The 253,990-nt window shown below is 47.2% G+C and overlaps 8 protein-coding genes across 51 annotated transcripts; 7 read left to right on the top strand and 1 right to left on the bottom strand.

Annotated features, from left to right (window-relative positions):
• The first annotated feature begins 25,447 nt into the window (after nt 1-25,447).
• BLM (BLM RecQ like helicase) lies at nt 25,448-131,441 on the top strand. Of its 20 annotated transcripts, XR_003429263.1 has the most exons (26): nt 25,448-25,542; nt 49,111-49,212; nt 50,161-50,861; nt 52,737-52,899; nt 55,716-55,837; nt 59,187-59,319; nt 59,965-60,668; nt 62,441-62,632; nt 64,046-64,164; nt 65,111-65,224; nt 67,858-67,956; nt 68,167-68,315; nt 78,256-78,362; nt 79,997-80,157; nt 86,532-86,727; nt 88,888-89,078; nt 93,327-93,474; nt 100,217-100,416; nt 100,858-101,050; nt 104,159-104,281; nt 106,406-106,607; nt 113,402-118,274; nt 121,249-121,745; nt 127,137-127,391; nt 129,051-129,283; nt 130,985-131,441. XR_003429263.1 is itself a non-coding variant. In XM_027089389.1 (22 exons), exons 2-22 carry the CDS (start codon nt 49,115-49,117, stop codon nt 111,284-111,286), a joined length of 4,293 nt encoding a protein of 1,430 aa, XP_026945190.1. In that variant the 5' UTR covers nt 25,448-25,542; nt 49,111-49,114; the 3' UTR covers nt 111,287-111,472. The 20 variants fall into 20 exon arrangements, 2 of the variants coding, with proteins under 2 accessions (XP_026945190.1, XP_026945192.1); XR_003429269.1 differs by lacking the exons at nt 121,249-121,745; nt 127,137-127,391; XR_003429273.1 differs by lacking the exons at nt 121,249-121,745; nt 127,137-127,391; nt 129,051-129,283; nt 130,985-131,441 and having other exon boundaries at nt 113,402-113,965; nt 114,942-115,016; nt 115,460-116,952.
• Nucleotides 131,442-151,718: 20,277 nt separating this feature from the next.
• LOC113610783 (translation initiation factor IF-2-like) lies at nt 151,719-157,430 on the top strand. The gene is made up of 2 exons (XM_027089183.1): nt 151,719-151,724; nt 155,653-157,430. Exons 1-2 carry the CDS (start codon nt 151,719-151,721, stop codon nt 156,631-156,633), a joined length of 987 nt encoding a protein of 328 aa, XP_026944984.1. The 3' UTR covers nt 156,634-157,430.
• FURIN (furin, paired basic amino acid cleaving enzyme) lies at nt 152,487-168,916 on the top strand. Of its 8 annotated transcripts, none has more exons than XM_027089402.1 (16): nt 152,487-152,529; nt 161,118-161,457; nt 161,837-161,935; nt 162,049-162,144; nt 162,465-162,593; nt 162,704-162,780; nt 163,056-163,144; nt 163,674-163,846; nt 164,290-164,502; nt 164,955-165,055; nt 165,177-165,280; nt 165,357-165,474; nt 165,586-165,765; nt 166,167-166,291; nt 166,390-166,500; nt 166,754-168,916. In XM_027089402.1, exons 2-16 carry the CDS (start codon nt 161,281-161,283, stop codon nt 167,338-167,340), a joined length of 2,379 nt encoding a protein of 792 aa, XP_026945203.1. In that variant the 5' UTR covers nt 152,487-152,529; nt 161,118-161,280; the 3' UTR covers nt 167,341-168,916. The 8 variants fall into 8 exon arrangements, with proteins under 8 accessions (XP_026945203.1, XP_026945201.1, XP_026945198.1 ...); XM_027089400.1 differs by lacking the exon at nt 152,487-152,529 and adding an exon at nt 155,429-155,601; XM_027089397.1 differs by lacking the exon at nt 152,487-152,529 and adding an exon at nt 156,164-157,887.
• A 1,024-nt stretch (nt 168,917-169,940) lies between these two features.
• Nucleotides 169,941-180,502, top strand: FES (FES proto-oncogene, tyrosine kinase). Of its 3 annotated transcripts, none has more exons than XR_003429280.1 (19): nt 169,941-170,112; nt 170,495-170,716; nt 170,908-171,081; nt 172,485-172,581; nt 172,712-172,895; nt 174,848-174,985; nt 175,058-175,177; nt 175,313-175,435; nt 175,569-175,755; nt 175,878-175,961; nt 176,466-176,675; nt 177,008-177,130; nt 177,483-177,536; nt 177,845-177,941; nt 178,346-178,464; nt 178,743-178,837; nt 178,951-179,074; nt 179,313-179,470; nt 179,586-179,688. XR_003429280.1 is itself a non-coding variant. In XM_027089392.1 (19 exons), exons 2-19 carry the CDS (start codon nt 170,504-170,506, stop codon nt 180,278-180,280), a joined length of 2,469 nt encoding a protein of 822 aa, XP_026945193.1. In that variant the 5' UTR covers nt 169,952-170,112; nt 170,495-170,503; the 3' UTR covers nt 180,281-180,502. The 3 variants fall into 3 exon arrangements, 2 of the variants coding, with proteins under 2 accessions (XP_026945194.1, XP_026945193.1); XM_027089392.1 differs by lacking the exon at nt 177,845-177,941 and adding an exon at nt 180,138-180,502 and having other exon boundaries at nt 169,952-170,112; nt 179,586-179,708; XM_027089393.1 differs by lacking the exons at nt 174,848-174,985; nt 177,845-177,941 and adding an exon at nt 180,138-180,280 and having other exon boundaries at nt 169,951-170,112; nt 179,586-179,708.
• Nucleotides 180,503-187,922: 7,420 nt separating this feature from the next.
• Nucleotides 187,923-209,212, top strand: MAN2A2 (mannosidase alpha class 2A member 2). 12 transcript variants are annotated; one of them, XM_027089335.1, is made up of 25 exons: nt 187,923-188,219; nt 188,364-188,566; nt 189,425-189,574; nt 190,146-190,403; nt 190,475-190,619; nt 192,533-192,704; nt 193,154-193,281; nt 193,498-193,671; nt 194,034-194,220; nt 196,688-196,865; nt 197,173-197,375; nt 197,582-197,764; nt 197,937-198,051; nt 198,286-198,353; nt 198,521-198,686; nt 199,206-199,442; nt 199,668-199,790; nt 200,087-200,201; nt 200,464-200,597; nt 200,780-200,921; nt 203,322-203,455; nt 203,775-203,849; nt 205,408-205,602; nt 205,762-205,872; nt 206,621-209,212. In XM_027089335.1, the coding sequence occupies exons 3-25, from the start codon at nt 189,443-189,445 to the stop codon at nt 206,771-206,773; spliced, it is 3,528 nt and encodes a 1,175-aa protein (XP_026945136.1). In that variant the 5' UTR covers nt 187,923-188,219; nt 188,364-188,566; nt 189,425-189,442; the 3' UTR covers nt 206,774-209,212. The 12 variants fall into 12 exon arrangements, 11 of the variants coding, with proteins under 11 accessions (XP_026945136.1, XP_026945137.1, XP_026945142.1 ...); XM_027089336.1 differs by having other exon boundaries at nt 187,923-188,104; XM_027089337.1 differs by lacking the exons at nt 187,923-188,219; nt 188,364-188,566 and adding an exon at nt 188,581-188,858.
• Nucleotides 209,213-213,132: 3,920 nt separating this feature from the next.
• On the bottom strand, nt 213,133-215,077 carry HDDC3 (HD domain containing 3). The gene is made up of 4 exons (XM_027089345.1): nt 214,625-215,077; nt 214,262-214,317; nt 213,914-214,154; nt 213,133-213,607 (listed from the first exon to the last, which is right to left on the bottom strand). Exons 1-4 carry the CDS (start codon nt 214,734-214,736, stop codon nt 213,477-213,479), a joined length of 540 nt encoding a protein of 179 aa, XP_026945146.1. The 5' UTR covers nt 214,737-215,077; the 3' UTR covers nt 213,133-213,476.
• Nucleotides 215,078-217,626: 2,549 nt separating this feature from the next.
• On the top strand, nt 217,627-231,510 carry UNC45A (unc-45 myosin chaperone A). 3 transcript variants are annotated; one of them, XM_027089359.1, is made up of 20 exons: nt 217,627-218,024; nt 218,250-218,411; nt 218,643-218,679; nt 218,978-219,153; nt 221,020-221,112; nt 221,619-221,786; nt 223,276-223,444; nt 223,696-223,866; nt 224,733-224,904; nt 225,656-225,956; nt 226,758-226,852; nt 227,087-227,228; nt 227,609-227,749; nt 227,951-228,078; nt 228,287-228,353; nt 228,836-228,949; nt 229,177-229,292; nt 230,149-230,266; nt 230,376-230,531; nt 230,654-231,510. In XM_027089359.1, the coding sequence occupies exons 1-20, from the start codon at nt 218,019-218,021 to the stop codon at nt 230,909-230,911; spliced, it is 2,790 nt and encodes a 929-aa protein (XP_026945160.1). In that variant the 5' UTR covers nt 217,627-218,018; the 3' UTR covers nt 230,912-231,510. The 3 variants fall into 3 exon arrangements, with proteins under 3 accessions (XP_026945160.1, XP_026945159.1, XP_026945161.1); XM_027089358.1 differs by having other exon boundaries at nt 217,958-218,069; XM_027089360.1 differs by lacking the exon at nt 217,627-218,024 and having other exon boundaries at nt 218,835-219,153.
• A 221-nt stretch (nt 231,511-231,731) lies between these two features.
• Nucleotides 231,732-239,750, top strand: RCCD1 (RCC1 domain containing 1). 3 transcript variants are annotated; one of them, XM_027089314.1, is made up of 8 exons: nt 231,732-233,171; nt 233,786-234,082; nt 234,169-234,568; nt 234,749-234,870; nt 236,845-236,940; nt 237,582-237,752; nt 238,263-238,292; nt 238,863-239,750. In XM_027089314.1, the coding sequence occupies exons 2-8, from the start codon at nt 233,908-233,910 to the stop codon at nt 239,012-239,014; spliced, it is 1,146 nt and encodes a 381-aa protein (XP_026945115.1). In that variant the 5' UTR covers nt 231,732-233,171; nt 233,786-233,907; the 3' UTR covers nt 239,015-239,750. The 3 variants fall into 3 exon arrangements, with proteins under 3 accessions (XP_026945115.1, XP_026945116.1, XP_026945113.1); XM_027089315.1 differs by having other exon boundaries at nt 231,732-232,461; XM_027089312.1 differs by having other exon boundaries at nt 231,732-234,082.
• Nucleotides 239,751-253,990: the final 14,240 nt, after the last annotated feature.

Here is a 253,990-nt window from a genome sequence, read left to right on the forward strand (position 1 = left end):
ATCTGGCCTTGAGTCCTGAGAATGTGCCCCCCACCTCCTTGCCCTCATTCATTCAGTCAGTCTTGATTGAGTACAGCTTGAGCCAGGCCCGGAGGTGGACACTTGTGTTACACTTTGAAGGACCCAGGCGTGGTCTCTGCCCTCATGGAGCTACCCATCTACTTGAGGAAGTAGGAATTAGTCAAAGAGCCGTGAAAGTACCCAATGACAATCTAGATGTTTTATAGAGGAAAAGTACACAGTGTGTGATGGTGGGATCTGATCTCACTGGAAGGTCTGAAAAGAGATTTTTGAGGCTGACATCTGATTGATGGGTAGGAATTAGCTAGTCCAGGAGAAAGGAGGAAGAAGAAGGGAATAAAAGCATTGGGGGAAAGGAGTAAGGGCAATGTTCCCCCCAGAGACCAGGCGTTCCAGAAGTGGAAGGGACTGGGAGGGGTTGGGGGGAGAGGGGTGAGACGTGCTGAATAGAAATTAGATTTTTATCTCTGCCTCGTAGTCTTTGTGCCGTGACCTTCTCCTGCCGCCTTCTGAGGGACTTCAGCACCCTTGGCCACCCTGTATGGTTAACCGCTTTTATTTCCTTTTCTCCCAGGGCTGTGTGCTTCATGGTCTAGCTCCTGCCTGTCCCTCCTGTAACCTGAATGGGAGCGTTCCACAGAGTTCTACCCAGGCCTTACTCTCTTCCCCACCCACTTCTTCTTTGACATCGGCTCCCGGTTTTATGGCCTCCCACTTCCAACAGATCTCCAGTCCCAGAACTCTCTCCCGACACCCAGGTTTATAGTTCCATTTGCCCAATGGTCATCTCCATGCAGACACCCTGCCACCATCTCAAACACGGCAGATTGTAGTTTTAAAATGTAAGTCTCTGGACTTCCCTGGTGGCACAGTGGTTAAGAGTCTGCCAGCCAATGCAGGGGACAAGAGTTCGAGCCCTGGTCCGGGAGCATCCCACATACCACGGAGGAACTAAGCCTGTGCGCCACAACTACTGACCCTGCACTCTAGAGCCCGCAAGCCACAAGTACTGAGCCCGCGTGCCACAACTATCGAAGCCTGTGCACCAAGAGCCTGTGCTCCGCAACAAGAGAAGCCACCACAATGAGAAGCCTGCGCACAGCAACGAAGAGTATCCCCCACTCGCCGCAGCTAGAGAAAGCCCACCTGTAGTAGTGAGGACCTAACGCAGCCAAAAAATAAATTAATTAAATATAATTAATTAATTAACAGAGCTTGAGTATTCGACCCAGATCTACAGAAACTTGGTGCACCTGGTGAGTTGTAAATAGCCTTTCTTTATGACGATAAGGAAACTGAAATTAAACAAAGGGTTTTGATTAGCTGATTAATCAAGTTGGAGCAAGCTCCCAGTAAAGCTAAATTTAACTGTGCCCTGCTCTGTATCCCAAACTGCAGATTTCCTCTTTTATGATTTCTTCCAGCTCAGTGTAATTGGATTGTTCAGTCTGGGTGATGAGTATGTGAGGGGGCCGTTACACTATTCTTCTGTGTATTTTTGAAATTTTTCATAATAAAAATCTAAAAAAGAAATTGTATCTCTTTCTTAATAAAAAACAAAACTAGTCTGTCTTAATTGGTTGGTTAGTGCTTATCTGAATGTAATCCTTAACCTCCTGGTTTGAGAGAATTGCCTGGACTCTAGAACATGCTTTTTGCAGGAAATCATGTGATATGAAACATATAACTGTGCGCTGAAGTTGCAAATGACATCATCAATGAATTATTTTTCCTTGTGCTCCTTTTCTTTGTTCTTCTAACCATATGTGTATATAAATGTGTGTGTGTGTGTGCTCTCTGAGAATTTCTGAGCAAGGAGGAAGTGGTTCAATCTGCTTGTCTCTGAGCAGCTGTTGGCTTTTAGAATAAAGAAGTGACTCTGCCTCGTTTCTGATTCAGATGCAGTATGAAATTTGCTTTCATCCACGTCTAAATTTAAACGCCTGCCTTCTCCCTCTGTAAAACTTAATCCTCTTCCCCATAACACTGTAGAAAAAAACCTTGGCTTCACAATGGTGTTTAGGTTAAAGATACAAGAGGAGTTCAGGTGTCGAGTGTAAGTAACGTCAAGGAGAGAATGCAAACTGGCTGGAAACCTGATGCAGCTCAGAAAACTGCATATGACAAAGACACTGCACAGCCTCTACAGGTATCTAGGTTAGAACGGCAGTGCACTAGAGCCTAATCAGTTAAGGGCATCATTGATGCATCTAAGAACTCAGCCCTCCCATGTCTTCAACCATAACTTTTATTCCTTCCCACACCTTCCCCACTCCTATCTTCATTTCAGCAGAAAAAGACAATCTCTCTTGACCAAAATCTGAATCGTTCAATATTATCAATTTGCACATTTCACTCACTTTATTTAAATTTTTATTTTGACGTAATTTCAAACATACAGAAAACCTGTAAGAACAGTGTTAAGGAACCACCATATAGCCCTTACCCTAGTCTCACTTTTATTTTCCCTCTCATTCTCTTTATTTCTAAGTCTTGCCAATTTTATCGGTTTTATTAATCTTTTCAAAGAACCAACTTTAGGTTTTCTCTATTTTTTTGTAGGCTTTCTCTTTCACCGATTTCTGCTCTTGTTTTTATTATTTCTTTTCTTCCTGTTACTTTGTTTTTTTCTTTTTTCTTTTTCTTTTTCTTGGAGTATAGTTGATTTACAATGTTGTGTTAGTTTCAGGTGTGTAGCGAAGTGAATCAGTTATACATATATATATATCCACTCTTTTTTACTTATGTATTTTTTTATCCACTCTTTTTTAGATTCTTTTCCCATATAGGCCATTATAGAGTACTGAGTAGAGTTTCCTGTGCCATACAGTAGGTCTGTATTAGTTATCTATTTCATATATATAGTAGTGTGTATATGTCAATCTCTTCCTGTTACTTTGGATTTAATTTGTTATTTTTCTAGCTACTTAAGTTGGAAAGTTAGATTATTGTTCAAACCTTTTCTTCTTCTGTAATATAAGCATTTAAAGCAATAAATTTCTCTCTAGACATAGCTTTACCTACAACCCACATATTTTGATATGTTGTGCTATCATTATCTTTCAGTTTAAGATATCTTAAAATTTCTCTTATGATATTTTCTTTGACTCATGAGTTGTTTAGTAGTGTGTTGTTTAATTTCCAAATACAATACTTGGGGTTTTTCTAGATTTCTTTTAGAATATACTCCATAAGATGTCAGTCCTTTAATATTTATTTATGTTATGGTCCAGCATATGGTCTATCTTGGGGAATGTTCCATGTGTCCTTGAAAAGAAACATCTGTATTCTGCAGTTATTGGGCATAGTGTTCTAGACACAGACATGGACAGAAGGAAGACAATGTGGAGACACAGGGAATACACCCTCAGAGGGAACCAACACTGCCAACACCAGGATATCACACACCCAGCCTCCAGAACTGTGAGAAAATAAATTTTGTTGTTTAAGCCACCCAATCTGAGGTACTTTGCTACAGCAGTGCTAGCAAATTAACATAGTTACTAAGTGCATGTATTTAGGATTGTTAAATCTTCTTGATGGACTGACCCTTTAATCAATAAGAAATTTTTTCTCTCTTTATGTCTAGTAGTATGCCACATCTTGAAGCCTACTTTGTCTGATATTAACATGACCCCACCAGTTTTCTGTGTGTTTTTATTTTTGTTTATATTTCATCTTATTACCTGTATTATATATGCATAATGTATTTTTCCATCCTTTTACTTTTGCTTTATCAGTGTCCATATTTTTAAAGAGTATCTCTTAAGACAGCAGAGATTTGGGTCATTTTTATCCAATTTGATAATCTCTGCCTTTTAGTTGAAGTGTTTAGTTCATTTACATATAATGTAATTGTTAACATGCTTTGGTTTAAATCTACCATCTTGCTATTTGTTTTATATTTGTCCTACCTGTTTTTTGTTCTTCTGTTCTTTTCTGTCTTTAATCAGATATTTTTAGTAGTTTTATTTCCGCTATTTGCTTTTTAGCTCCACCTTTTTGTATAATATTATCAGTTTAGCTCTAGGGGATTACAATATACATTCTTAATTCAGTACATTCTGCTTCTAATTAATTTATACCAATTCCCATAAAATTCATTACCTAAAAAGAGAATAATTCTATTACCCTCCCTGTCCTTGTGCTATTATAGTCATATATTTTACTTTCACATGTTTTAAACCCTGTAATAAACTATTATTACTATTGCTTTAAATAGTTGTCTTTTAAAGGAATTATAAGAAAAAATCATCTTTTATTGTTACCCATGTATGATGCTTTTCATTCCTACTTGTAGATCCAAGTTTCTATCTGATATCCTTGCCCTTTAGCCTGATGAGCAACATTTAGTACTTGTACTACAAGTCTGCTAAGGATGAATACTCTCAGTTTTTGCTTATCTGCAAATGTCTATATTTCATGTCATGGCTTCCAGGAGGAACTGTGGGGAACCAACAAGAAAAGATGCACAAGTCTTTCTGGTGAGATGATGAGTGAGAAAATTATAATTACTATGAATGGCCAATAGTTCAGGAGACACTGGGTTTTTAAAAACCTGTTTGGATGGGCAAAATATCTTTGTTTTGAGGTTGCAAATCTTTTACTGAATAGGAAGTTAAAACAGAGACCCTGGACCATTCCATAGGAATCAGGAAGGACAGTCACAACCAACAGCCCCTGTGACTGCTCCTCCCAAATCACAAATGGCTGCAGAGAGCACATTTCCCAGGCAGTTCCTGTATCTTTGTCAGGGGCAAAGCTGTAAGAACCATTACTCTGCCTCTACACTCCCCTCCCTGCCTAACTGAAGCAGAATTCTTTTTGCAGTAATGAATTCAAAGCCTTTTAGCAATGTTTCTGTGACTTTTTTTGCTGGTAAACTTTGATGTGTATCCCAGCCTTACATGGCAGCATGGTTTATCAGGGATGGTTGCTTTCTTAAGTTGGGTTCCTAAAAGCACATGTTGAAACGGGAATCATGTGCAAATGATTTATTAAGGAAGCGATCTAGGGAGAAACAAGGAAAGGAATGGGGAAAAGAAGTATAGAAAGGTAAGAAGCCAGGAAGAATATGATGTTGGCCAAGCCCCAACCTCAGCCTGATCCAGAGGGGAGTTCTGAAGGGTAAATTACACCTTGTAGTTCATCCCTCCTTAAACAAGGGACCTGGGCTTCCATACTCCTGAACCAGTCAGTAGCCACAGATCCAGGGAGGAGGGGTACACAAACTCCCAGGCAATTCCAGTTCCCTTTGCATGCTGGTGTGCAAAGTAGCCCCAGCAGCCCAAGGGAGAGCCTCTGAACAAAGTCACAGTTATAAACCACTAGAAACCCAGGGCACAGAAGCTGGAGGATGACAAAATGGAAATGGCGAAAGGGATTGTGTTATTGTGATTTATAATGAGAAATATACATTTGGTCTTTGTCCCTGACCCTGGCATAGAGCTCCTAAAATCCTTGGGATTTCCTATGTGATGAAAGCAATAAAGGTGCCTTTTAAAGTTATGTTAATGGGACTTCCCTGGTGGTGCAGTGGTTAAGAATCCACCTGCCAATGCAAGGGACACGGGTTCAAGCCCTGGTCCAGGAAGATCCCACATGCCTCAGAGCAACTAAGTCCGTGTGCCATAGCTACTGAGCCTGTGCTCTAGAGCCCACGAGCCACAACTACTGAGCCCGCATGCCACAACTATTGAAGCCCACGAAGCCACCACAATGAGAAGCCCACGTGCCACAATGAAGAGTAGCCCCCACTCTCCCCAACTAGAGAAAGCCCACGCACAGCAATGAAAACCCAATGCAGCCAAAAATAAATAAATTTATAAAAAATAATAGTAAAAAAATAAAGTTATGTTAATGAGGTGACTTGGGAAGCTGCTGGGTCACCTAAGGATGAGCTGGTTGCCAGGGGAACAAACCATGTCATTAGAGGGTTGGAACTTTCAGTCCCACCCCCTGACCTCCAAGGAGGGTAGAGGGACTGGAGATCGAGTTCAATCACCAATCGTTAATAATTTAATCAATCATGCCTAGGTAATGAAGCCTCCATAAAAACCCCAAAGTACAGGGTTTGGAGAGCGTCCAGGTTGAAATTCGGGGAGAGAGGTGCTCAGAGAGGGCATGGAAGCTCTGCACCCTTCCCACATATTTTGCCCTGTGCATCTCTTCTATCTGGCTGTTCCCGAGTTATACCCTTTTATAATAAACTGGTAATCTACTAAGTAAAATGTTTCTCTGGGTTCTGTGAGCTGCTCTAGCAAATTAATGACATCCAAGGAGCGGATCATAGGAACCTCCAATCTATCGTGGTTGGGCAGAAACCCAGGTGACAACCTGAAATTGTGACTGGCATCTGGGGTGGGGAGCAGTCTGGTAGGATTAAACCTTAACCTGTGGTTATCTATGTCCAGGTAGGTAGTATCAAAATTGAGTTGAATTATAGGACACACAGCTGGTGTGGGAGAATTTCTTGGTGTGTAGGAAAAAAACACATCAGAATTTGAATCCGAATCAGAGGGATCAAAGGGGATATAGGTGAGGCATCAACAGCATTTGCTATGGTAGGACAGTTATGAATGGAAGGCCTTGACATACTTAAAAAAAGTGCTTTGTACTACTTTAGTAGAATGTCAGTTAATGCACAATTTCTTTTAAGTCGGTACCTCTGGGAGCATAGTGGGAAATTTCATGGGCCAACCCATTAATATTTCAAGATGAGAAAGTCTTGTCTCTTTGATAACTTATACTTGCAAGAACCAAGGGCAAGATCTAGGCCATTTGATTCAGGTTTCTGCATATATCTTGGCCAACTTAGTTTTCAAAATTCTATTTTGTCATTTTACCCGCTTGATGAATCTACAGTGAAAGTCAACAGTGAAATTCTTGCTGTTTCTGAGAGACTTCCAGTTTGACCTATAAAGTGTGTGTCGCATTATATTAAAGGGTAGCAGTATTTCAAATCAGAGTGTGAAAACTTTTCACAGCTCTTTGATGATGGTAGTATATTATATTTTGCATTTGGTGATATTTCTATATATCTTGTGAACATACATTTCTATTTGTGTGATCAGTATTTCTTCATCTGGATGAAATTAAACAAAATAATCCTGTTGTGGATTGTGCCCTACCATTATATGCTTAAAAAGTGTCCGGCATGACAGTACTATGACCCACGGTGGAACATGTTGGAACACATCGATAGCTTTTATCAGACTTCCTTTATCATACCCAGCTTAATTCACATGAGCCATCCCACCCATCATGTGAGTAAAGTGAAGAAGATCCTTCGGCGCCCTCAAGTGGCCATCTGGGGAATACCTAAGGTGATCTGGCTGAAGACCATTTGGCCACTACAGATTTCCCCCTAAATTTGGGGCCTGGTTTTGGAGCAGAGCAACATTCAAGAAAGGTAAAGTTGTCAGAGGAGCCTAATTGATGGGTGAGGAAGGTAAAGCCATGGCCTGAGAAGAGAGAAAATGATCGCAGTAGCCAAAGCATTTTTAGCTGGAGTATCTCATAAGGCTTGTTTAGAAGATAGTTATAAGACATGAAAAGTCATTAATCTAAAGACATCTGGAGACTTATTTCACTTCACTGTTTTCCAGTTGGCCATAAATATGAACGACCCAAAAGTCATCTGGAACCAGTAAAAATATTGGCAGATCTGTTTGAAGGGTATGTGTTTTGAAGAAAGCAATCAATTCATCACCTATGCAGATGTCAGACACCAAAGAGGAACATTACTTTACCTTACAAACACTGAAACCAATGAACAGATCCATCTGTGTAAAAGATGACAGTAAGATGTCTGAGACCAGTACAGGTTCAGTCAAGTGGGCAGTTACCACATCTGTTGAAAACCCAGTGTATCAGTCAGGGTTTTGGCAGAAAAGAGATGGCACACTCAAAAGGGGACATTTCATATTGAATCACTATGCTGTGTACCAGCAGCTAACACAGTGTTGCAGATCAATTATATTTCAAAAACAAACAAACTCAGAAAAAGGGATCAGATTTGTGGTTACCAGAGGCAAGGTGTGGGGGGAGGGGAAAATGAAGGCAGTCAAAAGGTCCAAACTTTTAGTTAAAAGATAAGTACTAGGGATGTAATGTACAACACAAGAAATGTAATGAACACTGCTGTATGTTATCTATGAAAGTTGTTAAAGGAGTAAATTCTATGTGTTCTCATCACAGGGAAAAAAAATTTTTTTTAATTTAATTTTAATTTAATTTCTTTAATTTTGTACCTATATGAGAAGATGGATGTTTCCTAAACTTATTGTGACAATCACTTCATGATGTATGTAAATCAAATCACTATGCTGTACACTTTAAACTTATACAGTGCCATATGTCAATTATATCTCAATGAAACTGGAAGGGAAAAAAAGGGGACATTTCACAGAGGTTAATGGAGGGATTATTTACAAAAGTATGGGCAGGGTTCATGGAACTAACTGGCAACAGAGTAAAGCTACCCCCATGCTTGAGAGGGCAAAGGGAAGGAGTGGCTATTAGAACCTCAGAAATATGGCCTTGGTAAAGGATGCAGCCACTATTGAACCATGACCTGGCTCTCTACTCCCACCCTTTGATCTACTGCTGATGCATGTCATTGACCAAATCCAACTTCCTGGTTCACAGAGAGGTGTGGAGAGTGAATCTGGAGGGCGAAATGAAAAAGCATCTAGTACACAACTTCAATTTGTCTTTAAAAAATTAAGAGTATTTAACAAGATTTCCTGAGGTGGGGCAGCTCCATGGTTGGTGTATTAAGAGATGTTATGGAGGACCCAAAGTTCCTCCATCTTTCTCCTCTGCCCTCCTCAGGCTAGATTCTGTCACAGTCACAAGAAGTTGGCTGCAGCTCTAGGTGCCACACTCAGGCCCAACCGTGATCAGCAAAAGAGAAAGACTCTGTGGGGGGTCTATATTGGGGAATGAAGAAACTTTTCTCAGAAGCTTCCCCGGGAGATTCTTCCCCATGACTCACTGGCAGAACTGTATCCATACTGGACCAATCTCCACTCAGGGGAATGGTACCCAGTTAATCAAGATTTGCCCCTGAACCAGGGACAGTGTCAGCTTCTAGGGGAGGGGAGATGTGTATAGACATCTGCAAGAAATCAAGATTCTGTTAACAAAAAGAATTGGAGAAAGGTTGTATGAAGGCAAACAAGGGTGTGTGCAAAAACGGGAAGACAGATAAGAGGTTTTTAGTATGTTGGAGTTGAAAGTGAAGATGCTGGGTTTACCTGGGGACAATGTGTAAGGGTAATATGACCATCCAAGATGAGTAAAAGTTAATACTAATATACTTGGACTGTAGATAGGAATTGTATTTTGGCTTTTAGAAAGAGTGCTATACCTGAAGAGGAGAAGCCCCCTCCCCATTCAGAGGGCAGCCAAGACAAAAACAGAAGAAGGCTCTAATGAGATAGATGTCCTAGCCACAGAACACAGGCTGGAGGCACATCTGGTGCAAAGAGAATTATAATAGGCAACGGGGAGTTGTCTCCACCAGTCTTTGTACAGCAAAGGTAAATATTGCTTTTTAATGGCAAAAAAGAGTGACGTGCCTGCTAGAAGCAAGGGTACCTAATGTTGGGGCTGACAGGACTTGTTTAAGGGAAGAAAAAGCCTTTTAGATTTTAAGACCTAGGTAATCATTTAATGGGGTTAGCTTGAATTAGATGCAGTAGAGGTTTTATATTTGAGGTATAATTTAATATTTACTGTCGGCAAAAGCCAGACATGTCCAAGAAGGTATGCATTTGTGAGATTGTAGTGAGCCCAGGTCCCTTGAGTAAAGCTACTTCCATAGAAGAAAATGAGTATCTCTTTTTTACTGATTTGTCATGTCCAACTAATGGGCTTACGACAGGCATAATTGTAATTTATTTTAGAGGCTTTGTGGCCCTTGAGGGCACATGAAGAAAGGGAGATTAAGAAATCTCATTTGGACCTTTTAGTGAGGAGGCCAACAGAAGTCTGTTAATATATTGGATGAGAACAGTTTCCAGGAAATGTTATGTTATTTAAATCACTTTTAAGAATTAGTACAGGAGTTCTGGCTGAAAATATGGATTAAACATGCACATCTAGATTCATTCCCTCTAAAACTCCTACTAAAACCTACTAAAGTGATTTTTTTTAAACTACAATAAATCTACAAAAATGAGAGAACAGAGGAGACAGCACTAACAAAATTTTGGAAGCCAGACAGCAGAAGAGAAATGTTGACTTTTAGCAGATCCAAGAAGAGACATTTCCTGAGCCAGTAGTGGGCAAAAGTGAAAACCATCCCAGTTTATACCACAGAATCTTTAAAAGGCACAACCACTGACAGAACCAGGTATCTCTGGAGTTGGGAGTAAAGGAGTGATGTCATAAAATAATGAGGATTGGGCAAAAGCAGTTTGAAATATCCCTAGATCCCCTTACCCGCTGCATACTTTTGGGCTTCATTTCCCATTACTTCACTCATTATGACCATATTTTCTTTTAATTCTTTGAACATATATTCTTTTAGATTTTTGAACATATTTATAATAATTTCCTTAAAGTCTTTGCTAAATCCAACATCTGGACCATCTTGAGGTCAGTTTCTATTGACTCTTGACACTTTGTTGTGGTTGTCTTTACTATGGGTCACATTTCCTTGTTGTTGTTTTTACATATGTAGGAATTTTAGATTGTTTAATGGACACTGTGGATGATACATTGTAGAGGCTCTAGATTCTGTTATCTGCTTGACTTCTGGTATCTATTTTACCCTCAACTCTGTAGCAGCCTCTCTGTGAAAAGCCTTGGGTGGTCTTCCCCTATACATGTGCATCCCGGCCCTGAGCCAAAGATTCACAGGGGACCTCCCACATAGACTTTTGCCTCCCACACAACTAGCTGCATCCTCTCCAGTGCCATGACCTGTAGATTGCAGCTGCTTCAGAGCCCTGAGCTCTGATCTCTGCCTCTTCCACACAGCAAGTCAGCCCTACTCTGCTAGAACTCCTGCTTGTTGTGCTGTGGTTGGAAAACTGTTCCCCAGCAGAAAGCCAAAATGATTTGGGGCACATCTCATGAGTTCCCCTTCTCTCAAGGATCACTGTGATGTACTGCCTATTATCCAATACCTGAGAATGGTTGCTCACATACTTTTGTCCAGTTTTATTGTTGTTTATGGCAAGAAGGCTAATCTGGTCCCAAGGATTATATCATAGCTGGACCCCTTCCTCACCTGATATACTTTTATTTCTTTCTGTTATCCTCCTTTCCCCTCCTCTTCATCCACTTAAGCCAGTTCTGTGTTTATTGGTTCAGAGGAGAGATGAAGTGGTAATAAAAGTAGAAAAACAACAGTTCCAAAAAAATAATTCCAAAAACCTAAGCCTATTAAGAAGGTAACGTTCTCTAAGGAGACTGGATAAAAGCCCCTGAAGCAGGGAGAAAGAGAAATGAAAAATTGATTTCTAATAGCAGTGATGAAGTGGGTTCAAGAAAGAAAGGCCTGGGGCCCTGCTTCCTGGGCAGCATCCCTGGGAACATGATCGTAGAGATGGCACTACTGTCTAGGGTGTCCAGGCAAGCCATGTCCCAGCCTCTCCAATATTTCCATGCCCTTGTTTGGCAATAAAGCAGCAGAAAGATTCCCATGGCCCCCAAACTGGGAATGGAAGTTGAGGACAGAGTCCACTGACCTGAAGTAGGTGCAGGAACAAGGTACTCCTCTGTGACTGATGAGGGAAGATCCAACCCATACCTTGCACAATGTGAGCCCCTAGAACTTAGACGCCATCTAGCAGAAAGGAAAGAAACCTCAAATTACCAAGATTAACTTGCTTCCACTCTAGCTGATTGGGAGTTCAAAAAATAAATTATTATATAAAAATAAAATACTATTTATGGTACATCTGAGTTAGTAAACTGAGATTCCTGCTATAATAGTAAAGGGCACCATTATATCTCTTTATGGAGAACTTTACATCCATTATTTCATTTAAGTTCATCTTATTGAATGAAAGTCCATTACCTCATACTCCCTCTGATGATTCTTCTGACATACAGATGTACCTGCGTGAGGAAAAAATGATAATAAAAATGTACATTTACTCTGTGCCAGGGATTATCATGCAAAGGGCCTTATGTCACTTAATCCTCATACTAGAGCTATGAGATATATATTATTACCTCCATTTTACAAACGTGGAAGCTGAATTTCAGAGGTAGACAATGATTGTGGTTTTTAGATTCAAACCCACTAGAAGCTTTACTTTGTATTACTTGCAATCCGTGGGAGAAAACTAGATCCAGGAGTCTAATCAGCAATATGATTTACAAAGTGAGCTTACTTACAATTTAAATAAACAAATTTCCTTATATCTGCTACAACAAACATTCTAAGATGAAATGAATAATCTTCTTGGCTAAATATTGTATTCTGGGGAGACATCAAACAAAAACTTTGTAGTTAACATTGTTCTTTCTATTCCTTTATCTTTCTGTACTTTAGTTTGGGTATTTTCTATTGGCCCATCTTCAAGTTTACTAATCTCTTGCCTCTGCTGTGTCTAGTCTGCTGCTCAGCCCATCTGAATGCTTCCTTTCAGATATTCTATCTGTTCATCCTAGAATGTTCATTTGGCTTTTATATATTCTAATTCTCTGTTGAAATTCCACATTTTGTCACCATTTGTTCATTGTTCCTAGTACTGTCTTTAACATATTTATTTATTTTATTTATTTATTATTATTATTACTTTTTTTTTTTTTTGCGGTATGTGAGCCTCTCACTATTGTGGCCTCTCCCGTTGCAGAGCACAGGCTCTGGACGCGCAGGCTCAGCGGCCATGGCTCACGGGCCCAGCCACTCGGTGGCATGTGGGATCTTCCCGGACTGGGGCACGAACCCGTGTCCCCTGCATCGGCAGGCAGACTCTCAACCACTGCGCCACCAGGGAAGCCCTCTTTAACATATTTAAATGGTTACTTTATTTTTAAATTTTATTTTATTGAAGTATAGTTGACTTACATGTTAATTTCTACTGTACAGCAAAGTGATTCTGTTATACATATATATACATTCTTTTTCATATTCTCTTCCATCATGGTTTATCACAGGATATTGAATATAGTTCCCTGTGGTACACAGTAGGATCTTGCTGTTTATCCATTCTGTATAATAGTTTGCATCTGCTAACCCCAAACTCCCAATCCATCCCTCTCCTACCCTCCCCTCACTCATGACAACCACATGTTTGCCTTCTATGTCTGTGAGCCTGTTTCTGTTTAATAAAAGTTCATTTGTGTCATATTTGACATTCCACATATAAGTGATATCATATGCTATTTGTCTTTCTCTTTCTGACTTACTTCACTTAGTATGATAATCTCCATGTCCATCCATGTTTCTGCAAATTGCATTATTTCATTCTTTTTTATGGCTGGGTAATATTCCATTGTATATATATACCACATCTTCTTTATCCATTCATCTGTCGATGGACGTTTAGGTTGCTTCCATGTCTTGGCTATTGTAAATAGTGCTGCAATTAACATTGGGGTACATATATTTTTTTGAATTATATATTTTTTCTGGATATATGCCCAAGAGAGTAATTGCAGAATCATATGGCAAATCTATTTTTAGTTTTTGGAGGAACTTCCATACTGTTTTCCATAGTGGCTGCACCAGTTTACATTCCCTTACATGGTTAAAGTCCTTGACATCCAGATCAGGTATGGGTCTGCTTTTATTGTCTCATTTTTTTTTCTCTTGATTATCAGTCACATTGTCCTGTTGTATTAGTTTCCTACTACTGCTATAATAAATTACCACAAATTTAGGGGGCTCAGACAACACTGATTTGTTATCTTACAGCTCTGGAGGTCAGAAGTCCAAAATCAGTCTCACTGGGCTAAAGTCAAGGTGTCAGCAGGGTGGGTTCCTTCTGAAAGCTGTAGGGAAGAATCCTTTTCCTTGTCCTTTTCAGCTCTAAAGGCCACCGGCATTCTTTAGCTTGTGACCCCTTCTTCACATAACTCCTACCTCTCATTTCCATCCTTACATCTACTACTAACTCTGACCTTCCTGCCTCCCTCTCATAAGGACCCTTGTGATTTTATTGGGCCCACCTGGATAAGCCAGGATACTGTCTCCATCTCAAATCCTTAATCACATCTGCAAAGTCACTACATTCACAGGTTCCAGGAATTAGGACAGACACATCTTTGGGAGGACATTGTTCAGGCTACCATACCTGCTTTTTCTATGACTTGTAATTTTTTATCATATGCCAAATATTGTGTATAAAAGAATCACAGATGTTGAGATTAATCATATTTTCCCCTACAGGGTTTACTTATCCTCTGTTAGACATATATCTTAAAGGGATGATGCCTCAATCCAATCAGGAATTGAGCTGAGTTGGGGTGAGTTGCAGCTTTAGTTGGACTCAGTACACCTCTGTTTTTAGTTATCTTGAGAGTGAGATCTATCTTGTGTTTTTGCAGGCCCTTCTGCCCAGTGAGACTCCATCCTCCAAACACCAAAAGATGTAGATCTTGTGCTGCCTTTCCAGCCCAGGCCCCCAGACAGGCCCAACCCCCTCCATCACCACCCCTCAGTCTACCCCAGCACTTAGCAAGTATCCCATAGGAAAAATGAGCCTTGCATCTAGATTCTAGTCTATAATGGCAGCTTGAGTGGCCTCAATAGTCTCTGTAAACTAAGCTCAATCTTCAGCCTATGCCCAGACTTCACAAATGACCCAAGGAAAAAATGACCAACAATCTCAGCTCACCTTGAATGAGCTCTTCCTTCTCTGCTCCCACTGCTCTCTGATGTCCTTTAAAATATGGTTTTTGTAATTTATCCTTCTTTTTCCCCAATTGTTGCAGCACAAATGAAGACCTACTGATACTGACTACATCCTACCCAGAAGCAGAAGTTATGGATAACATTGAATATTCTAGAAAGAACTTTGTAGTTAACACTGGATATCTCAGAAAGCTTCTTGCATCTTCTTAGCAAACATAACAAAAGACAGACTATGCATAACTTTAAATTTAATTAAGATCTTTTCCCATCTACCTGGTCTCTTGACTCTGTTCTGTTTACTTTGCTCTTGAGTGGTTAGGAGTGTAAATATACTTATCTTACATACTTTGAAAATTTAATGTATTTGGTATAATAGAATTTGTTCTTACTAAGGCTTATAAAATACCATTGCAACCTCTCGTTTTTTGTATTTTTAAAATTATGTGGGACTTCCCTGGTGGCGCAGTGGTTAAGAATCTGCCTGCCAATGCAGGAGACATGGGTTCGTGTCCTGGTCCAGGAAGATCCCACATGCTGGGGAGCAACTAAGCCCGTGGGTCACAACTACTGAGCCCACTTGCCACAACTACTGAGCCCACATGCCACAACTACTGAAGCCCATGCGCCTAGAGCCCGTGCTCTGCAACAAGAGAAGCCACTGCGATAAGAAGTCCAGTCCGTGCACTGCAACGAAGAGTAGCCCCCGCTCGCCGCAACTAGAGAAAGCCCGCACGCAGAAACAAAGACCCAATGTAGCCAAAAATAAATAAATATTTTAAAAATTATGTAATTAATACTACGAATAGTAACAATCCCAAATGTGCAAATGTAAAAAGATATAAAAGGATATATAGTGAAGTCATTCCCATGACTTCTTCCCCCATCCACCAGTTTCCATTCTCCAACAGGTATCCATGATTATTAGTTTCTTGCTTATCAGAAAAGTTCAAATGCATACACAAGCAGATACATATAAACACAATTTCCCCCTCCTTTTCTACATAAACAGTAGTATACTATGCCTACTATTTTACACTTTGCAATTTTTTTTTTTTCAAACATGAAAGGGAATTTGTCAGCTCGTGTAACTGAAAAGTCCATGGCTGATAGCACGGCAGCATCCAGGGCCTCAGACAATCATATCACAACCCAGCTTCTTTCCCAGTCTTGCCTGCACTCTCCTCTGTGGTGTCTTCACCCTCAGGCTAGCACCCACCCCTCTTCCACATGGTGCTTCCCTCCCAGTCCCAGCTTCAGAATAACATCCTGACAGTTCGATAACCCCACCAAATAAGGCACACCGGCCATGTTCCCAGTGAACCCTAGCGAAAGTCTTAGGGAGAGCTGCCATTGGACTAGCTGGAATCACAGACCCATCTGTGAACCAATCACTGAGGCCAGGCTGGGAGGGTGATGCTGATTGGCCAGGCCCAAGTCACATGACCACCTCTGGCTACCTAGGCTGAGAGAAGTCAGTCCGACAATGGCGTGAGTCACCTGGACCAGGAATTGGGAAGCTGGGTGGTTCTCCAAAGGGATATCAAGGTGCTATGAATGGAAGGTCCGTCGCAGCTGAAAGCAGCAGATGTCTACTGCAAAAGGTGCTCTTTTGTTGTTTTTGGTTTTTTGGCTCTTTCATGCCTGGAAGCTGCTATTTTATGCCTAACACGTGTATAGCTGAGGCCGCACATGGCTCCCAGCACTGGCCAATTGGAAAATGCCGCAAGGTGAAGAGGGGCTGCTCTGTTTCCCTAGATTCTGTATTTGTCTATTTAATGTCTATTAACCACAGGGCCAAACTGACAGCCAAAGTTGTTTACATCTGCCCTGGGATCCTGCTTTCATGAACAGGTAAAGTTGTATAACAAATCCTCCAACCAATCCCGGATCCATTCCCACAACTACCTCCTTTATGTAATCCCACACACCATGTCAATATTCCTTGAGTCAACCCAGGGCCAGTTACCAGACATCTAGGGACAGCCCCTACACCCCAAATCCTGCTGGAATTATTCAAACCAGGAGTTTATCAGGTAAACACTCAAAAAAAGTGGGGGAAATGGTCAGAGACAGGAGACAAAGAAAAACGTGACGAGTGGGACTTTATCCACCTAAAGATACAGCTGTTCAGCTGTTCTAAAAGATTTTGTTTAAGAGGGGAAAAAAGTAGGGGATGTTGAGAAGGGGACAGAGGAGGCTGCTGTCTAGAGGCACTGGGCCCTTTCCCTCCCTCTTTTCCCTTAAAGCAGAAACTAAAACCCACTGGCTTCAGGGAGCTAAAAGCCTAAAACAGAAGAAAAAAGGGTGATCAGGGAATAGAGAAAAGAAAACAAAACCCTAGACAACAGGAGGAGAAAATTAAAGATTACTAAAATATTTTTGTATATATATATAAAATATTTTAACTAATACATAATAGATATATATGTATATATGATATCTAACTAAATTAAAACAGGTCTTTAATTTGACTCAGTTGGAATTCGAAAATTTGTATGTAAAAATGTATATATTAAAAGAATTTATCGCAAAAAGATAAAAAAGGGTGCTGATTGGCTTTTGTGCCTCTGCAGCCTTGGTTCTAAATTAACTTTAGCATTTGCTAAAAGGTATCAACTGAGAAAACTTTATAGACTTAATCAATACTGGGGCTCAAATTACAGTTATACCTGGGGATCCCACTAAATTTAAACATTGTACCCCCTATAATCTTAGAAAAGGAACTAAACATAAAATAGAGAAAAAAATAGCCTTTAACTACAGCCTTACCCAAGTTTCCCATAGTCATAATACCTATTGCTCTAAAAATATCTCACGTTGGGCACACACACTCTAACACAATGAATACTGAATTAAAATTAAATCTTTGGCCGTTACAAATTGGCTTGATACAATGGAACTCCACAGACCCCTTAGTTAAAATAGTTAACATGGCCCATTGTAAGTTAAAAGAGGGCCTTCAAGGATTAAAACTTATTATATAAAACCTAATTAATAAAGATGTGATTGTTCCCATTGCTTTTCCGTTTGATAGCCCAACTTTGCCTGTTTCTGCTGGGAAAAAATAAAGGATGCTGTACTAGTTAGCTTGGGTTGTCAAGACAAAATACCACAGACTGGGTGACTTAAACAACAGAAAATTATTTTCTCAAAATTCTAGAGGCTGGTGCCAATGCAGGGGACACGGGTTTGAGCCCTGGTCCAGGAAGATACCACATGCCGTGGAGCAACTAAGCCCGTGAGTTACAACTACTGAGCCCATGTGCCACAACTACTGAAGCCTGCGTGCCTAGAGCCTGTGCTCCGCAACAAGAGAAGCCACCACAATGAGAAGCCCATGTACCACAAGAAAAAGTAGCCCCTGCTCGCCGCAGCTAGAGAAAGCCCACGCGCAGCAATAAAGACCCAACGCAGCCAAAAATAAATAAATTTTTTAAAAAAATTCTAGAGGCTGGGAAGTCAAGCGTTAAGGTGCTGGCTGACTCAATTTCTGGTGAGGCCTCTCTTTCTGGCTTGTAGATAGCAGCCTTCTTGCCATGGCTGCACATGGTAGACAGAGGAAGAAGTATTTCTCTCTTCCTTTTCTTCTAAAGTCACCAGTCCTTTTGGATTAGGGGCCCACCCTTATGCCCTCATTTAACCTTAGTTACCTTCATAAAGGCCCTATCTCCAAGTACAGTCATATTGACGGTTGTGGCTTCAACATTGTAAATCTGGGGAGGACACAAACATTCAGTCCATAACAGGTGCCTCATGGTGGATTACTACAACATTAATGCTCTGTTCCCAGCTATTAGGGCCCCCATACCCAATATCTGATACTATTAAAATTACGGACTCTATCCAACTAGTAAATATTTTGCTCTTATAAATTTGGTTAAAAACATTCTCTTGCATGCCTGTTTCAACAGCCTTTCAGCTGCAGTTTGCCTTCACTTCTGAAAGGACACAAGATACCTTTTCCAGGCATGGGTACCTCAACAGTTTTGCCACCACATAGAATCTTTGCAACACGATCTTCACTGTGTTCACCTTTCTCCAGGAGCACAGGTATGGCATTATATTGATGACATCCTCCTCCAATGAGACTCATTTAACACACTCTTTACGGACATATAAGTTCAACATTTTTTAGTCCTTTTTGCGTCCGGTGGCAGTGTATTTACAAATTTTACTTCCAAATCAGCAGACACTTCCATTAGTGCCCTCAGAAACTCCTTCACTGTAGTCTTTGGCAACCTCTTCTCATGTCTCCTGGTGTCTCTACACCACTTTTTTTTAAAAAATTGGAGTATATTTGCTTTACGATGCTGTAAACTTTGCTGTGTTAGTTTCTACTGTACAGCAAAGTGAATCAGCTCTATGTATACATATATCACCTCTTTTTTGGATTTCCTTCCCATTTAGGTCACTACAGAGCAATGAGTAGAGTTCCCTGTGCTATACAGTAGGTTCTCATTAGTTATCTATTTTATACGTAGTTGTATATATATGTCAACGCCAGTCTCCCAATTCATCCCACCCCTGCTTCCTCCCTTGGTGTCCATACGTTTGTTCTCCACGTCTGTGTCTCTATTTCTGCTTTACAAATAGGTTCATCTGTATCTACACCACTTTTGATGGCCGTAAGTTGCCCAAGAGTTTGTGATTCAAGAAACTACCCGTCTTAGCCTCATGCTGTACACTATTAAAACAACAAATAGCAGGCTACATCCTGGACTCTCCTGGAACTAGAGGCTATCACAGACCCCCAAGACCGTGACCCTCTGTACGCAGCTACCCATTATGCTTTGGGTCATGGACACTGCATCCCACAAGCTCAGCACAGCTACAGAGTCCTCCCTAAGACAGGATGGAACCAAACATGGGCCCTCTGGCATATTCCACCTCCAGGGGGTTGGGGGTGGCTTCCCCTGTCTTCAGTCCCTTGCCAGATGCCATGGTGCTGAAGGAAGTCTCCCCACTCTGAGACCCCTTGGCTTCCTGAGAAGCCCATTGGCATTAACTGAGTGAACAGCAATGCTGTTTGTAGACGATGCGAATGGCACTGCTAACCATCATATGTGATGGAGCTTCATGGAATATTGCTGCTTTCCATCCCTTAACCTGGATGTCCCTGATGAAGGACGGGACCCAAAGGTCAACACAGTTGGCCAAACTTTAGGCAGTCATCTTCACATTAGATGCTCTGGCCAACAAATGGTCCCACCTTCACATTTATTATAAACTATTTGGCTCTTACGTAAAAACTGTCCCTTCCAAGGTAGAAGACTGGGAATCTCTTACCTCATAGATACCCAAAATATAAATCAAAATCACACATGTCTCTACTTATATTGAGGCCGCAATACAAGGCCTTGTCAGGACCCTCCTTATTCCCTTTGGGGTTACAGACGTTACTGGTAGTAACCAAGACACACATTTCACTTTTCAAAATACACAATGCTTGGCTCTTGGACAAGGCATTCAGTAGAACTGCATGTCCTTAATAGGACCTAAATAGCCAGTTTAACTGAGAGAACTAATGGTCTCTTAAAATAACTCCTTTTAAGATTCCAGCCCAGGAAATAAACCTCTAAATGTGTCTTTATGTTGCCCCTGGCCTTTAACCTATCTGCAAATTTTCAACCCTGTCTCCATTCCATAAGGGCTGGAGACCAGATCTAGGCTCATACTCCACTGACACCCATTAACTATAGATTGTCCCATGGGCCAGGCAGCTGCCTGCCTGATATGGGACCCAGCTGAACCCAAACTTCCACCATAAACAAAGCTAAAAAAACAAGTGCAGCTGTATACTTTCTGTTGATTACAGAAAGTTGGGGCACTTTCATTCGTTTACAATCCACGGGCCAAATTCTCCAAGCTCCGTTGTTTCAACCAAGCGTGGCAAATGCTAAGATCCACACTAACCTGAGTGGATGCCCACTTCAAAGGGATATCCCAAGTCCCATATCCCAGATGGCATTGCCCTGGCCCAGGAGTTCACCACTGGAGATGCCATCACCCCAACTCAAGACCTCACCTTTGGAAATGATTTGCCCTCCTGTGACAGAGATGACTTCACCTGGACACTGAAACCTCCACCCCAGTGATGCCCATGGATGGCCTCTCCTAAGGTAAAAACTGGACACAGGGCAGTTTTGCTTTTCTTCCTTTGATATTAGATATTCTATTTCTGAGCTTGCTGTCTGCTTAGCTTGTGACTCTTGGTATATCCCTTGTTCTCTGCCAAAACATACACCCCTAAACTCCCATGCCTAAAGGGAAATTTTGTGGAGATTATTACTATCTGTGCCATTCTAAAACTTATAGAGATTATTACTTTCCCCAGAAGGCACCTCCCCCATGTCAGTCAACCCGTTGACCCCTTGGGGAGAGGACCACTCACTCCCCAGTGCTGTGTCCTACTTGTGCTCTGCATCTCGAACATGACCTCTCCTTCCCCTTGGTTACACACAATACCACTAATCTTTACGTATACTTTGCTAAATTATCAGCTCATACCCTCCCACAACATAACTGCCTGACCCAAGAAATACACCAAGACGTTATTGTCACTCATACTTTTAACATACTGTACAACTCCACCAAAATATTATTAGAGACTCCTGAAATTTCAGATCTATTTTCTTGCCTAATGCCATATAAATGGAAAACCAGTTTTTCCAGTCAATTATGGACTGACCTAGAAGCACTCTTTATACTTCTACCTGTGTTCCTTCTTTCTACTTTCATAATAAAATGTTTCCTGTATCGTTTAGGACATCCTATGCCTTACTCCATAAAAGTCTCCTTATAATCACCCCAAAGTTTCTTAAAGTGATGCCAGATAACCACAGAGCCAATTGTTTTGTGTTTTCTTAGATTCTGTATTTAGCCTTTTGACATCTGTTAACCACAGGGCCAAATTAATAACGAAGGTTGTTTACATCTCCCCTACAATCCTGCTTTTGTGAGCATGCAAGTCATATTACAAACTCTCCAACCAATCTCGAGTTCATATCCACAACCACCTCCTTTATCTAATCCCACACAACATGTCAATATTTCCCCTGCCCTAAATCAACCCAAGGCCAGGTACCAGACATCTAGGAACAGTTCCTGTCCCCCACAGTTCAAAAGAATTATTTAAACTAGCCGATCCTAAGCTATTTTCCCCGCTATAGCTTGCCTTTCCTGCAGAAACCCCAGTAAAGGCTCTGACTTTGGCTTTCCCCTTGCTCCTTTCTGCCTCTTGACCAAGCCTGATGCTTCCCCATGTGGCCACATGTGGTGTGCCTCCTCTTCTTGGGAAACATAAGTAATAAATTCTTCTTTCAATGGCATCACTTCTCTCCGTGCTGTCACTCAATCACTTCCATAAATTAAAATTCTGCAGTTACAGTTGAGACAGGAGCTGCCACTGCTGAGTTCTCAGAACTGGAACACCAGGTTTGTGCACGTATGTGCATCTGTGTGTGTGCGTTAAAGTGTATGTGATATAAATTTTACCATTTTAACCATTTCTAAATGTACGGTTCAGTGGCATCAATTACATTTGCATTGTTATGCAACCATAATCACTATCCATCTCAAGAACTTTTTCATCACCCCAAACAGAAACACTACCTATTAAACAGTAACTCCTTATGACACCTCCTCACCCCCAAATCCTAGTAACCGTTATTCTGTGTTCTCTCTCTGAATTCTAGGTACCTCATGTAAGTAGAATCATAAAATATTTGTCTCTTTGTGACTGGCTTATTTCATTTAGCATAATGTCTTCGAAGTTAATTCATGTTGTGGCATATATTTCATTCCTTTTTAAGACCAAATAATATTCCATTGCATGTATATACCACATTTGTTTATCCACTCATCTGCACTTGGTTTCTTTCCACATTTTGACTATTGTGAATAATGCTGCTATGAGCTTTGGTGTACAAATATCATTCTCTACATAACAGCCAGAAAGAGCTTTCTGTTCAGTCCCTTCCCTCATAAAAACATATGGTAAATTAAACCACAATGAGATACCATAGAATATCTACAGATAGCTAAAATGGAAAAGACTGACAATTCCAAGTGTTGGCAGGGATGCAGAAAATAAGGAACTCATACAGTGTTGGTGGGAATGTAAAATGGTACAATCACTTTGAAAACAAGTCCATTTTTACCAGTTACCCTATGACCCAGAAATCCCATTCCTAGATACTTACCCAAGAAAAATTAATGCATATATTCACGAAAAGACCTATACAAAAACATCCATTGCGGCTTTATAATAGGCAAAGGGAAAAAACGCAAATGCCCATCAGTAGATGAATGGATTAATAAACTGTGGTGTGTTTATACAATTGCATACACTTGTTAAAGAATAATTTTTAAAATCTAGTATAATCATGACTCACACAGATATAAAATGAATGTGTCAAAGGTTTTATTTAAGTCATTAATTAATGAGAGACCCAGAAAGATATTACAAAGTTCAGAGGAAAATTCAAAGTACCGCACGCACATGTATATTCAAATGAGGAATAACGAAATGCTTTACAAATAGATGCAAAACCTGGCAGAACTGATCAGACCCACAGTGCAATAATAAAATACATCTCCTTGAACACAATTTGCATTTCTATACACAAGAATAGGTCTTTTAAAAAACTAACAGAGTTATTCTTTACCTCAAAGACAATGAAAGGTATGGAGCCCTCATAGAATCAGATATCCCAGAACGGTGTGCTAGACAGCACCTTGTTTTTCACTGGATACTCGGTAATGTTTTTTAGACCATTTCAAAGTTTTTCACAGTTTTCCTCTACATTACACAGTAATAAAAGAGAATGAACTACTGGTACACAAACAGATGAAGCACACAGATACTATGTTCAGGGTAAAAAAAAGGCAGACAGAAAAGAGTATATACTGTATGATACCAGCTTATGCTGGGGGCAGAGGTAGACTCCACAAAGGAAGCTCCACAAGAGAATCTTATGGGGTGCTGGAAATGGTATATAACTTGATTTGGGTGGTGGAGATATATATATGGCATATATATATATATATATATATATATATATATATAAAATACATGTAAAATCATTGATTTTACTTAAGATTAGTACATAAGACTCTCCCTATCCCACTTGCCCCCAAATCCAACAATTGCCATGTACCTTCAGAGTGAAGTCCAAACTTGAGGTCTGTTGTCTGTTTCCTCTTGTGTACCATTTCTATTTCCCCTTTTCCTGACAGGTCTGTTGTCTGTTTCCTCTTGTGTACCATTTCTCTCTATTTCCCCTTTTCCTGACAGTTAGTCTTTCCAGTTTCATGGCCTTTGCCTTCAAATCATACCTGTTATTTATCTCGCAGGTATCAGGACACCTTCTGAAAGCCTTACCTTACTAAGTCTATCTAGTCTACCTCTACCCCCAGAGTAAGCTGGTATCATACAGTATATACTCTTTTTTTGTCTGCCTTTTTTTACCCTGAACATAGTATCTGTGAGCTTCATCTGTTTGTGTACCAGTAGTTTTCTCTTTTATTACTGTGTAAAGTAGAGGAAAACTGTGAAAAACTTTGAAATGGTCTAAAAAACATTACTGAGTATCCAGTGAAAAACAAGGTGCTGTCTAGCACACCCTTCTGGAATATCTGATTCTTTTGGGCTCCATAGCTTTCATTGTGTGTGTGCAAATCTGCCATCCTAGGTGCCTCCATAACATGGGTCAGCATTCTTATAGCTTGTGTACCCTTTGAGTCTAAATGTTAGAGGCTTTATTCTTTTGGTAAATTATTCACACCTGGGCTTTGTCCCTATCCTGCTTCCTATGTGGCCTTTTTTGCTATTAAAAGTCTGCTTAACTTACTCTGCTTTTGCTTTTTCCTACAGAGTAATTTAACAGCGATGCGTTTTGATTGGCTGCACCGTTCGGTTTTGTTTTTGTAACATTTTAAAAAAAGGCAGATATCACACACAAAACAGGGCAGAAGCAGATTTTAAGTTTTTCTTAAAAGAGAAATAAATGAAGGAAGAAAAGAAAGATCTGGCATCACAGGGCCCACAGTCCCTCGTGGAAACAATCAGCTGGAACCTCAGGTACTGCACACGTCCCTAGAGGCATCTGAGTTTGATACCCCTTTCTCCGTCAATGACAATTTCCAGTTGCTCATTTAGAAGAGAACGGGTGGGGCAGAGGCCAGCGTTACCAGGAGGGTGGAGAGGACAGCCGAAGCCTCAGAGACAGACGGTCAGAACCAAAGAGATCGGGGTGTAGAGCCTTGGCCTGGTCTGTGGGAACTAGTAAATCTCAGGCTCGCTTAAACTCCAGGGTTTTCAATACCGCCACGGTCCAATTCCAGGTGCGTGCTTTACTTAAGTCTTTATCGACGCCACGTAACATACTTAAATCAAAGAACCCCACCAGCCCCGGAAGCCCTGGGTTCAACCGTAGTCATCTGACCTTGCATTCCAGGCTCTGATTGGGCTTTGGGAATACGTGCCCTTCCTTCTCAGACCCTTACGGGGACCCCGCCCCAGCAGCCCACGGGGGCGGGGAAAGGTGCCACAGGGCGACGGTATTGGTCGGCTTCTTCAGGACGCAGCCAATCGGAATCCGCCTACTTCCGGCGTGAAGTGAGCTGGCGCGCGGCGTCAGGGCGCGGCTGCGGCGCGGGCAGTTTGTATCGTGGTTCCGCCCGCTTCGAGACTGGGAGAGGTGAGTACCGGCGCGCGCTGACTTTTGGGCCCGTCCTCCTGTCCCAGCCCCGCTACTGGCTACGCGGCCCGGGGCTGGAGAGGAAGGCCTCTCCGGTTCCTCCCGTTTTCCTCCCCCGTTCGGCTAGGCCTGCTGAGTCCTCTCGTCGGGCGAACAGCATGCAAGGAGAGCGCAGACGCACATAGATCCTCAGATGGGGAAACAGAAGCCTGGGGGCGGGGGCGAGCTTTGCCAGGCTGTCCCAGGACCTTGGTGGCAGAACCGGCCTAGCACCCAGTATGTTCTTGTTCGTGTACTCCAGTGCCTACTAAGATGCCTGGCACAGAACAGTCACTTCCCAGATTTCTGGCACTACCCCCATTTCCCTCCCGAGGGATAACCAAAACTCTGTACTTTGTCTATGGCTTTCTACAATCATGAGCCAGGCTGCATGTATTCTTAGTATCTACTGTGTGCCACGTGCCCGGCACCCCTTTACCTTATAGTTGTAGCTTCGCAATACCCCAGCAAAGGGAAATGGTTAAGGACACAGACTGTATCAGATTGCCTGAGTTCGGAAGCCGGCTCCTGCATGTACTAGCTATGTGACTATCCAACTGTTACTTAAAGTGCCTCAGTTTCCTTTTGTCATATGAGGGAAGTGACCTACTCTACCTCCTGGAGATTTTGTTATTATTGAACGACTTAATATATGCAATAAGTGCTTCAAAGAGTACTTGACAACATAGTAAGGGTTCTATTATAACCACCCAGAGAACTGGATAAGATTGTCCTCATTTTATACATGGAGACTCTGAAGCACAAACAATTGTCTCTGTGATGAAAGGGCATTTGGTGATTAAATGCTAGAAATAGGATTTGAACCAAGAACTGCCTGACTCCAAAACATCTTGCACAACATGGGGATTTCACCCTTACCCCTCACCTGCCCTTAGGTTACTTGGCACTTTGGACACCTAGTGGCCTGAGATGGAGCAGGTACCTGACAGCTCCTGGTGCCACCAGCGTGGATAAATAGCACTCCTGTGCCCCTGTCAAGATGAACGGGCAGTAATGAGAGAGACTGTGTGAGCGACCAGAAATTGGAGAAGGCGGGAGATAGAGTATTCTGTGTGAGGAATAGTAAATAGTATTAAATTGAGCCAACGTTTAGTTAGCCAGGCTGCTGTCAGAAAGTAGCTTGTAGTCTGGTAGGAGAAATATGGTGCATGTATCTTTTTGAATTCGTGTTTTCATTTTTTCTGGTTATATACCTAGAAGTGCAATTTCTGGATCAAATGGTAATTCAATTGTCAATTTTTGAGGAACTTCCATATTGTTTTCCATAGTGGCTGCACCATTCCCATTAAGAGTGTACAAGGGGGGCTTCCCTGGTGGCGCAGTGGTTGAGAGTCCGCCTGCCGATGCAGGGGACACGGGTTCGTGCCCCGGTCTGGGAAGATACCACATGCCGTGGAGCGGCTGGGCCCGTGAGCCATGGCCGCTGAGCCTGCGTGTCCGGAGCCTGTGCTCCGCAGCGGGAGAGGCCACAAGAGTGAGAGGCCCACGTACCGCAAAAAAAAAAAAAAAAGAGTGTACAAGGGTTCCCTTTTTTCCACTTCCTCTCCAACATTTGTTATTTGTTTTTTGGGTTTTTTTTCTTTTTTTTGGCTGCACCCCACAGCTTGTGGGATCTTAGTTCCCCGACCAGGAATCAAACCTGTGCCCCCTGCAATGGAAGCGTGGAGTCCTAACCACTGGACCCTGCCCCCCAGGGAATTCCCCAGCATTTGTTATTTGTAGGCTTTTTGATGACAGCCATTCTGACAGATGTGAGGTGATATCTCATTCTTGTTTTGATTTGCATTTCTCTAATAATTAGCAGTGTTAAGCATCTTCTCATGTACCTGTTAGCCATCTGTATGTCTTCTTTGGAAAAATGTCTATTTAGATCTTCTGCGCACTTTTTGATTGGGTTTTTTGTTTACCAGCACCACTTGTCGAAGAGACTGTCCTTTCTCCATTGTATATTCTTGCCTTCTTTATTGTAGATTAATTGACCATAGGTGTGTGGGTTTTATTTCTGGGCTCACTGTTCTGTTGCATTGATCTATGTGTCTGTTCTTGTGCCAGTACCATGCTGTTTTGATTACTGTAGCTTTGTAGTATAGTGTGACGCCTGGGAGGGCAGTACCTCCAGTTTTGTTCTTTTTTCTCAAGATTGCTTTGGCACTTCAGGGTCTTTCATGATTCCATGTGAATTTCAGGAGTATTTGTTTCAATTCTGTGAAAAATATTGTGGGATTGCATTACATCTGTATATTGCTTTGGGTTATATTCTGTATATATTCCTTTTAAGGGAAGGAAGGGTAGAAAAAGAGGTCCAGTGTAATTGTAGAATATTTGAGGGAGCTAAATGCCACAAGACCCTGTGGGTCTCCATTGCCTGTAGCATGATACATGAGGCCTTTGAGCAGTCTCCTCTAACCACCTGCTAGTCTGCCTCAGTCTTTGCATGAATAGTGTATAGACTACCCTTCACAACCTCCACCCTGTTTGGAAGGTTCCAATTGTCCTTCAAGATCCAATTCAGTGTTCTTTGGAAAACTGCTCTATGATTTTCCTGAGTTTTACCTTCATCTGGGAAGCCATAAGACTTTTAAGAAAAGACTTTATTATAGGACTTACCCATTTCATTGTAATTTTTTATTGACATGTCTGTTTCCTGCTAGTCTAGAAGCTCATTGAAGGAAGTAATTATTTCTTTTCTCTGTCCTCTAGTGCCTCCTACAATCCCTGGCACAGAGTGAAAATACAAGTCATAATCAACTAATGGAAGTTCTTGGTGTTATGACATATAGACTTTGTTCTCTAGAATGGCAGGGAACTATTAAGTTTACTTTGTCTAAAAAGTCCTATATCTTTTTTTTTTTTTTTTTTTTTTGCGGTATGCGGGCCTCTCACCGTTGTGGCCTCTCCCGTTGCGGAGCACAGGCTCCGGACGCACAGGCCCAGCGGCCATGGTTCACGGGCCCAGCCGCTCCGTGGCATGTGGGATCTTCCCAGACCGAGGCGCGAACCCGTGTCCCCTGCATCGGCAGGTGGACTCTCAACCACTGCGCCACCAGGGAAGCCCAAGTCCTATATCTTAATGAACCATATTCTCAATGTCAAGAAAAATATTGCAGTCATAATCCTGTCTTCCAAACACTTCAGCTATTTTTATTTTTTCATAAAATTTAAATTTTTAATTTTCTAAATTTTAACTATGCAAATTTATTACTGTAAGCCTAATATACTCATAATTTACTGAGTTTTTTTCAGTTTTAAATTATTCCATGTAGCTTCTTAGTCTCCATGGTAGTCATTTATCTTGTAAATTATCACATTATCCCACCCTCCTTCCTGGTTTAATAGGTGTGAAATGTTGCTTCATGCTATTAATTATTAGAAGAATTGAACATTTTTCCATGAGATTATTTTGTCTTTGTATATTCTGGTGAACTATGTGTTTATACTCCCTGATCATTTGTTCACAGGAACTTTATGTGTTTTTAATATTAATCCTTTATTTGTTATTTGTTGCTAATTTTCTTTCAAAAAAATTTCATATGTGAAAGTAGATACATTTTTCAAACTACATAGTGTGTGTGTATATATATATATATATAAATACAAAGAAAACTTATAAAGTTTAATTTTACATTAAAATTATATAAATGTAAAGAATAATTATAAAATTATAATTACATGTAACTGTCATCCAAATCAAGAAATCTGGGGTACTTACTAGTACCCCAGAAGTATGCTTCCCTCATCATAACCTCCTCCCTACACTAGAGGTAACTGTTTTCCTGTTTTGTGTAATAATAATTCTCTTGTCTTCCTAATTTACCCATATATGCAACCTGTAAGTAATGTAGTGCAGTTTTGCTTGGTTTTGAACTCTATAAACGGGATGGTAGTTTGTGTATTCTACTTTGTCTTTCTCATTTAGTTCAACATTACGTTTGTGAGATTCTTCCATATTGTAAATACAGGTTTTTAAAATTTTTAAATAATTTTATAATTGTTAATAAAAATTTATTTTGTTGCCATAGAATATTCCATTGTATGATTGTGCCACAGTTTATCCATCCTGCTTTTGATGACATTTATGTTGGTTTCAGTTTTGAGCTATTAATGTTGCTGTGAATGTTCTTGTTCATATTCCCTGCTGCACATGTTCGTAAGTTTGTATATAACTAAGAGTAGAACTATTGGGTCTAAGGATATGTATAGGTTTTACTTTTCGATCTAATGCCAAATTGTCTTCAAAAGTGGTTGCACTCCTACCAGTGTTTGTTTGTTTATTTATTTTATTTAATTTTTATTTTTTGGCTGCGTTGGGTCTTCATTGCTCACTTCTAGTTGAAGTGAGCAGCGGCTCCTCTTCATTGAGGTGCATGGGCTTCTCATTGCGGTGGCTTCTCTTGTTGCGGAGCACGGGCTCTAGGCACACGGGCTCAGTATTTGCGGCATGTGGGACCTAGAACACGCAGGCTTCAGTAGTTGCAGCGCGTGGGCTCAGTAGTTGTGGCGCACGGGCTCTAGGGTGCACAGGCTTCAGTAGTTGTGGCACGTGGGCTCAGTAATTGCGGCTCGTGGGCTCTAGAGTGCAGGCTCAGTAGTTGTGGCACACGGGCTTAGTTGCTCCGCGACATGTGGGATCTTCCCAGATCAGGGATCGAACCCGTGTCCCCTGCATTGGCAGGTGGATTCTTAACAACTGTGCCACCACGGAAGTCCCTTACCAGTGTTATTAGACTTTCCATTGCTCCACATCCTTTCTAATATTTGATATTGTGTATTTAATTTTTGTCTATCAGGTAGGTGTATGTATTTTCTTATGGTTTTAATTCCCTGGATTATTAATGAAGTTGAGCACCTTGTATTTATGGACTGTTTTCTCTTTTTAAAAGTGTCTCTTCAAATTTTCTGTCTTTTCCATGGAGTTGTCTATCTTTTTCTTATTTTGTAGGAGTTATTTTTTCATTCCACATAGTGGTTATTTATTTGTTAGTTATATATATTGCAAATATCTTCTACTCTGTGGCTTTTAAAAGTGGATTTAATATAATTTTAGTCAACAATTTTTAAACACTTTTATTGTAAAATATTTTTTAACTTTTTATTTTATATTGGAATATAGTTGATTAACAATGTCGTGATGGTTTCAGGTGTATGCCAAAGTGATTCAGTTATACATATACGTGTATCTGTTCTTTTACAAATTCTTTTCCCATTTAGGTTGTTACATAATACTGAGCAGAGTTACCTGTGTTATACACTAGGTCCTTGTTGGTTATCCATTTTAAATATAGCAGTGTGTACATGTCAATCCCAAACTCCCTAGCTATCCCTTCCCCCCACCCTGTTGTGAAATATTATATATTTCATAGAGAAAAGTGCAGAAAACATCTATATAAGCTGTGCAGGAATGGGTTAACATAGTAGGCCTGGGAACTTGGGTTTTGAAACCTTTCCTAAGCTGATAAGGTTCTTTTGCCCACCTGTGGCACTAACACTTGCTTTCATTCTGAGAATCTGAAATTTTGGTGTTAAAGCGTTCCTATGTGACCAGCCCTGGATAAAAACCCTAGACAATGCATCTCTGGTGTGTTTCCTAGGGCAAAAACATTGTGCACGTGTAGCTGCAGTTTTCTTGAGAGAGAATGTGCTCTCTGGGAGGTAGAGAGCATATAGAAGCCAGCACATGGATTCCTACAGACTGATGTGTCTTTTCCTCTTGTTGCTCTGTTGGTGTGTCCTTACTGTCTGTTACGGTAATAAAACTTAGCTGTGAGTTAGGACGGTATGCCTGCGGTCGTTCATCACTGAACATGAGGGAGTGGTCTTTGGGGACCGTGGAAACAGCAGTTTAATGACATGTATCAAAGCAAACACCTCTGTACCTATGTCCCAGGTAAGAAATAGAACATTGCTAACACCCTCAGAAGCCTCCTGTCTATTAACACATATATGTGGAATCTGAAGAAATTGGTATAGACGATCTTATTTACAAAGTAGAAATAGAGACACAGATGTAAACAAACGTATGGATACCAAGGGGAAAGGGGGGGTGGAATGAATTGGGAGATTGGGATTGACATATATACACTATTGATACTATGTATAAAATAGATAACTAATGAGAACCTACTGTATAGCACAGGGAACTCTACTCAGTGCTCTATGGTGACCTAAATGGGAAGGAAATCCAAAAAAGAGGGGATAAATGTATATGTATAGCTGATTCACTTTGCTGTACAGTAGAAACTAATACAACATTGTAAAGCAACTATACTTCAATAAAACTAAAAAAAAAAACAGGAAGCCTCCTGTCTGCCCCTGTCTTATCCTGTACCCCAAAGATAACTATTATCCTGACTTTTGTGCTAATCAATACATTGCTTTTCTTTATATTCAGGTGTCTCAAGTCTTAGTGCTGTTTTAGCTAGTTGGCATACGAAAGATTCTCAATTAAAATGCAATTCAGTTTTTCTAATCTTTTTCTTTTTTGTTAGTGCTGTTTGTATCTTGTTTGAGAAATCTCTTGGAGGTTATAAAATTATTCTTCTGTATTATTTTCCAGAAACTTTATTGTTTTGCCCTTTACATTTAGATCTGCAGTTCACTTGAAAATGATTGATGTGTATGGAGTGAAGTAGGATTTAAATTTCATTTCTTCCCACGTAGATATCCGATATTCTAGCACGATTTACTGAAAAGACTCCTTCCATAGTGTTCTGCTATGCTACTTTTGTCATAAATTAAGTGTCTTTATATTGGCTTGCTTGTGGGTTCTTTATTCTCTTCCACTGGTGTTTGCCTATCCTAGCATCAATATCTCACTGTTTTTAAAGTAGTTTTTTAATAAGTCTTTATATGTCTGCCAGAGCAAGTCTTCTCATCCTATAGGTATTCAAGAGTATCTTGGCTATTTTTGGAATTTTGCATCTCCATATAAATTTTACACTCAGCTATTAAGTTCCTCCGGGGGAAAAAATAGAATTTTGATTAGAATTGCATGAAGTTATAGATCAATTTGGAGAGAATTGGCATCTTGGCAGTATTGTTGTCTTCCAGTCATGATTATGGTACAAATATTTGTTTGATTACTCCTTAATTTCTCTTAATAATTATTTATAATTTTCTGAATAGAATCATAGACATAGTTTGGTAGATTTGTTTTTTTGATATTTAAATTTTTATGCCATTGTGAATGGTAAGTTTTCTGAAATTTCATTGTCTAATGGTTTATTGGTGGTACATAAAAATAGAATTAACTTTTGTATATTGACCTCATATCAGCAGTCTACCTAAACTCACTGCATTAGTTTTCTGCTGTAACAGATTACTACAAATTCAGTGGCTTAAATCAACACAGATTTATTATCTTACGGTGCTGTAGTTCTGAAGTTGAATGAGTCTCATTGGGCTAAAAATCAAGGTGTTGGCAAGGCTGTGTTCCTTTCTGGAAGCTCTAGGGAAGAATCTGCTTCCTTGCCCTTTACAGCTTCTTGAGGCTTTCCTCCTCCATTAATCTGAAGATTCTTTTAGTTGTTCTATATACACGGTTGTATCATTTGTGAACGTTAAGGTTCTTGCTTCTTTCCAGTTTATTTACTGTTCTTGCTTTATTGCTCTGGCTTAAATTTCCAGTGCACATCATATGGAAGTGGTGAGAGTGGGCATCCTTGTACTGTTCCTGATCTAAAAGGAAAAACTTTCTAAATATCACCTTTTTGGAGGTTTGTTTATTTTTAAATTATATATCCCCTCTGTAGGGTTAAGGAAGTTCCCTTTTACTCCTTGCTTGATAAGAGTTTTCATAATGAATGGATTTCATTGTGAATGGATATTTGATTTTATTGTATGCTTATTCTGCAGCTCTTGGGAAAAGTCATACGATTTTTCTTCTTTAATAATTTGGTAAACTATATTAAATGATTTTTTTAATGTTGCCAATCATACATTCCTGAGACAATACAACTTGGTCATAGTATATTTTATACATGACTAGATTTGGTTTGCTAACATATTGTTTGGGATTTTTTGCAGCTACATTTATGCATAAGAATTAGCCCGTAATTTTTCACATTGAACTGCCCTTGCAGAATTCTGTACCAAAATTATGATAGCCTCATAGAGTGAGTTACGAGGTTCAGTCTTTCTGTACTTTGGAATCGTTCATAAAACTGGAATTTTAAATAAATTTTTCATTTAAAAATTGGAATATTGTCATAAATGCTCAGAAGAATTCACCAGCTCTCAGGTGTTGATGCTGTCTTTAAGGGTAGATTTTTAGCCACAGATATTTCTTTAAAATGGCTATAGGCTATTAGGCTTTCTGTTTCTTTTTGAGTGAGTTTTGATAAGTAAGTTTGTGAAGAAATTTGTCCCTTTCATCTAAATTTTAAATTTTATTGGCCCAAAGTTGTTCATAACAACCTATTACTATATTTTAATATCTATATTATATGTGGTTGAGTTTCTTCTTTTAGTCCCGATATTGGTTTATTTATGCCTTTTCTCTTCTTTTAATGTCTTTTAAATTAATGAATTAATTAATTTTTGGCTGCGTTGGGTCTTCATTGCTCCATGTGGGCTTTCTCTAGTTGTGGCGAGTGGGGCCTACTCTTCTTTGCAGTGTGTGGGCTTCTCATTGTGGTGGCTTCTCTTGTTGCGGAGCACGGGCTCTAGGCATGCGGGCTTCAGTAGTTGTGGCATATGGGCTCAGTAGTTGTGGCTCGCCGGGCTCTAGAGCACAGGTTCAGTAGTTGTGGCACATGAGCTTAGTTGCTCTGCGGCATGTGGGATCTACCCGGACCAGGGATTGAACCTATGTCCCCTTCGGCAGGCAGATTCTTAACCACTGCGCCACCAGGGAAGCCCCTTCGATAAGTCTTTTCATAGAACAAACTTGGTTTATTGGTTCTCTCTATTTTATGTTTATTATTTTAGTTCTTATCTTTATAATTTTCTTCTTTGTATTCTCATTGGGCTTATTTTGTTTTTTCATTTTCACAAATGAAAGAGATACGAGATAGATGCCTACTGCTCATTAATTTTCATTTGTCCTTTCTAACAATTAAGGCTGTACGTTTCCCTGTAATTACTTCTTTAGTTGCGTATCACAAGTTTTTTTATATGTAGACTTTCATTATTATCCAGTTCAAAAATATATTCTAATGCCCACTCTGTTATCTTATTTGATCCATGGTTTTTTTTAGTAAGTATATTTCTTTATTTCCAAACATGAGGATTTTCTGGATCCATCTCTCTCCTTCTTTCTCTTTCTCTCTTTTTTTTTTTCTTTGAAAAATTAAAACCCTGTGGAAAAGTAGCAGGGTTAGTCCAGTAATAATATGTCTTCTCAAATGTGCATTTTGCATTCTAAAAATAGTTCACATTATCAACCTTAAAAATAAAATAGCCAGTTATTTTACTAGCAAAATGAGCTTATTCAGTAATGGCAGAGGAATTGCCATTTAGGACATGAAAACTATAGCAAACCACGGGTAGGTCTGGAGAACAAAGGAGAGCAACCTTACTTTATATAGAAAAAGGAGAAGTTGCGAAGGGCTGCTCCAAACCACAGTCCGTTGGAGGAATGTGAACGTTCAGAGTGTCTGAGTTGTTGGAGTTCTCACTGACTGGACTGTTGCTCAACAAGGAGAGAATTGGGTAATAAAGTAAGCTTCCCGCCCAGGAACGTGAAGTAAGTTGTGAAGGAAGGTACATGTGTGGAGAGCTCCCCCTTTAAGACTTCACAACTCCATTTTAAATGAGGTTTCCCTTTATTAATTTTTACAATATGTTAGGTCAGAAAGAAAACATTAGTATTTTCCAAAAGTAGAAAGATTATGAACAGTCCTTATCATTGTACAACAAAACTAGAAATTTAAAATGAAATTTTAAAAAAAAGGAAAAGCCCCTTCCATCTGGAAGATTAAAAATCTTCTATTAAAGAACTATTGGATACAAGGGAAATACAAACTGAAATAAAGGATTCCTGAAAATTAACGAAATGAAAACACAACAAATCAGATTTTATAAGACATATAAAGCAGTGGTGAAGGGGGGAAATTTATAGCGTTAAAGGCATTATAAATGAAGGATGGAAAATAAATGAACTAAATTCCAAACTTGGAAAGTTAGAAAAAGAGCAAAAAGTAAACCAAACAAAAGCACAAGAGGCTAAAAAATAATAAAGATAGAAACAGAAATTAATGAGATAGAGAATGGAAGAACATGTGATTAACCAAAATCTTGTATCTTGAAAAATTTAACAAGTCAGCAAACTAATAGCTAACTTAAGAAAATAGGAGGAAATCGCAAATGCAAAATAACAAATGACAAGTGGGGGAAAACCCACTAATATAGAAGAAATTTTTTAAAATATGAGATTAACTTGCATACCTCTAAACATATTTGAATATTTATATGAAATGGATAATTATTTAGGGAAATACAATTTAACAAAATGGATCCTCGTAAAGATTACAAGTTAAATACCTCAATTTCCATAGAATAAACAAAGTTTTGAAAGAACCATCCCAATGAAAACAAAAAAACACTAGGTCCAAATGGTTTCATAGGGGAATTCTACCAAACTTCAAGAGTCTAGATAATCACAATGCTAATAAATTGTTTCAGATGAAGGAAGGAAAACTTTGAAATTCTTTTTTTTTAATTAGATACTTCATATTATAGTCACTGATTTAGTCATCTATCTCTAGTTGTTGTCAAGGGGCTGAAAGGAAGTAAAATTTCCAAAACACTTTTCAGTCTTCTAGATGCTCTTTGAGTTTACTTTTTCTGAAGCAGCTTTATTGAACTACAATAAACTGCACATATTTAAGTTATGATTTGATCAGTTTTGATATATAGGAGATACCATCACCACAATCAGATCAATGAACATATTCATCTCTCCCAAAAGTTTCTTCATGCCCCTGTGTAACGCCTCACTCTTGCTCCCTTTCCCCAGTTCAGAATCTGTAAATAACCCCTAGTTCTTTAAAACGAACAAATAACAAATAACCCAATGAAAAAGGAGGCAAAGGATTTGAATAGACGTTTCTCCAAAGAAGATACACAAATGACCAACAAACAGTTGAAAAGATGCTTAACATCACTAATCGTCAGAGAAATGCAAATCAAAAACACAATGAGATATCGCGTCACACTCAGGATAGCTACTATCAAAAAAACCCAGAAACGACCTCTATGGTGGTGCAGTGGTTAATAATCCACCTGGCAATGCAGGGGACTAGGGTTCGAGCCCTGGTCTGGGAAGATCCCACATGATGCAGAGCAGCTAAGCCCGTGCGCCACAACTACTGAGCCTGCGCTCTAGAGCCCGCAAGCCACAACTACTGAAGCCTGCGAGCCTAGAGTCCTTGCTCTGCAACAAGAGAAGCCACTGCAGAGAGCAGCCCCCACTCACCGCAACTAGAGAAAGCCCACACGCAGCAACGAAGACCCAAAGCAGCCATAAATAAATATATATATATATTTAAAAAAAAAAAAACAGAAAATAACAACTGTTGGTAAGGATGTAGAGAAATGAGGATTATGGAGAAATTGGAACTCGTGCACACTGTTGGTGGGAATGTAAAATGGTGCAGCTGCTGTGGAAAATAGTATGGCAATTCCTCAAAAAATTAAAAATAGAATTACTGTATGATCCAGGAATTCCAGTTCTGGGTGCATACCCAAAAGAATTGAAATCAGGGTTTCAAAGATGTTTGTACACCTGTGTTTATTTCAGCATTATTCACAATAGCCAAAGGGTGGGAGCAACTCAAATGCCCATCGACAGATGAATGGATAAACAAAATGTGGTATGTACATACAACTGAATATTATTCAGGCTTTAAGGAAGGAAATTCTGACACATGCTGCAACATGAATAAACCTTGAAGACATTATGCTAAGTGAAATAAGCCAGTCACAAAGAAAACAAATACTGTATGATTCTACTCAAGTAGTCAAATTCATAGAAACAGAAAGTAGAATGGTGATTGTCAGAGGCTGGGGGAAAGGGGAAATGGGAAGTTGTTGTTTAATGGGCACACAGTTTCAGTTGTGCAAGGCAGAAAAGTTCTGGAGATTGATTGCACAGCAATGTGGATATACTTTACATCACTGAACTATACACTTAAAAACGATTAAGATGGTAAATTTTTAATGTTAGGTATGTTTTAGCACAATTAAAAATAAAAAAGGACAAAGGAGCCAGCTTGAAGGAATTCTATTCCCACTGCCCATATATGAAACAATTTGAGCATCAGCATAAATAATGACAGTATGGATTACAACCCACTGAATAAATTAAGAATCTTTACTGATAGAAAACAAGTAGGGAAGAAGGGGAAGTTCTTTATAGTGGAATGCCAATTACTAAATGATGATGCCAGCTACTAAAGAATGACTGGGGTTAGAAAGACCATCATTATATAATCATATTATTTCTTCAGGTATGAATCTCCAGTGGGTATGAAAACAGTTTTTTTCTAGTTAACTTTTTTATTATTGATTTCTAGCTAATTTACGTTTGGTTGGAAACATGCCATTATGATGTCAGTCCTTTGAAGTTTGTTGAGACATGCCTTGTGACCCAGTACATGGTCAGCTTTTGTAAATGTCTGTTCTTGAAAAGAATGTGTACATTTTGCTGTTGTCAAATTTGTGTTATTCATATCTCTGGGTTGTTACTGATTGTTTAGTTATTTGTTCTATCGATTACCGAGAGAGCTAATTTTATACTATAATTACAATCGTTTTTTTGTTTCTTCTTGTCATTCTATCAGTTTTACTTCATGTATATTTTTTCCATCTTCTTTTAACCTTGCTGTACACCTAGTGTTTTAGATGTGTCTCTAATAAACAGCAAATACAGTAGTTAGATATCATTTTAAAAATTCGATTGTAATCTTTTAGTCAAGGCAATTAGTCTGTTTACATTTATTATAATTCATAAATTTTTGGATTAAAATCTACTACCTTATTTTTTCTTTGTATTATATTTTTCTTTTCTTCCCCTTTTATGTAGCTTTCTTACAGCTGAAGTGTTTTTTAAAAAAATCATTTCCCCTTGGAGATTTTAAGTTACATGCTCTGTTTTTGTTCTTTAGTAGTTACTCTAGAAAGTACAACATGCATATTTATCCTCTCCAAGTCTAAAACTTATCAACACCTTACACTCCCAGGCAATACAAAGGCCTTGGAACACATTCACTCTCTTTACCTCCCTCCTCACTTATGGGTCATTATTGTTGGGTATTTTAACTATTTTTTTTTAACCCCAGAGGACATCATTGTTGTTGTTTTGCACAGGCAAGGTTTCCATAAATTTAACCTAATATTTACCACTTTCTTTGTCCTTCAGTCCAGCTATCATCTGAGAACTTCCACCCAGGCTCACTTTTCTACTACCTCAAAGTACATCCTTTAGAATTTCATCTAATGAGAGTCCGCTGGTGACAAACTATTGGTTTTTGATGATCTGAAAATGTCTTTATTTTGCCTTGATTTTTTTTAATAACAACTCTTTTGAGATATAACTCACACACCATAAAATTCACCCATTTTAGATGTATAATTCAGAGGCTTTTAGTATATTCATAAGCTTGTGCAGCAGTTGTCACACTCAATTTTAGAACAGCTTTGTCAGCCTGAAGAGAAACCCCACACCCCTAGCCATTAACCCCCAATCTAACCAGCAACCACCCCCGCCCTCCGCACCGCCGGCCGGCAGTCACTAATTACTCTACAGGTTTGCTCATTCTGGACATGTCATATAAATGGGATCATACTATATGTGGTTCCTTATGACTGGCTTTTTTTTTTTTTTTTTTTTTTTTTGCGATACGCGGGCCTCTCGCTGCTGTGGCCTCTCCCGTTGCGGAGCACAGGCTCCAGACACGCAGGCTCAGCGGCCATGGCTCACGGGCCCAGCCGCTCCACAGCATGCAGGATCTTCCCAAACCGGGGCACGAACCCATGTCCCCTGCATCGTCAAGCGGACTCTCAACTACTGCGCCACCAGGAAAGCCCTGGCTTTTTTCTCTTACCATAATATTTCAAGGTTCATCGTTATTGTAGCACTTATCAGTATGCTTTGGTCATTCCTTTGTATGATCAAATAATATTCCATATGGATATACACATTTCCTTTATCCATTCATTCATCAGTTGACGGACTTTGGGTTGTTTCTAGTTTTTGGCTATTATGAATAATGCCTCTGTGAACATTCAGATACACAAGTATTTGTTGGAATACCTGTTTTCAGTTTTTTGTTTTTTGTTTTTGTGGTACGCGGGCCTCTCACTGTTGTGGCCTCTCCAATTGCAGAGCATAAGCTGCGGACGCGCAGGCTCAGCGGCCATGACTCATGGGCCCAGCCGCTCCGCGGCATGTGGGATCTTCCCAGACCGGGGCACGAACCCATGTCCTCTGCATCGGCAGGCGGAGTCTCAACCACTGCGCCACCAGGGAAGCCCTGTTTTCAGTTTTTTTGAGTATATATCTAGGAGTAGAATTGCTGGATCATATGGTAACTCTGTGTTTAACTTTTTGAGGAACTGCCAGACTGATTTCCAAAGCAGCTGCACCATTTTACATTCCCAGCAGCAATGGATAAGGGTTCCAAGTTCTCCACATCCTCACCAACACTTTATCTGTTGCTTTTATTATAGCCAGTTTTAAAAATAAAAGGTTTATTGGGATATAATTTATATACCATAAAATTCACCCTTATGCAATTCAGTCTCAATTGTTGAAGGATATTTTTGCTGGGGGAAAAGTTCTAGGTTACTCTCAGCAGACTGAAGATATTCCACTGTCGTCGTTGTCTTTTTTTTTTTTATTTGAAGTATAGGTCATTTACAATGTTGTGTTATATTCCACTGTCTTATGATTTCCAATTTTGCTGAAGAGAAATCAGTTATCTGTCCAAATATTGCACAATGAGGGGAAATCCCTGGAAGTCCAGTGGTTAGAACTCGATGTTTACTTTCTTTTTTTTTTTTTGGCTGTGCTTCATGGCATGTGGAGTCTTAGTTCTTCAACCAGGGGTAGAACCCGCACCCCCCTGCATTGGAAGCATGGAGTTTTAACCACTGGACCACCAGGGACGTCCCAGGACTTAGTGCTTTCAGTGCCAGGGCCCAGGTTCAATCTCTGGTTGAGGAACTAAGATCCAACAAGCTGCTTGTTACAACCAAAAAGAACCCCAAATTTTGCACAATGATGTATTTTGGTGTGGATTTATTTTTCTCTGTCCTGTTCAGAATTTGTTTGCTTTCTTTCTTTTTTAAAAAAAATTAATTTATTTATTTATTTTTGGCTGTGTTGGGTCTTCGTTGCTGCGTGCGGGCTTTCTCTAGTTGCAGCGAGTGAAGTTGTGGTGCATGGGCTTAGTTGCTCTGTGACATGTGGGATCTTCCCGGACCAGGGCTCAAACCTATGTCCCTTGCATTGGCAGGTGGATTCTTAACCACTGCACCACCAGGGAAATCGCTGTTTGCTTTCTTGAATCTGAGGATTTGTGTCTTTCATTTTGGAAATATCCCAGCTATTATCTTTTAAAATATTCTGCCCCAGTTTCTCCTCTTTTTCTGGAACTAGATTTCTAGCTAGATTTATGTTAGACTTTCTTACTCTATCTCCCATGTCTTTTAACTTCTCATATTTTCCATCTCTTTCTTTAGTTTTCCGTGTATGCATCTATTAAGTCAGAAACTGTGGGAATCTTAAAATTTACCCTACTTTTAAGCTAACAAGTCAGCCTCTAACAGTTATTTATATGCGCGCGTGCACACACACAGACATGCACATAAATGTTTACACATGTGCTGACGAGACACAAGACCCCTGGGTCAGAGATACAGATGGTTTATTGCAGCAATACCTTGCATCCATTCCCTACACCCTAATTCCCACAGGGTGGTGTGATAAGGGCTAGATGATACCTTATATACAGTTGAGTGCATCACAGGAAAGAAACCCCAAAATTCAGAGACTCTGAACACTCGAGGGTTTCTGGCACATCTGCACAAACTCCCTTCCAGAGAGAGCACTTTTTACCTTAGAATGTAGGCAAATCTCCCCTGGATGAGAGGGGAAGGAGCCTTGAGGATTATTATCTTGAATGGAGAGAAATGTCTCCAGGGAGAGAAAAGAAAGGGCTTTATCTTTACTACTGTGAGATGTCTCTGGGGGAAGTGTGACTCCAAATGTCACCAGAGGAATACAGCAGCCAAGACCATCTGCTACTTCACATGTCCTTTGCTCAGAAGGCTTGGACCATGTAAGAATGTGAGAAATCCATGGAGCCAGATCCTGGATACTTTCTTCTGGTTTTCCCCCCACTTTACTAATGATCTCTTTAGCTGTGTGTAGTCTACTGGTAAATCTATCTGTTGAATTCTGAATCTTGGTTATTGTATCTTTCATTCCTAAAAGTTCTGGCAAGGTCAACTTTATAGTTTTCTGTTTACTGTAGATATTTTCAAGCTTGTCTTTTATTTTTGTAAACATAAGTTTAATTGCTTTATACTGCTATGTCTGATACTGTTTGACTATTTCTGTTACAACTAGTTCTCATTCCTGGTGCCTTGTTTACTTGTGTGGTTGACAATTTTTGTCTGTATTTGCTATGTATTGTCTTGTTGTGGGAACTATTTAAGGCCTAAGATAAAGGCATAGTCCTCCAGAGACATTTTTGCATTTGCATTTGGAAGACGCCTTGGAGTTAGGATCACTTTAATCTAAATTCATGACTTGGATTTTTTAAAAATATGTGGGTGATAAAAATTGGGTTCAGAAGATTCTCAGGTTTGTGGTTTCAGAGTCTCTCCCACTCAGTCCCTCAGCAATTGATAACTTTACTTATAGATACCTGGGGATAGAAGTGAGGTTTAATTTTGGTTTACCTTTGCCCAGGTGGTATAGCCCTTTGGGGTGCTGGTTTTATAGGGGAACATTTCCCACCATGGTTGTGCCCTAACTTTGATTCTGTCCATCTTTTTCCTCCAAGGCTAGCAAAACTGATGTTCAGATTCTCAGGATCAGACAGCTGTCCTCAGGACAAAAACAACTGTCAATGCTCTCCTTACTTACCTCTCTGGGTTCCCACTTTTGGCCTGATCATTTTAACTTCTTGTCAGAGATTTACTGTATTTAATAATTTATTTTATTTATTTATTTTTTGTTTTCTATTTTTAATTCTTATTTTATTTGTTTGTTTGTTTGTTTTGCGGTACGCGGGCCTCTCACTGTTGTGGCCTTTCCTGTTGCGGAGCACAGGCTCCGGACACACAGGCTCAGCGGCCATGGCTCACGGGCCTAGCGGCTCTGCGGCATGTGGGATCTTCCCGGACCGGGGCACAAACCCTTGTCCCCTGTATCGGCAGGCGGACTCTCAACCACTGCGCCACCAGGGAAGCCCTAATTCTTATTTTGTATTGGAGTATAGTAGATTAACGATGTTGTGTTAGTTTCAGGTGTACAGCAAAGTGATTCAGTTCTATATAAACATGTATCTATTCTTTTTCAAATTCTTTTCCCATTTAGGTTATTACAGAGTATTGAGCAGAGTTCCCTGTGCTGTAGTGTAGGCCCTTGTTGGTTATCTGTCTGTCTATCTATTTATTTATTTATGACTGCATTGGATCTTCGTTGCTGCACGTGGGCTTTCTCTGGTTGTGGCGAGCGGGGGCTACTCTTTGTTGCGGTGCATGGGCTTCTCATTGTGGTGGCTTCGCTTGTTGTGGAGCACAGGCTCTAGGCGCGTGGGCTTCAGTAGTTGTGGCACGTGGGCTCAATAGTTGTGGCTCGTGGGCTCTAGAGTGCAGGCTCAGTAGTTGTGGCACACGGGCTTAGTTGCTCCGTGGCATGTGGGATCTTCCCAGACCAGGGATCAAACCCATGTCACCTGCATTGGCAGGCGGATTCTTAACCACTGTACCACCAGGGAAGTCCCTGGTTATCTATTTTAAATATAGCTGTGTGTACACAGCTCAAACTCCCAATCTATTCCTCACCCTGTATTTAATAGTTTCTTATTTTATCCAGCAATAATCTAGAATAATTGTCAATAAGCCTTTTCAGTAAAGGATCAGATAGTAAATATTTTAGGCTTTGCAGACCATTCTCTGTCGTGACTTCCCAACTATGGTGCTAAAGTAGCCTTAGGCAGTATGTGAACAAACAGGCCTGTGAATCATAGTTTTGCCAACTCCTGATGTAGAATATATTGCATACTGATTATGCCAATAACATTTGTTAAATATTGATTACCCTATTTTGTTATGTTTCTCTCATTAAACACTGTATTTTGGAGACTAGGATTTTCTCTGTCTCTGTCTCTCTCTCTCTCTCTTTCTACGTTGGGTCTTCGTTGCTGAGCACGGGCTTTTTCTGGTTGCGGCGAGCGGGTGCTACTCTTCTTTGCGGTGCGCAGGCTTTTCATTGCAGTGGCTTCTCTTGTTGTGGAGCAGGGGCTCTAGTTGCACGGGCTTCAGTAGTTGTGGCACGTAGGCTCAGTAGTTGTGGCTCGCAGGCTTTAGAGCACAGTCTCAGTAGTTGTGGCACACGGGCTTAGTTGCTCTGCGGCATGTGGGATCTTCCTGGACCAGGGGTCGAACCCGTGTCCAAAGCAGGGGGCTGGGTTTGATCCCTGGTCCGGAAACTAGATCCCACATGCATGCTGCAACTAAGAGTTTGCATGCCACAACTAAGGAACCTGCATGCTGCAACTAAGGAGCCCGTGAGCCACAACTAAGGAGCCTGCCTGCTGCAACTGAGACCCAGTGCAACCAAATAAATAAATAAATGTTTAAAAAAAAAAAAGCTGAGTACCATGCCATTTAAATTAGTTACATTTAATATGATTATAATATTTCTAATGCTAGTTCCCACCCATTGTTATTTAGTATTCTTGTTTCATGCTTTTGTCAAATGAATTTTAGAAGTGTTTTTGTTGAGTTTTGTGAAATATTCTTGTGGTGTTTTAATTGGAATTTTGTTGAACTCACAAATTAATTTATGAAAAACTGTTACCTTTGTGATACTTAAACCTTTCATTTAAGAACATGAAATATTTCTCTATCCAAATCTTTATTTATCCTAGTAATATTTGGTCATTTTCTTTATATCATGAAGATGTATGTCTTTTGTTAGGTTAATTGGTAGTTTAATGTTTTTCGTTGCTATTGTTGATTGAATGCTTTTTTTTTTTTTTTTGCGGTACACGGGCCTCTCACTGCTGTGGCCTCTCCCGTTGAGGAGCACAGGCTCCAGACGCGCAGGCCCAGCGGCCGTGGCTCACGGGCCCAGCCGCTCCGCGGCATGTGGGATCTTCCCGGACCGGGGCACAAACCCGTGTCCCCTGCATCAGCAGGCAGACTCCCAACCACTGCGCCACCAGGGAAGCCCAGATTGAATGCTTTTTAAAAATTATATTTTCTAGCTCGTTATTACTACTACATGAGAATGCATTTGACTTTTGTGGGTTTATATTTATCTTTTATTTACCCACTTTACTGAAGTTTTAATTATCTATTGTTATGACTGATTTTCTTTGAATTGTGTTGGTATATAATCGAATTGTCTACATGTATGATATCCTCATCTCTTCTTTTCTAGTATTTCCCTTTTTGAATATCTTTGCATTGGTAAGAATGTCTAACATGAGAGTGAAAATAAGAGAACAGTCTCATTTTAGCCCCTATTTTTAATGGATTCATCCCTGTTGTAAAATATAAGATATTGTATTGGGTCTTGATTTTAAGTACTTCTAATTTTATGTTTTAATATATCTGTTAGAAATGTTTTGAGTTTAACAGGTGCCATTTCAAATATGCATTGATAATACATACTGTGTGATTCCGTATATCCATATAAGTTCAGGAATAGGCAAAACTAACCTATGGTGAATAAGTCAGTTAATGGTTATATCTGGGGTGTATTAACTGGGAAAAGGCACAAGAAAGCATACTGATATGCTAAAAATGTTCTATATCTCTATTTGAATGTTGTTCATGCAGTTATATACATAAGTAAAACTATATTGAGACATATACTTAAGATCAGAGAAGTAGTTAGAAGTAATTCTGTTTGTTACTGTAAATGTGATATGTTTCTTGCTTAGCCACTTGTAGGGTTTTAAAAAGAATGTTGCCCTTTAGTTTAATTTCAGGAGACTATGTCTTAGTCTTATCTGGTTCAATAAAGGTCCTCTCAATTTCTGGCCTGAATTATTTTTATTTGTTCAAGATACTGTTGAGATAGGACTCCTTTAATCATTTATTATTTGTGAATGGTTTTTTTACTACTTCAAGAAGTCTCATTCGCTGGATATATTTTTTATATTCCAGCCCTAGATTGTTGTCATTCTCTCATACCTTTTTTTCATTGATTTATTTATTCTTACTATGTATGGATATGGTTTTCTAGTTTACTTGTTTCATTCAATAATTTTTTTTGCACTGTTCAATCAGCTTTTTACTTATTTATATTGTTTTACAATGCCATGATAACTTCCTTCATGTACATGAGAGAAATTTTTAATCATTTTCCAAATTATACTTGTGATTTTTGTGGTGAGTCTAATTCAGAAGCCTTATCCGTTTCTGGGCTCTCATTGTTCATCCCCTTTAGTATTGTGAAACTTTGCACTAGTCTCTATTTATTTTCCATTTATTTTCTTCTTTTAATTTTGTATCACTGATCTTTGCTGTTGATGAACAATTTTTTTGCGTGTCAAACAATTTTATTGATATTTTTTGCTTCTCAGTACTCACTAACTCCTTAAAAGCATTACTGCTGAAGGCTGTTGAGAAGGAAAATTGTGTACTTGCTACCATGCTTCAGAATATGACTGACTAGAGGATGCTACCCTGTGGGAATAACCAAAGAGCAGTGTAGCTTGAAAATAGGGAAGGGTGCCCCAGGGTTAAGGTTGACTACATTGCCAACTATGAATCCATAATGTGTCACTACAGTTACGAATCAAACACATGTACTATTGAGATGACTAAACATGCATATCAAATCGTACTGTGGAATAATATTGGAAAACTCTATTAGAATACCATGGCTAGGGGAATCCCCTGGTGGTCCAGTGGTTAGCACGCAGTGCTTTCACTTCAGGGGGGCACGGGTTCGATCCCTGGTCAGGGAACCAAGATCCTGCATGCCGCATGGCACAGCCAATAAATAAATAAACCCTCTTTCTAAAAAAAAAAAGAATACCATGGCCAGTTTTGATATAAAAATAAATAAGGTATGAAAAATTGTAGAAAGTTGAGACAGGAACAATACAAACTTAGAAGGAATGTGGGGAAAGGTTAAGTAATGATGCCATGGACCATTTTGTCCTGCTTTGTGTTAAGGCTGAAGGACTGTGTGCCTCTGCCTCCGTGTCAGCCATCTAATCGTTTGAGGTTGAAATGTTGAGAGGGCAGTAGTGTGACTTCACTCTTTATCATTTATTCTGTGAAAAACTTCCATATTGGACAGGACCTTGGAGAGAGCATACTTCAGTGAAAGGCCAGTGCTTTTAAACTGGATGTAAAATGGAGAGGTGCCTTTGGATGTGCAGGGACTGTGGTCTTAAAATATTCACCACTAAAAATAAAAATCAGGGCTCCTTGGGGAAGTGGCTGATTCTAAGTCTGGGACAAAAAAATGCACAAGATAAGTCTGGGGTGTCTTTTCATTCCAGTTAGTAAGGAAGCTCTCAAAACCTACTAAGTTTATGTCAAAAGTACTGAAGAGTCAACCTGGAAAGGCTCCCACTGGGCAAACGTGAAACAGTTTCAGAATCGATAAGGATGATAATTATATTGGATTAAAACATACCTAATGGTTAATTCATGAGTTTATAATGATGCTGAGAAGAAGATTCACAACCATTAGAGGCTGCTAGAGAATTAACTCATTATTTTGAAAACTAATAAATAAAGGAAAAGAATCCAACATTTATCCTGTCTTTTCTATGTCAGCTGTACCACTGGGTAACAAAATAATAGATCAGAGAACATTTCTCTTGATAGAACTATTCCAGCTAATGAATCAAGAAGGAATGACAGAATTAAAATATCACTATTTTGGGAGGTTGACTTCTAGAATGGTGAAGTGAGGACCTTAGGATGTGTGTACAGATGAAACAGTATTGGATGAGCTGTTAATAGTTGATGAGTTGATAAATGTTGAAAGTGGGTGGTGGGTTGGTAACAACATTATTAAGATATAATTCACATATCAGTGTGAATTATTCAGTGTTTATTAATTAGCTGTTTCACCTAAAGCATTTTAAAGAGGAAGAAGAGGCAGAAATCATTCCTTCTTCTGGAGAAGGTGGAACAAAATCTATATCATAATCATCTTCATCAAGCTCAACACATGGAGATTTCCCAGTGGAACTTTCTACCAAGTTTTTCTTTTTTCACTGTTATCTAAAGTAAAGCAGTTGTTAAACATAGCTTATTTTAATAATTAGCGAGTGGAGTATGATATATGTAAAACTTCATATTTCCATGAATATCATTTAGTATTGTTAATCCTTCCTTCTAAGATATATGGCATAAAATAAAAGGAGATCTCTGGTAAACATAGAATGGGAAAGAGGGTTATAACTCTCAGCTCAAATGAATGAGCATTGTTTACTAGCCGTATATTCTGCTATCCCATCTTCCTTTGGCCCCAGTAATTTTAAGGTGGCTTAAGCTACACATTATCCCAGGCAGTAGCTCAGCAGTGTCACAATTTGTTACACAAGAGGTGTAAATATGCTTGGTAAAAGTGTTCTTTCAGGTTGAAACTAGGTAATTATGAAGCACGGTATCTTGCTGGTAAACCATTGCTGTCATTGGTGGTGCTCTTCCTTCTTTTCCCGATTTTCCCCTTAGGAAGAGAATTCAATTATTCCTTTGTTCTTTGGGTTTTCAGTGTGCTTTGATCATTTTCTCCCACCTCACTCCCATTCGGCTTCCATTTATGCTTCAAGCCTAGGCCAGGTCCCATTTTTCTGCAAGCCTTTTCCTAATAAGCCCTTCCCTAATGTCTTTTGTGCTTATTTTAGCATTGGGGGAAAACCAGGTCATTTGCTATTTAAGTGAGACTTCAGTTAGTTAAAGATTATAGGGCTTCCCTGGTGGCGCAGTGGTTGAGAGTCCGCCTGCCGATGCAGGGGACACGGGTTCGTGCCCCAGTCCGGGAAGATCCCACGTGCCACGGAGCAGCTGGGCCCGTGAGCTATGGCCGCTGAGCCTGCGTGTCCGGAGCCTGTGCTCCGCAACGGGAGAGGCCATAACAGTGAGAGGCCCCGCGTACCGCAAAAAAAAAAAAAAAAAAAAAAAGGTGAAAGATTATATATTTCAAATGTTACCGGTTGTAAATGTCAAAACAGTTTTTTGACCAAAAAAAACGTCATTACTCTGGACACAGTTGGAACAGTGCTCTACCCCCCAATAAATAGTGTGATTAATGCAAAGTGCGTAACTCCACTGATATTTTTTTCTCTCACTTTTTAGGATCATGGCTGCTGTTCCTCAAAATAATCTACAGGAGCAACTGGAACGTCATTCAGCCAGAAAACTTAATAATAAATTAAGTCCTTCAAAACCAAAATCTTCGTAAGTATTTTGGGTGGTTTGCTTCCATCCAGGCACTAACACACAAGTGAAATACCATCTCTTTCAACTCTTTCATTGTAGAGATGAGGAAATGAAGCTGAGAGGGTCAGTGATTTTCCTACTTTGCAAATTAATGGTAGCGCATGTTTTAGCAATGCTAGGTAATGTATTGTTCAGCACCTTTGCATGGTTTCTAGCACATGGTTTTTGTTCAGTAAATATTCATTGAATGAATGAATACAAATCGTGTAAATTTGGGCAGATCGGTGTTTTTAATATTTTAATATAATTTTATATCCTTTTCAAAAACCATTTCTAAGGAAACTATAGCTCTCCAGTTCTGTTCTTTCCTCCAAGCTATATTCCAAACTCCTTCTAACAGTACCTAACATTTTATAATCTTTATTGTGCCCTTACCAGATTCTAGACACCATTCTGTGTGCTTGACTTCAAAGTCACCATTGACCTTCATGTCACTAAATCCATCCGATGTCCAGGACTCTTGCCTCTTTCACTTGTCTTTCAGATTTCAGCATAGCTGGCAGTTTTTGACTCTTCCCCATAAAACTTTTATCAGAGTAGAAACAAGTAGCCACGTTTTTTCGCTTACTCCGTCCCTTCCCTCTGGAGAGGCTATTAATTAAGGACTATGAGCCTGAGAAACAAAGTAGTAGGAATGGTCCAGATACTCTCAAAGCTGAATAATTAGCTTCTGAATAGGAAGAATCAGAGCATACAAAGCATAATTTAAGTTACCTTACACATTTTAAAATCAGAGAGGGAGATAGATTCTTCGCTTGCTCATTTGTGATGCAAGGAAGTAAGTTGTTATATAAATTAGGGTTTTGTTTTGTATACTTGCTGGGTTTGTATACTTGCTGGGTTTTGTATACTTGCTGGGTTTGTTGAAATTAATCCATCTAATTCAGTTTTTCGATTATTTTTCAGAGGTTTCACTTTTAAAAAGAAAGTATCTTCAGCCAATGATGTGTGTGTAACTAGTGTGTCAGTAGCAAAAGCTCCTGTGTTGAATGATAAAGATGTTAATATTACTGAAGCCTTTTCCTTCAGTGAACCTTTTCCCCACACCACAAATCAGCAGACAAAGATCAATGACTTTAAAAATACTCCAGCTGGACAGCAAACTAAGAGAGTTGGTTCAAAACCGTTATTGCCAAATTTGTCACAGGTTCCTCAGGAAGTTTTATGCACTACCCAGAACACACTGCTTGTAAAGGAATCCCGCGATGCTACTTTCAAGAAATTAGAATTTAGTTCTTCATCAGATTCTCTTATTACCTTCAGTGATTGGGATGATATGGATGACTTTGATACTTCTGGAGATTCAAAAGCATTTGTGACACCACGCCAAAACCACTTCATAAGAGTAAGCACAGCTCAGAAATCAAAAAAGTCTAAGAGGAACTTTCTAAAAGCACACCTTGATAAAACAAATACAGTAAAGACTGATTTGACTCCTTCCTCCTCTGAGAGCAAGCAGGCATTTTTGACTAAGAAACAGAAGGATGACTCAGAATGGTTAAATAGTGATGTGATTTGCATTGATGATGACCCCAATTCCGAAGAGCTTATAAATGAAGATACTCAGGAAAATCATCCTTTAAAAACTCATTTGGGAGAGGAAAGAGGTAAAAATTATTGTTTTATTTCATTTCAAAAGGTTGTATTTATTCAAAGCTAGGCATTGGGAACAGCAGCAAATATGATTTAGCTTTTGTCCTTAGGATGTGCAGAGGTGCTTATACATCCTAAGCACCATCTGTTGGCCACGTTCTTGAGGCAGGGCATACTAAGGAAATGAAAGATTTTATTCTGCTATTTATGTAAACAACAAGGATAGCTCCGTGATTTTATATATGAAGAAATATGTAGAGGGACTTCTCTGGTGGCACAGTGGTTAAGAATCTGCCTGCCAGGGCAGGGGACACAGGTTCGAGCCCTCGTCCAGGAAGATCTCACATGCCACGGAGCAACTAAGCCCATGAGCCCCATTACTGAGTCTGCACTCTAGAGCCCATGAACTACAACTACTGAAGCCTGCGCACCTAGAGCCCATGCTCCGTAACAAGAGAAGCCACCACAGGGAGAAGCCCGCGCACTGCAATGAAGAGTAGCCCCCTCTCGCCACAACTAGAGAAAGCCCGTGTGCAACAACAAAGACCCAATGCAGCCAAATAAATAAATATAATTAATTAATTAATTTTAAAAAAAAGAAATATGTAGAGAATATAATGCTTAGTGAAATAAGTCAGAGAAAGAAAAATACTATATGATATCACATGTGGAATCTAAAAAATAATAAAAATGAATCTATATACAAAACAGAAACAGACTTGCAGACATAGAAAACAAACTTATGGTTACTAAAGGGGAGAGGGAAGGGGGAGGGACAAATTAGGAATATGGGATTAACAGATACAAACTACTATATGTAAAATAGATAAGCAACAAGGATTTATTGTATAGCACAGGAAATTATACCCAATATCTAGTAATATCCTATAATGGAATATAATCTGCAAAAAAAACTGAATCACTTTGCTGTACACCTGAAACTAGCACAATATTGTAAATCAACTATACTTCAATAAAAAGAAAAGAAAAGAAGCTCCATAGAAGTTAAAATGGCTTCTTAATGGTCTACTGGCTGGTTGGTAGTAGAAATGGGATGTGAAACTAAGCCTTTGTGTTATAATTCTTTTATGGTTTGTACCACCTAATGTTGATGTATAATATGATATAATCATGCTATTAAAGTATTTTAAATTACATGCAAATTGTTTTCTGTTTAGATCTCATAGTTATTAGATGTCTAGAACTTAATAGCTGACGTTAGCCATATGTGGAGGTACCCACGTTATGAAACAGTTGTAAATATGAGACTAATATTTTTAAACACCTGAATCCCATCAAGGTTACTATAGGGTGAGAGAGGACTGAAAAGTGATTGATAATAAGCAAAACTATAGTCTAATCAAACATGTTGCTATTTATGAAGAGAAAATTTGGTTAAAGGTAAACTAGAGAGCAACAGTTTGGCAGTGTTTTCCCACATAGTCAAGAGAGAGACACTCTGGGAGACTTAAATAACTAAGACACCTTTGTGGTAAAGTAGAGATTGTTTATCTGTATAAACAACAGTGTTTGTACAATTATCAGGCTTACTTGTACTTCACTCTTATTTAAGTGTGAATGAAAAATAGAGAAACGAAAGTACTGATAATAAGGATGGTTTCATAATTTAACTGGAGACAGTCATGAAAATCCTTAAGCAAATCGTCAGCCTCAATCCAGCACTCATTGGACTTAATCCAGTTGACTCAATCATCGTTTATGAAGAAACAAGGCAACACTAACGTGTGAGAGGAGAGAACTCGTATTGCACAGAGTGGTGGTAGTGCTTATGACTTGCTCAGAGCGCTCACAAGTGCTCACACCCTGTTCTTTCTGTCTCATTAATATTAAAATAACCTATGTTTATCAGCTGTTTTTTTGTACTTTAGATAATTGTGAAAAGAAGAAAAACTTGGAAGAAATGGAATTACATTCAGTTGAGAAATCTTCATGTGTTGAGCTTGATGAAGATGATTATGACATAGATTTTGTTCCACCTTCTCCAGAAGAAGGAATGACTTCAACCTCTTCATCCTCTTTAAAATACTCTAGGTAAAATAGTTTATTAATTAATAAACATTGATTCTGGGGTAGCTGAAGTAATTTTAGTTATGTAGTATCATCTCAAAATTGATTAATTTCATGCTTCTGCACAATTTATTTTGTATCCAAATGAAAGCATCAAGAAGTCCCTATTTATTTACATTTTATTTAATTGTTGGTATTCTAAAGCTGTAAAGTTCCATTATGATTCATTACATGGGACCTCTAAACAATTTTATGTAATTGATCTTGGCATGTGGAATATAGTCCTAAAGATACTGTATTTCCAATCTCATGTATCTGAAATGACCCAAAACTAACACCTTATTTGTGAAGTGGCTTAGTATGTAATGTGTTCTTTTTCGTCTTTTTTGTTTTTACTTTTTAAAAAATCCAAATAGAATTGATCATTGTATTTGTCATTCACTGAATTTTGGTAAATTAGTGACATGATTGTGGTTAAGTGGTAGTATTATGGGAAAAATAGAGTCCACATAGTTCATTATAGTTCATTAATAGCTGAAAATATTAATAGTCTTTGTTACCTCCATCCTCACCCCAGTCTAAATCACAGTTCAGTTGAGTGGTCTGGTATATACTCTGCTGTTAACCATATTTTGATGAGAAACAAATCCCTCTAGTATATCACCTGAAGGCAGGAAGGAGGTGTTTGCCTGCATAACCTAGTTTTCTCTAGGTTTTTGTTTTAACAGGTGGGTTGAGATGTTAAAGGAGGTGGGAAAGGTTGAAGCATGATTGCTGTTAGACAACAAAACAGAAAAACTGTAAGAGCTCCCCTCTTTCACCTCCCAGTAGAAATTGAGACAGAATTGTAGGGAAAAAACTGAGCAACAGTTCATATAGCATTCATCAGCATTCTCTTTTAACAGGAGCAGCAATTGAGGCCTAAGGAGGAGCAGGGGATTGTCTGGGGTGATAATTAACGGCAAATGGACTAAGATCCAGTGTAGGGTTATTTTCTGGGCCATACCATTCCCTGTTGACTGCCTGGCTTTTTTCTTTGTTTATTAAAAAAGTGTGTATTGCACAGATAATATTGTAACCACATTAACAGGATACTTACTGGTAGTCTTACAGTCCAACAAACCGAACATTTTCTGTATCCACATTAAGTTTTTTTGTTTTTTTTTAATTGAAGTCTAGTTGATTTACAATATTGTGTTAGTTTCAGGTATACAGCATAGTGATTCAGTTTTGTTTTGTTTTGTTTTCAATTATATTCCATTATAGGTTGTTACAAGACATTGAGTATAATGCTCTGTGCTATACAGTAAATCCTTATTCCTTATCTATTTTGTTTCTGTTCTCCTAATTTGTTCCTCCCCCGTTCCCTAGCCACATTGTTTTGTTTCTTCTCTACATGTGTATATGATTTTTACATTGCCATAATCAACATGTAGCTATAATTTTTCAATCTGCTTTTCTTTTAACATTATTTTTAAAACATTTTACATATTGCTACATAGTCATTATTTTTATTCCTTTTAATGGCTACATAATTTAATGAATTTTCATACCATAATTTATTTTACCTAGATCTTCAGCAGTTGGAAAATGGTTGTTTCCAAGGTAAATTCTCTCTATATTTTTCCATTACAACCTAGTATACATATTTGTATACATTATAAAACTAAAACAGAATTTTCACAAATGATACTGTATGTGCAGTGCACACAAATTTTCTGTTATATTTTATTTCATTTTAATGTGCTGGTTGTGACTTCTGAATTAATTTCAGAGGTGTAATGGTCAGGTAATGTATGACAGAAAAGAGAACATGTTTCTGTAACTCCTGTATTCCTAAACCTCTTTAGCTGGGCCTCAAAATCCTCCATCTTCAGACCCCAAATTACCTTTACAGCTTTATCTCCAGTAATGCTCTTACAGTAACCCTAAGCTCAGTAGCCTAATGAGACTTATAACATAGTTATTCATCATTCTTTGATTTAGTTAGAAGATTGCATTCCAAAATCCTTCTTTAGAAAAGTACAGTTGATTCCTGAATATTGAGTAAATAGAATTGTCTTTTTTATCTCTCCTTTGTAAGCTGTCACTTTTCCATACCCATCATTCAAGGTTTCCTCAAATCCTACTTTCTTGGCAAAGCCTTCTCAAGTTCCAGAAAGTGTTATCTTTCTTTGGATTGCCATAGTACCCTCTCTTTAATACTCCTTTAGGACTATTTATTTTGTTACTTTTAAAAAGTATTTTTTATATCCAATCAGACTGACCATGTTTATATGTGTTAATATTGGGGCCAGGGTCTTCCCTGGTGGCAAAGTGGTTAAGAATCTACCTGCCAATGCGGGGCACACGGGTTTGATCCCTGGTCCGGGAAGATCCCACCTGCCACGGAGCAGCTGAGCCCGTGCACCACAACTACTGAACCTGTGCTCTAGAGCCTGTGAGCTACAATTATTGAGTCCACATACCAAAACTACTGAAACCCACGCGCCTAGAGCCCGTGCTCTGCCACAAAAGAAGCCACCACAATGAGAAGCCCGCGCACTGCAACAAAGAGCAGCCCCTGCTAGCCACAATAGAGAGGGCCTGCGCACAGCAACGAAGACCCAATGCAGCCAGAAATAAATTATTAATTAATTAATTAATTAAAAATAATATTGGGGCCAAAAGATGGAAAACTTTGAGTGCCAGCTAAAGAGGTTTTAGAATAGAGGAGACAGAAAGACATGTTCCTCTTTTCTGTCACATAGCATCTGACCAGTTGTGGAAAATATTAGAGGAAAAAGTATGCATTTGGTCTAGTCTGTACTGTGATCAGTTTAATATTTTTTAATTTGTAGTGTGTTGAAGGATCTTGACACCTCTGACAGCAAGGATGGTCTTAGCATATCAGAAGACTTGTCAAAATCTGAGAAAATGACTACAAAGCAGCCTAATCAAGAAACCAGCACAAGCTATGATGGTACAAAAGTGTTTGGGACATAACACATATTGTAACTGCTTACTTATGAAAACAAAATAAGATTGTATTCTTAACCTGTGACGGTATAGTACACGATGGTGAGCTCAGTTCCTTTTCCTGTAACAGTGAATCATCCATAATAACCAACCACCATGGGTTAACCATTGTTGCTCGAACAGCTCAGAAACCGAGAAACTTGTTTTCTCACAAGGTGACTTTCTAACAAGTAACGTTTTCAAAATAGACAATGAATTATTTCTCTTACTGAACCAAAATTTTGCCTTCCTGTAACTTTAATCTTTGTGAGATAAGTCTGAAGCGCCTAGCGCTAAATAATGTTAGATCTTTTACCTCTTCTTTATAGGTACTGGTTTCTAGACCTTTCATCCTCCTGGTTCTCTGGGTTTGATTCTTGGTGTCCGCTTGAAGTTTAATACTTTTTGTTTGTTTGATTTGTCTCTAATTCATTTTTAACTTTTCTATTAAATATCTGGTATAAATAATCCAGTAGCACTACAAGGCTTTGAAAAACAGCTGTCTCCTTTCCCACTCCTGATTCCTACTTCCCAGAGGCTTTTTTAGGCTAGAGATTTGTGTCCTTCTATTCTGAAATTTTTTCTGGTATCATTCCTTTTTATTTTGTTTTTTCTTTTCTCTTTCACTCTTCTTGGAACTTTAATTATTGGGCTATTAGACGTCCATTAATTAACTTTTCTATTTTTCATCTCTTGCCTTTTTGCTTTCTGGGAGATTTCCTCAATTTTTAAATTAACTCTTTGATGGAATTTTTCATTTTCATCAAATTAATTTCCAAGAGCTGTGTTGTATTCTCTGAGTATTTCTGTAACGTTTTCTATCCTTGTTTGATGGGTGCTGTACTTATGGGGGGGGTGTGTGCAGGCACACGCACATGTGTAGCGATCTCTGTGTGTTGTTCCTGTTTCCTCTGAATTTCTTTTTGTTTATTTTGGTCTCTGAGTTTATTGTTAGAGATGTTCCTGAAAAACCTGATGTTGTAGGCACTCTTCTAAGTGCCTTAATATTAACTAATTTAATCCTCACAGTGATCCTTTAAGGTGGTTTCTGTTATCCTGTTTTACAAATAAGGAAACCCAGGTACAGGAGAGTTAAATAATTACTCATGGTCATAGAGTTAGACAGCAGCAGAGCTAGGATTTGAACCCAGCAGTCTTAAGGCTCTTGAGTTTACATTGATAGCCACTGCAGTATACTGTTTCTGCCTCATTAAGTTTCACTGGTTAAAATGGTTAGTGAGGACGAGAGCAAGGACAGAGTCCCACAGAATGTCATTAGCGGCCTCCCTCTCAGCTGACATCAGTCCCTTCATCACCACTTCTTGTTCATCTTGTTACACGTCTGCCTTCAGACTGTTTCTCTCCCTTGTCCACGGGGATGCAAAAGACTCAGTCATATGACTCTAGAAGTTCAAGGTCTGAGGCAGCAAGAGGGAACAGGTGGGACATTGGCTCTAGAGTGATGCAGACCTAGTATACAAGCCTGCCTCTTCCCACTCCTGGCTGGGTGACTATGCCTAATTAATTAACCTTCTTTGGACCTCAGTTTCTTCTTCTGTTAAATGAGGAAAATAGTGCCTGCCTTGCCCAGTAGTTGTCAGAATTCAAGGTAAAGTGCCCAGCATACTGTAGGCCTTCAATAAATGGTAGCTGTCATTATCTGCTAGTCTAGTAATCCTTTCAAAGAAGGAAATACGTTGAGATGGCTGGTTTATTTTTATGAACTCTTGCTAACTCTATAATTGTTTCCTTTTTTTCTTAGAGCTCACAAAGCAGCCATTTGATAACATGTTCTGGAATTTTGCCTTGAATTAACTTTAAGATCACCAGCCTGAAGCTTTTGGCGTCCCTTTAGAATTTTTTTGAAAATTAAAACAATATTTGCCTGTCTTCACTCTTCCATCACCTCTCCTATTCACTAGATGCCGCATGCATCAGTGACATTTTCTTTGCAGGTTTCCTTTGTACTCTGAGGTGTAATCTGTCTAGACGAAGACTTGAGCTCCTTTCCAATAGCTGTATTTCTCTGAGCCTGTCTTGGTTTTCATTTCCTTTGGACTGTTGTTTATGCTCCTCTCTCCAATCCAGTGCCCATTCTCCTTGCAGAGAAAACAGATGTGAAACAGGAACCCAGCAAGTCCACTTTTACCATTTCATACTTCATGACCCTATTTACATCAGCCAAAACTAGTAAAAGTCCACACCCCCAGGTCATTTTCACACAGACGCATGCGTCCCATCGTCTGTGTTCTGTCCCCACCACCACCCGTGTCTGTCCTCTCTTCCTCTCCTTCCAGCCCCTTAGACCCTTCAACCAGCTGCCCTCGGTCAACAATTTCCCAGTAGCGTCATTCTCTTCTCTGATTGTCTTCTGAGAATACTGTTGCCTCTGCAGCCCACCTAAACTGTTTATTTCTCCTGCATACCTTAGGCCCCAGAGGTAGGTAGGCATCTTCCTTGCTTCCCATTGCTACCCTAACCCATTTTTTTTTTCTTTCCGTCATATAAAGCCACCCCTCCTTTGACATTATTTCTTAGTTACATAGCTGAAATTTAAAAGTGTGAAGTGGGCTGGCCAGATTCAGATGTCCAGACATTGTTATCAGGAATTTCTCTCTTTCACACCTGCCTTCTCTCTCTTCTCTTTCATCCCACCTCTCCATCTCAATCTCCCATTTCCTTCCATCTCTGTTTTCTGCTTTTCCTTGTGTTGGTCTTATTTTCAAGCTTGTGTTTTTCTCCGTGGTGGCAGAGATGGCCACCAGCAGCCTGTCCAACTTGTTAATGAGAGAGGTCCTCTTTTCCAGTCAGTCGAAAAACTCTTAGATCTCATTCTCATTGAGCTGCCTTACATCAGATGCCCACTGAGGACGTGGGAGTGGGGATGGGAGTAGTCTCCAAAAAGAAAGTCCAAGTGCTGTACTGTTAGGAAACACTGGTTGGCAGGCAAACCAGAGCAACAGGTGAGGTTCTTACCTGTCCACACTTTATAATGTACTTTGTATGGGCATGGTGAGATTTACACCTGAAGTTAGTAAAACATCATGAACTTTTGTATCTTACAACAACTTTGGTTACCCTAAGAGAAATAATAAGAATTAACATGAAATGAAAGGATAGCATAGTTATGAGCTCTTATGATCTAGAATAGAGACAGTATGACTTCAAATTATTTCATAGGCAGATAATGGGAGAATATATGGTTGTTTCTAATCTCGTTTGTAAACTACTTCAAGTTTTACATGCATGGCTTTCAAATTGTTAAGTCTTTTTTGTTGTTGACAAAAAATATTAACAACATAAATACTTTATAGCTAGACAGATAAGTTTACAGCAGCAACTTATTCGTGTGATGGACCATATCTGTGAATTAGTTGACACTATTCCTGATGACAAGCTGAAAACTTTGGATTGTGGGAACAAACTGCTCCAGCAGCGGGACATAAGGTATCGATTTTTCTCCTTCTGGAATATATCTGATTGCCTTTCCAACACTACTGTAAGTCACAAATGTATGGGGCAAGATTTCCAGGCATTCTGGCCAAGAAATTGAATAAGATAATTATCACTTTGTCTTTTTTTTTTTTTTAATTGGAATGTAGTTGATTTACAATGTTGTGTTGGTTTCAGGTATACAAAAAAAGTGATTCAGCTATACATGTACATATATCTATTCTTTTTCAGATTCTTTTCCCATATTGGTTATTACAGAGTATTGAGTAGAGTTTCCTGTGCTATACACTGTGTCTTAAATTTATTACTTTTTCAAATGAGGGCTACCTGCGCCGCGGTGGCTACCGCCAGCAGCAGTCTCAGATGGCCTACTGATTGCTTGACTTCAGTCCCCAGTGCCCTAAACCATTCAACATTTAGGTCCAGCCACACCCCAGTCATTAAAAGTCTCTTTAAAGTTGCTGCAAAAAACAACAACACAACAACAACTGTTCCTTTAGCATTTGTATTCAAATTTTTAAGGTTGGAAGAAAGAGGATATATTTTGCCACAATCTGGCATGAAAACTAAAGATAAACTTGTGTGCCTACCATAGCTGACTACTTATAATTAATTTGATGTTCTGTGCTCTCTCTTCAGAAGGAAACTCCTGGCTGAAGCAGATTTTAATACGAGTGATGCCAGTGTTCTTGGCTCATTGTGGAGATGCAGGCCTGATTCACTTGGTAGCTCTGTGAAGGATACGGCATCTGTTTCCCCACCTTGTGCATTTCCAAAGGGTGATTCCTGTCCTACAGGGAATTCTGTTAAGGAGTTCACTTTTCCAAACCTTCCCTCAAATTCCATTTCTACTGGGGAGTGTTTACTGACTCCTACCCCAGGAAAGACAGGATTCTCAGCCACCACCAAGAATCTCTTTGAAAGACCGTTATTCAATTCCCATTTACAGGAGTCCTTTGTAAGTAGCAACTGGGCTGAAACACCAAGGGTTGAAAAAAGAAATGAAAGCTCTTATTTCCCAGGAAATGTTCTCACAAGCACTGCTGTGAAAGATCAGAATAAACACACTACCTCTATGAATGACTTGGAAAGAGAAATCCAGGCGTCCTGTGATATTGACAGTTTTGACATAGATGACTTTGATGATGATGATGATGACTGGGAAAATGTGATGCATAATTTAGCAGCCAGCAAGTCTTCCACAGCTGCCTATCAACCTATTAAGGAAGGTTGGCCCGTTAAATCAGTATCAGAAAGAATTTCTTCTTCAGCCAAGACAGACTGTCTTCTGGCATCTACTGCTCAGAATAAAAACTTCTCAGAGTCAATTCAGAATTACACTGGTAAGTTTAAAATAAATTGAATGCTTATATTTTATATGAAAACAAAACTGTCCAAAATAGGAATCGTATAAGAAAAACCATAGCAAATCATCATGGCCTGAAAACAACATTGTTTCTATGCAAATTTCTGCTGATAATATGAATTACAAATCACAATTTCAAAAGCAAGTTGCTCTTTTGTCTCTGTAGCAGCTGTAGTTTTATAAAATGTGTAATTATAACCTATTGTAGTAAAACTCTAAAGTCATTACAAATGTGCTTTGCCTTTAAATTAACATTTTTCAGTCCCTAAAACAGTAAAGCTCATGAGGGCCAAGTTTTTAATGATTATGGGGGATGGATAAAAAGCAAAGCTGAATTTATGTTAAAATTGTAATTGTGTGTATTTTTAGAATTCTGGATTGATGAGAACTGATCAGTTTATAAAGTAGAAACATGTTTTATGTCTTCAAATATTAAAATTTAGGACAGCCTAAGAAAGATAAGAAGTCAGAAATTTCTTAAATCAGTCAAGTTATTTCTTTTGGTCTAGAATCATTTTAATTCATTCAGCAGATATTTATGGAGTGCCCACTGTGTGCCATGTTCTGTGCACAGGTCCTGGTAATAGATGAGTAATGAAGAGTTCCTGCCCTCTTGGAGCTCACAGTTTACTGAGAGAAGTTTTTGGAAGAGTGAAATTAGACGTTGTAAAGGCTGCAGAGAAAACCCAAAATTAATTTTAAAACCTTACATCGACCCTATAAAGTTATCAAAAAGTGGGTTTTTTTTAACTGAAACAAGTTTATACGTGTAAGTTTTTGTAAAGTACAGTCCTCCCTGTTTTTGCCATTGATGACTTAATGCCATGGAGGTTGTTCTTACAGTTCCTCTGTTGACCTTTAAAATAACCATTAATGGATTTATTTTTGTGTCATGTTTGGGCATGTCATACTTGGTGTTAGCAGTTATCTTTGCGGTGGTTGAGTGCCGGGGTTGATGTAACCGCCAGCACTGGCGTGAGCACCTCTTGTTCTCTGTGCGGAGCCAGAGTTGCAACAGCGAGGAGGCAGCATGGGGGTGGGCGTGAGAGACGCCATGGAAGAAGAACCAGAGGAAGTTGGGGTGATTCTGCGGTTTCAGACCCAGTGACTGGGAATACCGTGACACTGTTAACAGAAACAGGGAAGTCAGGAGGCAGGCAGATTTGGAGCAAAGCTGAGGAGGGCTGTTTTAAGGCTTGTTGAGCATGAAGTGTTGGGAAGTCGTTCAGGTAGAAATGTCTGGCGGACAGTTCGAGGTGCGTGCAGGACTGGAACTTAGGAGGGCATCCGTCAAGTCTTAAGAAAGAGATCTAGGCGTTGTGTGCACATCGGTGATGTTTAAGGTTATAGGACTAGGAAAATTCCAAAAAAAAAAACCAGTCTAAAAAACCCAGTCCCAAGTGTCCAAAAGATTCCCAAATTTAAGGGGCAAGTGGAGGAAATGGAGCCAGGAAAGGGAATTTAAAGCGAGTAGAAAACCCATGATTATCTTGAAGGTCAAGAGAGAAGGAGAGAATAAATAGTAGTGGTAGATGCTACAGAAAAGTCAAGGAAAGACTTGAATTTGGCCCTTAGGATGTCTCTGGTGGCTTTGACACTGGACAGCGAGGAAACCCTGATAAACAGGTAAAGAAGGATGTGCTGCAAGGAAACGTACACCAGTGATTATGCAGGGCAAAGGGTTAAAATGCTAAAACTGATTTGTTACAGTAATGCCCTGATTTCTCTTAACATTGATTATTTTCTTAGACAAGTCGGAGCAAAGTTTAGCATCCAGAGATCTGAAACACGAGCGTTTCCAAAGTCTTAATTTTCCTCATACGAAAGAAATGATGAAGATTTTTCATAAAAAATTTGGCCTGCATAATTTTAGAACTAATCAGCTAGAGGCGATCAATGCTGCACTACTTGGTGAAGACTGTTTTATCTTAATGCCCACTGGTATGTATTTTTAGATATGAATTGGCAGGAATCCATTGGCAGATGTTAAATGAAAGCCCTTTAATAAAAATAAAAAGAACCTACACAGTATTTCTATCATTTAGGGACCTCTAAACCTCCCATGCCATAGTTAGGAAAGAGTATCACCTCAATCCTCTATTCTAGTTGTTGATATGATAGCATTATTGCCCTTTAAGATTTTCAACTCAAAGCTCGTTGTGTTGAATTGATCTAGGATTTTCCTTTGGGAATTTTTCTTTTTTCTAGTCGAAATTAGCCTGGAACATGAGCCAAAAAGTTACTGTCAGAGACCACAACCATTTCTGGCAGTTTATCTGGTACAACCTAGTGTTGTATGGTGGTTAAAAATCATCAGCTTTGGAGCGATGCCCTAGGCTTAAAGCACAGTTCTGCCACTTATTAACAGTGTGGACTTGAGCAAGGCACTTCACTCCCTGAACCCCAGTCTCCTCGTGTGCGCAGTGGGGATAATACCAACGTGCCCACTTCACAGAATGTCTTGAGGATTAAGTGAAAAGCATTGAGTGTAGTTCTTTCTTGTCCTCAGTTTTGAAGAGATCCAGGACTTTTCATCATGCTATTAAAGTTTATAACAGCTGTTCAATGATTTATAGTCATCCAAATAAGAATATTAAATAAGCCATTAGGATAAGAGGCATGGGGACACTGTAAATCAACTATACTTCAATTTAAAAAAAAAAAGCAGCAGCAGCATAGGGAGTTTGGAGTTTCATTATTCACATGTAGTCTTCCCTCTGCCTTTTACTCACCTTTGTTGTGACCTTCGATCAGTTGTTGCCATCGTCATTAAATAATGTTGCCTGGGTATCCGAATTTTTTCAAGCTGATTTTAAATTTTAGACAGTGTTGGTTTGTTTAATCAGCAGTTCATACTTCATTAACTTGTTCAGTCTGTGTCTTCTGATTTGACTCCAATTTGGTACTCCAAAACTAAAGCTGGAGAGGACCCTGGCATTGATCTCGTCCAGAGGTTTGAGGCGTTGGTTCAATGCTAGAATTCTCGCCTCCCTCGTCCAGTGGTTTTCATGGCTTTCCATTATCCTCTAGGGTTTCAAGGGGGCATTTTTCAGGGTCTTTCTCAAGTAGACTTTTAAAGTAATTCTGTTGCATTTAAGTTTCCTGCCCTGATTCTTGCTTTTGCTATGATATGCACATACATAAGATTTCCCAAGAGATCATTTTTACACATTTAAATTGCCCAAGTATTTTGGCTCATTCAAATATGGCATATTTTGGCACCATGGAGAATATCACTTGGTGTCCTATTAGTTAATTACTTTAAATATTATATGTAATTTATATTGTAACTTTTGCCTTCATACTCTCAAAATAGAATCTGACAGATTTTTTTGTTGTTGTGATTTCTTTTAGGAGGTGGTAAAAGCTTGTGTTACCAGCTCCCTGCCTGTGTTTCTCCCGGGGTCACTATTGTCATTTCTCCCTTGAGATCACTTATAATAGATCAAGTCCAAAAGCTGACTTCCTTTGATGTAAGTTAAAACACTACCAATTATAATAAAAATGCTAATAAAAACATAATTTAAAAACAATTATATTTCAGTACTCTGGGTAACCTTTTTCATTAAATAGTTCATGGATTATAAGAATAAAGCACGGCAGTTATGTTAAGTTGTACATTTAAGAACAAGTCTTTGAGAATTCTGGTACAGGTAACCTTCTGGAATTCAGTCTGATTTTACTCTAGAAGAATGTATTTTGGTAAGAACTTTTAACCTGTATTTTACTGATGTAAATTTTTTTTTCTAATATGGAAGGATTTCTTTTTTTACTCCTGTCAGATCAGCTTAGTTCTCTCTCACTCCCTTAATATCTTAAAATGTATACACATGTGCATGCCCACACACATATGTCCTTTTTCCTCCTGGCTGAGGTTAAGAAAGTATATGAATACAGTCTATTAAATCCTACATACTGTGATCAAACAGAACTGTGTTCAGCTTTATGAACCACCACCCCTCAACAAGACCACTGGTTTGATTTTTCTTCCCAAGCATGTTTTAGTACAGTGATGGTAGCCATTGTTCAGCCATTCATGATGTTATGGTCCTTTCAGTGTTGGTATGCATTAAAACCCAAAAGATGCATTTACCTTAAAAAAAAAAATGTGGTCATACATTAGGACTGGAACCTTCTGGATGCTGAATTCATATTTATCTTACTTAGAGATATGAAAAGCTAAGGAAGTAAAGAAATGGGAAAAAGAAAAGAAAAGTAAACAATGGGAAGAATATTTGACTTATGGTTAACAAGGGTTTTTAAAAAATATGTACTGATTACTTTTTATTATGTTGAGATTCTCTTTCCTTTGACAGGTGTGATATGTGACTTGTAAAATATTTATGAAACCTACGGATAAATGTAATCTTGATCAGATTAATGGGTAAAATTTAAATTGTTTACTACTTTTATGCTTAGATTCCGGCTACATATCTGACAGGTGATAAGACTGACTCAGAAGCTACAAATATTTACCTCCAGTTATCAAAAAAAGACCCGATTATAAAACTTCTTTATGTTACTCCAGAGAAGGTTTGTATTTATATCATTATTTTAAAATACTATATTAAAGGTCTTTTAGAAAAACAACCCATTTCTCCCTACTGAGTAAGGAAAAACCCAGTCTTTCCCTTCTGTGTTTCTCTCCTTTACTACTCACATAGAATATTTCACTTCTAGTCACCAAATGTATGGAGGTTTTTCCTTATATCAAGTGGTTCTCTGTCAACTATCCAGAGATAGTGTCAGGTCCCACAGGTTAAGGGCTCAGTCCCACAAGATTCTTACCACTCTGCTTCAGGGGCCAATCCACAGGGTACTCGCAACTTCTGTCTGACTTGGCTACAAATCAGAGGTTCCCGTGACCTCCTCCTGCTTGAATTCAGTGACTTGCAAGAGCAGCTCACAGAACTCAGGGAGACACTTACTTACATTTACCAGTTTATTAAAGGCTATGGTAAAGGACACAGATAAACAGTCAGATGAAAAGATACACAGGGCAAGGTCTGGGAAGGTCCTGAGCACAGGAGCTTCTGTCCCTGTGGAGTTGGGGTGCATCAGCCTCCAGTACATGGATGTGTTTGCCAACCTAGAACCTCTCTGAACCCCATACTTTTGGGATTTAATGGAGGCTTCCTCACGTAGGCATGAACAATTATTGACTCCACTTCTAGACTGACTCCCTTCTCTGGTGGATGGGGGTAGGACCGAAAATTCCAAGTTTCTAATCATGGCTTGGTCTTTCTGGTGACCATCCCCCACCCAGGAGCCCACCCACAGTTGCCTCAAGAGAACAAAAGATGCTCCTAGTGCTCTTTTTTTTTTTCGCTGCATTGGGTCTTTGTTGTTGCGCGTGGGGTTTCTCTAGTTGCGGCGAGTGGGGGCTACTCTTTGTTGCCGTGCACTGGCTTCTCTTGTTACAGAGCATGGGCTCTAGAGCGCAGGCTCAGTAGTTGTGGCTCACGGGCTCAGTTGCTCCGTGGTACGTGGGATCTTCCCAGACCAGGGCTCGAACCTGTGTCCCCTGCATTGGCAGGCGGATTCTTAACCACTGCGCCACCGGGGGAGTCCTGCTCGTACTGCTTTATCACTTAAGAATTTAGAAGAGTTCCAGGAACCCTGTGCCCAGGAACTGGGAGCAGAGACCAGTGTATCTTTTCTATTATCTCATAAAAGTCCATTAGAATATGTATATTTTAAATTTTTTGACATAATTTCTGATGTACAGTTTAGTGCAAGAATTCCTGTATAACTTTCACAGGAAACCCCAAATGGTAGCATTTTACTGTAATTGCTCTATCATTCTTTCTCTCTTTTTCCCTCAAACATTTGAGAGTAAGTTGCAGACATATCCTTTTAACCCTAAATACTTCACTGTACATCTCCTAAAAACGAGGAATTTTCTTGCATAACCTCAGTACAGTTATCAAAATTAGAAAATATTCATTGATGCAGTACTATTACTTTATCTGTAAACCTTATTCCAGTTTCACCAGTTGTCCCAATAATATCCTTCCTAGCAAAAGAAAATCCTAGATTATGCATTGCATTCTGTCTTTCATGATTTTGACAGTTTTGAAGAGTGAAGGCCAGTTGTTTTGAGGACTGTCCCTCAGTTTATGTTTCCTCCTGATTGGATTTGTATTCGTCATTTTTGAGGGGAATATCACAGAAGTGGTGATATGTTCTCAGTGTATCCTATCAGGAGGCATTTGGTGTTGATTCATTCTATATTACTGGTGATGTTAGTTAACTTTGATCATTTGGTTAAGGTGTTGTTGTCTGCCAGACTTGCACTGAAAAATTACTCCTTTTTGTGATTATTAATTACAAAAATAAATTAATTTTTTTTTGTAATTGTAGGTATCCTGTTATGGAATACTCTTGAGACTATGTAAATATCCTATTACTCATCAGACTTTGACCCAAGAGTTTCCTCATCCATTGATGATTCCCCATCAGTTATTATTGTAGTGAGTGCCAAATGATGATTTTTTTCCAATTTAGTTGGCATTCTGCTGTAAGGACAGGCTTTTCCCTTTACCCACATATTTATTTGTATCAATATGAAATCATGGATTCTTAATTTATTCAGTAGGTTATAATCATTTACTGTTATGTATTTTGATGTTCTAATTGTCCTAGGTTTGGCCAGTGGGAAGGCTCCATCAGACTGGCTTCTGTGACCTTTTGACATGTCTATCAAGACATGGGTGCCAGAGATGGTCATTGCTACTGGCATGTCATTGCTTCCAGGCCCAGTTATGGACAGAGCTACAAAATATAAATATATGTACATATATATATGTATATATGTACATATATATGTATATATTTCCCCCAGACAACACACACACGTAACACACGTCTGTAACCCTGCTACCAGTGTAAACATGTGGTGGCTCCCAAATACACTGAGGAAGAAAAATTCTTTTAGAACCACTGACCTAATACAAAACTGTTTGCTAAATGTGGGTAAACATTCTAAAATGTCTCATTTGCTATTTCCTATTACTTCTAATTCTATTTGTAGATCGAAATCAGAACCAATTTTATGTGGAGGTTTTAATACAACTTAAGTCATAGTGGAACTTAAAGACAACCAAATCCTTAAGGTGATATGTTTAAATGTTTTAAAATGTCTGATTAATGCATTTCTGGTCTAGGTCTGTGCAAGTAACAGACTGATTTCTACTCTGGAGAATCTGTATGAGAGGAAGCTCTTGGCACGTTTTGTTATTGATGAAGCACATTGTGTCAGTCAGGTAAATACTGTTCTCTGTGTCTTGAGATAGCAATAGATTGTACTACCAACAGTATATATATTTTCAGAGCCAAGAGAAAAAGTATTGAGTGAATTATTCTGCTATTTCACTGAAGAATAAGGTGGTTCTTAATATAGTGAGCAGTCTTTGCTTTATATAAGGAAGATCCAAATAGTCTGAAAAGCAGTATTTTTTTTTTTTTCCAACTAGTGGGGACATGATTTTCGTCCAGATTACAAAAGAATGAATATGCTTCGCCAGAAGTTTCCCTCTGTTCCAGTGATGGCTCTTACTGCCACAGCTAATCCCAGGGTACAGAAGGACATCCTCACTCAGCTGAAGATTCTTAGACCTCAGGTGTAAGTTGTCGAAAGTTATTAATTTTGAAACCCTGGGGCAGTGGTTCCCAGATTGCTGCACATTAGAATCATCTATGGAGTCTTAAAAATCCCAATGCCCAGGTTGTACCCAATGCCAATTATATCAGAATTTGGGGGGCTGGGAGCCAGTATGGTTTTTGTTTTTTGTTTTTTGTTTTTTCAGCTGCATTGGGTCTTCGTTGCTGCGCGCAGGCTTTCTCTGGTTGCGGCAAGTGGGGGTACTCTTTGTTGTGGTGCATGGGCTTCTCATTGCAGTGGCTTCTCTTGTTGCAGAGCACGGGCTCTAGGCATGCCAGCTTCAATAGTTGTGGAGCGTGGGCTCAGTAGTTGTGGCTCGCGGGCTCTAGAGCTCAGGCTCAGTAGTTGTGGCGCACAGGCTTATTTGCTCCATGGCATGTGGGATCTTCCCGGACCAGGGCTGAAACCGGTGTCCCTTGCATTGGCAGGCGGATTCTTTTTTTTTTTTTTTTTTTTTTTTTTTTTTTGCGGTATGCGGGCCTCTCACTGCTGCGGCCTCTCCCGTTGCGGAGTACAGGCTCCGGACGCGCAGGCCCAGCGGCTATGGCCCACGGGCCCAGCCACTCCGCGGCACGTGGGATCCTCCCGGACCGGGGCACGAACCTGTGTCCCCCGCTTCGGCAGGCGGACTCTCAACCACTGCGCCACCAGGGAAGCCCTGGCAGGTGGATTCTTAACCACTGCGCCACCAGGGAAGCCCCAGAATGCAAAATTTTTATTTTAATCTTACTTGCAGAGGAGTGTTTGTATAAAATTTGGGGGAAAAAGATATTTTCTTCCATAATTGATTTACATTACAACATTATATTTAAGGTGTCTTCAGGTTCTAGTGAAGAACCCACATGCTAGAAATTTGCTTCTACAAGTACTCCATTGATCTATAAAAGCTTTTATTTATTTATTTTTTGCGGTACGCTGGCCTCTCACTGTTGTGGCCTCTCCCGTTGCGGAGCACAGGCTCTGGACGCGCAGGCTCAGCGGCCATGGTTCACGGGCCCAGCCGCTCCGCGGCATGTGGGATCTTCCCAGACCGGGGCATGAACCTGTGTCCCCTGCATCGGCAGGCGGACCCTCAACCACTGCGCCACCAGGGAAGCCCGCAATCTACTATTCTTTTAGACTAGTAATATTAATTGCCAAATGCCCATAGTTAAAAGAAGTGATATAAATTCAATTCACCTTTTGAATAACCTTTTGAAAGTGTAGAATTTGTCATTTTTGTTTGAGTAAACATTGCACATACAGGTTTAATATCTTTTCCTAGTAATGTGCGGGGGAGGTCTGCTTGGAAAAGTAATAGACTGTACATTTCCTGAGTCTAGCATGTGGTGCCCTGTGCATATTTGGCACTCAGTAAGAATGAATAAATGAAATATATGGAGGAACTTTGGTAAATGTGGGTAAAATATGAAAATTTGGGCAGGTCTATTGACTCCTTAATATATTTGGTACTTCTATATTTGGGAGAATTTAAATCCCTGAGTGGAAGTAAAAGATTTTAACAAACACTTTCTGTTACATTTTTTTCCTGATCTTCTTTTCTGCCCATAGGCCTCTTGTTTGGATTACATTTCCCAACTGCTGCTATGTCATGGCCCTGGTGAAGGCATGTGTCCCTAGGGTTGAAGCCATGGCCCCCATGCTTCTCTCCTACTGCCAGTCTGTGATAGTATTCTTCATCTTTGGGAAATATGAGGATGGAAATAAGTAAAATGGATTGACTTTATTCCTTTTCCTTAGGGCCTTAAAATACAAACTGAGAAAGAGAAAAGAGATAGACATTTAGACAGTAAATACAACAATAATACTATAATACCACAATAATAGCTAACACTTACGTATCTAGCCTATACAATGTGCCAGGCACTGTTCTTGGCATTTTATGTGTATTGACTCATTTATCCACACAAAAGTCTTATGAGGTCAGTGCTCCTATTTCCCTCACTTTATGGATGAGGAAACTGAAACACAAAGAAATTAAACAGCTTAAACAAAGTCATACACCTAGCAAGTATTGGAGTGAGGACTTAAACCCAAACAGTCTGCTTTCAGAACCCTTTAAATACTGTACCAAATGCAGAATGAAGTAAGTGGTGATTAGAGATGTAAATTGACTGCTGGAACTTGGAAGGCAAGATTGACTAACCCAAAGTAACAACTAACGGTTACGAGGAGGGTCAGGTAGGGTTTTATAAAGGAAGTGGACTTTGTAGGAACAGTGGTCTTTTTAAAGTTTTAAACGGCTGTACTGAGATATAAATTACATACCTTAAAATTCGCCTATTTAAAGTATGCAGTTCTATGGGTTGATGTTTTGCTTTATTTTTCATTTATTCACAGGGCTGTGCAACCCCACCACTACCTAATTTTAGAACATTTTTGTCTCACTTAAAAGAAACTCCATACCCATTAGCAGTCAATTCCCACTATTCCCTATTGCCCCAACTCTAGGCAATCACTAATTACTTTCTGTGTCCATAGATTTTTGCCTATTCTGGACATTTCATGTAAATAGAATCATATATTATGTGGCCTTTTGTGACTGGCCTCTTTCACTTAACATAACATTTTCAAGGTCCATCCATGTTGTAACACATATTGGTATTTCATCCTTTTTTTATTGTATGTATATTCTGTTTTATTTATCCATTCATCATGTAATGGATATTTGAGTTGCTTCCATTCTTTGGCTGTTATTAATAATGCTTCTGTGAGCATTTGTATACAAATTGTCATGTGGATGTAAGTTTTTATTTCTCTTAGGCATATACCTAGGAGTAGAATTGTTGGGTCATATGGTAACTCTACATTTAATCTTTTAAAGAGCTTCCCGATTATTTTCCAAAGCAGCTGCACCATTTCACCTTCTGTAGTATATGAGGGTTGCAATTTCTCCACATCCACACCAACACTTGTTACTGTATCTTTTTGATTATACTCATCCTAGTGGGTATGAAGTGGAAGGTGAATGGCATTTTAACAGGGGAAGAGTGAGAATTCAGGGCTGCAGTTTCTGGCATGAAATTACAGGTCAGGCCCAAGGAATGGTGGATAATCCATTGGATAAGAAGAGAAATATAAAGGGATGACCCTAGAAAGGTGGCTTGAGGCCAGATCTGGAGGGTCTTGCATATCATGATGGTAAAGTGTTTGGACTTTCTTATGTAGGCATTTTGACCTGGGAAGTGGCTTGATCTGAACTGTATGGTTGAATGATAATCCTGGCAGTGGAACAGAAGATGGAATGGAGGAACAAGAGATTAGAGGTAGGGTGGCCCTTTAGGAACCCAGTTGTAGCCATCTAGGAGAGAGATTGGCAACACCAGAAATGGAAGGAGGGGACAGAATCCAGAGAGAAAGCAGAGTTGAATCAACGAGACTTAAAAGAATTTTGGAAAACTGTACCACTTGTACATTTCTAAACCTGACACCTAAAATTTTTCAACATGACTTTTTTTGTTGTTTTGTTTTGGTTTTTTGAGGGAGTTCCCCAACCAGGGATTGAACCCAGCCCCTCGGCAGTGAAAGCATGGAGTCCTAACCGCTGAACCACCAGGGAATTCCTCAACATGAGTTTAAATAAAGAGAACAGTGGTCTGTTGTAAATAACATTTTTAAACAGAATTGTTACTTAGCTCTTTTAAATGTATCCAGTAGACTATAAACATAATATAGCAATTCTGTACCTACTATCTCCCACTTATAGAAGACATAATAAAAATTTTAACTCTTTAACAGGTTTTTTAATTTCCCCTTTTCTTTTCAAACTCATATATCTCTTTCAGTTTCCCTACAGAATTTTATCCTAATTTTATCCTATTTTTATGCATGAAGCCTGTTGCTTACTGTCATATTTACCTGCAAGAAAAAAATATATATAAATTATTTTTAAATTTCCTATACCAAAATTTTTGTCCTAATTGAATTATATATAATCATTAGTAGTACCTGACTGATCAGAATAGCTTAAATATTTTTGAAAATAATTCTTAAGTATAAATTTTGATGGGGAATGTGTAACTTAATGAGATAGGACTTTTTCCCAGTTAGTACATATATCTATGGATAAATCAAGTCTGTTCATATTTCTTATTTTTATAGGTATATTTTATAGCATTGAGAAATGTTGCTCACATAAACATGTGGATAGGAATGGAAAACATTTTATTACAGTATTAACGCTCAATTATTCGAATTCCTTCTGATATAAATGCCAAAATATGATCTGTCATCAAAAAATATTTTTAATGATCTGTCAGCTGACATCTCAATTGAGTCCTGCAAATATTGTGAAAAGCGAAGAATTGAAAACCATCTGACTGACAAAATAAGTCAGATCATTAGTTACTTTACTTTTTCTGGGAAATATACCCTAAAAAAAATGCTTTACCAAAACTTTTCTAATGACTATTAAGTATTTGTGTTACTCTTTCAGTCAGGTGAATCTTGTGTCCAGTATATTTGAAGGAGTTGGGGAAATCAAAATACTATTAGTTTCAGTACACCTTTCCTAGTATATTTTTGACATATATTTTTAATCAGGTGATATGCTTGTCTTTTTTTAAAATAATTTTCTTTATACCAGTCCCTCAAAGAGCTTATATGTCTTCTCTGCTGTGTGCAGGGACTCTTAATATGCTTTCCTAGTCCTCAACTTTTTTTTTTTTTTTTTAATATTTATTCCTTTTATTTTTGGCTGCGTCGTTCTTAGTTTCTTTTACTTGGATCTTCGTTGCGGCATGCTGGATCCTCCGCTGCAGTGAGCGGGCTCATCATTGCAGGGTGCGGGCTTCTCTCCAGTTGTGACACATGGGCTCAGTAGTTGTGGCACACAGGCTCCAGGACGTGTGGGCTCTGTATTTGTGGCACATGGGCTCTCTAGTTGTGACCCGCGTGCTCAGTAGTTGTAGCATGTGGGTTTAGTTGCCCGGCAGCATGTGGGATCTTAGTTCCCCAACCAGGGATCGAACCCGCATCCCCTGCATTGGAAGGCGGATTCTTAACCACGAGACCACCAGGGAAGTCCCTGATATGCTTTTAAATAATAGTTTTGTCAAAACTATTCAAACAGTGGCACATGACTACCATATAACCTAACTGGCAAAGCCAGTTGTCATTGCCAAACCAATTGGCCAAACTTATTTTCTTACATATAAAAAAAAATTCTTTGTTTTTCAGTTCACATAAACTACTTAGTGCATATCCTCATGACAGTGCCTCAGTTCCAAGAGCAACAAGAGCTGAGTGCAAATTGATTCCATTTCCTGACACATCACTTAAAATGACATGAATTTGACACCCTGGACCTGATAATATTTACCATTTTAATGGCAACATCAGTACTCCCTTTGTGAAGATATTTTGGAATCCAAAGCTTTTTTAGAAAAGAAAATATTGGGATATAATTGACACACCACAAAATTCACCCATTTAAAGGTTAGAATTTAGTGCGTTTGTTTGTATTTTCAGAGTTGTGCAACCATCCCCCGAATCTAAGTTTAGAACATTTTCATCACCCCAAAAAGAAACCTGGTACTCAGCAGTCACTCCCCATTCTCTCCTCATTTGTGCCCGTCTTCTTTCACTTAACCTGTGTTCAAGGGTCATCCGTGTTGTAACACATATCAGAACTTCATTCCTTTTTATGGCTGAATAATCTTCCATTGAATAGGCATTCCACATTTTATTTATCCATTCATCAATTGATGTGAACTCTCCCTAACTAGAATATCTGTTAATTCCAAACATCCATTTTCCAACAGGCCAAGTAAGATATGTTATATGTAATGACCTCTAAGAGACTGTTAACTTTCTCATTATAACACATTGTGTGAATACAGTGGACCCTTGAGCAACATGGGTTTGAACTGCATATGAACATTCACAAACATTCACAAAAAGGTTTTGTGTGTACCTGTATTTTCATTTCTCTTGGGTATATACCCCGGAGTGGAATTCTTGGGTCGTATGGTGACTATTTTTAACCTTTTGAGGACTGTTTTAACCTTTTGCCAGACTGTTTCCCAAAGTGGCTGCACCATTTTACATTCCCGCCGGTGGTATAGTGGGTTCTGATTCCACCAGCACTTGCTGTTGTCTCTCTTTTTTTGACCCAAAACTTTTTTTTTTTAATGTATAAAACATGGTTCTGAAATTAAAGTGTAATTTGTAGGGAAGAGCAGTAAAGCCATTCTTGTGTATAATCATTTCAGCATTCCTATTGGTAGGGAGACAGACACATGCACCATTCCCAACTTAAGCCCAAATCATATCAAATAAGTTTCAAGAATATCTACATCATTTGTATTCCTGGGCAATTCTTTTTATGCCTTAATTTTATCAGGACTGCAGTTTCCTTTGCTGTGGCAGTGATTGTAAATAACAGAACAATCAGAAGAGTCTATGGGCGGGCTTCCCTGGTGGCACAGTGGTTGAGAGTCTGCCTGCCGATGCAGGGGACACGGGTTCGTGCCCCAGTCCGGGAAGATCCCACATGCCGCGGAGCGGCTGGGCCCGTGAGCCATGGCCGCTGAGCCTGCGTGTCCGGAGCCTGTGCTCCGCAACGGGAGAGGCCACAACAGTGAGAGGCCCGCGTACCGCAAAAAAAAAAAAAAAGAGTCTATGGGCATATCAAGTCCTTTATTTACCGTCTTTTTTGCCACAATCTGCTACACATTCTTCTGCCATTTCAAGCACTAAAAGATCTCTAAGTGTTTTGTACATAGAAATGATATCTTTTTTTTTAATGGATATTCTTCAGCATTTTTTAAACATTTTATTTATTTATTTTTGGCTGCGTTGGGTCTTCATTGCTGCGCGTGGGCTCTCTGTAGTTGCAGCGAGCGGGGGCTACTCTTTGTTGTGGTACACGGGGTTCTCACTGCAGTAGCTTCTCTTGTTGCGGAGCATGGGCTCTAGGCGTGCAGGCTTCAGTAGTTGTGGCACATGGGCTCAGTAGTTGTGGCTCGCAGGCTCTAGAGTGCAGGCTCAGTAGTTGTGGTGTGTGGGCTTAGTTGCTCCACGGCATGTGGGATCTTCCCGGACCAGTACTTGAACCCGTGTTCCCTGCATTGGCAGGTGGATTCTTAACCACTGCACCACCAGGGAAACCCTAAATGATACCTTAAGAGGGATGGTTTCAAAGTATTGTTCAACAGTAGTCTCACAAGACCCTCAGAGTAATGCGTTTTATGACAATTGGAATGAAAGAAGCAACTTCATAAAGTGAGAATCATCTTCTCTCCCACCACCTTACTCTCAGTATATCTGAAATCAGAACACCCCAATAAAGGCCAAAATACTTTATTCCTGATGTTATACTTTACTCTTAACAGAAATAATGTAAAACACTTAGAGACATGAAGCCCTACCAAGAGTTTCTGGTATTTGGATTAGAGAAAGTTTCATCTACACCCATACTATATTTCAATTTGTTTTATTTGGTGTACTGGAGGTTTTTATGTCCAAAACAATGCACAGTGGTAAAGTTGAGAATGGGTGAAAAGTAAAATTTGTTTGTTTTCCAAAAGTGAGAGACAATTGTAAAAGGAAAAAACAGGGTAGGAGTAACAAGCAGGGAGTCCTGACTACAGGCATTCTCAGATCCATCTTTAGGGGGAAATTCGTAAGTGTGAAAACAGAGGATCTGGAAATTGATTCCTTTAAAATTGTCTTTGCTCATGTACCTTTGGAAAGTCTTTGTGAACCCTAGGGGTATGCACACCCCAACTTTAGACCACTGACCTGAAAGAAGTTGGACTGTGGTTTAGAACTCTGAAAAGAGGTCTAAGCTGGGGGTGCAAGTTGGGACTCGCAGGAATGATATTTGATGCTGTTTAAAGCAGTGAGAGTGAGGTCCCTGAAGAAGGTAATATAGGGGAAGAAGAAAGAAGAGCCAAGCATTTTGGGGGGTGATTCTCACTTAAGGAGTAAGCAAGGAAAGGAGAGAAGGAGAGGAAGAAGTCAGGTAAGGGGGAGAAACCCCACGGGTGTGAGCACTAATAGAGTTTTCGGTAAGGATAGCCAACCGCGTGGAGAGGTAAGAGAATGAGGTCTGACAAAAGACCAGCTTGCGTGGGGCTTCCCTGGTGGCGCAGTGGTTAAGAATCCGCCTGCCAGTGCAGGGGACACGGGTTCAAGCCCTGGTCCAGGAAGATCCCACGTGCCACGGAGCAACTAAGCCCACGAGCCACAACTACTGAGCCCACGTGCCACAACTGCTGAGCCCACGTGCCACAACTACTGAAGCCTGCATGCCTAGAGCCCGTGCTCCGCAACAAGAGAAGCCATCACAATGAGAAGCCCGCGTACTGCAACAAAGAGTAGCCCCCACTCGCCGCAACTAGAGAAAGCCCACACACAGCAACAAAGACCCAACGCAGCCATAAATAAATAAATAGGTAACTAACTAACTTACAGACCAGTGCATGCACCAGACACAGTTGAAAGATTACCTGCACAGTTGAAAGAACCACTGCCTACTGCATGGCCTTCTTATCTGTATTGCAGCCCCTTCAGGAACACGACTACTGCCCTCCACATGTGAAGTGTTGCGTTCTTTAGTCCTAAAACTAAATGCTTATCTCATCAATGGCAACAAAACCTGGACCCATCTAGCTTGGACTTAGATACAAAGACAGAAAGGCAATGGTTTTATTCCCCATCTTTCCTCCCTCTGATCCCCACCCCCTGTCTAGAGGCAACCTCCTTGCCACAGGTTATTGCTGTTCATGGTCTCTTTGTTTCCTTCCGTCCACCCAGGCACTGAGATGTCTTTGTGCTCTAACTTTAACTCATTAGATAGTGTTCTTTCTCCTTTCTGTGGCAATGTTGGAACCTGGCACAGCTGGAGGGTGTCGTCAGGGCCAAGGGCCCTGTGACAATTCCCTTACCCTTCAGTTTTTAAAAGCTTTGATAGGATTTCCCTGGTGGTCCAGTGATTAAGTCTGTGCACTTCCCCCGCAAGGGGTGCGGATTCCATCCCTGATCGGGGAACTAGGATCCCGCCTGCCGCGTGGTGCGGCCACAAAATAAGTAAATAAAAGCTTTGCTAAAACAATTTTGGCAGAATGGTAATGGCGAAAGCCAGAATGGAAATGATGAGAGTTGAAATTGGATGTATGGTTGGTTGGTTGGGGGCATGAGTCTTCTTAGAAACTTGCCTTTGGAGGGAAGGAATGAGGAGGGATGCCAGCTGCAGTGGAATGTATGTAGGTTCAAGAGAAGCTTTTGTTGGTTTTAGGATTGGGGGTCCTAGAACATATGCAGAGATAAAAGGGAAGAGTTCACAGAAGAGACTGAAGCACAAGAAAGGAGATAATGGAGAGGAAGAGCTCACTAAGGAAGTGGGAGGAAGTGTGGGACCAAGAGCAAAAGGCCAGAGAAAGAGGAGCACATCTGTCTCGGAGTCAGCCACACTCCCCTTGGGCACACAGCCAAAGTACAGAGATCAGGGTCTGCAGGCTTGAGCTCCTGCAGCCCTGCAACCAGTTCCTCACTCTTCTGTACACAGTCAAAATTTGGGGGGGTTGGTGGCCTAAAGTTATGTATGTTTTCTCTATGATTTTCTTAATCTTTTAAATAACGTTTTAGCCATCTCTACTTTTAATCCACCTCATCTTAGAGACTGGCTGCTGTCTTTTCTACAGGTTTTTCTCTTCTGCATTCCTTCTGATTCTTTGTTAATAACTAGTCCCGTAGACTTTGCCTCCTTATCACCATTCTTAATCCTTAACCTAACTTCCATCTGTGTTTTATCATGTAAGCTGCCAGTAGCTACATTCACTTTAAGACAACTTGATAATTAGGTTTGCATGGTGGAAAATCAGCATTTAATTTTTGAAGATGGCTAAAACTATATTTTCTCATAATAACAAAATTTTACGTTTGCGACTTCTTTTAGGTTTAGCATGAGCTTCAACAGACATAATCTAAAATACTACGTGTTACCCAAAAAACCAAAAAAGGTGGCATTTGATTGCTTAGAATGGATCAGAAAGCATCACCCACGTGAGTACAGCCATGTGATAAATCATGTCTAGAAGTAATAAGTGTCTTTTTAGTACCACAATTGAATATATAAAATTGCATATTAAACATTTCTTTTCTCATTATGATAGCACTAACTTGTTATTCATAGAGCAGAATATTGCAACTCTCTCAATTCTGGAAATTATAAAATCTCATTTGGTTTGTTAACAATAAACCCTAACAAAAAGTATATTAAATACTCCCTCCTACACACCTGTATTGTAATTCATGGTTTCACTGTCTTTCCTCTGGCTTCTATCAGTTAATGAATTACACAGCTCTGTTTTAGTGCCTTCTCCCAAGTGTGTCTGCCCTTGAGTTATATTAACTAAAATGAGATTCTGAAATTCATGGTAGTTTTCCATGTAACCTCTTTTCTACTTTTCCATGGAGAATTTTTTTGTTAAACATCTCTATTTCATTTTCTTTAATTAGTATACGTATTTGTTTGAATAAATCAAACAATGCAGAGATAGACCAAGAAAAAGTCAGTAATTTCCTTTTCCAGTCCCCGCCTCTCCCAAGCACCTAATATAAATAATAGCTTGTGTGTGTATCTGTATCTTTGGCTCTGCCACAGAGAGATGACTTTTTCTTTAATACCTTTTATTTTTTGATTTTAAAAATAGCATACATACAAACAGCAAGAAATATAGTGAAGAGAATTTAGAAAGCAACAAAAAAAAAGAAAGAATCAAAAGACAAGCCTCACCATAGGACAAGTCACTGTTACCATTTTGGTTTATTTCCTTCCAATAATTTTTGTATGCATTTTTCCTTCCATTAGCATACTGTATCTACAGTGTTTCTACCTTTACCCTGTTTTATATTTTAAACATTTTCTCATGTCATTTTAAAAACTTAGAAAACACTTAATAGTTGCAATTTGTTTTAGTTTATAAATTCCTTTCTTAATTATTGTCCTAATGCTGGCCCTTAAGATTTTTCTAATTTTAAAAATTATAAACAAAACTTCTTATATAATAAGTCCTCGGATCACTTTATTTCCTAGATTTGTTTCCTAGAAAGAAACTGAATCAAAAGTTAGGAGCATTGGGCTTCCCTGGTGGCGCAGTGGTTGAGAGTCCGCCTGCCAATGCAGGAGACACGGGTTCGTGCCCTGGTCAGGGAAGATCCCACATGCCACAGAGCGGCTAGGCCTGTGAGCCATGGCCGCTGAGCCTGCGCGTCCGGAGCCTGTGCTCCGCAACAGGAGAGGCCACAGCAGTGAGAGGCCCGCGTACCGCAAAAAAAAAAAAAAAAAAAAATAGGAGCATTTCTAAGGCTCTTGATAGGTATTGCCATATGCTTTCTACAGTTCGTGAAGAGTGCCTTTCCATTTTATAGCAAGTGTGAAACAGAGCCCAGGGTTCCTCCAGGTCTACCTAAGGAGTTATTTGGAGGGACAGGATTAAAGGTTAAATCTTGTCATTTCCAGTGCACGTGATCCGTTGCTTGACTTATTCTACCTATGTTGTTTTCCTCTGCTGTAAGAAAACTATGGAGAAAACTATACCACTGTTTACAATTCAGATATTTCTGAGAACATAATGTAGGTTGTGTTATTTATGTTAAAAGTCCTCATTTCACAATACTGTTTGGTTTCTTGGCAGATGACTCAGGGATAATTTACTGCCTTTCCAGGCGAGAATGTGACACAGTGGCTGACACATTACAGAAAGATGGTCTCGCTGCTCTGGCGTATCATGCTGGCCTCAGTGACTCTGCCAGAGATGAAGTACAGCACAAGTGGATTAATCAGGATGGCTGCCAGGTAACATTTTTAAAAATAAACAAAGGAAACAATATTTTATAGTACATAAGCCACCTTGTACATGTAGGATGAAAATTGTTTTCACCTTAAAGGTAGTAAACATCAAAATAAGGCAGATTTAAAAACTGATGTTTTTTGAGACATCTAAAATGGCTTTTTCTTTCTTTTTTTAAAATTTATTTTATTTATTTGTTTGTTTTTGGCTACATTGGGTCTTCATTGCTGCATGCAGGCTTTCTCTAGTTGTGGTGAGCAGAGACTACTCTTCGTTGCAGTGCTCGGGCTTCTCACTGGGGTGGCTTCTCTTGTTGTGGAGCATGGGCTCTAGGCGCACGGGCTTTAGTAGTTGTGGCACGTGGGCTCAGTAGTTGTGGTACACAGGCTCAGTAGTCATGGCTCGCGGGCTGTAGAATGCAGGCTCAGTAGTTATGGCACACGGGCTTAGTTGCTCCGCGGCATGTGGGATCTTCCTGGACTAGGGCTCGAACCCATGTCCCCTGCACTGGCAGGTGGATTCTTAACCACTGCGCCACCAGGGAAACCACTTTTTCTTTCTTAAATCAAAAAAACTTTTTATTGAGATGTAATTCACATACCATACAATTCCCCCTTCCAAAGTTTACAAGTCAGTGGAGTTTAGTACATTCACAAGGTCATGCAACTGTCACCACTGTCTGATGCCAGAACATTTCATGATCCCAGAAAGAAACCCCATATCTACTAGCAGTCACTCCTCACTCCCCTAACACCCGGTCCTTGGCAACCACTAATCTATTAACTACTACTAATCTGTCTCTATAGAGTTTCCTATTCTGGACATTTCATATAAATGGAATCATACAATATCTGTTCTTCTGTGACTGATTTCTCTTACTTAGCATGTTTTCAAGATTTATCCATATTGTAGCATGTATCAGTACGTCACTCCTTTTTGTGGCTGGATAATATTCCATTGTATGGAAGTACCACAGTTTGTTATCCATTCATCAGTTGGTAGACATTTGGGTTGTATCCACTTTTTTTTCCTTTTTTCTTTTTTGGCTGCATTGGGTCTTTGTTGCTGCATGCGGGCTTTCTCTAGTTGCAGCGAGCGGGGGCTACTCTTCATTGCGGTGCGCGGGCTTCTTCTTGCGGTGGCTTCTCTTGCCGTGGAGCACAGGCTCTAGGCGCGCGGGTTCAGTAGCTGTGGCTCGCAGGCTCTAGAGCGCAGGCTCAGTAGTTGTGGCACGCTGGCTTAGTTGCTCTGCAGCATGTGGGATCTTCCCAGACCAGGGCTCGAACCCGTGTCCCCTGCATTGGCAGGCAGATTCTTAACCACTGCGCCACCAGGGAAGTCCCTGTATCCACTTTTTGACTATTGTGAATAATGCGTCTGTGAACATTTCTGTACAGGTTTTTGTGTGAACATGTTTTCAGTTCTCTTGGGTAGATGTAAGATTGGAATTACTCAGTCATATGGAAACTCTGTTTAACTTTTTGAGGAACTGCCAAACTGTTTTGCAAAGCAGCTGCAAAATTCTGCATTCCTACCAGCAATGTATGAGGTTCCCATGTCTCCATCTCACCAACACTTATCATTGTCTTTTTTTTACTATATCCATCCTAGTGTATATAAAGTGGTATCTCGTTGTGATTTTTGTTTGCATTCCCTAATAACTAATGATGTTGAGCATCTACTTCTGAGAGGATAAATTTATCACCCAAGTAGATCAAGAAGGAAGCAAGAACATTCTAGGGCATCCCATACTGTGGCAAATATGAAACTTGGATAGATCTCTCTACATACAAGGATGAATTTGAGGAGAATGACTAATAATTTTTTTGTAGCCTATGAAGTTTTCAGCTCACAAAAAAAAGAAATCATTACTGTGAAGATTCAGAAGGAAAAGTATCTCCCAAAATTATTTCCTGAGGGAAAACAAAAGGAAATCTTAGAGGATATCAGCTTAATATCCTCAGAAAGATTTAAGAAGACTTGACTTATATGAACTAGAAACAGTTTGCCATAAGAAGATGTTGTGAAGAGGCTGAGATGAAGGGATAAATAAAGTCAGTTTATCCAGATAAGAAAATACAAGAAAAATAAAGCAAATAGAATTATATATCAAGACACAAATGGTTCAATTCAATGCAGACGTTTGAATCAGTGATGTAGTGAAAACTTGAGAATGTGAAGGGAAAAAAAACATACGAAAATTGAACAGAAAAAAACAAAAAAATTATTGGTAGCTGGGAGAGTAGGGGTTCAGCCTAAGAATAGTAAGTATACCCAAAAAAGAAATAGAGATAGTTGAGATCAATAGAGTAGTCAAAGGTATTATAAATAAATACATAACAAATATGTGACAAATTTAAGAGTTATCTCAAGATCACTGGGGAATAACTTACATGTAGACATAGTTCAGAACATTTTGCTTGATTTACAGTTATAAGAAATTGTATTCATGAAGATAAAAAAATAGGTTACTCAACAAAGAACGAGAGGGACTTCCCTGGTGGCGCAGTGCTTAAGAGTCCGCCTGCCAATGCAGGGGACACGGGTTCAATCCCTGGTCCGGGAATATCCCACATGCCGCGGACCAACTAAGCCCGTGCACCACAAAGAGCAAGCCTGCGCTCTAGAGCCCGCGAGCCATAACTGCTGAGCCCACGTGCTGCAACTACTGAAGCCCGCGTGCTAGAGCCCATGCTCCACAACAAGAGAAGCCACTGCAATGAGAAACCCACACACCGCAATGAAATGTAGACCTCACTCGCTGCAACTAGAGAAAGCCTGCACACGGCAACGAAGACCCAATGCAGCCCCAAATCAATCAATCAATAAATAAAATTTAAAAAAAAAGAACGAGTAATAGACATGCCTGAGACAGTTACACTAAATTAAAAAAACAGAAGCGAACTATCTCCAGAATCAGAAGAGGAAAGGCTGGGACTTAAGAGTTTCACGCCAGCTCTTTGTCATTTATGTCGGAAACAATAGAAAGGCTTTTTCAGATATGTAAAATACTGGTTTATGTTCACTGACATAACTAGAAGGCATTCTTCCCAAATTAATATGTAGCTAATCAAAATTGCAGTGTTTTCTTCCTTTGATAAACTTTTCCCAAAGTTTGCCTGGAAGAATATTCAAGTGAAAATAACCAAAAGAATTTGGCAAGAAAATAATAACACACGAACACTGGCTTTGCAATACATTAAAGATCAATGGAACAGAAATCCAGAAATAGACTGGAAAACAGGTAAAAACAATATATGATAAGGAAGGCATTCAAAATTAATTAGGAAAGGAAGATTTTTCAACTAGTCGTACTGGTTACCTGATGGGGAGAGTTGTTCTGAGTCCTCATATCAAAGTTTATTATAGGTAAATAAAGGTACAGATATTTTTAAATGTATGCACGCTGAGTGAAAGAGAACCTAAGCTTAAAAACAGCTCAAAAGGAAGTAATTGCTAGAAATGATTAAAAACCTAAACAACTAAACACTTCTATATCTGTAGAAAAAAATTAAAGGCAACAGCAAAATGGGAACTATAGCTTCCTCAAATAAAACATAATGAAGAGCTTGTAAAAATGTGAGAAGAAAAACATTTCTCAAATAGTAAATTACTCAAGACTATCAAGAAACTGTTGGAAAGGAGGAACTACAGAGGGCTAAATACAAATTTTTTAAGTGCAATTTTGCTAATAATCAAAGGAATTAAAATTTAAAACAGTGAGATCATGTTTATCTCTTGTATTAGCAAACTTTTATTAACTGTCGGGGACAGTGTTGTCAGAGACGATTTCCTGTAGTACTCGTGAGAGCCTTTCTGGAAAACAATGTGGTAGACCATATTTAAGAGCCTCAAATCTGAAACATGGGTGTGGAGTTTACATCAGTGTTTTGTTTTTGTTTTTGTTTTTTTGCGGTATGCGGGCCTCTCACTGTTGTGGCCTCTCCCGTTGTGGAGCACAGGCTCCGGACGCGTAGGCTCAGCGGCCATGGCTCACGGGCCCAGCCGCTCCGCGGCATGTGGGATCTTCCCAGACTGGGGCACAAACCCGTGTCCCCTGCATTGGCAGGCGGATTCTTAACCACTGCGCCACCAGGGAAGCCCGAGATTACACACTTTTGAATTATATTTTCCCCTACATTTATCCATTATTAACATTCGAACATTTTCATATCATTAAAAATTTCTTCATAAACCATTTTTTAATGGCAGGGATGTACCATAATGTAACCAATCATGCTCTCAGGACATTTAAGCTATTTACTATTAAAAATAACACTGATGATTGGGCTTCCCTGGTGGCACAGTGGTTGAGAGTGCAGGCTTCAATAGTTGTGGCACATGGGCTCAGTAGTTGTGGCGCACGGGCTTAGTTGCTCTGCAGCATGTGGGATCTTCCCGGACCAGGGCTGCGTAGACAGGCGGGTTCTTAACCACTGTGCCACCAGGGAAGTCCCTAGCCTGAAGTTTTAAAAGCAACACAGAAATAAAGAAGGAATTAACAACTCCACAAAGCCAGTGTTCCCAGTTATAAGAAGTAAAGAGTCTCAGAAGGCATTGGTATCATAGTCACCTCATGAGCCTGCAGCCTCCCTCACAGCCCTGTGCTCACCCGACCTTGGGAGATGCACCCAGGCTTCTTGGAAACCTGTGCGCCTGTGGGCTGACACACCTTGCTTTACAGCCTCTCTACCTGCTCTCCCACCTCTAGAGGCTACAGTAGACTTTCTCTTCCCAAGGAGATTTGCCTTTGATAGCAGTGCCATAAATTTAGACAGATGGCTGACCTAAAGTACAGGCCACCAGCATCTCCAGCGTTGATGAGCACCCGCCGTCTGCCATCCATGGCGTGCAGCTCCTAGCTGTGGTACTTACAGTTACTGAAATCATGTCATTAGCCTCAGTCTGGCTGCCAGATCGTCCAGTTGCTTTTGAAATACTATTTTTGAAGTAGCAATTCATTTTTTTAGGTGGTAAAAAAAGCATTGCAGCTTTATTTGTATAATGTAATTTTGCCTGGAGATATAATATTTTTGGCTGGGTTATAGGTCCTAAATTTGCCACTGAAATGGATAGGCTTGAAAGAGATTTTTTACTAAAAACTGATATATCAAGCTCCTGAAATTTACCTATCACCTTGCTTCCACTGAGTAATTTGCATAGACCAAGATCCACGGTCTCCAGCCTTTTTTTTTTTTACCCTAGTATAAGCAACTCTCAGACTTTTGCCCACGAGTTCCAATACAGTTTTCACAAGTTTTGACTCTGAAATTAGCTGATGAATAAAAGGAGCTAGTGTGTGATCACTTGCTACCACTGGAAAAACGGATAGTAAGTTCTCACCTGGAGCAGGTGAGAACGCCACTGTTCCTGAGTCATTGGAAAATCTAGCAGCAGTGACCTCTAAAAGCCCAAGCCCTGGGAACAACCAGAGCTCCTGAGAAACACAGTTACCGAGGCAACAGGGGTATCATGGCTGGGTGAGCCACACCCCCACACCTCCATATCAAAAACATACGAGAGGGCTTCCCTGGTGGCGCAGTGGTTGGGAGTCTGCCTGCCGGTGCAGGGGACACGGGTTCATGCCCCGGTCCGGGAGGATCCCACATGCCGTGGAGCGGCTGGGCCCGTGAGCCATGGACACTGAGCCTGCACGTCCGGAGCCTGTGCTCCGCGGCGGAGAAGGCCGCAGTGGTGGGAGGCCCGCATATCGCAAAAAAAAAAACAAAAAAAAACATACGCAAGCAAACAGTGGTAACACATCAGGAGGCGACTGCTGCTGATCCTGGCTCCCTTGGTGATAGCCCCAAATCACACAAGCAAGTGCCTGCCACACCAAGCTTCTCTTTACTTTCTTGGGTCTGAATAGAACTGCAAATTATCAATATGAAAATCTCATATTAGTCATGCTAAATAATGGAACCAAGTTAAGATATTAGACTCTTATATAGAGTACATTTTAAAGTAAGATAGAAGATAAAGCTTCTAGAAGCATCTATTATTAAAATGTTCCTTTAGGGCTTCGCTGGTGGCGCAGTGGTTAAGAATCCGCCTGCCAGTGCAGGGGACATGGGTTTGAGCCCTGATCTGGGAAGATCCCACATGCTGCGGAGGAACTAAGCCCATGCGCCACAACTACTGAGCCTGTGCTCTAGAGCCCGTGAGCCACAACTACTGAAGCCCGTGCGCCTAGAGCCCGTGCTCCGCAACAAGAGAAGCCCACACACCACAACGAAGAGTAGCCGCCGCTCAATGCAACTAAAGAAGCCCGCGCGCAGCAACGAAGACCTAATGCAGCCAAAAATTAATTGATTGATTGATTTAAAAAATGTTCCTTTAAATGCATTATGAGCCTAATAGGCTTTTGCTTTTACATCAGGTTATCTGTGCGACGATTGCATTTGGAATGGGGATTGACAAACCTGATGTGCGATTTGTGATCCATGCATCCCTCCCTAAATCCGTGGAGGGTTACTACCAAGAATCTGGCAGAGCTGGAAGAGATGGGGAAATCTCTCACTGCCTGCTCTTCTATACCTACCACGATGTGACCAGACTGAAGAGGCTTATACTAAGTAAGCTGAGCTCCATTGGGGACACATGCTGTCGTCCTCGGTCTCGTTTTTGTCATCTGTCCCTGCAGTTGTGGTGTTTTGGGTCCAGTTTTCCTTAAAATAGAGGCACTTAGATAGACATGGAAGTTTTATTTTAATTCATGTTTATGATAAAAGTATTACATGCTTGTTATGTAAAATTCAAATGATACAAATGTGTTGAGGACTGAAAAATTTCCAAATCATGCCTCATATGCAGTCCTGCCCTAAGAAATAATTCCAGTTACTGATTTCCTTTGTATCCTTCCAGGCCCAATTTCTGCATGCATCCTGGTATATAACAAATTTCAAGCATGCAGAAAGGTAAAATGGAAAAAAATAATGAACTGTCACGTACCACCGTCCAGGTTAGGAAATAAAACCCCTACATAGCCCTCTCCTATCTCATCCCTTTACCTCTTCATTGGAGTTAGGCAATATCTTATATTTGATATTTACCTTTCCCAAATGCAGGGTTTTTTACAATATAAATGCGATTCCATTATATGTGCTTTTTTTTCCCCTAAGATGTAGTTGATTTACAGTATTATATAAGTTTCAGGTGTACAGCGTAGTGATTCACAATTTTTAAAGGTTATACTCTATTTATAGTTATTATATAAATGTGCTTTTTTAATATGTATATGTTGACCTGATTTTTTTTCCAGTCAACACTAGGGTGTAATTATGACTCCAACTAGTACACATAGCTTGACTACATAGAGTTCCATAGTATGGTATTCCATGTTTATTGAACCAGTCCCCTTCTAATAGATAAATAAGTAAAATTGCCTGTTTTGAGACCACTTTTGAATGAACTCTGGTAGAGATACTGAGCACGGGAAATGGCACTTACCAAGCTCTGTGCCAAGTAATGTTCACCTTATTTGCTTGTAACCACTAGTTTTTGAGGTAGTCCCATGAGAAAAGTGAGCTTCAGAAAGGTTTTGTAACTTGCCCCCAAGAGCAGCCGCAGCGGTAAGGGGAAGGGTAGTGATAATGATGATAAAGTTTCCTTACCGCTTACTATATGCTGCTGTCTTAAATGCTTTACGTATATCACTTCATTTAATCTTCACAACAACCCTAAAAGATACTACTATTATTCTCCTCGTTTTACGGAAGAGGAAAATGAGATACAGAGCTAGGTAAGTGGCAGAGCCCTGATGGAATCCAGGTTCATCTGATTGCAAATTCCATGTCCCTTGCACTATACCAAGATAATTCTCAGTGCAAAAATGAAACTTTTAAACTTAGTGTGTCCATTTGTGTTTTTAAGCAGAACCTATATTAAGTTAGGTCCAAATAATTTAGTAAGTATTTAAATGCTAAACACTTAGCAACCATTTGAAAAAAGTAATACTCATAAACCAGAAAAAAAATTTTTTATTTCATTTTTAACTAACAACAATTGCTTACAAATGAAAAGTATGTACATGTGGTTCTCAGACCTTGGAATCAGATTGGACACTGCCACCCTCATTTCCTGTTTCACATTGATTTTTTGGAGGTACTTATTTTTATCATAGCAGCTGCCAAAATTTCAGCTTCACAATGTCATTAGAAGGAAAGTAGCACATCATAAACTACCTCCAACTAGTTGCTTGTGTGGTGTTCAACAGATGTCAGGTATTGCTGTGTTTCTCTTAAATTTAAAACACCTGCCAGCACCCCTGTGAATTCATTGCAGCACCCGCCCCAGCCCTGGGGGGTCCTTGGTACATAGTTTCAGAACCACTGGCTTAACCACTTTGATCCCAGATACTCGGGGAGATGCACAGCCCACTGCCGTGGCTCCATGCTCTGCTTGCTTTGGATGCTGGGTTCAGTACATCCTTGTCTGATAAATATAGTAAATATAATTCAGATATTTATCGTTGGAAATAATGAAGAGTTGCAAAATTTTTTCAGCTACTCCTGACAACCTATGTTTATTCCTGCAAAACTACAATCTTGAAGATGAACATAAATATTCAGTTAATTATCATATAGCTTCATGTCATGTTGATATATAGTGCTATGAATAATTTTATTTCATTTAATATTTAAAGTTATATGAACCTATTCTAAATATTTCTGTGATATTCTTTTCTATTTTTCTACTCTAATAAGTATGTTTACTGTGTTCTTCGTCTCTTTTAGTGGAAAAAGATGGAAACCATCATACGAAAGAGACTCACTTCAATAATTTGTATAGTATGGTACATTACTGTGAAAATATAACCGAATGCAGGAGAATACAGCTTTTGGCTTACTTTGGCGAAAAGGGATTTAATCCTTATTTTTGTAAGAAATACCCAGATGTTTCTTGTGATAATTGCTGTAAAACAAAGGTAAAATAAGAAAGTTTTAAATTCTTTGTGATGAGGAACTTGCCAAGTTTTTTTTTTTCTTCTCTTAATTTAGAAAAGTTAGATACAAGTTAGATTGCAGTAAGTGGGCCCTAGGGATTTTAACAAGGGGATGATGGCTTCCTCCCCGTGTTAATTGGGAATAGAAACATTTTAATAGTATTTCTGTGGAGTATCCGTAGAACTAGAAGCCTGTTAAAAATATATACTGGGGCTTCCCTGGTGGCACAGTGGTTGAGAGTTCGCCTGCCGATGCAGGGGATACGGGTTCGTGCCCTGATCCGGGAGGATCCCACATGCCGCGGAGCGGCTGGGCCCGTGAGCCATGGCCGCTGAGCCTGCGCGTCCGGAGCCTGTGCTCCGCAACAAGGGAGGCCACAGCGGTAAGAGGCCCGCGTACCACAAAAAAAAAAAAAAAAATATATATATATATATATATATATATATATATATATATATATATATACTGGACCTGTTTTGGTGGTTATAGGATATTTAAGAAATATCATTAATCTGTAAATACCCAAAAAGATCCAACATGGGCAGGTAGAATATTTTACATTCAACTCTGTATTTAAACATCTTCGTTCTCAAAAGGGTTGTAACTAGTGTACTATGTGTTTGAATTCAGATCAATTAGATTACTCTGTAAACTGGTTTTTAAAAAACTGTAAAGAGTAAGGGCAATAGCTTCAGGATGCGTTTGCTATCATCTGTCCTAAAAATAACTTTGGGAGGTTGTTAAATTCAGTCGTTAGGTACTGTATTGTACCTATCATGGTAATTCTATGTTTTAATGTCTACTGTACTTCACAGTTTACAGAGCTTTTTTTTTTTTTTTTTTTTTTTTGTGGTACGCGGACCTCTCACTGTTGTGGCCTCTCCCATTGTGGATGGAGCACAGGCTCTGGACGCGCAGGCTCAGCAGCCATAGCTCATGGGCCTAGCCGCTCCGCGGCATGTGGGATCTTCCCGGACCGGGGCACAAACCCGTGTCCCCTGCATCGGCAGGCGGACTCTCAACCACTGCACCACCAGGGAAGCCCCCTACAGAGCATTTTCACAGTTGATATATTATTTGAAATATCTGTGCAAGATGCTGGGGATTCACATATGAACATGATATAGCCAATTCACAGACAGGAGGGGAGACAGACATGTATGTGTTCATATCACTGTGATACCGTAGGCAGCGCTAGCCAAGCAGAGGGTGATTTACTCTCTCTTGGGGTGGAATCTGTGGATTTATGGCCATCTCAACCCACCACACCCCACTCTGTAGACATTGCTAATCAGTTCACTCATTCAACAAATATTTGTTGAATGCCTGCTCTGTGATAGGCAATGTTCTAGGAGTTTGGGATACATCACTGAACAAAATATAAAGATCCCTACTCTTGTGGAGCTTACATTCTAGCAGAGGGAGGCTGAATAAGGACTCTACGTTATAAGTACATGTTAAGAGGAAAGAACTTTGATGAAAAGTACAGCAGTGTAAGGAGTCAGGAATGATGAATGGGGTGCAGGATGCAGTGGCCCAGGGAAATCTTACTGCAAAGATGAGACCTGAGCGAAGACTTGAAGAAAGGAGTTAGCTGAGCAGCTCTCAAATACGGATGTTCTTGGCTAAAGCCAAGACCAGAGGCCCTGAGGTGGGGGGCGTGCCTGTGCCTTTGAGGGGTAGTGCCTGCCCAGGGGGTGAGGGGAGGCCGGTCAGAATGGTGCCTGGAGGGCTGAGAAACTGGAAGAGTGGAGCAGCCCTCAACCGAGACGTTTGGGGAAGACTGGCAGGGAAGATCAGGGGTTTGGTCTGGGGTGTAGTGAGTTAGATATGTCTTGGATCCAGCAAACTGAAGAGAGGCTGGTGATACCATAACTCTGGGAGTGGTTGACATATAGTTGAATTTGAAGTCATGAAAGCAGATGAAATCTTCACTGGTATAAGTTTATAGACAGAAGAGAAGAAAACCAAAGACTGAGCCCTGAGACTTGAAGAGGTTGAGGAGAAGAGGAAGAACTAGGAAAGGAGACCAGGAAATAGAACAAGTGAGGTAGGAGGAAGACCAAGGCAACTAAGCGTAGGAGTGCATCAGGGAGGAGGGAGCGCTCCCTAGTCACCTGCTGCTGCCGAGCCAAGTACTATAAGGACCGAGACGTCACCGTTGGGTTTAGCACCGTGGAAATATGGGACCTGGACTTGACCAGTTTCAGTGGAGAGGGGCAAAATTGGAGGCAGTGCACATGGAGAATTCTTTCAAGTTTTGCTTCAAGGATGAACAGAGAAATGAAACCGTAGCTGCCAGGGGAAGTGGAGTCAAGAAGAGACAGGAGAAATATATTTGTGTGCTGATAGGAACGTACCTACGGAGGATGGAAATTGATGTGTGAGGAGAGGGAAGAATTGCTGAAGCAGTGTCCCTGAGTAAGCAAGGGGGCTTGGGAGCTAGTGCAGAAGGACAAAGACTGGCTTAGACAGGAGCTTGGATAGTTCGTCTATAATAACAGCAAGAAAGAAGAGAAAATGTGGGGCAGGTACTGGGGATGGATGTAGTGAAGGAAGTTTTGAAAGCTCTCTTCTGATTGTTTGTTTCCTCAGCAAAGTAGGAAGCAAGGTAGTCAGCTGACAGGACAAGAGTGGGGATTGAAGAGAAAGGAGAAAGTGTGAAATTGTCATCTAAGCCGGGGTCAGCAAACTTTATCTTAAAGGGCCAGAGGGTGGTAAATATTGGCTTGGCCAAAAAGTTCATTCGGGTTTCCGTAAGATCTTATTTGGAAAAACCCAAACGAACCTTTTGGCCAACCCAGCATTTCAGGCTTTGTGGGCAGTCTCACACCTACTCAATTCTGCTATTTTAGCCCAAAAGCAGACATAAATTACAATAAATACACCGATTTTTCCATAGTTGTGTTCCAATAAAATTTGATTTACAAAAACAGGTATACAGCTCATGGGCCGTAATTTGCTGACTCCTATTCTAAGAGAATGGGGGAGAGAGAGACTAAGCATGTATCATCGATTACTTGGCAGCGTTAAAGATCCACTTGAGGTTTGTGGCCCTGTACTGAAAGGGAAAACAGTCAGCATAGTTGTGTGTGTTTCTCCTGCCAAGTTCAGCTACACAGCTATAGGCATGGAATGGTGGAGAACTGGATCTCGTGTGTTTTGTCAAACAGTGTGACCCAAGGGCAGGGGAGTTGAAGGTATATGAAAGGTTATGTTATAATTGATCGGCTCTGGAGTTGAAGCTGAACATCTGAGGATGAGGATCAATGGATAGGCTGTCCCACTGGATTGCTGGAGTCAGAAACTAGATGGCGTGAGTTAGAAAGGCAGGAGGTAGCGGTCGGAGAACAAAAGGGTTGCTGATACTAGTAAGGCTAGGTAGTGGGTGTGAGCATGGGAGTGAGGGGCTGACATATGTGGAGGACAGGATCACTGGAGTATAGGAGATCAAGTTGCCAAAGGCCAAGGTGTGGGAGGATCATCTCTGTACACTAGTCACCAAGAATTAAGGCAGGAATGATGTTGGAGAGAGTGATGGGGCACTCTTTCATGATGATGCCAGATAGAGCCTCAGAATCACTACCAGTTGTTCGTATAGGACAAGAAACCTTTTTGTCTTCAGGACTGTGGTGGATGAACAAGGATTCGAAGGTAGAGGAACTACATACACAGAGGCACAGAAGCACGATGCAGCTTTTGAGAACAGCAGGTGCTTAGTATTGGGTTAGAGAACTAGGATAGACAATAGCAAAAGACCACATAGTAATGGTAGGCAGAGTTTGGAGACAACTGAGGGGAATGAGAAAGGGAACTGACCGGAGATGATAAAAAGGATTGACTGTGGCACCAAAGACCCAAAAGAGATCAGAACTCACATCTGCATGGTTGGACAATGTTTTTCATCCCTAAAGGTCACCATCCAGTAAGTGACCAAAAGAGGTATGAAGGGTTTTGAAAGAAAAAGAATATTTCTACCCACAGAGTGCTCTCAGGTAACTGTCTGTGAAACAGAAATGAAATAGATATAGTAGAGTGCTAATTATTCTAGACATAAGGTTAATATAAGAACTTAAAAAAGAATGAACATTTGAAACTTCCTTGGTTTTTGGTCTTGGTTTTAGTCTGGAAATGGTTTATTATGGGACTGTTACAGTTAGTATTAAATCCTAGCGATCTAGGTATCGGTATCTTAATTATAGCAAAAGGTAATCTCTTTTTATTCATAGGATTATAAGACAAGAGATGTGACTGATGATGTAAAAAATATTGTAAGATTTGTTCAAGAACACAGTTCATCACAAGGAACAAGAAATATAAAACATGTAGGTCCTTCTGGGAGATTTACTATGAATATGCTGGTCGACATTTTCTTGGGTAAGTCATCTGTTTTATTGTTTGAGTTACATCGATTAAAATGGAACATTTAGGGAATTCCCTAGTGGTCCAATGATTAGGACTCTGCACTTCCACTGCAGGGGGCGCAGGTTCAGTCCCTGGTCAGGGAACTAAGATCCCACAAGCTGCATGGCACAACCAAAAAAAAAAAAAAAAGTTGAACCTCTAAAGAATTCATTACAAGTACATAGAAAAAATCTCTTCTGTATTCTTATAGAAGCTAAGAGTTTTAGAATAAAACCTTTTTGAGTAACAAAAGAAAATCAGTTTTTATGAATTATTACCAATTATTTTTATAGAATTTATGTAAGTCACTAAGATGAGTTTCCACAAACAAAAAAGAAAATAATAAAGTTTATACAATTTCATCTGAGTGAATAGAATATAACTTCCCTGAAGAATTACCCATTGACTGACTTCCAGTTCGGGATGGCAGCGTGAGCATAAGTATCTGTCTTCTTTTTTCACTTGAGGCCCCATTAAAATAGTAGCAAGGAAATAAAATGAGGATTAAATCCATAACAGCATAGAAAACCAGAAAGAGACCATCATCAGATTAAAGGTTTTAAAAATCTTTGACGAAATGGATGGAAGCATCTTGAAAAATGGAATGAAATGCAGTAAATCACAATGCACAATAAATGTAGAGAAAGTTACAGCAGAGGGGCTGTCAACCAGGTAGAACCCCATTATCACCAGGCTGACTCAGACTTGGAAGCTCAGAGGCCTGGGGGGTGGGAGTAAAAGCAGAGGAGCCAAAAATAGGAGGGGACGGTTAAAAGAAAGTCTGCTCACAAAAGAACTGCACGGAAAGCAGCCTGCAGTTGATTCTAGAACAAAGATAAACTGCTTGAGGAGTAGAGAGACAGCTGAGCTGGGAGCCAGCACCCCTAAGTGGCATTTGGGGGCCACCCAGCCCACTTACCCTAAAGCAAACCTGGTAACTAGATATCGCCATTCAGGGGAGGAATTTGAGGGGAAATAGACCTAGATATAAAATAACAAGAAATCCACCTAAAAAGTTTAACCTGGTTCCTAAAGACTAAATATAAATAGACAATCAAGGGGACTTCCCTGGTGGTCCAGTGGTTAAGAATCCATATTGCAATGCATGGGACGCCAGTTCAATCCCTGGTCAGGGAACTAAGATCCCACGTGCTGCGGGGCAGCCAAGCCCACGCACCACAGCTACTGAGCCCACGTGCCACAAGTAGAGAGAAACCCGTACACTGAACGAAGAGCCCATGCACTGTAACTAAGAACTGACGCAGCCATAAATAAATAAATAAATAATCTTTTAAAAAAAAAAATTCAAGAGGAAGACCAAGGGACTTCCCTGGCTATCCAGTGGTTAGGACTCCCCACTTCCACTGCAAGGGGCGAGGGTTTGATCCCTGGTCTGGGAATTAAGATCCTGTGAGCCGTGAGGTGCAGCCAAAAAGAAAAAAGCGAAAGACCAAATAAGTAGCATATTTGACCCTGGGGATAGAGATAATTTAGAAAATAAGCAATAGCTTTGGGGATATGGGAGGGGAAACTCCTGATAGTATCTTCATAAAGACTTAAATAATAATAGAATGTTACAGAAAATAGAGAAAGAGCTGTTAAAAATTTTAAATGATTGACACAAGTAAATTTAGTGGAAAGGTTGGAAGATAAAGTCAAGAAAATTTTCTTAAGACCTGAGCAAAAGGCTATATGGAAAATGTGAGAGACAAAATATAGATCAATTCTTAGGAGATGTAAAATCTGACAAATAAAATTTTGAAATAGAAAGTAGAGAGAGGGAATTCTCAAACCAATGATAAAAGAAAATTTCCCAGAATGGACAAGAAAAAAAACCTTAATTAAAATGCCCACTTGGGGAGTTCCCTGGTTGTCTAGTGGCTAGGATTCAGTGTTTTCACTGCTGTGGCCTGGGTTCAGTCCCTGGTCAGGGAACTAAGATCCCACAAGCCACGCAGCGTGGCCAAAATTTTTCTTAAATATGCCCACTTAATGCTAAATAAGATGCTTTATAAGATGAAATTTAAGAATACCAAGAGTGGGGCTTCCCTGGTGGCGCAGTGGTTGAGAGTCCGCCTGCAAATGCAGGGGATGCGGGTTCCTGCCCCAGTCTGGGAGGATCCCACGTGCCGTGGGGTGGCTGGGCCCGTGAGCCATGGCCGCTGAGCCTGCGCGTCCGGAGCCTGTGCTCCGCAACAGGAGAGGCCACAACAGTGAGAGGCCTGCATACCGCAAAAAAAAAAAGAAAGAATACCAAGAGTAACGAGATGTTAGGGAAGAAAAGCTTTTTCTCCACTGTGTTATATTTAGTTGTTGGGGACATTAGCAAGAGAAAAGACATTTAATCACGTATGTGTGGGAGTTCATAGAAAATGTGACTCAAAGGGGCAATTAGAATTTGAGGCTGGTGTACCGTTTTAATAGGGGAAGTAGAGGCGGGAGAAGGGTTAGGAGGAAACAAATGATTTGAGGGAAAGATAAATGGGCCCTTAGGAGAAAGATAGCGGGGAGACATGGCAGTTTTTGTGACAGTGTCTGTTTAGGTGTTGTGTGGAGACTTCTCATCTCCAATGATAAGAGTCAGTTTTCTCTGGTTGCTCCTGGGGAGGGGATTTAAGACAACTGAGTTCTTTTGGGAGTCTCTGCTTTTTGGCAGATGGATTTCAGAAATTCAAGTACCTTCTGCTCAAAATAATTTTTATGCCACTGTGGCATGTTCTGGACCCCTTCAGAAATACTCCAGAAAGCTTTGGAAAGAAAAAGCAAACCAAAACCAAACTGACATCAGATTAATGTCAGTAGCCCTGGAGACTAGAAGGCAAAGAAGGTGATATCATGTATACCATAAACAGAGGAACTGACCCATGGGTCCAGTGAGAAGAAATCCCAGAGTCACAGCTATGCAGCAGGTCCAGTAAGCAGTCTGTACAAATTGTAACAGAAAGTCGGGAAAAATAAGTCCCAAGCAATATAGAGAAAGAACAAGAAATGAATTTTTTTATTGATGACAGTAAAGAACACAAATGTTACTTCTCAACAACAAAAGGAGAAAGGCACTTAGAAACTCCTGCGGAGGGACTTTCCAGGCAGTCCAGTGGTTAAGACTTCGCCTTCCAATGCAGGGGGTGCGGGTTCAATCCCTGGTCGGGGACCTAAGATCCCACATGCCTCAGGGCCAAAAAACGGAAACATAAAAAACAGAAGCAATATTGTAACAAATTAAATAAAGACTTTAAAAATGGCCCACAGCAGGGCTTCCCTGGTGGCGCAGTGGTTGAGAGTCTGCCTGCCAATGCAGGGGACGTGGGTTTGTGCCCCGGTCTGGGAAGATCCCACATGCCGCGGAGCGGCTGGGCCCGTGAGCCATGGCCACTGAGCCTGCACGTCCAGAGCCTGTGCTCCACAACGGGAGAGGCCACAACAGTGAGAGGCCCACATACCACAAAAAAAAAAAAAAAAAGGCCCACAGCAAAAAAAATCTTAAAAAAAAAAAGAAACTCCCAAGGAAAGATTATAAAAGAGAACCAAGGTCAAATAGAAAACAAAGGAAATGGCTGCATGATTTTGAGTAATTAATAAAATATGCAAAAAAATAATCCGTTTGTCTGAATACAGTGAACATCCTCCTTAGAGTTGCACAAGAGTCATGAGTTCTAAGTGGGGAAGGAAGCTTGTTGTAATACAAATGTTGCTGATTAGCTGCAATAGAATCAATGTATAGACTTAAACATGGTTAGAGAACAGAGCAGGATATAGACGTTAATCTTGATGATGTAAAAATAAAAGTACAATAAATAAAAATAAAAGGGGGGACTTCCCTGGTGGCACAGTGGTTAAGAATCCGCCTGCCAGTGCAGGGGACACGGGTTTGAGCCCTGGTCCGGAAAGATCCCACATGCTGCGGAGCAACTAAGCCCGTGTGCCACAACTACTGAGCCTGCGCTCTAGAGCCTCCGAGCCACAATTACTGAGCCCACATGCCACAGCTACTGAAGCCTGCGTGCCTAGAGCCTGCACTCCGCAACAAGAGAAGCCACCGCAATGAGAAGCCCACGCACTGCACCAAAGAGTAGCCCCTGCTCGCCACACCTAAAGAAAGCCCGTGCACAGCAATGAAGACCCAACGCAGCCAAAAATAAACTAATTAATTTTTTTAAATAAATAAATAAATAAAAATAAAAGGGGAGTATATGGACAGCTTGGGGTGCTGGTAGCCTCCTACATAGTGGGGAGGGAGAGTGGTCAGACACTCTAAAGTTACCCCAAAAACCAATAGATGAACCAGTATTATGTAACTAGCAAAATTCAGGGCAGGGTAAAGTGAAGGGGGTGGTATAAATGAGATAAAGCCTCATCTTTCATTGTGAAGGGTCAATAAATAAATGTCAGGTGGTGATTCTGGCCAGTGGCATGACAGCAAGAGTACCTCCATGCAGAGGTAACCACTAGAAGAGCTGAAAACAAGCTATTTAAAAAGTGATTGCCGGGGGCTTCCCTGGTGGCACAGTGGTTGAGGGTCCATCTGCCGATGCAGTACACGGGTTCGTGCTCTGGTCCAGGAAGATCCCATATGCCGCGGAGCGGCTGGGCCCGTGAGCCATGCCCGCTGAGCCTGCGCGTCCAGAGCCTGTGCTCCGCAACGGGAGAGGCCACAACAGTGAGAGGCCCGCAGTACGCGTACCGCAAAAAAAAAAAAAAAAAAAAAAAAAAGTGATTTACGGAACTTCCCTGGCGATCCAGTGGTTAAGACTGTGCTTCCACTGCAGGGGGCGCAGGTTCGACCAGAGATCAGGGAACTAAGATCCCACATGCTGCGAGGCGCAGCCAAAAAAAATTAAAAATAAAAAAATTAAATTAAAATTTTTTAAAAAGTGATTCCCTTGGAGAAGAGTGAGACTAGGGAGGGGAAGGGTGGAACAGAGGAATGTTCCTTTTAATTATAAACCCGCCTGTGCTATATTGTATTTTTTTCCTATGTACATGTATTACTTTAATTAAAAATCTATAAAGCAATTAAAAAATTAGTAGCCTAGATTGGAGTAGGAAGATGGTTTGTTCAGTTTCTCAGCTGTGTCTCCTGGATCTGTACATTTCTCAGGACAAAGCAACTTTTAATGCTGGTCTTCCCATTCTGGATTCTTGCCTTCTCCTAGTTTGGACTCTTTTGGGGGTACAAGGGGCTGCAGATAAAATAATTTGTTATAAGAACGATACATGATCATTCTACATTATAATATGTAGAAAACCGAAAAATACAGATAGCTCCCAAAAAAACTGCTAATGTTTTAATGTGTGTTTGCTCACAATCACATATTTATCATATTGTATGTATAGTTTCTGTCATTTTTATATAACAAGATATAAGCATTTTCTTATTTTTTTATTCTTAAGTAGTTTTTAATTTATATTTTATCATATTGATGAAATATATTTAAATAGTTTTATTTTAGGACATATTGTTCTATTGTAAATAGTGATGTGATAAATAGCCTTTTAAATACACCCTCATCTACATCTCTGTTTGTACCTTTCATGTACATTGCTAAGTCAGACATTTTTCTGACACATTCTTCAGTTTCTCGTTAGCTCTTAGGTGTTTTTTAAGAAAATTGTTTATGTTTTGTCCAGATTTCTTAGTTATTCTCAGCACTAGGGTTGGTCCACATCAGCCAGCCCGTTATCAGAGCAGTAGTCCTGCCCCAGGACTGTGACATTTCAGGGATACAAATCACTTGAAGAAGGAAAAACTTGAATCATTCAGCATCTATGACCAGAAGCCATCTGAAATTTACAATAATGTAATTATTTGGAACTCTTAAAATAGAGCTAAAGCTTTACAAAGTAATTGTTAATTCTGATTATAATCAGTGTCACAAGCCTTCTTAAGTAGATTGTTACAATAAAATTGTGAGGCTTCCCTGGTGGCGCAGTGGTTAAGAATACACTTGTCGAGCCCTGGTCCGGGAGGATCCCACATGCTGCGGAGCAGCTAAGCTCGTGCTCCACAAGTACTGAGCCTGCGCTCTAGAGCCCGCGAGCCACAACTGCTGAGCCCACGTGCCACACAACTCCTGAAGCCCATGCGCCTAGAACCTGTGCTCCGCAACAAGAAAAGTCACTGCAATGAGAAGCCTGCACACCACAAGGAAGAGTAGCCCCCACTTGCTACAACTAGAGAAAGCCCACACGCAGCAACGAAGACCCACTGCAGCCAAAAAAATAATAAAATTTTTTAAATTGTGTTTATGATGAAAACATTAGTCATTAGTGCAGCGTGGATGTGAAACCAAGGATCTAGCTGTGGGTGGGACTCTCAGTGGGAGGAGGAGGGAAGTATACAGCCTTGTGGAGTGTTCTGCAACAGTGATATGAAGCTATTAGGGTTTATATGAACTGTCTTTGATTTGTTTGCTCTAATATAATTTTATAAGCTGTACATGCAACATGCTAAAATGATAAACTTAATTTTGCTGCTGTTTTTGGCCAATGCACGTTATAAAAAGATGAAGAGAAGTACATACAATTATTTTAGCATTCTACTCAAATATTCTTACTTCATGGAAACAAGTGTCTATTTGTGCCATGGTTTTTCCTGCAGAAGAGCTTAGCTATCGCATTTACCCAGACCTGTCCATAAATGGCTTTTTTAGCCTCTTCTGTTAGAGTTATGGTATACCTACATTTACTAATCTAATTTCTCTTACCTTCTTACCAGGGAGTAAGAGTGCAAAAATTCAGTCAGGAATATTTGGAAAGGGATCCGCTTATTCAAGACACAATGCTGAAAGACTTTTTAAAAAGCTGATACTTGACAGGATTTTGGATGAAGACTTATATATCAATGCCAATGATCAACCAATTGCATATGTGATGCCTGGAAATAAAGCCCAACATGTACTAAATGGGCATTTAAAGGTATGGTATTTTAAATGTTTATTTTATTTTATTATCTCACAATGAGTAGACAGAACTATTTTACTGTGAACTCAAGTGTCTTTTCCAAAGCTTATGGATACTGAATTTATATATACTGTCCTATATGAACATATTCTATTCTTCTTAATTTAGAAAGAGATCTTAAAATTGAACCCAACTAATGTAACACCTGTCAAAATGAATTGAGTGGGTTGGTTGTCAGATCATTAAATCATCGTATATTCATTAAATAAACATTTATCAGAAAGCTAGTCTGTGCTGGCATGGGAAATATAAAGATGGAGAATATACAGCCCCGTTCCCAAGGGACTTACTATCTACTTGGCATAACAGAAGTACCCCCCAAAAATGTAATTAAGCATTAAATAAAGCCTCTATGTGCATGCACTCATTCCTGTGTTCTCATTTTCTCTCACAAAGGTAGACTTTATGGAAACGGAAAATTCCAGCAGTGTGAAAAAACAAAAAGCTTTAGTGACAAAGGTATCTCAGAGGGAAGAGATGGTTAAGAAATGTCTTGGAGAGCTTACAGAAGTCTGCAAATCTCTGGGAAAAGTTTTTGGTGTCCATTACTTTAATATTTTTAATACTGTCACTCTCAAGAAGCTTGCAGGTTGGTGTTTGTGAGTCTTCTGTTGCATGGCATAAGTTAATAGGCTAAAAGTTAATCTTGCTAAGGAACTTATCAAGAGCATTAATATATCTCAGTCTTTTTGATCTCTGAATTGAAAGCTCAGAAAAACAGTTTAAACTCATTCTTGAGATAAAATATATTTTTTAAGATATACACAGTACTTTGTTATTCAGACATATGGTATCATTTCAATCTTATACTTCAGTCTAATGCTGCATGTTAGGATATGGATAATTCTAATCGCTAACACCAGATGTCACTTAATGAATTTGTGTGCCTTATTTGCCTGCCTTATGATGTTTAACTATGTGTGTACATGTCTTTGCAATGCGGAGCTAAGTTCCTTTTGAAAAGAGATTTTGTTTTATGCTTCTCTGAATCCGGATCTAGCACACTGCTGTGTCTAAGTATTTTTTGATAAATCCTTGCTGATGTGAGTTATTTCCATGGCTTCAGACAGCTCAACCCAGAATTCTAATAGTAGAGTCCCTGGAAAATAAGTTGGCCACATGGTTGACTGACTAATGTACATTTCCTTCCACCCTCTTCCTTCATAAAAGCTTATAATCATCACTTCTCTCTCTTCCATTCCCACTCCTGCCACCATAGGTCATTACAGTATTTCATCAACTCTAAAATGCCACATTGTTATTTTATGGACTATTGAGAAAGAAAAAATTCTACTAATTAAACTGTGACACAGTGCTTTTATTGAAAGAGTTGTTTTTACTTTATTTAGATTTTTATCACATATAACTGTGCCTATATGGAAAATGCATACAATCAAAGTAGATTGATTTAAGTACTTGTAAAAATTCACATTCAAAACCTGACTCTTCTGAATTATTTTTTGAGTCAGTTGTCCATGTCTTTGTTTTCCCTCATGTCATCAGGAACGTTAGTGACACAGCCTTTTTAGCATGCTCCACTCTGTTCCCCAAAATTTTAATCAAAATCCTTGTCACCCGTTCTGATTTGATGGTGACACTTTCTTGATGATACCAGAAAGTGTCCGCGGGAGGCTGCACGTCTCTCAGTAACACAAATGTAACACTGCTTCATCTACTTCAGGTCATGTAAAGCACTTGGTTGTTTCTTGCAAGAAACTGTGGAATTGTCATTTCCTCCAGAACATACAATTTGCTGTGTTAATGCCAAATTTATCCCCCGTTACTCCGTTTCTGAGCTTTTCTGCATGCACAATCATTTTCTCAATGCTAATCACAATCTAGTCTTTTCTAACACATTTCATGTGCAGTTCAGTTCAACATGTGAGCACTGCAGTGGCGCTGTCGGCATGCCGGCAGCACTGATAGCTATGACTGAGATCTCACATGTGGAGGCAGTGACAGCACAGCTGCCATTTGGCCGTTAGCACTTGTAAGACGCCTCTTGACCTCAGGAATGCCAAAACACACAAAAAAAAGAGTATATCTTAGAAACCATGAAATGTAGTATTTTGTTCCTAGGCTATTAGTGAAGTTTCCTAACTGGTTTCCTTATCTCCAGATGTGAACATAATATTCATTTTAATCTTCTAAATACTTGGCTAAAATTCCAGCAGCTCTCCAGATAAAGTACAAATTCTATCAGGAATCTGCATTTTTTATTTTATTTATTTATATTTTTTGGCCGCACCCTCACAGCATACAGGATCTTAGTTCCCCGACCAGGGATTGAACCCACACCCCTTGCAGTGGAAGCGTGGGGTCTTAATTACTGGACCGCCAGGGAAGTCCCAGGGATCTGGGACTCCCCCACTTTATCTTCCAGTAACCCTTTCCATAAACTTCCTGGTCTGTCCCACAGGTCTTTTCTTTTCCTCTAAACATAGAAATGATGTTACAATCACGGATTTGAAATCCACCCTTTGCTCAACTCAGATACATGGGAATTATTACTGCCTCACTGCCCATAGCCAGTGCATCAATAAATCCTACAGACCCAGCCTCCAAAACATGTCCGAATCTATTTCTTCTCTCTGTCTCCACTACTACCCGCTAGTTCACAGCGTCCTCTCTCGCACCTGTAGTGGCTTCCACCAGGCTCTGGTTTCCCCTCTTTCCCTTACAATCCATTTCCCATGTACAGCAGCCAGAGTGATCTTTAAAATAACAGGCTTGTCTAGCTGTAAGACTGTTGTGCCTTCTCTACGCAGAAGACTCTTTTTTTAAAAAATTTATTTATTTTATTTATTTATTTTTGGCTGCGTTGGGTCTTCATTCTGTGCACGGGCTTTTTCTAGTTGTGGCGAGGGGGGGCTACTCAGTTGTGCGTGGGCTTCTCATTGCAGTGGCTTCTCTTGAGGAACACGGGCTCTAGGTGCACAGGCTTCAGTAGTTGTAGCATGTGGGCTCAGTAGTTGTGGCTCACAGGCTGTAGAGCGCAAGCTCAGTAGTCGTGAGGCACGGGCTTAGTTGCTCCGCAGCATGTGGGATCTTCCTGGATCAGGGCTTGAACCCTTGTGCCCTGCATTGGCAGGTGGATTCTTAACCACTGCACCACCAGGGAAGCCCTACGCAGAAGACTCTTAATGGCCTACTTGTTAAAGGCAGAGTACTTGCTTCACCCACGTGCAGAAAGACCTGAAGAACAGGTTTGGGTTGGGGGGAAGTAAGAATTCAGTTAAGGCCTTACTGAGTAGGGTATACAAATGTGGAGTGCAGGGGAGAAGTCGGAGCTGGAAATACAGATGTGGGCCTTTTCTGCAAACAAGCGTCACCATACTTGTAGCTAGACAAGTCTTGGTTGTGAGAACAGTGGGCCAAGAGCAAAGTCCAGTTACCTCTCGGGCACACTGCCCAGGAACCCCCACTCCGCTTACCCCCATATCCCGTGCTCCCTCCCATTCTCGGCCCTGACTCCACACACCTTTGCTGCTGGGATTGGACCACAGGCTCCTGCCCTCTGGGCCTGTGGGCTGCCTCTGTCGGCATTTAACTGCCTTTTAGAAAATCAGCCCATGTACCCGGTGCTCTGCAGCTAGTTGGCACTTAACAAACATGTGCTGAATGGGTGAATGAGCATAAATTCAGTGGGTTTTCTCTGGGTGGTAATTTAAATTTCTAATTTTATGCCCATGCACAGAATCTTTATCGTCTGATCCTGAGGTTTTGCTTCAAATTGATGGTGTTACTGAAGACAAACTGGAAAAATATGGTGCAGAAGTGATTCCAATATTACAGAAATATTCTGAGTGGACATTACCAGGTTCAGTATACAGCCAAATATGGGTTTTCTGAAAGCCTCTTTTAATGTTAAACGATGCATCTCACTGGATTAGAATCATGTGGTTTCTGGCTTGTGTTAATGGTCCCTACACCTTTCACACTGACATCCAGGTTCTCAGAGGAGACCCCAGTGGTATGCCAGGCACCTCTTAGAGGACACCGGTGCTCAGGTCCCCCAGGGGAGACCCGTTACTGAACTTGCTAACAGGACCCAGAGGACGACCTTTGGGCCCAGGAGTTGCTTGTTCTGTTAAGGCAAGTGCCTGAAGAATCTGGAACCCTGGGTGCAGATCACATATCTGCCCCCATCTCACTCTGTAATCCTTGGCAGGCCACACATAGCCTCTTTGTTTTTCAGTTTCTATGTCTGAGGACGGGAAGTGTTATCTGACAATCATGTATAAAGTTTAAGAGTGGAGTTTAAATGTTTTGGGAAAATGAACATGTAATTGGACTACTGGAGAATCTTATTGTTATTAGCCACTGAAAGAATCTGCCCGAGTGAGTGCATCATTAGCGGACCTTCCCAAAGGTTGCTGGAAGCCTGTCATGTAGCACCTCTAATTACGAAGCTCAACACTGAGCTATAGAAAGCATGGACGCAGGGAAAAATCGAGAACAAAGAAAGATTTCGTTGTGGGAGATACAGGTGCAGGAGTCGGGCGCCCTCCTTCAGCGTATTGCCATATGCAGACTAGCCAAGTGAAATGTTTCCCTCTTTCTGTAACGGACCACGGGAGGGGTCCTTCTCAGAGTAGCAGGATGAGACATGAGTGAGCATGCATTTCACATTCTGTCTCTCCACAGTCGTGTTTTATCCATTGACAAAACGCCGAAGAGTCAGGTTTTCGTTAATTCCTCTGTGTGGTAATTATTCCATAAATCCTTACTTCAAATACATTAACCTCTTACTGGGAACTTAATGTTTATTTAGTATAGTAACTTGTTTGGATAGGGATTTTTGCCCACGTAAGGTAGGGCTGCTCTGCAAAAACAGCCCACAGTGTGGTCATGATCACTCCCACTTATTGAGGGAGGACAGAGCCAAGAGCTTTTGCCTATTCTGTGTCATTCAGTCCTTATAACACTGATTTTATTTTGTTTTTTTATTTATTTTTATTTTATTTATTTATTTTTGGCCACGCCACGTGGCTTGCGGGAGCTTAGTTCCCTGACCAGGGATTGAACCCAGGCCCACTGCAGTGAGAGAGCCCAGTCCTAACCACTGGACCTCCCTGGATATTCCCCAACACCCATTTTAGAGGGGAAAAGTGGTGAGGGCTTTTCATTTCCGCAAAGTCCCCCAGCTGGGATGACAGCACACTTCACCCGAGCTGCACTGTCTGCCCGTGTGCCCTTCCTACCATGCAGTAAGGTAGGGTAGCCTGAGGGTGAACCAGACCAGCCAGGAAATATCTTCAGAAAATGAAGACCTGGTCACTGTTAACCTAGAAGGAGATTTCGTGCTTTGGGTGTGCCTTGGGTTGCAAATACCTATGGAAATTACCATCTTCTTTGCAAATGTGTGCTTTCATACAGACCCATTTCCTGCATAGTATGTGAAATGTTCACAACTATTATGCAAAGAAGAGTAAAATGTGGTCTAGAATTTTCTGACAGCCATTTACTAAGTAACTATTGCCCAAAGATGAGGTGCAGGACATAGTTATGTTTTCCTTATGTTGGACTTATTTTTTCAGCATGTGTAAAACTATAAATAAAATTGTCTTTTGTTTAGCGCTTTATACTTTTCAAAGAACTTAACAGGATTAATTGCCCATACAATAACAGGGACGTGGGCTACAGAATGTGAGCTAATAAAAACTGACGTCTCTGGTTAAGTTAAAGAGCATCACATGTTTTCTTAGTGAACTCTGAACCCCTTTCTTTAAAAATAAATTGCCATTGACTACTTTGGGGCTTTGTGAAATTAAATAAGTGCTCAGTTCTTGTGGGGTGTTTGAATCCAAATGGCAAGATGCTACAGGAAAGCAGCTGGGCTTTGGCTGAACTGCACCCCTGTGCTGTGTATCTCCGCGTAGACTGTAATCACACTTGGATCAGAATGGCATCACTGGTAAATGTCTGCATTGTCCATTTGTAGCTGAGGACGATTCCTCACGGAGAAGCCCCTCCAGCAGCAGAGGCACTGGAAGAAATGCCCCTGAGGAGCTGGATGAGGAAACACCCATATCTTCTCACTACTTTGCAAATAAAACCAAAAATGAAAGAAAGAGGAAAAGGATGCCAGCCTCCCAAAGGTCTAAGAGGAGAAAAACTGGTTTCGGTGGTTCCAAGACAAAAGGGTAAGTTCTGCCACCTTTTCTGCAATGTAGGGTAGAAGTGAGAAAAATATAAAAGTACAGCTGCTCTGATTTGCTTTGAAGCATTTATTAAAATAAGCCATTGCCATTGTTAAATGTTGCCTCTCCCGTTTGTGGAGTCAGGATTAAGGTCTGATCCCAAACAAAAACATTTGTTTCAGATTTTTAAGATATCTACTCCTAGGTTGATGATCAAAGTTTTCTAGTTTGCAAAAACTTCTCCAATTTTGACATTACCTTAGGAAAAAAACTTTTTTTTTTTCTGCCAGTTGCTCTTAAGTGAATTTTCCACCTATAATACTGTAAATCATATACTAGCTGAATAAACAGGGGTTTTTGTTTGGTTGGTTTTTGTTTTTTTAAAGTTTCTTTTTATTTATATATATATTTTTGGCTGCGTTGGGTCTTCGTTGCTGTGCACGGGCTTTCTCTAGTTGGCGGCGAGCGGGGGCTACTCTTTGTTGCAGTGCGCGGGCTTCTCATTGCAGTGGCTTCTCTTGTTGTGGAGCACAGGCTCTAGGCACATGGGCTTCAGGAATTGCAGCATGCGGGCTCAGGAGTTGCGGCATGGGGGCCCTAGAGCACGCAGGCTTCAGTAGTTGTGGCACGTGGGCTCAGTAGTTGTGGCTCATAGGCTCTAGGGCGCAGGCTCTGTAGTTGTGGCACATGGCCTTAGTTGCTCCGCGGCATGTGGGATCTTCCCGGACCAGGGATTGAACCTGTGTCCCCTGCATTGGCAGGAGGATTCTTAACCACTGCGCCACCAGGGAAGTCCCAACAAAGGGTTTTGTTTTCTCATCACCCTTATGCTTTCGCCAATACTTGCTACACCGCTTCTATTGCTGCAGAATCTGCAGGGCCTCCACGCGGAGGCTCCGCACACTCCCTGCCATTCAGTAACACCTGGGAGAGCCAGCCTCCCAAGCTTTGCAGGGTAGCAGAGAAGAGGCCACAGCAGGAACCCCAAGAGGTCAGTCCAGCCCCGCCATCTTCCCTTTCCTACATCTGCCTGGCTCCTGAGCTGGGTTGCACCCACTTTGGGTGCTCTCTGCTCACCAAGGCGGAACAAAGATAGCACTACCATAAGGTCCTGGTGACGATCTGGGCAGCGTCTTATTTCTTCATAATCACACTGCTTCTGACAGCCCCTTTTTCCTGTTTTCTGCAAGGACATGCTCTGCCCTTGCCTTGTAGGTAAGGTCTGGTAGGGTTGTGACCACCCCATCAGTCTGGAGAATGTGGCCCTAAGCATTTATGTATTGTAACAGAAATGCTTACAGGAAAAGGGAACAAGTCCTCAGGAAACTTGTGCAAGCTGTTGTGGCTTTTTTGGGTTTGTTGGTTTTTTTTGCGGTACGCGGACCTCTCACTGTTGTGGCCTCTCCCGTTGCGGAGCACACCGGACGTGCAGGCTCAGCGGCCATGGCTCACGGGCCCAGCCGCTCCGCGGCATGTGGGACCTTCCCGGACCGCGGCACGAACCCGTGTCCCCTGCATCGGCAGGCGGACTCTCAACCACTGCGCCACCAGGGAAGCCCTGTTGTGTTTTTCTTTTTCAGTTTTTCTACCTCTTTTCCTTCTGGGTAATAAAGACCAAAAATTGAGTGGGGGAAAAGAAAGGAAGGCAGATGTTACCAAATTGTCATTTCCTTGTTAAGTCCATAAACAGACATCTTGTATGTGCTAATCCTTCTGTTGGGGTATAGAAATTAAAGGCGTTAGTAAATATTAGTTTAATTTTGTGGGTTTTATTTATTTATTTTAATTCTATTTAAACTTTTAAAAGAAAAAAAAACTTTACCCATTTATCCTACACCCACCCCACTCCAGCCTCTTGCAACCACCAATATGTTCTCGCATCTATAATCTTGGTTTATATATATGTATATATATATATTTAGGTTCCACATGTAAGAGAGGTCATACAGTATTTGTCCTTGACTTATTTCACTCAGCATAGTGCCCTCGAGGTCCATCAATGTTGTCACAAATGGCAGGATTTCATTCAGTTTTACGGCCGAATAATAATTTTTGTGGTTTTTAGTGTGCAAGTGACCTGCGGATGCTCTTCAGTAGGGACATTTTCTTATTTTCTTCATTTATTCCCCCATTTGGGGAAATACTCATTTCTCAGGCACTCACACAGAGTAGAAGACCTTTAAAGGCCTCTGTCCAACTCCCTGGGATTTATCATGAGGAAGCTGAGGCTTCCTGAAGCTTCCCCTGGGGAAGGTTTACGTGAAGCTGTCCCCAGCCTGGTACCAGTCTCACAGGTGGGACTGGACACTGGCTTACCCAGGCCTGCCTGGAGCACTTTCACTGCTGCACGTGGTCCACGGAGATTCCTGAAAACCCATCATGATCTCCTCATTGTTGGTAGTTAGAACAAAGTAAACCATTGGCTCCCTTATTGTTTTCACAACTTTTGTTGATAAGACGGAAGCACTTTGCCCTATGGCCTAGAACCTAAGCTAATAAGTAGTAAAACTCATATTTGTCCAAAAGCCAGTACCACTTTTGTTTTTGTTTTTGTTTCTTGCGGTACGCGGGCCTCTCACTGTTGTGGCCTACTCCCGTTGCGGAGCACAGGCTCCGGACGCGCAGGCTCAGCGGCCATGGCTCACGGGCCCAGCTGCTTCGCGGCATGTGGGGTCTTCCCGGACCCGGGCACAAACCCGTGTCCCCTGCATCGGCAGGCGGACTCTCAACCGCTGCGCCACCGGGGAAGCCCCAGTACCACTTTTGATGCTAGTTTTTAATTAGCCCGTGTGTTTAAGGTGGGATTATTTTCTAGTCCCTACTGGCTAAAACCAGGAAGTAGTGTAACTTTGCTTTACCCTGTAGCAGCCTCTTTATATCTGTGCCCCGTTATCCTCGTTTCCACTGAACCACTCTGCAAGGTGGCTTCCCATGTGTCCAGGCTGCTCACCTAGCTGAGGATCCACACAGCCACAAAATAAACGTGGCTCTTTGCCAGAACCCTTAACACCCCACCCTACCCTCAGAGTTTCACATCTTCAGAAGAACACGCAATGAACTGGTTGTGTTCTGGGCTCTGAGTGGGAGTAAAATGGATGACTCTGGTGAAATAGAGGCTGCTGATGGCAGATTCATTCTGCAAATCAACATAAACAGCAGGTTTTTGCTGGGGACTTAATATCTCAGCAGGAAATCAGCATAGGGAAATTTAAGGCTGCTTCTCTGCTGGTTTAGCACATCTTTGCCAGTTCTGCAGTAAAATTGCCCTCGAGCAAGAGTTTTTAAAAAACCACTCTTCCCTCAGCCCCACCAAAATGTCATTAGCAGACTGGTGGCCCTGATACCCGGGCCCCTAAATTCAGAGATCAGATCGGAGGCCATTTGTGTGCCCTGATGGTAGGAAATTAACACCAGGCATGAATTCAGCCCGGTTACAATGGGGCGGGAAATACTCCTTTAGGGAAAGGCTAACATGCTGACCCTGTGATTTTTTTTTTTTTTTTTTTAACCATTTATTTTCAGGGGAGAGAAAAAGCTGTTGTCTTCAGATCAGTGGGGGAAGTGAGGTGCTGGAAGGACTTTGTAATAGGCTGTGGCAGGGGCCTCTCACCCTTTCTTATTTTTTATTTTTATTTTATTTTATTTTTGCGGTACGTGGGCCTCTCACTGTTGTGGCCTCTCCCGTTGCGGAGCACAGGCTCCGGATGTGCAGGCTCAGCGGCCATGGCTCACAGGCCCAGCCGCTCCGCGGCATGTGGGATCTTCCCGGACTGGGGCATGAACCTGTGTCCCCTGCATCAGCAGGTGGACTCTCAACCACTGCGCCACCAGGGAAGCCCTCACCCTTTTTTAAAGGCAGCGAGTGGGAGATGAGAGCAGGCAGATCTTGGAATGTAGACGAGCGAGCAAGCCCCTGGCAACGGGACCCTGACAGAGATGTGCCAGGCCCCAGCTGCTGCGGGCCCGGGGAACCACATCTGCAGCCTTCCCCTCTGCAGGAGGAGGCTCGCTCTGCTCTGCTCTGCTCTGTCTCCACCCACCCACAAAGCCCCCTTCCTCTGGACTGTGGGAGCACAGTAATTCCACAGTGTCTATTGTCTGGGCATTGAGGCCTTAAACAAGGTGTTCTCACTTCCTTTCTGTGGTCGGAGTAGATGGGAAGCATGGATCTCAGCTCAGATGCCTGGAGGGAGGCGTGAGAGAGGGAGGGGTCTGTGAAAGGGTAGAGAGAAGGCACATGGGGTTGGGCTCAAGTCACAGAATCCTTGATGTTTTAGGAGGACAAACGTAGGACAAATTGGTGTAAAGGGTGACAGTCATTTACTCCTTGAATTGTAAAGGAAACTGACCCCATCCAGGGCCATTATAGGCAGAAAATGCACAGAGACATGGAACACCAAGGAAAATCATGGATTATATAGCTGCATGCGGGTTAAGAGAAAGAAAACTGTTCACTTTTGGGTTTATTTGACATTTTAATTTTCTTTTCTTTGTCGCATTTTAGGGGGTCCAGCACATGCAGAAGGATACCTTCTAAAACTAAATCCTCCAGCATATTTGGACCCAGTTCAGCTTTGCATGGCTCTCAAGCAGCATCAGGAGTCAGTAGAAAATTGGGGATTATGGCTCCACCAAAGCCTGTAAATAGGCCATTTCTTAAGCCTTCATACGCATTTTCATAACAACCAAATCTCATCTCAGTGTACATAGATCTTAGTTGTTGTTTGTCAGCATCTGACCATCTGTGAATATAAAGCTGTTAGTTTCGTAATACCATTTGTAATTTTTATCCATATCTATTAATATTTAAATAAGTGCTTGGGGTGACAGTTCTTATTTTTTAAATAAATATTTTCTTTTGAAACGCATGCATGATTTGCTGCCACTGCAAGTGTTGTGGCCATCGTTTCTCAGAACATCTGAAGCAGCAGCTGAATCATCTCAGTGAGAGAAATTTTAAGTACAACATCATGAAACACAGAAGCCAAAGAAAAAGACTCACATGGGACAGCATGAAACTGTAAAACTTTTTGTAGAAGACAATGTAAACAAAATTAAAACATAAATGACAGAGAAAAAAGGGAAACAATATATGGCAAAGGATTAATATCCATAATATACAAAGAGTATCTATAAATCATTAAGAAAAAAAAGACAACCTAGTAGAAAAATGAACAAAGGATGTGACTAGGCTGTTCTCAGAAAAGGAAATGTAAACAGCCCACAAATATGTGAAAAATGCTCCATCTCCCTCATTAAAAGTACCAGTTAGAACAATGAGATGCCATTCTCTTGCCTAGCAGATTGTCAGCACTTAGATGATATTCCGAATCTGGGGTCCACAAGAACAGGGTCAAATGTTAAGAATGTATTAAATGCTGGTGACGTCCTTTAGCATCAGGGAAGCCTTACTTTTCAAGACCCCTCCCTGAATCGGCTAATGAGCCAGCAAGTCTCATAGTGTTTTGGCACCTCTTTTCGGACTTCCAGTCCCTCATTTTTGGAGACATCTTTTCTTAGCTGTCATGCAACCTTGGTTACACCTGTTTGGTGTCCCACTTCTCTCCTTGACCTCCGTCAAGAGGGTAGAGCTGAGGAGACCTTGCCTGGGCCAAAGGTGTTGGAAGACGGAGTTGGCTGGAAGTCTGTGGCCTTGGCCTGGAGATGGTGCTGAGGCAGACCCTGCACCCACCCCTAGGGGCCGCCCTTGTAGCTGCACGCCTACCTCTTGCCTCCTCGACCTCCACCTGGGCCCTTGGTCCCTCGTTTAATGCAGGAGACTGGCAGACAGGAGACTGGCAGACAGGAGTCTGCTGAAGGCCATGCACTGTTAACCTCCAGATGCCTTCAAGAGCTGACATTTTCAGGAACCATCTTTCCGGCAAGCTCTGACTCAAGTGGCCAGAAGAACCTTCTTGGGGTGAGGAGAGGAAATGGAGGGCAGAGTAGCCAGTAGTCAAGGCTGCTGGGATAATGTCGCTGGCCTGAGGTCGCCTTGGAGAGCTGGCAGTGCACGAGGGTGTCTGGCAGGAGGTCACACCCTTCTACCTTCAGCAGCTCTGGCTTTGGGGACAGAGTGGGTAGCCTCTGCACAGAGCTGATGCCACAGAGATCGGGTGACTTCCTGGCTCTGACCTCACTCGTTCATTCATTCCTTTACTGAGCCCCTCTTCTGCCCGGACTCTGGAGCTAGCTGTGCCCTCGGCAGTGCCCACTCTGCCTCCAGGGGCTCCCGGAGCAATGGGGAGGACAGGCGAAGGCAGTGCAGTGGGGGCCCCAGGGTGGAACGCAGAGTCTGTGAGCAGGGCCAGCACCACCCCCACCCCTGTCACCTACGCCTTTCACCAAGCACTGAAGAGGAACTCGCTGCAGGAACCTGAAGCCTGGAGACCTTGGGGTAGCCCGGGGTCAGGCAGGCCCCACACCCACCTCTTTAAAAATGTTGGGTTGTGGGGCTTCCCTGGTGGCGCAGTGGTTAAGAATCCGCCTGCCAATGCAGGGGACACGGGTTCGAGCCCTGGTCTGGGAAGATCCCACATGCAGCGGAGCAGCTAAGCCCATGCGCCGCAACTACTGAGCCTGTGCTCTGGAGCCCGCGAGCCACAGCTACTGAGCCCTTGTGCTCCGCAACAAGAAGCTACCGCAATGAGAAGCCCACACACCGCAACAAAAGAGTAGCCCCCGCTCGCTGCAACTAGAGAAAGACCGCGCACAGCAACAAAGACCCAGTGCAGCCAAAAATAAACTAATTTTTAAAAAAAATGTTGGGTTGGAGCAGGGTCTGTTCAATTTCTCAGTCCCCAGGAGCAGCCACAGAAAATGCAAGCAGCCTCCTTCAGTTCAGCCTCCAGCTCCCAGAGAATGCAACCGTATCCATACAGCGTCATCTTAGGAGGACAGAAGCACACGGACTTTCCCTGAACCAAAACTGGGACCTCTGGCAGCTGAAGACAGAGATGGTGATAGCGAAGCCAATCCAGGCTGGGCGCTGGTAGGGGTCCTCCATGAGCGCCGAAATCACCACCACCTGGGAGGAGGGGCGGGGACAAATCCACAAAGGAGCTCCAGCCTAGGACCCTTCACTGGCCCACCCTCCCCAGGTACAGGTAGGCCTGAGGGTGGGGGCTCGGGCTCTCCCACCCTCGCCGTCACCCCTCTGGAGGGCACAGGAAGGATTAGAATCTGACTCTCCAGCTATATACATACCTTCCCCAGCCCCTCTCCCACCATGAGAACTTGCTCCAGAGAGCTGACAAGTCCTTGCTTATCTCCAGGGACAGGGAACCCACTATCTCACTGGAAGAGAGCAAACATGGAGAGCCCAGTCTATGCTGAGGGCTGTTCAGGCATTTTCACACATAGTAAGTCACTCCTTTAATCCTTCCACCAGCCCTGGGAAACAGGCACATATCAGTCTTTTTTTATGCAGAAACTAGAGTTCAGAAAGGTTATGTAATTGCCCAAATCCACACAGCTAGGAAATGGTGGTAATTAGGGTAACATACATCTCAGTTTGCATCTGCTGCCCAGGTGTAATAATTAAGACAGCTCCCTTTCATTCTTGAAAGTGCTCCAGTTTAGAAGATAAATTATAAGGAATCCAGGTCTATGCTCTTTCCCTGAACAATCCAACCTCCTCTCCCAACCCCATTTTTCTAGCCAAAGCCCCAGGGGCTGCTTGCTCAAAACTTCAGGCCCCTGGGGCAGGCCCCAGGGACAGAAGCTGCAGAACTATCAGCCAGCACAGCTAAGCTGTGGTTTTTTATCCAGAAGAGGAAGTGGAGGCTGTGGTCCAGGCCCTCTTGCTCTTCTTAAGAAACTGCTGCTCCTCCTACAGCTTGGAGCTGCTCTGAGCCCCTAAGGCCCACCCTGTGCTTGGGAGGCTCCCAGAGTCCCCACCCTGGCTCTCCTGCTCTGAGCAGCAGCCTGGGTTGGTGGCAGGGGTGAATCTCACCCAAGCCTGTGACCCCATCCTGACAGAGGCCCCTGAGCAGAGGGACAATGGCCCCTAAGGCCTTTAGTGGAGGCCAGGGTGGAGTCCCCAGGAGGCTCCAGCAGTCACTTCTGACTCAAGGCAGAAATCACGTCCCCCACGTGGCATCACAGACAGGATTTGGAGAAGCAGGTTGGTGGGACGTGCTTGGGGGACCCAAGCCTCTACAGGCCCCTGCTAGGTGCTCCAGGCCATGGGCCCAGCCCCCGTTTGCTAGGAGTCAAGGGCTCAGTTTCCACAGTTGTGCCAGACACCACCAGAGCTGCTAAGACAAAGACCCCTTGACCTTTAGAAAGCTCCTGCCTTTTAAAAAACACTCACTCTCCTGTTCTCCCCACCCCCAGACCGGCTTTCCTCAGCCAGACCCATGTTCCATGTTGGCAAGAGAAGAAGGAAGAAGGAAACAGAATCCCATAGAGGTTAGAGTGGGCTGCTGGGCCCCTGTTCTGGTTGCGGGGCAAAGGACAGAACACAGGACAAGAGGCTAGCCGGAAGCCTGAACTTGAGTCCACACAAGCAAGTGGTTCTGAGGAAGGGAGGCATTTCCCAACCAGGGAGCAGGGCCTGAGGCCGTGTCCCTACTGCCTGCAGGTGTGGGGGATGGGGTTTTGGTGTCATCACAGCTTGACTGCATGGTTCCAGCATCCCACAGAGAGTTTGGTGAGCATCAGTAGCCTGGATGGCCCCTCAGCCTACTCAGGGGGCCTCTGTATGTCCCTGTGGGTCCCACACACACGGCCTGTCCTGGTCCCACGTATTCAGCCTCTGCCAGGAGCCTTAAGCTCCCACAGAGGTCAGGCCTCGGCCCCTGCCCAGCTCTGTGTGGGAACAGAGCACACAGGTCGTTGTGTCCCCTCCGCAGGGCAGGTGACTGGACATCCAGACCCGGTGACCTTCACTGCTCTCCGGACAGGTCTGAAACCCCAGCCTGGAAGGAGGCGTGTTTGAGAAACGAGACCTGCGGCCGGAGTCCCTCTCACGGCTAGCACCCCGAAGCTTCCTCCCCAGCGAGGGGCCCCCAAGCCTCTCGTGACCTGGGGAGCAGGGATCCCTGCTAACCTCAAGACGGAAGCATCAACCTCTGCGGCGGCCGTGGTTTGACAGTTACTGCGAGAGCAGGCCTCCCACGCCAGCCCCACGAGCCTACCATGTGCAGGCCACACGTGCCCCGCCATGGGGGACCGCCATCCACTTGTCACCGCCTGGTCCCCGCTCCCAGCCCAGCGGTCCTGCTCCCTTCGCACTCGCTGGGTGACCTTTGCAAGCTCTGTGGCCTTTCTGAGCCTCAACTTCTCATCTGCACGGTAAACGTAGCCGCTGGCCCTGCCGCCCGAGCTGGTTGCCAGCGCCTCTGGTCAGATGTCCCACAAATGTTTGCTGGGCCAAACACAGAGAGCCAGGCATGGCCCTGGCACTCGGGGAGGTCACAGTCAGGGAGGGAAACAGCGATCGCTCACCCCGGGGGAAGGAGAGAAGCAGCATTGGGGTGTGGGGGTGCTGCGGGAGCCCCCAGGGGAGACCTAATCCAGTCCAGTGGGCACAGGAAATGAAGTTTGAGCCTTGGAGAATGAGTAGGAATTCAGAACACGAGAAGGACACCCCAGGGAACCGCAGGGGTAAAGGCTGGAGGTGTGATGGAGCTTGGCCTGAGAGGGGACCTCCCCAGGGTTAAGGACGGGCTGCGGGAGGTGGAGAAGCCATCCCAGATGGTCCTGGCTGAGGGGCGGGACCTGTCCCCAGGGAAGGCTCTGAAGCCGGAGAGACGTGATCCAATTTGCCTTCGAAAAATTACTCTGACCCCAGGGTCAGAAAAGGATTGGAGTGGGTGAGGCCGGACGCCAGCAGACAGGCAGGAGGCTCTTGCTCATCCAGCAAGAGAAGTAGCAGCTCTCAGGGTAGCAAGGTGACAGGAGTCGACAGATCCCACGGGCCAAGGAGGGGACATGGGGCAGGGACAGGGGCTGTTGACATGCTTTGAAGACATCCCCGAGAGATAGCGATCCCACGTCAGGCAGACCGACAGTCCTGGCCCTTTCCAGGTAGGAGGACGCTTTGTTGCCGGAGGGGTCAATTTGGGAGCCCCTGGTCCAGGCCCCAGTGCAGCCCCCCTGGGGCCCAGGATCTCCTGCGATGTGTGGGGTATGCATGCGTGTGCGCGTGAGGGTTCTGTCCAGCCCGTGTTGCCTCCTCCGAGCTTGGCAAGTAAATCCGCAAAGGCCATACCAACACCCCACAAAAAAATGCCAACTCTGTGCTAATTTATTTTTTATATTTAAGAGCATGTGATGAATGCTCTGCTTATTGACCTAGAAAGTCATCCACAGCATGTTTTTGAGAAGCCGAACAGAATCCTACTCCTTTGCTGTAAATCCATGCCACCCTGCTGCCCAGCCTGGGACCCCAGGTCCCTCGTGGGCTGCAGGAAGGGCCATGTCATAAGGCACAGCACTCGGCATTGTATGTCTCTTAAATGACAGCTCAGCTCATTTTTTTTAAAAGGCTACAGAACAACATGGCTAGTAAAGATTTTGTCACTTTACATGTGTGTGTGTGTGTGTGTGTGTGTGTGTGTTTAGATAGAGAGGGTTGTTCACCAAAATATTAACAGTAGTGGAATTGAGATGATTTTTACTTTTCTGAATTGCTTGACTTTTTACCAAAAAACTCTATCATTTTTATAATCAGAATAAAGCAAGGGAGAGCCACTCGGCCACCTTGGGGTTTAGCTTTGCTCCAGAAGGGCTGTGGGGTCAGAGCCCCCAGTGGACTAGGAATAGGCTGTGGGCCTGGAGCAAGCACCCCCTCCCAGGGCCAGCCCAGGGCCAGGACCAAGCGAGGCCAGCAGGCATCAGTGGAGTTGAACTTGCACAGGGTGCTGAGGCTGGAGTGGCCCTGTGGCCTCTAGGCTGGGGACCCCAGGGTCTGGCCATCGCCACTGGGGCCACCCTGCCCATTCCTGAGCAGAAGGCAACACTTCCCCACCTGGCCACCCTTCTCACTTCCAGGGGACGAGTGCCCTGTGCTGGGTCACCTGCCTAGGTGCCAATGGGGAGCACAGCAGGAGCTCCAGCTCAAGGAGAGGGTGCTGCACAGGGGAAAGGAGAAGGGGGCCCCAGGTGGCCTGCAAGGACCCCTACCCTACAAGTCCTGCCACTCCCTCCGCAGTCCTTAGCTGAGGTCTGCACTTTGCCCCAGACCGGGGTTCTGGCTGGAAGGACCCAGCACACAGCAGGTGCCTAATAACATATGTTGGATGAGTGGGTGAAGGGGCCACTATGAAGGCACCTGCCTAGACGGCCCTCCCCATGAGAGGATGAGAGGATGGGGACGGGGGCCTGGGGCCCACTGGATCTTAAAATCCCGCTGCCCACTTGGTACTGCCAGGCCTGTGGGGAGGCTCCCCCCTTACTGCTTCTGTTGGCTTCACCAAGACAAGGGAAAGTTGCCTTCCAGTTGGCCTTAGTATTCACTTAGATTTCCTTTTGTATGTGTGCATTGATGCTTTTGATTATTAGTGTCTTACTCATTCTCAGAAAGCTGGCCAATTTCCCCATTTACTGATTTTCTGAAGTCCACTCACGTGTGGGGAAGACCAGAATGCATGGAAGACTTGGAATTCAAACTAATAATCGCTACCTGTGCAGAGCTTCATCCCAGCTGAGAAGGCAGAAGCCTAGGTCAGTGGTTCTCAAAGGTTCAGCATCTCTGGAGGGCTGGGTGAAACAGTTTCTGGATCAGAAGACCTGGGCTGGGGCCTAAGGGTCTGCATTTCTAACATGCTCCCTGGTGATGCTGAGGCCACCAGCCACCCCGGGCACACTTTTTTTTCTTCTTTTTGACTGCTTTGGGTCTTCGTTGCTACGCGTGGGCTTTTGCTAGTTGCAGCGAGCGGGGGCTGTTCTTCTTGCCGTGTGCGGGCTTCTCATTGCAGTGGCTTCTCTTGTTGCGGAGCACGGGCTCTAAGCACGTGGGCTTCAGTAGTTGTGGCGCGTGGGCTCAGTAGTTGTGGCTCGAGGGCTCTAGAGCGCAGGCTCAGTAGTTGTGGCACACGGGCTTAGTTGCTCCTCGGCATGTGGGATTTTCCCGGACCAGGGATCGAACCCGTGTTCCCTGCATTGGCAGGCCGATTCTTAACCAATGTGCCACCAGGGAAGTCCCCGGGCCCACATTTTGAGACCTGCCTAGGGCAGAGGAAAGGGCACCAGGGGTCAGCTCTCAGGGTGATTACAAACCTTAGCTGCTGGGAACTTAACTTTGGGCCTTGGGCAAGGCAACCTCTTTCATACTTGGTTTCCCGCAATGTCAGCCGAGCCTTTAGGGTGGGCCGGAAGCCTCCAGAGGGTGTTTAGGAATGTGCAGGTGGAACAGCCTTGCTTGGTGAGAGCTATTTGCAGGAAGGGGTCTGTTGTCACAGAAAAGCTCCTCCAGCATCCAAGTACGTCTTCAACAGACTCGGCAACAGGGAAGCAGAAGCAGGAACGCTGTTTCCCACAGGCGCTTTGCAGAGAGCACTGGAGGTAAAGGAAACCTTAAAAGCGGTGGAAAGAGTGTAAGTTGAGATTTCCCAGTCCTTGCCAGCCTATGGAGTCAAATGGGGTCACATGACCTCCCAAATTTGCTGGAGAGCGGACTTCTGTCTCCCTGCCAAGCCAGGCAAATGCCACTTCATGATACAGTCCACTGGGGATTTGAGATAGGGGGCTTGGGGCGCCAGTGTGCTACAGAGGCGCTCCAGAAAACCGTCATTTCAGCATCCACTTAGAGCCTGGTCCCTTTGCCTTGACCCTACAACATCCAAAGCCAAACCTCAGAACAGGATGGGGCCAGTCACCCCGTGGGCTGTGTTTCACCAGTTCATAGCAAGGAAGACTATCAAATGGCTCTAGAGTCAGAGTGCTTGAGGTCAAAGGCCAACTGAATCCATTTATTGTGTGACCTTAAGTAAGTTACTTAACTTCTCTGTGCCTGAGAGTGATCATAATAGCATAACCCTATGGGATTGATTGTTATGAGGGTTTAATGAGATAATGCGTGATCAGCAGGTAGCACACTGCCTGGCACTCACTGAACATGAACTTTTGTTATTGTAGCATAGACCCCCCCATGTGTTGTCTGTTGCATATATCTGTGCAGAAATTGACTGGCGAATAAACTGGATGTAGTCCTCACTCAGCTCAGCCATTCTCAACTTGATCCTTTTTTTGAAATTGCTCTCTCAAAAAAAGCCACCACCCGAGAGGGCAGTCCTGGAGAGGATGACTTCACCCCGTCTGCACTGGGCACCTGAGAGCATTGGGATGCTGTCTATGAGAGAGAGCTGCAAACTTGCCAAGAGTATGGGGATACAGGAGAGATCTGGTTATGGCTTGACTAATAAGGTGGAGGCAGAAACACAAGATTCCATTGGATGCATCAGTGCTTGATACTGGGACGGGAATGGCGTTCTACTGGCTAACCTTGTTGGTCTGATAGAGAAGGAAATGAGGGAAACTGGGAGAAAATGAAGATCTTGAAGAATATGGCTTGAGATCACTAAAAGAATAGGAGGCAAAATTTGGTTTCTCTAATATTTCTGAAATGGATTACTCTCCTTCTGCAATACAGCTTTCTGGAAGTATTACAGAGAAAGAAGGTTTATCTAACATTATGTTGAACGTGGAAGACTTTTGGGGGCTTCCCTGGTGGGTCGGTGGTTAAGAATCTACCTGCCAATGCAGGAGACACGGGTTCGAGCCCTGGTCCAGGAAGATCCCACATGCTGCTGAGCAACTAAGCCCGTGTGCCACAACTACTGAGCCTGTGCTCTAGAGCCCGAGAGCCACAACTACTGAACCCGCGTGCCAGAACTACTGAAGCCCGTGCACCTAGAGCCCATGCTCCACAACAAGAGAAGCCACTGCAATGAGAAGCCTGCACACCACAGTGAAGAGTAGCCCCCGCTCGCCGCAACTAGAGAAAAGCCCACATGCAGCAATGAAGACCCAGTGCAACCAAAAATTAATTAATTAATTAATTTTTTTTTAAGTTATAAAAAAAAGAAGACGACTTTTTGAATCCTTCCACAAAGCTGTCTGGATTTCATATTTGTATTGACAAAGGAACTTTTGATGCCATAAGCCTTAATCCTGACAATGCAATTGAGAAGAGGAAGCAACATGTGAAATCTCTCTCCAGGGTGAGAGAATAAACCTGACACAGAAAATACAAGTGCAAGTAAATGTTTAGTAAGTACACAGGATGCACATGTTGAATAGATAAAGTGGGTTGGTAAAAAAAAAAATCATGAGCATGTAAGTGGTTGGGTTTTAGAGATCAACCAAGAATAATTTAAAATTTTCTTTTGTATTTGAGATGTAAATATTTTTCTTTCTGATTAAAAAAAAATTCCTGTAACTGCTGAACAGTTAAAAACTTTAAAGCAGTAAATGAATCTACAAAAAGCAAAAAAAAAGCCTCCTTCAGGTATGGACACATCCAGCTATCTAATCATCATAAGCAACCAGATTCTGGGTTCTGGAAATTGGCAGACAGCACCTCCTAACATAGGAGGTCTCAATACAGACTCTAGGAACCCCTGGAAGACCCAGGGATGGATGTCAGAGGGTGTATAAACCTCTAAATTGTATGTACTCTTTTTGTATGTCTGTGCAGATTTCTGGGAGAAGGGTCACGACTTTCTTCAGATGGTCAAAGAGACCAGCACCCCTAGAAAGTTAAGAGACCCTGCCTCAGAGAGGCTGAAGAAGGCCTCAGCAGGCTCCCTGGACAGTACAGCTCCTCCCAAGGAGCACACAGGGGCTCCCTGAAACCAAGACCCAGGACTGAGCTAGCTCTGCACGTCCTTACCTGAGAGCCAAGCCTTCTCCAAAGTGAGGAGAGGACTCAACACTACAAAATGGGGAGAACAAATTAGGAATTGTAAACACCAGGCAAAAAAGCCTGATGACAGTTCGCCATAATGACCAGCTGCCTGCAATCTGGTGGGGGAGACAAGCCTTGGGGAAGAGGAAGGGAGCTGCCCCATCACAGACCAAGCAGATGGTGTGCTCGGCAGGGTGGCCGGGACAGCCGGAGGATCGGGCATGGAGAGGTGTACAGAGTCCATGGTGCAGCTCAGACTAAAACAGTCGAAAGAGCTGCAGAACAGGGTGAGTGCAGGCTCTGGGGCATATCAGCCACGTGAGCCCTTAGCTTCCCTTAGCCTCGCTTTCTCATCTGAAAAATGGGATTTGGTGGGATGGTGGTAGATACCTGGCCTGTCTCCTCCTGGGCTTGCTGTAGAGCCAAGAAGCCCGTGCATGTTGTGATGGGTTCAAGGTCGGCTGCAGCAGCAGCTGGGGCCTGGGTGGCCTGAGTCTGAATCCCAAATTGGCACTTTCTCCCTGGGCGCTCCTGTGTCTAATGGGGTCAGGGCGGTCCTGCCACAAGGCTCGCTTCCTGGACTTCCCAGAGCATGGCAAGCGCTGGGCAAGCCGTGGCCACCATCCTCATTCACACGCTCAGCGGGACACCCTCGGGGGCTACTGTCAGCCCCCCCTGTTTTGGTAAGAGCTGTGCAAACAGAGGGCTGGGATTGAACAACAGAGAGGAATCCAGGTGGGGGTGGGAGAGGAGGAGGAGGGGGCATTTAGCAAGGAAAGAGCAGAAATGGCCCAGAGAGAAAAGCAGTTGCAGCTTTATTATGGGGAAGGATGAGATTCCTTTTCCCCATCTCCTCACAAAAATACTCCAATCAAGTATTTCTTGTTTCCCTGTGGAATGGATCTATTCCAAGCTCAGCAGCTCCATTACAGGAAGCCTGCGCTTCCCATGCCTTTACAGGAATCCACCCTTACCGCAACCTGTGAGAGGGTCCTGCTAGTCCCTGAGGCAGCTGAGCCCTGAAACCAGGCAGGTGTTGGGCCCGGGATTCTCCTCAGGCTGCCTGATGTCACCAGGCTGGTGGGGCAGGACGAGAACAGGCCGGGGGCTGACAACACCCAGGACACGCTGAGAGCTCGACCCAGCTGCCCAGAGGCTCCTGGCCCATCCTTTTTTTTTTTTGACCAAGTCCCACGGCATGCGGGATCTTCACTGACAGGGATTGAACCCACACCCCTGCAGTGGAAGCGCAGAGTCTTAACCACTGGACCTCCAGGGAAGTCCCTGGCCCATCCTCTTGATGGAGGGTCAAGCTGCACTGCCCTGTCATGGCCCATACTGCTCCTGCAGCCCCTTCCCTGGGCAGGTGCGGGACCCTCCCAGAAAGGCCTGACCGACCCTTTTTTAGCCTTGATCCCAGATTCCCCATCTATTCTGATGCTGCTTCCTCACCAGGACAACTCAACCTGCCACCTGGCCCAAGGTCCTGACCAGGTCCTGGGCTGGTGATGAGAGCGTGGCTATGGGGCAGTGGGTGAATGGGGTGAGGCAGGCATGAGGGGAAGTGGGGTCACTCCTCCTGGGAGGGCTTGGATTGGTGGTGTGCCTCCTGGCCTGGCCCCCGTCCCCAGTGACGCTCCGGACCGAATTTCCCCAGGGGAAGGGCCACAACCACATATTCTCTTCAAGGCCCCAAGATGGGAAGTGAGCTGCTCATGCCACAGGCAGAGACCTTCCTGCCCTCTGAAGTTGGCTACCCTGATCCCGAGGCCCCATATCTGGGGTTGGAATTTCCAGTTCTTCAAACCTGTCTGTTCAGTTCTTCAAACCTGTTGCTGACTTGCTACGTGACCTTGGGCAAGTCACTTCCCTCTCTGGGCCTCAGAATCCTCACCAATAGAATGAGTGATCCAATATGCCCACCCACTAGGACATTCCAAAACTATGAAATGTTCATAGCCATGTGATTTTACATAATGAGACACATTCCTTTGATCTGACAAAAATGTAAATGGCCCTGGTAAGTGACTCAGCAGTCCTCAACCCTGACCTGTACACCCACATCACTTGGGATGGGAAGGGAGAGGTCCCACCCAGACCCACAGCATCCGAGTCTCTGGGCCTCTAGGCCTCTGGGTGGGCAGGACCTGGAGATTTGCATTTGTTAAGAGGCTGCCTAGGAGAGGATTTCAGACTTTAGAAGGCAGAGTGAGGGGAGAACACAGACTCTCCCTACCCCAGTACCTGACAAAGTGAGCAACAACGACAAATTATGAAGAGAATGAGCCGACAATCTCCAGAGCAGTGGCCTCCAGGGCCCTCCATCCTCACGAATCCTGGGCTGCCTGGGACATGGGAGTAGGACACAGGCCTGACTGGCTGGGCAGAGGGGGTCTGGGGTGCAGGGTATGTGAGGGATGGCAGGAAACAGAAGACCTGTGCCCCCAGCAAGGGTGGCCTCGGTGGGGGGAGTCTCCCCCAACCCCTGCACATTTGGGCTCCCAAAAAGCAGACTAAAAACAACACAGCTCTCGAAACCCTCCTTCTGGGGGAAGGCAGCCTGGTTCCCATGTGAGAAGTGGTGGAGTTGCTAAATTAACTGAGCAAGATGAAAAGAACTCGCAAGGCCACCCTGCCAACTGCCAGGAAGGGGAAGAAAATCTTATGAGGGCACGGCTGGGAGGGGATGGGGCTGAGGATCAAAGGCAGCTTCCCTGAAACTAATAGCTTTAGGAGAGAGAAAAGTTAATGAGAAGATGAGTCGGATATAAAAAGAGCACAGAGGAGAGACGATTAAAAAATAGCATCAGGGGCTTCCCTGGTGACGTAATGGTTAAGAATCCACCTGCCAATGCAGGGGACACGGGTTCGAGCCCTGGTCCGGGAAGATCCCACATGCCGTGGAGCAGATAAGCCCTTGCGCCACAACTACTGAGCCTGCACTCTAGAGCCCGCGAGCCACAGCTACTGAAGCCTGTGTGCCTAGAGCCCGTGCTCCACAACAAGAGAAGCCACCCCAATGAGAAGCTTGCGCACTGCATCAAAGAGCAACCCCCGCTCGCTGCAACTAGAGAAAGCCCGCACGCAGCAACCAAGACCCAACGCAGCCAAAAATAAATGAATTAATTTAAAATATATATATATAGCATCAGGAGATGCAAAGAGAGCTTGAAGAGGAAAGGACACACACTAAGGACCCAAGCAGGACCACTGCACATCTAAAAACGGAGTTACAACACAGGGCCCAGGTCTGAAAAGCAAATTCATGGCACAGAGAGAAACTTGAACTAGTCACAGTGAATTCAGAGAAAGAGGACACATAAATTCAAACAACTAAAGAGAAGATGATCATTATGGAACACAGACCTTCCCACCTCAGAGGGCTTGGAGTCCCTGAAGTAGATTATCCAACAGCTAAAGCAAAAGAATGTTTAGAGAAACTCTCCCTGAACCAAAGGGAGAACCCACTGTGTTGATTGAAAGGGTACAAGAGGGATTCAGACTGATCAACACCGGGAGCACACTGAATCCGGTGGAGTTGCTGGACTTTAAGGATAAAGAAAACAACCCTTCAGGCACCCATGAGGAAAAACCAAGTCAACAATGAGGGGAGAGAAAAATCAGTCTGGCCTCATGAAAAGAAAATAAAAGTGGAGTCAGTATTGCTAAGGGAGCTCTCTAAAATGGAGCCGGAGGCCACTGAGGGAGTGTGACTTAAGCATGCCTCAGCCCAGATGGAATCTTCTCGTCTTAACACAGGCATCCAGAACATCTGTCCAATGTCCCAGAAACTCCAGATACATATTGGACCCTTACCCTCAAATAATTCATGACAGCCAATCCCTTAAGGACAAATATTTCCTTTCTTGCGTCAGCACAGCCTCGTGGCTTTTGCCTTTACAAGCCCCTGACTCTTCCTCTCCCCTGGAACACTTCTTTGGTTTTACCCAAGTCTGTGTCTCCTGACTTAAAATCCTTAAGACCCCAAATAAACTCTTTCCTTATTTGTAGCCTTGTGAGGGTTGTTTTGTTTTTTGTTTTTTTTTTTTGGTTGACAGCCTCAGATTTTTCCACAGCAACATTCAGGACCAGAAGACAAGGGAGCTGAGTGTTCAAAGTGGTATGGAAAGGGGGAAACCAAGAATTTGACACCCAGTAAGGTTGTTTGGATTCGTAGACAACATGGAAAGGGTCGAGGAAAATAGCACCCTTGAGCCTTTTTTTGAAGAAAAAAAAAAAAAAACCATACTCAGCCATGAAATCTAGCTAACCATTAAAAGTGTTCGTTTTGGGGAGTTCCCTGGCGGTCCAGTGGCTAGCATTCGGCACTTTCACTGCCGTGGCCCCAGGTTCAGTCCCTGGTTGGGGAACTAAAATCCCGCAAGCCACTCAGCACAGCCAAAAAAAAAGTGTCCATTTTTCAAAGGTAAAATCATGACTCTCAGACAATATAAAATGAACACATGTCAAAATTTTTATTAAACTCATTAAGTAATTAGGGAACAAGTAATATTTTCCAATTGATTCAAAGGAAAATTGGAACAACACACACATATATAGGCGGATAAGAAATACTGAAATGAATTTACATATACGTGTAAAACTGATGAATGGCCACAGACAGCAGTCAGTTGTATTCCACTGGACAAAATCCATTTGCATTTCTGATAGACAAGCCCTACTCTAGGTTTTCTACAACTTAGATTTGCTCAAAGACAATGAATGGCATGAGTCCCTACATGCAGGACACCCACCAGTCTTTTTTGTTGTTGGTCTCATTCAAAGTCCTTCACAGATTTTCCTGATTCAGCCAAGAAATGACTCCGAGTGCAAAACTCAGGGGCACAGTGAGCTTAAAAAATGGAATGGAATCTATTTAAGTACAGGACTAAGACGAAATACTAGGAGAATTATAGTTGCAGAACAGAATATGTGTTATAAACCTTGACAAAGTGAAAATATTAGCATCAAAATCAGGAACTGTAGCGTGTGAGGAGGGAGGATGTATACAGGAAGTGATCATCTTTTTCATCCCAAGAAATACTGAGCCTGCCAAAAGTGAAGGGTTTATTCTTTTTCCCCAAGACTCCAATCTCTTAATGAGTTTCATAATTTTTTTCTTACTGTTAGAGACATTCATTATGAACTAATATCTCTGTGGAAAGTAAAAATTTATTTAAGATTCAGCAATTTTTTCATTTTCTTTCTGTTAAACTCAATTAAAATTAAGTAGTTTAAAATATAGCACGTGTGGTACAATCCCATTTTTAAAAATTATTTCCACCTATTTACCTTTCTCTCTACCTGTACCTTGTTGTCTCTCCAAAGTTCTCTGTGTACAGATGACGTTCACCAAATGTTAACAGTAAATGATGGGCTGTATTAAGCATCTACTCTGTGCCAGAAAGCTCTAGGAGCTGAGAATACAGCAGAGAACAGAAGAGATAAAAATCCTGTGCTCAGGAAGTTGGCATTCTAATGGAGGGATTTATGGCTTCCTTCTTTGTACTTTTCTAGATTGCTTGTTTTGTTTTGTCTGAGAACGAGCATGTGTCATTTTTATATAAACAATGGTCATTACCTTCACACACACCTCAGATGATTCTTCTGAATAGCCGGAGTGGAGAAACCACTACATTGTAAGCTGTATGAGTCATTAACACTTTAATGTAAATAAGGTTTTTAGGAAGGCAGCATGAGGACCCAGAGTCTCTGCAGATCCCGACCTGGGCACCTAAGTCCTGGGAAGAGCTGAAGAGGGGAGTTGGTTTCCAGGATCTTCAGCCCCTCTCGGCTGGAAGAACCATTGAGCTTGTCTCCTGGCTCCTCGGCCAGAGTTTCCTGTTCCTGTCCTGGGATCCTAAGCCTGTGAGACAAGATGCCCATTCTAGCTGGCCCTGGACCCAGGCAGCTGAGGGCCCGGCCCAGCCTTGGTAAGTGTCTGGGACGTGCCCGGCCAGGGTTCTCCTCCCTGTAGCCTTGGGGGCACTGAGCCCCATCTGACTCCACTACCCTTACCTCCCACTCCCACCTCTTGAGTGCAGCCCTGACCCCATCCTTCTCCATTTGCACCCTCACTCTAGCCACCCTGGCCTAAGTTTGCCTTCCCCACACCACCTGGCCTTTGCACGTGCTTTTTCCTCCACCAGAATCCCCTTCCTTCCCTCACCCCTAGATCCCAAGACCCCCTCCTCTGGAGGCCTCCCTGACATACCTCCCAAACCCACAGGTCAGGCCCCTGCCCGCTTCTGTGGGCTGTGAACTGCCCTGGCCCCCGTGGGCCAGCCTGCTCTGCTCAGCCCTATGGCCCAGTGCCAGCCGGGGCCTGGTGTCGGGGAGCCAGGAAGGCATGTGAGTGAGACTGGGCCTTGGCCTCTTACCAGTAGGGTGACCTCAGCCAGGTCCCTTGTCCTCGCTGACTATTTCCTCATCTGAAAAATAAGGACATTGTATGTTTGTTTTTTTGGTTGGTTTTTTTTTGGCCGCTCTGTGTGGAGGCATGTGGGATCTTAGTTCCCCAACCAGGGATAGAACCTGCACCACCTGCAATGGAAGTGCAAGGTCTTAACCACTGGACTGCAAGGGAAGTCCCTTTTTGTTTGTTTGTTTTATAAATTTATTTATTTGTTTGTTTTATTTTTGGCTGCATTGGGTCTTTGTTGCTGCGCGCAGGCTTTCTCTAGTTGCAGCGAGCGGGGCCTACTCTCTGTTGCGGTGCGTGGGCTTCTCATTGCAGTGGCTTCTCTTGTTGCAGAGCACGGGCTCTAGGCACGCGGGCTCAGTAGTTGTGGCTCACGGGCTCTAGAGCACAGACTCAGTACTTGTGGTGCACGGGCTTAGTTGCTCCGCGGCATGTGGGATCTTCCCCGGCCAGGGATTGAATCCATGTCCCCTGTGTTGGCAGGCAGATTCTTATCCACTGGGCCACCAGGGAAGCCCTGTTTGTTTTTTTTTAATAAGGACATTGTAAATCTTCTTCATGGGGTCCTTGAAAGATATAAAAAAGATAACATGTATTTCTTATTTTAAAGTTTATTAAAAGAATAACAATGAGATATAAGCTTAAAGGAGGAGGGGAAGTGAAAGGGGGAAATCATCAAGTCAGTAACAAAAGAAAAGTGATGAAGAGTTTAATTGAGAAAAAAAGTCCAACTTTCCTGAGGGGAAAGAGATTCCCTACAGAGCCCACTGAGGGTCTGTGGGTCCAGGGGGTCGGACACCTTCAGACACCATGGAGGACCCCGGGCAGGGCTGGGTCCCCGGCCTCCAGGCCCAGTGGGAACTTCCTTCTCAGACCCCCGTACCTTCCAGCTCAGCATACCCTGTGCCCCTTAGAACCCTGGGAAGCATCACCCCACACAGTATCCACCAGCTCCCCCAGAAGTTCCCTCGAATCATTTTCTCTATTCACGTAGCGAGCTCACTGAGCAAACGCAGCTCTGGGGCAAGCCCGCAGCACCCGTGGGTGAATTGAGGTCACCACCACCCCAGCAGTGCCAGGTGAATCTCCATACAGGCGGGGGCTGGGGGGGGGCGGGGTGAGGGCTGGGGCTGTCACCCTGTGTCGCCTGATGTGCCTCCTCCTCCCTCAGGAAACAGCGGCGTGAACTCTTCCCTTCGTCTGCCGTGGGCGCACACAGAGCATGTGACAGGCAAGGCCGCAGCCTGAGCCCCTGCTCCTCCCTGCCCGCGGCTCCCCCACCTTCCTGAACCCACCCGGCCTCTGATCTGCACGCCCACAGTTCCCACTGGGCAGAACCTGAAAGTCACATTCCCCTCTGTCGGACACCTACTCTGTGTACCAGGTGCTCACCTCACCTGCGAGGTAGGTAAATTGTCCCCATTTTACAGATGGGGAGACTGAGGCAAAAAAGCAGCGCATAGGTTGCTGTAGGCCACACAGCTGGGATTGGCAGCCCACCTGGCTCTGAGGTCTTCCAGCTCACCTTTCTGCCCCAGCCCCAGTACCCAGCAGGGACAGAGCAGTGTGATGCAGAGGGCGCTGAGTGAGGCTGCATGGGGAGGGGGCCTCTAAGGGACATGGGAGCCCCGGCTGCAGGGTTTACAGCAGCCTCTGAGGGATGGGCACAGAGGAGCTGCCCCCTCCCCTGTGAGCACACTCCAGGGACTCTCGTTCTTTTTCCGGGCTTGCAGCACTCCACTGAGGGGACGCCCGGAATCCCTTATCCCCCTCCCCCACTGTTGGATACGTAGGTTATTTCTAGTCTTGCTAAGACAACAGTGCTGTGATGACTACCCTTGTGATGACATCCCTTTGCATGAGTGTGTGTGTGTGTGTGTGTGTGTGTGTGTGTGTGTGTGTGTGTGTGTAGGATAAATTCTCCAGGCAGGCCCCACAGATGGGATGCTGGGCCTCTCCCCAGGAGGACACAGTTTCCAGGAGGACCCCTCACTGGGACTCACCCAAGCTCACTCCAGGCCCAGCCAGTCCCCAAGAGCCAGTTGCCCAGAAAGACTGCCCAGAACCACCAATAGCCTTTCCCTATGCCAGAGGTCTGTTTGGTTGGCTAGTTGGGGTTTTTTAGCCAAAGGTCAGTGCTGGGCTACAGTCTTGGGTGCACAAGGTACAGAGCTGGTCTGGGCAGATTGTTATGCAACTCAGACAAGAAAGCAGAGCTTGGGGAGCAGAGAGGTTCATGCTGGGCTGCCTGCCAGGGAAGAAGGGGATGTAGGGGCCCCACCCATACAGAAGGCCTGAGGGGTTCAGGGAAGGCGCAGTGACCACCCAGTCCCAGGGAAATGGGTCCAGCCATCGCCCCAGTCCCTCAGCCCCATTCCCTGCATTCCTGGGAGTCTGTCCAGAGTGTCTACGTGAGCTCAGAAGCCAGTCTGGGCAGGTACTGAGACTGGATGGCCATTTCCTTCCCCTTTGCCAGCTCTGGCCCCTCAGCTGCCTACACGGGGTCCCCCACTGATGCAGGAACATCCAATGGGGCCTCCCCTGTGCCCACAGCCCTGACCCTTCAGCATGGTAGTGAGCTCTGTGACAGCAGAGTGGGTCTGGGTCATGGGTACCCAGCACAGAGCCTGGCACATCACAGATGCCCAGTGCTGTGCCCCACTGAACACCCTGACAGTGGCACACCGGCAGGGAATGGGGACAAAGCCGTGCCTGGCCGAGGGCCCCCAAACAGGACCCACCCTGGGGAGGACAGGAAAGGGGGGTTCCATCAGCACTTCAGCCAGAGCTACCAGCAACAAATTAACAAGAGAGGAGGAAGAGAAATGAAGAAATCCTTCCCCCAGAGCCTGAGGTCACTTGCGGCGAGGCTGGAGGAGCCCAAGCCAGCTTCCTTCAAATGGTACATATATTATATGACATCCCTAGATAGAGAGTCCAGTTTCTTTCACCTTTTGTGCATTTCAGGAATTTTTTTAGCTAATTAACTTAAGGGCTCTGGTGCCTAGGATTGGGGATTCTAACAAGCCTGGTTTCAGACACAAGGCTTCAGGTGTCCCTGCTCACTTCTGTTCTTAGTAAGTTTTCCCTGCGTCTGTGCGCCAGGGCGAGCTCATTAAACAAAGTGGCCATGCCGATTGTCTGCTCCCTGACCGCCGGTGAGGAAAGACTGCTTCAATGGCGGTGTCAGAAGAGGCAATGGATCCCACTGCAGAAGTGCATTCAACTCCCCTGCAGACACACTAATCAGGAGGTGACACAGAGCCGCGCAGTCCCCAGTTTCCATACACATCGATGCCTGGCAACTAGCATGTTTTCGTTTTACTCCAGCTGCCTCCACCCTTCGTAAGTGGAGGCTGAAAAACCAGCCCATTTCGGCAACTCCTGACCGTCTGCTCCGGTGAGAATCTGGGTCATCCCACCCGCTGCTCACTGCCAGGTGCTGATGGCAAGCCTCCGGGCCTTTGCTTGTGTGTCCCTCTGCCTGGGGAGCCTCCTGCTATTATCCTTTTAGAAAGAGGTAGAATCGTGACTGTCACACATATATAAAAATGAACAGGTGTTAAAGAGTGTATTATGGGCTTCGCTGATGGCGCAGTGGTTGAGAGTCCGCCTGCCGATGCAGGGGACACGGGTTCGTGCCCCAGTCCGGGAAGATCCCACATGCCGCGGAGCGGCTGGGCCCGTGAGCCATGGCCGCTGAGCCTGCGCGTCTGGAGCCTATGCTCCGCAACGGGAGAGGCCACAACAGTGAGAGGCCCACGTACCGCAAAAAAAAAAAAAGAGTGTATTATACTCCTAAATCAATAAGAGAGGTATTATAATCAGTTCAAAAGAGAATGTGAAGAACAGACACATTTATTGATCAGGACTATTGAAACGAATGTGGACACAGAGGCAATACTGAGGAGGGGAAGTCAGTCTGTTCTACAGATCGGTTCAGAATCTACAGTGTAGACAGGAATTAGTTTGAATCACTATCAGTTACCTGCAATTTGCAGAGTTGTAAAATAGCCTTCATAGACTGGAATCCGATAATCCCAGGGATGTCCTGCAAGTTGAGATACTGCAGAGCTTTTCCACAGATTGTACAAAGACTCACCTTCAGCCTTGACCACCCAACGTTCTTCACCTGACCTGCTTGAAGCCACGCCTCCTCAAGGACGCCCTCCCTGGCTCCAGGCGGGGTAGGTGCCATCCACTCAGCCCCTGAGTCCCTGCAACTTCTGATCACACTGTCTCCTCCGTCAGACTATGAGATTCTTAAAAAAGAAGTTGCATCTTCTTGGGACTTCCCTGGCAGTCCAGTGGTTAAGACTCTGTGCTTCCACTGAAGGGGACATGGGTTCAGTCCCTCGTTTTGAAACTGAGATCCTGCATGCCTTGCAGTGCAGCCGAAAATAAATAAATAAATAGAAGTTGCATCTTCTCTACCTGTCATTGTGCCTGTGAGAACTCAAGAGACATTTGTTGAATGAATGAATGAGAGAACAAAGGAACAATACAGGGTCCTTAAACCAGGGTGGTCCACGGGGTGCCCCCATAAGACAGTAAAAGACCTGTGATGCAGCAGTTGAAGGTCAGCAGTGCCTCGTGAAAATGTGTACGTCTCCAGCTTCATCTTATTAAGGGCATCTCAGAAATAAGGCTCTGAGAGCAGACAAGCTTGGAAATGCTGGGTTAAACATAAACAGCTTCTTTGCTTTTTCCCTTTTCATCACTGCACATCTGAGAGCCTTTGATGTATCAGAGTGACCTATGAATCTCTCAGAAGGAGAATGCAATGTTCCAGCATTGTACATGCTTATCGGATGGTGAAGCAAAGTTTTTAAATGGAGCAAAGGCAAAGGTTCTGGAGAATTCACATTGAGAAACACCAATTTAATCCAACTGACTTGATGTATTTAATAATACATAAATTATTATCCCCTGGGTCAGAATTCTGGCTCCAGCGTTAGTGTTCCTGTGGCCTTGGACAAGTTAATGTCTCTGCACCTCAGTGTTTTCAGCTATAAAATGGGACTAAACTTACTTCACAGTTGCCGGGGGGGGGATCAAGTCAGTTACTGTGAGGAAAACACTTAGCATAGAGCCTGGTACAGGGTGTACTCAATAAATGTGAACCATATCATTACTGTTTATAAAAACATGAAGGGCCATTTATTGACTGTGCCTTTGCATCATCTCACTTGATCCTCACAACAAGCCTGAGGCCAGATGAGGAAGATGAGGCAGATGAGGACAGAGCACTTAGGAGGTGAAGTCATTGGCCCAAGGCCTTGCAGCCGGCAAGCATCCAGCATTCTTGGACCAGGCGCGAGGCCCTAAGAACAAGCTTAGCCAAGGGCTTGGCGTGAAGTAGTTGCTTAAGAAAGACTGGTTTCTCCTCTCCCACCCTCGTCCCTCCTTCCCTTACAGCCAAGAGTCATGCCGGGCCCCAGTGTGAAGGTCACCCCTGGCCAGGGTTGTGGTGGGATGGACAGTGCTCAAGCCAAGGGCTCCCGGGTGCACGGGCAGCGAAGGACACAGGCTGAGCCTGGCCTTCCTCCCCACCCCCAGCTGAGACGCTCCCTGCCCTTTCTCTTCCTCATCTTTCCCCCCACCCTGGCCCAACACGCCCCCATTTTTATCTGGAGACTTGAGAACCCAGGGGTCCCTCCCTGCTCTTCAGCCATCCTGGTGACAGGGCTTCACTCTCAACACACACAAGAGGCTTAAAATCATTCTTGATTTTAAGAACGAAGCCTGCACCCTGGGCCTCGAGCTGGCCGGCTGGCCAGGCCACCTGGGGCTGCCCACAGGCTAAACGCAGACCTACACAGAGCCCCACCCCACCCAAAACACTGCCCCGACTGAAGGCTTGCTCAGAAAAATGACTCAGCTTGAGTGCTCAGACGCAATTTTCCACGTTTTATGCACTAAAGGTGTTTTCATAATAGCCGGGGATGATGAGCCAGAAGCAGGCTGTAAACAGCAAAAAAACCCGCCCTGGTCAGAGACCCCACACACAGGCAGGGCCTCTGAGGCTATAAGCTTCTCCACAGTGGTGGCTGGGCCTCCTTCATGCCCACGTGCCAGGGGCTCCTTCCTTCACCCTGGCTGATAGCACAGGCCCTGCCCACCCCCCACCCTCAAATGACTGGAGACTCACCCAGGCCACTTCCTTTACTGAGGAGGGAGTTGAGTAACAAAGCTGGTCCTGCAGCCTCAGCGGCCTGCTCAGTCCTCCCCAGGTGCCTCGCACCTCCTGTGAGTCTGGAGGCCAGTGTCCTGGGACCGTGAATCTGGGGGCCCTGCTCTGAGCCAGGGCGGGGGTGGGGAGGTGCCATCGCACGGACAGGGAAGATGTTCCTCCCCACCAGCGATGACAGTGGTTGGGAGAAATGACACACATGTGCTGAAACAACTAATGGTGTTAAACTAGGAGGATGGTGCTTAATCCTCCCTAAGGCATCAGATGGAAGGGCTGCAGGAGGTGGGGCGGCCCTGCCGGCTCACTCCCCCCACCAACCCCCACTCTCATTCATTCATTCATTCATTTGTCAGGCACTTTCTAAGGGCCCACCTGTCAGCTTCACCCCAGGCCTTCCCATCTCAGCAAATGGCACCACCAGCTACTTTGGCCAAAAAAAAAAGGAGTCATCTTTGATCCCCAATTTTTCTGATCCATCAGCAAATCCTGTCTGCTTTACATCCATTACATATCCAACATCAGCCCACGCCTCGGCCATGCTGCTCCCCTCTGGCTTGGATACTGCAGCAGCCACCAGCTGGACTCTTGACCCTTTGCCTTGGCCTCTAAAATCCATTTCTTCAATCATCAAAGTGACCTCGACACAGCGTCATTCTGACTCCACCATTTCCTGTCTTCAAGTCCTCCACTGTGTCCTACTAAATATTAAAACTTTTGGGACTTCCCTGGTGGCGCAGTGGTTAAGAATCCGCCTGCCAATGCAGGGGACACGGGTTCGAGCCCTGGCCCGGGAAGATCCCACATGTGGCAGAGCAACTAAGCCCCTGCGCCACAACTACTGAGCCTGTGCTCTAGAGCCCGTGAGCCACAACTACTGAAGCCTGCGTGCCTAGAGCCCGTGCTCCGCAGCAAGAGAAGCCACTGCAGTGAGAAGCCCGCGCACCACAAAGAAGAGTAGCCCCTGCTCGCTACAATTAGAGAAGGCCTGTGCGCAGCAGTGAAGACCCAACGCAGCCAAAAATAAATAAATAAATTTATTTTTTAAAAAAACTTTTAAGGAAATTAAGCAGACCACCTTCAGCATCAGGCTATAAAGAGATAAAATGAACAGAAGAAGAGAAGAAGGGCCCAGGGGTGGAACTGCATAAACGAGAACTTGCTATATGACGGGGAGGCATCACCAACCAGTGGGGAAAAGACAGACTCTTTTATAAATGGTGTTGGGACAAGTGGTGATCCATATGGAAAAAGTAAAATTAGATCCCCAACTAACACCACACACACAACTCCAGGTGGATTCCAGGCTTACTTGTGAATAACAAAATTTTTAACACATTTAGAAGAAAATCTAGGAGAATATTTTTATGACCTCAGGGTAAGGAAGGATTTCTTTTTTAAACAAACCTTTTGTTAATTAGAATATGCATTTAAAAAGTGCACATTGTAAGTGTGCAGCTCCATAAAATTTCACAAAGTGAACCCAGCTTTGTACTCTGCACCCACGCCAAGAAATAGGATGCAACCAGCAACTCGGAGAGCTTCCCTGTGCTTTTTGATAGGGAAGAATATCGTAGGTGCAAAAAGCATCAGCTGTGAAGGAAAATATAATGAGTTTGATGACATTAACATTCAAATCTTCAGTTCAACAAAAAATACCATAAACAAGATTGAAAGATATGCCACAATCTGGGAGGAGATACTTGCAATACATACGACCAGCAGGAGATTGGTTTCCAGAATATATAAAGGACTTCTGCAAATCAAGAAGATGACCAACCCAACAGAAAATTCAGCAGAAGTTGTGAACAAATACCTCCTAGGAAAAGAAACCCGTATGTATGGCCAATAATCATATGAGAAAAGAGGCTCTACCTTGCTGGTATCAGAGAAATGTAAATTAAAACAACAATGAGATATTATGTCTCACCCATCAAATTGGCAAAAATTAAAACAAAACAAAACTGGCGCTACCCAATGTGGCCCCCACGGCTGTTGGAGGAACAGATAAGGCCACTTGACAGGGGCATGATGTGGTATCTTGCCAGGTTGAAGGCAAGCGTATCCATGACCTAGCCTTTCCTCCCCCAAGTACAGACTCTACAGAAGCTCTCATCTGAGTGCCCCGGGAAGGAAATTGGAAACATCATCAAAGTAAGAGACAGTCATGCAGTGGAAATGGCCTGGCAATTAAAGTAAGCAAAATAGAAGTGAATTATCAATTAGATACAGCAAACAGGACATGTGTTCAAGGCAAGACATGAGAGGTGGGAGCAAAACCAGAGCCTTCAGGAGGAGAGAGAGCCCACCTGAAGGGGCTGACCATGGGTAGGTGAGACACAGGCTGGGCCTCGAGCACTGGGGAGAATTTACATGTGAAGAAATGGGAGGAAAAAAAACCTTTCTTTTTTTTTTTTTTTTGTCTCACTCACTTTACAAGTAATAAAGGTAAGCTCCAAGAAGGGAAATGACTTGCCTGCCACATTGGGGACCAAGCTGAGATGGTAAGTGGGCCTCACCTGCAATTCTGAGCTCTTTCTCTTCTGCCCCCTGTCCCCTCCTCCCCATCCAATGGTCCCACCTCACAAAGGGCTGGACCAGTGCAGTAGCCCCCCTGCCTCTTGTTCTCCACTCTGCACGTGGCCTCAGAGGCTTTCTTAGCCCAGCACCGTAGTCACACAGCTCCCCTGCTCAGAAGCATCTACAGCTCCCCTCAACTCCAAGTCCAAACCCTTAGTGGTCTCCTATTTGAGGGAGTGATACATTTTTCACTAGGCTCACAGATTCTGTGGGCCAAGAATTTGGACAGGGCTCCGAGGGGCCGGCTTGTGTCTGCTCCACAGCATCTGGAGCCTCAGCTGGAGGACTTGAAAGCAAAGGGCTGCAACCCTGAAGGCACCTTCATTCCCATGGGGTGATTGATGCTGGAGACGGATCAGCAGAGATCTTAGCTGGGCACTGGCTGGAACTTCTACATGAGGCCCTGCTCACAACGTGGCTGATGGGGTCAAAGTTCAAGAGGGAGAAATAGAGAGAGGGGGGCAGAAGACTTATCACTTTTTGTGACCTAGCCTTGAAGCCCACACTGCATCACTTCTGCTGCATTTTCTTCATCATAGCAGCTACTAGGACTTCCCTGGTGGTGCAGTGGTTAAGAATCCGCCTGCCAATGCAGGGGACACGGGTTCGAGCCCTGGTCTGGGAAGATCCCACATGCCGCGGAGCAACTAAGCCCGTGCGCCACAACTACTGAGCCCACGTGCTGCAACTACTGAAGCCCGCGTGCCTAAAGTCTGTGCTCCGCGACAAAAGCCACTGCAGTGAGAAGCCAGCGCACCGCAACAAAGAGTAGCCCCCACTTACCGCAACTAGAGAAAGCCCTCGCGCAGCAACGAAGACCCAACACAGCCAAAAATAAATAAATAAATTTACTTAAAAAAAAAAAAAAAAAAGCAGCTACTAAATCCTGCTCAATCTCAAGGAGAGGAGAAATGGAGAGGGAGCAGCAAGCTTTTAGAAGACCATGTGGGACCAGAAATATTTCTGTGGCCATTTTTAGACAGTAGATATAGGAAAACGCTAGTATTTAGAGATGAGTTGGGGCAGATTCACAGCAGGCCTTGAATAGGAGCCTCTCAGGCCATGTGCAAAGTGGAGAGCAAGAGGCAGGGAGGCCAATGAGGAGGCTACTGCACCCAGTCCAGGCCTTTGTGAGGTGGGGCCATAAGGGCTGGGAGGAAGGGATGGGGTGGGGGGCAATAGAAAAGGTACAGAATTGCAGGTGAGGCCCACTTACGATCTCAGCTTGGTCCCCAACATGGCAAGTCATTTCCCTTCTTGGAGTTTACCTTTATTACCTGGAAAATGAGTGGCACAAAAATAAACAAACAAAAGAAGGAGGTTTCTTATTCATATTATGGACCCTTTGAGAATCTGATGACAGGAATGAACCCTCTCCTCAGGGGAAGAAAGATGCACTCAGGCACCTACACGTTGAATTAGGCTAAGGCTTCTGCAGGGCTCAGAGTCAGCCTAGCTCAGTAGTTAGGGTGGGGCCGCTGGACCCAGAATGTCTGGGTATGAATCCCGCCTCCACTGCTCACCAGGAAAGAGAACCTGGGTGAATGACTTGACCTCTCTGTGCCTCTGTTTCTCCACTTGTAGCAGTTAGCAATGCGTTTGGCTGTAGGTAACTGAGGACCCCAGTGTTCAGTGGTTTTGGCAAAATGGCGACTCTGTTCCTGTCATCTGGAAAAGCCCAGATGTATATGGTTGCTGGTGTTGGTTGGGGAGCTCAGACAGAGGATTTTTGTCCCTCCTCTTAGAAAAGCTCAGGGGAGGGGAGGGATAAATTAGGTGTAAGGGATTAACATATACATAGCACTATATATAAAATAGATAAACAGGATTTACTATATAACACAGGGAACTGTATTCAGTATCTTGTAATAACCTACAGTGGAAAAGAATCTGAAAAAAAAAAAATATATATATATATAATTGAATCACTTTGCTGTACACCTGAAACTAACACAATATTGTAAATCAACTATACCTCAATTAAAAAAACAAACAAACAAAAAAATTCTTCACCCTGAAGACCTGCCCTTGAACTCATTGTCCGGAGTGGAGGCACGTGAACCACCCACCTGAGTGAGGGTGAGGGCTGGAGCATCAGCTCAGTGGTTCTCACCCCCGACAGGACCTATGGAAATGTGTGGGGACATTTCAGGTTGCCACAGTGATTGGACATCTGCAAGGCAGGGAAGAGTTTTACATGAAGCATTGTTCCCCCCAATGCCAAAAGCGTCCCCCTTTGAAAAACTCTGAGGCTCTTCTGGTCTCTATCGCGGGGGCAATGAAGAAGGAAGGGTGGGGAATGCGGGCAGGTCGGCCAGCCCACGGCACAGACAGAGGCTGCTGCGAGGCGCATGGGTAAGTGCTCAGGTCAAGGCACAAGCAAGGGACTTCCCTGGTGGCGCAGTGGTTAAGAATCCTCCTGCCAATGCAGGGAACATGGGTTCGTAGTCCTGGTCCGGGAAGATCCCACATGTTGTGGAGCAACTAAGCCCATGCGCCACAACTACCAAGCCTGCGCTCTAGAGCCCGCGAGCCACATGCAGCTACTGCAGCCCATGCACCTAGAGCCCGTGCTCTGCGACAAGAAAAGCCACCACAATGGGAATCCTGTGCATCGCAACAAAGCGCTCTGCAACTAGAGAAAGCCCGCGTGCAGCAAAGAAGACCCAACGCAGCCAAAAATAAATAAATTTTTTTTTAAAAAAGAAGAAGGCACAAGCAAATGTTGGGGTCCCCTGAGGGCCCAGAGACTGCAGATGAGGCCCTCTGAGACCAGAGCCCCTGGGACCCTGCCAGGCCTCATGGCCAAGAAGAGACTGCAAAAAACCAACCACAGGACCAGGAGGTACACGCAAGTGGGGACACAGAGCTTCTCTTCTTGTGCACTGGTTTTCCTCCCAGCATCTTGCTTCTCTTTGAAGCCTGCCTTGCCCTCGGGAGGGCCGCCCAGAGCGTCCCGCCACATCCTGCTGTGTCATGCCACATCCCACCGTCTGTCCCCAAAGGGATCCTGATTCAGCAGCAGACGCAGCAGGACAGGTGAAAGGAAGTGGGGGAAACGTCACTGCTGCCAGTCACCACGTCCGTCCGCTGGCCCAGTTCCCAGCAGGCAGGGAGTCAGCAGCCCCCTGTGGCCAAAGCCACAGCCCAGCCCCGCCAGCGGGCCAGCAGCATGGCTGACAGGACACGTGCTGCCTTCAGGACTGGGGGATGGAGAGGTCTGGGGAGGACGTGTGTGTTCCCTCCCCTCTCCCCCCCTCCAGGCCTGAGGGACAGAGAACCAGACCTCACCATTCCCGGGGGTTGACCCGACCGCCCCCCAGCCTGAGGGTCACCACCCTGGGGAGCAGGTCAGGAAGTCGGCCCTCTGCTCACAGCTGGAGCCCAAACCCTAGGCTTTGTGTACCTTTGTTTAAAGATAGTGGGTTTTGTTGTCGCTATTCTGATGATAAAAGCAAATCCAAATCGTGCTCACTGTCGAAAGTTTGAAAGGCACAAAGAAGTAAAAATCCAGCCTCCAGCCGGTCACCTAGGACAACCATTCTCAGCCTGTTGGCATATTTCCTTCCGTTTTTTTCCGTGTGTGTGTGTGTGTGTGTGTGTGTGTGTGTGTGTGTGTGTATACAAGCTTCGTTTTACATGCTATCTTATTACCAGCTCCATTTAAAATTTTAAAACTATATGATTTTTGTTTTAAAACACTATAGATCAGTCAATGCCAACTCTTCCTCCTCCCACCCAGTTCCACCAATGTCCCCTTCCCCAGCATCACCCGTGTGATGTGGTGAGCACAGAGAGCGGTGGTCCCCAGGAATGGCCCTTAGGAAGCCAGAGGTGGGCACTCATTTCCAGAACCTGTTTCCAAGCAGGAGATTTGCTGATTTACCCACCAAGTCCCTGGCCACACAGGGAATTCCCTCCATGAGTGGGAGGGGCCTCTGTCCATAGCTCCCCCCACTAACACACAAAGGAGGCCACAGGACGTGGGCGCTGGGGGCTACTGTTTCGGAACTTCTGGGCTGTTCCTCATCCCTCTTGCCCTTCCCCAAATTCAGGAGAAACCAATTTTCTCACCCTCCAAGGTTGGCCAAGGTATTTGAGTTCTGGTGACTACAGAGCCAGTGTGAGATGGACAGTTTCCTGCAGGAAGGTATGGGTGGGTCACAGGCTGGGCTCTTAGAGCTGGAAAAGTCTTCGGGTAATTCTAGCTGCCCTCCCTGAGGACCTGTTGTGTGCAGGGCCTCATGCCAAACATTTTATAGAATTAGTTCATCCCATGCATGTGACATCTCAGCAGGGGAAGTATTATCCCCATTTAATGGATGAAGAAACTGAGGCTCAACCAAGTTAAGCCACAGGTCAGCTTCCTTATGGATGCATCCGGCATCTGAGGCCAAGAGAGCAGAGATAACCTGCCCAGAGTGGGGACCGGCCTAAAGCAAGTCTTGTCCCTTGGACTGAGCCTGGCTGCTTCTGTCTGAGAGGACTGGGGACTTTGCCTTGGACACAGGCCAGATACTAAGGCTCAAACAAACATGTCGGGCCCACAACCATGTTCCAGGCACCAGGCCTCCCCGACATCTGCCCACTGCTGCCCCACTGACTCATGGAGCCCAGAAAGTCCAAATTTTGTAAGGTCAACCCAACCACCCTGGGACTTCACCCCCTGTGCTTGTTGACGTGAGGGGCTATAAAGGCTTCTCCTTCTGGGCGTGTGGGCACAGGGACACACACGTGTGTGCTCTGTCTCCCAGACCAACTGTCCAGTCACAGGCCAAGGCTTCTGGGCCAGGAGTAGGAAGACCAGAGCTCCAGACCCTCCTTCCCCCAAGAATGCCCCGCGTGACCTTGGCCGGGTCTCACTCCCTTCCTGAGCCTCGGCCTCCTCATCTGAGGAATCCTAACCCTGTGATTCCTGAGGGGCAGGGATGGTGTAGACACATTTATTTTGCCCCACACTCAGGAATGGCTCTTCCACCAGGAATAGCCATTTACGTCTCACCTCATGAGTGAATTCTGATAGATTAGTAGTGACTGTCTGGAACATTGTGGAAAGGAGTCCACAGTTGTGTGGTGATGGATTAGCAATGTCTGCCACGGGCTAGGACAAAGAAGTGGCGGCATGTGTGATGTGTCTTTGCCATAATATCATCCCCCAAGTGTCTGTCCCAAGTGAACCTTCAAGGAGTTCATTTGGGGAAATGTTCCCCACAGGTGAGTTGCCCCAATAACCTCATTTCTGGGAAGACCGAGTCCTTGGAGAAATTATGCAACTGTTGAGAGGGGATTTTGCATTGGTTCATGCTTTCCTTAGCCACTTCCTGTCCCAGATAACCAGCTCCAGTGCCTGCACTGGGGTTTATCTGTGAGGTCACCGCTGCTTTGAGGTCTCCGATTCCGAGGACTCCGTCACAGAGAACAATGTTTGTAGGCTGCGTACTTTCCTGGCAGTGCCCCTGCTTCTAAATGCCCCCATTACCAAAACTTACACCTCCTCGTGACCCATTCTTGGTTGACATGCAAATTCAGACCTGATTTATGTGGCTGAGATGGCAGAACACCTGACCCTCCTAGGAGTGCATGCTAAAAGCAGAAACTTAAATCTAGCGGTGGAATTCCAGACATTGTGGCAGGTAGATGGGGACACATCTGAGGATGTGGGGATGGTTTGACATTCATTGAATCAGCCTGGCCAGTGAGTGGCTTCACCCCACCTTTGTCACTGTTTGCCCAACCCTGAGCAGGTCTCTGCTGTATTTCCTCCTGGGACAATCTTGTTTGGCTCTGATAGATGATTCCACTCCACCCTGTTTCCCAAGCCTCCTGGGTTGTAGGACTCCTCACCCAGTGCTGAGGGCCAAAGGAAGAGCCCTATGCTGGTCAGTGGCTCTAAATCGCGGAGAATGACTTGGGCAGTTGTAAGCAGATAGGGTACGGGTTCCCTGGAGAAAAAGAACCAGGCATGACTTTCTTGACATAAGAGAAGCCATTTTTGGCCTAAGCCATTTAGTGATCTAAGCCTGGCCACAGTGCTTGCCCTTGAACAGGTCTCAGTAATTAATGATCTTAAGGGAAGTGAGGGAATGCAGGAACAAAGGAAAAGCAGTCAAGAAACAATAGTTCAGCGATAAGACAGAGTCCCAGTCCCTCCTCAAGGGATATACATCACAACCTGATACACATCTTTGAGTTCTGCTGGAACTAAGGCCCCCACCCAGGTGGAGGATGGTAACTACATGCTGAGACCCCCAGATTGGTCAGAACCTAAGAAACGATGATGACTTTTTCTGACCCTCGTGACTTCAGTCAACTAAAGCTTGGACTCTGTCCACCTTTGCCCCAATTCTATGCTAAATTCTCCTCTGCTCAGGCCCCTTCATGAATATGCATGTCCCCTTAGCTTAGAAGTTTCCCAGTTTTGCTATTTGAAGAGATACTGCTTTGGGAAAGATCCCACTTGCTGCAAGTAATAAATCCTTCCCTCTTTGACTTGATTGGGTCTTTTGGCTCTACACCCACCAAGAGGCGATCCCAGTTAGGGGGTAACACAGTGGGGAGCCTTCTATAGGACCCCAGAATTTCCCTGAGAGAAGGAATCCCACTTCCACCCACTATATGCGGCCTTTCCACAACCCCTCACCAAATGGATGCTCAGTTTCCACTTAAATGCCTCCAGAGACAGGGAACTCAGTTGGAAGGTTTGGAAATTCTAGGCATCTTTTACTTCTTCCTTGTGTTTTTAGGTAGATTCAAATTTTCTACAATGAAATCATTCATTCAACAAATATTTATGGTGGGGTGATGAACTGGGAGATTGGGATTGACATGTATACACTAATATGTATAAAATGGATAACTAATAAGAACTTGCTGTATAAAAACAAAAAACCACCACAAATATTTATGGAGCCCCTACTATGTGCCAGGCACTGTTATAGCCATTGAGGAACAGCAATGAGCAAAACGGATATAAATCCCTGCTCACGTAGAGCTGACATTCTAGTGGGAGAAGAAAGGCAACCAACAAACAAATGAGGAGAATATAGTGTGTCCAATGAGGAAAAGTGCTGTGAGGCAAGGGAAGGGGAGTGGGGAGTGCTGTTTGCATTTTAACATACTGGAGGCAGTGAAGGTGACATCTGAGCAAAGTCCTGAGAGAGGAGTGGTCACATGGGTGTCAAGGAAGAGAGGTCCAGACAGGGAACCGCCAGTGTAAAAGGCCCTGAGGTAGGAATGCACTTGGAGGGATAGAGAAACAGCAGGGAGGCCATGTGCTGCAGCCAAGTGAGCCAGGGGAGGACTGAGGAGAGGAGATCAGGTCAGGATGGCACAGGGTGGGATGGATGGGGCTTACATATGTATAGCTTTTGTAATGCAAGAAGACAAATTGGTTAAACAGGAAAGGATTCTAGTAGAAGCACAAACCCAGAAGAAAAGAGTACCCAAATCCAATCATGGTGAGCCAAGCAAAAACCACACAGGCCACTTCATGATGGGACCAACATTTCTGGAGCTCTAACAGTGCCTGGCATGTCACCTGGAGCCATAGGGACAGGCTAACTTAGTTTTTATTTATTTATTATTTATTTTATTTATTATTTTATTTTTGGCTGCACTGGGTCTTCATTGCTGCGCGCGGGCTTCCTCTAGTTGCGGCGAGCGGGGGCTACTCTTTGCTCGGTGCACGGACTTCTCATTGTGGTGGCTTCTCTTGTTGCAGAGCTCGGGCTCTAGGCGCGTGGACCTTAGTAGTTGTGGCATGAGGGCTCAGTAGTTGTGGCTCGCAGGCTTCAGTAGCTGTGGCACGCAGGCTCAGTAGTTGTGGCGCACGGGCTTAGTTGCTCTGCGGCATGTGGGATCTTCCTGGACCAGGGCTTGAACCCATGTCCCCTGCCTTGGCGGGCGGATTCTTAACCACTGCGCCACCAAGGAAGCCCTAACTTAGTTTTTATAACCATATTAATCTAGGAAAAGAGAAACCAAATTACCATGCGGGGTGAGAGGCATAACAGAAAGGGCTGGGCTTCTTGGGGCCTAGTAGGGTGTGAAGGGGAAGGCTGTTTGCATTCTCAGGCCTGGCTCCAAGGTGGGCATGGAGTGTGCCCTCCTCTGCTCCCTTGGGCCTGTGTATGCCTCCCGGGACCCTCACAAGGAGAGGGTCTCTGGCAGGCAGTGGGAGTACCCAGGCATTGAGGGCCAAGGCATTTGTTATACAAGCCTTAGCGTGAGTCAGCCCCAGCAGTCCGGTAGGCCCTGTGTGTCCTGATCCTTGAGGGCCATTCAAAAGGATGGCAGCCAGCTCCCAATAGAACTCAACTGGGTCATTGTCTTTGTCATTGAACTAATATGCAACTTCTGTTGCCCAGGAAGCATGGTAAGCTCAGACATGCTCTGTGACTTGCAAACTAAGCTTGGGCTGAGGCCTCAGCTTCAGGCCTACCTGACCGCCCTGTTTCTCCTGGACTTGGAGCTACAGGCTGAGGCTACAACAGGGAACACGGACCGGCCCAGGGCAGGGAATGAGCAAACAGGCATCGCCAGGAGAGGGGCTAGGAGAGAAAGTGAGGCAGGGCAGGAGTTGAGGGAGGTGGAAGGCCACAGGGAGGTGATGGCTACAGAGTCCACACTTTCACCCTGAGCCTGGCCCAACCCCAGCCCGGCACAGCTGCCCAGGGACCGTAGAAGAACATTCAGAACTCTCAGTCCTTCACCAGAAGCTGACAAAGTGTCACTGTTACAGTCACCCATCATGGACATAGAGCATTATTGTCTAAATGGTATTTTTGGGGTGTGTGTGTATGTGTGTTTATTCACTTTGATATTGAGAGAGAGGAGGCAGGGTCACATAACAGGCTCAGCACACTTTCGCCCAGGACTCAGGGAGAGGGTCCCAGGGGGTCCACGCCCCCACAGGGACTGTCACCCACACACTCCCCTTCCTCCCTCTGCCCCAGACCCCATATATCCGGCCTGGCCCGGTCCAGCAGTGCCTAGCCAGGTGAGCAGTTATGGCCAGCACCTGATGACAAAGACTATAGTAAGGTCCCTGCCCCAGCTACCAGCCCTTCCAGTGATCACTGCGGTCAGCCTGACACAGGTTCAAATTCTGACTGTCCCATTTCCCATACATGTGATCTTGAGCAAGTTAATATTTAATCCCTCTAAGACTAAATGTTCTCATCTGTAAAATGGGTAGTGCTTACTTTATAGGGTTGTTTGGAAGATTACATAAAATCCTGCATGTAAAGCACTTAGTACAGGGACTTCTGTGGTGGTCCAGTGGGTAAGACTCCGAGCTCCCAAGGCAGGGGGCCCAGGTTCGATCCCTGGTTGGGGAACTAGATCCCATATGCATGCCGCAACTAAGAAGCCCGTGTGCCACACGTAAGAAGCCCACATGCTGCAACTAAGACCCAGCAGAGCCAAAACAAACAAACAAATATATATATAAAGCATAGCACGGTGCCAGCTCATAGCAAGTACTTGGTAAATGTTAGCCATCATGATTATTTTCATCATCATTACTGTCGGCATGACCACCTTACAATCTACTGTTCACACAGGATTTCACTGCCCAAGTCTGCATTTGTGTTTATGATGGCATTGGCATCAAGCAGTCCTTTTTAATTGCTGCTGGCTAGCAAGAAAAGAACAGAGGTGGATTTAATGCATAAATGATGCACTGAAGCCAAGTGCAGCCCGAATGATGTAACAGCCCACTGTGCAAACAGAAGTGTTGCAGTAATTCAAAGAGAGAAAAGTAGTGGGAGAACTAAGTCATTCCCCAGCACATGGCAGCATCCACAGGCATGTCAAACTCAAAAGGAAATCTACTCTTACTGGTCAGTTTGGTTTCAGCCAAACAACATCATCCTTCCCATTAAACTAATATTGTCACTTTGAATTGTATTGGGTTTGTAGTTTTGTGTATTTATTTTTGCATTCTCTGTCCCTTTTTAAAAATTTTTTATTGAAATATAGTTGATTTACAGTGTTGTATTAGTTTCAGGTGTATAGCAAAGTGATTCAATTATATATATACAATATATATACACATATATATATTCTTTTTTATTTTTTTTATTTATTTTTAAATTTTTTGCCTGTACCACACAGCATGTGGGATATTAGTTCCCCAACCAGGGATCGAACCCACATACCCTGCATTGGAAGCACAGAGTCTTAATCACTGGACTGCCAGGGAAGTCCCTATATATTCCTTTTTAGATTCTTTTCCATTATACATTATTAAAAGATATTGAGTATAGTTCCCTGTGCTATTCATTAGGTCCTTGTTTGTTATCTATTTTATATATAATAGCGTGTATCTTTTAATCCCTTGTTTATTTTTATTATGTAAACTTCTCCAGAATGTACTGCTAAGTAAAAAAACAAATTGTAATGTGCTACCTTTTGATTAAAAAAAGGGAAGTACAAGAATAGAGAGAGATAAATGTGTGTGTACATATAATTTGGGGGGTTTTGTTTGTTTGTTTGTTTGCAGAAAGAAATACTGGAAGGATAAATCAGATCTAATAAAAATTGGTATTCAAGGGACCTCCTTGGTGGTCCAGTGGGTAAGACTCCACGCTCCCAGTGCAGGGGGCCTGGGTTCCTCCCTGGTTGGGTAAGTAGACCCCACATGAATGCTGCAACAAAGAAGTCCGCATGCAGCAACTAAAAATCCCGCATGCTACAACTAAAAGATCCCACATGCTGAGACTAAGACCCGGCACAGCCAAAATAAATTAATTATTTTTAAAAAATTGGTACTCAAGTGTGGAAGGGGGCTGCACAGAAGGGGCAGAGGTATGAGCAAGATTGCTTTATGTGTATTTTTCTGTATAGTTTTTTGTTTGTTTGTTTTCCGGGTTTTTTTTTTTGCGGTACGCGGGCCTCTCACTGTTGTGGCCTCTCCCATTGCGGAGCACAGGCTCCGGGTGCAGGCTCAGCAGCCATGGCTCATGGGCGCAGCCGCTCCGTGGCATGTGGGATCCTCCCGGACCGGGGCACGAACCCGTGTCCCCTGCATCGGCAGGCGGACTCTCAACCGCTGAGCCACCAGGGAAGCCCTCTGTATAGTTTTGACCTTTGACTCATTTTGGCCTGATGGTTGCATGACAACTATAAGGAGTATACCTAATAAAACAAAAATAATTTACACCTCAATCAGCATTGGGGAGGCTGCAGGGGTCTCTTTCCCATGAAGGGAGTGTACAGGACTCAGATTTGAGACCCATGTCAATGATAAAGAGCCCTATCGCGGGACTTCCCTGGCGGTTCAGTGGTTAAGACTGTGCGCTTTCACTGCAGGGGGCACGGGTTCCGTTCCTGGTCAGGGAACTAAGAAGACTGGCCCTGCCCAGGTTTCTGTGAGAGGACTTGGTAGTGATGTGGCCTGACCGCCAGGCACTCCTTAGCGAGCACTGCCCACTCATGTGCCTGAAATGGGTTCTAGAGCCTCCAGTCCCCAAGCAAGCATTGGGGTGTGGGGTGGCAGCTGCCACCAAGACCCCACCAGCCTCAATCAGCCTGGTCCCTTTGCCCCAGCGGCTGCCCACATTTTCTGCGTGTCATGATGTGAACATGTCGGGAAGCACTGCCTCAGAGGACCGTCTGCTGACCTCTGATCCCAAAGGAGCAGGCAGCTTGCAAAATGGTTACAAGGCACCTCATGTGCCACCCAGGGACCAGGCCACACCAAAGGCTGCTTTCGGCACAGCAGCAATGCAAGGAGGCTGGCCGCTCTCCTCCTAGGAAAAAAAAAATCACCTAACGGCACCAAAGAAGGGCCACAGGGAGGGCAGAGATTTCATCCACGAACGCCTGGGTTTGGGCCAATGCAGAAGAGGTAGAAGACTCCACAGCCAGCCCACTGAAAGAGTGTGCCTGCCTCAGAAGGAAGGAGGGTGTAATTTAATCACAGTAGCTACCACTGCAGACCAGACGCTGTGCTGAGTGAGTACTTTACAGGTATCACCTGATGGGCTGGGTATTTTTTACCCCAGTTTACAGATGAGGAAACTGAGGCCCTGAGAGGTTAAGTAATTTGCCCAGGGATTGGGGGTAGCATTCAAGCGAGTGTCAGGGCTGGGCTGGTAACAGCACACTGTATGGGGGGAAGGGCAGCTCTGTGGTTCTGCAGCACACACCCTATAGAAACATCAACATTACGACTGGGAGAGTGCAGGTGAACAAGTCTTGTCCAAGAAAAAGTAAAAGGTGAATCACAGCTGAGCCACCCACATCACGGTGCCTTGGGAATCAGCATCTGATTCAGCCCTTGTTCACCCTCTTCTAGAGGCAGAAAGCTGAGTGGTTTAAGTGTGTGTGTTCCCCAGGTTCAAATCCTGGATCTTCCTCTTCCTGTGACTCCAAGCAGGCTCTCAAGGCCTCAGTTTCCTCATCTGTAAAATGGGAATAACAATGGTGCCCAGCTCAAGTTGCTATGAGAAGTAAAGGGGGCAGTGAGAGGAAAGCACATAGCAGGGTGCCTGCCAGGGAATGAGCGGTGAGTGCTCTGGGAGTTTTACTGTTAACTCAGGGCAATCCCTTTTTGCCAAGTCTGAAGCTAAAGATGCTGACAGGGATGTAATTTAGGGAGAAGCACCTGAACCCACCCAAGCGGTTGGGCAGTGGGGCCCCAGGCCTGGCTGCCCTGGCCAGCTCTTGGCCTGAGGAGGTTCTGCCTTCCCAGGGCAGACAAGTGGCCTGGCTCCCGTCCATCCTTCCCAGGCCTGCTCCCTGCTCAGGAGCCCACATATCCGCCTAGTGGTTATGAGAGTCACCCTGACGTCCCCAAGCCAGACCCCTCACCCCACATGTAACATGGGAGGGTCACAAATGGTGCCTCCTGCACAGAATAGTCGTGGGGCTCCCACTCTTACCCTCACCCCCCCATGACGTGTCTTCTCCCCATGGTAGTCAGAGGGGCCTTTGAAAAGGCCCAAATTAGTAAAATTCCTCCAAATTGCCCATTGTTCAATTCAGCATCCAGCCCAGCCTGCCAGATGCTGCATGGTCTAGCCTTGCCCAGCCCTCTCATCCCAGCTATTCCCACTGTCACCCTCTCCCACGGCACTCCGGAGAAGTGTCTGCTCTCCAAGTGCACAAGCTCACACACCAGGCCCATGCACCCTGGTTTCCTCTGCTCACTGCCTGGGACTCCCTCTCTCCAGATCTTCACTCCTTTGTCTCTTGCTTAAGCCTCTGCTCAAATATCACCTCCTCGGAGAGGCCTTCCCTGACCATCCCAGGAACAGTAAGTATCCTCCCCTCCCCCAGGCACTACTACAACCCCCTCTGTTATTTTTGTTCCAGAGTACTTACCAGGATCTGAACTTCTCTTATAAACTGGCTTAGTTACCTGCTGTCTGCTTCCCTCACAACGGGAGCACTGGAGGAGGTCCCGCACCACACCCAGTCAATGTCTGAGGAAGGAATGATTGAAATGCCTGGTGCACAATCAACTCTCCACAAACAGAGATTTTTATTGTCACACATCCCCATGCTAGGCCTCTCCTTGCACGTCTTCCTCACTCTGGACTTCTGAGACCCTCGGTGGAGGTCTCCATCAGCTAAAAAGCACTTGAACTGTCCTCGAGATGCCTCTCATTGTTTGCCGCCCCCAGGTCTCCCTCCTGGGCATCTTGGCACCCCTCCCTGCTGAGTGCACCCCCCTGGGCACGGTCGATTCTGGCAACTTTCCCGTGCACCCAGCTCCTATAAAGGCTCTCCGCTGCCGAGCTGTACCAGCCCCACTGAGGGATAGCACCCGCCCTCCTCCAGGTATTAACTGGCTTTTCCCCCAGGAGTGTTTGTTTTAGGGATTAATGGTAGTGGAGGAGCCTGTAATTTCCAGATTCATCTGTTCCTTTCCTGGCAGCCAGCACTACATTTGTTTTTTTTTTTTTTCCCAAGCCCCTGATAATACCTTTCCAGACACGTTAGTTTGAACAGCATCATCCAATGCAAAAACTCGCCAGTGTTTCCTCTAAACCAGCGGACAGGCTCTCGCTGGCTTCATGGAAAGAAGTCGGAGCTGAATGTTCTCAGCATCCCTTTTCCTCCTTCCTTAGGCCCATGATCATTTTCTTTTTCTTTTTTGCGGTACGCGGGCCTCTCACTGTTGTGGCCTCTCCCGTTGCGGAGCACAGGCTCCGGACACGCAGGCTCAGCGGCCATGGCTCACGGGCCCAGCCGCTCTGCGGCATGTGGGATCTTCCCGGACCGGGGCACGAACCCATGTCCCCTGCATCGGCAGGCGGACTCTCAACCACTGCGCCACCAGGGAAGCCCCATGATCATTTTCTTTTTTGCCGTTTCCTTTTTAAGTACTGCAGTGACCACCACCCCTCCCCCCATTCATCTGGCACAGTCAAGAAATGGCTACTCCATGTTAGTAAATTTCCAAAATAATGCCTTTCAAGCACTAAAACGTTAAACAATGAAATACATTTTAAAACAGCTTTATTGACATATAATTGACACGCTATAAACTGCACATATTTAAAACGTACAACTTGATCCATTTTGACGTTTGTGTGTACCCATGGAATCATCACCACAATCAGGATAATGAACATATCCATCACTCCCCAGAGATTCCTCCTGCCCCGCCCCTCTGCCCCCAGCCACCACTGATCTGCTTTCTAAATACATATTTAACGCGAAGCTGGCTCACTCACTTCCCCACCTCAGTAAACAGAGTGTGATCAATGTGATTGTTCCTTTCCTCAATTCAGCATTATCATTAACGTTCCTGAGACCGATGTCCTCAGGCGTCGTGGAGATACATAAGATTGTTTGCCCTGCACACTAAATGGCCCCATTTGTCGCATTGCCATGCCAGGCGGTTTGGGGTTTGGGAATTTTCTCTCTTGCTGCCTGCTGTCTCAGTGCATAGTTCCCAGCAGACAACCCCTGATGCCTGAAATCCCAGCACACCTACCGTCTCCTGCACCACTCCCAGCCCTCACTCTGGACCAGTGGTTCTCAGCTGGGGGCAATTTTACACGCCCCCCTCCAGGGGACGTTTGGCAATGTCTGGGGACACTTTTGGTTGTCATAATGGCGGTGAGGTGCGACTGGCCGCTAGTGTTTAGAGACCAGGGATGTTGCTAAACATACTACCATGCAAAGGACAGTTCCCAGAACAAGAATAACCTGGCCCAAGATGTCAATAGTGTGAGGTTGCAAAATCCTGTTCCAGTAACAAAACTGATAGGAAAATTCAACAAGAAGTCATGTTAACTGTTTTACTTTTTTGTATCAAGAGGGAGAAGGAAGGGCAGAGCTTGTTGGAGCTGCAAGGCCAGAAGGGAGGGTGAAGCTTCAGGAAGATACTGTCATGTCTCAGAGGTGGTCGCTGGCTTCCTGAGGACAAGTTCTAACGGACTCAGCTTGAGGTCCCAGGGCCCAGCATTCAGCAGGTGCCCAATGAATGTCTGCCAGACTAGACTGCACCCAAAGCACCTATTTGGTGCCCAATTGTGGGTAGCACTGCCTGGGCACCGAAGGCAAGGCAGAAGACACAGAGCCAGCAGAAGGGAAACATTAAGCTGACCAGTGACTTGGGGAGGCGGCAGAGCCAGCAGGTGAAAGGTAAGTGCGGAGCTAGCCCAGTAATTGGGAACATGAGAAGGGCTGACCGTGCTGCAATCCTGTCCCAGTGTGACCAGATACATCACCACCACATCACTTCTAGCTCCTCCCCCCACCCACACAGACACCCTGTTTTCCTGTCCTATAAAGGAGGTTTTCCCAAAGTGGTTTAGCCAGAACTGGAAGGGCCCCGCCCAGTGATGGGATAGGAGGAGGCTGACTGTTGCCCCAGCAGCGTTCAGGAGGGACCCCAGCTGTTCTGGAGCTAGATGGTGAAGTATGGGCATGCTTTATTCAGTTTTGCATGACTTAAAATTTTAATTATCTTATTCTAAAAGTTATTGTAGAAATTCCTGAAAATGCAGGTAAGCAAAAAGAAGACAACAAAAAGCTCTCAAATCCCACCCTTTTAGAGAAAATACCAATTAAATTTTGTTGTCTGCTCTTCTATGCATGTGTGGATGTGGTGCAGACATTTTGATTAAAACCAGGTGTGGGGGGACTTCCCTGGCAGTCCAGTGGTTAAGACTCTGTGCTTCCACTGCAGGGGTCGTGGGTTCGATCCCTGGTCGGGAACTAAGATCCTGCATGCCGAGTGGTGCAGCCAAAAAAAAAAAAAAAAGAAGAAGAAAAAAGAAAAAGCCCAGGTGTGGGTGCTGCTGCGAAGGCTTTGTTTGAGGTGCCTGAGAGTGGGGCAGAGATTTTGAGAGAAAGGGTCCCCCGGAGCACTCCAAGGGGACAGTGGGAGTGCCTGAGGTAAGGGTGACTGGGTGGATTTTACCATAGGACAACAGTTGCTCTTGGGAGTCTCGCAGGTTAGCCCCAAATCCAAGGATAAAGAGAGGCCTGGCTGGCTAGACAGCTCCTCTGGCCCCCTGCTGGGAAGGTGGGAACTGGTCACAGCCCCTTTCTCCCTCAGGCCTTACCCATCAGGCCCTGCTCCACCCCACAGGTCACCCCCCAACAAGTCTGTTGCTAGACTTCTGTCACGTGGTGCCTCCTGTCCTATTAACTGCTGTGTAAAACTGATAACTGTGATCCAGAGGCCCCTGGGCTCTTAGGTCCCCAAGTCAGTGGACCTGGGCTCTGCAGGCAGTTTATTTCCTTCTGGCTTTTAAGGCCTCAGACAAATTGTTGGGAGTGATAAAGAGAACAAAACCTGCCCACAGGACTTGCTCCAGGAGAAAAAGAAAGAAGTTGGCTAGCAGTCACCAGCTGTGGCAAGCTGGGATTCTCTCCAGAGGGCTTTTCGCAAGGAGGGTGTCTTCCACATTCTTTTTCTCTTTTGCTTTTTTGGGGTTTTTTGGCCACGCCACATGGCATGAGGGATCTTAGCTCCCTGACCAGGGATTGAACCCTTGCCCCCTGCAGTGGAAGCACAGAGTCTTAACCACGGGACCATCTGGGAATTCCCTCCACATTCTTTTTAACAACCGAATCGTTATAAAGTACAGTTGTATGGGAAACCCTAAAATAGGAGCAAGACTAAGGTGGAGATCCTCCGGGGCAAGGGCTCACTCTCTCGGTCCTCTCCTCTCTCCTCCCCTCAGTGATGCACCTCTGAGCAACAGTTGAAAGAATTCTCCTTATGCCAAAGACAGGATTGGAGGGGCAGGCTGGCGGGAGAAACTGGGAAGCTCCAGTGCCTCTGCTGGGTGGCAGCCGTCTGAGACAGGGCTAGCCCCTCCTCCCCCTCAGACCCACTGAGGCTCCCCTGGGGCCAGCCTCCAGGATGGGTGGGGCACCTAGAGGCAGACAGGATTGCTTTCTTTCCGGGTTGACCTTTCTTGTAAGTCTGAGGACAAGGGGGAAGGGCACTGCGGGACTCCGAGGCTAGACGGAACCAGCCCTGTCCCTATTTCCCCTAAATAGGGATCTCTTGCTCACAGACTTAGGAAGAACCGTGACTCACTTCCTGCCTAGGTCTGACTGAAGAAGTATTGTTTTCCCAACTGTGGCTGATGCTGCTAGTTAGGGCCACCCCAGGGTGGCCCCTAGGAGTCTTTGCTCCCTGTGGGGGGCAGTTCCCATTCCAAGAGGGGGCCAACTGGACTTATCTCCCGGCTCAACTTTTGTTTTTTGTTTTTTTTTTTGGATACGCGGGACTCTCTCCGCTGTGGGCTCTCCCGTTGCAGAGCGCAGGCTCCGGATGCTCAGGCTCAGCGGCCATGGCTCACTGGCACAGCTGCTCCGCGGCATGTGGGATCCTCCCGGACCGGGGCACGAACCCATGTCCCCTGCATCGGCAGGCGGACTCTCAACCACTGCGCCACCAGGGAAGCCCCCGGCTCAACTTTTAGGACCCAACATTCTTCCCTGAGTTTCTGGTTTTTGCACTGTTTGTACAGGTGCCCAAACAGTACCTTATCCCACTAGTTGAATATTATCTCCATTTTACAGAGGGGTAAATTGAGGCTCTGAGAATTAAATAACTTGTCTAAGGTGGCAAAGTATAAAATAGTACTGCAGGGTTTTGAACGCAGGTTTGCTGGTTGACTTGTCACCTAGTGAGTTACTTTACGAATGTTACTTAACTTCTCTGGGCCTCAGTTTCCTCCTCCATAGATAGTGATACATGAAAGATCCCTAAAGGAAAATTGTATCCACCTTGCAGGGTTTGTGGTAAGGATGAAATAATTTAACACACGGAAAGAGCTGAGAACCACTCCTCGCTCTGAGAACATGCTCTGCAGTGTTCGGTGCTCGTTTTTGTCATTATCCCCAAACCGGTGTTGAAGAGGTCACAGGATAATATTGTTCTGCCAGGTTATCTCAAAGCGAGCAGGAAAGGATGGGCAGAGACTGCTCTGCGACCTTGGAATAACCCAGCCTGGGGAGCTTTTGGCCACATTTCCCCTCTTTTCTCTCTCAGCTCAAGCAGTGGTGGCCTCGGCCAAGTAGCACAGACGTTTTCTAGGGCAGGGACCCAGGGAGGGAGAGGAGCCGGCTGGTATATTGCAAGTAGCTCAGATTCAGGCTCTGCCAAAGCCCTAGATCTCTTCCAGGCTCTGAGGCCTACTAGTTGTGGTATCTTGGGCAAATTATTTAAACCTTGTGCACCTCAGTTTCCTTATCTGTAAAATGGGATTAATAATGTCAGCCTGAAAGGATTATGTAGATTAAATAATGTACATGAGAAGGAGATAATATAAAATGACTGGCCTGGTGCCTGGCAGGCGGTTGGAGTTAAAAAAAAAAAGTTTTTAAAAAATTAAAAGGGGATGGGCTACTTGTTCTGCTCATCCACCTGTCTATATAAATGCAAATAAAATCGTGAGTCCTCTAACCGTAGGCGACGAGGAGGTTTGCCCAGGCGCGCTGAAGCCCGACCTCAGATGGGGTACCCCAGGTGCGTCATCCCAGGGCACTTAACTCGGTCGTGCCCAAACTCGTGGCTTAGGAGTGGGGAAGTGGGGGGAGAAGGCCAGCTTCCCCAGAATCCGGCCGAGACTGGACTCGGAGTGACGCCTCGAGCCCTTCCCAACCCCTGCCAGGAGTTCCGAGTTCGGGTCTCCGCGGCCGCTGGCCCGGGGAGCTCGCGGCGCGAAGAGCCGAGCCCGGGGCGGGGGTGCGGGCAGTGGGGCCTGGGCGACGCGCCGGGCGGCCGCGAGGGCTTTGGGATCGCTGGCCCCACTTCCTACCTGCCCCGACCGGGAGCCAGAGGCAGTGGGCGCCCCGGAAGGCCGCAAGGCCGCCGCTCGGAGCCCGGAGCTCGGGGGCTGCGGCGCTCCGGCCCCGAACGCGGGCCCGGGGCCGGGCGGCATGGGCGGCGCGGCGGGCCAGGGCGGCGGGACGGCTGCGGCGGCTGCTGGGGAGCGCGGAGGTGGCGCCGCGAGGGGGAGGGGGCGCGGCGGCGGAGGAGGAGGAGCCCGGGCCGCCGCAGCCGCTGACAGCGGCCCGAGTAAACAAGCCGCGCCGCCGCCGCGGCCCGGCCGCTGCCCCCGCCCGCGCCGGAGCCGGAGCCGAGGCCGAGGCCGAGCCCTGCCCTGGTCGCCGGCCCGGCCGAGGCCGCGCCGCCGCTCCTCCCCGCCTCCGCGCGGTGACGCTGCTGCCGGCGCGGGGACCGCGTCGAGCCCAGGCCCCGCCGCCGGTCTCTCCGCTCGGCCGAGGGGCGCCCGAGCCGCCGCGGCGCTCGCCTGGAAAAGTTTCCCCGCCCGGGCTCCCTAGGGTAAGCGGCGAGGGCGCGGGGCCCGGTGGAGGCAGCGCGCCGGGAGCCGGGCCCGAGGAGAGCCGGCCGGACTGGGCCGCTCTGCCGGAGGAGCTGGCTCCGCGGCCCGGGCGCGCAGGCGGGGGAGGGTCGGGGTCGCTGGCGCGGAGGCAGCCCGGGCCCGGCTGCCCGCCCGGCTTTCGAAACTGGCCCCCGGGCCGGCCCCGAGGGTGAAGCCGCGGGGAGCAGGAAGGGCGCCCCGCAGCCCACCTGAGAGCGTCGGGCCCGGCTTGGCTCCCAGCCCTTGTAGGTGCCGGTACTTTTCCGCTTGGGGCCGGGGCAAGCCCTCTGACCTCAGGAAGCGCCAGCGGGGCCCCCGCTGGGGGCGGGATGGCGAGAGAATTCCAGAGGCGCCGGGTGCTCCCGCCTCCGGGCCGTCCTTCGGGGGCCGCCGCCGGCTCGCCCACTCCGCGGCTGGGGAGGGCCTGCGCTCCCGCCGGGGGAGGGGAGGAGCGGTTGTTCGCGAGGTGGAGGGAATTATTCACCGCCCGGGTCTCGTCCCCGCCTGCACACCTGAGCGGCGAGACACTCAGGTGCGGGATCCGCGGGCGCTGGGAGGCTGGCTCAGGTAGGTTCTGGGGCTGCCTCCCGCGGAGGCCTGGCCGAGACCCCTGCTGCCCCCGTGGGGTGGCTGGACTGAGGGGCGGCCTGCTTGCCAGACAGGTCTTACAGCAGTCACTTGTCAGGTCAGTACCTGCTCTCCCCGCCATCCTCTTGACCCTTGCCCCTGGGGGTGCAGACCCTCCTCCACCGGAGGGTGTCAGAATTCTTTCTGACTTGGGAAGTGGGAGGGGAACCCAGGTGATGTGGCCTAGTGAGGGCTGGGCAGCTGCTGGCCAGGTGTGGGCACAGCATAGGAGAGTAGCCAAGCCTGACCCGTCTCAACCAGAGTGGCCGAAGTTTTACGATATCCTATATTGGGTTTCCACATAAGATTTGATTTTTTAAAGATTCTGTGGCTTTAAAAAAAAGTTTGAAAACCTCTGGTCTAGCAGTTTTTACCATCTAGGAAACTGAGGCCTAGAGAGAGGAAGTGACTTAAGATCACACAGAAAATGAGTAAAGATTGGAATTCAGAATTTCAGCGCAGCCTTCAGTGCCTGTTACAGGACCTGGCTTGGTGTCTCTTTGCTGGAAAGAGAGACGGGACCAGGTTTCCCAGGCAGCCCTGTCCACGCCAGACCCCCAGGGCCTGGGAAACAGCAGCTGGACCTGGGGGAGGTTCAGTTCGGGTGCCTCGGAGTGGGTGTCTGTGTCAGGAGGTTCCTGGGACTGGAGAAAAGGGCTTTGACCTAGAACACAGCCACAAAGAGCACCCACAGGTCTCTCTGTGGCCACAGCCTGGAGCTGACTCCCATGTGAGAGGGCCTCACAGGAGGCTGGAACTACAGCAAGCCTCCAGGTTTGAGCCGAACTGGGACTCAGAGGGTGAGTCAGAGTCTGGGATGGGGGTGGGGAGAAGCCCATTCATTCATTGTTCTCAGTGCCTGCTCTTTTAGGAGGGGGTCCTCCCTCCCTCTCTCCCTCCCTCCCTCCTTCCCTCCCTTTCTCCCTCCCTCTCTCCCTCCCTCCCTCCCTCCCTCCCGCCCTCCAGGATGCTGAGGTAGGGCTGTCTGGAGGCTTCAGGCTCTGTGGAAGCCATATCTACGGCTCACCGTGGCTGGGGATGCTGAGCAGATGAAGCCTGGTCCTTTCTTGGGGAATTGTTTGGTTGTGCCTGAAGCCCGCTTTCTTTTTGGGTGCTGCAAGGTAATTAAATAATCACCTTTACCACCAAGCAACTGCAGCTCCATCCACAATGTCCCGGAACTTGGGCTGGATGCAGATGAACCCAGTCTTGATTTGGGAGTTCCAGTACGGCTCACAGCACTGTGGTCAGGAGATGGTCTTTCTTGACATCTGAACCCAAGAGGCTGCTCTTGTGGCAAGAAGGGGAGAAGAGGGCTTGTTTCTATCTGGCTCAGCCCCTAGGGCTCCACATCCTCTGTTAAATGAGGGGCTTGGGTTTCCTTCACCCCCTAGGGCTGAATGTCTGGCTGCCCAGCCATTGCTCAGACCAGCTTTCCGGAACTTGGTCGCCCAAGGCATCATGGGGCTGTGGCTTCCAGGCCTGTCCGGGAACCCTATGGACTCTGCCCATCCAGGGTGAGGAGGAGCTGCATTGTGGATGCCTCCTGCCATCAGCTGTCAGGTTATTTTGGTGTAAACTGAAAATACTCCAGGAATTGTGTGTTGAGTCTCTCCAGCCTGCAGGGTGGGACTGCAGCAGGAGCAGGCAGGGAGGCTGACTGTGGCTGAGGGCAGTCTCTGGAAAAGGAGTGTTCCCAGTGGTGAGCCCGCCTGTCCAGCTCTCCGGGGCCCGGGTGAGATGGGGAGCTTCATTTTGCCGTCCAGCAGAGTGGCCCCCTTTGGGGCTGGGCCCTGGGAGTGGTGGGGGCATCCGGGGCCGTGTAGGCAGGTGCTCTGCTCAACAAGCTTGGCACTGAGGCGGGACACCTCCGGCAGCCCCACGGGGACCTTCCCCAGCTTCTCCCCACCCCAGGGGCTTGGCTTCTGGCTAGCCAGGGGCCCTATGTGGGGACAGTTATGTGGCCCCAGGCAGAGAGGTCCTGCTGTCTGTTTGCTGAAGGAGGAAAAACAACACTCGGACTATTGATTCAGCTTCACCTTGGCGCTCCTGGCTCAGCAGCTAGTGTTTGCCCTGGCTGCCCGGGCTCAGATTACGCAAGGCTGGTGGGTGTGGAGCGACCGAGGGGGCTGCTAGAGGCCTGCAGGCCAGGGCTGGGTGGCCCCAGCGTTTCCCAAGAAACTGTATAAAAAAAGAGCCTGAGCCCCTGACTTTGCTGATGGTCTGGGCCAAAGAGGGAGGGTGAAGCCACTGCGATCCCCCCTCCCCGTGCTCAGCCCCCAAAGCCCCCATCCCACCTTAGGTTACCCACTCTTTCTTGCCAGGGGCTGTGGGTCTTTGCAGGTAACTCCCTATGGCTGGTTCTCCTTTGCTGAACTAGGAAGCGCTAGTGAGCTGTGTAGACACCGCCCATTAAAAAACTTTAAAAAGCCAACATTTTATTCCTTTATAAAATATACCTGGGTAATTTGGAAAATATACATGACACAAAAGAAAATAACAATTACTCATAATTCTCACCACCTTGAGAGAACGATTGTTAGCATGTGTCCTTCCAGATTATGTTTTGTGGTTTTATGTAAATATACATGTATAAATAGTTTTCTAAAAACAAAACGGGATTATAGGTACCTACTGCTTTATAACCCACTTTTTTTTTTTTTTTTTTTTTTTTTTTTACGGTACGCGGGCCTCTCACCGTTGTGGTCTCTCCCATTGCGGAGCACAGGCTCCGGACGCGCAGGCTCAGCGGCCATGGCTCGCGGGCCCAGCCGCTCCACGGCATGTGGGATCCTCCCGGACCGGGGCACAAACCCACGTCCCCTGCATCGGCAGGCGGACTCTCAACCACTGCGCCACCAGGGAAGCCCTATAACCCACTTTTTAAAAAAATAATTAATTAATTAATTTTTGTCTGCGTTGGGTCTTCATTGCTGTGCGCGGGCTTTCTCTAGTTGTGGCTAGCGGGGGCTCCTCTTCATTGTGGTGCAAGGGCTTCTCATTACGGTGGCTTCTCTTGTTGTGGAACCTGGGCTCTAGGAGTGCAAGCTTCAGTAGTTGTGGCACGAGGGCTTAGTAGTTGTGGCCCACGGGCTTAGTTGCTCTGCGGCATGTGGGATCTTACCTGACGAGGGCTCAAACCCCTGTCCCCTGCAGTGGCAGGAGGGTTTTTTTTTTTTTTTTTTTTTTGCGGTACACGGGCCTCTCACTGTTGTGGCCGCTCCCGTTGCGGAGCACAGGCTCCAGATGCGCAGCCTCAGTGGCCATGGCTCACGGGCCCAGCCGCTCCACGGCACGTGGGATCTTCCCGTACCGGGGCACGAACCCGTGTCCCCTGCATCGGCAGGCGGACTCTCAACCACTGTGCCACCAGGGAAGTCCCTATAACCCACCTTTTTAAAAAAATAATAAAATTAATTAATTAATTTATATTTGGCTGCATTGGGTCTTTGTTGCTGCGCACGGGCTTTCTCTAGTTGTGGCGAGCAGGGGCTACTCTTCGTTGCGGTGTGCGGGATTCTCATTGCGGTGGCTTCTCTTGTTGTAGAGCACGGGCTCTAGGCACATGGGCTGCAGTAGTTGTGACACGCGGGCTCAGTAGTTATGGTTCGCGGGCTCTAGAGCGCAGGCTCAGTAGTTGTGGCACACGGGCTTAGTTCCTCCGCGGCATCTTCCCAGACCAGGGCTCGAACCCGTGTCCCCTGCATTGGCAGGCGGATTCTTAACACTGCGCCACCAGAGAAGTCCCTAACCCACCTTTTTGACTTTAATTCTGGCAAGCATTTATTCAGTTGTTGCTTCTTATTTTGAGGGACTCAAGTCTTGGTCCTCTTCATCCCACTTCCGTATTCTTGCGTGTGGAGGCGGTCCTTCTGTCCATCTATCCTGCTCACCTTGGGGGCCTGGATTTTCACCCCTCCCCGCCAGAGCCCCTTTCAGGCCTGGAGTGAGCCGTGGGGTGGGAAGGCAGCTTTAGTGTGTGGCTGGGGAGCGACTGACTCTCCCTCTTCTCCTCCCTTGTTCCTCTCAGAACCGGCAGCCCTCATCCTCCCCGCGCAGTCCCGCCCGTCTTGGTCCCATGCCCCCGCCAGTCAGCCCCGGGCCACAGGCAGTGAGCAGGCACGCGGGAGCCGAGGCCCTGTGACCAGGCCAAGGAGACAGGGGCTCCGGGGTCCCGGCCACCTGTCCCCCCCATGGAGCTGAGGCCCTGGTTGCTATGGGTGGTAGCAGCAGCAGGAGCCTTGGTCCTGCTGGCGGCCGATGCCCGTGGCCAGAAGGTCTTCACCAATACCTGGGCCGTGCGCATTCCTGGAGGCCCAGCCGTGGCTGACGGTGTGGCACGCAAGCATGGCTTCCTCAACCTGGGCCAGGTAGGTGTTCTTCCCTCCTGCTGGCCGAGGCATAGGACATCGCCAGGGCGTGGGGCCAATGAGGGCAGGGGTTCCAGCACCCAGAGCAGGAACTCTGGGGCTTGTCTTCTCAGGGGCATCTGGGTAGTAGGCATGTTATGGGTGGCTTGTCCTGCGCTGGGGCTTCTAGCCTAGGTTGCTCAGTGGACCAGTGTATCCCAGGGGGGTGAGTCCCCCTCGGCCCCCTGCACCTCCTTGCGGGGTCCTGGGCGGGGAGCAGATGCCCACCACCCCCTGCCGTGGTGAGCCTCCCCTTGCAGCCGGTTGTCCACCCCCATCCCCCGCCTCCATGGGGACTGGCAGATGGAAAGCCCGGCTCAGTCTCCCTGCTCTGTTGCAGATCTTCGGCGACTATTACCACTTCTGGCATCGAGCGGTGACAAAGCGGTCCCTGTCACCTCACCGCCCGCGGCACAGCCGGCTGCAGCGGGAACCTCAAGTGAGTGCGGCCCCAGCCCCTCCTGCTGCCACCCTTCCCTTTCCGTTCTCAGGAGGCCTCGCTCTCCCTCCCCGTTCCTCCAGCCACACCATCTCTCCCTCACTCCCTCACAGGTACAGTGGCTGGAGCAGCAGGTGGCAAAGCGACGGACCAAACGGGACGTGTACCAGGAGCCCACGGACCCCAAGTTTCCCCAGCAGTGGTACCTGGTACGTTGCCTGCCTGGCGCATCCATCCATCCACTGAGGGGTCCCGTGAGTGGGTGAGGCTGACTTCAAGGCCTCCTGTCAGTCTTCCTCTGTCTGCTGAGTAATCTTTCTCCAGCCCATCCTGCTGAGCCCTGGGGAGCACCCTCCCAGAGTTCTTTATAATTCCATGAGCCCAGACAATCAGTGGTGGCATTTGAGGAGTAGGGGCGGGTGGAGAAGGAGCTTTTGGGGGTGGCAAAGGGATTCTCCAAGGTTCCAGTAACCTCACCCAGCAACCACATCTCGTAAGTGCTGGGTGACGGGGGTGGGTGTCTCTGCAGTCTGGTGTCACCCAGCGGGACCTGAACGTGAAGGAGGCCTGGGCCCAGGGCTACACGGGGCGTGGCATCGTGGTCTCCATTCTGGACGATGGCATCGAGAAGAACCACCCGGACTTGGCAGGCAATTATGTGAGGAGGCCAGGGAGGGAGGTAGCCATCCCTGGCGAGGGGAGTCCAGGGATGGTCCTGTTCTGCTGGTGGGTTCAGGCTGACCCTGATAATGGCCATGTCCTTTCCAGGATCCTGGGGCCAGCTTCGATGTCAATGACCAGGACCCTGACCCCCAGCCTCGGTACACGCAGATGAATGACAACAGGTAAGAATCTGCTTCCCTTCTGTTTTCCGCTGAGGAAGCAGATGTGCCCTTCCTGAGAGGCTGAAGTCTTTTCCATAGTCCTGGTCTAGCTGGGGCTCTGAGGGAAGGTTCGGTCTGAGTGGAGGTGGCCATAGGCCAAGAGGAGGGGGTGGTGTGGTCTGTGTACAGATGTGGGACAGCAAAGGTAGAGGGGCGTGCATGTGGCCCTTCCTGCTCCTCAGGCTGCACCCACCATGCTCTGTCCACTGTTAATGCTGTGCTCTTGGCCCCGGCAGGCATGGCACACGGTGTGCAGGCGAGGTGGCTGCAGTGGCCAACAACGGTGTCTGTGGCGTAGGCGTGGCCTACAATGCCCGTATTGGAGGTGGGTGTAGGCCTTGGCCACCCGGTCTTTGGGACGACCCTTCCAGTGGGATTCTTCTCTGTTCACTTCCCATCCACCCAGTGTCTGCCACTTTCCTGCTGTGGATCCTTTTGACTGCACGGCTCTTCTTTAGAGGGTTCTTAGTAACTCAAAAAGCTGAACCCCCTGTGCTGGTGGCCCTGTGCTGTGGGGTGGAGGGAGTGTTTCTTAGCAGGAGTCTCCCTAACTCCTCACTGTCCACTCCGAGTCCTTACATGGCAGGCCTTGATCACCATGCTCCTTTGGGACCCCAGAGACTCATCCTAGTCCAGAATGTGTAGTTGGGGCCCAGGGAGCTCTCCCCTTTTCCCCTGCGTCTTGTCTTCGAAAGGCAGAGGCTGGCCAGGGAGTTAGGGGCTCAGGGTTTCCCAGCACCATCCTCTGCCCTCCCCTGCCCATCCTCTGGGTGCAAGGCTGGGTGTGCTCCAGGGAGTGCTCCTGGCAGCTGGACCCACGCAGCATCCCTCTCCCCGCTCCCCTCCATGACCAGGGGTGCGCATGCTGGACGGTGAAGTGACAGATGCGGTAGAGGCACGCTCGCTGGGCCTGAATCCCAACCACATCCACATCTACAGCGCCAGTTGGGGCCCCGAGGACGACGGCAAGACCGTGGATGGGCCAGCCCGCCTTGCTGAGGAGGCCTTCTTCCGGGGGGTCAGCCAGGTGAGGTGGGGGTCCTGGCCCCACCCTAGAAACCAGGCCCAGCCTCTGGGGGCAAACTAGGCGCTACCTTTTCCATAGTTCTTTGTTTTTTTCTGTTCCTATTTATTTATTCTTGTGTTTAATTTTAATTTACACAAAGTTTGTTTATTAAATGTTATTAAAATGTTAAGGAACTAGAAAGACAGAAAAAGAGAAAAGTAAATACTAATTACCCATAATTCCACCCTTTGGAATCACCACTCAGAGCATTTTGGTTGGTGGTCTGGGTCTCTTTTTTTCTGTGCAAAAAAGGTTGAGATCCACCAGGGGTCTCCCAGGGGAACAGAGGCTGGATAGAGTCCCCGGAGAAGGAGGCTCCATCCTTCTCAGCCTCGAGCAGCATCTTCCTGCCAGGCCTCCCCCAAGTCCTGTTCTCGAGTGACCCCAGCCCACTCTGTCCACAGGGCCGCGGGGGGCTGGGCTCCATCTTTGTCTGGGCCTCTGGGAACGGGGGCCGGGAACATGACAGCTGCAACTGCGACGGCTACACCAACAGCATCTACACGCTGTCCATCAGCAGCGCCACGCAGTCCGGCAACGTGCCCTGGTACAGTGAGGCCTGCTCGTCCACGCTGGCCACAACCTACAGCAGTGGAAACCAGAACGAGAAGCAGATCGTGAGTCCTGCCCCGGGGTGGCGGCTGGGGAAACGAGGCTGCTTGCTGGCTCTGCCCGGGGCCCCCTTTCCAACCCCATCTGCCTTCCACCCGCACGTGGCTGGGTGGTGGTGGCTAAAGCATCATGGGATGGGGGCTAGGGAGCTCTCCAAGACTCCTGGAGACTGTGGAGCCATCGGTGAAGCCCCTGAGAAGACTCTCCTTAAAAATATGCATTGCTCTTAATGATCGCCAACCTTCAGTTCAATCCTCTCATTCCTCGGGAAAGGGCCAGGTATTGGCCTGTCTACAGCAAGTTAGCAAGGCAGCAGGTGGGACCAGGGTTTCTTGGCCCTGGCTCCCCACTCCTGTTTATGGTGCTTAGGGCCTGTGGACAGAGGGAGGGCAGGCAGGTGGCCCCCCTCTGGTGCCCTCCCCGCATTACAGGCCCAACATCATTGTCCTCCTGGTAGGTGACCACTGACCTGCGGCAGAAGTGTACGGAGTCTCACACAGGCACCTCTGCCTCTGCCCCCTTGGCAGCGGGCATCATCGCTCTCACCCTGGAGGCCAAGTAAGTGGGTGGGGGCTGAGGCGCAACCCTGTCCCCACCAGCGCCCCCTGCCAGGCAGGCCTTGGTCTCCAGCTTCTCTCCGAAGAGACAGCCCCCAAGCCTCTCCGTCCCTCCTCTGCAGTAAGAACCTCACCTGGCGGGACATGCAGCACCTGGTGGTACAGACCTCAAAGCCAGCCCACCTCAATGCTAACGACTGGGCCACCAATGGTGTGGGCCGCAAAGGTGAGGACAGGGCTGGATTGGGAGTTGCGGGGGCCCTGTGTGCCTCCCAGCTGACCCCGCCTTCCCTGCCCCACAGTGAGCCATTCGTATGGCTACGGGTTACTGGACGCAGGTGCCATGGTGGCTCTGGCCCAGAACTGGACGACGGTGACCCCTCAGCGGAAGTGCATCATCGACATCCTCACTGAGCCCAAGTGAGGGCTGGACCCTGGCTGGGAGGGGGCAGGTGGGACCTGAGGGGCGCAGGGGTGCCCGCTGGTCCCCCTGGGCCAGGCTGATAGACCATCACGGTGCTGTCTGCGCAGGGACATCGGGAAGCGTCTGGAGGTGCGGAAGACTGTGACCGCCTGCGTGGGGGAGCCCAGCCACATCACGCGGCTGGAACACACTCAGGCGCGGCTCACCCTGTCATACAACCGCCGCGGTGACCTGGCCATCCACCTGGTCAGCCCCATGGGCACCCGCTCCACCCTGCTGGCCGCCAGGTGCTTGCCCTCTCCTCTGTCCAGCTTGTCCTGTCCCTCACATCCACGTGCATTCGTTCATTCACTCACACAGCCCTGAAGGGCACCAAATACTTTTCCCCTGTTGGCATTTTGGGAAGGATGGTTTTTGTCCTATGGGACTGTCCCATGTTGCAGGAATCCCTGATTCTGCCCATTAAATGCCATGTCTGTGTGCCTTCCCATGTGTAGTACCCTTGCACATTTCCAGAATCTTCTGGTTGAGAACATTTGGCATCCTGGGAAACACCCAGCAGGCACTTCCAGCCCAGCGGGGTTCTGCTGCACCGGGGGAGGGGGTGTGGTCCGTGTGCTGTGGGCTCGGTGTCGCCTGGCTGGGGTCCGCCGAGGCCTCAGGCAGCCATGTGCACCTTCCTCCCCAGGCCGCACGACTACTCTGCAGACGGGTTTAACGACTGGGCCTTCATGACGACCCATTCCTGGGACGAGGACCCCTCTGGCGAGTGGGTCCTGGAGATAGAAAACACCAGTGAAGCAAATAACTATGGTATTGGGGGTGCTCGAGGGCTGGGGATAGAGGAGGGGCGCTGGCGGAGTCTGGGGTGCCGGGCGTGGCTTCTGACTTTTGCTTCCCCCCTCAATTAGGGACACTGACCAAGTTCACCCTCGTGCTGTACGGCACGGCCCCCGAGGGGCTGCCCACACCTCCTGAGAGCATCGGCTGCAAGACCCTCACGTCCAGCCAGGCCTGTGTGGGTCAGTCGTGGGTGCTGCAAGGGCTTGGGAACCTGCGGCTGGGGACAGAGGGCGCCTGTCCTAAAGGAGGAAAAGGGGTGTGAAGGGATGCTGGGACCCCAGGGTGACCACAGTCCTGGGGCGGGTGGGAGCTCCTGGGGACAGCGGTGACTGCCTGGGGCTGCAGGTCCACAGGCTGCCACTGTCGTGGGGCTCAGGGCCCAACAGCCATGGGCGGCTTGGCTGACGCCCACCTTCTGCCCCGTGCCGGCAGTGTGCGAGGAAGGCTTCTCCCTGCACCAGAAGAGCTGTGTCCAGCGCTGCCCTCCAGGCTTCACTCCCCAAGTCCTCGACACGCACTACAGCACCGAGAACAACGTGGAGATCATCCGGGCCAGCGTCTGTGCCCCCTGCCACGCCTCGTGTGCCACGTGCCAGGGGCCAGCCCCCACAGACTGCCTCAGCTGCCCCAGCCACGCCTCCCTGGACCCTGTGGAGCAGACGTGCTCCCGGCAAAGCCAGAGCAGCCGTGAGTCGCCACAGCCGCAGCAGCCGCCACCCGCGGAGGTGGAGGCAGAGCCACGGCTGCGGGAGGGGCTGCTGCCCTCACACCTGCCCGAGGTGGTGGCCGGCCTCAGCTGCGCCTTCATCGTGCTGGTCTTCGTCACTGTCTTCCTGGTCCTGCAGCTGCGCTCGGGCTTCAGCTTCCGAGGGGTGAAGGTGTACACCATGGACCGTGGCCTCATCTCCTACAAGGGGCTGCCCCCCGAAGCCTGGCAGGAGGAGTGCCCGTCCGACTCAGAAGAGGACGAGGGCCGGGGCGAGAGGACCGCCTTTATTAAAGACCAGAGCGCCCTTTGACGAGCGCCTACTGCCCGCCCCTTCGAGCCCATCCCCTCCTGGGGCACTTTTTAATTCACCAAAGTATTTTTTTATCTTGGGACTGGGTTTGGACCCCAGCTGGGAGGCAAGAGAGGCAGAGACGGCTTCCCACCCTACCCTTGGGCCCCCCGGCTGCCTGAGGTGGGACCCCAGGACCAGCTGGGGAGCAGGGGAGGGCCTCTGCCCACCCCCAGCACGCCTGCGTGTGGAGAAAGGAGTGAAACCTTTAGGGCAGCTTTCCAAGGTCCAGGCCCCAGCCAGAGTTCCCTGCGGAGTGAAGAGGGGCAGCCCTTCCCTTATGGGATTCCTGACCCGGGCTGCAGTTCTCGCCCCTTCCCTGTCCCTCTAAAGCAATAATGGTCCCCATCCAGGCAGCAGGGAGGCTGGCCTAGGGGGTATTTGAAGGAGGAGGCCACCTCTCTAAGGGCTTTTGCATCCCTGACCCTGTCCCCCACCTCTGGTGAGCCTCGGGCGGAAGCAGTAAGCGAAGGAAGGGACCAAGGCAAGGCAGGCACTTCCAGGGTGCACACGTGTGTGCACACATGTGTGTGTCCCTTTGCCCACCTCCACTACAGCTGGCTGCCTGCTGAGTGAGGCTGGCCCAGCCCCGTGCTGGTATGCTGAGCACCCTCCCCTCTCTGGCACCCTCTTCTCCTGCCAGGGCCCAAGTCCCTGTTTTCTGAGCCCGGGGCTGCCTGGGCTGTTGGCACTCACAGTCCCGGAGCCCCTGGGTGGGTGGTGGGGAGGGACGGTGGCCCAGCCGGCCTCTCCCGCCTCCCACCCGATGCTGCTTTCCCCTGTGGGGATCTCAGGGGCTGTTTGAGGATATATTTTCACTTTGTGATTATTTCACTTTAGATGCTGATTTTTTTTTTTTTTTTTTTTTTTGGTATTTTTAATGGGGGTAGCAGCTGGACCATCCACCTTCCCACACCCACTGTCCACCCTGCTGTTCCCCCCGGCTGCCCTGGCCCTGAGGTGTGGGGGTCTGCAGCGTGTTGCTGAGGAGTAGCTGAGCCCCGGGTCCTGAAGAGGCAGGCCAGGCCAGGCGGGCCCTAGGAAAGGAGGAGTACGATAGAAGGGGCAGGCTGTCATCCATTTCAGATGGGGCTCCTCGTGCCAAGGGCTCATGGGTCAGTGGTTCTCCAAGTGCCAGGGGTGGGCAGGCAGTGGCACTGAGCCCCCTCCAACACTGTGCCCTGGTGGAGAAAGCACTGACCTGTCCTGCCCCCCAAGGCCCCCTCTTCTGACGTGCCTTTTGTACCCCTCCCATTAGGACAATCAGTCCCCTCCCGTTTGGGAGCCCCCTTTTCTTTCTCTCCCCTAGCCCCTCCTGACACCCAGCCACCTGCCCAGGGGCACCCCCGCCTCTCCCATCCCCCCCACCCTTGTGGCCAGCCCAGCTGGTTTTGTAAGATACTGGGTTGGTGCACAGTGATTTTTTTTTTTTTTTCTTGTAATTTAAACAGGCCCAGCATTGTTGGTTCTATTTAATGGACACGAGGTAATGTTAGAGGTTTTAAAGTGATTAAACGTGCAGACTATGCAAACCAGGCCTGGTCTCCAGTGTGGTGATGTTCTTCCCAGGACCTGGGGCTGCGTCCAGGATGGGGTGCGGGTGAGGGCTGGGGCGAGTTACATGCCCACATGATGTCCTGCCTACCTGTAAGTGCCCAAAGTCCACCTCCCGAGGCGTTCAGAGCCTTCTTTAGGTGGGGTGTGGAAGGGACAGCAGCTGGAGACAAGCCCCAAGCCCCAGGGGTGGGACTAGCTGAGCACCTCCACCCCCACAGGCCTGGACTCCAGCAGGGTGGAGAGTGATGGCCTGTGTCCAGTTGCTCAGGGTCTCCCTTGGCTGAAGTAGCCCGGCCGCTGAGGCCTTCAGTGGGGCCTAACTGGACCAAGATGGTTTTTGCTGGGGAGATCCTGAGTCCCACACTGGGAACGCCATACCTCTCCACTCCCCAGCCCAGGCCCCTCGCCTGCCACAGGTCTCCCTTGGGACAGGAAGCCCCTGCCTGGGGGTGGAGGAGCCGTGCCAGTTCCACCAGGATCTGTGCCTGAGGAGCAGGCCTCTCCTCGGGATATTTACTTGGAAATTTTATTCAAATGGAGGCTGGCGCCTGAGCTCTCCTTGGGGAATCCAGTGGGGTGGGGAAGGCCTGGACTAGGCTTCCCCCTTCCTCTTCTGGGGCCGCCCTGGCCTGCTGCTCAGACCGCCCGCCCGCCCCCAGGCTCTGGACCCCCAGACTCCCCGGCCCGACGCGATCCTGCAGCCCGGCCCCGTGCCAGGCGCCCACCGCCGCCCCCTTGGGCCGTTCCCCGTGTTCCCTGGCGCTGTCCGGGCCCTGGGGAGTGCCGGGCGCAGGCTGCTCTCTTCTGGGCCATTCTTTCCCAGCCCCCTCCTCCCTTCCGTTTCCGTGGCCGTGTGGCCGGCTGAGGCAGCGGCCTGCACTGGGCAGGGGGGCGGGCAGGCGTCGGGGGCTCCCGCCCGCCCCTTCCCCTCAGCCGGCCCGCCCCGGGGCCGGGGCCAACTGAAACCGCAGGAGGAGGAAACGCGGAATCAGGAACTGGCCCCGGGTGGTGCGGGCCTGAGTCTGAGTCGGTCCTCGGCGGCCCCAGGATCAGCTGCCCACGCGAGTAACTCCTGCCCCGAGGCCCAGGAGGCAGCGGCGGCGGGCACGGGGAGCGGGGTCAGCAGGCAGTGGGCAGGGGCCCGGCAGGCGATCAGAGAGCGGGACACGGGACCAGGTAGGGCAGGGGCCACGGAAGGGCAGGGTCCGGGGCGGCGGCTGCCTGGGGCGCCGGCAGGGGCAGTCTTGTGCGCACCTTGCCCCTGCAGCGGGTGCTGGGTGGAAGGGCCCAGGGAGGGAGGCTCCGAGAGGTTTCTGTTCCAGGGCTGGGAAGGAGACCCCTGGCACCAGGCCTCGACCTGGGACACAGGAAGCAATGAGGGCTTTCCCAGGCCAGGCCGTGTTCTGTACCCATGGCTGCATTTCAGCGGGACAGCCCCCCACCTCCTGCCTGTCTGCGGCTCCTCCTGGCCCGGCAGCCCCTAGCTTCCCTGTCCTGCCCGCCCGTCTCCAGCTTCTGCCTTGCCCCCAGTGGTGGCCTCTCCTCTCTTGGTCCCCAGGACCACACTATGGGCTTCTCTTCGGAGCTGTGCAGTCCCCAGGGCCACGGGGCAGTGCAGCAGATGCAGGAGGCCGAGCTTCGGCTGCTGGAGGGCATGAGGAAGTGGATGGCCCAGCGGGTCAAGAGTGACAGAGAATATGCTGGGCTGCTGCACCACATGTCACTGCAGGACAGCGGGGGCCAGAGCCGGGGCATCAGCCCCCAGAGCCCCATCAGTCAGGTGGGATTCTACAGGGCCCTAGGCCTCCTCACCACCCTTCCCGCCCTCGACCAACGAAGTCCTGGGGGTGCCGGGTAGGTCTGCCTGCCCCTTTCTTTCCCGGAGCCCACTGGGGAGGGTTGGTGATTGGGCAGGCCCAGGCGTGGGAGCCACTGTCCCCCACTCCCTGCCTTGCCCGCCCCATGCTGTAGACCTGGGCAGAGATCACCAGCCAGACGGAGGGCCTGAGCCGGTTGCTGAGGCAGCACGCAGAAGATCTGAACTCAGGGCCGCTGAGCAAGCTGAGCCTGTTGATCCGGGAGCGGCAGCAGCTGCGCAAGACTTACAACGAGCAGTGGCAGCAGCTCCAGCAGGAGCTCACCAAGGTAGGTGGGTGGGTGGCAGCCGGGCTTCACCTGGTCATTTCTGCCTACATTTTGAGCTGAAAAGGGCTGGTTTTGCAAGGAACCCCTGGACTCATTGAAGAAGTGTAAGTATCTGACCACAGGCCCACCCCCCAGCGCCTGCTCCAGCCCAGCTTCCTCCCCTCCCTCTCCTCCCCACCATAGCTTGGGCCGGGCTGCAGCAGGGCCTCTCCACGCCTTTTCTGTCACCCTACTGTGTACCTGAGCAGAGTGCTGGGAATACAAGGATGAGTGATCCAGCCATTGCTTGGGAGGAGCGCAGGACCTGTGACCCACCTCCTGCACTGCACCAGCTGGCCCTCGGGTCCGAGAGACAGTGAGAGAGGAATGAGGGCTACTCTGCCCGCCCTTGGCCCAGGCTGGCTCCTCCCAGGGACCCAGAGACCCCACAAGGCAGCAGTGTGGCCCCCTGACTCGGAGGTTAAGGACTGGGGCTGTGAAGTGGGTCTGTCTTCATTTGAATCCTGCTCAGCTCCTCTGACTAGAGGCTGTTTGATTGGAGCTATTTTCGCGGATGCTTTAGCCTTCTTATTAAATGTGCTGGGCAGCAGCCTGCACCACACCCCTCCCACCAGCGCAAACCCAGCCTTGCTGCAGGCCCACAGCGGCCCCTGGTGGCCAGCCTTCACGCACTCCTCTCTTCCCAGACGATCGATCATATAATTCAGGGGTCAGCCTGCTTTTGCAGGCAGTTTTGCTGGAACACAGACTTGCCCATATGTTTTCATATTATCTGTGGCTACTAAAGAGCTACAGTGGCAGAGCCCAGCAAGTTCAACAGAGACTGCATGGCCTACAAGCCTAAAATGTTTTCCACCTGGACCTTAAGAAAAGGGCTGATCTAGTCTGTGCATTTAGCTCTGTTACAGATGGGGAGGCTGAGGTTCTGAGGAGAGGAGTGGAGTTTGCCCTAAGTACCCCAGTGCAGAAGCAGGCAACTGGGATGAGAACTCCGGTCTTGACCACCAGGAACATAATTGTGGGACCCAGTGCAAAGTGAAAACGCGGGGCCCCTTGTCAAAAAATTATTAAGAATTTCAAGATGGCATCAACAGAGTGTTAAACCAAGCACACACGCCTGCCGCGGGACCTTAGTTGCCACCAGATTCCACTCTAGACCAAGGAAGGACAGTTGTCGCCTGCCCAGTCCGGCTCTCTGCTACCCCCCGGGGGCCTGTCCTTAGCCCGACTCCTCTAACCTTAACCTCAGCAGCAATGGCTAAGTCCCAGAGGTCTCCAGGCCCTTCCTGAAGGATGAACTTGGATGTGCTGCCCGCCTGGACTGCAGAACCTGTCCAGGGCTTCACCTCGGACAGGAATCCTCTGGGGACCTGCTGTCCCACACTGGTCTCTCCTCTCTCCAGACCCACAGCCAGGACATTGAGAAGCTGAAGAGCCAGTACCGAGCCCTGGCACGGGACAGTGCCCAGGCCCGACGCAAGTACCAGGAGGCCAGCAAAGGTCCGGGGCTTCCCTCGCTGCCAGGATGGGAATCCCAAGCCAGCCCAGAACTGTCCACAGGTACCCGGGGAGGGGGTTGCTACCCAGGCCTCTGTGCTGTCACCCACACCTCTTTCCCCCAACCTGGCAGACAAAGACCGTGACAAAGCCAAGGACAAGTACGTGCGCAGCTTGTGGAAGCTCTTCGCTCACCACAACCGCTACGTGCTGGGCGTGCGGGCCGCACAGCTACACCACCAGCACCACCACCGGCTCATGCTGCCTGGCCTGCTCCAGTCCCTGCAGGACCTGCACCAGGAGATGGCGTGCATCTTGTAAGCCCACCCCATCCCCCGACCCCCATCACAGCCCTGAAGCCCAGAGGCAGGGTCCAGAAAACGCAGTCCTGTAAAAGTGACAGGCGTGTAGTCACGTGAGAACACGCCCTGGGCCAGTCAGTTTACATCCAAATTACATTATTCTGGGCCCCTTATTTCAGGGTTTTATTATGTTTATTGAGCACCATTCTAGGCTCTGCTGTGTGATACAGCAGAGAACGTAGACAAAAATATCTGTCCTCTAGGGTCATTCGTTTGTGGAGAAAGAAAAGGAAATCAATAAGTAAAATAGAAAGCATGTTAGAGATGATAGGTGCTATGGAGAAAAATAAAACAAGAAGAGAGGATAGGGAGGCAGGGGGACAGGGAAGGAGGTTACTGTTTTATTTATTTATTTATAAGGAATATGTTCTTTTTTTGCCATTTTTATTTATTTATTTGTTTGGTTGTGCCAGGTCTTAGTTGCGGCAGGCGGGTTCCTTAGTTGTGGTAGGCAGGCTCCTTAGTTGCGGCTCACCAGTTCCTTAGTTGTGGCACACAAACTCTTAGTTGCAGCATGCATGCGAGATCTAGTTCCCTGACCAGGGATCGGACCCAAGGCCCCTGCATTGGGAGCGCTGAGTCTTAACCACTGTGCCACCAGGGAAGTCCCAGGTTTGCTGTTTTAAATGGAGTGGTCTGGGAAAGCCTCAGAAGTGCAGAAATTAGCCAGGGGGATTTTGAAGAAGAGCCATTCCAGAAAGAGGAATCTCAGGCGCACAGGCCGCAAGGTGAGAGAGCGCCTGAAATCAAGGAATAGCAAGGAAGCCAGTGTAGCCTTTGCTGAGTGAGGGAAGGGCAGAGTCAGACACGGGGCTGGAGGAGTCCAGGGATGATAGAGGGTCCCTCAGGCCGTTGTGAGGACTTTGGTTCTGGGTGGACCAGAAGAGCGGCATGATCTGAGCCGTCTGAATGAGGTCAGTTCGACTGCTGTGTTGAGAACAGACTTCAGGGGGCAAGACAGGACCAGAGAGACCAGGCAGGAGGCTACTGCAGTGATCCAGACCACAGACCATACCACTGGACCTGGGCAGTAGCAATGGAGGGGAGAAGTGGTCAGGTCTTGGACGTACTTTGAAGGTGGAGCCGGTGGGAATTCCTCATGGACTGGAAGTGGGGTGTGGATAGAGCAGATAAGGATGACTACAGGGATTTGGCCTGGAGCCCCTGGGTGGTGGAGGCTACATGGAGAATGAGGTGGGAGAAGCAGGTTCAGGAGATAAGAATAGGAGTTCATTTTTCTTTTTAAAAATATTTATTTATTTACTTTTGGCTGTGTTGGGTCTTAAGTTGCGGCACGCGGGATCTTTCGTCGTGGTGTGCAGGCGTCTCTCTAGTTGTAGCGTGCGGGCTCCAGAGCGCGTGGGCTCTATAGTTGCGGCACATGGGATCTTAGTTCCCCAACCCGGGATCGAACCCGTGTCCCCTGAATTGGAAGGTGGATTCTTAACCACTGCGCCACCAGGGAAGTCCCAGCAGTTCATTTTTCAACTGGTGGAGTTTGGGTGTCTGAGAGATGTCCAACAGGACATTTAGAGTAGGTGGATAGTTACATGAGACTGGAGCTCGGGGAGGTATAAATGCGGGGTCAGCAGCACATCGATGGCTTACGTGTGTATCAGAGCCCTGGAGCCCCAGCTGTGGGGCTATGCCCAGGGCAGGCACGTTTGTAGCTCACATGTACCGAGCACTTGCTCAAACCACACACTCTGCACATAGGCCCTCATTGGGGCCTTATTACAAACTCCCGGGAGACACTAAGTAACTTGCCTGTGGTCATTTGACTGGTAAATGATAGGTGGTGGGGATCAACCCCAGGGTGGGTCCAAATCCAGTGCCACGGGCCCCAAGCTTCCTAGCCTTGTCCAGCCTGAGGCCCCCCCCTGACCCGGGGTTCCATCTGGGGGCAGGAAGGAGATCCTGCAGGAATACCTGGAGATTAGCAGCCTGGTGCAGGACGAGGTGGTGGCCATTCACCAGGAGATGGCTGCAGCGGTTGCCCACATCCAGCCCGAGGCCGAGTACCAAGGCTTCCTGCACCAGTATGGGTAAGCCCCTCCTTGCAGCAGCCAGGTGCCAGGGCTGGTGGCCTGTGCACTGATGGGCACTGTCCCCCGCAGGTCCACACCTGACGTCCCACCCTGTGTCACCTTTGATGAGTCGCTGCTTGAGGAGGCTGAACTGCTGGAGCCCGGGGAGCTGCAGCTGAACGAGCTGACTGTGGAAAGCGTGCAGCACACGTGTGTGGTGGCTCGGCTTGGGGTCGGGGGTGGACGCCGTCCACGCAGAGCTGTGGCCAGCCCGCAGGCTTGCTTGGCCCCGCAGGGATGCATCTGAGGGGATTGGCTCTAACACTGCCCTTCCTCTGGGCACAGGCTGACCTCAGTGACAGAAGAACTGGCCGTGGCCACTGAGACAGTGCTCAGCCGGCAGGAGGTGGTCACTCAGCTGCAGCACGAGCTCTGGACTGAGGAGCAGACCACCCACCCCCGGGAGCGGTGAGTGGGGCCCGCCTACAGCAGCCTCCTGGCCCTCCCTTTCCTCCGTCCGGCCTGCCTGACGCACTGCTGGCAGCCAGTTGCAGGCTGAGCCCCTCTCTCCCCACACCCAACCACCCGCCCCTGCCCTCAGGGTGCAGCTGCTGGGCAAGAAGCAGGTGCTGCAGGAGGCACTGCAGGGGCTGCAGGTAGCGCTGTGCAGCCAGGCCAAGCTGCAGGCCCAGCAGGAGCTGCTGCAGGCCAAGCTGGAGCAGCTGGGCCCCGGTGAGCCCCTGCCCGTGCTGCTGCTGCAGGACGACCGCCACTCCACCTCGTCCTCGGTGAGCCGCCCTCCCGCAGCCTGCACCGCCAGCCCTGCCCGCCCACCGGGGGCCGCGCTCCTCATTTTCACCCTCCCCCTCCCCAAGCCTGGCCACCCGCTGACGTCTGTCCCTGGCCTCAGGAGCAGGAGCGAGAAGGGGGAAGGACACCCACCCTGGAGATCCTTAAGAGCCACATCTCAGGAATCTTCCGCCCCAAGTTCTCGGTGAGTGGAGCCCAGCCCGGACCCGCACCTCTGCCCTTCTCTGAGGGGTGGGCCAGGCCAGCGGTCTCAGGGACGTCCCCCTAAGCCCCTCCTACCACGGTGCTTTGGGTTTAGTCTCAGCGTTGCCCTAGAGGAGGCTCTTCCCAGGCCACTTTTACTGGGGAGCCCATCTCTTCCCTGGGATTCCGTGCCACCCCCGTACCCTCTTCCTCTCCACCACCCACGTGTGTGGAAGGGAGCTGCAGCCTCATCACCCCACGGCTCTCTGCTCCAGGAGTGGTTGGGGGCTGTGGCCTGGAGGAAAAGGCAAAAGCTTTGTTTGGGATCACCCAGCCTGGGTGAGTTTATTGCTGGCTCCAAGGGTTGCAGATGGCACTCGCGGGCTTTGTGAGGACAAGGAGTGTATGAGAGAGAGCCGGACACCCCCCAACTGGCTGGCCTAGTGACCTCCGCTGACGGGCTGGCTGAGTGACCCCTCCTTGCTCCTCCCCTGTCCCTGTCTAGCTCCCCCCACCGCTGCAGCTCGTTCCAGAGGTGCAGAAGCCCCTGCATGAGCAGCTGTGGTACCATGGAGCCATCCCGCGGGCAGAGGTGGCTGAGCTGCTGACACATTCTGGGGACTTCGTGGTCCGGGAGAGCCAGGGCAAGCAGGAGTACGTGCTGTCTGTGCTGTGGGACGGCCAGCCTCGACACTTCATCATCCAGTGTGCTGATGTGAGTGGGGCCTGAACCCCAGCCTTTCCCTTCCCTTCCCCTCCCTCCCCTCCTTTCCCCTTCACCAGGGAGCGTAGAAAGGAGCTGCTATGTCTTAGATGGCTCCCTGGCAGAGCTGAAAGGGGCCCCAGAGACCACCCAGTCCCTGCAACCAAACAGAGGTGTGCGTCCTCCCATAGGACGGGGGAGCAGACTTGTCGTGCAGCATCAGGTCTCTGCCTCTCATCCCAGGCAGGCCCTTTCTCCCTGCCGTTCTTTCTTCCTCTCCTCTCCCAGGGCTCAGGCCCCCTCAGCAATGGAGGCTGTTGACCCCAGTTCCCCCTACCCTGCAGAACCTCTACCGACTGGAAGGAGATGGCTTTCCCAGCATCCCCTTGCTCGTAGACCACCTGTTGCGCTCCCAGCAGCCCCTCACCAAGAAGAGCGGTATCATCCTGAACAGGGCTGTGCCCAAGGTGAGTCTGTGGCAGGATTGGGGCCCACACAGAATCAGAGCAGGAAGGGCTTTCTGGGTCCTATACACTCCCCAGGGGGCCGGCCTCCCTCTAGGTTTGGAATGTCAAGGTCAATCCCATTCCCTGGGCCACACACCCCTGGCTGGTGCTCACCCATTTAGTGCCCCTGCCTGGTCCCTGAGTCATCTAAGTGTGGTCTTGTGTCCAACCCCCATTTTGCAGACCAACAAACCAAGGTGCCAAGAAATGAAAGGCACAGCGTTGGGAGGGGGTATTCAGTCCTTGATAGTGCTCAGCACTCCCTCCCTTCACTGACTTCTGACCCCCCACCCCCCACTCCTCCCTTCCCCAGGACAAGTGGGCACTAAGCCACGAGGACCTGGTGTTGGGTGAGCAGATTGGGCGGGTGAGTTGAGTGTGCTCTGCCAGGCTCCTGGCCGCCTGCTTTCCCCCTCCCCCAGTGTCACTTCCTTCCATCCCAAAGGCCGAGTCACACCAGGGCCCCACCCACAGAGGGCTCTCAGCCTCCCCGCCTCAGTCTGAGTTCCAACTTGGACCCCTGACTCCCTGCCCAGCCACCGCCGTACGCTGTCCTGCAGGAAACCGGGGGGAAAAGCACCTGCCCTGGAAGCTCCCCAGAGGTGGCTCTGCCACCAGCACCCACCCCATGCCACTCACACGCACACACTTCCCGCCCCACCCCTGCCTCCTCAGGGAAGAGAGACACGCTCTGTTCACATGAGCTATAAGATACCTGCTCAGGGGGCTTCCCTGTGGTTCCGGTGGTTAAGACTGCGCTTCCAATGCGACGGTGAGGTGGGGCGCAGGTTCGATCCCTGGTCAGGGAACTAGGATCCCACATGCTGCGTGGTGTGGCCTAAAAATAAAAATTTAAAAAAAGAAAGAAAGAAAAATAAAATAAAATACCTACTCAGGAAAGAAGTCACTTTCCTAAAAACCATAATGCTTTACCAACCCAAGCAAAAGTGATTGTTGGACTTCCGTGTCACTTCTCAGTGAACATGGTAAGTCAGAGGTGACTCTCCCTGCCTGTCCCATGTGTACGCTTCATCCCCCGACCAGAGAGCCGGGATGAGCAGGTCTGAGCACGGGGGCACTGAGGCAAGGGCCGGTGGGGACAAGGTGGGCTGTGCCCCGAGTGCAGGAGAGGACCACGGTCCAGGGAAGACAGATAGGAGCTCCAGACCGTTTCAGGGGAACTTTGGCGAAGTATTCAGCGGACGCCTGAGAGCAGACAACACCCTGGTGGCCGTGAAATCTTGCCGCGAGACGCTCCCACCCGACCTCAAGGCCAAGTTTCTGCAGGAAGCGAGGTGGGTGATGAAATACCCACCCCCGGAGGTTCCACATAGGAAGGGCTCCTCTGCACACGGCAGGGTGCTTGACTTCGTTTCATCCTCACAGCCCCGCCCCCCCATAGTGTGGAGGGGTCGAGGCTCTGGGACCCACCCAAAGTCACACTTCCAGGTCTGCTGCCCTGCTCTCACCCTGCCTCAGGCTCCCTGGGCTCCCGGGGCCAACGAGGTGAATGTGTAAGGCCCCCCACCCGGTGGAGGTGGGAGCCTGAGCAGCCCTGCACCCCCGCCCCCAGGATTCTGAAGCAGTACAGCCACCCCAACATCGTGCGTCTCATCGGCGTCTGCACCCAGAAGCAGCCCATCTACATCGTCATGGAGCTTGTGCAGGGTGAGCAGAGCGAGCTGACCTTCAGGGCTGGGGTGTGCCGCTGGGCTAGGTCTCCCCGCCGCCTCCGACCCCCAGAAGGCTCATCGAGCTCTGTCCCCACCGCCCACTCCCAGGGGGCGACTTCCTGACCTTCCTCCGGACAGAGGGAGCCCGCCTGAGGGTGAAGACTCTGCTGCAGATGGTAGGGGACGCGGCTGCGGGCATGGAGTATCTGGAGAGCAAGTGCTGCATCCACCGGTGAGGGGGTGGGCGCGGCAGGCAGTCCCGGCACCCGCCCCCGCACCAGATGCAGGCGCTGCTGCCCCTCACCAGCAGGCACCAGCTCCAGGGGTGGAGTCTGCCTCTCTGACAGACCAGGCATCCCAGGAGCAGGGGCGGCTTTGGCTCGTGGCTGTGTCTAGGGAGCCCGGGCCGGGCAGGTGGCAGGTGCTGCGTGGATATTGGCTAAATGAGCCCCTGTCCTGCTTTCGCCCAGGGACCTGGCCGCTCGGAACTGCCTAGTGACAGAGAAGAATGTCCTGAAGATCAGTGACTTTGGGATGTCCCGGGAGGAAGCCGACGGGATCTACGCAGCCTCGGGGGGTCTCAGACAAGTTCCCGTGAAGTGGACCGCACCGGAGGCCCTGAACTACGGTACCTGGGCCTGATCCGCTCTGGCTGCAGGGCCCGAGGCTGGGCATGGGTCCCACCACCTGCCCTTCTCTGGCCAATGGGTGTGGCCCACTCACACCGCCTCACCTCCTCGTAGGCCGCTACTCCACTGAGAGCGACGTGTGGAGCTTTGGCATCTTGCTCTGGGAGACTTTCAGCCTGGGGGCCTCCCCCTACCCCAACCTCAGCAATCAGCAGACTCGGGAGTTTGTGGAAAAGGGTAAGGGAACCCTGCGGCGTGACAGTGGCCTCAGAGCCAAGCCCTCTTCCCAGCGCTCCCGCTGGACTCCTCCAGGCCTCCTAACGCCCTGTCCTTCCCACTGAGGCAGCGTAAGAATAATCCTAGAGCTACCATCCAGTGAAACCCTGTTGTGTGCCAGGCCATCCGTTTATTTCATTTACTCTTCATAACATGTGAGGTCGGGATTAATAGGTCCCTTTTACAGAAGGAAACACTGAGGTTTGCAGGGATCACACAACTAGCCCATGGTGGCTTGAGATTAGAATCTCTGTGTTTTTGGTGAAGAGAAGGGGCTCCTTAAGAACAGTGTACCTTAAGCAGCTCCCATTGCTCATGGCATGTCCCAGGGGCTGCTAGGCCCCCTCAGACCCCCTCCTCATGCCTGGTGTGCTATGCCTGTCCTCACAGGGGGCCGCCTGCCTTGCCCCGAACTGTGCCCCGATGCTGTGTTCAGACTCATGGAGCAGTGCTGGGCCTCCGAGCCCGGGCAGCGACCCAGCTTCAGCACCATCTACCAGGAGCTGCAGAGCATCCGAAAGCGGCATCGGTGAGACTGGGGCCCCACTTCTCAAGCCAGTGGCCTCTGTAGGCAAGATTATACCTCCTCACCAGCTCCAGGTCACGCCGCTGGACAGCTCTTCATCATCCTGGACTCCAGCCAACGGTATCTATGCTGCCGGCAGGGATGCAGCTCCGTGTCTGCTGTGCATCCCTGTTCCTGCCAGGGATTCCTCTTCCAGGCAGAACTAATAAAAACCATTTGTGCCCATCAAGTGCTCTTGGCATGCGCGCTCCTCTGGAGGGCAGGTCTTAGAAGGAATAGAGGCCCTGTACCGTGGCCGTGGGGAAGGAGGAGGACGGACAGTGTTCACAGGGCAGAACTGACATGGTTTGGTAGCTGTTGGGTGTGCGACTTGGGGAAGAGGAAGAGAGATCAGGATGATATACAGGCTTCTTGACCAGATGGTGGTGTTATTTCTGAATTAGGATCCCAGGCAGAGGAGCAGAGAGCTGCAGGAAGTATGGTGAGTTTAGAGATGTTGCGTTTCAGGGGCCTGTGGGGATGTAAGTGTGACATATAAGTCTGGAGGCTCAGATGGAAGTAAAGGCTGGCAACTGAGGTTTGAAAGTCATTAGCTTATAAATGTCAGAGACACTATGTCTGTGTACCACAGTCACATGAGAAACAGGAAGAGGAGAGTGTCAGGGGAAGTTAGAGTTCCACTCCAAGGGGACTGGAGTAGCTGAAGAGAAAGAAAACTATTCCCATCTCTCAAGACAAGTTTACTGAGCAATGGGTAGCAGAGCTGGGAGCCCTTACCTCCTCCCTTAAACTCCCCTGAAACCTACAAAGTTATCTGAAACTTTTCTAGCAGCAACGGTGAAGGTCAAGAAGACAACGAGGGAATTCCCTGGTGGTCCAGTGGTTAAGACTCCGCGCTTCCACTGCAGGGAGTGCGGGTTCGATCCCTAAGGTCCTGTATGCCTCATGGTGCAGCCAGAAAAAAACGAAGAAGACAAAGAAGTATGAATAGACTGCGAAACAGAAACCTGGAAAGATTTATAGCAACGAAGAGCAAAGCAGTAAGAACTTGGAGATAAAATGGCCATGAAGTAGTTGATATCTATTTTCAAAGAGATAAAAGACAATACTTGTTTCAATAAGAGGAAATCAAGTTAGAGTGTGACTAAGTAAAAATACTAACAATTCAAATTGTGTCTCCATTAGAAGTGGTAAAAAGCGGAACTGAAGAACTTCTGCTTCTGGGTAGGATATGGTCCCTGCAAGTCCCCACGCCCATTGCAACAACTAGGAGGAAACATAAGATGTAAATAGTAATTTTTAAAGACAATGGCGAGAGGTGTTAAGAAAGAAAGACCACATGACTTAAAATTTCAAGGAGGAGAAAACCCCTTCAAGGTGAACTGATGGGCAATTGTTTTCTTCCCTGAGACATTTGCTGAGATGGGACATCTCTGATGATCAGAATTGTCCCAAACAGAAAGACTCTACTGGGGAAAAAAAGAAATGGAGTTTCTGGTGCTTACAGGGACAGTGCTATGGATTGGTACCTGGAGGAACCCAAAATGCAATGCCAGTTTCCCCCCATGGAACATTTGCTGAGTTCTGGAGCAGTATGGGCAACCAGGAAGGGGCTGGGCTGGAAAGGCAGGTGTTTAGAGGGAGGGGGCCTGAAACAAACAATTGGTCTCCCCCTCAAGATATTGGCCAGACTTTGTTTGTTTGTTTCTTTTTAAAAAAATATTTATTTATTTGTTTATTTTGGCTGCATTGGGTCTTAGTCGCAGCACGCGGGCTCTTCATCGTGGAGCGCAGGCTTCTTTCTAGTTGTGGCACGTAGGTCCTAGAGCGTTCAGGCTTGAATGCTGCCCCACGGCATGTGAGATCTTAGTTCCCCCACCAGGGATTGAACCCGCGTCCCCTGCATTGGAAGGCAGATTCTTAACCACTGGACCACCAGGGAAGTCCCATTGGCCAGATTTTGAACCTGTGTGGGTTGGGAGGCTAAAGAGCTAACCTCAAAATCTCTTTAAAGCAGCACTTGAAGGGCTGGAAGAGACAGAGACTGGCCAGGCTTTCCTAAATCTCAGAGGACGGGGCGATCCACGGGAGGATGGAGTTTTATCAGAACTATAACTCTGCCCCAACTCAGCTCAATGCTTGATTACATCAAGGTAACTGACTCCTCTGGGAACCCTCAGGGAGAAGTTGGGGAAGAGAATAACATCATATTTTACCTTTCTTTTATACCCAATATGCAACATACACTCAAATATTATAAAACATGCAAAAAGGGAGAAAAATGGGGCCAATACACAAGAGAAAAAATAAACTGTAGAAGCAGACCCACAAATGGTAACTATGCTTGGGACTTCCCTGGTGGTCCAGTGGGTAAGACTCCACGCTCCCAATGCAGGGGGTCTGGGTTCAACCCTAGTTAGGGAACTAGATCCCACATGCATGCCGCAACTAAAAGTTTGCATGCTGCAACTAAGAAGTCCACATGCTGCAACTAAAGATCGCACATGCCGCAACTAAGAACCGGCACAGCCAAAATAAGTAAAATAAATAAATACTTTAAAATAATAACTAAAATTAAATTAAAATAACTATGCTTAATATGTTAAATGGAGAAAAAGGTGGACAAAATAGGTGCAAATATAGAGAATTTCAACAGGGTTGGAATCTATTTTAAAAGAATCAAAGGAGCAGGTAGAACTGAAAAATGCCATCTCTGAAATTACAAACTCTAAAGGTTCATGGAGCTAAAGGGTAAAGTCACAATCACAGAGACTAAACGCACAGTCTCAGGATTAGTTTCCTAACCAGAAAACGGAACTAGTGAACTTGAAGATAGATTGAGTCTAAACTAAAATAGAGAGAGAGAAAAAAAGAAATGGAAAGAACAGAGCCTAAGAAACATGTGTGACTCCAAAATATGAGTCATTGAAGTTCCAGGAGGAAAAAGGGATGTTTGGACCAGAATAAACTGGAGATGTCCCAAATGCCTATATAGGAATAAGAAAGAACAAGCCATAAGTACATGTACCAACCCTGATGAATCTCAAAGACAGGTTGACAAAGAAACGCTATGTGAAAGAGTGCATACGTATGATTCCATTTCATGAAGTTCAAGAACAGGAAAAACTAAGCTATAGAAGAAATGAAAATAGTGGTTATGTCTGAGGGGTTCCAACAGGAAGCAGTATGAGCATGTAGGGGAACAGCTCCGCTGTGGCGTCCTTACAACCTTGCATGTCTCTACATTGGCCACGTAGGCAAGGCTTGAGTAGGGTGACTTGAGTCTTGACAGAATACACCACTATTATTCCTGGAGTAAAGGGACATAGCAGCTTAGAGAGGAGACTCCCTATATTGTGGGAGACCATTTTTCGTCCATCTTCCTAGTTTCAGTTGAGTGCGGGGCTTTCCATCGGGCCCCCTCCTGTCGTAGAGTAAGGCCAGGTGCCATACAACTGCTCGGCCGTAGTTTACAGTTGGCTCCTTAGCCACAGGGTGACCTACCGCCATGCTTCCTGTCACCTGTCCCTCCAGTTCAGTGTCATCCTGCGGCACTAGGGAGGGATGTGAGAAGCTGACAATATGCTGGTCTTGCTTTTGCTGTCAGTGTGAGTAATGAGCTGTCTGGATCCTTGCGACTTGTTTCCTTACCAGCTGAGTCTGTGGAAGTGTGACAGGCCCACTCAGTGGCTGCGGTAGTAGATGCTTGTGGCCCTGTTAGCCACCATGCTGCACTTAGGGACTGCTTGACCACTTGACCGCTTTGGCACATAATGTGGGGCTGATAAGGTCACAACCCTTTTTTGGGAGAAGAGACAGGGGTCTTAATGTGGGCTGTCAAGTCAAGTATAGGCTAGAACTCTGGTGGACTTAGTGTCCACTAAGTGTCCACTTACTGCTGAGTTGTTCGGTGACATCAGAGACAAGTGGTCTATGACAGTTGTTCCTGGTCCCCAATGAGCTCCATTGGTGTTTAGCGTTGGAAATCAAAGAGGGTCTTACAGAGTTAAAGAAAGCATATGCTGGTTATTGCTCACCCTCCTACTGTGACTACAGATAGAACACTATCTGGTGAGTAAGGGCAGTCTGCCACTCAGAAATGGGCTGAGATCCACTCTTACAATGAGTAAGGAAGGAGGGAAATTAGAGACAGACTTGGGCAAAAGTCCAATGAAACCATAGAAGCATGGCTTATCCAACTAGCAAAGGCAAGTGCTATGCAAATTCTGATGTAAGATGACAAGGAGTGGAAGTCATTTGGGTGTTAACAACTGACCCCATGCTCCAAGCCACTTTGGCCACAACCCTTCTGGTCAGTGAAGTGGATACGGAGGAGGAAAATATACAGACAAATCAGGGCTTGTTGCAGTGGGTCTTTACAGCTATAATGAAACCATGACCTGTCCAAGATAAATTCCCGTCCTCTGATAAGCACTCTTGGACAATAATGGGAGAGTCTATCACTTCCTTTTAGTCCCCTGTGACCTCAGTCTGGATTCATATGGAGATCATGCATGCCCAGATGATGAAACAGTCACCCAAAGTCAGACTGAACATTTGCTCGACACCAGCAGCCTATGGCTGAAACCAAATCTTCTCTTGCTCTTCGGGGATGTCTCTGGGAAACTCTTCAGCTACTGCGCAATCATTTCCCCAGAATGGAAACCTTGGCAAAGGTCAAGGTAATGCACTACAGGCCAAGGTAGGGGAAGAAACCAGCCATAAGGCCGTGTGGGCTTGGCTACTATGCCAGGGATCCCGAAAGAGGAAAGTGATAGTCTTTCCATGAAGAAAAATTGTCTCTTGTTATTGGGCTCTGGGAAGGCCATGGGGCTTAAGAGATTTGGGCTTTAACTGGGTTATTTTTGGCATTTCCTGGGGGCCAAAAAGAGGAGCACCAAGAGAGCCCCAAACTCCTGTAGAAGCATGGGGTTTGTTCTGTTTACTCTTTGACCCAACACTTTCAGCGCTACCCCTGAACCCCTTCAGAGACAAACAGGACAAACTAGGTTAGAGGCCAAGGTCCCTCCATCCCCAGGGGAGACCAGAGACCCTATGCAGTGTGCTGGGAACTAACAGCAACCATGGTTGCCAAACCTCAGCCCTCCTGAACATGGTGGCACAGGCCACTGGGATACTGGGATGTGCCCAGAGGCATGGCTGAAAACTCACTCTTACTAGATTTGGAAATAGCTCTCAAATTGGACAACAGACTGAGGTAGTTTGGGGGTGGGACCTTTTAATTTTTTTTTTTTTTTTTTTTGGCCACACCGTGTGGCATGCGGGATCTTAGTTCCCCGACCAGGGATTGAACCCACGCCTCATGCAGTGGAAATGCAGAGTCCTAACCACTGGACTGCCAGGGAAGTCCCCAGGTGAGACTTTTTAAGCTAATACACACCCAAGTGGTTGTAAATAACATTGTTGAATGTATTGTGGGAATAGATGTTTGAAGTATGTTTAAGACTTCTTTTGTTTGTAAGGGATGTTCCCAATGGAGAAGTGTCATGATTAGGATGGTGGTAATTAGGACAGGGACAACTGGTCACCTCTCCTGACCTAGCCAAGTGGTTACCAAGAAGCAGAGGGCTATGGATAGGGAAGTGGGGGGGGGGTGCCACAGTCTTGATCAAGGAACTAGTGGATTTAGGGGTGCTCAAGGAAATGAGATCTTTTTTTTTAATAAAGGAGATTTAATATTTAAATTAATTTATTTATTTATTTTTGGCTGCCTTGGGTCTTTGTTGCTGCACGTGGGCTTTCTCTAGCTGCGGCGAGCAGGGCTATTCTTCGTTCTGGTGCACAGGCTTCTCATTGCGGTGGCTTCTCTTGTTGCAGAGCACGGGCTCTAGGCACGCGGGCTTCAGTAGTTGTGGCACTCGGGCTCAGTAGTTGTGACTCGCGGGCTCTAGAGCACAGGCTCAGTAGTTGTGGCGCACGGGCTTAGTTGCTTCGCAGCATGTGGGATCCTCCCGGAGCAGGGCTCAAACCCGTGTTTCCTGCATTGGCAGGTGGATTCTTATCCACTGCGCCACCAGGGAAGCCCCACAAGGCCACTTCTCTCATCCGTCTTCCTAGTTTCAGTTAAGTGTAGTCCTTTCCACCTTGCCCCACCCTCCTCCCCCCACTTAGAGTGTAGCTGCAGGTCATAAAATTGTCTGACTGCAGTTGAGTTGGCTTCTCAGCCACAGACAGACCTATCATCGTGCTGCCTGTCATCTGGTCCCTCTGGTTCAGTGCTGTCCTGTGACGAGGGAAATCCGACACCATGCTGGTCTTGCATTTGCTGTCTGTGTGAGTAATAGCCGTCTGGATCCACTGGGGCTTGTCATCCTCTTACTGGCTGGGTCTCATGGAAATGTGGTAGGCACACCTGGCAGCTGCACAGTGATTTGTACAAAAGGATTTGTGGCCTTGTTAGCTACCAGGCTGCACTTAGGGAATGCTTGACCTCTTGACAGAGGGGAACTTTTTGGAGTGATGAGAAAGTGATATTTTGATCTGAGTGGTGATTATACTTCTATATCCATTTATATACATGAGCAGCACACTTAAGACTTGTGCCATATACTGTAAGTTGTATCTCAGTTAAAAAAAAAAAAGAAAAGAACCACCAGAGAATCAATAAGAGCTCTTGAAAATAAGATTATGATTGCCAAAATGGAAAATTCAGTAGACAGGTCGGAAGATAAATTTCCCAGAACACAGGACAAAACACAGAGACACAGAGGATGACGAACCCAGCCTAGGTCTACCACCTTAGTAACAGGCATGCTAGTTGGCAAATAAACCTAGAAAAATGTTTCTGATGGTGATAAAAGAAATGGGAGTTAAAACAATGAGATGGGTTTGTAAATCTGCTTAATCAACCAAAAAGTTGCTTAAGCAATTTTCAACAGTTTGTAATTGGCGGTGGAAACTGGCACAACCCTTTTGGGGAGCAACAGAATGCCAAGTATCATCAGTCATATCAGTCCTTAGCTTTGGCCCAGGTAACCTCACCGCTGAAAGTTTGTTCTAAGGTAATAGTTTAAAAAGAAGACATGTGGAATTCATGGAGATGTTCACTAGCGTGGTTTATTATGCTGCAAAATTATAAACAACCTAGATGTCCAGTAAAAGAACAAGCAAGAAAATTATAGGCCTTACAGGAGGCAAGCACGGAAAGGGGCCGTGATTAACGCACGGTACCAACAGGAGGCAGCACCCCTTTGCCTGAGGAGCGTAACTGCATCTAATTAAGGATACCTACACCAGAACCGGGAGGGAGCTGGAAAATGTACTTCACCGTTCGGTTGGTGAAATGGAGGAGGAATGTTTCTACTACTGCTAATTAATGAGCTTACTCTAGGAAGACTCAGTAAAACCTCAAGTTGCGCGCCCCTCCTCGCGGACCCGCAGCTCTCCCAGGCCGGGTCCGGGCTGCGGCTGCGGCTGCGCACTGCGGACCCTCTGCCGGCGGCGGGGGCCACGGCGCAGACCGCACCGGAAGCGCCGGGCCGGCCCGCCGGAGCTGAGATAGGGACGCCAGTGGCCCGACTCGCCCGGCTCGGCGGGCGCACCGCAGGCGGAGGCGGGGCCGAGGCGAGGAGGCGGGGCTGGGGTGGCGCGGGGGCGCGGCGAGGCTGTCCCCGCCCCGCACGCCGCTCTGCCCGGCGGCCTCCAGCGTGGGGAACCGGCGCCGGCGGCCTGGCCTCTGTGGGAGCGATTGGTGGGCGGACGCCCGCCTTCGCCTGCGTCGCTGCCTCCGCGCGGGCCGCCCTACCCGGGGATGTGAGGGGCGCAGCTCGGCCGGCGGGGCCCGGAGCGGCGCGGAAGCCGGCCGCAGACGGTAACGCGCTGGGCGGGCGCGGGCAGGGCTCCGGTTGCCCCGGCCGAGGCCGGGCTTGAGCGGCAGGAGCGCGTGCGGCGCTTTGGAGTCGGAGGCGGCCCGAGCTCCCGCACGGGTCAGTTGCCGTTGCGGTCCCGGGGCCCGGCAGAGCCGGGGAGGGTCGAGGGCCGGGAGGGGGCTGGGCCGGCGAGCGGGCGAGTAGCCGAAGACCCGGCGGCAGGTGCCGGCCCCCCTCTGAGATCCAACTCTCTCTCCCCAGCTCCACCTACTTTGGCCTGGACTCAGCCTCCCAGGGCTAAAAATATTGCGCGGAGGCTCCTGAGCGGAATAAGATCGCGCTAAATAGGGCACAACGCTGCAGAGGCGACAGAGCTCCTCAGCCCGAGGGCTGGAGGAAGACTCCTGAGCTGCCGCTCCCGCCGCCGCTCAGCCGGCAGCTAGCTGTCTCCCTCCGCCCAGCAGGCAAGTGCGGGCCGCGGGCGGTGGCGGAGGACACTGATTCTCTGAAGTTGCCCCACAGCCGAGCAGCTGTGCCTAGCTTCTCCCTACCCAGGTTATCTTTGACATCAATCACTGGTGGCTTCCGGGGGGTCCCCTAAATGTTCTGTAAGCAGAAGCTGAAAGTTACCCACACTGCAGGAGTCAGAGCTAACAGGGAGAGGACTCCTTATGTTAGAAACATAAGCTGTGGCTTCTTTTTTTATTCATTCTGCATTTCTGAATAAGAGACCAGCTGTGCCAGTCACTGTTTCTGGTGAGTACCAGTCTGATGCAAGCGGGCAGGGAGAAAGGCTTTCTTGTTAGTCTCTTGGGGCTTTGTCTATATTCTTTAAATCAAAATAGATACCAGTATATTCCTCTGAAATCAGAGGCACATGGCCAGGGAGCTTGGACACCCACGTCCTTTAACTGGCTGTGTCTTTCTTGTAGGCAAGCTCTGTGGGCAGCTGGTTATAATCAGGAAGTTGTATGGCGAACTCAGGAGTCACAGCTGGGAAGTTTTGTTTTCCGGGCGTGTTTTTTAATAGCATCTGCCTGGGAGAGAGCATCATCTCCACCCTAGGGGCAAAGCTGCTACCAGGACCAGGCAGGACCGGCCTCACATGTGCCTCTTACTAGTGCTTTCTGTGTCTCAGCCAAGAGAATGCGATCCAGGTTGGGTCAGGATCCGTAGCCAGTGTCGGGATTCGGTGCTTAGAAGCTTTCTTTTCTTTGGTGTTCTTCGGGAGCAGCCCTCAGGAACTCCTTGGGGCATTTGGTGGAAAGGCCACCAAAGGGATTTTTGCCTGCTGGAGCTACATGTGGTGTCCCTCCGGCCAGGTGTGTGTGGAGGCCAGTATGAAGCTGAAAAAGCAGGTGACAGTGTGTGGGGCTGCCATCTTCTGTGTGGCTGTCTTCTCACTCTACCTCATGCTGGATCGAGTGCAGCATGATCCCACCCGACACCAGAACGGTGGGAACTTCCCCCGGGTGAGTCATGCCTGATTGCTGATCTCTTCATACACAAATCATCTGGGATCGGGTTATTGCCCCAGCTGGAGAGTCATGTCAGCCCAGGGCAAGAACATTCCTTCCCAACAGGCAGATTTTCTAGAAACTCAAAGCTGAAAGCAGTGATGGCAAAAAGAAAGGAGGGAGGGAAAATGGCAATATGTACTGCTGCTCTGTCCGCCTGAATTATTGGCAGACATTGCTAATGGATTGCAGCATCCCTTCCCACTAAGCCCCAGTGCAGTCCTTGTCAGCACAATGCTCCTGAGAGGCAACGCCGATTGTTGAGAATAGGCATGGGAGGTGAAATCTTTGCCATCCATAAGCTAGAGAGTGAGGGTACTCCCAACCCAAGTGGACTGCAGTCTTCAGTAGTGATTCACACCTCTTCCCTTATCTGACCAGAGCAATCCAGCCCTGTAGGCTCATGGTCCTGCCTTTGGCTGGGGAGGGAAGGATCATAGTCAGGCCTCAGGTGGTGGGCCCCATGCAGAGATCCTTCTTGTGACATAAGGAGCTGGGAGTGATTGCTTTTTGGTTTTTTTGGCAGAGTCAAATTTCTGTGCTGCAGAACCGCATTGAACAGCTGGAGCAGCTGTTGGAGGAGAATCATGAGATCATCAGCCACATCAAGGACTCTGTGCTGGAGCTGACGGCCAACGTGGAGGGCCCACCTGCCCTGCTGCCATACTATATGTCCAATGGCTCCTGGGTGGTGCCACCAGAGCCCCGACCCAGCTTCTTCTCCATCTCCCCTCAAGACTGCCAATTTGCTTTGGGGGTCCGGGGCCAGAAGCCAGAGCTGCAGGTAAGAGTCAGAGCTGGCAGGGACCCACAGTGGCCATGGCTGGGGCACTGAGCTGCTCTCCTGCCTGGCAGATGCTGACTGTATCAGAGGAGTTACCATTTGACAACGTGGATGGCGGCGTGTGGAAGCAAGGCTTTGACATCTCTTATAGCCCGCACGACTGGGACACCGAAGACCTGCAGGTGTTTGTGGTCCCTCACTCTCACAATGACCCAGGTGAGGGCCCAGCAGACCCTGGGAGCCAGGGTGTGGAGTGGGCTTTCTTTTTTACTTTTTTTAATTTTTGTTGGAGTATAGTTGATTTAAAATGTTGTATTAGTTTCTGTTATACAGCAAAGTGAATCAGTTATACGTACACACATATACATTCTCTTTTAGATTCTTTTCCCATATAGGTGTTCTCAGAGTATTGAGTAGAGTTCCGTGTGCTGTACAGCAGGTCCTTATTAGTTATCTGTTTTATATATGGTAGTGTGTATATGTCAGTCCCAATCTCCCAATTTATCCCTCCCCCCTCTCCCCCCTGGTAGCCATAAGTTTGTTTTCTATATCTGTGACTCTATTTCAGTTTTGTAAGTAAGTTCATTTGTACCATTTTTTTAGATTCCACATGTAAGTGATATCATATGGTATTTGTCTTTCTCTGTCTGACTTACTTCACTCAGTATGACAATCTCTAGGTCCATCCAAGTTGCTGCAAATGGGATTTCTTTTTATGGCTGAGTAATATTCCTTTGTATATATGTACCACATCTTCTTTATCCACTCCTCTGCTGATGGACATTTAGGTTGCTTCCATGTCTTGGCTATTGTGAATAGTGCTGCAGTGAACATTGGGGTGCATGTATCTTTTTGAATTATGGTTTTCCCCGGATATATGCCTGGGAGTGGGATTGCTGGATCATATGGTAGTTCTATATTTAGTGTGGTTTTTTTTGCGGTACGTGGGCCTCTCACTGTTGTGGCCTCTCTCGTTGTGGGGCACAGGCTCCGGGCGCGTAGGCTCAGCGGCCATGGCTCACGGGCCCAGCCGCTCCGTGGTATGTGGGATCTCCCCAGACCGGGGCATGAACCCGCGTCCCCTGCATCGGCAGGCGGACTCCCAATCACTGCGCCACCAGGGAAGCCCTATATTTAGTTTTTTAAGGAACCTCCATACTGTTCTCCATAATGGTTGTACCAGTTTACATTCCCACTAACAGTGTAGGAGAATTCCCTTTTCTCCACACTCTCTCCAGCATTTATTATTTGTAGATTTTTTTGATGATGGCCATTCTTACCGGTGTGAGGTGTTACCTCATTGTAGTTTTGATTTGCGTTTCTCTACTAATTAACGATGTCCAGCATCTTTCATGTGCTTTTGGGCCATCTGTATGTCTTCTTTGGAGAAATGGCTATTTAGGTCTTCCGCCCATTTTTTCATTGGGTTCTTTTTTGATATTGAGCTCCATGAGCTGTTTGTATATTTTGGAGATTAATCCTTTGTCCGTTGCTTCATTTGCAAATATTTTCTCCCATTCTGAGGGTTGTCTTTTCGTCTTGTTTATGGTTTCCTTTGCTGTGCAAAAGCTTTTAAGTTTAATTAGGTCCCATTTGTTTATTTTTACTTTCATTACTCTAAGAGGTGGATCAAAAAAGATACTGTTGTGATTTATGTCAGAGTGTTCTGCCTATGTTTTACTCTAAGAGTTTTATAGTATCCAGCCTTACATTTAGGTCTTTAATCCATTTTGAGTTTATTTTTGTGTATGGTATTAGAGAGTGTTTTAATTTCATTCTTTTACATGTAGTTGTCCAGTTTTCCCAGCACCACTTATTGAAGAGACTGTCTTTTCTCCATTGTATATTCTTGCTTCCTTTGTCATAGATTAGTTGACCATAGGTACATGGGTTTATCTTCGGACTTTCTATCCTGTTTTATTGATCTATATTTCTGGTTTTGTGCCAGTGCCATACTGTTTTGATTACTGTAGCTTGTAATATAGTCAGAAGTCAGGGAGCCCGATTCCTCCAGGTCTGTTTTTCTTAAGATTGCTTTGTCTGGGGTGGGCTTCCTGATGGCAAAGGTAAGGGAGGGACGGTTGAAGAAGATGGTGGCATCCTCAGGGGACCCTATGTTGGCTTCCCAGGCTGGCTCAAGACCTTTGACAAGTACTACACAGAGCAGACACAGCACATTCTCAACAACATGGTGTCCAAGCTGCAAGAGGACCCCCGGCGGCGCTTCATCTGGGCGGAAGTCTCCTTCTTCGCCAAGTGGTGGGACAACATCAATGCCCAAAAGAGAGCAGCAGTCCGAAGGCCAGTGCCAGTTGGGGAGGCAGGAGGGCTATTCTCTGGGCCCTAGGATGGGTGTGAAGTCCTCTCCTGGAGCTGCAGGTGCCAAGGTGTCAGGGAGAGGCAGGGGGAACCTTGGCAGAGATGAGGAGTGATGGTAGAGGGGCCAGGAATGAGAAGGAAAGAACTGATTTGAGGGTCACTAGTGTTAGGAGAAATCAAAGTAGTGTGAGCACAGGGAAGAGAAAGCATAGGGCCTGGCCTCTGGAAGCGCAGACAGAGATCCAGGAATAAGCAGAGCCAGGACAGCATGGAGGTTGGCTGGAGAGAGAGGAGGGCGCATGTCTGTTGTCTTGGTCCTGGGTTTGGGTGAACTGGCTCAGTGAGGCCAGTACACACAGGTCCCGGCATCTGGTTGGCAGGACTGAGCAGAGGGTCTCTGCCCCAGGCTGAGTGTGAGTCCTTAACTCCAGGCTCGTGGGAAACGGGCAGCTGGAAATTGCAACAGGAGGCTGGGTAATGCCGGATGAGGCCAACTCCCACTACTTTGCATTGATTGACCAGCTCATTGAGGGACACCAGTGGCTGGAGAAAAACCTCGGTGAGTCCGGGCTCAGCAGTGGGAGTCTGTCCCCATAGCTGGGCCCAGAGGACAGCAGGGGGCTCTAAGGTGCAAGGATTGGCAGGGAGTGCTTCTTTTCTAGGCTAGTTCCACCAGCGTGGGTGTGGTGTGATGGCAAGACGGGATCTGGGGCCCCTGTGCCGGGAGACCAGGCCCTGAGGCATTCAGGCCTCTGGCTTCCATGCCCCTGCCCAGGTGCAACCCCGCGCTCAGGCTGGGCAGTGGACCCCTTTGGATACAGCCCCACCATGCCTTACCTGCTGCGCCGTGCCAACCTGACCAGCATGCTGATTCAGAGGGTACATTATGCTATCAAGAAGCACTTTGCTGCCACCCACAGCCTGGAGTTCATGTGGAGGCAGACCTGGGGTAAGGCCAGGTTGGGTGGAGGGGGGTCACAGCAGTGGTTCCCACTGGGAAAGGGCAGGGATATCAGAAATAAGACCCATCTGTCCTTTAGAGCAGACCAACAAACACTGGTGCAGACCGTCAGAAGCTCTCTCCTTCAGGTTAGGTGGGGATCACATTGATCTCTGGCCTCTGTGGAGCCTGCTGTCTGTCTCCTGGAGGAGCTGTGGGCTCTAGAGCCCTCCCTGTGTCCTGACCATTGGCCTGCATGTCCTCTGCAGCCTTAAGTCTAGTTCACGCCTTTAGCTGGAGCAGATCCCCTCCCACCCCCGGCATCCCTGTGCCCAGCTCCAGGGGCTGACTGCTTGGTGTGTTTTCTATAGATTCGGACTCCAGCACAGACATCTTCTGCCACATGATGCCTTTCTACAGCTATGACGTCCCCCATACATGTGGCCCGGATCCCAAGATCTGCTGCCAGTTTGATTTCAAGCGCTTGCCCGGGGGGCGCATCAACTGCCCTTGGAAGGTGCCACCCCGGGCTATCACAGAGACAAATGTCGCCGAGAGGTACTTGCTCCCAGACCTGGACTAGGTGTGGTGGTGTCATTTTCACTCTGCAGAGGAGTCAGGAGACCTGGCTTCTGGTCTGGACTCTGCTGCACGGGGGCTTCGGGTTCCACATTCATAAAATGGAGGTGGGCTCGGTTGGTGAGTTCAGGCCCACAGCCCTTGCAGTGACAGTTCCTTTACTGTGTTTTCCTGGAAAACTAGAGTGAGTGGCTCTAAGGAACCACCTTTTCCAGAATGGTTTTATTTTCCCAAATGAGTATGTTTTCCAGTGTCCTAACAAACTGTCGGAGCCAGTGGACTGACTGAGGCAAGTAATTCTCAGATTAGATCCAGTGCCTTACAACCTTCAGTCTGATATGCCTACATTAAGCTCAGGCCTCCTGCCTTGGCTTGAAGTCACCCGGGATCCTCAGTGCTCTGTGCACCCAGAATCCCATTCAGATGCACATTCTGTCCCGCCCAACAGCCTCCAGCCTCTGAGAAAACAGACCTGTTCCCTTTGAGAGAATCCTTAGGGACCCCAAAAGATGTTGCTGAAATTAGCTCCCCTGGGAAAAGGTGGATTAAGAGAGAGCTAAACAATTATTTAGCCAGAACTGGACTGGCCTTAAGAATATAACAAGTTGAACGGGTTTTCATGTTGCAATCCTCCGATTTCCATGATGTCCAAGAGGTGAAACATGTGACCAGAAGGAAAAGAAAGTGGTCTTTTGTTTCCAGAATCCAGAAATCTAAATGCTGATTCCAAGCAAGAATCTAGGGCTTTTAAGGCATGCTTTTTCTGAAAGCAGCATCTGTGATCTACAGATGCCAGGCCAGGTTTACAGAGAGCAAGTCATGGGAGATAACCTCATTTTCTCCTTTAAATTTATTTATTTTATTTTTGGCTGTGTTGGGTCTTCCGTGCTGTGCGCGGGCTTTTCTCTGGTTGTGGTGAGCAGGGGCTACTCTTCGTTGCGGTGCACGGGCTTTTCACTGCGGTGGCTTCTCTTGTCACAGAGCACGGGCTCTAGGTGCGCAGGCTTCAGTAGTTGTGGCACGGGGGCTCAGTAGTTGTGGCTCACGGGCTCTAGAGCACAGGCTCAGTAGTTGTGGCGCACGGGCTTAGTTGCTCCGCGGCATGTGGGATCTTCCCGGACCAGGGATTGAACCCGTGTTCCCTGCATTGGTAGGCGGATTCTTAACCACTGCGCCACCAGGGAAGCTCTCGTTTTCTCCTTTAAAGGGCTTATAAGGATGATAAGTTAGGGGAAGGTGGTATTTGAGAAGTCCTTTCTTGAGAGCAAAATGGAACAGAACAAGCTGCACTAGCATGGCTAAGTACATTAGTGGCTGGTTGAACTGTAACACCCATAACATGCCAATTACCAGGCTGGTCTAAAAAGAGAAAAAGGCTTTAATGCCACAGGTCTCTGTTTTTCTGTTGATTACATTAATGACTTGGATGAAAAAGGAAATAATAAATGTTTATGTAGAACAGTGCCAGGCACTGTTCTAAGTGCTTAACAAATATTAATTCACTCAGTTCATTGTAATTCTCATAATACTATGGCAGTAGGTACTGATGTTTTTCTCATTTTATAGAAACTGAGGCCCAGAGAGGTTAAGTAAGTTGTCCAAGGTCACACAGCTAGTGCATACAGTGCTAGTGTTGGTGTAGTCCAGTCCCCAAGTCCAGGCTCTTCAGTCTAGGGCTGTGCTGCATCACTAACTGGTGGCAAACAAAGCTGGAGTGTCAGAGTCAGGATCCCAAAAGATCTCAGTAGGTTGGGACGTGGGTTGAACCTAACCAGATAAGATTAGATAAATGTAAGGTTCTACCCTTAGCTTCAGCAGACAGAATAGGAAAGTTCAGGATGAGAAAATATCTTGCTGGGCCGCATGCACAGAAAACATGATCACTGATGTCAGCATGGTGGGGTGACAGTGGGGGCCGCCAGACATGCCTGTATAAGCACACACCGCTCCCACGGCAGCTCTGGCCAGACTAGGGGGTGTGGCCTGCCTCCCCCAAACTCCCATATTCAGCGCTGGGCCCCGCACTCTGGGATCCTGGCAGACGGGCTACTCAAGAGAACTGCTGGTGACTGGATTCTCAGCTGCTATGTAGGGACCAAATAGGGGGGCTGGGATTGCAGAGGCTGATGAGAAAGCGCAGGGGAATGCTTACACATCTTGGATATGTCTGAGAGACCATCATGGGGAAGGAGGACTGGTTTGTTCTTTGTGGTATCCAAGGGCAGAACTGGGGCCAGGGAATTGAAGCCATGCATCAGGAAGAACTCTCTAGTTGTTTGGAGAACACTGGGCTCCCTGGGACTGGGTTTCACCCCATGAGGTATCTACCCCCAAGCTGAGTGACTCTGTGACGAGGATGTATCAGAGGGCTCCTCTCAGGCTGGCTCTGCTGAGGATCCTATAATGTGAGACTCCATGTGGGGCCCGTCCCCCTTCCCACCTACAGGGCAGGCCTGCTCCTGGACCAGTACAGGAAGAAGTCCCGGCTCTTCCGAAGCAACGTCCTCCTGGTGCCGCTGGGCGATGACTTCCGATATGACAAGCCCCAGGAGTGGGATGCCCAGTTCTTCAACTACCAGCGGCTCTTCGACTTCCTTAACAGCAAGCCTGATCTCCACGTGCAGGTGTGAAGGGACACTCACCGGGGAGGGGGCCTCGGTGGTGCTGCAGCCCAGCCCTTCCTGTGAGGTTTCATGCTCCCCGCTACTGCTCCAAAGCAGGGGTTCATTCCCAACTCTGGGCATGGTTTCCCTTTTATGTCACAGTTCTTTCCCAGGTTCCTCAGCTTCTTGAGGCCCAGAAGGTAGGACATGGTGACTACTCTCTGCATAGGCAAACATCCTTGCCCCTAGCCTCCACTGCAGTACTGGGGGGCCGCAATTCCCAGAAGACTCTGGAACTGATGGAAGCGGTTTTTGGTGGTCCCCACAGGCCCAGTTTGGCACCCTCTCCGACTATTTTGATGCTCTATACAAGAGGACAGGGGTGGAGCCAGGGGCCCAGCCTCCAGGGTTTCCTGTGCTGAGCGGGGATTTCTTCTCCTACGCGGACCGGGAGGACCATTACTGGACAGGCTATTACACTTCGCGGCCTTTCTACAAGAGCTTGGACCGTGTCCTGGAAGCGCACCTGCGGTGAGACCTGCCCCCCCTTCCAGGCTGGAGGGATAGAGTAAGCCTTTGAGGTTTAAGGAGGGGCTGGATTGGCTCAGAAGGGACTAGAAGGGCATGGAGACCAAGACAAGTGGAGAAGGGGTGAAAGGAAGAGGAGTGGGCCTTGCAGAGTGAGGGTGGGCCCTAGGGAGCTGGATGGCAGGAGGCTGACTTCTCTCTCTGGGCAGGGGGGCAGAGATTCTGTACAGCCTGGCTGTGGCTCATGCCCGGCGCTCTGGAGTGGCCAGCCAGTACCCGCTCTCAAACTTCGCCCTTCTGACGGAAGCTCGGCGCACACTGGGACTCTTCCAGCACCACGACGCTATCACTGGCACTGCCAAGGAGGCAGTTGTTGTGGACTATGGGATCAGGTGGGAGCCCTCTCCTCTTCCCCATCAGCTCCATGCCTTGACCCGCTGTCCCAAAAGGGAGGATGCACCGGGCAGTCAGTGGGCAGGCCTGCCAAGGGCTCGCCCTGTTGGCAGGTGGACAGTGTCTCGGTGGTCACCTCTCCCATGGTCCCTCTCCTGCCCGCCCTCCCAGGCTTCTGCGCTCCCTTGTCAACCTGAAGCAGGTGATCATTAACGCAGCTCACTATCTGGTGCTGGGGGACAAGAAAAGCTACCGCTTTGACCCTGAGTCACCCTTCCTGCAAATGGTGAGCCCCGCTCCTGCACCTGCTCAGGGGGACCCTCTGGTGTGCAGTCCTGTGCCGAGAACTGTGGTGCAAGGGCATTGTCCTTCTTTTCCTTCCCAGTCCTGGAGTGAAAGCTCTGTGCCTGGCGCAGCTGCTGGTCCCCACCTGGGACACGTTTGGGGGGTGGGGGGAGGCGAGACTCCGAGTCAGGCCAAGCCCCATGATAGTTCTTTCTTCCCACCCACTTCATTCCAGGATGACACCCGCTTAAATCACGATGCCCTACCAGAGCGCACAGTGATCCAGCTGGATTCCTCACCCAGGTCAGCCGGGCTGGGCCAGGCGCAGAGGCAAAGCCCCTTCCTGGCTCTGGGCACCCTCCCACCCCCACCCTGCCGAACCACTGAGGGATTCTTGGCCTGGCCACTCTTCCTGCTTCCACTGCCCCCAGAGCAGTGGCCTCCTGGATGAGCCTACCTTCTGCTCACAGATACGTGGTGCTGTTCAACCCACTGGAGCAGGAGCGGCTCAGCGTGGTGTCCCTTCTGGTCAGCTCACCCCGGGTGCGGGTCCTTACAGAGGAGGGTCAGCCCCTGGCTGTGCAGGTCAGCGCGCACTGGAGCTCTGCCACTGACATGGTCCCTGACGTCTACCAGGTGAGGCGGGGGCTTGGCAGGTGGGGCCCGGCCTCGGCCCTCTGTGCTGATCCTTGGCCTCTCCCCGGACCCTCACACTGCCCACGGACACTGGCTTCCCACCCTCCTGCTTGCAGCCCTCTTACTCCCCAGGTTGGGGACCAGAGTCTTGGGGAGGGGGGTTGCCCAGAGGACAGTCACTCCTGGGCTTTGAGTCTGTCCTTGAAAGGAAGGAGAAGTTTCGTATAGTATGATAACAGTAAAAATGGCAGTTATGCTGCCCCATCGTTTGTTCATTCAACAAATATTTATTGAAAGCTTAACGTGTGTTTACCATCTCATAGTTTTCCAAATATCATTTGAGACTCATGAAAGTCTGACGAGGGGCAAGTAACATCACCTGTGCTTTGGGCGGAGGGCACCGAGGCCCCAGTGGGTGCAGGGACTTGCTCAGCCTCTCAGGGCCAGAACCCCAGACCTGCATCCAAGACTGACACCCATGCCGTGGCCCACGCTTCCTCACCCTTCCCGTGCCCGCAGGTGTCTGTGCCCGTCCGCCTGCCGGCTCTGGGCCTGGGCGTGCTGCAGCTGCAGCTGGGTCTGGACGGGCCCCGCACCCTGCCCTCCTCCGTGCGCGTCTACCTGCATGGGCGGCAGCTGTCCGTCAGCAGGCACGAGGCGTTCCCTCTACGCGTCATTGACTCTGGCACCAGTGACTTTGCCCTCAGCAACCGCTATATGCAGGTCTGGTTCTCAGGCCTCACCGGGCTCCTCAAGGTAAAGGGCCAGGGTGTGGGAGCCGGAGGAGGGCGCGCATGTCGGGGGGGTCGTGCAAGCTGCCTCCGGACCATGAGTGTGCTGCCACCTGACTAGTGGTGGACCCTGGAGCAGGCCGTCCGGGCCCCGAGCTGACAGCACAGGGAAGCAGGGCTGGGCTCCCTCCCGGGGGCGGGCCTGACACGTGGGCGTGGGGCCAGGGGTCAGGGCTGTGTCTCTCGGCAGAGCATCCGAAGGGTGGACGAGGAGCAGGAGCAGCGGGTGGGCATGGAGTTCCTCATCTATGGCACCCGCTCGTCCAAAGACAAGAGTGGAGCCTACCTCTTCCTGCCCGATGGCGAGGCCAAGGTAACTAGAGACACCTTGCAAACCCCAGCAGGCCCTGGAGGCCTCAGGAGCAGAGGGCAGGAAGAAGGGCACGGGCCTTCGTCCAGGGCGACCCTGCCTGCCAGGGTGCCTCGCCTGCACTGCCCCTGCGGGGGGTGGGAGACTGAGGAACGTTGCCTGGGAGCCTGGGCCTGGCTTGGCCAGGGGTCTCAGCCCAGAGCCTGCTGGGAACAAGTCCTCCTGCCTGACTGCGGGCCAGCATCTCCCTGCTTTGCTCTCTGTGCTGTGGGTTCAGCAGCCACCTGCTCTTTCCCCAGCCCTACGTCCCCAAGGACCCTCCTGTGCTGCGCATCACGGAAGGCCCTTTCTTCTCAGAGGTGGTGGCCTACTATGAGCACGTTCACCAGGTAGTCCGGCTTTATAACCTGCCAGGTGAGCCCTGCAGACAAGGAAGGTAGGGAAGGAGGTGCGGGCTCCGTGGGCTGTGATGTGCTCTTTCTTCTGCCTGTTGTCTAGTCATGCATCTGTTCCCAACAGACGTATCATTTGAGATGGGTCTGATTCTTAACTCTCTTGGAGTAGAGCTTGGCCAGAAATGCTGGGAATTGCCTGGGGCTTGGGCACAGCCTCTCCCAGCCCAGTCTCTCAGGCTGTGGCTCACGCCGCTCAGCCTCTCCCTTTGTCCTGTGCCCAGGGGTGGAGGGGCTGTCTCTGGACGTGTCATCCCTGGTGGACATCCGGGACTGCATCAACAAGGAGCTGGCCCTGCGCCTCCACACAGACATTGACAGCCAGGGCACCTTCTTCACGGACCTCAATGGCTTTCAGGTGATGCCTCAGGCCTGGGGCCCCAGAGACCCCATGGAACAGAACTTGGACTGTGTTTACTGCCCGCATCACAGGCCCTGGCAGGTGATCTGCTCAGACAGAGCAGGAGGAATCGGAGGCAAGACTGATCGGGGCCCAAATGGTGCCCGGATTCTCTTGATCTGCTGGCCTTGCCCCCGCAGGTGCAGCCCCGGCGGTATCGGAAGAAGCTGCCCCTGCAGGCCAACTTCTACCCCATGCCGGTCATGGCCTGCCTCCAGGACGCACAGAGCCGCCTCACGCTGCACGCTGCCCAGGCCCTGGGCGTCTCCAGCCTCCATGATGGTGAGGGGAGCAGGCGCTGTTCGGGGGGAGAGGGCAAGATCGTGAAGCCCATCCCCGCCACCGAGGCCCGTCCTCTCTGTGGGCCTCTCCATCTTTCCTGTCCATCAGTCACACACCAGCGGGAGGTGAAAGGAAGGCAGACACATGCCGTCACCCTCTCCCCTGGTGGAGGCAGCTGTGGAGGTGACTGGGGGTGGGTGCCCTGTTGGATCCCCTCAAGAAGCATCAGGGTATTGAAGCGTGATTCTTAGCTGAGGTGTGCAGCCAACTTCTCGTGACAGGGATGGCAGTAGGGACAGTTGGAAAAGTGTAGTCAGTGTTATAATGAAATATTTAGCAAAGGAGAAAGATACGTTCTGTCTTCCTACCAATGGTCATTAAAAGAGGGAATGACAAAAAAAAAAAGAGAGAATGACATTCTTAAGAATCAAAACGAGGCTTCCCTGGTGGTGCAGTGGTTAAGAATCCGCCTGCCAATGCAGGGGACACGGGTTCGAGCCCCGGTCTGGGAAGATCCCACATGCCGCGGAGCAGCTAAGCCCGTGTGCCACAACTGCTGAGCCTGTGCTCTAGAGCCTGTGAGCCACGGCTACTGAGCCTGTGCTCTAGATCCCGTGAGCCACAACTACTGAAGCCTGTGTGCCACAACTACTGAAGCCCACGTGCCTGGAGCCCGTGCTCCCAACAAGAGAAGCCACCGCAATGAGAAGCCCGCGCACCGCAACAAAGAGTAGCCCCCACTCGATGCAACTAGAGAAAACCCATGCGCAGTAACGAACACCCAACGCAGCCAAACATAAATAAATTAAATAAATAAATTAAAAAAAAAAAAGAATCAAAACGAGGACATGAGGAGACTGACCTGGAGCTGGTCACACTGGGCCAGCCCAGGTGGCTCCCATAGCCTCAGGGTAAAGTGAACAGTTTGCACTTTGGCCTCTGAGGCCTTCAGGTCGTCTGTCCTTGGGGCAGAGCCTTTGTGCAGGCCTGAGCCAAGAGTGCCCAGTCTAGGCTCTGCGGGGCCGGTGGTGAGCACAGTGGGGACCTGACTCCCTGCTGGAAGGCATGAGGCTCTGCTGCCCCTTTGCCCAGTATCACTCTGGTTGTAAAACTCTTAACTCAGCCCAGCATCCTCCCTTGGTCTCTGCCCTTCTGGAAAACAGTGCGCTAACAGGCGATTATTTTACATGCAAGGGGTCCACTTTAGGATTTGGGGTGCCTTTCTGTGGTTGCTCAGGGTAAAGACTGAGGAACTACGTAAGTCAGAATCGGCTGGGGTGATGGGAGTGCAGATAGAGCCGTCTGTATGGGCTTCTCTCAAGAGATTCTTGAAAAAAACAGATGCTGGGAAAAATCCTCATTCCAACATATGTCAGCTTTGAGTGAGTCCCTTCCCCAGGCATATTTTTATTTTATTTTATTTTTTAATTTGGCTGCGTTGGGTCTTCGTTGCTGCACACGGGCTTTCTCTAGCCGGGGCGAGTGGGGGCTACTCTTCGTCGCGGTGCACGGGCTTCTTATTGGGTGGCTTCTCTTGTTGCAGAGCATGGGCTCTAGGCATTGCCAGTTTCAGTAGTTGTGGCACACGGGCTCAGTAGCCCCGCAGCCTGTGGGATCTTCCTGGACCAGGGCTCAAACCCGTGTCCCCTGCATTGGCAGGCAGATTCTTAACCACTGTGCCATGAGGAATGTCCCCTCAGACATATTTTTAAAAGAAAGGAAAGGTTGGGGACTTCCCTGGAGGTCCAGTGGTTAAGACTCCGTGCTTCCAATGCAGGGGGCGTGGGTTCAATTCCTGGTGGGGGAACTAAGATCCCACATGCTGTGTGCGGTGCAGCCAAAAACAAAAAAAGCAAAGGATCCTCTGCTATCTCTTGTCTGCAGGGCAACCCCAAATAACACCTAATCTGAGCCTCTGCCTGATATGCCATCTGGCTGTCCTCTTGCTCCCTCCTTTTGACAGATGCGGCAGGCAGACCTGGAGTCTGCCCCCCACGTAGAACCAGGGCCGGAAGCGTGTGTTCCAGTCACAACAAAATCCGCCCCACCTGAGAAAACCTGCCCCGGGTCAGGGCCTCTGCAGCAGCTGCTGATGGCTGTTGTGTTTGCTGTTCACTTTGTTGTATGTGGCCAGCCTAGAGACGGTTCTCTGCCTGGGCACCCGGGCCAGCCCCCGCTCCTGAGCCACGGAGCACAGGCAGTGAACTGCCAGGGTCACAGTCCTTCACTCAGCCCCTTCCAGCTCTAGGTTCCATGGCGGCTTTGTGCCCTGAGTGACTCAGCTTCCAGCCAGTTCCCTGGGCTCTTCCCTCGGGGCTTTGGTGGGCTGCTGCTTCCAGAGGTCGGTGTCTGCTTGGGGGTGAGACAGGCAGGCTGGGGGCTCACAGCTAACTTCCCTAGGCCAGCTGGAGGTGATCTTGGACCGGCGACTAATGCAGGACGACAACCGAGGCCTGGGCCAAGGGCTCAAGGACAACAAGAGAACCTGCAACCATTTCCGTCTCCTGTTGGAACGGCGAACCCTGGGCAGGGAGGTAAGTTCTGGGCCTCCCCCTAGGGAGCCAGGTCAGGCTAGGCCCCGTGGGTGGCCCTGGGGTTCCAGCCTAGGGCTTGGGGAGCGTATTAGAGGTGGGCAAGGGTAGCAAGAGTAGGGCCTGATTCCCGGGTTGGCGGGGAAGCGAGTCTGATGCTTTGCTGCTCCATCTCATGCAGCCTGGCACCTCCCTCTCCACGGCACCCTGTCGCCTGTGCCCTCCTTGTGCTCATCTCCCACCTTCCCACCCCCGCCCCTGTGTCCTCTAACCTGCTCTGCTCCTGCCCTGCTCATCTCATGGCTTTCTTTGCCCCCACCAGCCTGGCTTTTTCTCCAAACTGGCAGCCATGTTTAGGGGCTTGATCTTTCACAGCAGCAGGAGCGGGCACCGAGAGGTAAGGGCCAGCGATGGGGTGTTGAACTAGTGTTAGTTATTTGTAGCTGGAGTTGGAGCTGGCGGATGGCAGAGCCCGCTGCTCCATCTCCCTGTCTGGGGCTCAGTCACTCACTCATCAAATAGCTGCTGGGCACCCGCTATGCTGTAAGGACTGAGAGGGCCGCAAATGCATAAGATACTGCCTCAGAGCTCTAGGAATTGACTCGTGAGTATGGGTGGGGGCCAAGTTATGTGTGTGAAAATGCAAGGTCGAAAAGAGGTATGTCCACTGGTCCTGAGGAGTGAGAGAACATAGTGGGCCAAGGGGATCAAGGACAGCTTCCTGGAGGAGATGTCATCCACGCACGTCTTTGATGAATGGGGGTCTGCCCTACACACTTGAACCGAGGCACAGGGTGGGAGGCAGGAAGGAACGTGAATGGGAAGAGCCGTGAGTTCACTCAGCTAGACCAGAGCCGCCTGTGCAGTGTGACAGCCACTAGCCACCTGTGGCCACTTAAACGTATTAAGACAAAACACAATAACCAATTTGATTCTTCATTCAAACTGGCCACATTTCAAGTGGCTCAGTGGCCACAAGTGGTTAGTAGCTGCTGTGCTAGTGCAGATATAGCATATTTCCCTGATTGCAGAAAGTTCTAGTGGCCAGTGCTGGGCTGCCATGGGGGTAGGTCGGGGCAGACTGTAGTGGGCCTTCAGTGCCTGGCGAAGAGTCTGGACTTCCTCCTGGAGGCCAGTGAGGGATCTGAGCTGGGAGAACACTGTTGGGACTTTGCCCTAAGCATGTCACTCCCACAGCAGGGACTCAGGGGGATCTTCAGGGAGACCGGAGGCAGGGGTGACAGCTTAAAGGCTGTTCAAGCAGGACATTTTGGTGGCTTGAAATGAGCCACGGGAGGGAGAAGCCGGCGATGGGCGTGAGGACGCTGCCGAGGTGGGAACGGAGATCGTGGCTGAGGGAAGTGCGAGATTCTGGACAGTAGGAAGGCGAGTGGTGCTAAGAGCAGAAATCCAGAATATGGAAGAGTAGCCGCTGTGGAGGAAAGTCCAGCTTAGGCCTGTGAGTGTGACGTCTAGGTCAGCCATCTAAGGAGTAGTCCTCAGTCAGCACAGCTGTGGGGACTGCCGGGCCCGAGCATCAGGGCTGGTGCTGTGGATACGGGGTCGAGCTTGAAGCTGCAGGGTTGCCCCAGAGACTTTCTCCATCAGAGGCCCATCCTCCATGGTGAAGCATCCGTCTGTCTGTCTTCCCTTCTTCTCACTGCACTGAGAATCTCTATGTGACAGGAGATGTTGCTGATGGGAGTGTGTGACTCACGATGGTGTTGTGGGAGCAGAAAGCCTCCATAGTTAGAGGAGCGCTGGCCTGGTGAGGTAGCCCTTCCTAAGCTGTGTGAGGTGGGAAGTGACCGCATTTGAAGAGTCCTGGAGTCAGGCACCCCTTGTATCCAGACACATCAGGGAAGCTCTCTCCAAAGAAACCGACCTGGACGTGCTGTTACCCTCCTGCTGCCCCCGCTCCACTTCCTCACCCACGTCTCGGGCCAATCTTCCAGGTCCAAGATGGCCCCTCTACCAGCTACCCGTCCCTCCTCAGTCACCTGACTTCCATGTACCTGAACACCCCTGTGCTCGCCCTGCCCGTGGCCAAGAGGCAGCCCCCAGGCCCTGCTCTGTGCTCATTTCGTCCTCTGGCCTCCTCTCTGCCCTGTGACTTCCACCTGCTCAACCTGCGGACGCTCCAGGCAGAGGTGAGTGTCCCGCTCAGTGCTGACCCTTGGGGCGAACCCTGCCCTCCTCGCCCAGACTCCTCCCCGTCCCAGCCCTGCCTGCCGGGCAGAGGCGCTGCTACACCTGTGAGCCCTGCAGAGACCCCCCCCTCTCCCCGCTGCCCTGTGGTCTGTTACCAGGATGATAGCTTGCCCTCAGCCGAAACTGCGCTCCTCTTACACCGCAAGGGTTTTGACTGTGGCCTCGAGGCCAAGAACTTGGGCTTCAACTGCACCACAAGCCAAGGCAAGGTGAGCAGGGCCCAGGTGCGGGAAGGGAGAGGAGGGCAGGGAAACAGAGCACTGGGGATGGCAAGCTAAGAGCTTGGTGAGGCGGCAGTGAGGCTGGGCAGCAAGGGGGGAGGTGGCATGGTTATTCTGGGGCTTTACGGAGAGCAAGGGAGAAGCTGTTGACATGTGTTTTCAAAGCCTCTGAGGCCTGGCAGCGGCCAGTTCCAGACAAGGTGTCCAGGTGGAGAACTTCTGTTTCATGTGTATGGACCTCTATCAAACAAATGGAAACACCAGGAGTTAAAAACTAAAAGCCATCATACTCTGTTCATTGTTTAAGCCAGCAAAGGCTGGCACTGATAAATGCCTCCGTGTGCTGGGCACCAGTGATTCAGAAGTGAATCAAGACATGATCTCTGCTGGGAGTTCCCTGGCGGTCCAGTGGTTAGGACTCAGTGATTTCACTGCCTTGGGCCAGGTTCAATCCCTGGTCGGGGAACTAGGATCCCGTAAACCGCATGGCACGGCCAAAAAAAAAAAAAAGACATGGTCCCTCTCCTCAAAGAGCTCACAGCTCAGTGCAGCAGTTCCTACCCTAAGGTCTGTGGACAGCCTTCAAGGTTGCACAGGCTCACCTGTGTATGTAGGCACCTTGCTGCGGAGAGGCCCATAGCTTCTGTGAGATTCATACAAGTTATATAGAGGAAGAGCAGCAGCATCTGGTGTGTCAGCTCCCAGCACTGCCCTGCGCCTTCTCTCCTCCCCACAGGTGGCCCTGGGGAGCCTCTTCCGTGGCTTGGATGTGGTTTTCCTGCAGCCAACCTCCTTGACATTGCTGTACCCCCTGGCCTCGCCCTCCAACAGCACTGACATCTATTTGGAGCCCATGGAGATCGCCACCTTTCGCCTCCGCCTGGGCTAAGGCTTCTTGTGGCCTGAAGAGAAAGTTCATCCACAGAGACGGCCTTTTCACATAAGATCGGGTTGAACATGCCACCCTGGGTCTCCTGTCCTGATCTACCTCTCAGAACTGTGACAGACTGGGCTCTGCCCTCATTTTCTCTTTATCGTTGCTTCTGTGTTCAGGGGCAACCCACAGCCCAGCATTGGGTGGTTAGGGCAGGCGCCAGTGAGTTGTAGGAGAGAAGGCCCTTGGTCAGAGTGGGCGGTGCCAGGCTCTGCTTTGGGTTGTGCGTGTCCACCTAGTCGGGTGCAGGCTCAAGCACCCATTCTTTCCCCTGAATGGGATGGAGGAGAAGCAGGGGAGCCTGAGTGGGTAATAGCCCAGCATCAGGGTCACAGTAGTCAAGAGCTGGCTCTCAGGGAGTCCTGTGGTTGTGTAAGGGCTACGTGTCCTGGTGTGACAGGCAGGAACAGAGCGCTGCCAGGAGGAGGGGGCTGGGGACCGCGAGTTAGCAGTGGGGTGGAGGAGTAGCAGGAATCGCTGCTTTCTGTGACGGCTCCACTCTTAGTGCTCCCTGACCCTCACGCCCTGGCCAGGCGCTGCAGTGTGGCAGGAAGGACTCGTGAAGACTGTCATGACCGGAGCTCATGGGACACTTCAGGTACCAAAACCCCATCTCAGACTGGGCACTTGGTCTGTGTGTTGATTTGTGGAATGGTGGCAGAGGCCACCCTACTTGACTCCTCTTTGGTTCCTGCACTCTGTACACCACTGTCCCGAAGAGCTGCTTCCCATCATGGGGGCGTTAGATTGGGCATATTTCCTTTCCCTGGAAAGAAAGTGAAGCCTCCAGCTTGCGGTGGGCAACTCGAGAAAGCTTTCGTCATCGTTCCTACAGTCAGCCCTGAAGCTTCGCCTTGGTCATCCTTCCACAGAAGTACTCACTTCCTGGTGCGGGGACTAGGGAGATGCACACTGAGTTAGGAGGCACCGTGGCTGCTCATTAGCCTTCACTGCAGCTGCGACTATTAGAGAAAAATTTATGATCGTCTCTAGAGATGCTGAAACGATATTCGGTAAAATTGAAAATCTATCCCTTATTAAGCTCTTAGTAAGTTAAGATTTCAAAGAAACATCCTAACCTAGACAAAGGTGTCTCTATCTGAAGCCAACAGTCAGTGGCCTTCTAAAGAGTCATATACCACCGGCATTCCCAGTAAAGTCAGAAATTAGTCAAGGACATACTGTTATTTAGCTGTGTTCTGGCACTACTAAACCCCTGCAGTGTGGCAGATAAGAGAGATGAGGGAGGGTTACAGAACGCCCGACCTGTACAATCCAACAGGATCAGCTGAAGACCTTAACCGAGCAAACAAGGCACATCACGTTTCTATAAAGATTCTGGTTCTCTCCAGATCAGCTCATACATTCAATGTATTCCAGTAAGATTGGATACTTTTTGGAATTTAATGGGTTCCAACGTTCATTTGGAAGAGTAAATGTGTGAGAATACCAAGAAAATTCTGAATGACGGTGAGTCCGGGACGGTGGTGCTCAGGTGGGTAAAAGACACTTGTCCTACGAGATTTCCCAGGGGACTCTCGACCGACCATGAGTTCAGTCAGAGTGACCTGGAGTGGGATCAGACTGCTGGACCCAAAGGGAGAGCCTAGCATCAGACCCAGGTGTGAGGGGATTTGGTACAGGACCCAAGGAGTATTTTAAGTGGGAAAAAGATGGACTATTTAATAAAGAGTACTTTAAGATAACTGCCTATCTATTAAAGTAAGAGTTCTCTACCTCACAGTTTCCACAAAAATTAGCTCTAGAGAGAAAAAACAAAAAAATTACAGAATTACTGAGGAAAATATAGGATATTTTTATACCTTCGGTGTGGGAAGGTCTTTTCTAAACAACATGAAACCTAAAAGATATAATAAGGGAGAAGATAAACAGATTTTACCACCAAAAATATATTGAAAGTTTGCATATGATGGAAACCACCAAGGTTAAAACACAAATGACAGATTTGGGAGAAAATATTTGCAGCGCTTCAAAAATTGGTGAGTACAGTTACTTTAGGAGAATAGCTTGCTTTGGGCTCCTTGGAGCAAGTCACTGGGGCCTGCTAAGCAGCAACCTAAAGATTCAGCAGTGACCAGCTGAGTTCTTCCAGGTCATCCAAGGGCGTTGCTGCCAGCAGCAGGCCAGGGCGCATGGAATCCTGTCTACATCATAGTGAAAGAATGAAGTTCATCAGTGTGAAGTGCTTAGCACAGTGCCTGGTACATATAAGAGCTCAGTAAATATGAAGTATAATCATATTAGTAAAGGATTCTAAGCGGTTACACTATAGCAGGCGTTATTTGCAAGTATAATGTAATTTGTAATCAAATGATAAGGGAGAATCTGTGAACCCCCGAGGAAATTAGCAGAATAAAGGCTGTTCTCTCTGGAGGTCTTAGATGTGCAGTGAAGTTATTCATCTGCCAGGAACTGAAATGTTTACTCCTACACACTGGCCTTTTAGAACTCCATAAGGCAGCATTGCTCAAGGTGTGGTCCAGAATCACCAGAATTCCTTGTTGAAAGTCCAGCTTCCTGGCCTGCCCTGACTGGGGCTCCTCCTTCAGCCCGCAGGCTGAAATGGGCATCTGTGCGGCAGAGCCACGGATCCCAGAGACCGACCTGTAACAAGAGCAAAAACCAAAACCCTTCCTTAGTGCACGAGAGGAGAGACGGATTCCTTAGCAGAACGTATTGGACCAGTCTCTGGGAGGAGGGGCCAAAGAATCTGCATTCTTAACAAGCTCCCAGGTGAGTCTTCTGCACATGTAATTTGGAAAGGGGCCTACTATTTTAAGGCTAGCGGCAACCCTTTCCCACGGGGCTCTGGCCCTGAGGCCTCACAGTTCTGAGGGTTACATCAAAACCGGAACCGGATCCCTTATATGTACTTGAGAAAGTGTTTGCAGTTCAGGAAAGTGGATTACTTGTGCTTGATTGAAATTTTTTGAATATACTTTTCAGCTTCCATTTCTTAAAGGACACTCAGTTTTACAGTTATTTAGATCCCATTTGTTGCAAGTATTATTGTCTTATGAACTCTGATAACTTGTACCATCTCCATTCTGACAGACTTCCCTTTATGGTATCAAGTAGGAAAAATGCACCTTTCCAGTTCAAAAATGTTTAAAAATTAAATTATGTGTATATGTAATTCAGTTTATAAAATGTGATGTGCAGAAAACTACAGCCTTTGTAGAGACCATAGGCTAAAGTGTTGGTCTGTTTCTTAGATCAATGCCTGGAGTTAAGAATATAAGTAAATTAACCTATAAACCATACTCTGGAATTGGAAAGAACTTAAAAATCATTGTGTCAATGTAATTTGATAATCTGACACACACAACTTCTAATAAGCTATTTTTGAGTGTTTCTTAAAAAAAAAAAAAAAATCAACCAGGGACCTTAGGAGTAAGGGAGAACTCAGGCGGAAAGAGTGAGCCCAGGGGGCAGACACCCTTTGCCCCAACAGGGCCTGCTTTCAATGCAAGATCCTCTGTTAAGTAATATGGAATTTCTCTTCAATTACAAACATGTATGATGTTAGTTCTAGAAGGGCACACAGAGGCCATTTAGTCCAACCCTCTCATTTTACTAATGAGGAACTGAGACCCACAGAGGTTACATGAACTCACCTATGTCAGTGGCAAAGCCAATTAAATGTTCTTTCCAGTATGCAATATCGATACCAGGTTATTGAACAAATCAATTTTCAGTGACATAAAACACATTAAAAAAAAAAAAAAGGAACCAGGACATAACAGAAGCAACTTCAGCCACTGGAAATGGATAGGATTCTGTTCCTCTCTGCAACTCTCCATCCATAGAATCATACTGTTTCCATGAAGAAGGGAGGGCTGTATGGCCAGCTGGAACCATGAAGAGAAAGGCAGACTCAAACTGTAAGAGCTGAGTCCCCCCAAGCAGGGTGGGCCAGGCCCACACAGTGCTCTGATTTGGCTTGCCTAGGGGATGGGTATAAGCTGTGTGGAGAGAGTGGCATCTTTACCTGAAATTGACCTTACCACACTCTCTTGTCACTGTGGTTAGCTAATGACACTCATGCCCTCACAGAGAAAGGAAATCATAGTCTGGGTGGTAGGAATGAGGCTAACCATCCAAAAGAGATCTCTGAACTAAATTTTGTTTCTCCCTAACAAAAATGCGTACAAACACTTCAAGGAGCAATTCTCGTAGGGGAAAAAAAAAAAAATAGATGAGAGACCAGATCCTTCACAGCAAACCTCAATTTTACTTAGGGTCAGTGGGAAATCTGATTTGATCATAATAGTTGCCAGGACCAAGTGCTGCAGAGTGTCCATCCATTTTGGCTCCTGACTTAGACCTCCCTAGTTGAGAATAAATCTGGAAGGAAAGAACTCTGAAATTAGGTAGCCTAGGCACAGGAAGCCTATGTGGGGTTGGGGATGAGGCCTCCTTGGCATTTGGAACATGACAGGGATGAAGATGTAAGACACAGCATTGGGTGTGGAGGCCTGAGAAGCTCAGTGGGGGAAAGACAGGTTTTCTTGTCAGAATGCCTGGGGACTTGCATTCAAACTAGATGAGTAAGCACACCTGTACTGCTGCCCCCTCAACTCCTAATGCCTAAGAATGCTAAACAAAATATGAAACATGGAAAAGCAAGGGACTTCCCTGGTGGTCCAGTGGTTAAGACTCCGTGCTCCCAATGCAGGGGGCCTGGGTTTGATCCCTGGTTGGGGAACTGGATCCCAATCGCATGCCGCAACTAAGACCCGGAGCGGCCAAAATAAATATATATATATATATTTTAATGTAAAAACATGGTCATACTCAAAACAAGAGGAAATCTCCTTTGACTAAGAATGGAGAGAACAGCTACAGCCATGAACAGAAGACGAGGCCATGCAGCTCCAGAGAAATGGAGACCAGTTGAGGACAGATCCTCGGAGTGGCCAGGAATCTCTTTGTTGTCATTCTAATTCTAGGCTGGAAGTAAACCTTTTGATTCCCAGCCCAGCAAAAGCCAAACTAAGCATACAATTGTGAAGCCCCCTATAATCAGCGAGTTAGGGTAGTAAGGTATTAACATTAATTTCCTGATGTTGATGGTTGTAGTTTGGTTTATGCAGGAGAATTTCTTTGTCCAAATACTAAAGTACTTAGGGGTGATAGGCCATCAGGTCAGCAAGTTAATCTCAAATGGTTCAGGTGAAAAAGTTACTTATGTTGTACTTCCAACTTTTCCAAAAGTCTCTGATTATTTTTAAAAATTATTGAATAAAAAAAAATCCACTCTATTGGCTCAGATCAAACAGGTAATCTAGGGAGGCCAGACTCATAATCCAGATCCACTAGCCTCTTCAGACTTGATCTTTACTATGTCCAGCGTGGTTGGAGCTAACCTCAATTGTGGTCATTTTTGTCTGGTTAAAAAGGCCCAGCAGTGTGGCAAAAAGAGAGAGGGATTCTGGTCTTGTTGATCATTAACAAGTCTTCTCACCTCCGAGAGCTTCATATTTCATCTCAGTAAAATGAGAATAATCCCTACCCTGCCTATCTCATCTGGTTATTATAAAGAACAGATGAGGTAACACCTGTGAAAAGGTTTTGTAAAACATCAAGCACCTCGTGACCACGAAGTGGCCTTTGACCTAACAACCTCCTCATCCTCACAGATGTACCCTTTTCAAGTGGGCTAATAGGCCTCAGCTGCTCAGCACCGACCAAAAAACCGATCAGTTGGGGATCCCTTCAGGCGGACACCTTGAAAAGCTCCGCCCCCTCGCCCAGATCCCGCCCACCGCCGGGCTCCAAGGGTGGGTCAGTTCCCGGGCCACTTCCCGAAGCGCCCGGAAGTTCCTGTCGCTTAGCAACCAAAGGAACCCGAGATGTGATGAAGGGGAAACTGGGGGTGGGATGCAAACTTCGGCAAGTTTCCGTTGCAACCCGGGGTTTGAGGGACCCGCGGTCCCCCACCGGCCCTATCGTGTTGCTTCTGGGGACTCTCCCGTGCTCAGCAAGAGCTGCCAGTAAGCAGGTTGGCACTCCTTTCCAGTGTATCTGTCAACCCATCCAACTTTCTTAATGAGGAAGCCTACCAATTTTTGAATACCTGTGTGTCAGGCACGTCACATAATCCAGCCCTGATAATTACACAACCTATCTTACTGATAAGGAAGCCAGTCTCCGAGGGGTTGAGGCCCTCAACCTGAGGGATCTGTCCCAGGGGCACACAGTTGGAACCCTGCCCTACTGAAGGGCAGGTATCCCCCCTCCCCCCATCGGTTCCCCAATGGGAAGGCTGGAGAAGGAGTAGCAGCAACTCAAACCTTTATCCAAATGTTTTATTTTGCATAATGACTTTTGAACTAGCGTTTATATATAAGCCCAAGTCCCTGAGGGGCCAGAGATCCCACCATGCAATCAGACCCAAGGCCTGGAGAAGGGCAGTGAATGCATTAGAAATGGGTGGGGCGCATCATCCCACAATCTGGGGCTCAGCTTAGTTGGCAGATCTTCAGAGTGAGAAAGGACACGTGTATTTGGTCTCTAATACCTGGGCTGAGTGAACCAGGGAGGAAGCTCGGGAGGCACCGAAAGGCTGAAGTATGAATCTTCTCTGGCCTGGGTAAGGATGGAGTCTGTGCCACTGGATGGCTCCAAATACTGCTCAGAGTGTCAGCCCCCGCTCCTTAAACAGCTGCTTTAGAGCGTCTTCCAGCTGTTGGTTTGTCCCCTGAAGCCCCTTCACCACCTGTGCTGCCCACTCGAAGTATTCCTGGACTCGGTGTTCGGACCATCCTGCATAAGAATGGACAGAAAACTGCTCACGTTGACGTCCAGGAAGGCACTGGATTTTGCCCACTTCCTGGAGGGCTTGGTGCAGGGCTGTGAGATGAGTTCCTGATGGACGGATTTGTTCTGAAAACTTCCCCCTTGCCCAGGTACTGCATTTCTAGTGTATAAAAGAAGATCAGAGTGGTCTACTAAGATTAGTCTAGGGAATTAACAAGAACACCCGGGCTTTTTTTCAGGGGAAGTGACCACGCTGTGCCTTCAGAGGTGGATACCCCTCCCCTTCCCCTCAGAGCAGGTGGAGGAGCATACCCTCTGGGGTGCAGCGATTCAGGTCCCTCAGATTGTACAGTTTGTCTGCCAGCTTCACCAGTTTAGCCCCGGGGCTGCTGTGGGGTGCCTGCTCCACCTGCAGCCGCTTTCTCTCCAGCTTGGGCAGAGTCTTGTCATCTGTTACCTCCTCCACCAGACGCCGCACTTGTGCCCCGAAGTGCAGCTCCACCTCATCCAGGGTGGTGTCTGTGTCCTCCACCGTGTCATGGAGCAGGGCTGCCTGGGGACAGGCTCTCACTCAGTCCTCTGACGCCTGCCAAGGGGAACCCAGAGCTGAATGGGGCCCCTGACCCGCACCCCAGCCTCCTAGCAGAGGAGGAAAGTTACCTGTAACACCACAATGTCAGAGATTCCTGCCTCGTGGGTCAGGATACGAGCCACACCTGACGGGGCAAAGCAGGAAGTCAGACAGAAGGGAGTCCCAGGGCGGCGTGTTGTGGGTTTTGTAGAGCCAGATGTGGCCCCTCACTAGCTGGGTGACCTTGGGGAAGTCCTTTACTCTTTTTTGGATGTTCACTGTACAAAGGGAACAATCATGCCTACCGCCCCAGGTTGTGGTGCGTCACGAACAGTGCCTGGCACAAGGACTGGTACGGACTAGGTGCTCGATGAGGTGCACGCCCTCCGGTTCCCTTCCCGGTCCCCACCCCCTAGATGCTACAGCCGTTGCTCCCCCGGCGGCGCGCCCACCGATAGGGTGATTGATGTAGGGGGTCCCTTCGGGGTCCTTCCGCCGCTGCCATTGGTGCTTGCGAGCCGCGAAGTCAGCCGCCTCCAACAGCTGGGCCGCCTCGGAGCCCATCGCGCCGTTGGGGCGGGCGACCTCGGTCCCAGGATCCCGGGGAGCGTGGACCGAGCTTCCACAGCGCCCCCTAGCGCCGCGGAGGCCTGAGGATTGTGGAGTCTGGCCCAGAAGAGTTTCTCTGGGGTTGATGTGAGGGCCCTGGGTGTGGGAAGCTGCCCTCAATATCGCAGCCCCTGGTTAAGTGGGCTTTGCTGAGGGTGCAAGAAGAATATGGCCTGGCTCTGGGAACCCACATCCTGGCGGAAGGAGGAAAATACACAAGACATAAGACAGCAGCCTCACAGTGTGTCCAGGGCAGGAAGGCACAGGGGACTGGTAACTTGGAGGAAGGGCAATTCACCTAGCCTCTGGACCAGAGACAGCTTCTCCCAGGAGAGTCCTCTCCCGCCATGGCAAAACAATTTTCAAGCTGTCAATGCTCTGAAAATTCTCAAAGTGCTCTAAAAATAGTTCTTGTGCTTCCCTGGTGGCCGCAGTGGTTAAGAATCTGCCTGCCAATGCAGGGGACATGGGTTCGAGCCCTGGTCCGGGAAGATCCCACATGCCGCGGAGCAACTAAGCCCATGTGCCACAGCTGCTGAGCCTGCACTCTAGAGTCTGCGAGCCACAACAACTGAGCCTGCGTGCTACAACTACTGAAGCCTGCATTCCTAGAGCCCGTGCTCCGGAACAAGAGAAGCCACCCCAATGAGAAGCCCATGCACCGCAACAAAGAGTAGCCCCCGCTCGCTGCAACTAAAGAAAGCCCGCGCACAGCAACGAAGATCCAACGCAGTCAAAAATAAAATAAAATAAAATAAATAAATTTATAAAAATAGTTCTCCCTGCAAGAATGGCCTGGTTGCTATGGGCATGGGAGCCTCACCTTTGGGGCCAAAAGACCCTACTGCTTAACCTTCTGGAAATTGGAGCCTGCACTGGGAGCCCTCCCTAACTGTTTCAGACTTAGGCTCCCAGGCAGCAGTGTTGTTTCTGCAGGAACTGTCTTCTTTGCTGTCAGGCGCTGGGAACAAAATCTGCATTTCTTTCTTGTGCCGTGAGGGTTCCTTCTTCAGTTCCCAGGCACTGCTGTGGGCCCCTTATGAGTGTTGTCACTGCTGTTCTGGGAGCATGACGTTGTTAGGCCTCAGTAGACACTGGAACAACACAACACTGCTGGCTGGTGGCCTCTGGCCTTTTCGAGAAATTCCCTGTCTCAGCAGACAGCATCTATGAAGTATGAGGTTTGGTAAGAGAGACCTGGAGACCCTGGAAGAGATTTTCTTGTGAAATGGGTTTGGCTGGTTGCTAAGTATACTCCAGTCAGATTGGTAGATTTTATACTTTGGTTGGTAGCTGGGGTCAATGAGGGCTCAGGGGAAAAGTTAATGAGAGCACTCACGCTTGCTTTTCAGCTAGTCTTGGTGGTTGCCATGATGCAGAAGTTAGAGAGGGAAGCTCCAAACGCTGGAACTGAGGTCTCTGGGGCCTGAAGTGGAACAATCAGAATTCCCATGGCTTCCATGCAGCCTGAAAGTTTAGAGTGTATAGAGAGAAACATATTTGGTTCTTAATGCTTGTCTGTTCTTCAGGCTAGTGGCTCAACTTCTCTCTCATTCCTCATTCAGTGTTCTAGCCTTCTGAGCCTTTTCCCCTTCAGCTTAGAGAAACTTAGGCAGCTTGGAGCCACAATCCTCCCATTTTCCAATAGAAGATAGAAACTCAGTCACTTTCAGCTCTCTCTAGAGGTCTGCGACAGAGAAGCTTCAGGTTTGTGTTTACGGTGCTTTGGGGCTTTGATTTTATTTCCTTACTGCCTGCAGCCATGGCTTAGAAATAGAGATGTTGGGATTTCTAGGACCAGGGCTGAGGTGGAGGTGACCTCTCATGGGCTTCCAGAGGAGGCCAGGCCCTTTGCTGACAGGCCTGTCTGTGGGGCTACTGCTGCTCTTCAGCTGGATGACGCTTGCCCAGCCGACCTCTCTCTCAGGTACAGCACTCTTCTCTGCCCAGCCCGCCGTCCAGTACCCTACTCTTTTAGCAAGGTATAGGCTACTCTGGGGAGCTTGTGTGGAGGAAGGAAGCCTGCCCTTCTGATAATGGTTGATCCCTTTTATTTTCCAAAAGGGGTGGAGTGGGGTGTGGGTAGATCATTCCTGCCTGTCTCCAGCCCTCTTGCCCCTCCTTTCAGCTTTGGCCCACCATCCCCACTTGTGCCAGACCGCCTGGGATGCTGATGGCCGTCGCTACCCCGGTTTCTTCTGTCCTCGGCTCTCTGATACCCCAGAGGAAGCCTACTGCTGCCACCTGCAGGCTGCAGGGGGCTCCTGCTGCACTCGGTCTGAATTTGAGGCCTTGCACCAGGTCAATCTCTCTGCCCTTCCGCCTCCTCCCGTCTTCAGGTGAGAACTCCAGCCCCAGAGCCACTGGCACACTGACGGCGTGTTCCAGTACCTGAGGCTCTGTTCCTAATTTCTGGAGTGGGAGGCTTGTAGCTTACAGACCAGTGGAGGGACAGATCTCAAACATAAAATCGCGTAAATACATGATTACAAACAAATCTGCGAAGGAAAAGTTCAGGGGGCTGTGAAAGCAGGTGACAGGGAGTCATTGTAGGTGTTGTGTGGTGGGTGGGGTGGGACGGGTGTCAATACTGAGAGGATCTTGTATTCTGGATTACACGTTATAGTCGGGGTTTTCAATCCTGAATCTGTCCACAGATGGCTTCTGGGTACCTGTGAGCTCCCTGAATTTGTATTTTCAAATTCTACACTTTTCCGGGTAGGGAGTTCTGGGCTTTCTCCTGACTCTCAGGGGCTCTAACCCACAGGCTGCAGTAGCAAGAGCGCGGCTTGGGCCAGCATCCTGATACTCTCCCCTCTCCCATAGGGGCCCGGGCCCGCTTCTAGCACTGGGCCTTTACAGACTGCTGCTCGTGGCCCTGATGACTGCAGACCTCGTGCATTTCTGCCGCGGTCGGGTCCGGGGCCGAGATCTGGGCCGGGACCAGGGCCGGGACCAGACCTGAGCAGCCACGGGCGCCCCTCTCGCCCTCCGCCGCGCGCCCCCTGCCGGTCTCAGCGGGAACAGACTAAGCGCGCCTGGGGCTTCTCTGCGCCTGCGGACCCGGGCCGAGCGTCCTGCGCCTCTTCCCGGCGTCCTCTCCCCTTGGCCCCGCCCCTTCTCTACCACCGCCTCTGACGCAAGACTGGGGCGGGGCAGCCGACAGCGGATTCCTGAGCCTAGACCCACCCCTCTCCGGAGACTGCGCCTGCGCGCGCTCGGGACGTCTGCTGCGCGATGACCGTGAGTGGTCCAGGGACCCCCGAGCCCCGGCCCGCCGACCCCGGGGTGCGTACCCATCTCCCTGCGCCATCACCGCTTCGCACCTGCTCTGACCATTCTCGGGCCTCCTTCTCCCTCAATCTTGGCCCTCCATGGGACCCACCCGCGACCCCCAGGCTCCTCTGCCCCTAGCTCCCCGGCTCACCCTGAGCCCACCTCGGACGTTTCCACCCCTTCCCTCCACAGGCCAGCTCAGTGGAACAGTTGAGGAAGGATGGCAACGAGCTGTTCAAATGCGGGGACTACGAAGGCGCCTTGACGGCCTACACCCAAGCCCTGGGTCTGGGCGCAACGCCCCAGGACCAGGCCATTCTGCACCGGAACCGGGCCGCCTGCCACCTCAAGCTGGTGAGCGAGCCGGCTGCTCTTCCCCTAGCCAGCCCGGACCCCTGTTGGCGCACCTCGCCGCTGCTTGAGCCCCGACTGGACATTCACCTTCTCAGGCCACCCACACTTGTTACACGTCTTTTGGGTCTCTAGGTGGTGGGGGAACCTGGTGACTAAGGAAAACAACTTCGTTGCCCAGTTGTGCCCGAGAAAGGAGATGACCAGCCTCTCAGGCCTGTTCTTCTCTTACAGGAAGATTACGACAAAGCAGAAACCGAGGCATCCAAAGGTAGGGGAATGTGGCCCTTGTGTGGAGCTGTGGGACTTCTGGGGTGGGCAAGGATTCTGGGACCACTGCACCGTCACTTTCTCCTCCTCCTTTCACCCCTGAAACACATCTGCCTTTTTTCTTTCCCACTTCCTGGGGCATTTCCTTTTCCGCAGCTACCCTCACCTTTTCTGAGGCTGAAGTACTGAGCCCCACATCCGTCCCCCCACCTTCCTCTGCCCCTCGAGATCTTTCCCTGCTGCTCTTGCCTGGAGATGGTGGCCTCATGGGTGCTGACAGAGCTCCTGTTTGTGCTCAGCCATTGAAAAGGACGGTGGGGATGTCAAAGCACTTTACCGGCGGAGCCAAGCCCTAGAGAAGCTAGGCCGCCTCGACCAGGCCGTCCTTGACCTGCAGAGATGTGTGAGCCTGGAGCCCAAGAACAAAGTTTTCCAGGAGGCCCTGCGGAACATCGCGGGCCAGATTCAGGAGAAGGTGTGTGAGTAATTGAGAGAGCGAGGCATTGACCAGTGGTAGAGGGGCACTGATAAATGGATCCGGATCACGTGTGTAAACACAGTTCTCTGGAAGGGGGATGCTGATGGCAAATGACCTTATAGAATGATGTTCAACCTTGCCAGCGGTTACATAAAAGCAAATTAAAAGAACAGCAAGGTGCTGTTCTTTTTGGTGGTCTGTTTGGCAAACATTTAAAGTTTGTACACATTGCTAGAAGGAGGGAGACACATTTAAGGGGTGAGGTTGCGGGAGGACGTGGACTCGTTCATGACTGCTGGAGGGGGTATAAATTGGTACAGCTCCTTTGCAGAGTCCTTTAGCATATCTTTGGAGTATAATTGCTTTACAGTGTTGTGTTAGTTTATGCTTTATAACAAAGTGAATCAATTATACATATACATATATTCCCATATCTCTTCCCTCTTGCATCTCCCTAGCATATTTCTTAAAATTTTAAATGAGCATGTCCTGTGATTCAGTATGTTTACTTCTTGCTATCTCCCCTAGAGAAGCCTTGCCTGTGTACACAAGCAGGTGTGTGTTTGTTTGTTTCAGCCTTGTTTGTAGTAATGAAAAATTGGAACTTGCTTAAATGCCCAGCAGTAGGGGAATGGCTAAATAAACTGAGTGACATCCTTACTACAGACTCCTATGCAGTAGTTGCTAAGAATAGGCATATCAACACATATGGACGTGGAAAGCTGACACTTGTTAAGTGAAAAAAAAGCAAAACATATAATAACCTATAGTATAATACCGTTTATGTTAAAATGATCCCCCCCCCCACCAAATGCACTCAAAATTATACCATGTTTTTTCCACGGGTACAGTTGGGTATGTAAACACAAAGAAAAATATTTTAAAAGACGTGCATCAAAATGAAGACTGTGACTGCTAGGGAAAGGAATAGGATCGAGAGGGCTTTTCAAAAGAGATTTTGCTTCATTTGGTGGTTTTTTTAAATAGACATTGTGTGATACACATATTTAAAAATTAATTTAGGAGAAAATAAAGATTGTCATGAACTATTATCAAGCTTGAATTAGCCAGATAATTTGGTGTTAAAATTCTGACCCAGTGGAAGCAAGTAATATGATGGCAAACACCTTATCAAAAGGTTGAGACCTGGGAAAGCAGACTGTTTTACTCTCAGTGTCAGCTCTGTCTGATCAGCTGGGGTGCTTAGAATCCTGTGTTGAGAAAGATTAGGAAGCAGGTTGCCTGGGTCTAGGAGAACGTGTTGTGCCATGAACCACATCTGCCATGGCTGCAGGAGGGGAAGCGGGGAGCGGCACACATGCTAGGCATGTGCTGCTGTCCATGCCCAGGACCCTAGGGAGGGAGAGGGCCTAGGATGAGCTTGGTCATTCAGATAATTTTTTTAAAAACATCAAAAAGAGAATCCTTGACTTAAAAGGCGTGTCAGCAGCTACCTCGTGACTTGCTGGCTCCCTTGCAGCAGGTATAAATACTGGTTCAGCGCCACGGGCAGTGCACCCAGGCTGCCACAACGTACATGGCCCCCCTGGGAGTGGGTTGCCTCATGGCTAACAGGATGCCACCCCTTCTGAATGGCCCTGCCTTCAACATCGGTGCTGCCCCCGCTGCCCAAGTGGGAAATAGCTCAGAGAAGAAAACAGCTGCGGGGAGTTTGGGAGGAGCTGCCAGGCAAGTCTCTTCCTGCCCAAGGTAGCTTGGTGCGAGGCCTAAGCCCAGGCATCCTTCTGTGCCTCCCGGGAGTCAGGAGCCAGGCCCTGGGAGGAGCCGGAGAGAACAAAGAGGGAATGTGTTGTCTCCAGTCAAGAGAGGCAGTTCCTCCCATGCTTTGCTGATTTGTCGTAGGTGAGTTACATGTCTTCGACGGATGCCAAAGTGGAGCAGATGTTTCAGATATTATTGGACCCACAAGAAAAAGGCACTGAGAAAAAGCAAAAGGTATGGAACTGTGTGAGTGGGAGCTGAACTCCCCCAGTGCTGCCCACCCGTCCCTGTGTGTGATGTTGGCCCTGGGAGCCCCTGCTGGCCTGGCCTGCTGCACGTCGCTCCTTAGATCGGGCAGCTGGGCTCACAGCCTGGGTGGGAGCTCAGAGGGCCTGGGGCCTAAGTGTGAGCCAGGGAGAGGGAACCAGTGTTCCCGAGGCACCTTGTTGGTGCTTAGGTCCTGTGCTAGGAGTTGGGTGTACAGGGGTGACTGAGGCACTGTTTCTGCCCTTCAAGCTTTGCCAGGGACTCAGGACTCCATTTATTCTAACCCTCAATGCCAAGAGCAAGCTCTTTGCTCTACTTACAGAAGAGGAAGCTGAAGTTCACAGAGGTTAAGTTTATGGCCAAGGTCACTCAGCTGCTAAGTGGAAGCAGTGAGGTCCAGAGCTCAGGGCGTCTACTCGCCCTGCCCTGTGCCGTGTACAGTGTTCACGTTATGTGCACTTCCTTTGACGCAGGCATCTCAGAACCTGGTGGTGCTGGCCCGGGAGGATGCTGGAGCTGAGAAGATCTTCCGGAGCAACGGGGTTCAGCTTTTGCAGCGCCTGCTGGACACGGGAGAGCCCGACCTGATGCTGGCGGCCCTGCGCACGCTAGTCGGCATTTGCTCTGAACACCAGTCACGGGTGGGTGGGGCGAAGGGTCTAGTTACTGCCTCAGTCAGTCTGTCTGTCCACCCACTCTTCCGCCTCTTATCTTTTAAGGTAAAATATAAGGAGATATGTAACGAGAGGCAAAATTAAAATGACACAAAAAGATCACTGACAAAGTTTGGGACAAAGTGCGGCCAGGAAAGAGCGAAAGCAGCCCACTGACACCCTGAGCACTTTTCTTTTCATTTATTTTATTTTTGGCTGCGTTGGGTCTTTGTTGCTGTGCATGAGCTTTCTCTAGGTGCGGCGAGCAGGGGGCTACTCTTCGTTGTGGTGCACGGGCTTCTCATTGCAGTGGCTTCTCTTGTTGCGGAGCACGAGCTCTAGGCGCACGGGCTTCGGTAGTTGTGGCTCGCGGGCTCTAGAGCACAGGCTCAGTAGTTGTGGCGCACGGGCTTAACTGCTCTGCGGCACGTGGGATCTTCCCGGACCAGGGAACTCTCCTGCGGCAGATCACAGAGACACCTGGTCATTGATCCCCTCGTTGTCCGTGTGGTAAAAGCAAGCTGCATGCAAAGAGCAGGGCACCTGTCCTTCCCTCACCATCAAGCTGGCATTTCCCTTGGACAGGGGTCCTCACAGTGCTTGATGTGGTCAGTGATGTGACCCACAGCAACTTTACCATCGAGACCAGATATGTAGGGCAGGACCCTGAGATGGTTCTCAGTGTAGACTGTGGGTGTCCTGCACAGACGGTTCAACAAGAACAGCCCTGCCCCAGGCCGGTGTCACAAAGCCCATGCTCTGGTTCTTGCCTGAACTGACTGGACCTAGGGAACAGGGACTTGACCCTTGGTTGCTTTTAGAGGAGCCCACAGTTCCTAGATCAGGGGTGGAAATGTGAAACATTCTATGAACACTTCAGGCCAAGATCGGGCTCTATTTCTGGGTCTCCCAGGACTTGGAACGGTAAAGCCACGTGAATTCCGCCTGCCTCCTCTCGCCTTCCTGCCCATCCCTGTTGTGAATGAGGATGGACCCAAGTAGACCTTCGGGGTTTTTCCAGCTCAGAAATGGGCGTAGAGGCCTTGTGGTTCGTTCCATGTATGTCCACATCCCCAGGATGTAGACAGAACCTCAGGGTTGGTATCAGGGAGGAATGAGGTGTCCCTGGGCCAGGTAGTCAGGTAGCTTTGTCCAGGTTTATGTTTCTCCTTCCTGGGGAGACACAAACCAAAGCAGCTGCCTTCAGAGCCACAGTATTCCTTGTCTTTTCTGATTGGAGCCGAGGAGAGAGAGAGTGGGGGAGTCCCCTGGAATGTTTCTTTAGGAAGCCCTTCCAACAAGATAATCCTGGCATTGCCCCGGCCTCACCCTCAGCAGGCCCACTTTGCTTTCACGGGGAGCTGCTCTTTCACCCACATGTTTTCTCCCCTCTGGCCACCCTCTCTGACCCCCAGTTAGGGATCTCCACGGCTGCCCTTCACCAACTGGAAGCTCTGCCCACTTCTCTCCCACCCAGACAGTGGCGACCCTGAGTGTGCTGGGAACTCGGAGGGTGGTCTCCATCCTGGGCGTGGAAAACCAGGCCGTGTCCCTGGCTGCCTGCCACCTGTTGCAGGTTATGTTTGATGCCCTCAAAGAAGGCGTCAAGAAGGGCTTCCGTGGCAAAGAAGGCGCCATCATCGTGGGTGAGTGGAAGCAAGTCTGTGTCCTGTGGTGTGGCTCTCGTGGAGAGGAAGGGGCTGAGACAGCCAGGCCAGCTGCAGCCGCAGGTTGTTCAGGAATACGGCTTGTTGACAGTATCTTACTTGAGGTTCTAAGTAGCCAGGGCACCTCGGGGAAGGCTGGAAACCAGTGCTCAGGCTGCAGTTCCCCTCTCTCTACCGGGGAAGTTGGGGCTAGGCCACTGGAGAGCCCACTAATGTCTTCTTGTTGCCAGATCCCGCCCGGGAGCTGAAGGTCCTCATCAGTAACCTCTTGGAGCTACTGACTGAGGTGGGGGTCTCAGGCCAAGGCCGAGACAGTGCCCTGACCCTCCTGATTAAAGTGGTGCCCCGGAAGTCTCCTAAGGACCCCAACAACAGCCTCACCCTCTGGGTTATTGACCAAGGTAGGTGATAGAGTCTTAAAAGGAGAGAGAAAGGGCATTCCCTGGTGGTCCAGCAGTTAGGACTCTGCGCTTTCACTGCCGAGGGCCTGCGTTCGATCACTGCTCTGGGAACTAAGATCCTGCAAGCCATTGTGGCATGGCATATAAGTAAATAAATAGGTAGGTAAATAGATAAATAAATACAGAGAGACAGAGAAAGATCAAGTGTGTGTTGCATCTTGCTCGGGTAGCTGGGCCTGCTCGTCTCCAGGAGGGATTGCACCCAGCGTGTGTCTGCACTGAAGTGCATGCGGCCTGCACTGTACCCTTAGGGAACATTGGCCCCTTCAGCCGTGTTCGTGTGCACGTGCACGCACATCGAGCGGGCCCACGAGCAGGTTAACAGGGAGGCCGGGTCAGCTTTCTGTGTCTGAAGTTTTTTCAATGAGTGTGTGTTACTTCTATATGCAGGGCGAACATTCTTCAAGTTTAATATATAAATCCATACTGCTCTTTTCCCTTAAAAGATAAATTAGGAAGGGTTGGCAAAGTCCCAGCCTGAGTCCATCTGTTGGGTACTCGTCTTTTCTTGTTATCCCAATTATCCTGTGAGGCGTGGATGTTGTTTTCCCCTTCAGTTTTACAGATGAGGAACCTCCAAACCCTACAGCATTCACCCCCACGGGCAGCGCCTGCATGCAGACCTTACTTCTGAGGTCCTTGCCTGACCCCACGCCTGCCCCCAGCCCACCGGCTTCTGTGAGCCTGTCTGCACTCTGACCTCGGGCCAGAGTGGTCCTGCCTTTGCATGCATCTCCCAGGAAGCCTCTTCCCTTTGCTTATAGGGGTTGGAACTCATGCTCTGTCTAAATAGGGTGTCTTTTCAGGTCTGAAAAAGATTCTGGAGGTGGGGGGCTCCGTGCAGGACCCTCCCGGGGAGCTCACAGTGACAGCAAACAGCCGTATGAGCGCCTCCATTCTCCTCAGCAAGCTCTTCGATGACCTGAAGTGTGATGCCGAGAGGGAGAACTTCCACCGACTCTGTGAAAACTACATCAAGTAAGGGAAGCCTCCTATTGCCAGGGTTCCTGCGAGAGTTCTGACTCTTTGGGGAGGGACAGCAGTGAAAGGTTTCCCACAAGGAGAGCAGCCTTGGGGAAGACTAGCTGGGGCCAGACAGGGTGGTCCCAAGGGCCACATCTTGTTCCAGAGTGACCTCCCCAGGGACATTCTTTCTCAAATCAGTTCTCTAGCGCAACAAATGTCCTCAAGCACATAGTGTTCACTGAGCACTTACTGTGTGTCCGTTCTGACACAGCAGTGCAGTATGACAGTCCTTAAGGAGCTCACAGCTAGGAGAAGACAAGTCAGGAAATAAGCAGCACAAGTTCAGATCTTAGTGCAGGGAAGGAGACAACAGGGTGGTGTGAGTGAGAGTGACCTACGTTAGGTGGCGTGTCATCAGGGGAGGCTCGAATGAAAGCCTCGATAAAGAACGCCAGCGACTGCCATCCAGAGGAGGTCCTCGTCTTCCCATTGGCAGTTTTTCTTTTCTTCTTCTTCTTTTTTTTTTTTTTGACTGCTCCTCGCAGCTTATGGAATCTTAGTTCCCTGACCAGGGATCAAACCCGGGCCCCCCCGGCAGTGAAAGCCCAGAATCCTAACCACTGGACCACCAGGGAATGCCGGCAGCTTTTCTTGCTGTTGCTGCCCAAGTAGTGCAGATGCCCGGCCAGTGGAGGGGAAGGGAGGGAAGGAGAGTCCCCTTATGCTGGCTTTGATGTGACAGCTGCCACCCTGTACCCCTCAGGAGCTGGTTTGAGGGCCAAGGGCTGGCTGGGAAGCTGCGGGCCCTCCAGACGGTGTCCTGCCTCCTGCAGGGCCCGTGTGATGCCGGCAACCGGGCCCTGGAGCTGAGTGGCGTCATGGAGAGTGTGATCGCTCTATGTGCCTCGGAGCAGGAGGAGGAGCAGCTGGTGGCCGTGGAGGCCCTGATCCACGCGGCCGGCAAGGCCAGGCGGGCCTCGTTTATCACGGCCAACGGCGTCTCGCTGCTGAAGGACCTGTACAGGCGTGGCGAGAAGGACAGCATCCGCATCCGGGCGCTGGTGGTGAGACGGGCGGGCCTGGGCTGGGCAAGCGGGCAGCCAGGCAGGGGCCCCGGGCTGGCTGGTGTCTCAGGGTGCAGCACCAGCACACGCTGGGTGACAGTATGGAACGTGCAGGGCCCTGTCGAGGCCGGAGGCAGGGGCCCTGGCTCCCACAGGGCTCATGGTCGGGTCAGAGAGATGAGCCTCGTACAGAGAGGACACCTGAGAATGCAGGGCGGCCCGGGCTGCCCCCTGCGGGCAGTGGGAGCGGCTCCAGGAGGAGACAATGGAGGACACACTGGGCAGGCGGGTCAGAGGGCTGTGTGGACAGGCTGGGCCAGCAGGCGGCCCCAGGAGCAGGTGGTGTGGGGACTGCCTGGCCTCCCTGAGCCTGTTGCAGCCCTGCACCTTGAGGAAGCTGGTCCTACTCCTTGGATCACTTAGTCCTGTGTTTCTACATTCCGTGAGGATCCTGGCCTGGGCCAAGGTACCCATCTTCTCCCCACATGGATCTTAGCTCCATCTGTAAAGAGCTTCCTTCTATGACGTGGAAAGAAAGAGCAAATCCCAGTGTGATCGGGCGGGGTTGGGGCCCAGGCCAGCACGGTGGTCAATATGTCAGTCTCTACCAGATGCCATGTCACGTGGCCACCCCAGTAGGTGATTTTGCTGCCCGGTGCTCCAGGTGGTAACCTGGTGGTGGTGTGCATGGCCTCCAGAGAGCCTGACAGAGTGCCCGGGGGGGAGCCCACGCCAGCTGTGGAGGAGCCCTGCTCTGCCTCCGTCCCTCGGCCAGCAGCTGGTTCTCACCTCTTCCACCAGGGACTCTGTAAGCTCGGCTCAGCCGGAGGGACCGACTTTAGCATGAAGCAGTTTGCTGAAGGCTCCACGCTCAAACTGGCCAAGCAGTGTCGAAAGTGAGTCATTTAGCACTGTTGTGGCTCCCGACCTGTCAGCCAGACCTCAAAAGAGGAGGGTGGGGCCTCCTCACTGCCCTGTCCTCCCCCAGGCAGACCCTCCTGCGCTGCTGCGTGAACTGCTTCTGTCTGTGGCGGGGATGCCCCAGCCACTGGCTTTTCCCCCTTGGTCCTGGTGTACCCCTCTTGTCCCCCCACCTTTCTGATGGTCATCTGTGCCCTGCATGCCCCCAGGTGGCTGTGCAATGACCAGATCGATGCGGGCACTCGGCGCTGGGCGGTGGAGGGTCTGGCCTACCTTACCTTCGATGCCGATGTGAAGGAGGAGTTTGTGGAGGATGAGGCTGCGCTGAAGGCTCTGTTCCAGCTCAGCAAGGTAGCTCCATGGGTTCCTGCAGTCGTCCGGGGACACTGTCTAGGGTTAGAGCTTACGGGGCTTTCTTGGCAGGTCTTGGCCAATGGCTTTTGTGACCCCACAGAGAGGTGGGCTGGTAGCCCGAGTGGCCGCTCTGTGTGACCTGGGTGTACTGGCCTGCGCCAGCAGGGTCGGAAAGGACGATCTCTTAGGAGGAGTTGGGGTGGTCAAGTGTGTGAGCTCCCAAAGTCTGGGGCCACCCTTGGGCCTTGGCGGTGCCCAGATTCATCCTGGTGCCCACGTGGTCCAGCTGAGGGTAGAACTGGGAGCCTGGGCAGCGCTTATCCCGGTGCTGCTGTTCCCCCCGGGATGGCCGCTGATGGCCCCTCTGCCCCCGGCAGTCCGAGGAGAGGTCGGTGCTCTTTGCAGTGGCCTCGGCGCTGGTGAACTGCACCAATAGCTACGACTACGAGGAGCCGGACCCAAAGATGGTGGAGCTGGCCAAGTACGCCAAGCAGCACGTGCCCGAGCAGCACCCCAAGGTGAGGGGCCTGCTAGGAGGGGTTTGGGGGCCTCCGTGTCACTGGGGCCAGTTGACCCGAGACATCCACAGCAGATGAGCCTTCTGTTTAAGCGGGTTCCTTCCCTTTGTTTTCACGCTCATCAATTTGTGCCGTGAGGAGGGTTCCCCTTTCCCTGCCTAATCAGCCGAGGCCCCTGCGCTCAGCTGCCTCCTCCCCCAGGACAAACCGAGTTTCGTGCGGGCTCGGGTTAAGAAGCTGCTGGCGGCTGGTGTGGTGTCGGCCATGACGTGCATGGTGAAGACCGAGAGCCCTGTGCTGACCAGTTCCTGCAGGGAGCTGCTCTCCAGGTGAGCCTGCCCCAGCTACACCAGACCTGCTGCAGCCTGTCAGCCTCCAGGCTGCTGATGGAACTACAGCGGGAGCAGGTCCTGGTGCCGTGGGCCCCTCAGAGCAGGGGGCCACCCGCATGGCGCCCTTCTTTTGCTGAGCCCAGGAGTGGAGGGTCTGCCTGCCAGAGCCCGGGCCGGCCCGTCCAGCACAGCCTTCTCCCCACAGGGTCTTCCTGGCTTTGGTGGAGGAGTTCGAGGACCGTGGCACCGTGGTTGCTCAGGGAGGGGGCAAGGTAAGCGGGCTTACAGACTCCTTCCCGATGGCATGTAAAACATCACTGAGTGGCTGCTACACCAGAGATCAGTGTTGGGTGTGGGACGGAGAAGTATTATTAGCGACCAGCAGGAATGTCTTCCTGCTGAGTGAGAGATGCTGGGGGCCGGGGGTGGGGGGCGGTGGGGCTTTTTAGAGCCCCGGACTTTGTGCCTATTAGGGTCCTGAGCTCTCCTCCTTTCCCTTGTGTCATTGACCTCCATGGCTCTGGTGCCGGGCACAATCCACATCTGTCCCTTAATAGTTGTTTCGGGAAGTGTTTGGGTAGCTTACTGGGAGGCCTCAGAGAGATGAGAGGGTGGGAGTGGGAGTATCATTGTCAAGCCTGGGGAGAGAATGGTGGGGAAGGGTGAGGGCAGCACAGTCAGGGCCTCAGAGCCTCGTGGTTTGGGCCTTATGTTCCCGGGCACATCTTGGACACTGATGGGCTTGTCCCTACAGGCTCTGCTCCCGCTGGCCCTGGAAGGCACTGACGTGGGGCAGACGAAGGCAGCCCAGGCTCTTGCCAAGCTCACCATCACCTCCAACCCAGAGATGACCTTTCCCGGTGAGCGGGTGCGTGTCTTTCTGCCCGAGCGCTGGCCTGTCCTCCACCCCCTCACAGGGCCCTGATGGCCTTTGACCCGAGCTGCGGCTCCTCCTTGGGGAAGCGTCAGCTTTGCTGAGCCCTGGGGGTGGGAAGGGCAGGCTTCTTTTTGGGGCTGGACTCCCTCCCATCTGCAGGGCTGGTGGGGTTGGGGGAGCTGGGGCGCATAGCCCTGACAGGTGGGTGCGTATCGCAGATCTACGAGGTGGTCCGGCCCCTCGTCTCTCTCCTGCACCTCAACTGCTCCGGCCTGCAGAACTTTGAGGCACTCATGGCTCTAACAAACCTGGCAGGGATCAGCGAGAGGCTCAGGTAAGGTCCCTTGGGATGTGGGGCCTGGGCAGGGCATCATGGTTTGGACCATCCCCAGGAAAGCGCTTTACAGCGTGGAAAGCACTCCCCAGTCACTCACTTATTTGCTCCTCATGGTGACTCCTCTGCACCTTACCGCGGAGGAGACAGGCTGAGAGGCGTGACTTGTGCAGTGTCCCGTGAGATAGCAAGGGACTGGGCGATGACAGCGCAGACCCTGGAGTCAGGCTGCCTGGGTTCAAATCCTGGGTTCACTGTTTATTAGTGTATAACCTCACAAGTAACTTAATCCCTCTGTGCCTCAGTTTCCCCCTCTGTGAAATAGGGTGGCTAGAGTACCTAGCTCGTGGAGGAGCAGTGAGGAGGACTAAATGAGAAAATACGTGTAAAAGCATTTACTACATAGGTGCCTGGCTCCTGGCAATGTGCCCAAGCAGTACAGATTAGCTGTTACTGCTGATTGTGACCTTGGGCCACTCAGTCTCCTCTTCTGCAAAATAGTAATAATGATAATCACACCTGCACCTTCACTGTAGGGCTGTAGCGAGGATTAAGTAAGGTAGTCCGAGTGCTGGGTCAGGGTGAGGGCTCGAAAGTTAGGTGTTAGCATTGCCATCATCACCACCTGGGTCTCCTAACTCCTACTTTAGAGCATTTCCCAAGGTCCTGTGCTATTTCCTAGGCCCAGTTAGAAGGCTGGAAACCACTGCCTGGTGGTTTCATCCCTGGTGCAGGAGGGTCTTTGGATATTGCCCAAGGAAATCCTTGGCCCCGGGTTTGATTGTGTGGGGAAACGGGTGGGGGTGATGGATGCCAGCGCTCTGGTGATGCCGACCCTCCACCCTTGGCCCCACAGGCAGAAGATCCTGAAGGAAAGGGCTGTGCCCATGATTGAGGGCTACATGTTTGAGGAGCATGAGATGATCCGCCGGGCAGCCACCGAGTGCATGTGTAACTTGGCCATGAGCACGGAGGTGAGGGTTGGTCCAGGAGGCGGTCATGGCAGGCAGGCACGCAGAAGTACCTGTCCCTGGCTGGCCTTTGCCCCAGCTAACCTGGTGCACTCCCCGCTTCCGGCCACAGGTGCAGGATCTCTTTGAAGCCACGGGCAGTGACCGGCTGAAGCTGCTGGTGCTGTACAGTGGAGAGGACGACGAGCTGCTACGGCGGGCGGCTGCTGGGGGCCTGGCCATGCTCACCTCCACGCGGCCCTCGCTCTGCAGCCGCATCCCCCAAGTGGTCAGTGCCCCTTCTTGGTGGGGCAGGGGAGGTGGGCCAGGAGCCCCCAGCCAGGGTGTGTAAGTGAGTGCCCTGCCAGGGTTCCCTGATGCTCGGTGGTCACGCTGCCCTGTTTCCTGCAGACCACACACTGGCTGGAGATCCTGCAGGCCCTGCTTCTGAGCCCCAACCAGGAGCTACAGCACCGGGGCGCTGTGGTGGTGTTGAACATGGTGGAGGCCTCGAGTGAGATTGCCAGCACCCTGATGGAGAGCGAGATGCTGGAGATCCTGTCAGTGCTGGCTAAGGGCAAGGAGAGCCCAGTCATGAGGGCTGCCGCCGCTTGTCTGGGGAAAGCAGTGGAATATGGGCTTATCAGACCCAGCCAGGATGGAAAGTGAGGACCTGCCTCTCACACACGCTACCTATCGCAGCACAGGGAGCGAGGACAGACATGGCCTTGGCTGGTGGGTGCTGGGGTGTCTCCTGCCCAGCTGCCCTTTGATGTCCTCTGTTCTGAGTCAGGGGCCACGTTCACAGCCCTGCTCTGCCAGCACTGCCTCCAGCCTCACGCAGCAGGGAACTTTTCCTGTACTACTTAGACAGCTGGGAACGGGGAAGGTGCGTCCTAACTCAGCCTGTGGATTCCCTGCACTGGGAAGGACCCAGCTGTGAGCCTCACCAGCTGTGAGCCTCACCTGAGCCTGCTGGCAGGTCCACTCCTCATCCTCTAATAAAAAGTGTGTGGAACTCAAATATGTGCCCAGTCAGTGGGCAGGGAGGGCTGGCTGTGGGCCAGAGCGTGGAGCAGGAGCTGGGCATGGCTGAGCGTGTGGGCAGCTTTTCAGCAGCACAGCCACCTCTGTGGAAGGAATCCAATGAATTCCCACCCCAGGGCCCGCTGAATTGCCTTTTAATCCTTGTAGAGGGCCAAAGGGTAAATGTAAGCAAATCAATAAAGTATCCAGTCGCATGGAAACACATGCATTAGGCTTTTCAATACTTCTGCCTTTATTTATTTATGGCTGCTTTGGGGTCTTCCTTGCTGTGTAGGCTTTGTCTAGTTGCAGTGAACGGGGGCTAACGGGGGCTACTTTTCGTTGCGGCGCGCGGGCTTCTCATTGCGGTGGCTTTTTCTTGTGGCGGAGCACAGGCTCCAGGCACGCGGGCTCAGTAGTTGTAACTCAGGGGCTGTAGAGCGCAGGCTCAGTAGTTGTGGCGCACGGGCTTAGTTGCTCCGCCGCATGTGGGATCTTCCTGGACCAGGGCTTGAACCCGTGTCCCCTGCATTGGCAGGTGGATTCTTTAACCACTGTGCCACTATGGAAGCCCACTTCTGCCTTTGTATTGAGAGTTTTCAGTGACCTCCAGTCAGGCAGAGCTCGGGATATGGGAGTGGGAAAGCCCTGAGGGAAGCTCCAGTAGCTGGGCGGGGTTGGAGCTAAGCTTGGACCGATGCGGGCATCCCCACCTGCCTGGGCGGGTGGTCCCTTGAGAGCCTGCTTCGGCTCTCTGCAAAGCGGACTAAGCCCAGCTTGACTCTCATTGGCTTAACGGAGGTAAGTGACAGATCCTGAGCCAATGGAAGGTAAAAACTGCCCAGCACCCGCCTAATTCGGGTGCTGCTTCTAGGGCCTCAGGCCCGCGCGTGTCCATTAAATAGCTGCCGCCATCTCAGACAGAGAGGACTGACAGGCGGCGCCCGTCACTGGGGTCGCTTGTCGCCAACCCCTTATTAGTTCTTTCTGATCGTCCCCCAAGTGTTTCTAATACTGACTCCGCGGCCCCGCGCGTGCCTGCGGAGGACGGGACCATCTGGCCCAACGAGCCCACGCCCACCAAAGGTTTCGCCCACTCCCCGCCGGAGGCCGCAGCGGCCTAGCGTAGGCCTTGGGACCGGTTTGATCGAGCTGGGACTGGACAGGCCGCGGCGGGGATCGCCGGAACCGAGGTGAGCTTGTCCCAAGGCTGTCCTCCCCGCGCGGTGACATCACCCCTCTCTCTGGTGATTGGCCCCGGGGAGGCGGCGGCAGCCAATGGGCGCCTCGCTCAGGGCGCGGCTCTTCAAACCTTTCCTTCTTGCGGCTGCCAGCCAGGTCCTGGGCTGGGTGGTGACTCGTTCCTGGGTGGCCGCCCTGCGCCCCGGCCTTTCCTCCTCCCTCAAGACTGCCCATCGGAAGGAGCTGCCTGAGGCGGTGGAGGGCACAGGGTCAAGATTAAGGTCAGAGGCTTACTAGGGCTGGGATTTGACCCGGAAGGGGTAGGAGCCCAGGCCCGGGTCAAGGAGAGATCCAGGACCTGACTTCACAGGCTTGAAAATGCCAATGAAATTCTGATCAAGCCGAACATGCTGTACGGAAAAAAGTGGCCTTACCGTGCCACTCGACTGTGCGTTTGTCTCCCATTTATGCGTGAGCTCCTTGGAAGTAGACATCGGTCCTTCTCAATGACTTAGCCTAAGGGATCAATAAATGCATGTGGAACGAATAAATGACTAGATAAGGTCCAGTTGAAATTGTGTTTATATAGGTCCCTGAAAATCCAGTGGTCATTTTTATCAATTCTAAGTACTGGACTTAATAAGCTGATACCGTGTGCTTGCCATGGTAGGTGCCAACACTTGAACCCTTTATTTGCATCTGTTCCAAATAATTCTACAAGGTACGTACAAACATCACCTCTCCTACTCCCCAGCTTTGTGAAACTGAAGAAATTGAATTGGATTGAGAGAGTTTAAGTAAATTGGCTGAGGACACAGGCACTGGTAGCTGCAGAGGCAAACATGTGAACCCTGGAACTGGTCCTAACCCGTACAGGGCATTGTCTCTCAAATGCTGTGCCTTCCACTGGTGGGAAGAGCACTGTATGTGGAAATGATGAGCCTTGAGTTCAGCCTTCTGCCCCGCTCGGTCCTAAGCTATGTGATTGTGTAAGGGTTACTTTCTCTGGGAGTCTCCGCTGTCAAATGGGGGCAATTCTAGTTCCCAAGATTACATGGGATAATGTGCCTGGCATTGGGAATTTGGAGGGGGAGGGACTCAGATCCTAGTCCAACGCCTAAGAGAGAAGCCATTTAAATACCTCGTGCCCAATCTGTGGGACAGCGAACTTGCTCGAGTCAAAAGGGAAGGCAGGAAAAGTGCCCCACTCTAGACAGCTCAGAATCTTCCTAAATCTGGCAGGACTTTAGCCAAGGCTCCCGCTCAGCGAATGTTGGTGGAACGCACATCGTCTGCCTCTGTGGTTAGGAGGATGGCATTTCCCCCATTTTACAGGTGAGGCAGCTTCAGTGTACCGCAAGGGCTCATCTGGAAGAATCTCTTCGAGTTCTAGCCTTAACCCTCCGTCCCGCCGGCCGCCGCAGCCAGGTCGCAGCCAGCAGAGGGCGCTGGCGGGCATGGCCGAAGAGCGTCGCGGGGCCTGGTTCGGCTTCGGTTTCTGCGGCTTCGGGCAGGCGCTGGGCTCGGGGCGCGGGCGCCAGGTACACAGCCCCGAGCCTCTGAGGGCGCCAGGCGCGGGCCTCGATGTCTGCCGCGTGAGCGCGAGCTGGAGCTACACCGCCTTCGTGACCCGTGAGCACCTCCTTCCGGCCCCATCCTGACCCCAGCCCCGGGTGCGTGTCCCGCCCCCTCCCCAGCCAGCTCTCCGCCCCCCGCAGGTGAAGGAGGCCGGGTGGAGCTGTCTGGCTTCGCGGTCGGAGCGGCGGGCGGCTGCAGGGACGCGTGGGCGTCGGAGGAGCTCCTGGTGGTGCTGCGCGCGGGGCCGGGACCCGGGGCCGGGACGGAGCTGCAGGCCTGGGCGCCCGGTTCGGCGCTGCGCGGGGAGCCCCTGTGGGCCCAGACCGTGCCGGAGGCCGAGCGGGAAGACGGACCGGTCGGCGATGAGACCCAGGCTGGGCCGCTGCCGCTGCTGCCCTGCGCTCGCGCCTACGTGAGCCCGCGGCCGCCCTTCTACCGGCCTCTGGCCCCGACACTGCGGGCGCGCCGGCTGGAGCTGGGCGCTGAGCACGCGTTGCTGCTGGACGCGGCGGGCCAGGTGTTCTCCTGGGGCGGGGGCAGGTGAGGTGGGCCGGCTGGGCTTTTGCGGCGATGACGGGGTGGGGGTGGGGGGGTGCGGGTAAATGTGGCTCGGAGTGGGAGGTGAGCATACAGGGGGCAGGAGTGAGCAATTGGGGAGGGAAGGGGAGGGAAGGGGAAGGAGACCCCTTGGTGTAGTTGACTAGGGTCTCCCTTGCTCAGGCACGGACAGCTGGGCCACGGGACTCTGGAGGCAGAGCCGGAGCCGAGGCTGCTGCAGGCGCTGCAGGGCCTAACCATGGCTGAGGTGGCCGCAGGTGGCTGGCACTCTCTGTGTGTGAGTGGTGAGTGACCTAGTGCTTTTCCAAAACCAGCTCAAGGTCTCGTAGGCTCCAAACCTTTCTCCTTCTCTCGCAAATTGATGGGTGCCCTAGCCGGGCCTCCTCCCAAGCTCCTCCCACATCAGCCAGCCCAGTCATTCATGACTCCCTAACGCCTCTCAGATTCAGCCCCTCTGCTGCCACCATCACCCACTCGCACCCGGACTGTCACAGTTGTTTCCTGTCTTCTGTTACTGGTCTCACTACCCCTCCCCTCCGTCTGCCTCCAGCCAGGGCTGTCTTTCTAAAATACTCCCCAAGGGAGAATGAAGGGGTGAGGGGCAACCGAGCTAAGGAGAAAAAAAAGGCAGCAGTTGCCCGGGTGGCCGTGATGTGTGGCACACAGTGGACACTTGGATGCCCACCGGGAAGATGATGATGGTGAGTGTGAGCTCTGGTGGTGCCATGGCTGGTGACCCAGGAGCAGAATGAGGAGTTTCACTTTAGATTGTGTTCACCACTCTGGCAGGTGATCCAGGTGTAGCTGATCTCTAGGCTGTTGGGTGCAGCTGGGAGCAAATGATCTTTGCAAGGATCTGCATTTGGGGCTCTGGCCTCCACTTATATCATTACCGACCAGGTCCTGATACGCAGCAAGCTAGACGCTGAGATGCCAGGTTTACAGCCAAGAAACACTTTGTTCACAAGGCAGCCAAGCGAGGAGACGGGAGAATAATAAGTCTCAGATCTGCCTCCCTGAAGGGAGTTGGGGTATTTATGGGATAAGCAGGGTGGTCTTAGGCGTGGGGAAAGGTGATTGGAGGTAGGGAAGAAGGTGAGGTAATCAGTGTTCTGAGTAGGCATATCTGGGTCACATGCGTCTGCATATTCAAAATGGAGGCACTTCGGGAATTCCCTGGCGGTCCAGTGGTTAGGACTCGGCGCTTTCACTTCAGGGGCCCTGGTTCAGTCCCTGGTTGGGGAACTAAGATCCCACAAGCCACGCAGTGTAGCCAAAACAAAAAAGTGGAGGCGCTTAGCATGAACTGAGGGTGGAGTTTTCCAGCCCTCTGACATCAAAAGGCCATCCACTGGACATCTGCACAGGCCCAGTTTTACGGCCTTGGTGTCGCATGGTTGGAGCATGGTTGGAGCACAGATGCTTCAGACCAGACCTCCCAGGTTCAAATCATCACCCTGCCCCTCGTGATCTTGGGCAGAGCACCTAACCTCTCTGTGCCTCAAGTTTTCTCTTGAATAAAATGGGGATATTGTGCTTAAAACAGTGGCACAGAATAAGCACTTGATAAAAATTAGCCACTGCTGTTAGTGAATTTTTAGCATAGGGCTGTTGCTCCAATCAACCAACTCCAGTGTTGTGAGAGCTTCCAGAGGCCTCCGGGGGAGGGGGAGGGTGCAATGGGTAAAGGGGGTTGGCTGGATGGTGACAGATGAAAACTAACCTCTTGGTGATAAGCACACTGTAGTGCATACAGAAGTCAAAATATAATGCTGTACACATGAAACTTATATAATGTTATAAACCAATACCATCTCAGTTAAAACAGTTTTTTAAAAGGCCTTCAGTAGGACCGGTGGCAGGTAGGGCTGACGAAAGGGGCCTGGGCTCAGTGGATGTGAAAAAAAGACCACTGGGGAACTTCCAGGGCCACATTTCCAAACTGCACGCGGGGGGAGTAGGGGGTGCAATTTAACAAAAAAGGAAAAAATGAAAGTGGAGAGGAAGAGCCAGCAAGAGACTTCCTTTAAGAATAGGGTGACCTGAAGGCACTTAAGGGGGAAGGGGCCCTGTTGAGACCAGGAAGCTGCTGGGCCCTGAGGAAAGCACTCTGCCTGGAGTGCTGACTTGGGCAGGGCAGGCAGGAGTTGTCTTTAGGGAACTAGTGGGGTGTAGTGGAGTCTGGATGGATGCCCATGCTTAGGAGGTGGAGGGGGCGAACACAGTCTGTTAATGGGGCCCCTTTATCTCTCTTTCAGAGGCTGGGGATATTTATATCTGGGGCTGGAATGAATCAGGGCAGCTGGCCCTGCCCACCAAGAGCCTGGCAGAGGATGGAAAGACAACCGCAGAAGGTGAGAGTCAATTCTTTTTTTTTGATATATTTTATTGAAGTATAGTTGATTTATGTTGTGTTAATTTCTGCTGTATGGGAAAATGATTCAGTTATACATATATGTATACATATTCTTTTCCATTATGGTTTATCACAGCATATTGCATACAGTTCCCTGTGCTACACAGTAGGACCTTGTTTATCCATTTATATGTAATAGTTGACATCTGCTAATCCCAAACTCCCAATCCATCCCTCCCCCATCCCCCTCCTCCTTGGCAACCACAAGTCTGTTGGCGAGGGTCAATTCTTGATTTCCACACGTTTCTCTCATTCCTGACTCCTGGCCATATTGTTGGCCTGAGAGCTACAGTGCTCAAAAGGGTACGTGACATCCTTGGGACCCCAGGACACAATGAAGGACTCTGAGCCCCTTATGAGAGGGAGCACGGCAAGGCTGATGCCAGTGTCAGCACTACATGCCCCACAAACCTGTCAACTCCAGCACTTCCCAGGGAATGTGGGGTTGGGAGCGATGGCTCTGGAGCTAGAGCAAGTGTGTCAGCTGTTGTAGTGAGTGAGTCAGTATATGAATGAGGTTTAGATCAGCGCTGAGTGTTCAGCATCATTATCATCATCCCTCTTATTACTTCTCTGAAGCCTCAGGACTGAATGAAGATGGTTCTGAAGTGAAGACAGTAGCCGGGGGTGAGGATGGAGCCCCTGCCCCCTTCATAGCTGTCCAGCCCTTCCCGGCTTTACTGGACCTCCCCCTGGGCTCAGATGCAGTCAAGGCCAGCTGTGGATCCCGGCACACAGCGGTGGTGACAAGTGAGTGGGGCTGGGTAGGCTGGTTCAGGATGGAGCGGGAGGCCCTCCACCCCGCTCTCTAGCTGGTGGCTGCAGAAAAGGGTGTGGTCACCTAAACAACTACCATTTTAATTAAACATCTTTGACCTGTACTGAGTAGCTGCCCCACTCAGTACACTCCCACGGGGCTTTAACAGTGGCTCCCCAGCCTGTCAGGCCCCGAAGGTTCTTCCTTCTGGAGGGAGGCTAGTGTTGCCAGCCTTTCATCTGACAGCAGGGCTGTCCTAAACTCAGCAGCTGTCAGTTGCAGGCCAATCAGTCCGCATATAGGGAGGTGAACTTTTTCAGTTTGGATCCTTTATCACCCCAAATGTGACTAGACAGTTGTTAAAGAGAGAGAGGATATGTTTTGCTACGCCAAGTAAGTCTCATGGTGACCAGAACATGCTGGCAGGCCGAGCTGGACAAATGCCTAGTCGAAGAGCAGTGGTGTCAGCCCCTTACTGTCCTTTTGCTGTCCTTTGGTTGCAGGAACGGGGGACCTCTACACCTGGGGCTGGGGTGAGTAAAAGGTTTGCTTTTGTGATGCTTAAACCAAGGGGAGGAAAGACCTGGGAGTAGAGGGCAGGTGACAACAGCCATGCAGAGAAGCGGAAGCAGGGGACTCGGCCTGACCATTGGGACTGAAAAGCTGTCTACTCCCTTCTCTGGAACAGATCTAGGCACACTAAGAGGGGCAGAGACCAGACAAGAGAGAAATAGGACAACATGTCAGTATTTCCCATCTACCTTTCTGAAAAGGTATTTGTCTTAAGGGAATATTTAGCCAGCAGTCATGAAACATCTTTTGGTCTGGCACTGGGTAGAGAAAAAGATAAAATAAAAATCTCTGCTCTGAACATCTGAGCTTAGGAGTGGGGAGCCTGGAGGAGCATCTTTCCTCTTGGGGACCTGTGGAATTGCCTGGTCCTGGAGGCTCTGTGGTGCTGGTCTCCTGAATTCACAGAGCAGACACCAGCAGACTAGTGGCTTAAGCCCAGCACTTCAGTCAATGGGCTGTTTTTCCTTCCTGGAGGGGAAAAGCCACAAGGCCCAGTGGAGAGGATGGCAAAGCAGCTCATTTCACTTTAGGTAAATATGGACAGCTTGGCCACAAAGACACGACCAGCTTGGATCGGCCCTGCCGTGTGAAGTACTTTGTAGATAAGCAACTCCAAGTAAGGACCGTGAGCTGTGGGCCCTGGAACACCTATGTGTATGCTGTGGAAAAAGAGAAGAGCTGACATGTATAGATAAGGGCATAAAATGAATGTAGAGTGAAAAATTATGAAGCTAACACCTGTGAAACTCCCCCCAGGTCAAGGAAAACCATTGCCAGCACCCCAGAGGCCCCACATTTGGCCTTCCCTATCACAGCTCCACCTTAGAGCAGGCAGCATCCTCAACTTTGTCTTCACATTAGAAACACCTGGAGGGAACTCCCTGGCGGTCCAGTGGTTAGGACTCTGCGCTTTCACTGCCTGGGGCATGGGTTCAATCCCCAGTCTGGGAACTAAGATCACACAAGCCGCGTGGCACAGTGTGGCCCAAAAAAAAAAAAGGAAAAGAAAGAAACACCTGGAGATTTGAAACTGGATGCCTAAAGCCAGCATCGCAGACACAATGAAATCAGAACTTAGGGGTGTGGAACCTAGATGTGGATAGATTTTTTAGGCTGCCCCACCCCTGGTGATTTGGAGGTAGTGCTAAGATTGGGAACCACTAGAGGTCATCTTCTTTTGTTATTCATATACCTGTTTTCATTTTGACTCATACCATTCCTTGTATGCATCTTTATACAATATAATTTGTCTGCTTTTGAACTTTAGGTAAATAGAATCATTCTGTGTATGTTCTTTTACGTCTTGTTTTTTCATCAGCACCGTGTGATTCATCTGTGGTGTCGTGCAGTTGATTCATTTTTTATTGTTATATGGTATTCCATTGTATGAATTATACCTCAAGTTATATATTCTCTTACTGATAGTAATTTCTTTTTTCTTATTGAGTTAAAATACACATAACAAAAAATTTACTATCTTAATCATTTTTAAGTGGCATTAAATACGTTCACATTGTTGTGTAGCCATCACCACCATCCATTCCCATCTCTTTTCATCTTGTAAATCTGAAACTCTACAGCTATAAACAATAACTCCCTGTTCTCCCCAGCCCCTGGCAACCATCATTATACCTTGTGTCTGTCCTGTGCTCTTGACTACTCTATGTACCTAATATAAGTGGAATCATACAGTATTTATCTTTTAATAAGATAAATATTGGCTTATTTCACTTAGCATAATGTTCTCAAGGTTCATCTATGTTATAGCATATTGCAGAATTTCCTTCCTTTTTAGGTCTGAATAATATTCCATTGTATGTATATACCACATTTTGTTTATCCATTCATTGGTTGATGGACACTTGGGTTGCTTTCATGTTTTAGCTACTGTGAATACTGCTCCTATGAACATGGGTTTACAAACATCTCTTTGAGACTGTGCTTTTAATTTTTTTGGATATATACCCTAAAGTGGAATTGCTGGGTCATATGGTAATTCTATTTTTAATTTTTTGAGGAGCCTACATACTGTTTTCCACAGTGGCTTTCCCATTTTACAATCTCACCAATAGTGCACAAGTGTTCCAACTTCTCCACATCCTCACCGAATACTGTTTTCTGTTTTTTTGACAGTAACCATCCTGATAGGTGTGAGGTGGTATCTCATTGTAATTTTGATTTGCGTTTCCCTAATAATTAGTGATGTTAAGCATCTTTTCATGTGCTTATTGGCCATTCACATATCTTTTTTGGAGAAATGTCTATTCAAGTCCTTTGCCCATTTTTGAATCTGATTTTGTGTGTGTGTGTGTGTGTTGTTTTAGGAGTTCTCTATATATTCTAGATACTAATCCCTTATCAAATAAGTGATTTGGAAATATTTTCTCCCATTCTGTTGGTTGCCTTTTTATTTTGTTGATACTGTCTCAATGTAAAAAGTTTAATTTTCATGAAGTCCAATTTGTCTATTTTTTCTTTTGTTGCCTATGCCTTTGTTGTCATATCTGAGAAATCATCACCAAATCCATTATTATGAAGCTTCTGTCCTATGTTTTTCCAAGAATTTTATTGTTTTAGGTTTTATATTTTGGCCCTTGATCCATTTTGAGTTACTTTTGTATATAGTGTTAGGTAAGAGTCCAACTTCATTCTTTTGCATGTGGTTATCCAGTTTTCCCAGCACCATTTGTTGAAAAGGCTGTCCTTTCCTCATTGAATGGCCTTGGCACCCTTCTCAAAAATCATTTGATTGTATATTCGAGGGTTTATTTCTGGGCTCTCTATTCTATTTCATTGATCTATATGTCTGTCTCTTTTTATGTCAATACTGTTGTGATTACTATAGCTTTGTATTAGGTTTTGAAACCAAGAAGTGTGATTCCTCCAGTTTTAGTCTTTTTCAAAATTGTTTTGTCTGTTGGGGTCCCTTGAGATCCCATATGAGTTTTAGTGTTTTTCTATTTCTGTATAAAAGTCCTTGATGTTTTAAGAATTGCACTGAATCTATAGATTGCTTTGGGTACTACTAACATTTTAACAATTTTTTTTTAATTTATTTTTTTTGGCCACGTCGGCTGAGGCACATGGGGTCTTCATTGAGGCGTGCGGGATCCTCTGTTGTGGCGCGGGCTCCTCATTGTGGCACTCGGGCTTCTCTCTAGTTGCAGTGTGCGGGTTTTCTCTGTCTAGTTCTGGCATGCAGGCTCCAGAGCGCGTGGGCTCTGTAGTTTGCGGCACGTGGGCTGTCTTGTTGAGGCGCGTGAGCTCCGTGGTTGTGGTACACGGGTTTAGTTTCCCCGCGGCATGTGAGATCTTTGTTCCCCAACCAGGGATCGAACCTCTGTCCCCTGCATTAAAAGGCAGGTTCTTTACCACTGGACCACCAGGGAAGTCCACTTTTAACAACATTAAGTCTTCCAGTCCATGATCGTGGGATGTGTTTCCATTTATTTATGTCTATAATTTCTTTCAGGAGTGTTTTGTAGTTTTTATTGTACATGTCTTTTACCTCCTTGGTTAATTCCTAAGTATTTTATTCTTTTTGATGCTACTATATATGGAATCATTTTTTAAAATTAATTATTTTTGGCTGCGTTGGGTCCTTGCTGCTGCACGCAGGCTTTCTCTAGTTTCAATGAGCCAGGGCTACTCTTTGTTGTGGTGTGCAGGCTTCTCATTGCAGTGGCTTCTCTTGTTGCGGAGCTCTAGGCACGCGGGCTTCAGTAGTTGTGGCTCGCAGGCTCTAGAGCGCAGGCTCAGTAGTTGTGGTGCACGGGCTTAGTTGCTCCGCAGCATGTGGGATCTTCCCAGCCCAGGGCTCGAACCCAGGTCCCCTGCAGTGGCAGGTGGATTCTTAACCACTGTGCCACCAGGGAAGCCCTGGAATCATTTTTGTAATTTCCTTTTTGGATTGTTCATTGTGTATAGAAATACAACTGATTTTTGTGTGTTGACTTTGTATCTTGCTACTTTGCTGAAGTCATTTATTAGTTCTAACAGTCATTTATTAGTTCTAACAGCTTCTAACTTTGCTGAAGTCATTTATTAGTTCTAACAGTCTTTAGGATTTTCTACATATAAGATCATTCATCTGCAGAGATACTTTTACTTCTTCCTTTCTAATTTGGATGCCTTTTATTTCTTTTATAACCTAATGGCTCTGACTAGAACTTCCATTACTATGTTGAATAAAAGTGGTGAAAGTGGGCATCCTTGCCTTGTTCCTGATCTTAGAGGAAAAGCCATTGAGTATTATGTTTGCTGTGGGATTTTCATATATGGATTTTATTGTGTGGAAGTAGTTCCCCTCTTTTCCTATTTTACTGAGTGTTTTTAATCACGAAAGGGTGCAGAATCTTGCTTTTTCTACATCAGTTGAGATGATCATGTGTTTTTTTTCCTTCATTTTGTTGATGTAGCTTGTTACATTGATCATCCTTGTATTCCAGGAATAAATCTCACTTGGTCATGATGTATAATCCTTTTCAAGTGTTGCTGAATTCTGTTTGCTAGTATTTTGCTGAAGATTTTTTTCATCTATGTTCAAAAGGGATATTGGTCTATCGTTTTCCTGTAGTGTCTTCTGGCTTTGGTATCAAAGTTATGCTGGCCTCACAGAATGAGTTAGGAAGTGTTTCTTCCTCTGAAATATTTTGGAAAAATTTGAGAAGGATTGGTGTTAGTTCTTTAAATATTTGGTAGAATTCACAGTGAAGCCATTAGGTCCAAGGCTTTTCTTTCTTGGGAAATTTTTTTTTTTAATTATTTGTTTATTTTTGGCTGTGTTGGGTCTTCATTGCTGCATGCAGGCTTTGTCTAGTTGCGGTCAGCAGGGCCTACTCTTTGTTGCGGTGCACGGGCTTCTCATTGTGGTAGTTTCATCTTGTTGCGGATCACGGGCTCTAGGCACATGGGCTCAGTAGTTGTGGCTTGCGGGCTCTACAATGCCCGCTCAGCAGTTGTGGCGCACGGGCTTAGTTGCTCCGCGGCCTGTGGGATCTTCCCGGACCAGGCCTCAAACCCATGTCCCCTGCATTGGCAGGCGGATTCTTAACCACTGTGCCACCAGGGAAGCCCTTTCCTGGGAAATTGTTGAGTAGTGATTCAATCTCCTTACTAGTTATAGGTCTATTCAGATTGTTTATTTCTTTGTGATTTAGTCTTGATAGGTTTTGTGTTTCTAGGAACATGTCCGTTTCACCCAGGTAATCTGATTTGTTGGTGTACAATTAATTGCTCATAGTACTCTTTTAAAAAAAATTTTTTTTATTTATTTGGCTGCACCAGGTCTTAGTTGCAGCATGCGGGATCTAGTTTGCTGACCAGGGATTGAACCCAGGCCCCCTGCCCTGGGAGCAAGGAGTCCTAACTGCTGTACTACCAGGGAAGTCCCCATAGTACTCTTTTAAAACCTTTTTTTCTTTCTGTAGAATTAGTAGCAATGTCCCTGCTTTCATTTTTTTAAACATATAAATTTGTTTATTTTTATTTTTGGCTGCGTTGGGTCTTCCGTTGCCACACAGGGGCTTTCTCTATTTGAGGCGAGGGGGCTACTCTTTGTTGTGGTGGTGGGCTTCTCATTGCAGTGGCTTCTCTTGTTGGGGAGTAAAGGCTCTAGGTGTGCAGGCTTAGTTGCTCCATGGCATGTAGGATCTTCCTGGACCAGGGATCGAACCTGGGTCCCCTGCACTGGCAGACAGATTCTTAACCACTGCGGCACCAGGGAAGTCCCCTTGCTTTCATTTCTGATTTTAATGACTTGTGTCTTTTTTCCTTAGTCCATCTAGCTAAAATTTCATTGATCTTTTTAAAGAACCAACTTTTGGTTTCACTGATTTTCTCTATTGTTTTTCTATACTGAATTTTGTATCTTTGCTGTAATCTTTATTTCCTTCCTTCTGCTAGCTTTTGGTTTAGTTTGTTCTTTTTCTAGTTTTTAAGTTGAAAGTTAGATGGCTGACAAGATCTTTCTTGTTTTTTTAACGTGAACATTTACAGCTATAATTTCCCCTTAGCACTGCTTTTGCTGCATCCCATAAGTTTTGGTATGCTTTGTTTTTTTCATTCATTCTAAGTATTTTCTAATTTCCCCTGTGATTTCCTCTTTGGTCCACTGGTTATTTTTAATTAATATTAAATATTAATATTTACATAAAATATAAATATTAATATAAATATTAAGCCCTGGCGAGCGGGGGCTACTCTTCATTGTGGTGTGTGGGCTGCAGTGGCTTCTCTTTGTTGCAGAGCACAGGCTCTAGGCACGTGGGCTTCAGCAGTTGTGGCACACGGGCTCAGTAGTTGTGTATGGGCTGTAGAGCTCAGGCTCAGTAGTTGTGGCGCACGGGCTTAGCTGCTCTGCGGCATGTGGGATCTTCCCGGACCAGGGCTTGAACCCATGTCCCCTGCATTGGCAGGTGGATTCTTCACCACTGCATCATCAGGGAAGTCCCCAGGACCATTATTTTCAAGTCTTTGTCTAATATAGCTGCCATTAAGTCTTTTTCAGGGACAAGATTCTGGTGATTTATTTTCTTTTGAATAGGCCATACTCTCATGTTTCTTTGCATGTCTTGTGACTTTTTTGTTGAATACTGGACATTTGAATCTGGTAATATGGTAACTCTGGGAATCAGATTCTCCCCCTTCCCCAGGGTTTGCCATTGTTTTGTTTTTCTGAATTGTCGTAGGCTGTCTTTGTACCAAGGATCAGCCTGAGGTGTAAACGTAATATCGTCTTTTCTGAGCCTTTCCTTAGGTATTGTGGTTACTTTCTAATTTTCCCCATATATACAGATACTTTTGAATGTCCTAGTCTTTAACATCTGACTCCCAAAAGGGAAAAAGTGAAAAATGAAGGGGGAACATAAAGGCACTGATCTGTTAAATTTCCTGGAAGTCACCTGGGTGGGTTGCTAGTACCAGAGGGAGGAAAACAGTTCTCACAGAATGGTGGTTGTGGGTTACTGGCTATCTGGCGGCTCCCTGGAGGACCAGTGCAAGAGCTCACCTTTGTTTTGCCAGACTTAGTGTTCCCAGGGCTGGGCAACTTTTGCTGAAAGTATTTAAAGGCACAAGTATTGCCTGCAATAACCTGGGCAAGGGAAAGATCTGGGAAGAAAGAGCTTGGGAAAGGAGATGATAGGGAGAAAGGCCTTTTAAAAGGTCCCACAGTATACTGGGGAATCAAAGCATAACGCATGCCCAGGGCTGGATATTTGCTCAGAAATGCCTGAGAAAACAATAAGCTTTCATGTCTAGCATTCAGGCTCTACACAAGCAGGACTGAAAGCTAAGGCAGAGTTGTAAACAGCCTGGCTAAGCATTAAAGGCTTGCTCCAACACAAAGCCAATCATCTGTAAAGAGTGTTATTTTTTTTTCTCACTTTTCTTTTAATAAGTGAGTTTTGCAAGGTTGCAGGATACAAGAGCAATATACAAAAATCAACTGCTATATGTAGCCAAGCAACAACCAGAAATTCTAATTTAAAAATACCATTTACAATAGCATCAAGAAACCTGAAATACTTAGGGATAAATCTGACAAAGATGTGAAAGATCTGTAAACATGACCTACAAAATACTGAGAGAAATTAAAGGAAACCGAAATAAATGGAGAGATATGCCTTGTTCAGGGGTTGTCAGTTCTCCCTCAGTTGGTCTACAGATTCAATGCAATGCCAATCAAAATCCTACCAGATTTTGGGTAGAAATTGACAAGCTTTTTTCCTAAAACTCATACAGAAATGCACAGTAACCAGAACAGACAAAATAACGTTTAAAAGCACCAAGCTGGAAAGCTAACATTACCTGATTTCAAGAATCGTATAAATCCTCAGTAATTAAGACAGGGTGGTACTGTCATTAGGACAAATAGATCAGCGGAACAGAAATGTACAGTGGAGAAGGTTTAGCTTTTCAGCTAATGGTGCTGGACAACTGGCTACCTGTATGCAAAAAGAATGAACTTAAAGCCATACCTGGAGCCATACAGATAGATGACACACACAGAGCCAAAATGAATCAGACGTAAATGTAAAACTGAAAACTTTAAACTTCTAGGAGAAAACCTTTATCATCTGGGGTTAGGTAAAGATTTCTTAGAGCAACAGCAGTACAATCCAAAGAACAAATGGATTTCATCAAAATTAAACCTCTGCTCTTCAGTGACACTGTTAAAAGAATTAAAGCAGCCTGAAATTAATATATGTCAATTATACTTCAAGAAAACAAAAAGAAGCCACAGATGGGGATGAGATCTTTGCAAAACATACACCTGATAAAAGAACTTGTATGCAGGATATATAGAGAGCTCTCAAAACTCAACAATAAGAACATAGCTCTGGAATTCCCTGGCAGTCCAGTGGTTAGGACTCTGCACTTCCACTGCTGAGGGCCTGGGTTCGATCCCTGGTTGAGGATCTAAGATCTCATAAGCCATGTGGGCACAGCCAAAAAAATAAAAAATACAATTCAATTTTTAAAATGGCCAAAAATAGTAAACAGGTACTTCATCAAAGAAGATAAAAATGATGGCAAAAAAGTACACAAAAAGATGTTAAACATCATTAGTCATTAGGGAAGTGAAAATTCCAACCACAATGAGATACCATTTCACAGCCACTAAAATGGCTAAAATTATAAAGACTGACCATACAAAGTGTTTGAAAAGATTGAAGAAATTGGAACCTTCAGGGACTTCCCTGGTGGCACAGTGGTTAAGAATCCACCTGCCAATGCAGGGGACACGGGTTCGATCCCTGGTCTGGGAAGATCCCACATGCCACGAAGCAACTAAGCCTGTGAGCCACAGCTACTGAGCCTGCACTCTAGAGCCCACGAGCCACAACTACTGAGCCCACGTGCTGCAACTACTGAAGCCCGCACACCTACAGCCCACGCTCCACAGCAAGAGAAGCCACCACAATGAGAAGCCCATGCACTGCAATGAAGAGTAGTCCCCACTCACAACTAGAGAAAGCCTGTGTGCAGCAACAAAGACCCAACACAGCCAAAAATAAATGATAAAAAAAAAAAAAAGAAATTAGAACCCTTATACATTACTGATGAGAATGTAAAATAGTCCAACTGCTTTGGAAAACCGTTTGGCAGTTTTTTAAAAAGTTAAACATACACCTACCATATGTATGATGCAGGCATTCCACTCCTAGGTATTTAGCCAAAAGAAAATATATCTCCATACAAAGACTTGTACATAGCAATGAAACCAGAAGTTTCCTAATAGTACCTCAGCCTCTTTTTTTTTTTTCATTTTAACATCTTTATTGGAGTATAATTGCTTTACAATGGTATGTTAGTTTCAGCTTCACAACAAAATGAATCAGTTATATATACACATATGTTCCCATATCTCTTCCTGCTTGTGTCTCCCTCCCTCCCACCCTCCCTATCGCACCCCTCCAGGCGGTCACAAAGCACCGAGCTGATCTCCCTGTGCTATGCGGCTGCTTCCCACTAGCTATCTACCTTACGTTTGGTAGTGTATATATGTCCATGCCTCTCTCTCTGTAACAGTTTACCCTTCCCCCTCCCCATATCCTCAAGTCCATTCTCTAGTAAGTCTGTGTCTTTATTCCTGTTTCACCCCTAGGTTTTTCATGACATTTTTTTTTCTTAAATTCCATATATATGTGTTAGCATACAGTGTGTCTCTCTCTTTCTGACTTACTTCACTCTGTATGACAGACTCTAGGTCTATCCACCTCATTACAAATAGCTCAATTTCGTTTCTTTTTATGGCTGAGTAATATTCCATTGTATATATGTGCCACATCTTCTTTATCCATTCATCCGATGATGGGCACTTAGGTTGTTTCCATCTCCGGGCTATTGTAAGTAGAGCTGCAATGAACATTTTGGTACATGACTCTTTTTGAATTATGGTTTTCTCAGGGTATATGCCCAGTAGTGTGATTGCTGGGTCATATGGTAGATTTATTTGTAGTTTTTTAAGGAACCTCCATACTGTTCTCCACAGTGGCTGTATCAATTTACATTCCCACCAACAGTGTAAGAGGGTTCCCTTTTCTCCACACCCTCTCCAGCATTTATTGTTTCTAAATTTTTTGATGATGGCTATTCTGACTGGTGTGAGATGATATCTCACTGTAGTTTTGATTTGCATTTCTCTAATGATTAGTGATGTTGAGTATTCTTTCATGTGTTTGTTGGCAGTCTGTATATCTTCTTTGGAGAAATGTCTATTTAGGTCCTCTGGCCATTTTTGGATTGGGTTGTCTGTTTTTTTGTTATTAAGCTGCATGAGCTGCTTATAGATTTTGGAGATTAATCCTTTGTCAGTTGCTTCATTTGCAAATATTTTCTCCCATTCTGAGGGCTGTCTTTTGGTCTTGTTTATGGTTTCCTTTGCTGTGCAAAAGCTTTTAAGTTTCATTAGGTCCCATTTGTTTATTTTTGTTTTTATTTCCATTTCTCTAGGAGGTGGGTCAAAAAGGACCTTGCTGTGATTTATGTCATATAGAGTGTCCTGCCTATGTTTTCCTCTAAGAGTTTGATAGTTTCTGGCCGTACATTTAGGTCTTTAATCCATTTTGAGCTTATTTTTGTGTATGGTGTTAGGGAGTGATCTAATCTCATACTTTTACATGTAGCTGTCCAGTTTTCCCAGCACCACTTATTGAAGAGGCTTTCCTTTCTCCACTGTACACTCCTGCCTCCTTTATCAAAGATTAGTTGACCATAGGTGCGTGGGTTTATCTCTGGGCTTTCTATCCTGTCCCATTGATCTATATTTCTGTTTCTGTGCCAGTACCATACTGTCTTGATTACTGTAGCTTTGTAGTATAATCTGAAGTCAGGGACCCTGATCCCTCCAGCTCCGTTTTTCGTTCTCAAGACTGCTTTGGCTATTCGGGGTCTTTTGTGTTTCCATACAAATTGTGAAATTTTTTTGTTCTAGTTCTGTGAAAAATGCCAGTGGTAGTTTGATAGGGATTGCATTGCATCTGTAGATTGCTTTGGGTAGTAGAGTCATTTTCACAATGTTGATTCTCCCAATCCAAGAACATGGTATATCTCTCCATCTATTTGTATCATCTTTAATTTCTCTCATCACTGTCTTATAATTTTCTGCATACAGGTCTTTTGTCTCCTTAGGTAGGTTTATTCCTAGATATTTTATTCTTTTTGTTGCAATGGTAAATGGGAGTGTTTTCTTGATTTCACTTTCAGATTTTTCATCCTTAGTGTATAGGAATGCCAGAGATTTCTGTGCATTAATTTTGTATGCTGCTACTTTACCAAATTCATTGATTAGCTCTAGTAGTTTTCTGGTAGCATCTTTAGGATTCTCTATGTATAGTATCATGACATCTGCAAACAGTGACGGTTTTACTTCTTCTTTTCCAATTTGGATTCCTTTTATTTCCTTTTCTTCTTTGATTGCTGTGGCTAAAACTTCCAAAACTATGTTGAATAAGAGTGGTGAAAGTGGGCAACCTTGTCTTGTTCCTGATCTTAGTGGAAATGCTTTCAGTTTTTCACCATTGAGGACGATGTTGGCTGTGGGTTTGTCATATATGGCCTTTATTATGTTGAGGAAAGTTCCCTTTATGCCTACTTTCTGCAGGGTTTTTATCATAAATGGGTGTTGAATTTTGTCAAAAACTTTCTCTGCATCTATTGAGATAATCATATGGTTTTTCTCCTTCAATTTGTTAATATGGTGTATCACGTTGATTGATTTGCGTATATTGAAGAATCCTTGCATTCCTGGAATAAACCCCACTTGATCATGGTGTATGATCCGTTTAACGTGCTGTTGGATTCTGTTTGCTAGTATTTTGTTGAGGATTTTTGCATCTATGTTCATCAGTGATATTGGCCTGTAGTTTTCTTTCTTTGTGACATCCTTGTCTGGTTTTGGTATCAGGGTGATGGTGGTCTCGTAGAATGAGTTGGGGAGTGTTCCTCCCTCTGCTATATTTTGGAAGAGTTTGAGAAGGATAGGTGATAGCTCTTCTCTGAATGTTTCATAGAATTCGCCTGTGAAGCCATCTGGTCCTGGGCTTTTGCTTGTTGGAAGATTTTTAATCACAGTTTCAATTTCAGTGCTTGTGATTGGTCTGTTCATATTTTCTATTTCTTCCTGATTCAGTCTTGGCAGGTTGTGCCTTTCTAAGAATTTGTCCATTTCTTCCAGGTTGTCCATTTTATTGGCATAGAGTTACTTGTAGTAATCTCTCATGATCTTTTGTATTTCTGCAGTGTCAGTTGTTACTTCTCCTTTTTCATTTCTAATTCTATTGATTTCACTCTTCTCCCTTTTTTTCTTGATGAGTCTGGCTAATGGTTTATCAATTTTGTTTATCCTTTCAAAGAAACAGCTTTTAGTTTTATTGATCTTTGCTATCGTTTCCTTCATTTCTTTTTCATTTATTTCTGATCTGATTTTTATGATTTCTTTCCTTCTGCTAACTTTGGGGTTTTTTTGTTCTTCTTTCTCTAATTGCTTTAGGTGCAAGGTTAGGTTGTTTATTCAAGATGTTTCCTGTTTCTTAACGTAGGATTGTATTGCTATAAACTTCCCTCTTAGAACTGCTTTTGCTGCATCCCATAGATTTTGAGTCGTCGTGTCTCCATTGTCATTTGTTTCTAGGTATTTTTTGATTTCCTCTTTGATTTCTTCAGTGATCACTTCGTTATTAAGTATTGTATTGTTTAGCCTCCATGTGTTTGTATTTTTTACAGATCTTTTCCTGTAATTGATATCTAGTCTCATAGCGTTGTGGTCAGAAAAGATACTTGATACAATTTCAATTTTCTTAAATTTACCAAGGCTTGATTTGTGACCCAAGATATGGTCTATCCTGGAGAATGTTCCATGAGCACTTGAGAAAAATGTGTATTCTGTTGTTTTTGGATGGAATGTCCTATAAATATCAATTAAGTCCATCTTGTTTAATGTATCATTTAAAGCTTGTGTTTCCTTATTTATTTTCATTTTGGATGATCAGTTCATTGGTGAAAGTGGGGTATTAAAGTCCCCTACTATGAATGTGTTACTGTCGATTTCCCCTTTTATGGCTGTATTTGCCTTATGTATTGAGGTGCTCCTATGTTGGGTGCATAAATATTTACAATTGTTATATCTTCTTCTTGGATCGATCCCTTGATCATTATGTAGTGTCCTTCTTTGTCTCTTCTAATAGTCTTTATTTTAAAGTCTATTTTGTCTGATATGAGAATTGCTACTCCAGCTTTCTTTTGGTTTCCATTTGCATGAAATACCTTTTTCCATCCCCTTACTTTCAGTCTGTATGTGTCTCTAGGTCCGAAGTGGGTCTCTTGTAGACAGCAAATATATGGGTCTTGTTTTTGTATCCATTCAGCCAATCTGTGTCTTTTGGTGGGAGCATTTAGTCCATTTACATTTAAGGTAATTATCGATTTCCCATTCCCATTTTCTTAATTGTTTTGTGTTCATTATTGTAGGTCTTTTCCTTCTCTTTTGTTTCTTGCCTAGAGAAGTTCCTTTAGCAGTTTTTGTAGAGCTGGTTTGGTGGTGCTGAACTCTCTCAGCTTTTGCTTGTCTGTAAAGGTTTTAATTTCTCCGTCAAATCTGAATGAGATCCTTGCTGGGTAGAGTAATCTTGGTTGCAGGTTTTTCTCCTTCATCACTTTCAATATGTGCTGCCACTCCCTTCTGGCTTGCAGAGTTTCTGCTAAAAGATCAGCTGTTAACCTTATGGGGATTCCCTTGTGTGTTATTTGTTGTTTTTCCCTTGCTGCTTTTAATATGCTTTCTTTGTATTTAATTTTTGACAGTTTGATTAATATGTGTCTTGGCATATTTCTCCTTGGATTTATCCTGTATGGCACTCTCTGTGCTTCCTGGACTTGATTAACTATTTCCTTTCCCATATTAGGGAAGTTTTCAACTATAATCTCTTCAAATATTTTCTCAGTCCCTTTCTTTTTCTCTTCTTCTTCTGGAACCCCTATAATTCGAATGTTGGTGCGTTTAATGTTGTCCCAGAGGTCTCTGAGACTGTCCTCAGTTCTTTTCATTCTTTTTTCTTTATTCTGCTCTGCATTAGTTATTTCCACTATTTTATCTTCCAGATTACTTATCCGTTCTTCTGCCTCAGTTATTCTGCTATTGATCCCATCTAGAGTATTTTTCATTTCATTTATTGTGGTGTTCATCATTGTTTGTTTCATCTTTAGTTCTTCTAGGTCCTTGTTAAATGTTTCTTGCATTTTGTCTATTCTATTTCCAAGATTTTGGATCATCTTTACTATCATTATTCTGAATTCTTTTTCAGGTAGACTGCCTATTTTCTCTTCATTTGTTAGGTCTGATGGGTTTTTATCTTGCTCCTTCATCTGCTGTGTGTTTTTCTGTCTTTTCATTTTGCTTATCTTACTGTGTTTGGGGTCTCCTTTTTGCAGGCTGAAGGTTCGTAGTTCCTGTTGTTTTTAGTGTCTGTCCCCAGTGGCTAAGGTTGGTTCAGTGGGTTGTGTAGGCTTCCTGGTGGAGGGGAATAGTGCCTGTGTTCTGGTGGATGAGGCTGGATCTTGTCTTTCTGGTGGGCAGGTCCACGTCTGGTGGTGTGTTTTGGGGTGTCTGTAGACTTATGATTTTGGGCAGGCTCTCTGCTAATGGGTGGGGTTGTGTTCCTGTCTTTCTAGTTGTTTGGCATAGGATGTCCAGCACTGTAGCTTGCTGGTTGTTGAGTGAAGCTGGGTCCTGGCCTTGAGATGGAGATCTCTGGGAGATTTTCACCGTTTGCTATTATGTGCAGCTGGGAGGCCTCTTGTGGACCAGTGTCCTGAAGTTGGCTCTCCCACCTCAGAGGCACGGCACTAACTCCTGGCTGCAGCACCAAGAGCCTTTCATCCACAGGGCTCCTTAATTTGGGATGATTTGTTGTCTATTCAGGTATTCCACAGATGCAGGGTACATCAAGTTGATTGCTGTTTCTGAGGCTGCTTTCCCTTTCTCTTCTTTGTTCTCACAGCTCCCAGGGGCTCAGCTTTGGATTTGGCCTCGCCTGTGCATGTAGGTCGCCGGAGGGTGTCTGTTCTTTGCTCAGACAGGGCGGGGTTAAAGGAGCCGCTGATTCGGAGGCTCTGGCTCACTCAGGCCAGGGGGTAGGGAGGGTCACGGAGTGCAGGGCGAGCCTGCGGCGGCAGAGGCCGGCATGATGTTGTGCCAGCCTGAGGCGCGCCGTGCATTCTCCCGGGGTAGTTGTCCCTGGATCCCGAGACCCTGGCAGTGGCGGGCTGCACAGGCTTCCCGGAATGGGGGTGTGGATAGTGACCTGTGTTCACACACAGGCTTCTTGGTGGCGGCAGCAGCGGCCTTAGCGTTTCATGTCTGTCTCTGGGGTCCGCACTTTTAGCCGCGGCTCGCGCCCATCTCTGGAGCTCCTTTAAGCAGCATTCTTAATCCCCTCTCCTCGCGCACCAGGAAATAAAGAGGGAAGAAAACGTCTCTTGCCTCTTCGGCAGGTCCAGACTTTTCCCCCTGCAGGCTGTGTTCACGCCGCCAACCCCAGTCCTCTCCCGGCGCTCTGACTGAAGCCCGAGCCTCAGCTCCCAGCCCCGCCCGCCCCGGCGGGTGAGCAGACAAGCCTCTCGGCTGGTGAGTGCCGGTCGGCACCGCTCCTCTGTG

Source organism: Aethalodelphis obliquidens, unplaced genomic scaffold (assembly GCF_003676395.1).
Source record: "Aethalodelphis obliquidens isolate GAN/ISIS:26980383/991018 unplaced genomic scaffold, ASM367639v1 scaffold65, whole genome shotgun sequence".
NCBI lineage: Eukaryota > Metazoa > Chordata > Mammalia > Artiodactyla > Delphinidae > Aethalodelphis > Aethalodelphis obliquidens.

Excerpts from the sequence above, each read along its gene's own strand:
- BLM (XM_027089389.1), top strand. The coding sequence starts at position 49,115 with ATGGCTGCTGTTCCTCAAAATAATCTACAGGAGCAACTGGAACGTCAT. Across the intron at positions 60,669-62,440 it reads GTCAATTCAGAATTACACTG|ACAAGTCGGAGCAAAGTTTA; the intron begins GTAAGTTTAAAA and ends TTATTTTCTTAG. Across the intron at positions 65,225-67,857 it reads TTTATGTTACTCCAGAGAAG|GTCTGTGCAAGTAACAGACT; the intron begins GTTTGTATTTAT and ends TTTCTGGTCTAG.
- FURIN (XM_027089402.1), top strand. The coding sequence starts at position 161,281 with ATGGAGCTGAGGCCCTGGTTGCTATGGGTGGTAGCAGCAGCAGGAGCC. Across the intron at positions 161,936-162,048 it reads GGCTGCAGCGGGAACCTCAA|GTACAGTGGCTGGAGCAGCA; the intron begins GTGAGTGCGGCC and ends ACTCCCTCACAG. Across the intron at positions 162,145-162,464 it reads TTCCCCAGCAGTGGTACCTG|TCTGGTGTCACCCAGCGGGA; the intron begins GTACGTTGCCTG and ends GTGTCTCTGCAG.
- FES (XM_027089392.1), top strand. The coding sequence starts at position 170,504 with ATGGGCTTCTCTTCGGAGCTGTGCAGTCCCCAGGGCCACGGGGCAGTG. Across the intron at positions 172,582-172,711 it reads GTACCAGGAGGCCAGCAAAG|ACAAAGACCGTGACAAAGCC; the intron begins GTCCGGGGCTTC and ends CCAACCTGGCAG. Across the intron at positions 179,709-180,137 it reads TCGGGAGTTTGTGGAAAAGG|GGGGCCGCCTGCCTTGCCCC; the intron begins GTAAGGGAACCC and ends CTGTCCTCACAG.
- MAN2A2 (XM_027089333.1), top strand. The coding sequence starts at position 189,404 with ATGTGGTGTCCCTCCGGCCAGGTGTGTGTGGAGGCCAGTATGAAGCTG. Across the intron at positions 189,575-190,145 it reads ACGGTGGGAACTTCCCCCGG|AGTCAAATTTCTGTGCTGCA; the intron begins GTGAGTCATGCC and ends TTTTTTTGGCAG. Across the intron at positions 194,221-196,687 it reads GAGACAAATGTCGCCGAGAG|GGCAGGCCTGCTCCTGGACC; the intron begins GTACTTGCTCCC and ends TCCCACCTACAG.
- HDDC3 (XM_027089345.1), bottom strand. The coding sequence starts at position 214,736 with ATGGGCTCCGAGGCGGCCCAGCTGTTGGAGGCGGCTGACTTCGCGGCT. Across the intron at positions 214,318-214,624 it reads CTACATCAATCACCCTATCG|GTGTGGCTCGTATCCTGACC; the intron begins GTGGGCGCGCCG and ends TTGCCCCGTCAG. Across the intron at positions 214,155-214,261 it reads CTGACATTGTGGTGTTACAG|GCAGCCCTGCTCCATGACAC; the intron begins GTAACTTTCCTC and ends GCCTGTCCCCAG.
- UNC45A (XM_027089358.1), top strand. The coding sequence starts at position 218,019 with ATGACCGTGAGTGGTCCAGGGACCCCCGAGCCCCGGCCCGCCGACCCC. Across the intron at positions 218,070-218,249 it reads CCCGGCCCGCCGACCCCGGG|GCCAGCTCAGTGGAACAGTT; the intron begins GTGCGTACCCAT and ends TTCCCTCCACAG. Across the intron at positions 219,154-221,019 it reads CGGGCCAGATTCAGGAGAAG|GTGAGTTACATGTCTTCGAC; the intron begins GTGTGTGAGTAA and ends GATTTGTCGTAG.
- RCCD1 (XM_027089312.1), top strand. The coding sequence starts at position 233,908 with ATGGCCGAAGAGCGTCGCGGGGCCTGGTTCGGCTTCGGTTTCTGCGGC. Across the intron at positions 234,871-236,844 it reads GCACTCTCTGTGTGTGAGTG|AGGCTGGGGATATTTATATC; the intron begins GTGAGTGACCTA and ends TCTCTCTTTCAG. Across the intron at positions 236,941-237,581 it reads TGGAAAGACAACCGCAGAAG|CCTCAGGACTGAATGAAGAT; the intron begins GTGAGAGTCAAT and ends ACTTCTCTGAAG.